This window comes from Sorex fumeus, unplaced genomic scaffold (genome assembly GCF_029834395.1).
Source record: "Sorex fumeus unplaced genomic scaffold, SorFum_2.1 ptg000086l, whole genome shotgun sequence".
Lineage (NCBI taxonomy): Eukaryota > Metazoa > Chordata > Mammalia > Eulipotyphla > Soricidae > Sorex > Sorex fumeus.
In genome coordinates this window covers 12,083,760-12,372,117 of record NW_026606143.1, presented here as the reverse complement: position 1 = coordinate 12,372,117, position 288,358 = coordinate 12,083,760, and the positions used below count along the sequence as shown (strand labels likewise).

General features: G+C 40.7%; 3 protein-coding genes, 1 non-coding gene and 1 pseudogene across 4 annotated transcripts; all 5 read left to right on the top strand.

The window, feature by feature from the left end:
* Nucleotides 1–92,856: 92,856 nt before the first annotated feature.
* Nucleotides 92,857–92,960, top strand: LOC130039461 (small nucleolar RNA U13). The gene has a single exon (XR_008794885.1). It is a non-coding gene; the product is annotated as a small nucleolar RNA U13 (small nucleolar RNA).
* A 12,796-nt stretch (nt 92,961–105,756) lies between these two features.
* Nucleotides 105,757–240,746, top strand: PRRG1 (proline rich and Gla domain 1). The gene is made up of 4 exons (XM_056131320.1): nt 105,757–105,819; nt 176,013–176,063; nt 203,855–204,015; nt 236,921–240,746. The coding sequence occupies exons 2-4, from the start codon at nt 176,054–176,056 to the stop codon at nt 237,404–237,406; spliced, it is 657 nt and encodes a 218-aa protein (XP_055987295.1). The 5' UTR covers nt 105,757–105,819; nt 176,013–176,053; the 3' UTR covers nt 237,407–240,746.
* Nucleotides 240,747–269,956: 29,210 nt separating this feature from the next.
* LOC130039248 (ferritin heavy chain-like) lies at nt 269,957–270,511 on the top strand. The gene has a single exon (XM_056131096.1). It carries the CDS (start codon nt 269,957–269,959, stop codon nt 270,509–270,511), a length of 555 nt encoding a protein of 184 aa, XP_055987071.1.
* Nucleotides 270,512–273,543: 3,032 nt separating this feature from the next.
* Nucleotides 273,544–274,098, top strand: LOC130039247 (ferritin heavy chain-like). Its single transcript, XM_056131095.1, has one exon. The coding sequence runs from the start codon at nt 273,544–273,546 to the stop codon at nt 274,096–274,098; it is 555 nt and encodes a 184-aa protein (XP_055987070.1).
* A 2,773-nt stretch (nt 274,099–276,871) lies between these two features.
* LOC130039246 (ferritin heavy chain-like) lies at nt 276,872–277,315 on the top strand (annotated as a pseudogene).
* Nucleotides 277,316–288,358: the final 11,043 nt, after the last annotated feature.

The window sequence follows — 288,358 nt, the reverse complement described above, 5'->3', positions numbered from 1 at the left end:
TGGTTCAGCTCTTTTGGAAAACTGTATGGTCGATTCTCCAAAAATTAGAAATTGATCTCCCATTTGACCCAGTAATACCACTCCTGGGAATATATCCCAGAGAGGCAAAAAAGTGTAGTCGTAGTGACTCTGTACTTGTTTGTTCATTGCAGCACTGTTTACAATAGACAGAATCTGGAAAAAACCTGAGTGTCCGAGAACAGATGACTGGTTAAAGAAACTTTGGTACATCTACACAATGGAGTACTATGTAGCTGTTAGAAAAGATGAAGTCATGAAATTTACATACAAGCGGTTCTACATGGAAAGTATCATGCTAAGCGAAATGAATTAGAAAGAGAGGGACAGACATAGAAAGATTGCATTCTTCTGGGGAACATAAAATAACAGAATAGGAGGCTAACACCCAAGAATAGCCGAGATAAGTACCAGGAGGTTCACTCCATGGCTTGGAGGCCAACCACACATGCTAGGGGAAAAGGCAGCTCAGATAGAGAAGGGAACACCAAATAAAGGATGTTGAAAGGATCCTCCCAGGATGGGAGAAGCATGCTGAAAGTAGACTATTAGACCGAACATGATTGCCACTCAATGCCTCTTTTGCAAACCACAGCACCCTAAAGGAGAGAGAAAACTGAAGGGAATGCCCTTCCACAGAGGCAGGGGGGATGGGGGGGATAGGGGGTGGGAGGGAAACTGGGATCCATGGTGGTGGAAGATGGGCACTGGTGGAGGAATGGGTAGTCGATCATTGTATAATTGAAACCCAAGCACAAAAATTTGTAAGTCTACAACTGTACCTCATGTTGTTTCACTAATAAAAATTTTAAAAAAAACTCATTGCGTCTGTGGGTCAGATAGTTTATAGTGATTGTGTCCCCACATTTCTTTCCTTCTGCTTGTTTAACATCAGGTAGCCTGAGGAGATTCTTCTCATGGGATGAACTGGTGCAAAAAAATATATGTAGGCCATAAGGTCAATCTAAAGCCAAGTGATGAAGAAATAGGTTTCTGAATTTTCAGGATAAGTCATTATGGCAAAGTCAAACATAGTGAAAATGTGGGAAAAAACGGTAACTAATCATGCATTTGAATAGAGACAGTAGAAAATCTTGCAAACCATGATAGAATTAAAAGTAGATTTAATCATAAGGTTATTAAGGTTATCATGGCTAATTTGTCCTCACTACGAAAAGAAATAATAATTATGTGGTGATAAATGTATTAACTATTGACAAGGGGTTAATCATCTAGCAATGTGTAGATATATGAAATCAATAGATTGCCTACCTTACAGTTATCCAATGTTATATGTAATTATATTTCAACTTTTTAAAAAAGAAGGAAGAGCTAAAACATATCTAGATATCCATATCAGCCATCAAGTAACCAGTCTCAACAACTCCTAACTGATTCAAATACCATTTATAATAGTTGTTATGTTTTGCATAATCTCTTTCCCTTCTATGCACAATAGTGTAACGAGGATAAAAATTTATAGCAAATTATCCCATGTACACAAAGGAAAGAAAACTTTAGGGACATAATAGTCTATGATTCACGTCAATGCAGAAATTCTGTAGCATGGCATGCTTATTTCCCATGTGCCATAATCATACCTAAGTATTTTTTGAGGACATATTTTCAAATCTACATTTTTGTCTCCTCATCCTGGGATTTTCTCTTCCAACATCAACGCTCATGAGATTATCACGTTCTTAATCTGATTTTTGTTGCAAGACTTGTTTGCTTGCTTTTTATAAAGGGAGGGTATCTTCATCTTATTTCCTGACATCTTGAATCTAGAGTTAGAAAGCTTGCCTGCTCTTTCAAGATCCCACATTTATGAATATCTCTAATCCTTTTCCTTTTTGTTTATAAACCGGATTATGGTTCACTTGAATGAACCTTGAATTTTTGGTAATGCCTTGTCAAATACCTCATATTTGTCAACCACTCCCATCATTAGATTTTCTACGAGATATAAGGCTATTTATTATATCTTCATATCTAACCCATATTAAATACTCTGTTTCTTAGATCCTTCCTTGTACCAAATATTGAAATGGGAATTTTTCAAGAAAAGAGAAATTCCTCTAGACATTTTAAACAAGGACTTAAAATAAGCGATTAAAATCTTGTTCAGTGAAGTGCCAGGGAAAAAAGAAAGGTCAAGGAATCAATTCACTGCACGCTTTTCCAGGTTCTCAGTAGGGGAGATAGATATTAAACTGAAATTTCACATATTTACCTAAAATTATTATACAGGTTATGTAAGGAGAAGTTCTAGTGCATGCTGACAATATATAGCTGGGGAACCTAATTTATTTATTAATTATTTATTTTTGGGTCACACCCAGTGGTGAACAGGGGTTACTCCTAGCTCATGCACTCAGGAATCACTCCCGTCGGTGCTCGGGGGACCATATGGGATGCTGGGAATCAAACCCAGGTTCGCTGCATGCAAGACAAACGCCCTACCAGCTGTACTATCGCTCCAGACCCTAGGCACCCTAATATTACCTGGAGATTCAGAATAGATTCCTTAAACAATTCCCTTGTTTAGATTTATGTAGCGACTAGCAAGTGCACACAGTGGCTTACAAAAACTGAGCTGATTCGATGCTGGATAGCAAAAAATTATACAAAACAAAATAGTCCAAAGAGTCAATGAAAAGAAAACCTCATTTCGTCCAAAAACTGCATTTTTTAATTAAGGTACCGTGATTTACAAAGTTATTTTCTAGCTGAGTTTCAGTCATGCAGTGTTCTACAACCAATCCCACCACCAATGTCCCCAGGTTCCCTCCACCCCCACCCACCCGCCCCTCAGCCTGCTTCCTTGCCAGGCACGTCTTTTTTTGTTTTAAAAATGCATATTTATTAATAGTATTTCAGATGACATTTGTACAAACTCTAATAAAAAAAGCATTTTAAATCTAACTTGTTAAACGAGAGGAAATCTTCATAATTAAAGCAGATTTCTAAATATTTGTTTTTTTATTTTTTTATTTTTTTGTAAGTTAAAAAATAAAATGTTTTTTTAAATTTATTTATTTATTTATTTATTTATTTTTTAATAGTGAGGCACCATGAGGTACAGTTGTAGACTTACACATTTTTGTGCTTGGGTTTCGATTATAAAATGATCAAACACCCATCCCTCCACCAGTGCGCATTTCCCACCACCTCAGATTCCAGCATCCCCTCTCCCCCCCCCCAGCCCCTATCCCACCCTGCCTCTGTGGCAGGGCATTTCCCTCTCTCTCCTTTTGAGTGCCATGGTCAGCAAAAGAGGCATTGAGTGGCAATCATGCTTGGTCGACAGTCTACCCTCAGCATGCTCTCCCATCGTGGGTGGATCCTCCCAACACCCTTTATTTGGTGTTCCCTTCTCTTTCTGAGCTCCCTTTTCCCCTAACATGTGTGGTTGTCCTCCGGGTCATTGAGTAAAATTCCTGGTACTAATCTCTGCCATACTTGGGTGTTAGTTTCCTATTTTGTTACTTTATGTTCCCCAGATGAATGCAATCTTTCTATGTCTATCCCTTTCTTTCTGAGTCATTTCGCTTAACATGATACTTTCCATGTAGTACCACTTGTATGTAAACTTCATGACTTCGTCTTTCCTAACAGCTACATAGTACTCCATTGTGTAAATGTGCCAGAGTTTCTTCAACCAGTCATCTGTTCTCGGGCACTCAGGTTTTTTCCAGATTCTGGCTATTGTAAAGAGTGCTGCAATAAACAGACAATTACAGATGTCACTTCGTTTTTAAGTTTGATTTTTGCAATTTGGATCTCCTGCTTTCGGTGATACTGGCACTGGCGCGGCCTGATCCCTGCCAAGAAATGGCCATAGCGCGGCGCCAAAGTCTAGTAGTGGCGGCAGCGCTAGCGGCGTGCTGTATGTCATTCGGCGGCCAGAAGAGGGCGCTGGATACCCGCAGGGCGTTCAGGGAACCATCCCAGAGCTCTTACAGCCACTGGTATAAATGTCGCAGGAGGATGTCTATTAGCCCAGAGGCGACTGCAGGGGTCCCAAAGCTGAGAATCCACGCCAAGTTTATCCCTGCATCAGAAGACAGAGGGCAGCGGTAACCACCCACCTGCGGTGAGGATTAAGTGGGCTCAAGAGAGTGAGCTAATTAGAGAGCCAGTACTGCAAGATCAACAACATTCTTTGGGGGAGTCACCCTGCAGCCCCAGCCTTTAGAGCTCCGGGGATGTTCCAGAGCAATGAAGGACAGGAACTTGACACTCTCCGTATCTTCACCATACTTTCCACTTGGTCCCAGCATGACAATTATAATAATCATACCGGGGCCAGAGAAATGGTGCAGGGATTAAGGTGCTTGCCTTGCATGTGGCTGAACCCGTTTAGAATGCCCTCCAACTGGAGCGCGATCCCAGAGCACAGCCCCCGAGTACTACTGCGTGTGCCCCCTAAATTAATAAGTAAATAATAATAGCAGTGTATAGTGATATTATGTCAATAAATGCATGTCTATGTCAGTTAATTCTTGAAGGAGCAATTAATTGATATGACAAAAATGTAGTCTGTATTTCGTGCTAATGAGAATGAGATACTCATAGGCTTTGCTTAGTTTTATCTGTTTTTAAATATATTCATTTACTTTTAATTAAGACACCACGACTTACAAAGCTGTTCATATTAGAATTGTTTCAGGCATACAATCTTGCAATACTAATCCCACCACCAGTGTCCCCAGATTTTTGCTTTGCTAATATGTTGACATGCTTCTATCAATTCTTGTAAGTAATTGTGTAATATCATTTATAAATGCATCATGTAAATATCTTGTAAGTCTTAGTAAGTGGGAAGGAAATAAAGAAGAAGGGAGGGAATTAGAAGAGATGTGTATGTATTTATCACAGTTTTGGGTTTATTTTCATGTTCCTTCTTGTGATTATAAGTAGATCAATACAAAATTCAGGTTAAGATTTGGTACCTAGGAGTTGTCCTATGTAAGCCTCACTAACTTTTTTTAAAATTTTATTGAATCACCGTGAGATAGTTATAAGCTTTCATGTTTGGGTTAAAATCACACAATGATCAAACACCCATCCCTCCACCAGTGCACATTCCCCACCACCAATATCCCCGGTATACTCCCCTTTCCCACTCTCCCTCTGCATCCATGGCAGTCAATATTCCCCATACTATCTCTCTACTTTTGGACATTATGGTTTACAATACAGACCCTGAGAGATTGTCATGTTTGGTCCTTTATTTACTTTCTGCACACATCTCCCACCCCGACTGATTCCTCCAGCCATCTTTTTCTTAATGATCCCTTCTCTATTCCAGCTGCCTTCTCCCCTTTGCTCATGAGGCAGGCTTCCAGCTATGGAGCAATCTATCTGTCCTGTGTAATACTATCCTTAGGTGTCAGTCTCAAGTTATGTTGTTTTATACTCCACAAATGTGTGCAGTCCTTCTATGTCTGTCCCTTTCTTTCGGACTCATTTCACTTAGCATGATACTCTCCATGTCTATTCATTTATACGCAAAGTTCATGACTTCATCTCTCCTGACAGCTGCATAGTATTCTATTGTGTAGATGTACCAAGTTTCTGTAACCAGTCATCTGTTCTAGGGCACTTGGGTTGTTTCCAGATTTTGGCTATTGTGAACAATGCTGCAATGAATGTATAGGTACAGATGTCATTTCTACTGTGCTTTTTTGCATCCTTGGGATATATTCCCAGAACTGATATTGCGGGGTCATATGGAAGCTCATTTTCTAGTTTTTGAAGGACTGTCCATATTGTTTTCCAGAAAGGCTAGACTAGTGGGCATCCCCACCAACAGTGAAAGAGTGTCCCTTTTTCCCCACATCCACACCAGCACTGGTTGTTTTTGTTTTTTTGAATGTGTGCCAGTCTCTGTGGTGTGAGATAATATCTCATTGTTGTTTTGATTTGCATCTCCCTGATAAGCCTCACTAACTTAAACTTAGGTGCTTTTAACATGCTAACATTTTGGGTTTTTTGTTTTTTGTTTTTACTTTTTGGGTCACACCCTTGGAGCGATAGCACAGCAATAGAGCGTTTGCCTTGCACGCAGCCAACATGGCCGACCCGAGTTCGATTCCTCCGCCCCTCTCGGAGAGCCTGTTAAGCTACCGAGAGTATCTCACCCACAGGGCAGAGACTGGCAAGCTACCCGTGATGTATTCGATATGCCAAACACAGTAACAACAGTCTCCAATGGAGATGTTACTGGGCCAGCTCAAGAAAATCGATGAACAACGGGAGGACAGTGACAGTGACCTGGCAGTGCACAGGGGTTACTCTTGGCTCTGCACTCAGGAATTACTCCTGGCAGTGCTCAGGGAACCATATGGGATGCTGGGAATCAAACCCGGGTCGGCAAGGCAAACACCCTACCCGCTATGCTATCGCTCCAGCCCCTAACATGCTAACAATTTGAAGATCCAAATAGCTATTCTCAGACACAAAATGATTCTTGTCCTCCCATTTTAAGCATAATGATTTTGAAAATAATATGCAATCTAAAGCAATTTAAGGAACTTTTTGGAACTTTTCTTGTGTGAAATGGTTATTTGGCTTTATGGACTAAAATAACTTAAGTCAGAAGGACCTCTTTCATAAATAACCAGAAATTATGAGTAGGGCAACTTTTTCTTTCAGTTTTCATTGACTTACAATATTATGCAATTTCAGAGCTTTGACTTCATACATTTTTTTCTTGTTTGGGGGCCACACCCAGTGGTGCTCAGGTTTATGCCTGCCTGTGCACTCAGGTATCACTCCTGGTGGGACTCAGTGGACCATATGAGGTACCAAGTATTGGACCCGGGTCAGCAGTGTGCAAGGCAATCACCCTACTTGCTTTACGATTGCTCAAACTCCCTTGGCTTCATTTACACACTTTCACATTTCATTTACACATGTATATAATTGTCACCCCTTATGGAAAGTTCCAGTGTCAAAAATACACCACAATTCATTCTGCCCCCCCCCCTTCTCTTCCTGGTAACCATAGTGGTGGTGATTGCAGAAGGAACAAAGACAGAAGAAGCTGGCATATTATTTGATATCGGGATAGTACAAGTCATTAGACTTTTTTTTTACTTTTGTATTATCTTTATTATATCATTGGTCCCTTGGATAAGGAAACTCTTACATGTGATCACTTTGAACTCAGTGTGTTTTCTTCAGACCCATCAGAACCATCAGACAAGTCTTTAAAGTATTAGTTGTACACCTTTGTTATACTTCAGTGCTTTCATCTCCTGTGTAGTCTAAGACTCTTAATCTGGACAGTATGCCTGAGTCAGTGCTCTCAGGGAGTATGCACCTCAAAATGAAAAAGCAGACTGCCATTCATCATTATTTTCTACTGCCACTGCCACATTTCTGGTCTTTCTTTTTTTTTTTCTTCTCGATGAATGAACCCAGGGCCTCATCATATAAGCAAGGCAGATTTGCTGCTGCCGAGCTATATCCCTTGTCCCTACCTTCAAGTTCTCAATACCTCTGACCTATGGCCAGAGCTTCTTAGCCAGTTTACTTTGCTCTAGTCTCTTTCCCACCCTTCCAGGAAACCACCCCTATGTAGTCAGTCTGGTTGTACATTTTTCCAGAACCAGGAGCCATCATCACATTTTCCCTTTATTAGATTTCTGCATCTAGAAGGGAAAAAAATCTAGGCTTTCAGCTTGTCATTCAAAATCTTCCATAGAGAGGCTGGAGCAATAGCATAGCTACCCAGGGCATTTGCCTTGCACGAGGCCAACAGGGTTTAATTCCCAACGTATGGTCCCCCCAAGCACCGCCAGGAGTAATTCCTGAGTGCAGAGCCAGAAGTAACTCCTGTGCATGGCCGGGTGTGACCCAAAAAGAAAAAAATCTTCCAAAGACTTCTCTTAATGTGCCTTTAAACTTTGTATTTCTTTGCTTCCAACCACTGTGTTCCAACTACTGCTGTTATAGCTACTGTTTCTGAATACATCCTGCTCTCATCAAGTTTCTGGGTCATGAGCTGTCTCTTATCAGCCTAAATGGTAACCTCTGTCTCTCCACTGCTATATCTGACAATGGACTCCTACCCAATCCACATGACCTTGCTCAAAATAATTTGTCCCAGAGAGCCCTGCTAATCCCTGCTGTTAGAAGTAAATCTATCTTTTATCTGTATTCCCCAAACACTTTGTACCTTTTTCAGAGAACTTAACGGTTGGAGATGCTTTATTACACTCTGGAGAAACCAGTGTTTTCTTCAACATGTGTCTCTCTTTATCTCCTCTCACACTTCTCTAAGTAAATATCTGAAAATAAAAATAATTTGCTTCATGTAATAACAAACAGTTGCAGAGTTTATTACCCATTATTACCACTGCCTCCCTCTCACTAGATTAGTGCTTTTGGCCCAGAGAGTACCTTGATCATCATTATGTACTTTATTGTACCTAGAGCAGTGTGCATGTTTGATGGATGTTCCAGAAATATTTGTGGAAAATCTCAGATAGGATTATAACAAGAATATCACAGAAGTTAAGATCCAGGAGGGAGGTACTATTGATTCTTTTTGTTGCTTTAATGAAAATTTCAGCTATGGTCTTATTTGTAAGGCCCTTTGGCAATGAAGATCATAGTAGATTTGAAACATTTTCACTTACTTTATTGATTTACTTATGCTAAGCCTGTAGTAGAGGAGTCAAAGTCAAGATCGTAACTGTCAACAGAGTTTGATATGACCTGAGAGGAAAATACTTCTATGATGGACTGCACTCATTTGTGAAATATAAAGTAATAGAATGTGAGACTAACAACCAAGGATAGTAGAGATAAGGACCCGGAGGATTGCTCTACAAGCCAGCCTCACATGTTATGGGAAAAGGCAGCTTAGATAGAGAATGGACCCCAAGTAAAGGATGCTTGGAGGGTCTGCTCGGGATGGGAGATGCATGCTGAAAGTAGACTATAGACCAAACATGATGGCCACTTACTACCTGTATTGCAAACTACAACACCCTAAAGGAGAGAGAGAGAGTAAAAGGGAATGTGCCTGCCACGGGGTGGGGGGAATGGGATGGTGGTGGGGGGAGGGATACTGGAAACATTGGTGGTGGAGAATGGGCACTGGTGGAGGAATGGGTACTCAACATTGTATGACTGAAATGTAAATATGAAGTTTTGTAAATCTGTAACTGTACCTCAGGATGATTCATTTAAAAAATTTTAAAAAATGATAAGGAAAAAGAAATAAAAATAAGAAATGCTAACATAGGGAATATTTTTTAAAAAAGAAAAGTACTTCTATGGTATATGATTGTTGAAATATATTAAAATATGCTACCATTATGTAGTATATTTTAAAGCACTTTAGTCAAGTTCTTAGAAAACAAACCTAACTCCAAGACTCAAATAAAACTGTGATTGTAAACAGGAAGGAAATAGGAAGTAGGTTGTGGAAGAAATGGGTCTTGGTTGGTGGTTTGACACTAAATCTTTGGAGCTGGGAATAGTGAGTTCTATGAACATGTAGAAGTATAAACTATAATCCTGAATTTCTGTGACATTGTTAGTCATAGATCAGTCCAATTTTAAAAAGAACTGTCTCATTTATATTTAAAAATCTTAAACTATGGCATACACTGCAGAGAGCGTTGGTCAAGATTACTCATCACTATAATCTATATATCATTTCATCATGTTCAGAGCACTTTAGTATATTTAAGTTCATTTAGTCTTTCTAAAATATCTTCAGGAAGAATTTGACTCCTCTCTATAACTGAGGAAATCTCAAGCTTTGAAAGCTTAAAATGTCTTTCTTTAACTTTAAATCGAGATTCTTTGGTTTACAATGCTATTAATTATGCTTTCTTATGCTCATAATTTCAATACTACACCCATCACTAGTGTACCTTCTCCTCCCACCTTCAAGCCCCTCTCCTCACCCCACAATTCAATTGTGAGCTTAATGTGCTTTATCTCAGTTGGTGTCAGGGGATGACTCAGAGGGCTAGAGTACATGCCTTGCATTCACAATACCCTAAGCTTGATCCCCAGAAGTGCTTGACCTCCCCTTGGCACCACAGATATGACTCTAGTGACCCTTGAATGCTCTTAGGCTCAAACACTAAGCCATGTAATTGGTCAGGTGATACCAAGCATGACCCCCAGGCCCCAGACCCTTGCTGTAGAGCTCCGCATTCAAATATAAAAAAGGTAAAGGCAAAGGCCCTCCCGTTGATCGTCGATTTGCTCGAGCGGGTCCAGTAACGTCTCCATTGGAGACTTCATTGTTACTGTGTCTGGCATATCAAATACTCTCGGTAGCTTGCCGGGCTCTCCGAGAGGGGCGGAGGAATCGAACTCGGGTCGGCCATGCTGGCCGCTTGTAAGGCGAACGCCCTACCCGCTGTGCTATCGGATTATTATATTATATTCAAATATAATATAATAAATTATAAAATGGCATTTCTCAGATCTAAAAGTCAGCAAGTAATGGTGAGCAGCAGCAGAGAATATTTGGAAAATGACACATGCTTCTGTTATTTCTGCAAAAAAGCAAGAAATGGGAGAAAATGAGACTATGCAGGTGGGTAAGGTCAAGTTGAGAAAGCTGTGATGGTAACTGAGGAGTTGGCAACTCCTCACCTGTAGAGAACCCTGCAGGAGCACCCTCAGGCTGTGGTATGCAGTGGAACATTGAGTACAATATGAGAAGGAAACCAAATTGGATGGCAGCGTGGAAACTCAGCAAAGAGATGGGCAATGAAAAGCAGGGAAACTAGTTCTGTTCGTTGGCTCACGGGATGGGGGCGGTGTTGGATTTGGAGGTTTCATGAAGATTGAGGTTCTGATGATACTCTCTGAAAGTATCTGACAGAAAGAAATGGAACTTAGAGGCTTGCAGGAGGATATGAGTGAAAGACATTAGATCCACGAGTCACGCACTCAAAAGTGTAGTTCTGAACCAGTGAGAATCAATTAATACACTTAAGACAGTGTGTAACAGAACACTGGACTTGGAGCTGTCAATATTCAAGTTTGTTCATTTTTTAATGGATAATACATGCACATCACACAAAATCCAAAAGGTTCATAAATCAGAGGGAAAAAAAGTAAGTTCCCAAACCTTGCTCTGTGGCTGCAGTATGCCCAAGTTTCTAGCCTCCAGAGCTACCACTTTTCATTGGTTTTGTTTGTATCCTGTTATTTACTGCAAAATCAATTTTATTTGTGGTGTTTGCAATTATTTCACATAATGCTGTGTAGTATTCACTCCATTTGCAGTTGTAGTGGCCTGCTCCAATTAACATGTCTAACATTCAGTGTAAAATAGATCTTTGAAGCTTGCAGGAGAGATGAAGGCTAGAGAACTTAGATTTCTAAGTCTCCAGTTCACAGATCACAGTGAAAAAGTAAGAGTGTATTTCACTACCCAGGTAGTATTTATTCCCTTCTATGAATGCCCAGCAGAAGTGACCAACAGAAATAAAAAACAGGGAGAAGGGATATGTGACCTCAAGAGAAGTGAGGAAGGTGGGAGGCAACATTCCTTTCAAGAAAGTAAATTATTGATGGAGAAATATTTGTTTCAGTTTTTTTTCTTCCAAGCAGATAATGGGAGGAAATGAAACATGATTAAAAAAGGAAACTATAGAAATTTGGAAGATTGGAAGGGCCACCTCAAAGGAAACATTCATGACTGATTCTGGGAAATCAAACAATTGCTTTTTATTTCGAATAGGGTTGGGGAGAAAATAAAGTATTATTATGAAAAGAAATGCATGGGGGTTCAAGACGAACAGAGAGCCCAGATACATAGCTTCTCTATTGAATAATTTGCTTAAGACTTTCAGGGAAGTTTCTGGAAGCCTTGAAACTGGAAGCACCTTAGTGCCACACAATGAAACTGTGCCTTTCTCCTAAAAACATTCCAGCATCATTTTCTGCATCTTAAATGACCTTCACATGGTGCATGAAGGGGTAAGCTTCAGCTCTGAGGGGCTTCACTGCTGCATGCTAGCCTCTAACAGTCAGGAAGGAACTTCAGAGAACCCCATTCTGCCTGGCTCCACTGTGACTTGAGTGAGGAGAAGGGAGCTAAGGGAGCTACTAATGCCTTGGTTGCTAATCAGATTTATTAATGTTAGCGCTAAAGCAAAATTTCCTGTGCTGGTGGGTTCTTGAAAATTGTATGAAAGATTTGCATACAAAACTCGAAATATTGAAAGCTAGTTTATTGTACAGAAAAGGTAGGTGGTTCCAGGTCACTCCCCAGACCTCCAGTTCTCTCCTTTATGCGTGAACGATGGCCAGTTCCTAGCCCTGCACTGCTCTCTATGCCCTGCGCTGTCTTGTGGCCGCAGCTGCCCACAAGGGCAAGATCCCTATGTTCCATACTGTCGCTGGGCCTCCCAGCTGCACCCCAGCAGTTCCTGTCGTTCAGTCCAGATTTTCTTCCTCTCTGGCCACGGCCACGTGTGTGCATGGTTGAGACAGTACCTGGGCATCCCAGCCCTGCCTGTATCTAACTATTCTGGGCATCTGAGCCCCGTCCCTGCACGTCCCCTTGTCTGGTCCTGAGTGGTCCCCTGTACTGGGTCCCATGCCTGAGTATGTCCCCTATCTCATCTGGTAGGAGGGGAGAGGGAGGGGTGGGGAGGAAGGGAAGGAGGGAAGGAAGGGGGTTGGGGGCTTCCTTTTATCTGTAGTCAAATCCCACCCCCAGCCATTGCTTTCTGTGTTCTGAATGGCTACCTGTCCGTGGGCAGAGATTTAACGTGACCTGGCACGTGTCAGCTCCTACTATATCAGTATCATTTTATATCATTAAAAGTTTGTAGGTCACATAAGAAAAAGATAAGATCATTCAATTTGTCACTACATGGAGCGACCTGAAGAGTATCATGCTGAGTGAAGTTAGTCAGAGGGAGGGACTTAATGTTCTCTCTTATCAGTGGGATATAAAGAAACATAATGGTGGAATAAAGAAGACTCAGAGACAATGGAAACAAAGAACATGATAATTGGTACTCAGCAGGATTCATGCCAGTATAGGGGGCTGGGGATAGGGCAGGGAGGAGGCAGCATCTATGGTGGAGAGAAGCGTTCAACCTGGAGGAGGAGGTGGCACTGAATGGTGGTAAAGGTTATGTATGAATCCCAATCATCAACAGTACTGTAAACCACAGTGCAAAAATGTTTACACAATGGAGTACTGTGTAGCTGTTAGAAAAGATGAAGTCATGAAATTTACATACACGTGGTACTACATGGAAAGTATCATGTTAAGCGAAATGAGTCAGAAAGAGAGGGATAGACATAGAAAGATTGCATTCATCTGAGGAACATAAAGTAACAAAACAGGAGACTAACACCCAAGAGTGGCTGAGATTAGTACCAGGAGGTTTGCTTCATGGCTTGGAGGCCAGCCACACATGCTAGGGGAAAAGGAAGCTCAGATAGAGAAGGGAGCACCAAATAAAGGGTGTTAGGAGGATCCTCCCAGGATGGGAGAAGCATGCTGAAAGTAGACTATAGACCAAACACGATTGCCACGCAATGCCTCTTTTGCAAACCACAACACCCAAAAGGAGAGAAAGAACAAAAGGGAATGCTCTGCCACAGAAGCAGGGAGGATGGGGGGATTGAGGGTGGGAGGGATACTGGGACCCATGGTGGTGAAAAATGGGTACTGGTGGAGGGAGGGGTATTTGATCATTGTATAATTGAAATCCAAGTACAAAAAAATTTGTAAGTCTACAACTGTACCTCATGGTGTTTCACTATAAAAAATTTTTTTTAAAAAAAGGGTTTACAAAAAAGCACCTCTGTAGAAACAGACTGGTGGGAAGGAAGCAAATGGGGAGTTAACATTGTTTCGGGGAAGTAAATGCTGGTGAAAAGATGGATGTTGAAAACAGTGTATGCCTGAAACCCTATCGTCAATAACTTTGTAATTTTACAGTGACTAAATTTTAAAAATGTTTGTAGGTCAGGGTCAGAGCTATAGTACAGTGGGTAGGGCCTTGTACACAGCTGACCCAGCTTCCATCCCAGGCATCTCATACAATCCCCCAGTCCTGCCAGGATGATCCCTGAGTGCAGAGCCAGGAGTGAGCCCTGTGCACTGCCAGGTGTGGCCCAATAACAAAATAAAAAACGTTTGTAGGTCAGTATTTTCATAGATAAGAGTTCCTGTCCAGGGTCAGAGTGGTAGTAAAGGGATAAGGCTCTGACCTTGCATCCTGTCAATCCTGGTTTGAATATCTGGCACCACATATTGTCCTCTGAGTACCACCATGTACACCTCTGGGCCAGTAATAGACCCTGAGCACCACTAAATATGGGCCCCCAAATCCCCAACTCCCTGAAAGGAATTTTCTTTGTGTCCTAAAAATGTGCTATTTTAATCATTATACATACTCTAAGATAAATATTTTTCCAAAATTCTTTTATATTTTTGAATCTTTATGTGAGATTTTCCCAATATTTAGGCCCATCTAAATTGTTAGGAAAGCATATACGTATATATACAAAAGAATATCTTGTCTAGGAAGATGGTGCAAAGGGTTGAAACACTTGATTGCATTCAGGAGCCCTGGGGTTCATTTCCCAGCTCTCTATGGTCCCCAAACACCACCAGGTTCCATACTATGATAAGAGTAGTTCTTCATACCACCGAGTGTGGTCCCCTAAGTAATGAAATAATCAAGTAAATAAATGGTAGAAACATTGGTGGAAATAAGTTGACACTGGTGATGGGATCAGGCTGGAACACTGCGCATCTAAATCTCAACTATGAATAACTTTGTAAATCATGTTGCTTTAATAAAATAATTTTTATGTAGGAGTACTGCTATTTATTCAGCCACTGATTAGGCTGATTGAATTTTGCATGAACTCCACCTTACTTTTTTTACCCATTTTTTATAATTTTATTTATTGAATCACCGTGAGAGCAGTTACAAAGGTTTCAGGTTTAAGTCTCGGTCATACAATGAAACACCCATACCTTCACCAGTGCCCATTCTCCAACCCCCCAAAACCCCCAGTATACCCCCATCCCACACCCTCCCCCTACCTGTGGGGCAGATGTTTTCCAAATCACTCTCTCTATACTCTGATCACATTCAACATTTCGACACCACACCCACCATTATTATTTGGGATTTTACCCCAACACTCAGATCTGCCGAAAGGGCAACAGTAGACAATTTATTTTCTATTGCTGGTCATGAATAATATATGATGTCGCGTGGTTGCAGTAGTGGCTGTGCAATTTTGAAATTCCGAAATTTTAACAATTAAATCTGGAGAGATTTCCTGCCAAAACCTGCTAGGTTCCGAGATCTGTTTCTGAGTCTCTGGGATCATGGCCATTAAGCAGCTTGATTAGGAGCCAGAGAGGCCATTTGTGGGCGGCAACTTGGGGTCTCGTTAGGGTGGGGAGGAAAGGACCAGCTCCATCCCCACCCCGTGAGGCCCCGCGTGTCTCATCACTGTGGGCCCAAACCTGACTGTCCAATGGTCTCTGGTGGATGGCAGCCACAGAGCCGCCAAGGGGGAGCAGGCCAAGGCACAAAACCTATTCCCATCTGGGGTGGCCCAGTGACAGTAACCTATTGCATGGCCCACACGCATTTCTGCCAAAAGCAGTTGGGTTTTGAGATTTGTTTCTGAGACTCTGGGATCATAGCCATTAAGTAGCTTGCTCAGGAGCCAGAGAGGCCGTTTGTGGATGGCGACTCAGGGTCTCGTTGGGATGGGGAGGAAAGGGCTGGCTCCACCCCCATCCCCGTGAGGCCCTACGTGTCTCGGCACTGCGGGTCCAAACCTCAATGTCCAATGGCCTCTGGAAGATGGTGGCCACTAGGCCGCCAAGGGGGAGCAGGCAGAGGGACAGCACCCTTTCCCCCCTGGGGTGGTCTAGCGACAGTAACCTACTGTGTGGTCCAGATGCTTTTCTGCCAAAAGCCGTTGGGTTTCGAGATTTGTTTCTGAGACTCTGGGATCATGGCAGTTAAGCAGTTCAATCAGGAACCAGAGAGGCCATGCCTCCAATTATAAAGCTGAGCCGGAGGTGATTTGTGAGTGTGTTTCCCACATACCTAACTTTTGGCTGTTTATTTTCTTGGTAAACTTGGCCCCAAGGTTTTGGGGTCTAGCCAAAGGCACAGCAGCAATTTGGGGTATCTAGAAGTCTGAAGGCACCATGAGGCTGCTGATGCACTCGCCTCACAGTTACAGATTGACCTGCTGGCGGCACCATACCACCGATAATAAAATAAGATTTAAGATGGAAGATCTTTTAAGACTTCTAATGATAATCTTATATTTAAAAACATACTTCATTCAAATGAATGTTGACATATGGATGTTAAAAACTAAAAGTTAATGAAAAAGAACTGCCCAAAAATTATCATAAACATTTAGTTTCAAATCCACTATTTTCATTCATATACTATTGTGCGAGTCCACAAAGTGCCCCAACAAAAATGAGTAACGGGCTGGAGCGATAGCACAGCGGTAAGGCATTTACCTTGCACACAGCCAACATGGCTGACCCTAATTCGATTCCTCCGCCCCTCTCGGAGTGCCCGGCAAGCTACCAAGAGTATCTTGCCCGCACGGCAGAGCCTGGCAAGCTACCCGTGAGGTACTCGATATGCCAAACACAGTAACAACAAGTCTAATGATGGAGACGTTACTGGGCCCGCTCGAGCAAATCGATGAACAACGGGAGGACCGTGACCGTGACTGGAAAATAACAGTAAAAATATGAAAGTGGTAAAGAAACAAAATCTGCTACCCACAAATGACTCATTGTACAAAATGTACAAAATGTATAGCATAGTTAAATGCTATGTGCCACCTACTTTTTCATATTTATCAAAGAACAAGTAAAACTTCTTCATTGATTCTATTACTATTAGAATAACGAATTTTAATACCTTGATGGGTGTTTTTTAACTTTTTATATCAAAAGCCAAAGTATTTTATTTCTATGAGCATTAAAAGTCTTCCCTTTGGGACTGGAGAGCTAATACATGGGTAAGGTGCTTGCCTAGCATGCAGCCAACCTAACATTCCATTTTTTAAGTGATCCCTGACTGCAAAACCCCTGAACACCACCGGTTGTGGCCCAAATATAAACAAAAAGAATATAACAACCAAGATATGCAAGCACAGGGAGAGGAAGTGTGACCCCTGGAAAGGGCACAAGCACATGTGTGGCGACTGCAACAATCCCCAGAAAATATTGTGACCAGAACTTTTCTGCCTCAACCAAAAGTATGATCTCCAGGGCTGAAGAGATAACTCAGTGGGCTAACAACCTGCTTTGCATACAGCTGGGATTAATCCTTTGCAACAGACTGTTTCCTGTGCATTGCCAGGAGTAACGCCTGGACACAAGGTATGACCCCCAAATAAGAGTATGATCCCCAGCAAACACATGAGCAAGCAAAGCAAATAAAGGAGTACAAATTTCAATGAGTACTGTGGCCAAGTGTGAAACCACTGCAACCTAATGTGTGAGCACCACATTATCCAGGCTTGTATGCAACCGAACCACGTCAACAAAGCGAAGAATGGGGAAATTTTTTAAATTTCACATGAAAAGGTCACTTTTATATAAAAAGGAATATTCAGTTTAATGTATCGTATTGCTAAGTTCAGTATATGAAGAGAGGGATCCCCATTTCTGTGTTTTTCTTTTAACAAATTATGGCAAAGGAGCCTGCTTGGTTATGAAACAAATTCTTCCCCCACTCCCTTATTTAGATAAGTCACACTATGAATGTTTCTCCCTCTAAAACTTGCAATACTGGTTTTGTGAAGGAATACTCCTGTTAGGAAACAATTTTCATCTCTGTCCAAAAATTTAAACCACAGATTTATTATAAAAAAAACATGACTTTGTGTGTGATTTTGGTAGGGAGATGGAAAGATTTGGGAATTGGATTTTGCCACATGCAAGGGAAGCTTCTTAACCTCTGTACTATCTTTCCAAAGCGGTTGAAACAATTCTTTTAAAACATCTTGTTGAGTTTTAGTTGAGATGAACATAAGTTTTTCTGTCAATGTTAGAAAATTTTACAATAATTTTATATAAAAAAAAACTAGGGGCTGGAGAGTTAGTACAGTGGGTAAGGCATTCGCCTTGCACGCGGCTGACCCAGGTTCGATTCCCAGCATCCCATATGGTCCCCTGATCACCGTCAGGAGTAGCTCCTGAGTGCAGAGCCAAGAGTAACCCCTGTGCATCGCCAGGTGTGACCCAAAAAGCAAAAAAAAAAAAATAAAAAATATGTAGACAAGCGGGGCTGGAGCGATAATACTGTGGGTAGGGCATTTGCCTTGCATGTGGCCGACCCGGGTTCAATTTCCAGCATCCCATATGGTCCCCTGAGCACCACCAGGTGTTATTCCTGAGTGCAAAGCCAGGAGTAACCCCTGAGTATCGCCAGGTGTGACCCAAAAAAGCCAAAAAAAAAGATGTAGACAAGTTTACTTGAGAGCTGCTGATAGAAAATACCTTTCTCTGTTTAATCATAATTCTGTGACCATGCCCAGTTTCCCAGATGACAAGGGGCAAAAGAGGTGAGGCAGTGATTCCAAGGGAGGATAAGAAAGGGGATACTGGAGCCAGAGAGATAATAGAATGGCATAAGATGTTTACCTTATATGTGTCCAAACCAGATTCAATCTCCATCAACCCTGACTATTCCCAGAAGTGGTCCCTCAGCACAAAGCCAGTAATAAACCCCAAACACCACACGGTGTGGCCCCAACACTCTGGACAAAAGATGATTTCCAATTTGACTGTGACTCAGTCTGTCCAGAAACATTTTTAGCTCATTCAGTAGAAACGAAGAAGTTTGTTCCCAGCTTGAGATATGACACAGTGCAAGTCCCAACACACATTAACAGTTTTCAGATAAACCCTGGATCTCCTGGAGCCTAGAACTATGACTTGGTCCACTGAAATTTCTGACACTGTGATTTAAAGATTTATGTAGCAATAGTTTTGACTGTAGGGCGCATCAGATTTTCACTTTTCATAACAACACCACAAAAGTGAGAGAATGCTGAGAGTTTACAGTACCTTTTCTCAAACTTCAGGGCTTGAACAGTATGGGAGAAGTCTGGGACCCAAATTTTATAGCAATAGGGAAGACTAGAACAGCACCTTGAGGTGGAGGGAGACCTAAATCCTGAGTTGGATCTTTAATGACTATGTGGTAGTCCTGAAAATCCCTCCAAATGCTCAGACCTGTGTTCAGCTTTCTATCTGACACATGCAGACTCATGCATCCTCTTCTCTGCAGAGACTGAAAAAAATTTAGGTACAAATGCATAACGATCAAAGCTTATGTCATTTGTAGGAACAAAATGTCACACAAGAGAAAATAAAGTTTCACAGGGGAAAATGATAAATTACCATAAGCAAGACTAGTCTAGACCAATGGCTCAAAGAACTGGAGTTCACGTATTGCAGACTGGAACTTCAAGTTGAATCGCTGGCACCTCTTGCTCCCCAGAATACCTCTAGTAGTGACCCCCGAGCACAAAGATGGGCATAGTCCTCCCACACACACTAAAAAAATAGCACAGATAAATCTCACTTCTCAACAAAATATAAATGAAAGTCCCCCAAATGCTAATTCCCGGGGAAGACCAAGGAAAAGACTGAGTAAACAATATCTTCTACTAAGAGTGTGTCAAGTCATAGGGAGGAACTGTAGCACTGTAGCACTTTTCTCTCATTGTTCATCGATTTGCTCGAGCGGGCACCAGTAACATCTCCATTGTGAGACTTATTGTTACGCCATGGGGAGCTTGCCAGGCTCTGCCGTGCAGGTGGGATACTCTCGGTAGCTTGCTGGGCTCTCCAAGAGGGACGGAGGAATCAAACCTGGGTCGGCCGCATGCAAGGCGAACACCTTACATGCTGTGCTATCACTCCAACCCTTGGGAGGAACAAACTAAGATAATTAACCAGTGCTAAGGAACTACTTTCTTAACAGTCACTGTAAGGTGCTAACATGCCATTTCTGGCCTCCACTTTTCCAAAAAGACTCGTGACAGTCAAGAAAGGAAGCCATTAGCTTCTTGAAGTGAGAAGCCAACATTGAACAATTAATCCAAAAATCACGAGAAAAGTGATTTTGCTTTAAAAGTTGTTTTCATCTGGGCTGGAGTAATAGTAACTTGAGTAGGATGTTTGCCTTGCAAATGTCCAACTTGGGTTTGATCTCCCACATCCTCGTATAGTCTTCGGAGTCCTACTAGGAGTGATCCCTGAGATCAGAGCCAAGAGTAAGCTCTGAGCACCACATGGCATCACCCAAAAATAACAGCAAAAATTATCTTACCAATCTTAAATTTCAAGAGCAAAAGGAAATTTCTTCTGACCTAGATCTCAGTAGATATCTGCAGAAAATAAAGAGAGATCAGAGGGCCAAAGACATAGAACAGTACGTAGGGCACTTGCCTTGCTCATGGCTGACCAGATTCAGTCCCTGACATTTCATATGGTTCCTCGAGCCCACCAGGAGTGATATCTAAGCAAATGAGCTAGGAGTAAGTCCTGAACACAGCACAGCTAGGTGTGGCTCTAAAAACATAGAGAGGGAAAAAGAGGGAGGGAAGGAGATATATATATATATATACATATATATATGTATATATATGGGATGGAAGGAATGAGAATAATTTGATATGATGTTAAAAAATTACCTAGCTCTTATTGCCTTCAGTTATCTTAAGAATTAAGCAACTTCAGACTTTTGATAATTTTCCTTTCTGGCTCATCCAATTGTCAGAGCACTGAAAAGAGTCAAAGCGTCACCCTGTGTGTGGGGTGGGGGCGGAGCAATAATACAGAGGGTGGAGCATTTGCCCTTCATGAGGCCCATGCAGTTTCAATCCCCCATATCCCATATGGTCCTCCGAGCACCACCAGGAGTAATTCCTCAGTGCAGAGTCAGGAGTAATCCCTGAGCATCGCTGGATGTGACCCAAAAAGGAAAAAAATAAATCACCCCGTGTCCATCTGGGTTTTTCAGGCATATAGTTTAACACCTCTCTATATGAATAGGATTCACTGCAGCCACCGCCGTAAAAGCTTCTCTACCCTTTCCTCCCACCACACCACCTTTCCCCACCACTTTCCCCCTCCAATAGCCACCAGTTTTTAACCAAAGCTAAGGGTTTTGTTGGGTTTTTGCCAACTGGTTTGCTTGATCTATTTTGAGTGTATATTTTTAAAGTTGTTTCTGAAGCCTCATTTCAGAAAATCAGTGTTACAGCACTTAATACAAATTCATTGAGTATCTAGATCACTTCACTAAAATATTAATCATATATGAGCAAATTCCAGCTTGTAATTACCTTTTACTTCTTTATTTCACTTGGCATAATCACCTCAAGGTTCAACCATTTTGTCCCCAGTGATGCAATTTCATCATTTTTTATGGATGTCATCTTTAAATAGCTTAGGCAACACAGAGAACTTTAGAAAGAAAGGAAACACCAATCAGGAAGGGTAAAAAAAAGACACAGTAAGCCAGTTTAAATTCTTTCTTCTCAGAAGGCCTTAAGGGGGATGTGCAATATCCTGGTGTGAATAGTTCATACCAAGGATCCTTACTCTGTTTCTGTGCTTAATAGAATTCTGATTCTATTCCATCAGTCAAGCTCATGTGGAATCAATGTGTTGAGAGAACACTTTATGTAACTTAGGGGGTGGTTGGGCCACAACTAACTGTACTCAGTGCTTACTCCTTGTTCTGTGTTTAGAGGTCATTCCTGGCGGTGCTCTGACTATATGAAATGCCTGGGATCAAACCCAGATTCAACACAAGTAAAGCAAATGCTTTTACCTTTTTACTATCTCTTGGTTCAAGAAAACACATTTAAAATAATTTCCTGTTTTCCAGATAAATAAACTGTGGCCCAGAATTGTTGTAAAAGTGATTTGAGTGCAGAACACAGCATGCCTCTCTTAATACTGTTTGCAGCCCATTCCACCTTTTCTGAGAGAAAAAGATTCTTTGTGGGGTGGGGTGGGGTGGGATTTGGGCCATTTCTGATAGTGCTCTAGGGCTACTCCTTACTCTGTGCTCAGAGGTTAACTCTGGCAGTGCTGAAGATAAAACCAGGTCGGCTGCATGCAAGGAAAACACCTTAACTGCTGTACTATCTCCCAGGCCCCATGAGAGGAAAAGAATCTTAATCACTATTTTCTAAATGCCCTTATACATTGCACCAGCTAATGTCTGTAGAAAGTATCAGTACAGTATGCGTTTGGAAATGCACATCAGTGCAAGTGACCCCCTTGAGAGTTAGCAATGACAAAAATTAGTCAATTAAATAAAAGGAGATAGATTGATAGTCCAGTCATTTGGAAAACCATTTAATTTCATTTATTGCCAGCTTCCAGTTAAGAAGCATATACCAAAACAGGAGTACCACTAACTGTTTTTTTTCCAAGTGCTTAAATATTGCCAGTGATTAGCAATGTTCTTTTTGCATATTGGTACAAAAATACAGTGAAATGGCTTGCTGGAATATTAATGACATTTTGTTATAAGGGGTTAAAATAAATATATTTTAGTCTTATGTAATTTGTCTCAATTTCTAAATACGCCCCTCTTGGAGAGCCCGGCAAACTACCAAGAGTATCTCGCCTGCATGGCAAAGCCTGGCAAGTTACCCGTGACATATTCATATTCAATATGCCAAACACAGTAAAAACAAGTCTCAAAAATGGAGACATTACTGGGCCCGCTCGAGCAAATCGATGAACAATGGGAGGACAGTGTTTGTTTGTTTCCAAATATGACTAATGGAAATAGTACATTGATTTATTCATGGCTTACATTGAAATTTTACAAATTTTTGTTCTTGGGTTTCAATTATACAATGATCAAATACCCATCCCTCCACCAGTGCCCATTTCCCACAACCACAGATACCAGTATCCCTCCCACCCCCATCCCCCATCCCACCTACAAATGTACCTCATGATGTCTCACTAATAAAAATTTAAAAAAAGAAAAAAAGGGGAAAAAATAAAGTACGTCTCAAAAACCAGTAAAAAAAAAGAAAGAAAGAAATTTTAGGAGAAAATTAATTCCAACAAAATAAATACTTATTTTGCTGATGTGCCATCTTATTCTAGGAGAGAAAGGGATAGAAAATAGTGTTCATGGGGCCAGAGCAATAGTACAGTGGACAGGGCATTTGCTTTGCATGTAGCACCACCAGGAGTCATTTCTGAGTGCAAAGCCAGGAATAATCCCTGAGCATCACTGGGTATGACTCAAGAAAGCAAAAAAGTAAAAGAAAAAAGAAAAGAAAATAGTGTTCTTGTTTTTAACATGAGCAACTTTAAGAGTAAGTTCCTATAGTTAGAACCACAATAGTTATGGAAGGCTATAGAAGGGACAGTAATGGTTTGGCCCCACCACCCATGCCCTTGAACATTTCCATCCCGTGCTGAGTCAAGGTTTGCCCACATGATTTGATTAATTGTACATTATTAAATATGACATAAGGAGAAACTTAAGAGATGTATTGGTGTGATTTTCCTGCTCTTTTTTTTCTTTGGGGCGTCAATGTCGCTCTCAATGGAACGACCATCTCCGAATGCAACAGCTATGTGTACCTAGGTCGAGAGGTCAACATGACAAATGACCTGGCACCCGAGCTGCGCAGGAGGAAGAGAGCGGCTTGGAACGCCTTCAAGAACGTCGAAGAAATAGCTAAGAGGACGAAGAACCTCCGGCTCCGGGCACATCTCTTTGATTCCACTGTTCTTCCTGCATTAACATATGCCTCAGAGACCTGGGCCCTACGCAAACAAGATGAGAACGCCATTCAGGTCTCCCAAAGAAGAATAGAAAGAGCTATGCTTGGAATATCACGTTTCACTCAAATGAGAGAACGAATCCGGAGTTCTGACATCCGTCGACGATCAAGGATCAGGGACGCTGTCTCATTTGCCAAGGTGTCGAAAATCAGATGGGCTGGTCACGTAATGAGATTTAAAGACGACCGTTGGACTAGAGCTGTTACTGATTGGATTCCACGGGATGTCAAGAGACCGCGTGGCCGCCCACCTACCAGATGGTCAGACTTCTTTGTCAAGGTCATGAACGATCGGTTTGAGGCCCTCCATGTTCCCGGAGCGAAGAGATGCCATTGGGCTACACTAGCACGCGACAGGGACAAATGGAGACGTTACTGGCGCCCGCTCGAGCAAATCGACGACTAACGGGAAGTTAAGTGATAAGTGATTAAGTGATTTTTTTCTTTACCTGTTCTTGGAAACCCTATAATCACCACCATTTAACGAACCCAGGATAGTCTTATTGATGAAGAGCACATGGAAAAGTCATTCTCTGGCTCACTTGACATAGAGCCCACAACCAGGCATGTGAATGAGCCCATAGAGCATTAACCTGAGAACGTAAAGCTTAGACTAAGATCTGAAAAATAATAAAAGTTGGCCAACAAGTGGTCTTTCTGTCAACCTATGTCCAGTATCAAGCCAGGAATTGCCTTTCAAACTGTTGTCAGTCAAATAACTGAGAGCCTGCTCAGGGGATAATACTTTATAATTACTTACTAAAAATATCTCAGTAGAGGGTCACAGAGTTATTATAGAGGGTAAGGCACTTAACTTGCATGCTGCCAACTCTGGTTTAATCCCTGACATTGATACTACATATGGACCTCTAACACTGCCAAGGGTCATTACTGAACATAGAGCCAGGAGTATCCCCCGAGTATTGTTGATGTGGCTCAAAGCCCTTCTAAAATAATTTCTTGATAGATAACATTTGATCAAGTGATCACGTGGTACCAAGTGATGTTTGCAAGACTCCTGCAATAAACTATTCTGGACTAGAATATACAGTAAAATAAAATTAAACTCATGAATAAACTAATAGACCAAAATTGACTTTTATTTATTTTTGTTTAATTTGGGGGCCACACCTTGCAATGCTCAGGGATCACGTGGCAGGTCTCAGGGCCCACATGTGCTTCCAGGAATCAAACCAGAATTGACCACATGCAAGGTAAGTACCCTACATGCTATTGTATCTCTCCAACCCCCCCCCCAATTAACCAATTAACTTTTAATTGTGATATTACAATTGGGCTGGAGCGATAGATCAGCGGGTAGGGCATTTGCCTTGCACGCTGCCAACAAGGCTGACCCGACTTCGATTCCTCTGCCCCTCTTGGAGAGCCCGGAAAGGTACTGAGAGTATCTCGCCCATGCGTCAAACCTGGCAAGCTACCCATGACGTATTCGATATGCCAAACACAAGTCTCACAATGTTACTGGGCCCGCTCAAGCAAATCGATGAACAATGGGAGGGCAGTGACAGTGACAGAGATTACAATTGTTATTGTATTTGATTTAGGGTCACACCGGGTGGTAATCCAGGCTCATTCCTTTCTCTGTGCTCAGAGATCACTGCTGGTGGTGCGCAGAAGACCCTATATAGTGCCTTGGATGGAATCAGGATTGTCTGCTTACAAGGCAAATGCCTTAACCACTGTACTATCTCTCTAGCCACAACTGTGTGTATGTGTATGTATATGTTTTGGACCACATTCAGCTGTGCTCAGGGGTAACCCCTAGATCTATGCTCAAGAATCACTTTGAGCAGGCACCACGGACCATATGGAATGCCAGGGATCAAACCTTGCATTGGCTACATCCAAGGCAAGAGCTTTATCCAAAGTGCTATCTCTTTGACCCCAAATATATTATTTTTATTTTTAAAAATAACAAGATCATGCTACTAAGAATTAAAATTTAATCATACATTATCTGAACTATTCTTTTTATCACAAATAGTCAGCATTCCAATGTCTTTTTTAATTTTATTAAACAGTCATTATTTGCAAAGTTACTGTTGTGTTTTAGGCATAAAACAAGTCAATACCAATTCCTCCAGTAATGTCAACTTCCTTTCACCGATGTTCCAAGATTCCCTCTCCATCTCACTTTCATTCCACCCCCACCTGTCAACTTGACAGGCACATTACAAAGTTTCAGTGGTTGCTGCTTAGATCTTATGTTTTCAGTTTTGTTGAATCTGCATTTTGGATATATGGCTACACTGCTCACTCTTATCACTGGTATAACAAAGACTCTGATACATATTAACCCATTCCTTCTTTAAAAACATTTTTTTTATTTTAATGAATCACTGTGAGATACAGTTAAACACTTACAAACTTGCATGATTACATTTCAGTCACACAATGTTAGAGTACCCATCCCTCCACTCATGCCCATTCTTCATCACCAATGTTTCCAGTATTCCCTACCCCTTCCTCCTCTGCCTCTGTGGCAGGCACATTCCCTCTTACTCTCTCTCTCTCTCTCTCCTTCTCTGTGTTATGATTTGCAATACAGGTACTAAGCAGCCATCATGTTTGGTCCATAGTCTACTTTTCAGCATGCATCTACCATCTTAAACGAACCCTCCAACCATCATTTATTTAGTGGTCCCTTCTCTATCCCAGCTGTCTTAAGGAAGAAAATTTTCTATGATTATCCCTAGATTATTATTTCTAGATTCCTTCTAGTTCTGTATTCTGGCTAGTCAAATAATCAAACAAACAATAAGCAGATTAGTAGGAGAAAAAAAACACACATTCAACTTCATATAAGGAACCCACTAGACTTGCGTTGTTGAAAGAAAGACAAAAATAGGAGTTAGTGTCATGAGCTAAGGAATAGGATCAGTGACCAGGGCTACACAGAGTAAAATGGGACACTCACATGAGAGAGTCTGACTCAAATGAACTAAGAATTGATGCTCTGTGTAATTAGATGTTTACCCCACATTTAGTTAAATTTGTTGTTTATCCGATTGCTTGCGGTATTGGGGATTAAATCCATGGCTTCTGGGGTTGGAGCCATAGTATAGCAGGTAGGGAGTTTGCCTTGCATGTGGCTGACCCGTGTTCAATTCCCAGCACTGCCAGGAGTGATTCCTGAGTGCAGAGCCAGGAGTAATCCCTGTGCATCGCCGGGTGGGCCCAAAAAGCAATAAATATATAAATAAATAAATACATTGCTTCATGAATGCAAAACATACTATCACCAAGCTGCATCCCCAACTCCCAAGTTTCTTTTGACTCTTAAAATCATGGGAAAGTGAAAGAGCCCTATATTTGGCAAAATCATAAAGCCTTTCTTTTGTAAGGGAGGAAAAGTTTCTTTTTACCCTTCTAGATCTTTGGCAAATCTAATAATTAAATTGATGTATGAACAACAAAAATGAGAATATAAATTTAATTACATACATATGGGGGCCTCAAAGATGTGAGTCCCAAGAAGATGCTGACCATTTGAAGTTTAGATATATCACTCTGAGCTAAGGAATAGGATTGGGGCCTGAAACTAAAAAAGGGGAAGATGGCAATTCACAGGAGGTTTAGAAGAGCAGATGTTTGGTAATTAGATGCCTTCCCTACCAGATAGATCATTCAAATAAAAATTTAACCCTGATAATAATTCTTTTCTGAGTCAAATCCTTTATCAAAATTATTTTAAATATTTAAGTAACATAAAAATCTGCCTTTGAATTTTCTAAGTCTTCATTGCCTTTAATCAAGAAATATTCACATGCCAGTGTGGCTTATTTTGGGGAGATTTGTTCTAAACTTCTCACTATATCTTAAGAGAACTAGTTACTACTACAGATATAAAAATTCTAAGCCATAGTACATAGTTTTCTTAGCTTTACTTAGCTTCCATACTTGTAAACTGGGAAAGGAAATAGAAATATGAAATCATTTTAACATTAACTCAGTAAATTTTCACTTAGCCTGAAATATACACGCAATACAAAACCAAGAAGAAAAATAGCTTCATAACACTCTACTTAGTCATTACATGCACACCTAATCCTTTCAACTCTTACTTCATAAAATTACTACTTCACAGTTTTTCACCCATTTTCAAGTCCACTCCATTTTGCATCCATTTTAGGTAATAAATTTATAACTACAATCTTTTCAGAAGGGATTGTGATTAATTATGTTAGCCTGTATAATAGATTTCCACATCTGTATTGTTTTCCGCTACATTTGATTTGCTTAGACTATAAAGTTTCTGAAGGATATGTTTTACATTTACTTTTTTGTCTTTAGAACTTAATACAGATATAATTATTTTGTGGGGACTTAATAATATGATTAGAGAGTCATTAGAGTTAGTCTTTAATCCTAGTGATGTGTTCGCATCCCTTCTTTGGTGGAGTTGGCTGCAATCAACATGTGCTTAGTAGCTATTCCTGGATCTGTACTTAGGAGTGACCCCTGCCAGTGCTTCAGAAACCCTATGTGGTACTGAAGGTCAAGTGGGATTCACCATAAAAGGCAAACATCTTACCTCTTACACTATCTGCCTAGCCCCCACATCCCTTTTTTCCCCTTGACTTCCTCTTAATTTTCTATAAGTAAGTTTACCTAATTTTCTATATGTTTTGGAAAATATTATATCTAAAAAATGATCAGTCGTATATAAAAGCAGGTTTGAATAAGGATTTGTAGTTTCTTTGCTTCATTGCATCTCCATTTTTGTCTGTTTATTGACTATAGTTCCATGACTAGCAGATACTTCTATAGAGATTCTGGCATTAATACTTTCTGTGTGTCATTTCTCACACTCTTTCTGTGACTCCCTCCACCCCATCTATTACTATGTACCAGGACCAGAACTGATTTACTGGGAAGATCTTATTTGGACTAAATATTTTAATTCTAAGGAATTATTGCTTTCTATGACTTTCATAAATCATTTCAGGATTTTTCTTGCTCACATTCAAAACAGTGTCCAAAAGGGTCCAAGAAATAGTACAGGGGTTAAGATGGTAAATTTGCATGGGCCAGCTCTGGTTCCATTCTAGGCAGTGCTAATAGCCCCACAAGCTCCACCAGGAGTGATCTCCTATCACAGAGCCAGGAGTTAGCCCTGAGCACCACTGGGTGTGGCCACCAAACAAAACAAAAAATTGTGTCCAAATAGCCACGGGAAAGGATTATCAACAAGGTAGGCAAGTCTTACAGAAATGAATACACTTCAGTTTTTTCATTTTCATTTTTATGTATTACATAAATTATTTATTTTTTAAATTCCTTTTACAATTCCTCTTTTTCTCTATTATTTCGAGGTGTATTAATTTCCAAATGTTTGCAGATTTTCCTGCTAACTTTCTATTAATGATTTTTAATTTAATTCCATTGTGAGCAGAAATTTCCATTCTTTTGAATTTGTCCATGTATTTTTATAACCCCAGGGTTGATCTGTCTTAGTGAATATTCCTTGTGTACTTGAAAAGAATGTCTAATCTGTTGTTGTGGACAGAATGTTATATAGAATTTTGTCTCACAGTTTCTGTTGGTCGATGGTGGTATTCAGTTCTTTTATATCCTTGCTAATAATTTGTCTAATAATTCTATCAATTACTGAAAGAGACATATTGAAATCCTCAACTGAAACTGTGGATTTACCAAGATGTGTTTTACGTTTGTTCATTTTTGTGAATTTTGTCACTTTTTTGGTGTAGGATTGTTATATATTCTTGGTAGACTAATACTTTTGTCATGTAATTTAAGTAGCAGAATTGAAGTTAATTATGCTGATATTTTTGTCCTCTGTAACATACTTCATCTGATATTAATATAGTCATTTTTGTGTTCTCTTTGTGAGTGTGTTTATATAATAAAATAAGTTGGACCTTTTATTTATAACATGTATATCACATTTGAAATAAATTTCTTGTGCATTACGTGTATTTGGATTTGGAGAGGTTGGGACTTTATTTTAGGATTTGGGGGCCACGCCTGGAGGTACTCAGGGGCCACGTCTGATTCTTCTTACTATAAAAATTTTTGTTTGTTTTTACAGTCCAGTGAGCGAACTCAGCACCTCATAGGTACAAGGCATGAGCTCTGCTACTGAGCCACATCCCCAACCTGGGAAGTTTTGGGGGATTTTATGTTTTGCTTTGGGTTCTGGCGCAACAAAACACATAAGAAATAAGTTTATTTAAGCAAAGTATACTCCAGAGAGAATATGAGTGGATTAACCATGTGAATTTTAGTCAACCCAACCTGTTAAGTTTTTTTCTTTATTTTGATCAAATTTCCTGATCATAATCTCTTCCTCTACTTTTGCCATCAAACTTTATTTGGGTATATTTTTGGATGTAACAATAAAGATCAACCCTTTGAATACCTTTGAATCTCCTATATAGAAAGTAGGTAAAATTTGATGGTTTGAATTAGCTTAATGCTACTTTTTTTTCTTTGGGGACATACCAACCAGTGTTCAGGAATCATTCCTGGTAGGGCATGAAAGACCGTTTGTGATGCCAGAGATCAAACCCAGGCCATCTGCAGGCAATGCAAGCACCTTACCTGCTGTATTTTATCTCCAGCTCTATTTTTCTTCCCTTTATTTTTGCTGTTGTGTAGATTACGTAGTTCACATACTCCTGGTTGCAATTCTCCCACACTTAGTTGGGGTGCTGACCTATGCGCTTCCTAGAGGTCTCACACTTTTGTCATGGTGTTCATGCACACTTGGTCCTAATATGCCAGAGAGATTGCATACTTTGCTTTGGTGCCAGGCATCCTAAGTGGCACTCCACATATGTTGGGTTCTGAGGATTAAATTTATAGTCTCACACTTACAAGGCAAATGCTTTGCTATTGAACCTAACCCTTCAGTGTCATTATTAGTTCCCCCAAGTGAGTGAAGACTTGAACTTACAAGAGGTGGACTATTATAATCATTCTTGAGCTCTTACCCCTACTTAATTTCTAGAATTAGGCAATGCAGATCTGCAGGTAGAAGGTATGCTGTGCATCCAGTATCACCACCAATTTCATACTGTTTGTATAAACAGTAGATGTGTTGTAAACAACTGGATCAATCAGGTAGTTTCAGAAATCCTCTGCAAATCCAAGCTCCCAGACAGCATGGGCCAAGTTCTCAAATAGCCCTTTGAAAGGACGTCAGTTCTAGGCCTGCTATGTTGTCTCTTTTCTACAAAGGACAGTTGGCTGAGACCTCAGATAATACAATCAGAAGTGTTACTGAACCCTATGGGATAGAAAGATGAGGTGAAACCAACAAGGTGAAGCCTATTAAGGGAAAACAAGAGCCTTGCACTAAAGTCCGAATGATGGATTACTAGTACTAGATGGAAGAAACCCAGCTTGACAGCAATTAATGTGAAAAATGCCCATGGGGGGTTTGTTGCTCAATATCAATTAACAGTGTTAACTGAGCCATTGGAAAAGACTAATGGAAACTTATTCTAAATTAATGAGGGTGTCGTGTCCAGATCAATGGACTTAGAATCCCATGGTATTCTGAAACAGTTAAACATCATTTGGAAAATCTGTGCATTCTAAGATTCTTATTTGAATATGGTTATGAATAAATAAACGAATGGCAGTAGGCAACAAAGGTCACTAGGGTGATTGATCTGTGAACAGTTTTAACAGTTTTGAAATAAGATTTTTTAATTTTGAAAAGATTCAGGATTATTCTCTTGATGTAATTGGTAGATATGAGACCAATTGTGGCAGCTTCAGTGAGTTAGATAAAGAGGCTGTATAAAAAGGAATTATAAAAGCCTCATATTGAATTGGGCTGGAGCGATAGCACAGCGGGTAGGGCATTCGCCTTACAAGCAGCCAACATGGCCGACCCGAGTTCGATTCCTCCGCCCCTCTCGGAGAGCCCGGCAAGCTACCGGGAGTATTCGATATGCCAGACACAGTAACAACAAAGTCTCCAATGGAGACGTTACTGGGCCCGCTCGAGCATATTGAATTAACCAACTTGAACAGGAATGTGTTTTTCAAAAATGGAAGTATTGGCACAACCAGATAAACCTGTATCCCTAAACTGTCATTGGACCTAAAATTCTAAAGAGTCTTCTTTCTACTCTAAAAATATTGATCCTCTGATTTTATAAATTTAGATACTTTCCATTGTGCATGTGGATTAGATACTGCTGAATAGAAATCCAAAGAATAAGTAAAGTGTTATTTTCCCAGTGTCAGTTTTTTAATTGAGCTCTATCCCCACCAAAACTATATGCATTTTTACTGTCTTTGCATTTATAATAGTCCTTAATTCTGCTGACTAATTCTGATTCAAATGTGCTTCCTTAGAACAACCATATCCTAGAGCTTAAATGGATAGTACAGGGCTTAAGGCACTTACCTTACACATGGCTGATCCTGGTTTGATCCTTATGAGCACACATAAGGTCCCTTGAGTCTCACCAGAACTGATACCTGAGCATCACTGGATGTAGCACAACCCCAGTCCTTACTTCACAAAAATAAATGACTGCATCCTTAGTTATATCCATTTCCCTGCCTCCTCTGCAGCTACGCCCTTCTGGTACATTTGGGTTAAGTAAAGCCCACAACCATGCTTATAATAGGTATCTCATTCCATTCATGTTGAAAACCTCCCGTAGGCCCTTCATTCAGATAGATCTATAGTGTATCTTAAACTTTAGTGTGCTACAAATCTTGATTTATAGTTGGTTATAAGTGTCTTTGAAGAAACTTTTTGGTTGGACCACACCCAGTGGTACTAGGGGCTTACTCCTGGCTCCTCACTCAGAGATCATTCCTCGTGGGCTTGGGGATTAAACCCAGGTCAGCCACATGCAAGGCAAGCATGCTACCTGTGGTACTATCGCTCTGGCCATTAACCAATGTTGCTGTTGCTGAGAATCTGTGTTTCTAATAAGATTCCAGGTGATGCTGACACTGTTGGCCGTAGATAGCAAGGTCTTAAATGGCTATTTTATGACTTATTAGCATCCTTCAGACTTTTTCTTATGCCCCCTTCCCCACCTTCCCTACTCCCAGCTAGTGACCTGCTTCCAAGTGTTGTAGGAATCAGAAGAGAACTTCATAGACTCTACTTCATTTACCCACCTGCTAGTATCTGGTTCCATAGATTCCACCTTTCTATCTTTCCAAGGTATAAAAACATATGTTGCTCAAAAGTGAATTTTTGAATCTAAGAATGTTGCTCAGTAGTAAAGTATATGCTTTGCTTGTACAAATTCCTGGGTTTAGTTCCCAGCACACAAAAATAGTGAAGTTTTGATGTTGACCCCTCAGTTTCATCTACCATTTCCCCATGCACTATCTCTGATGGCAAAGCCATTTCTCTACTTGCTCAGGTATAAAAACTTTGAAGTAATTTTTATTATTCTTTCTTTCACACACTGTATCTGATCCTATTTGCTCTGTTTTCAAAATTTACCCTGTCTGAACGCCTTTCAACTCTACTGTTTCTACACATTTTGTGTGATCTTGATAACCATAATTACCTGGTAAATGGTCTCTCTGTTTCTATCTTTGTCCTTTTGTAGTCTATTTAAAATAAAATAGAGAAAATAATCTTGTTAAACATACTGAATTCTATTGAATCTAAGAGGCCATTAATTATAAAATGCAGCCTTAATTTATGCATAAATAATTTTGATGTGCAGTAAACTATGACACATTGCATCGTTAATAATTTTATGCATAATATCACTTAGTTTTCATCCACATATGTCTTCTTCGAATATATTTTCACAACTACAGGATATTTGATACTACTTAATGATTTGATATTCATTGTTTAATGTTATGCACTTCTTTGTTGTTGTTTTTGTTATTTGTTTTATGACGTTATACCTGATTATGCTTAGGGGATATTTCTTACTCTATTCTCAGGGAACTCTATGTGGTTCCAGGATTAGAACCAGTGTCAGCTGCATGTGAAACAAGTGCCTTACCTCCTGTACCATCTCCTTGACCAATTAGCATTTCTTTTGGATGTGTATCATGAAAAAAAGAAAAACCAAGTCTATCTATTTATTGGTACATTGCCATTGAAAAACACTTACTTGGTCATTGCCTCATAAGAAATGTTGTCCTTTCAGTCACCCACCAATACATATTTATTTTGCTAGTACTGAATTTTTTATCCTGCTGCTGTGTTTTCCTATCTTTCTGCTGCACATCAGCTTACTGTTTCAATACCAAGTCATTGTAAAATCTTTTGTAATGCATTTGTTTTATTTATTCATTTATTTGTTTATTTTACAAATTTGTTCATAATTGGGTTCAGTCATATGATGTTCCAACACCTGTCCCTTCACCAGTGTACATTTCCCACCACCAACGTTCCTTGTTTCTCTTCCGCCCGCCCCCACTACCCCCCACCTCTATGGCAGGCACTTTTTAAAGAACAGTTAAAATCAACATGGCAATGCATATAACTTAACTGAATGATAACTATGCCAGTTAAGACTGACAACTATGTTTGAACTTCCACTGGTAAACAACTATTATAAGATAGTTTCAATTAAGTTGATCCTAATACCTCTAATTAAGACATGATTTTAAAATGCAGAGGAAATGTGTTTTAGATTGGATAAAATTCAGTATATCAGATCGTGTCATTTCTCTGCTAAAAACCACTAAAGACATTCTATGGTATTTGCTAGAATCTTTCTATAACACACCATGGTGCAATGTGAGCCCCATGACCTAAAGCATCTGTATCTTTGTCACAGAGGGATTTTGCCATCAGAGTAAACAAGTGAGTACTTGGAATTTGGCCATTGGGTTATTGAGTTTGAAATATATTTAGTCTGGATTTCTGAGATATATTTACATGGTCCAAAGCCTTACTTACCAGTAAGCTACCTTTAGCTTCCCACTGTAAGGAATGGCTTCCAGTAACTATCATTATGCTCATTCACCTGGAATTGGGACAGAAGGATGCAAAATCAAACAGTGTTTTGTGATATAAACATTTTCTATGACTGCCAGCACTTAGAACTATGTAAGCAGTGAGGAAGAAACAATAATTGAAATACATGATTCCAGAAACAAGACTATGAGACTGTGGGATCCTCTTCTAATCATCAGACATGTAAACTTGTACGCAGAGTTATCTGATCATATCTATACTTATCTCACAGAAGAACTCTCCTGTGAAGAGCATACATGAATATGTAATCCCTTGATCACTTGATTTCCCGTTAATCGTCGATTTGCTCGAGCGGATGCCAGTAATGTCTCCATTTGTCCCTGTCGCGTGCTAGTGTAGCCCAATGGCATCTGTTCGTTCTAGGAACACAAAGAGTCTCAAACCAATAGTTCATGGTCTTGATGAAGAAGTCTGACCATATGGTAAGTGGGCGGTCACACGGTCTTTTGACATCCCGTGGAATCCAGTCAGTAATGGCTCTAGTCCAGAGGTCATCTCTAAATCTCATTATGTGACCAGCCCATCTGATTTTTGATGCCTTAGCAAAAGAGACAGCGTCCCTGATTCCTGATCGTCTACGGAGGTCAGAACTCCAGATTCTTTCTCTCATTTGAGTGAAACGTGATATTCCAAACATAGCTCTTTCAATTCCTTTTTGGGAGATCCGAATAGCATTCTCATCCTGTTTGCATAGGGCCCAGGTCTCTGAGGCGTATGTTAATGCAGGAAGAACAGTGGAATCAAAGACATGTGCCCGGAGCCGGAGGTTCTTCGTCCTCTTAGCTATTTCTTAGACACTCTGGAAGGCATTCCAAGCCTCTCTTTTCCTCCTGCGCAGCTTGGGTGCCAGGTCATTTGTCATGTTGACTTCTCGACCTAGGTACACATAACTGTTACATTCAGAGATGGTAATTCTGTTGAGAGCAAATGGAGTGTCAGGAACGAGGCTGTTTCTCATAAACATTGTCTTCGTAAGATTCAGCTGTAGTCCGACCTTTACACACTCACGGTCAAAGTCGGCCAGCATTTGTGCCGCTTGGCTAATGTTTGGTGTTATTAAAACAATGTCATCAGCATAGCAGAGGTGGTGTAGTTGCCGACCATCTATCTTCACTCCCATTCCAATCATCGCATGATGTTCTCGAGGGTGGCACTGAAGAGTTTTGGTGAAATGGTATCACCCTGCCGAACCACTCTCTTGACATCAATGATCACTTCTCTGTAGAATGGTGAGATCCTGGTAGTGAATCCGTAATACAGCTCACAGAGGATCCTGATGTATTGAGTTTGAATGCCCTGATTGGCTAGGGCTTCAATGACCGCTTCCATCTCAACAGAATCAAAGGCCTTCTTTAAATCAATGAATGTTAGACAGAGCGGCATCTTGAACTCCCGAAAAACGTCGATGAGCTTGGTTATTATGTGGATATGGTCTATGGTGCTGAATCCTTTTTGGAACACGGCTTGCTCACATGCTTTTCCTTCATCTAGTGTTCTGCTAATCCCATTCAGGATGACTCGAGTGAACAACTTGTAGATGACAGACAATAGGCAGATTGGGCGATAGTTGCCAATGTTGTGGATGTCTCCCTTTTTGTACAGTAGTAGTACAGTCCTGCTGGTTTTCCATTGGGATGGAACCTTGCATTCAGACAGGTAGCATGTGAAGAGCCGAGCCAGCGTATTGATGAGTACAGACGGCAGGTTCTTCAGGTGTTCAGGTCTGACCTTGTCTGGGCCAGGTGCTGTTCGTTTCTTTACTGACGAAATGGCATGTCGGATTTCAGAAGGGAGAACATTGGGAATGACATATCCATTCTATGGAATTTGGTATGTCGGCAGGTAGACATGGCTATCGAAGAGATTTGAGTAGAAGTCCTGGATAATCTTCTCCATTGCCGTTCTGAAAGATGTGATAGATCCATAGGATGTCGGAGGGCAGTCATCTTGGTCTTGTAGTTGGTGAGGGACAGGCGGGCATTACGAATACTTTTCCCGGATTCTGCTGCATCTACCAGCACTTCTGCTCATCTCTCTTTGAGGTCTTCCTTGATCTCATCTCTGCACTCTTTTGTGAGCTCGGATGTTCGCTTGCGGTTGCCTGAGGCATGCGCCAAACCACGTTGGCGAAAAGCTCAAGAGTTTTCGAAGACAGGCATTTTTTTGTGGCTATCTCTCTCTTGGCGTTCCTCGCACAATCATGGAGGTGCTGAACCAGTTGATCGTATTCCTCGTCAATGTTGTCAACAATGGCATCTTCCCATGTTGCCACAATAGTGCCAAAGAGCTCCCAGTTGGTGGTAGTTCTGGGAGTTCTCTTCTTAACCTTTGCAGCCCTTTCTCCCTGCTCTGTGAAGTAGAATTTTGCATGAAGGAGACAGTTGTCCGATCCTGTTTGGAATTTTGGGACAACAGTGACATCTGTCAGGCAAAACCGTCAATTAAATATGATGTGGTCTATTTCATTGTGGAATCTCCACCAGGAGACTCCCATGTCCAATGTTTAGATTCGGCCTTCTGGAACTGTGAGTTACCATGATGGTCTTGGTTGACATAATGAACTCAGACAGTCTCTCACCCTGTTCGTTCCATTCTAGGCCATGGGTCCCAATGTGAAGTTCTTCGGCTGATCTTCTTGGTCCAATCTTGGCATTAAAATCACTCACACTGATCTTGTAGAAGGTGTGGTCTTCTTTATAGAACTTCTCCAGCTTTATGTAGAACTTCTCAATTTCTCTTTCATCATAATTGGATGTTGGTGCATAGACGACAAAGATAGAAACTGCAGGCAGTGAGCCACATCTATTCAAATGTAAACGTCTGATTCGGGTTGTTAGGCATTCGAATGAATCAATGCTCATGGCCAAGTTTGTGTTGACAAGGACATCGATGCCTCCAACACCTCTTTTATCGCATGTTCCAAGGAACATGCCTTCTCCAGTGTCAAAAATGGCGTGATGAGATTGGTGCCTTCTTGTCTCGGTCAAACCAATGATGTCATACTTGATCTTTCGCGCTTGTACCATCAGGTACTCTGGATGCATCTGATGCTAGCGTACATGCATTGAAAGTACAGACGATCATTTTTGTCTTCCTTCATTGTAGCAACCTAGTTCGGCCTTGAGATTTTATTGGCCTCTCCTTTCTCATCCTTCTCAATGCTGCCATATTGGTGACGCCTTCAGCATCAGGGGAATGAGACCCATTGTAGTTACTGATTTTGGCATATTGAATACACAATGGATAGCTTGCAAGGCTCTGCCGTGTGGGCACAATACTCTCAGTAGCTTGCCAGGCTCTCCGAGAGGGATAGAGGCTTTTGGGGCGGCCTCTAATCGCCCTTGTAGGTGTTACCATGGTTCAAACCGTATTTGAACCCTATCAAATATGGTATGACAATTCTGTAAGATGGGTATTTAGTGTCTTATAATGTGTTGCGCGGCCGCTTTGCAGCCGCACAGGTCCAGAAAGCATCCTGGAACATGGAGACAACTGGGTAGTGGAGATAGTGGAGGATATATATAGTATATCCAATTAAGCACTGTAGCAATCTTCATGATTATTGATGCTTATGTCTCTATATATGGCCCTTAAAATTCAAAGGTAAATTTTAACAAAATTCACACTGTTATTTTCTCTACTTTTGTTTTTGGGTCACACCTAACAGAGCTCAGAAAACACGCCAGGCTGAACTCAGGGAACCATAGTGGTGCCAGGGAGCGAACCTGGGTCAGGAATGTGCAAGGGAAGCACTCTACCTGCTATACTATCACTCAGTGACCTTTTGAAAGTCCTTCATAATTAATTCCCCATAATGGTCTGCCTGCTGCCCTGCTCTTAAATATCTCTATACACTGCTAAATTTAATATTCCACTTAATTTTTCTTCTTTCTATAGCATTTTTGCACTCGAAGGTAGATTGGTAGTGCTTGATCAATCAATAGGTGATAGTTATAATTGATAAACTATCAATTTATGATTAGAATTTATTACCTACCCCTTCTCTAGAATGAACTCAATAAATATTTAAATGAATAAAAATCTCCTGCCTCCGTGCCTGGCGGTCCTCACTGGGGCCCCTTGGAGGAGCGTGGGTTGAGTTTCCCTCCCCACTTCGAGCCGAGCCCCGGCAGCTGAAGACCTCTGGTTCCAGCCACAGCCATGCTTAAGAACACTCTCCACACATTCGGACGAGCCTCACACATGAAGGAACCAGCAGAGGAACCCAGGTGTGTGGGACCTGGGGCATATATCTCCAAGCCTGCTTGGATTGGGACTGGGGCCTCCTCCAACCAGATCCCCCATCTTCCACTATGTAGGCGTTATACCCACCAACTGCCCCTGGCGAGCTGTGTAATCCAATCAATGGCCAAGACCCAGAGACTATAAAACCCTGTTCCCGGAAGATAATAAGAAATCTTATTATCTAGTTCTTACTCTGGAGAACCTGGCAAGCTACCAAAAGTATCCTGCCTGCACAGCAGAGTCTGGCAAACTCCCCGTGGCGTATTCAATATGCCAAAAACCAGTAACAATGACGGGTCTCATTCTTCTGACTCTCAAAGAGCCGTGAATGTGGCACTTTCTAAAATCTCAGGGCTAGGACAAAGGAGACGTTACTGGTGCCTGCTTGAGGAAATCGACGAACAACAGGATTACAGTGATACAGTGATACAGTGAATAAAATTCTCCTTATATTAAATCTTTGAGTCACTTAAATCTATGAATCATGTACTTATCTCTTATGCACAGTTTTCTAAAACAAAAATGAAAATAACTTCTAAAGAGTTTAAATGTTCCCTTCAATATATCTTGTAGAAATTTAGTATCAACATGGTATTCTGCACCCAGGAATATGAAAGCATAGAGAAAATGTGAAAAATATTTCAATGAAAACCCCAGGGGAAATATTGAAGAGTTTAATTATAGTCAGTAGTTAAATAGTCTTTCCTGTTATGTATATATTTGGTGTAAAGGAACTTGTCCACACTAACAATACTCGGGGTTTATTCCCCACTCTATGCTCAGGGGTCACACCTGGTAATATTCAGGGATCATGTGCAAGGCAGTCATTTTCTCTTGCTCCCCCGGATTTTACTTTTGTTTCTTTTTCTTTCTTTTCTTTTCTTTTTTTGGTTGTTATGAGGGCCATAATTAGTGGTGTGTGGGAGCTGTGCAGTACCAGGTATCAAGCACAAGGTCTCACACATGTAAGTCAAGTGCCTTATTACTTAAGACATATTCCTGTCACTACAGAAATAAATGAAACAAAAATTTTGTGTGTGTGTTTTTGGGACACACTCAGCGGTGTTCAGCGATCATTCCTAGAGGGGCTTAGGGGATTAAACACAGGTCAGCCACATATAAGGCAAGTGTCTTGCTGCTGTACTATCTCCAGTCCCATCATTTATATAATTGAATGACTGCATGACAAAAGACAAGCTACCTTGGAAATAAAGCTTCTCATTTGTATAGTTCTAAGTCCAAGAAACCAGAATATTTTATAGCAGTCATAACTTATAACAATGATGAAAACAAGTATAAAGAAAATGTTGAGTGCTTTGAGCAGTTGGACACAAGCCCAAACAATCTGAAATAGTTGTTTAACTTCTTTCCCTTCTGATTTAGTTTTGTGTTTTGTTTTTGAGTGAGAAAAGAGGACCATTTTCTGTCTGTACTAGTACTCAATTTACTATATGTGCTATATCTATATGATATAGTAGCATCAAGGGCTCTTTATTTCTATCACAGTGCAGGAGGAAATAGCATCACAATCCTTGCAGATATTAATTTGTCTTGTGTCTCAGAATTCTCACCAGGAAAAATCTCTCCTTCTGTAAACAAAATGAGTTATAGACAATATCTCTGTATTTTGTGTTTTCACCTGCTGCAGATTACTTCAAGCAAGTTATGTGTCTGTGCAACAAAAACTAGATGAGAGTTCAGGCTTCTCCTTTTTTGGTAAAAATAAAAGAAATGTTTAGCATAATGTTTTCTGCTTGGCTGAGCAGGTATACTGACACTTATTTTACACGGCTGTTCTGTTGACTTTTTAATTTCAACAGCACATATTTCCCATGAGGATCAGTTGTGGTATAAAATAGCAGTGTTGGGCTGGAGAAATAGTATAGGGGTTAAGGGGCTTGCCTTGCATGTAGCTGACCCCATTTTGATACCCAGTAACACAAATAATCCCATGAACACTGTCAGGAGTGACCCCTAAACACAGCATCAGAAGTAAAGCCCTGAGCACAGTTGAGTATGGCCTAATCCATCCTACTCATCCCCTGAGTAGAGTTTTGGAGACATAAGCCATTTTTACTATTTATTTATATAACATATTTTACTTTTGATGTATGTCTCATCTTGACCCTTGCTATTGGTGAACTATTTGCTATCTGGTCACAGCCTGGCAGGTTGACAGGAGACTTTCAATGGGCTCAAGACTTGTGGAGCATGATAGCATATGGAGCAAATGGAGGGCCCACATGTGCCAGGGCCTATGAGGATGGTACTATGAGATTTATTTAGATCAAAGTTTTCCAGACTGGATAAGAACACCCCCAGAAGTTTGGGATGTTGAGAAGTTTGTTGCTATGTTTATCAAGTGAAAAAGATATTAGTCTTTTTATCTTTTACCTTGAACCCCATTTCTACCTCATTTACTCTCAGTACAGCAGACATAGAGATCCTGTTGAAATTAGAATTAGATCATGTAATTCCACTTCACTGTTTCATACCCACTTTTTGGTTCTCATTTCTAGTTATTGCAAAGTGCTCATTGACCCCAGGGATTCCATATTGCCCCTTCAATGCTCCCCAGTTGCACTTAAGGCTACTGCCATCCCTCCTAGATCTGCCGTCCCTCCTATAACTTTCCAGTGGTGACAGTGGTGGTGGTGATGATGTATCATCCAATTTGGACAAAACAGATCCAACAGTATTGTTGGATCCTCTGAACTCTCCAATCCCTTCTGTTTTTAATTTCTGTCTCCTGTTTTGACAGCACTTGTCTTCTGGTTCCTAGAACACTCCTAAGAACATTCCCTCCTCCAATCCTTTACCTTTGCTCTCCTCTCCCTAAAACTCTTTTTTCCCCAGCCTTATTCATGGTAATCAAGCAGAGATTCTCAAGAAGTACTGGAGCCTTGTTAGCAGTCCTAAAGTAGCCCAAGGAGCAGGCCAATCTCCTGCCCTACCAAAGCCCCAGAAGCTACACTCACACCCCAACAGCTGAACCCCTGCCTCCAGCCAAACTTCCCAGTTAAATATTCTGGATGTTCTGCCACATAACACCTCCAAACTCTACAATACTACTATCCCAGTAATGAGCACAGCAGATTCGGTGGGAATGTACTGTAGAAGCCAACTAACCACCTAACTAACCAACCAACCAACCAATTAACCTACTAACAAAGCTTACCTAGCAGCAACTGCTTAGTAAAACCTCAGACAAGGATTTAATGTCCCCTTGGTGAGATACAACAATTTTCACAAATTTTCTCTTCCTGGAGTATTTCTTGATCATTCCACTAACCATTTTGCGGTAGGACTGGAGCACTGTCCTCCTGTTGTTCATCAATTTACTAGAGCAGACACCAATAACATCTCCATTGTGAGATTTGTTGTTACTGTTTTGGCATATCGAATATGACACGGGGAGCTTGCCAGGCTCTGCCGTGCAGGCGGGATACTCTCGGTAGCCTGCCGGGCTCTCCGAGAGGTATAATAAGCAACATTTTAAAATATTTAAAAATTTATTGTGTGCCTGCTATGGGGACAGGCTTGAGGGGTAGTTGGGAAAATGGAAACAAATGGTGGAGGAAAGTAATAGGGGTGGTAAGATTGATGTTGGAATATTGAATGCCTGTAACAAATCATCATAACAATTTTGTAAACCACAGTGTTTAAATAAAGTAGAGGATGTATAAATAGCCCAATGGCATGAAGAAGACCCCCAATGAGACGCAAAAACTGAGTTTTAATAATTTTAATTGGGACAGGCCCTGCCCAAAGAAGTGTGGACCCAGCCAGGAAAACTTCAAGAGGAACAAAAGGCTGTGAGAAAACATGAGGGGACCACCAAAATGTCAAAGTTCTCCCTGTGACAACACCCTGATTAACTTTTACTTGTGTATACAGAGAACTCCAAGCCATGGCAGTTTAGGGAATATTCACTATAACCACTTCCTCAAAACCCTCTGAAGAAACCCATCTTCCCTTGAACACATTTCTCTTACTACTCCCTCCTCTATCAAAGAAATACACCTTCTCTTGAACACATTATTCTCTCTCATTCTTTATATTCCTTAACTAATACTATTTTTGCTTCATTATTCCTCTCTTCTTAATATACTTTTATTTAATGTGGGGTAGTGTTGGACCACACCCTGCTTTGCTCAGAGGTTGTTCTTGAACCTTAGCACAGGGTTCATTCCTAGTGATGTTTTGGAGACTATGCAGTGCCAGGGATTAAACCAGGGTCAGCTGCATACATGGCAAACTCCTTAAATGCTGAATTATCTCTCTTGTCCCTCTTCTTGAAATCTTTCTCTGCAAGATTAGACAATGAACCTGGAAATCCTGGGCAGAGGTCAGGACTGACTCCTTTTCCTGCAAAAAACAATCCTTCGCTCTAGCCTGAGTCTGGCTCCTCTGGAATTCCAGTGATGGGAATCAAGTCCTGCACTGTGTAAATTACACGGACTTCAGGTGAAGGTCGATGGCTGCCTTGTGGAGGTGACGGACACTAGCATCTACACAGTGCATGTACTCGTGGCCGACATTATAGGTCTTAAATCCCCAGGCATGTCCTCAGAGAGACCAGATGTGTCAAGCAAGAAGCTGTCACATTCTCTCTTGATGCTGCTTACCTCTTTGGCTTCCCATTTCAGTACACTGATGTTAGGACCCCCCACACTCCCTTCATGTTCTTCATTTAAAAGAGATTTGTGTGTGCTCAAAAGTCACCTCCTCACTAAATGAGGCTTACAATGACTACCACTTTTTACATTACTATATGCATTACTGAGGTTGTTTCCCAAAAGGTATTATTATCTTAGAGCCCCCAAATGATGTGGCTGTGAAAAGTGGGGAGTAAGAGAAGTAATGGGCTGGTTCTTAGTGACTTCTTTTACCCTTGTTGCCAGTTTCCCCTTTGTCTATCTTTCTGCTTCAATCTTAAATTTATTTATCATTGGTTTTCAATATATCTATACTTTTCGGTTTGGGGTCACACCCAGTGGTGCTCAGGGTTTACTCATGGATATGCACTCAGGGGTCACTCCTGGCAGGCTTGGGGGACCATATAGGGTGCTGGGAATCAAAGCTATGTAAGCCACGTGCAAGGCAAATGTTTTACCCTCTGTACTATCACACCAGTCCTGATTTACAATATTATGAACTCTCCGGGGAGTAGCTTCATACCCTCGATTGCAGTCCCCTTTAATCTCGAAAGCCAATCATAGAGGGTTAAGGGCCTCTCACATGTTTAATATCTCTGACGTTCTCTACATAGTCTCTCTTCCACTTTCCCTTTCTGCTGTATTGCTCTGACCTTTCTGTAGTTTGCCAGACTCATTGATCTATATTGTCCTACATCGATAATCAAGAATATTGTCTCTTTTTTGTTTTGGGGTTTGGAGGGTATACCTGACAGTACTAAGGAACTACTCCTGATAACTCAGGATTTATCCCAGAGCTGCACAGGCAACCATGCAGTGCCAGGGCTTAAACCTAGGACTCTGCTTGCAAAGCATATGCTCAGTTCATTGAGCTATCTTGGGTCTTGTTCTCTGTATTTTACTGTTAATTTATTTTTAATAAATATTAAAATTTTATTTAAAATTTAATTAAGGTAAAGGTAAAGGTAAAGGCCCTCCCGTTGATCGTCGATTTGCTCGAGCGGGCCCAGTAACGTCTCCATTGGAGACTTTGTTGTTACTGTGTCTGGCATATCGAATACTCTCGGTAGCTTGCCGGGCTAAATTTTAAATAAATTTTACTGTTAATTTATTTTTTAATGATTTATTTTTATTTATTAACAGTATTAATATCATTGTTTCATATATGCAGTGTTGCTGTACCATACCCACCTCTCCCTATTTTAAAGTGAACTTGGGCCTCGAGCCAAGTTTGCTTTTAAAGCAAAGTCTTATTTTAAAGCAAGTTTTATTTTAAAGCAAACTTGCCTTGCATGCAGCCAACCCAGGTTTGATTTCCAGTATCCCACATGGTCCCCTGAGCACCGCTAGGAGTAACTCCTGAGTGCAGAGCCAGGAGGAACCCCTGTGCATCGCCAGGTATGACTCAAAAAACAAAAATAAATAAATAAATAAATAAAGTAAACTCATTAATAATTAGTTACTTATAAAGTGGTCATTGTAATAAGCTTTCAAAACTTAAGTGACAGGGTGGGGGAATAAAAGTATAGTAGAGTGGGTAAGGCATTTGCCTTGCATGCATCTGAACCGAATTCAATCCCCTGCATCCCATTTGGGCCCCGGAGCCCCACCAAGAATGATCCCTGAGTACAGATCAGGAGTAAACCTTGAGCATCACCAGATGTAGCCCCCTTCAAAAAAAAAGAAAACTTAATAAGATGATTAATAACATCTACAAAGTTACTTCACAGTAGTACCTAGATTCATGTTGGATAAAAACATGTAAAAAATCTTGGGAGATTATTGGCATTAAAATTTTGTTACAATACCCCTGTTTTGGGCAATGGGTACAGAGTTGCTTTTCAGAATGTTAATTACCAGGTACTTGGGGTTTTGGGTTCCTTGTGAATATGAGGGCCTCTCTGTCTTTCAGGTATCAAAGTTGTGCCTGTAAGGATAGGAAGCTTGGTGGGCAGAATTTTGACCTATATAAGAAGTAAACAGGGGCCAGGAGTTGAACGCTTGCCACAAGTGTGTGGGATAGTTAGGATAGAGAAGGAATGACATATAAGGTATGACAATAATAGTTGGAAATGTTCATTCTGGACAAGAAATGAATGCTGAAAGTAGGTAAAGGGATATATATGATGACCTTTCAGTATCTGTATTGCAAATCATAATGTGCAAAAAGAGGGAGGGAGGAAGGGAGGGAAGGAAGAAGGGAATGAGGGAGGGAGGGAGGGAGGGAGGGAGGGAGGGAGGGAGGGAGGGAGAGAGAAGTGCCTGCCAATAAAGGCAGGTGGGGGTGGGGCAGGAAGGAAACTGGGGACATTGGTGGTGGGAAATATACACTGGTGAATGATGGATGTGTGTTGGAACATTGTAAGACTGACACCCAATTGTAAAGGACTTTGTAACCATGTATCTCAGTGTGATCCAATAAAAAATAATTTAAGAAAAGAAATAAAGCATGGTGTTTCACTAATAAAAAATTTTTAAAAATCAAAAAAAGAGAAGAGAAACCAAAACAAAAAAGAAAAGAGGAAAGCAAAATAACTGGTTTTTTTTAAGAGAAGTAAACCGATCTGCTAAGAAGTAAGGTATAAGGGCTAGAGAGATAGTACAGGGGTTAAGGTGTTTGTCTTGCATCCATCCAAACTCAATCCCCAGCACTACGTGACACTTTCAGTACATAATACTCATGAATTCAATAAGTTAGAAATAGTGCCCAAGCACTGCCAGAATCACCTTGAGCACGGTAAGCATGGTCCTCCCATTGTTCATCGATTTGCTCGAGTGGGCCCAGTAGCGTCTCCATCATGAGACATGTTGTTACTGTGTTTGGCATATCAAATACGTCACGGGTAGCTTGCCAGGCTCTCCCAGAGGGGCAGAGGAATCGAACTCGGGTCGGCCATGTTGGCTGCTTGTAAGGCAAACTCCCTACCACTGTGCTATTGCTCCAGACCTAGCATCACCTTAAAACCAAAACAAACAAACAAACAAAAAACAGTAAAGTATGAGAGTCTCCATCATCCAGATGACATTTAACCCTTCACTCATGCCTGCTAGCATTGTGTTTAGTAAATAGCAAGATCATCTATCCAAAAATAAAGCTCAGGGCTAGAGTGATAGTACAGCAAGGAGGGTGTTTGCCTTGCATGACACCAACCCAGGCGTAATCCCTGACACCCCATTTGATCCCCCAAGCCCATCAGGAGTGCAGAGCCAGGAGTAAGCTCTGAGCACTGCTGGGCCCTATAACCAAAAAAAGAAAATAAAAAGAAAAAAATCCATGTTCTTTTCTTCCCATGGCTGGACAAACAGATATTCAGACTGTTCAGAAAACTCCAGCACAAGAGCATAATTATCAAATTGGTGCACCTAGGAAAAGGAAGTTGAAGGATTCCATAAGACTGAGATCCACCAGCTATGTATCAAGAATCTGAAGTTGCTAGAGTTACTGCTCCCTAGAGCAAAAGTAAGTCAAAGGAAGAGGTTCTCCCAATGTGATTCCCCAGACCATTCACATTAACATCAGTGGTAAAAGATCAGGCCCCACCCCATACCTATGGAATCAAAAAGCCTGAAGACAGGCCCAGCCTGTGGTTCAGCATACTCTGATGTGATTCTGATGCAGGCTAATGGAATTCCAAACATGCTTTCCAAGTGATTCCAAAGTGATTTTCCTTTGTGAGGAAAACTGTTCTGAAGATAATGGAGAGAAAGGAAACTCGGGGTTGCTAGAAAGCAGAGCATGCCATTCTTTTAGGCCACCAGATTATACAATAAACTGAGACACTCTCCGAAGGAGTTAAGTGACAGTAATAAAAATAAACGTGCAGTGGTGAAGGGATGGGGGTTGGAACATTATATGACTGAAACCCAATCATGAACAATTTTGTAACTGTGTAGCTCAAAACAATTTTTTCCACTAACCTTTTATGTTCCTGACTGAGACTCTTTTTGATTGTTTGGGAGCCACACCCAGTGGTGCTTAGTACTGACTCCTGGCTCTGTGCTCAGGAATTACTCCTGGCAGTGCTCAGAGAATCCTATGGGATGACAGGAACAGAATCTTGGTTGGCCAAATGCAAGGCAAGTGCTCCACCCACTCTACCATCATTCTGGCCCTTTTGTAATAAGAAATTAACATGAGAAAAACTGAAATTTCATAACCTCTGTGCCTTCTGTGTACATAGGAAAGATGCAGGAAAACTAAATTCCATAGGGATGAAACTGACCCCAAAGAAATGTAGACTTGGATTCAGTATTAAAAACCAGCAGCTCTTTCTAGACAGGAACAGTTTGTCTTTATCTTGTCCTTCTAAAAACCTCAAGATAACAGGATGAACTCTCAGAAACCTTTGGCTTCGATTTGCAGATAAGATGGAGTATGTGTCAGGAAACTCGCCCCTGAATGAATTGATCACTCTCGTGACCACTGATCTGTAACCCACCCTTCCACAGAAATGTATATCCCTGTTCTTTTTTTTTCTGTAAAAACTGCTTCTTGTGTCCACCCAGACAAGATGGTTACTTTTAGAACAGCTCACCATTTTCCAGCCTACCAGTCTATGACCAATAATGCTCATTCTTGATCTGTCACCGTGTTTCTGATTTGACTGTCCCTCAAGTAGTAGTAGAACCAGACCTTGAAGGTTACAGGGACTGGACTAAGGATACAATTCAGTGCTAAAACACAGGCCTTGCAGGTGTGAGGCCCTAGGTTTGAACCCCAACACTCCATGTCCCCAAATCGTAGCACTTTTGGGTATGGACTCGCTCCAGAATTCCAGCAGCAATAACAACTATCCCTCACCCCACCACAGCTAAAATAGCCAACACAAGGTAACCCTCATGCCAGTGAAGCATATTTTGGAATAACAAATTATACTCCCCTTCTAAGTGTTAAAGTTGACTTACATGAATTGGGGAGTGAGAGAGGAGGTAGCCTTGAGAAAAGAATGCTACTGCCTTCCTGCTGAAACGATCACCCAGGGAAATGCCTAGGAGGGTTAGAGTTGCCAAAGTACACCTTGAGCATTTGCATGGGGTGGATGCTAATATCCTACCAGGCCCACAAGGCAGCTGCTGAGTTTCACCCAAAGTCCACTTGATCTAAATGGCACAGGAACTTGTCCTACTACCTGAATTCTTGGGTAACTGTGGAATCAGGCTGGAGAGAGACATTGCTTTTTGCAGGAAAAGGAAAGTCAGTCCCAACTTCTGCCCAGGTTTTCCAGGATTATTGCCTTCCTCCTCAGATAAGAAATTCAAAGGGAGACAAATAGTACAGTATTATGGTTTTATTTAGAGAAACATGAGGGGAGAGATTCAAAAAGAGAGCAATGTGGGTCCAAAAAGATAGTTCAGCAAGTAGCTTGCACACAGCTGACCTGGGTTTGATACCCAGCATCGCATACACCTCCCTGAGCCGCACCAGAAGTAATTCCTGAGTGAAAATCCAGAAGTTACCCCTGAGCATTGCTGGGTGTTCACCCATCAAAAGCAAACAAAAAGAGAGAGAGAGCAATGTGGTTAAGGGAGAACACAGGTGGGGGCTGGAGCGATAGCACAGTGGGTAGGGCGTTTGCCTTGCACACTGCCAACCCAGGTTCAAGTCCCACCATCCCATGTGATCCCCGAGCACCTCCAGGAGTAATTCCTGAGTGCATGAGCCAGGAGTAACCCCTGTACATCCCCAGGTGTGAACCCAAAAAAGCAAAAAAAGAGAGAGAGTGAGTGAGAACACGAGTTTCTCTGGAGGGGAAAATCTGAGAATGCACATCTCAGGTTGAGATGCAGGTGAATCTCCAAAATAGAGGATGCTCTCTGCTTGCGTTTACTAAATGGGTTTAGAGTAGCACTTTCCCCAAACTGCCTGCCCAGGGCTTTCTGTGTTGTCTGGGGATTCATCAAGAAGAAAGATCCATGGACTCTTAATGATTTCCACATGGTCTTCTTAAGTTCTTTATTTTCTCTCAAAGTTTCTTTTCTGAGTGGTCAGCCATTGTCCGGCTGGTGCCTCTTTTTCTCCATCTGGAAAGGGTTCAACATTTACATTTCAAAGAGATCCAGCTTTCCTGCTCTGGGCAGATTTGGGGCTAGAGTCTAGGTAGTTTCTTGGTTTTATTTCCCCAAAAATTCACTGCAGTGGCAGGGGAGGGGATGTGTATTACGTTGTGAGAGAGGTTTTCAAAAAAGTTCTGAACACAAAATTATTTCTTTTACAAGATAGTAAGCAAGAGAGTTCCCTAACACCAAATATGAACTTTTCCCCTGCAGCACCTGCAGCAGACTCTGGGGACATTTTCTTTTTTCTTTTTTTCTGAGCACTGCTGGTAGGGCATTTGCCTTGCAGGTGGCTGACCCGGTTGGCCCAGGTTCGATTCCTCTGCCCATCTCGGAGAACCTGGCAAGCTACTGAGAGTATCTCGCCCGCACAGCAAAGCCTGACAAACTACCCATGACGTATTCTATATGCCAAACACAGTAACAACAAGTCTCACAATGGAGACATTACTAGGCCCACTCAAGCAAATCGATGAACAATGGGAGGACAGTGCTACAGTGCTATCTCATTTATTCTTTTTATATTCAATTTTTATTAGTAAAACACCATGAGGTACAGTTGTAGACTTACAAACTTTCGTGCTTGGGTTTCAGTTATACAATCATCTAGTACCCATCCCTCCACCAGTGCCCATTCTCCACCACCAATGATACCAGTAGCCCTCCCACCACCACTCCCATCCCTCCCCACCCCGCCCCACCTCTGTGGCAAGGCATTCCCTTTTGCTCTCTCTTTCCTTTAGGGTGTTGTGGTTTGCAATAGAGGTATTGAGTGGTCATCGTGTTCAATCAATAGTCTACTTTCAGCACACATCTCGCATCCCGAGCGAGTCCTCCAAACACCCTTTACCTGGTGTTCCCTTCTCTATCTGAGCTGCCTTTCCCCCCAGCACCTGCTGCCAGCTTCCAAGCCATGGAGCAGACCTCCTGGTTCTTATCTCAACTATTCTTGGGTGTTCATCTCCTATTACGTTACTTTATATTCCCCCAGATGAGTGCAGATCTGGGGACATTTTCAAGCTACAATGATATAGGTTTATACTTAGTGCTTTGGAGTAGTAATATTTAAATTTTGAAAAATAGGGCCTGGAGAGATGACAGTATAGGACTTAAGGCACTTGCCCTGTTTCTATCCCAGGACTATATATGGTCCCTGAGTACTACCAGGAGTACTCCCCTGAGCACAAAGCCAGGAGTAAACCTGAGCACAAAGCCAGGAGTAAACCTGAGCACGGCCAGGTGTGACTTCAAAACAAACTAAAATATTGCAAACTAACCCCCAAGAATGTCATGTCAATTTCCCTATTCCTTTTCTCTTGGTAAAAGCCAGTAGAAAAGAATGTTGACTCTGAGCCTGGGGAAATAGCATCATGGCTTAGAATATCTGCCTTGCAAGCAAATGGTCATGAGTTCAAAATGCCTGTATCCCACCTGCGTTGAATGCAAGTTGGGCACCTCACCTGTTTGGGTCTGACAGCTCAGTAACACCATAGTCAGGTGTATGTATGCATCACAAGGGTTTACAGCTTTGGCAAGTACTATATCTAAAAATATGTACAATCATCTCAGCCAGGAAGCATGGCCCTCAAGTAAAAGCATCAACAGCAATGAAGGGATAGCAGGGGAGAACGAAATGAATAAAAGAAAGAATTTCAACTTCAGTGTTCCACCCAAATTTCCAACTTGAGTCAAGTATATTCCTAAATGACTTTGTTGAAGTTGTTCAGATCTGTCAGAGTTTCCCTTACAATCCAGGGCATGAAGACAGTGTTCCCAATTTGCCTGCAAAATGGCTAGTGCTGTGTAAAAAGTGAGGGTCTATATAGTTACACTGAGCCTCACTATACAGAGTGAGCTGCTCCGTTGACTGAACTTGGACGCAAGACTGGCAAACTGCCTGGTCCATTAGAGAGTGAATGAATTTATTGTGAGTGAATAATGGAGGCAAAGGGAATAGTAAAGGTCAAGGACATGGTTGAACTCATACATCGGCCTAGTCGCTTAAAAAAGAGTAACGAACTGTATTTAAGAGAATGAAAATTTTGTCTGCTTGCTCCTTTCTTGCTAAACAACTGGCTCTGTTTTCATTGGGACCAAATGCTTTTGTTTTTATTGTGTGTTATTTGGGTTGATCTGGAAGCTCTAAAACCAAAAGAAATGGCTTTGCTTGATGATTCTACATTCAATTAAAATACAAACCTCCTATAGTCTTTATAGTGTGTGTAATTAAATATTATAATTATTATGCATACATATAGTTATATACATATTATATAATATATAATACTTGGGCTGGAGCGATAGCACAGCGGGTAGGGTGTTTGCCTTACAAGCGGCCAACATGGCCTACCCGAGTTCGATTCCTCTGTCCCACTCAGAGAGCCCAGCAAGCTACCGAGAGTATCTCGCCCACACGGCAAAGCCTGGCAAGCTCCCCGTGATGTATTCCATATGCCAAACACAGTAACAATTGTCACAATGGAGATGTTACTGGGCCCACTGGAGCAAATCTGTGAACAACGGGAGGACAGTGACACTGATATAATACTTATATATTGTATATTACATATACATGTATAATTATATATACATATAATATACATTATAATATAATATACAGTACAAAGACTATAAAGACTGTAAGGGATTTGTATTTTAAAGGGATTTGTCTTCACCAAAGTGTCAACTCCCAAAACATTCCTGAGGATGTTTGCACCCCATCTCTGTCATTTCCAGTGTCTGTAAGCTTGTGAAGTCACTTAGCATCTCAGTGTCTCAGTGCCTTATCTGTAATGTATAAATATAGTAGTTCATATCTCATAAGGTTATTTTAAGGATTAAATGAGTACATAAATGTCAAGCACTTAAAACTGTACCCTGAATATGATAGGCATACAACAAATCAAGATTTTCATTGCTATGTGGTAGGTGTTTTTCTTTAACTGTACCTGTTACCTCTCATACTTCCCATCGCTTACCACTTGCTAAATGAGCACAGCTAGAGGAGAAGACAGATGCTATTGATTCTTGGTGAAACATTGAGATACCCCAAATGCCACCCCCAATGTGCATGCACAGTACCTCCTAGCTTCTTTCACAGACCGTGGTTTCATTAGTGAAATGGAAAGTGAAAAAATAAGGAATAGTTATTTTAATGATCAGGACATGTGTTGTCAACATCACTGAAATTTTACTATTCATTATTGTGACATTATATCCTAGCCTATTTTCATTCACATTTTATAAACAATTTTTATAAACGGAATCATTTTAGTTCATTTTATTTAATTGTTTTTATTCTTAATTTTATTGTTACTGACTTCTAAAATGATAGTTTTATGAAAATGAACAACCATGTAAGTGAAGAGTTAGGGTAAGAATTACAAGGCAGGAAAAAATCAAAAGGATCCTAAAGGAGAACTAGCTTAAAATGATATGGAAGTTCTGTGTGATATGAATAAATAGGAGAATGGAATAAGATGTGATATGAAAGGAATCAGGTTTTGATAGTCTTTACACATGATTAAGACTAGAAGGGATTTATATATTTATTTATTTTTTAAAAATTTTTAAATTTTTATTAGTGAGACACCATGAGGTACAGTTGTAGACTTACAAATTTTTGTGCTTGGGTTTCAATTATACAATGATCAAATACCCATCGTCCACCAGTGCCCATTTCCCACCACCATGGATCCTAGTATCCCTCCCACCCCCCATCGCCCCCTCATCCCACCTTGCCTCTGTAGCAGGGCATTAAGGAATTTATATTTTAATTTAAAGTACCACTTTTATAGTGAAACAGATTTGCATTGCATTAGTTCTCTTTTTTAATTTTTTAATTATTATTATAGTTTAGGTAATATTGTTTAGTTGATTTATAATTTATAAACTATGATTATAGTTTAGGTAAAATGGTTACAATAGTGTTAATGTTTATGTTTTAGCAACTCTAAATGATACAAAAGATAAATAATAACAAGAACAAAAGCTACAACTATTTTAAATCATTGGAGTATATAGAAATGCAGGCAGATTTGGGGGAAAGTGTCACGACTAAGTAGAGAAAGACGAAAATGGTGGATCTTCCACTTACAGGATCACTTCAGCTCCTCAAATGACTAAAACTACAATAGAAAACTTGACATCTTTCAGTTTGTTGAAAGTAAGAGCAGGCAACTAGATCCACTGAATATTTTAAGATTTACTTCAGTAACTGAAAAAACATGAAGTGGAGCCAGAGAGTTAGTACAGTGGGGAAGGCATTTGCCTTGCACATGGCTGTCATGGGTTTATTCCCCAGCATCTCATATGGTCCACCAAGCCCACCATGAGTGATCCCACAGTGTAGAGCCATGAGTAAGCACAGCTGGGTATGAATTCATCCATTATGCCACTTGCTCCTGGCTGTAGAATTTCTGTGAATTCTAATGGACTTGTGAAGGTGGGTTCCTTCACGTGTGATTATTTGGTTTTCACTTGTTGCTTTTAAAATTCCCCCTTTATTTTTTCATAATTTAATTTAAAAGTCTCTTGAAATGTATTTGTTTCAGTTGATTTTGGGCATTTTCCATTCCTAGATCTGAGTATCTTGTTTCTTTTTTAACTTGGAAAATTTTCTGCTATTTCAAATAAGAATCTTACCCTTTCCTCTTTCTTCTTATGGAACTCCTATAATACAGAAATCCTCTTGTAAATTTTTGTTTTTCTATATGTTACGGGCTGGAGTGATAGCACAGTAGGTAAGGTATTTGCCTTGCATGCGGCAGACCCAGGTTCAATTCCTCCATCCCTCTCAGAGAGCCCAGCAAGCTACCGAGAGTACCCCACCTGCATGGCAGAGCCTGGCAGCTCTCCATGGCATATTCAATATGCCAAAAACAGTAACAAGTCTCACAATGGAGATGTTACTGGTGCCCGCTCAAGCAAATCGGTGAGCAATGGAAGGACAGTGCTACAGTGCTACAGTGTTTGTTATACACTTGGCAGTGCTCATAGGCTACTCCTAGTGGTTCCCAGTAAACCTTCATGAAGTGTTGGAGATCAAATCTGGGCCTTCTACATGCAAAGCACATTTTCTATCCTGTTGACCTGTCTGTCTGGTTCCAAAAATTCTTGAAGCTGTCCCACAAGGATCTTGTGTCATCTTATTTTTAAATTCAATTCTTTTTTCTCTTCTTTTTGCATATTTTCCACAGAATTATAATTAAGCTCACTGATTCTATTTTTTGTTGTTGTTTGTTTTAAGTTTAATTGAATCACTGTAAGATATATCATTACTAAGTTATTTATGATTGGGTTTCAGTCATGCAGTGTTCCAACACCCATCCCTCCACCCATCCCTAGTGTACATTTCCTACCACCAATGTTTCCAGTTTTTCTCCCCTTGCCACCCCCCAGCCTGCTTCTAAGGCAGGCACTTCTCTCTCTCCTCTCCCCCAACTCCCTTTTTGAGCATTGTGGTTTGCAATACAGATACTGAAAGGTTTACTAATTCTACTTTTGGCTTCTTACATTCTGCTCCTGACCCTCTCTATTGAATTATTTAGCTGTTGTGCTAATTGTTAGTTCTATTATTTGTTTGAACCTTTTCAGACTTTCTTTAATAATTTCTCTGTCTTTGATATTTCCTTCCATTGATCTCATTTCAGTGAGCATTATTAAAGCTGTTGTTTTAAAGTCTTCTTAAGGTAGCTTGCACAGGTCTGTTGTATGAGAAGTTCTGTCCAGGCTCTTGGCTTGATCCATCAATGCCTCTATCTCTGTGTAATGTCTGGTACCACATAAGAGCCTGCACAGGAACTGGGGAATTCATAGTTACAGCTGCCTGACCCCAGTGACTTCACTGAGTTCAAGTAGGTCTGGCAGTGACTAAGGTTTCAAGATTGTGAGTGCCTGGGCCTATCGCACAGCGGGTAGGGTAGGGCGTTTGCCTTGCATGTGGCCGACCCAGATTCGATTCTCAGCATTCCATCTGGTCCCCCGAGCACTTCCAGGAGTAATTCCTGAGTGCATGAGCCAGGAGTAACCCCTGTGCAACACTGGGCGCGACCCAAAAAGAAAAAAAAAGATTGTGAGAACCTAGGGGACATCTTTGTGCTATGTTTGAGTCAGCCTAAGTGCTCTCTGTCACCTTGACCAGAGTATTGTCTGAGGAACTAGGTAAGGGTCATTTTAGGCCACATTTCCAGCTGGTGACAGCAGGGAGTTTTTTGGCTGAGGCTGGCAAGGGTGCACAGCAATTATCCCTTTGCCAAGTGACTATGCTTTAGGTGATTCACATGGTACTTTCTGTCTATAGGGATAGCTTGTTTTAGCAGTCATATATGGGACTGGAGGATGCTGGGTTTGTTTGTTAACTAGGAAGAGGCAATCTTGATAACTCTCTCTTAGATTATTGCTAAGAATTGGTGGAGCTCTCCATAAGAATTTGATCTCAAGGTCTGTTACTATGTTCTGTACTTTCTTCTTCTCTCCTTCTCCCTCTTTCTTCTCCCTCTCTGTCTCTCTCTTTCTCCCTGTCTCTCTCTTTCTCTCTCTCTGTTTCTCTCTTGTCTTTTGTATTTTGGGCCACATCTGACTTGTTCAGGGCTTATTTCTGGCTCTGCACTCAGGGATCACTCCGGGAGGTTCTCAGGGATCATATGTAGTGCAGAGGATTGAATCCTGGTTGGCTCAAACCTTGGTTGACTGTATCCAACAGAAGCACGTTTTCTGCTATACTATCTCTCAGGCTTCTCAGGTCTGTTGCTATGGAGAGTAAGATCTGGTATAATACTCATCAACAGGGTTGTGAGAGTTCCCCAAAATGGCACCTGCTGGTAACTGACAATTCTTTATATCTTATTCTTTCTTGCCTCCCATTCTAGTGTTTTAAGGATAGAATCATAGTTTGGGATACCAAGTATTCAGCATAACCTCTTTTCTCTCCTTAAAACTATCTACCTGATTGTAGTTTGTTGTTCAGGAAGTGGAATTTCTTTCATTTGAAGGGAAGGTATTGGGCCACACCCACAGTACTCAGGGGCTATTCCTGGCTCTGTGCTCAGGAATGTACTCAGGGTACCATATTTGGTGAGGGGATTCCAATCATGGTTACAGCTGCATGAAGACAAATGCTCTGCCTCCCATACTTTCTCTCTGGCCCAGAGTTTCTTTCTTGGCAAGACATTTCTGTATCTCCAATTAGCCTGAATGATTTCCTTTTATCCCTTGCCATAGGGATACCAGCATTTTTGGTAATGTTTTATGTAGATTAATCCAGGTTTTGGCATAGATTTGCAGTAATCACAGGAGGAAGGGAACACTAGTTCTTCCTATTTGGCCATTTTGAAGTTTTTTTTTTAAATTCAATTGCAAACATTTTACTTAAGCAGTCCATGGTTGATCTAATTTAATTTATATGCTCTATAAAACCAAATTCTTGCATCATATATGGTTAAACTAAAGCTTATATTTTTAAAATAGCTTGTTATCACCAATAATAATATTTGCAACCAATTTTAATTCTAATGAAAGAAATAAGCATTCTGGGAAATTATTATTTTTCTTCTAGTTTTAGCTTCAGCTTGACTTGACATTAATGAGTGTAATTTTATATACTAAATAAAAGTTTTCTCGTCGACATTCTAATGGGAAGATTAAGTCTTTGAAGCTGAGTCAGAGAGATCATATAGGAACTGAAGTGCTTGCCTTGTTCATGGTGACCCCAGTCGGATCCCTGGCATTTCATATGGCTCCCTGAACCCCGCCAGGAGTGGTCTCTGAGTACAGAGTCAGGCATAAGCACTAAGGACCACTGGATATGGCCCCAAAACTAAACTAAGTGTCTTTGAAAGCATATCATAAAAATTAAAAGCATTGGGGCTGGAGCGATAGCTCGGTGGGTAGGGCGTTTGCCTTGCACGCAGCCAACATGGTCAACACAGGTTCGATTCCCAGCATCCCATATGGTCCCGCGAGCACTGCCAGGAGCAACTTCTGAGTGCATGAGCCAGGAGTAACCCCTGAGCATAGCCGGGTGTGACCCAAAAAGAAAAAAAAAATTAAAAGCATTACAAACTAATGCTTCAAATTAATTCAAAGTATTTAATAGTATAAAGTCACAAATCAAGTTTATATAAATCAACTGAAACCTAACTATAAATTATGCTGTCACTGTCACTGTCCTCCTTCATCGATTTTGCTCAAGAGGGCCCAGTAACGTCTCCATTGTGACACTTGTTACTGTGTTTGGCATATTGAATACCTCACGGGTTGCTTGCTAGGCTTTGCCGCGCAGGCAGGATACTCTCTATAGCTTCTTAGGCTCTCTGAGAGGGGCAGAGGAATCGAACCTGGGTCGGCTGGGTCAGCCACGTGCAAGGCAAATGCCCTACCCGCTGTACTATCGTTCCAGCCCATAAATTATACAAATTTAAATTTTTAATCTTTAATTAAAATGATTAAATGTTATCTTATTGCTTAAATATTATCTTGTTGAATGTTTGGAAGCTATACTTTTTAAAAACCATCATCACAAATGGAATTACATCATCTTCAAACATTTTACTTTTCTAACACAAACTACATAAAAAGATCAGCCTCATTCCCACTTTAGGACAATAGAGAGATGATTAAAATTTTTTCCCTCAATTGACTGGTTATCCTCAGTACATAGATAAATAATTCCAAAAGTAAAAAATTATTTTATTTTGGATAAAATTCAAAGATTTGGATAAAAGCCACATCACAACCTAGGATATGTAATTCCTTTTACTTTACTGGGATCATTTCTTCTCTCTTCTCACTCTCTCATACTCCCTAAATAAAACTATTTTATTTCCAAAAACCTTCCTAAAATATGTTTTCTGTGATATATTCTGTTCCTGGTGTTCAATGTGTGTATACATACACGTATAACTTCATAAAAGTGTTTTGACAGTGACACTTTCTTAGGTTGTTAGGATCTAAATGAATCTGCTTTTCACACTGTGTCTCTTCAAAATTCTGAGTTTGCATTTGGTAACAGATTTTGGTGAGTCAGAAGAGGCTATACACCCCAGGTGGCTTAGCATTCCCAGTTCCCCATGGTTGGAGCAGTTAGCCCTGGCTGTGAACTTGGGCTTAATGGATCATGTTACTGGGAATAGTGACAGCTGTCAGGTGTGTGACTGCTTGTGGTTAGCCGAATCTATGGGGGAAGTTCTGGGGACTCCCAGCAGCTGCTGAGACCTATTTGTCTTGAGGGGACTCTCCCTTTGCTTTTCCTTAAGGCACCAGCTGCCCTAAGTGCTATGTTGGTAGAGAAAAATGAAATATTGGTTTGAAAGTAACTAAAAGACTCCACAACTAGTAAGTTCTCCCTTTGCAAATCATGAAGTCCTCTATTCTCACTGTTTGGGATTTTTGCCATTTGGGACCCCATTGGATGATTTGTTTTGCACAACTATTAGGCTAATTAACAAGGTTTAGGGAGCTCTATCCGTCTCCTATTTGGGAGAATTTGCATTTGAAGGTGCATTGTTTGTGCTTTGAATTCTGTTTTTTTTTTTTTCTGTGTTTTGGCTTTATTTTGTTCAATATGGGCTGTATTTTAGATTAGTTTTGTTCTTTTGTTTTCTTTTACAAGAGAATTGAATCTCAGTGCCATCTAACAACCCCCCTCCCACACACACACACACACACTGTAGTTTCCTAGCAGACTGAACCACCTTGAGTTAAAACCAGCATGAGAGAAACAGAAAATGTTTTTCTATTGTAATAACTGCTTAGCCTATATATGTGCTTGAATTTGGAGAAAAATGGCCTCTTAACAGGTCTCAATATTACTATACAAACAAACACTGTCCTCCTATTGCTCATCAATTTGCTCGAGCGGGCCCAGTAACATCTCTATTTTGAGACTTGTTACTGTGTTTGGCATATTGAATATGTCATAGGTAGCTTGCCAGGCTTTGCTATGCGGGCGAGATACTCTCAGTTAGCTTGCCGGGCTCTCTGAGAGGGGCGGAGGAATAGAACTTGCTGGCTGCTCTCTGAGAGGGGTGGAGGAATCGAACTTGCTGGCTGCGCGGAAGGCAAACACAAGGCAAACGCCCTAATGCTGTGCTATCACTCCAGTCACAAGATTACTATACATGCCATTTTACAATATTTTACAATCAGAATTTCTTTGTTAAAGAGCTGGTTTAATGGCATAAAATCATAAGTCATGTGTAAAAAACTAAACACACAGAAGGTTGTGTGTTCGCAGGCTCTCTGGAAGGCTCTATCTCACCGCCAGTGTTCAGTGCCCTAGAGCCGCTGTGTGTGGCCCGGATCAGGATGGCTGTTGGCCAAGGGCAGACGAAGGAAGAGACAAGGGCCAGGACGGTTGATCTTAGTAGCAGTTTATTACAAGGAATTCTATCCCATAGAAGAAATTTATGTTATGGAGGGCCTAGGTTCTCTCAAGCACATGTTCCCCTTGCTAATCTCTCCGTGGTCCATCTTGCATCCCTGCTCTGTCTCTCTCCAGCTCCCTTGTCTCTCCAACTCCCTTGCAGTCTGGCCTGACACTCACTCCACCCAGGCAGGTAGCCAAATCAACACAAGAAAGCCCTTCCTGAGGGCCCACCTAAAAGGTATTCAAAGCCCTTCCCAGCTGCCCAAGGGCAAAATACCTCCTAAGGTGTTTTTCTCTTTTCCTCAGTGCAATAAACCACCAATAAACTATCAACTATCAACTATTCCTGAGGCCATGCAGGAAGGACAGAACAGTGTTATGCTACATCTCTCCCTTTTTCTTTTTACAAAAAATTTGAAACAGAGGAAAAATTATTAGCTAGTTTTGTATGGACACAGTAAGAGATAACATTGAGACTTGTAAGGCAGCTCTCCTGGGAACATCTTGCCACAGACTCAGACTACAGCACTCTGGCCAGATTAATCATTTCTAACCCTAGCAGGGACCAAATCTAGTTATTACTTTTTGGATCATGACAGCATTTGTCCATGACCAAGCTCTTAACTTATAGTTAAGCATTATGGCACTTTGGCCAGGCCCATCTCGATGCCAGGGTAGCACATAGCTTACGGCTTGCCCTGCTTCCATCCAGTCCCTCATCGGGACCCTGCTTTTAGGGGCACTAGGAAATGAGGGCAACTGAGGCTTCAGTTGAGAAAGCAGATGCCCAGGAATGAAATATCACTGAGAGTCACATTACAAAAGCATGTCTTCTTGTGTCCATACAAAAAGGACATTGCTCTGAATAAACTATGCAAAGGACTTAGGGAGAAGAGAAAAACAATATTTACAAGTCAACAGAGCACAAAGAAAGAAGTTACAAATAAACACAGAGGAATGGGAGCATTGTGATGAGAGCAACCCAATAAACCTAAACTGCCTGAGGCTATGCAGAAAGAACAGAACAGTGTTATCCTACAGTCATGGTTTTTATCCTATTTAATAGCAAGGACTTCTCTCAAAAGGGAGTCCGGCTTAATGGTACAAAGGGCAGGGAAAGGTATGATCCTTCTCCCCAACAGCAAAACCAGAGAAGAAAAAGTTGAGGAAGACAGAAATCCTATGAATAGTTTGAATGACTTTTTACTCCTCCACCTGCTACAACCGTAGCAGTGACATCTCCATCTCTGCAGCTGCCAGCACTGCTTCTACTAGACTTCTTGGTCTCCCTGATGGTTAAAGTAAATGTGAACTTGGGTAAGCGTGATAGCACAGTGGGTAGGGCGCTTGCTTTCCACACAGTCTACCTAAGTTTGATCTCTGGCATTTCGTATGGTCCCTTAAGTACTGCCAGGAGAGATTTCTGAGTACAGAGTCAGGAGAAACCCCTGAACATTGATGGATATGATGCCTAAACAAAACAAACCATCAATACCAGGGGAGCTTGGAAATCTTTCTAGTCTTGGCTTATTTCTATTTTGTCTGTTTATTTGCATTAATACATCACGGGGAGCTTTCCAGGCTCTGCCGTGCGGGCAAGATACACTCGGTAGCTTGCTGGGCTCTCCGAGAGGGGCGGAAGAATAGAACTCGGGTCGGCCATGTTGGCTGCGTGCAAGGCAAATGGAGTGATAGCACAGCGGTAGGGCGTTTGCCTTGCACGCAGCCAACATGGCCGACCCGAGTTCGATTCCTCCGCCCCTCTCGGAGAGCCCGGCAAGCTACGGAGAGTATCTCGCCCACACGGCAGAACCTGGCAAGCTCCCCGTGACGTATTCGATATGCCAAACACAGTAACAACAAAGTCTCCAATGGAGACGTTACTGGGCCCGCTCAAGCAAATCGATGATCAATGGGAGGGCCTTTACCTTACCTTATTTGCATTAATGTGGGAAGGTCTAAAGGTTCAACCTGATATCATGAAGATGGTGGGAGTTTATTTGTAGGTCTTCAAATTTTATAGATACTGATGTCCCACTGTTGTGCATTGCTCTCAGATTTGAAGTTAGAAAATTAGAGGTTTTTTTTTTTTTCAGTTCAAGAGGTACAACCCAGTGCCTCATTCATGCAAGGCATGTACTCTACTATTAAGTCACATCCCTGGCCTACAAAATTATGGGTTTTGAAGGCCATGAAATATCATAGTATTGGTTATGGTACATGTTAGGCCTATACTTTGACCCAAGTTTGATTTCTGGCACCACATGTGCCCACCATCAGATGCAGCCTTGGAGGCCCCTAGCGTGGATGGCATAGCCTAGGTATATCCAGTACCGCAGGGTCCAAGCAGGATCACGTCCTTGGGCCTTTTAATTGAACCACCAGCCTGGTTTGCCTAGAATTGCTGTAGGGGTCCCTTGGCCTTCTGAACACTGCCTGGGAGCCCCATTATTTTAAAAATGAGGGCTTTTGAGTATTACAAGTTACAAATGTTCTGTGAATTCTCTTATTTCGGTAGAGTTTACATTTTGTTTCTGTCTTCTGTTGTCTCTGATCAGGGCTACCTTCTGAGAAGTCCCATTGCAGCCTTGGACAAAGTTGGTATGTTACCATCAATCCAGAAGGTTCTTGGGAAAAGAGGGACTTTCCATAAAAACCTTTAGTGACTATGCTTCTATGTCTCATTCATGTTCTATGTTACGTGCTGTGATCTGGGGGTTCGCGGTAAATCTAAAGATTCAGAGAAGCTTCTGCATAGGCCTGAAGGGGCTTGTAATAGCAAACTTTTGATGTTACACAAAGCACAATCCAAGATCTTTTAAGAGTTAGACTATGCTGGAGCGATAGCACAGCGGTAGGGCGTTCGCCTTACAAGCGGCCAACATGGCCGACCCGAGTTCGATTCCTCCGCCCCTCTCGGAGAGCCCGGCAAGCTACCGAGAGTATCTCGCCCTCACGGCAGAGCCTGGCAAGCTCCCCGTGATGTATTCGATATGCCAGACACAGTAACAACCAAGTCTCCAATGGAGACATTACTGGGCCCGCTCGAGCAAATCGACGATCAACGGGAGGGCCTTTACCTTTACCTTTACCTTTACAGGTGAAGGTATGATTTCAGAAGCATTAAGAAGAAACCACTTAAAGCAGAAGAAGAGAACTCTTTTGAAATTGAATCAGTGAAAATTCTCATGTCTTAAAAATGTTGGAAGTCTATACTTCTTTAAAACTAGTAAACATCTGAAATTTTAATGAACTAAGAAATCTCTCTTCTTTGGTTTTCTGTTTTGGGCCACACTCAGTGGTGCTCAGGGGTTACTCTTCCTGGTTCTGCATGCAGGAATTACTCCTGGAGGTGCATGGGGACCATATGGGATACCTGGGATCAAACCTAGATAGGCCGCTTGCAAGTACTTTCGCTCTGGCTCTGAGATGTCTTTCTATCTCTGTCTCTCTCTCCCTCTCTCTTGGAGAGCATACGAAAGATCTTTATCAGCAACATGCTGGTAATTTGGAAGATGCTGGACTTATGTCCTCAAAGCAACCATCTATCTGCATAATCACAAGAAGGGGTGTTTGCAGCAAAAGAGAACAGGGGAAAAGGGTGGGCTACAAACTAGTGAGTGTCATGTGAATAATAAAATCCCTACTGTGGACTGTTCCCCTGAGACTGTTCCTAATTTCTTTGGGTCAGTTTCAATCCCCACTGCTTTTTCTTTTGTTTCTATGCAACTTTGGGTCTGTAGTCAAAAGTCTGCTTTCTCCTGAAATAAGCCTTTATCCCTTTTGGTGGGGGATTCCAACATAGAGAAAAGCTGTTCTCTACAAAATATTTTTCTTTTATGTATTTCTTGTAATCCCCATTGTCAGTTATCCTAAAAATGGAGTGCTAACTCAGATCTAGCCATTTATTGCACAATATGAGGGGTCATCAAAGGGGAAGGGAAATAGAGTAAAATAAGATATCTCTATTAAAGTTTGTATCTTCCCTTGATGTTTTTGTTTTTGCCTCTTGATGGCATAATTAAAATTGGTATGACTTATGGCATTTTACCTAATCCAGCACTTTTTTTTTTGCTGGTGCTGGGTTAGGTAAGACACCTAGCACAGCAGGTAGGGTGTTTGTCTTGCATGCGGCCGACCCAGGGTTCGATTCTTCCGTCCCTCTCGGAGAGACTGACAAGCTACCGAGAGTATCCCGCCTGTACGGCAGAGCCTGAAAACTCCCTGTGGCGTATTCTATATGCCAAAAACAGTAACAACAAAGTCTCACAATGGAGACATTACTGGTGCCTAATCGAGCAAATTGATGAGCAACGGAGGACAGTGCTACAGTGCTACCTAACCCAGATACCTTCTAAAACGTTATACCTCTTTTTGGGTCTGAATGTATATTTGTAAGTTTTCTCCACTTGTGTTTTGCCTCTGAGTAGAATTATTAGAATATTCAGACCAAAATGCATATGATCTGAGATACTTTGTCAATGAAAACTGGCTTAAAATGTATCGATCTAGTTTGAAACTTTGGTGACTCTAAAGTCATGAATTAGATACTATATTTTTATCCTACCTATGTATATTAATCAAAATAAACTTGTTTTATTGAAAGAGAACATATACCTGACTTGGTTTCACAACATTTTATGACTGATATGGAGATAAAATAAAATTTTTTGTGCCAAAACTCCCCAGGAATGTTTATAGGGAGTTTTCAGGTCAGATGACCCTGCTTGGGAAGGTAAAATATTATATCAAGGACCAGGGAGATGCTCAAAGGGTCAGCACACATGCTTTTTCCTCACTTCAATTCCTGACATCTCCATGGCCCCTGACACATGGTCCCCAAACACCATGGGACCTACTCCCAAGCACCACTGAGCCAGGAGCACTACCAGGCATGAAAAGCAAAATGATCAATTCAAATGACAGAAATTCCTAGCCATAATTGACCTCTGAGAGTCTTGGTAACTTTACATTTTAGAACTGCATAATGGAATAAAGTCAAGGAAGGATTATTTTAGGCAAAATACCCTCTTGATTATGATCTAGATTAATTGGATTAAGAGTTCACCCCCGGGGAAAGCTGAAACTACAATATTGAGTCTGTTTTTTTAGGGGTTGGGGTGGGGGACAGGGGAGGAATGTCATGCACAGTGGTGCTCGGGTCTTACCCCTAGAAATTGCTGGTGTTTAAGAATTTTTTAATTTTGCAGTGCTATACATCAAACCCAAGTCTCATGCATGCTCAGGCATGTGCTTTACCATTGAGTCACATCCCTACCCCTCAAGAATTCCCTATTTGCAATGCCAGCCACTGTGCTGGAAGAGTTTAGATACTATGCCTGAAAATGCTATTCTAAGAAAAATTGGACTTTGGCTGACATCTAGGCACTTGGGTTTTGTTAGAGTTACTACCATCCCCAAACATTAAACATGACTGTACCTAAACTGTTTGTGAAAATAATGTGTTTTATGCTAAACTCCTTTCCTTCTGACTGTCTAACATATACATATGCACAAATATATGAGCATAAATTTGTGTATATAAATATACTAAAATATTTTTTGAACTCACATACAGTGATGCTCAGGGCTTACTCCTGGTTCTGTGCTCAGGGATCACTCCTGACTGGGCTCTGGGGACCATATGGGGTGCTGGGAACTAAACCCAGGTCAGCTGTCTGCAAAGCAAATACCCTATACCTGTTATCCCATTTTTATGTATTATTGACAGAGGCTGTCTTCATGACTAGCCCACAGAAAAAATCCTGAATGCTGATAATCTAATAGGATTCTCTGAGTACAAGCATTACATATACTTTGCACTTTTGCTACTAGGGAAATTGTGTGTTCCGAGAAACCTTCCTAGGAGGAAAAAATTTAAGAAAATTCAAACATGTGTTCTGCTTCTGTCTTTCCCCACCACCCCCAAGATCTGGCTGTGAATCCCTACTATAACACTATAATAAATCTTAGCATGTGGACAACTCTGTGATGAATTCTATGTGTCCTTCCAATAAATCTCCTCTTTTAACATGGTTTTAGAGATCAGTGGCACAGCCACTTTCTACAGGCATCTTACCTCCACAGGCTAATTTAAAAAGCAGTACTGAGTTATGTGTTTATGTGAGCAAGTTGGAGCAAGACTTGTCATTCGCTCTGTTCTGACAAGATGAATAAAAATTGAAATGTATTCCCAATCTGTGATTTTCTTATGTCTGTTTGTAACCCACATTATACACAGTAAGAAACTCTGAGATGGAGCCAGGAAGGCAGTGATTACACACAGCAGAAACAATAGCGTACTTTTAAAGAAAAATAAGCAGAAATGTCATTGTTGCTTTGTCCTTGGGGCACAATTATTCTTTGTTCTCAGAATTGTGAGGGAAAAAACTAAGAAACCATATGAAGATATTCTTTGGACTTCAAAAAACATCAACAGAAGGGAAAAAGTGGGCAGATATCAAAAGAGGTGATGTTTTTAATGAGTGTCATCTTTTAAAATGATAATAGCATTACTATAATATTTATATGTGTTATATCGACTCTTTTAGGTGGTAGAGGGCTGTAATATAGTTTTAAACTAATGAAAAAAATGATCACATGGTATGTATTGAAATTGAATTGAAAACAGGAACAAAGTAGAGATCACATCGAAGAAAGATACTTGAACATAAAATTGAATTGAATAGCCAGTTAGTTCCATAATCAATATGCCATGAGAGTTACTGTAACACTATAAAATGTTGGAAAACTATGACAGTGTACATTTTCTAAGCAACACTATGTACTTTTCCCTTTAAAGCAATTGTGATTTGTTTTAGAATGTATAAGATGCAATATTATGACAGTGTTGAACATATCTTAAGCATGAAGTGTTTCAGAAGGAGAGAAATGATTCAAAAAAATAGATTTAATCAGTTGATAGTATGGCTCAAAACTCTTTTTCCTCTAAGAATCCTGTGATATTTATGCATCCTTCTATTCCCTATCAGTCTTTCCCTTTGTCACCCACTCACTATATTATAATTAATCTTGTTTTTTTTTTCTTTCAGACTAAATGACTTCTTAATGGAAGCAAAGTTAAAAAACTGGCCTGAAGGGGAAATGGGTTTTGAGATAAAGTTGCAAGAGGATAGGATTAAAAGAATTAAGGTAGTGAGAGTGATGAATAGTTTGAAGACTGTAGATTTTTATCACTAGTATGAAGTTACTCTAATTGCAATGTGTAGGCCTTTTGAAGTAATCTGTCATTAAAATAGAAGTGATTGTATCTATCAAAGAATTTTAATATTGTCATCAAAAGGATTCTTTTAGTACTCTCATTCCAGTTAGAAAACATAAATCATTTGTAGTGAAGACTTTTTTTTTGCTACATTCCTTTTAATAAAAGTGAGTCGATTTGGCTTCACAGAGTTTTTTCTCAGTTTTTAAGTCCTTTAAGGAAGATAAGTGAATTCATCACTCATATTTGTCTCCCCAAACTTTCAGGCTCTTCCATTCTTATTCTACAATAGGAATTTAGAGAAAAGGGCAGGACAAGGAACCGATGGGGCCACTTTTCAACCTTCATTGCTTTTTTTCTGCAGTGCTGGAGAATCATACTTTTGTTGCTATTTTAGAAAATAATGTTTTATATAAAATTCACAATTGATAGACTGCAGATTCATTGATTTCAGTACTAGATTTTCCACTAAATTCTTATAAGCAGTTCCTATTTCCTTCTTGAGATCCCTTACTTTTATATTGATTGTGGGATCATTATTTTTTCCTTGAGCATAATTAAAATAGCTTTTATTTGGAACTCCAGAGGTAGTTCAAAGAGCCAGAACTCATGCCTGTCATCTGGAGGACCCTAGTTTGATTCCTGGCAAAGAATACTCTTGCAAAAATGCCAAGTGTAGTCCTCCTGGTGGCCCCTAAGCATCAGTGGGCCAACCTTAGTGACCACAAGTTCTGCTGACCCTAAGTAACATTTCATAGCTGAGGCTGAATGTTGCACCATCTAGCAACACAAGCTAGGACTACATCATTGTTGAGTTGGCTTTGTGCCACATCCCCTCCAAAATACTGCTTTCAAGCCCTCCCCCAAATTGTTTCCTTACATGCTTTTGAATTTAGGGTAGGTGGGCTATACACTTAGCTGTGCTCAGGACCTATTCCTGATTCTGTGCTTAGGAGTGACCCCTCATGGTGTTGGGGAAATGGGAACGTATGTGGTGCCAGGGATTAAAATGGGGTCAGTTTTGTCAAGGCAGGCGCCCCACCACAATTTAATCCTAGCACCACATATGGTTCCCTGAGCACTATCAGTAGTGACTCCTGAGCACCAAGCCATGAATGAGCATTGAGTGCCACAGGGTATGGCCCAAAAGTGAAAAAAAAAAGGTAAAGAAAAAAAGAATAACTTTTGTACTTTTGTATAGACTACATTAAGTTTGGGCTGGAGTGATAGCACAGCAGGTAGGGCGTTTGCCTTGCATGCAGCCAACCCAGGATTGATTCCTTTGCCCTCTTGGAGAGCCCAGCAAGCTACCGAGAGTATCCCACCCACACAGCAAAGCCTGGCAAGCTACCCGAGATGTATTCGATATGCCAAAAACAGTAACAACAAGTCTCACAATGGAGACAATACTGGTGCCCGCTGGAGCAAATCGATGAACAATGGGAGGACAATGCTACAGTGCTACATTAAGTTTGCCACTTAAAAGTCCAATTCTGTTCTTCACCATATAGTTGACCACTCTTTTACTCAGCTTACTCAAAAGTTCCCTCCCTTTCCTTCACTCCTTCCCAGAGCCACTAATTTGCTTTATAGCCTGATAGCTTACTTTTGTTTTATTTAGGTCATCTGTTCAATTTCTCTATGTGCATATTATGTGAAATCAGAGTGTGTTTTTCCATCTGAGTTATAGTTTTACTAAACTCAATATTTTCTAAGTCCTGTTACTACAGATAACAGAATTTTCTTTTTTTATATCTAAGTAGTAGTCTGTTGAGAATATATACATCTTCTTTATCCCACTATCTCTCAGAAGGGACTTAGTTTGTGACTAATGGCACTAATTTTTTCCTAGAAACTTTTTGCAATTCATTTATGATTCACTTAAATCATAACACGGAGAACAAGAGAAATGAAACTGAGAAAAATAGATTAGTCATGATACAAACATTTAGTAATGTAATTTAGTTACATACATACAATAATTTTTGATATAATAAAAATGAGTGGCTTGTTATACATTTAAATTTTTATTTAATCACAGTGAGAATCACAGTGTCAAGGTTGTTCATGGTTGGGTTTCAGTTATATAATGTTCCAACACCCATCACTTCATCAGTGTACATTTCCACCACCAATGCTTATTATATATTTAAACAATAAAATTCAGCTCTTCTTTCTTGTGAATAATGCTACCATTAAATATGGGGTGTGTATATTTCTTTTTTCTTTTTTGATTTTTGGGCCACACCTGGTGGTGTTCAGGGCTTTCTTCTAGCTGTGCACTCAATGATCAATTCTGGCAGTGCTCAGGGGACACTGTGGAGTGATGGAGATGAAACTCAAGTTAGCCATGTGCAATACAAGAGCCAGGGTGTGTATATTTGTTTGTTTATTTGTTTCTCTCTTTCTTTCCTCCTTAAAAAAAGTTTCCCTACTTTTTAATGTTCCTGTCAAGTTGATAGACAGGGGATGGGGCAGGGGTTGGGGTGGGGATGGAGTATGGTAACACTGTGGAGGGAAGTTAACACTGATGGTGGGATTGATGTTGAAATATTATAAGCATAAAACTCAACTCTCAATAACTTTGTAAATGACAGTTCTTTAATTTTGAATAGTTTCTTTAATATTCTCACTTAATAATTTAGACAACTTGATCATTTTAGGATTGATCTTTGTTCATTTTCTTCTCTCCTAAAAAGTGGCCCTCATTCTCCTATTTTTTGTGTCATTTTGTATTTTATCCTAGATATTTTGAACATGATGTTGTGGAGACAGTAGACATTGGTATTTTGTTTATTTTTAGATCAGGTAAAACATTTGGTTGGTTTGAAACTGCCTGGTTGGAATTTCCTGAGCTGGCAACATCTCAAATTTCAGTTCTTTTAGATTTAGCTGTGTTCACTTGAGCCTACTCCAGCATGTGTGAGCCATAGAACTGAGAAGTTATATTATCCCCCTTCCAATATTACCGGCATACTTTGCAGTGGCTGAGGTTGCTGTGGACTCTGTACTCTAGTTCTTCAGCCCAGAAATACTGCTGATTATTAGAATTTTAGGCACTCCATGTAGAGGTAGCTTTGTTCTATCCTGAAGCAAAAACATGGAAACCTGGCACTAAGCCCTGTTCCTTCTCCAAAGTTTCAAATTTCTTCTAAGATCTACCTTTTTCTGTTTTTTCTCCTCTACCTCTTGGTTGCTGCTTTGTATTACATTTTCCAGAATTAGTTATAAATACTTTGTTCATTGCAGTACTATTCTTTTATTGTTATTATCATTTTCATTCTCTCTGTTCCTTCCCCTTCCTTTCATTGTTATTTTTATTGTTATAATGACCTGGTGTGGTACATACATACCTGACATTGGTGACCGCATATTTGCTCTTTAGTGCTTGTGCGGGTTACATATCCGAGTGTAGTGCTCCACTGACGTCTGTACTCCTTTTTTTCTCTTTTGCTTTTTGGAGCATACCCGCCGCTGCACAGGGGTTACTCCTGGCTCTGCACTCAGGAATTACTCCTGGTGGTGCTCCAGGAACCATATATGATGCTGGAAATCGAACCCGGATGGGCCGTGTGCAACGCCCTACCCGCTGTGCTATCGCTCCAGCAACTGTACTCCTTTCAGTGTGAGACATGTACATGTGCTCTCCAGGGCTTAAGGTTAGGCACACCAGTTATGGTGGTAGTGCTCGCTGTGGGTTGTTGAGTGCTCACCAGATGTCTCACTTTCTGCCCCTGTTACACTTCATTTGGGGGGAATAGGCTGCTTCTCAAGCTTGCTCGGGGGACCTTTCTCAGTGAAACTCAGCCAGCTGGCTGAACAGTTATAGGTGAGTGTCTGGGGATGTGGTGTTATTCAGGTCCTGTGGAGCCAGGGATCACCAGGGCTACTCCAGCTTTGCTTGGGAGTATCCCCCAGCACTGCCTGGGTTGTCTCCAAAACCCACCCCCACAAAGCAAAAGAGAACTAAAAACTTACAGAAAATCCTCCCTCCCACTTACTTCCCATTCCTTTTCTCAGTGGTGCTCCTTTATAAATTATTTAACAATCCTGTATAAGTTTCTGAGCTTTCCAGTAATTCCTTATTGAATTTTGAACTCAATAACAGTGCCAGGCTGTATGTGTATTTTCCTTTGTTATCAATCCTAAATGGAGGGCAGCACTTACTTAAAAAAAAAGATGCTTACCTTACATATAAAATATGTAAACAGAATAAATAACTCCTGGGAAGCACCACAACTATAAAGAGAAGTGTGAAGACTGGAATGATAGGACAGGAATTACTATGTAAAATAAATATAAACATAATATAAACCTCTTTTAATGCATACATTTAACTTCAGTTTAGCCAGAAATTGCTTGTGGGGTCAGGGATTGCAGACAGGAGTTTCCAGGCTCAATCAACAGAACTTCCAGGTTTGTGCTTGCTGCATGTAGCACACAGGGAATTTGAACTCATGACCATATACTTGCAACACAGGTACTCAAAGTCACTATGCTATTCCTCCAAAACCTTTCCAAAATCTTTCACTGTTTTCTGTGGTAGGTTTGAAAATAATAGAGTTAGTATAAGCTGTATGAATGCTTCCTCAGACCCTGCATTTTCATTTAATTTTATTTAATTTTCTTTGGTTATTTTGGGTTTGGGGACCACACACAGCAATGCTCAGGGTTATTCCTGGCTCTGTGTTCAGGGATCATACCTGGAGGTGCTCAGGGCACCATATGTAGTTCCAGGAGCTGAACCTACGTGGGTCGCATGTAAGGCCAGTGCTTTACTCACTATACTATTTCTCCACTCCACTCCCCTAGAAAATATCATTTTTGCCCTCCAATAGTATAAATCTGCTCTATATTATAACAACAGTATACAGTGTATAGTGTTGTATGTTGAGATGTCATGCTTGTAGCTTTTATAAATCAGAAGATAATCAGAAGCCTATAAAGAAGGTGGAAGCACTGGGTACCTGCCGCTGAGGGTTGGCCAGCTGAGGGTACCTTCATATTTTGTGGGGTTTTTTTAGTGTAGCAAAATCGATATTATTGGAAAAATTTTAGGGAAATGCGAGGAGAAATAGAGGACACAGTCTTCTACAGAGGGGGAAAAAACTTATCTTCATATTGATTGCAGTTTTTTTGTCAGGTAGGTAGGTGAACCTGACCTTTCCTTTTTATTTTTTTTTTGTGGGAGAGGGGGCACATCTAGTAATGCTCAGGGCTTACTCCTGACTCTGGGTTCAGGGATCACTCCTAGTGGGCTCAGGGTACCATGCAAGCTGTCAGAGATCAAACCTGGATAGACTGCATGCAAGACAAATGCCCCACATGCTGTACTATCTCATTGATCCTCTTTCCTCTTAAAACAATTTTTATGAGGGCCAAACACCCTTACCACACCCAGAAGTTTTCAGGGGCTCATGTGGTACCTGGAATAAATTTCATTGTCAAGCACTGCTGGGAGAAACCCCTGAGAAATGCTGGATATAGCAGAACAAAAACAGAAATCAAAACTTAGTGCCCGGAGTTAAATAAGGCATGGTCATACCATTTGAACCACATCCCTAATTGCTTTAATGTTTCTTTCTTGGGTCCATCTTCTATAACATTAGAGAGGCCTACCTGTGGTTCAATGTGATCCATTCAGGAAACCCCAAACCTGAAAGTTTCTTTCTCCTTTGATTGCCAATTCTCCTCTTTAAAAGTGTTCACTCAACTGGACTTTGTACTTACTCTGCATAGGTTGCTTTATTATTATAGTTGAGTTTTCATTTTTGTAACTGAAGATATCTTAGCTCCTAACTTTTTAAACTGTGGGTCATTGCCCTGTATGGAATCAAGTAAATGAATGTGGGCATTGGGTAAAATAATCTCTCTCATATGCAGGATATAAAGAATCATTGTAACATGTAACATTGTAACATGTAATCATGTAACAAATGTTCAAAGGCAACAGAAACTGAGAACCTGCCTTCAGTAGGAAGCCACCACAGGACGCTGGGTGGGGGACCGACACTGGGACAATGGTGGAGGGAAGCAAACACTTAAGTGAAGGGTGTGGTGTTGGAATATTTCAGGTCTGAAAACTTACTAAAAAGAGTTTGTAAATATAGTGACTAAAATAAAATCAAAAATGAATCTCAAAACCAAAAATATTTTTTATGATTTATTATTGGTAAATGTTTGGTGTTAACTTCTGAAAATCACAGAGTATGACCCAAAAGCCAAAAAATAATTTCTCAGCCAAAAGGAGCCTTTGGTTAATAAGCTTTTTTTGTTTTTGTTTTACCCCACCCATTGCACATTAACTGGAAACAACCAGTGTTGGTGGGTGTGTGGCAAAAATGGAGTTCTCTTTGACTAGTGGTGGTAATATCATCTGGTCCAGCTCTATGAAATATATGGTGAGTTCTCAACAAAGAATGGAGCTTCCATCTAACCCATTTATATGCACTAATAAGCATCCACCCCCCAAAATGAACCAACAATATGAAAAGATGTATGCAACCTATGTTTATTGCAGCACTTAGTACAAAAGCCAGGATATGGAAATAACTTAAAAATACAACAGTTGAATATATTAAGAAGCTGTAGAATATATAGAAAAAAATGGCATACTATGCAGCCACAAGAAAAAATAAAGTCATGCAGTTTGTGGCAACTTGTATAGAATTGTAGGGTATAATGCTGATCAAAATAATACAGAAACGGAACAAATACCCGGTGATCTTATTCATCTGTGGTATACAGAAAAACAAATTAAGGGTATCATAATACCATTTGATAATAAACCGTGGGCATGAGATTCCACTGCTGAGAGTGGCAGGTTTGGGGAAGAAGGGGAGAAGGATGAAGGAAGAATGATGAGATAACTGGGAAGAGTAGGGCATAGGTGAAGAGGCTAGGGCATGCTGTTGTGGTAAAGTGGGTTTATGGTATGCATCCAAACCAAAGCTGTTATTCAACAAGTAGTGGGAGGGATGGGCTGGCAGTGGGTGGGGGCAACGAAGATCAGAACAGGTGATTTAGAGACAGGGATAGAGTGTCACAGACTATTCAGTGGCACTGGTGCTCAGTAACTGTGTATGTCAGTACTACAAACTTAAACAATATTGTAACTTTAGTATCTAAACTATAATAATAATTGATGGAATATGGAAATAGCTTTGTAAGAAAGCATGGGGCCAGAGAGATGGTACAGCAGTTAGGGCGTTTGTCCTGCATGTGGTTGAACTGGGTTTGATTCTCAACATGCTATGTAGTTCCCCAGTCACTCCAGGAGTAATTCCTGAATGAAGAGCCAGGAGTAAGCTCTGAGTACTGCCGAGTGTCGTCGAGAAAGAGAGAAAGGGAGAAAGGGAAGGAAAGGGAACCGACCTGCCATAGTTGGCTTTATCTGGTAGAGTTATATCTGTGTTTTTTTTCTTTGTGTGTTCAGGGATCACTCCTGGTGGTACTCTGGGGACTATATGGGGTGCTAGGGATTGAATATGGGTCAGCTGTAGGTTTCTTTGTATTATTAAAACTCATTTTAACCTATTTCTTAAGTTTTATGGAGTAAATATTTAACATAGGTAGTTTTTTTCAGCTCCTTTACGTACATATAGAGGGAGAGAATTATAAGAGAAAATTGAAAACTATGGGATTAAACGGAGATTCCTATGCACAATTTAATATTTCTTTTGCAAAAAAATCAAAATTTATTTTTACAGAAGCCAACAAAAATATCTATTGTGATATTTTTGTTGTTTGGGGTCATACCACAATAGATAATTTTGGCAAAAATTTATTATTTTATTTTTTACTATAAATCTCATTTAATGAATTATATGCACCATACCCCAAAAAAGTCAAAAAGAGAAGAAAAAAATCGCTTATCATCCATCACTTACTCATTGTTTTTAATTTGGAGAATTTTGCACAGATACCTTAATGATGTCTATAAATGAGTAGAGAGTATATTCCCTACAAAATTATAAGCAATTGGTTAGTTGAGGAGGCAGTTTGTGGAAAATGAGGGAATGGATTTGAAGTGACTAAAGCAATTAAGTAAATTAAAAGGAGTAATGCTGTTATAAAGGTATATTTTTAATCTTTTAAAAAGGAAATAATAAACCATAAGCAAAATCTCTTAAACTGAAAAAACCTTAATCCTAGTTTCTTGATAGCAAAAGCTAGAGATAAATAGATCATAAGCCCCCAATATAGAAAAACTGATGTCATCCCCAAAGACTAATAACGTTAAGAGCCCTGTGGGATTTCAGAGTAGCCAAAGTGCTTCAGAGTGTTCTTCCTGATGGCAATAAACCACATGAGGTGAAACTAATTAATTTAATATAATGGCTCAAGTTGGAAGAGAGCAATCCAGCAATTTCCTCACTGCAATCAAGAAAAATAAATTACTCTATACTTATTTTGCTTGTATGTTTCATATGTAAGGCTAGCATCTTTTCTTCAAATAAGTACTACCCTTCCATTTAGGATTGATAACAGGAAAAATAGCACATACAATCTGATAGTTTGCTGATTATTGAATTCAAAATTCAATAAGAAATTGCTGTAAATCTCAGGAACTTATACAGAATCATTGCATAATTTACAATGAAGCATCACATCAGGAAGATAACTGAGAAGAGGGTAAGAGCAAAGAGGGAAGGCAGGTGGGAGGAAGATTGTTTTCTTAATTGTTTGGTTAGGGTTTTGTTTGTTTGTTCGGGAGTAGTCACATCCAGCAGTGCTCAGGGCTTTCTCCTGGCTCTGTGTTCAGGGATCACTCCTGGTGGTGCTCAGGGACTGCGTGGTGCAGGGGCTCTAACTGTGTTAACCACATACAAGGCAAGTCACTTTCCTTAAGTTTGAAATAGTAGCACTGTAGCACTGTCTTCCCGTTGTTCATTGATTTGCTCAAGCTGGCACCAGTAATGTCTCACAACAAATTGTGAGACTTGTTACTGTTTTTTGGCATATCGAATATGCCACGAGTAGCTTGCCAGGCTTTGCCATGAGGACAGGATACTCTCAGTAGCTTGCCAGGCTCTCCGAGAGGGGCAGAGGAATTGAACCCGTGTTGGCCACGTGTAAGGCAAATGCACTACCCACTGTGCTATCAGTCCAGTTTGAAATAGTATTATTTGTTTAAAAGCTGTGTACTCTATTGCTAAAATTCAATCTGAAAATTTCCTTTACCAAAGTTCTTCAGTTGCTTTAGAAAGTTAAATTACTGTTTAATTTCTCAGAGTTTAGTCATTCCAAACACTCCTTTTTAAAACCTGATTAGTTTTTTCAGTTTACTTTTGGGAATAGGTGTTTTTTGAATTCTTTAATCTCTGTGTTCAGTATGGCAGACTGAATAATGACCTCCAAAGATCACCTTGTCCTAATCCTTGGAGCCTTCGAATATATTAACATAATAAAAGAATCTTTACAGATGTGGTTAAGGATCTGGAGCTGGGGAGATTTAATTGGGCTTTAAATGTAACCATAAGGGTTCTTACAAGAGGAAGGAAGTGAAAGATTTGGCAACAGAAGAGGAAATGTGACTTCCATTTGGCAAAGAGCTCCAGAGGTAGAAATGATTGGAGCAATGTAGATGACCTCCAGAAGTTGGAATAGGCAGGGAAATGAATTTCTCCCTTGAAGCTTCCAGAAAAAACACAATCCCTAAACCTTAAACTTCAATATGTTTAAGGAGGTGAAGGGAATTTGGACCATATCTGGCTGTGCTCAGTACTTACTCTGTACTCCTATCACTCTCGGTAGTGCCTCTGTGGTACCACAGACTTAAGTTGGGGTCAGTCACATGCAACGCAATTGCCTAACCCCCTGTACTATCTCTTCAACCTTTAGATATTTTTAGATATTTCTAAATGTCAGAAAATTTTGACCTCCAGAACTTTAAGAATAAATATGTTGTTTTAAATCACTATATCTGTGATTACTTATTATAGAAACAATAAAATTTAATATGGCAAGCTAGTTTCAATATATCTGGAAATTTTAAAAAAGGCAATATGTATAAGATGGCTATATTCATATTAATGTACATGTAATAGCTACATATAAAAATTTATTGCTACATTCAAATATTAAAGGCTTTTAGTATATATGAGGGGCTGGAGCGATAGCACAGCGGGTAGGGCGTTTGTCTTGCATGGGGCCAATTGGGCCGACCCGAGTTTGATTCCTCCGCCTCTCTCAGAGAGCCCCGCAAGCTACCGAGAGTATCTCGCTCGCACGGCAAAACCTGGCAAGCTACCTGTGACATATTTGATATGCCGAACACAGTAACAAGTCTCACAATGTTACTGGGCCCACTCGAGCAAATTGATGAACAATGGGAGGACAGTGACAGTGACAGTATATATGAGATGAACAATTCAATATTAATTTTTAATAAAAACACATTCCTCTGGATCAGATGAAGAACATATTATGACATGCTATACCACTATATCACTTGTAATCGTGGTAAAGCACAGATGAAATTTAAGTTAAGGATGAAGTTCTGTCTTGTTTTGGTGAGCAGAGGTTTGGGTCACACTGCAACAGTGCTCAGGAGCATCCTGACTCATTTGCAAGGGTTACTCCTGAAAATACCAAGAACCAAACTAGGGTCAGCAGCATTCAAGGCAAATGTTTTAATCCCTAAACCATCTCTCCCGCCATGGAAGAAATTCTCTTAACTTACATCAACTATAGCACAGGTACAATCATTAGTAATTTCTATGTCAATTGTAAACATTCTAACTGATGTCTACAGCACATTGAATACTTGGGCAAAAATCTTCTTGCTTAACATCAGTTATGTTTGCTTTAAGAATATTTGTGTTTGTACAATGGAATACTATGTAGCTGTCAGAAAGGATGAAGTCATGAAATTTACATACAAGTGGTACTACATGGAAAGTATCATGCTAAGTGAAATGAGTCAGAGAGGGACAGACATAGAAAGATTGCATTCATCTGGGGAACATAAAGTAACAAAATAGGAAACTAACACCCAAGAATAGCCGAGATAAATACCAGGAGGTTTACTCCATGGCTTGGAGGCCAGCTTCACACTCTAGGGGTAAAGGCAGCCCAGATGTAGAAGGGAGCACCAAATGGGGAGTATTGGAAGGATCCCCCCAGAATGGGAGAAGCATGCTGAGACTAGACTCTAGACCGAACATGTTGCCACTCGATGCCTCTTTTGCAAGCCATAGCACCCAAAAGGAGAGAGAGAACAAAAGGGAGTTCTACGCCACAGAGGCAGGGAGGGATGGGGGGGATAAGGGGGGTGGGAGGGGTACTGGGATCAGTGGTGGTGGAAAATGAGCACTGGTGGAGGGATGGGTATTCGATCACTGTACAACGGAAATCCAAGCACAAAAATTTGTAAGTCTACAACTGTACCTCATGGTGTTTCACTAATAAAAAAAAATTTTAGAAAAAAGAATATTTGTGTTTGTTCTCATTTTATTTCAATTGTACACCCTTAAATTAATCGCAGATATTATAATTCCATGTGATTTGATTTTTGAAAGTATTGGGAATTTAGCCCAGGGCCTCCCACATCAAGGCAAAAGCCTTATAGCTGAGCCAGCTTTCTGTTTGGTTCTGTGGGGAGAGTGCCACACCTGCTTGGACAGGAAGTACTATTGACTCTGTGCTTAAGGATTAATCCTAATGGTGCTTGAGGATTGTATATGGTTCTGGGGATCAAATCTGGGTCTGCAGCATACAATGAAAGTGCCTTACCTCCTGTACTATCTTTCTGGACCCAATATGTTGTTTTAATTCAGTAGTTTGACAAAGTAGTTTATAAATCGATAAAATATAAATTGGAAAATAAACCTTTTGTTTTTATGAAAATTCTTTGGAAAGATTTAATTAAAATAAATAACTAAAAAAATTACTGCTTCAGTATGTGAAGACTCAGGGATATCTCAGTGGCAAGAACACCTGCCTTGAAAGCCTGAGACTGGTGAGGCCATAAGTTTACTCCTTGGCAAGGGATCCACATGCCTGAGTGTAATCCTAGTAACTCTGCTATTTGATACCCCCAGTGCCACAATGAAGCATACCATGATCCCCAGATACTGCAACAGAAACTATAACACAGGGAAGGAATAAAGACATTTTTAGGTGAATAGAAGAAACAACTTAAAATTTTGAAAAAAAAAATCATAAAATCTGGTTGGCTGAGAGATGGTTCAAAGGACTAGAATGTATGCCTTGCATGTAAGAGGTTCCAAATTCAATCCTTGGTACCACATGGCTCCTCAAGCACTCAGTTGTAGTCCTGGATGCCCCATGTCACCACAGGGTATGACTATAGTGACCCTAGCACCACTGATGCTGAGGGGCAACAGAGGCCTGAATGTTCAGTACTCAGGTATAATGACACTCAAGAACAGCAACGTGTTGCTGCTAAGGAACACCGGGACCACACCGGGCAATTTTCAGATGCCAACTAGGTTATACCTGGTGGTACTTGGGAACAGTGAAATGCAGTGGATTGAATTTAGGTCATTCATATGCAAAGCATATGTTATAGCCATTCGAACTATCTCCTCCTCCCAATAACCTCTGTTTAAGTTTTTATCTCTACCATTTACTGACTGTAATCTTAGTCAGGTTCCTTAACCTCATATTTTAAATGAGGATAATAGCAATTGATACGTCAAAGAGATATTAGGAGGATTATAAATGTTCAACACGAACAGCAAAGAGCCAAAGGCAACAGAACTGGAGAATTGTTCTACAGAACTGAGTTTACCTGGGTTGGGGAATGGGGTGTATAGGAGGAATCCTTTGGACATTGGTGGAGAGAAGCGTGATGGGAGAAGTGTGGGGATCAGATATGAAAGAAAAAAAGTATTATAAATTAGGTACCTCAATAAAAAGGGAAAATGTTTTCTCATGCTAGGTACTCAACCTATTAATTGTATTACTACCAGTCTATGTGTAGAATAATGACATGGACCATTAATTGGTGGAACTATTCTCAAAGAAGATTTCTGAACTTTAGGTAACGATATTGATAATAGTTTCCTTTGCAGTATAGAAGCTTCTTCATTTGATGCAGTTATATTTGTTTATCTTTTGTTCCATTTTCTGGTCAATGACATTAAATAATTGACTATGCCTCTAGATTCAGTGTCATAAGGAGTTATGCCTATGGTTTCCTCAATATAGTTTATGGATTCAGGTCTGATATAAAGCTCTTTAATTCATTTTGAATTGACTTTTGAGCATGGTCTAAGGGGTGTCAGTTTATGTTTTTACATGTGACTGGCCACTTTTACCTGAACCATTTTTGACAAGGTTTCCTGACTCCATTTCATGTTCTTTACTTTTATGTCAAAGACTAGCTGTCAATATATGTGATGATCTGTGTTCTCGATTCTGTTTTATTGACTTGAGTATTTTTGTTCTAGTATCACACTCTTTTGATTACTGATTTTATAAAAAAATGTCAATCCAATCCAAAATATGGGGAGAGGGACTGGATCAATAGAACATCAAGTAAAGCATTTACCTTGCATGCAGCTGACCCGTGTTCAATCCCTGGCATCCCATATGATCCCAAAGGCACCACCAGGAGTAATTCCTGAGTACAGAACCAGGAGTAACCCCTGAACATACCAGGAGTAACCTTGCCTTGTATGGCCACAAAACAAAAACAAAACCAAAACACCAAAATAAATGGAGAGGAGATGAACAGAAACTATTTCAAAGAAGATATACAGATGGCCAATAGTTATATAAAAAAAACTATACTGTATCCATTATCATCAAGGAAATGAAAATTAAAGTGATATATTACCTGACACTAGTGAGACTGGCACACACAAAAGAGAACAAAAATAATCATGGGCATGGTTGTGGGGAAAAGGAACTCTCGTCCACTGCTGATGGGAATGCTGACTGGTTCAACCATTTTTTTAATTTATTGAGCTTCTATGATTTAAAATACAATTTAATGGTGGTTTCCCATTCATATATTTACAACACCACACTATGGTTACACTTACATCATGCAGTGTACCTGGTTCAATCTTTTTGGAAAACAATATGTATGTACATTACTCCAAAAACTAAGACTTGAGCTTTCATATGACCATATGAGCTTCCATTTCTGGGTATCGACCCCAATCACTCAAAAATTCTACTTTGAATTTTCATACTAGTGGAACAGAATGGAGAATACTGAGTTGATAAATCCCAGATTTATGGACAATTAATCTACAACAAAGGGGATAACTATATGAAGTGGAACAAAGAAAACCTCTTCAATAGATGGTACTGGGAAATTGAATAGGTAAAGGTAAAGGTAAAGGCCCTCCCGTTGATCGTCGATTTGCTCGAGCGGGCCCAGTAACGTCTCCATTGGAGACTTTGTTGTTACTGTGTCTGGCATATCGAATACTCTCGGTAGCTTGCCGGGCTCTCCGAGAGGGGCGGAGGAATCGAACTCGGGTCGGCCATGTTGGCCGCGTGTAAGGCGAACGCCCTACCCGCTGTGCTATCGCTCAATAGCCTCATGTAAAAAAATGAAATTAGAATTGCATCTCACACCATACACAAAAGTAAGCTAAAAGTATTTTTTCACCTCAAAATTAGACCAGAATCCAGAAAATGCACAGGAGAAAAGATCAGCAGAACTCTTCAGGAAATTAACTGCAGAGGTGTCTTCAATGAGATGACCACAAAGGTAAAGAAAACAAAATAAAAATAATCAAACGTGGGGGGGGGGGGGGGCTGGAGCAATAGCACAATGGGTAGGGTATTTGCATTGCAGGCAGCGCAGAGCCAGAAGTAACCACTGTGCATCTCTGGGTGTGACCCAAAAAGCAAAAAGTAAACAAACAAACAAACAAACAAAAACAACCAAATGGGACTACATCAAATTTAGAAACTTCTACAGCATTCAGCCGAAGAGAAGGACAACATGGAGGGCGGGATCCACAGATCCCGAAGGGAAAAAAAAAAACAGGTTCCAAAAAGAGCCAAGATCATCGGGAAGTCCCAGATGGGGTAGGTACCGCATCCCGCCTCCCCCAGATGGAACCCCGGTGACCAGAAGCCTCTACAAGCACAGATCGAGTATGCGGGAACTAGGACTTTTCCTCAAAACCGCGCGGCCGCTTATGCGGCCGCGCAACATCTCTCTATATACAAAGTGATCCATGGGAAGTAAATGACCCAACGTTTCTCTCTGAAAATCATAGTTAAGTTTGGAGCACGGCCACAGCCCCAGAAACACAAGGACTTAATGCATAACCCAGCAGCTTGGAGCAGAAAAGTGAACGGACTATGCGTTAATCCAGGCCATCATGTCTGTCCGGAGGGGAAAGGGTGTTGCCCCATTTGCCCTCTCCCCTCTGTAAAGAAAGATGGCGGCCGCATGGGAGCCTTGTGGACAGCAGGTATGAGCCGGGGGAGTGGGGGCGACTAAAACCTCATGGGAAGGGGGGCGTTCCGGTCCGTCCTTCACGCCCTACCGAGGTCACCAGTTGCCCCCCGCGAGCGACTCTCCAGCACGGCCACAGCCCCAGAAGCACAAGGACTTAATGCAGAACCCAGCAGGTTGGAGCAGAAAAGTGAAAGGACTATGCGTTAATCCAGGCCATCATGTCTGCCCGGAGGGGAAAGGGTGTTGGTCCCTTCCGCCCTCCCCCCTCTGGAAAGAAAGATGGCGGCCACATGGGAGCCTTGTGGACAGCAGGTATGAGCCGGGGGTGTGGGGGCGACTAAAACCTCATGGGAAGGGGGGCATTCCGGTCCGTCCTTCACGCCCTACCGAGGTCACCAGTTGCCCCCCGCGAGCGGCTCTCCAGCACGGCCACGGCCCCAGAAGCACAAGGACTTAATGCAGAACCCGGCAGCTTGGAGCTGAAAAGTGAACGGACTATGCATTAATCCAGGCCATCAGGTCTGTCCGGAGGGGAACTGGTGTTGCCCCAGTCGCCTTCTCCTCTCTGGAAAGAAAGATGGCGGCCGCATGGGAGCCTTGTGGACAGCAGGTATGAGCCGGGGGAGTGGGGGCGACTAAAACCTCATGGGAAGGGGGGCGTTTCGGTCCGCCCTTCATGCCCTACCGAGGCCACCAGTTGCCCCCCACTAGCGGCTCTCCAGCACAGCCACGACTCCAGAGCACAGAAACCAATTTCTTAACTATCTGACTTTCAGTAGAAATACTTCCAGGGTCAATAAGTAAAATAGCAGAAATCCAAAACCAACATTTAATTATTGAACCCAGCTGTAGAAATCAAATCACTTCACAATGCTTTTTTAACATGTCTGATTTGGGGGGGGGGGGTAAACTCTAAATAATAGTGGTGAATCTTTTATTGAAACAATGAATCTAATCAAAGCAGATAGAGTGTTAACTAGAATTCATCTGCCCCACAGGGACTGGGAGGGGTGGGGGGTGGGGTTTTATTGGGGTTCTTCATGGTAAAAAAGAAGTATTGGTAAAGGGAAATGTGTTTGATATTTGCATGACTGAGACCTAAACCTGAAAGCTTTATAACCTTTCCCACGGTGATTCAATAAATAAATAAATAAATAAATAAATAAAAATTTAGAAACTTCTCCACAGCAAAAGAAATTCAAGCTAAAATAAAAGATACCCTATTAAGTGGGAGGAAATATTTGCTCACAAAACATCAAATAAGATCAATAAAGCATTCACAAAACTCAACAACAAAAAATACAACTTCTCTGTCCCAAAACTAGGAGAAAAGATAAAATAAGCACATTCCCAAAGAAGACATACAGATGGCCAATAGGCATATGAAAAAATGCACATCATCACTCATAATTAGTTAAATGCAAATCAAAACAACACTGAGCTATCTCATGGAAGTGAGAGTGGCATATATCAGAAATTCTGGAAAAAGCCAGTGTTGGTAGGGTTGTGGTGAGAAAGAAACCCTCATCCATTGTTGCTGAAAATTACACATCTTTAAGCCCCTGTGGAAGCAATATAACTATCTCTCAAAAGGGTAAAAAGGAATAGAACTCCCATATGATCAAGCGATATTGCCTCTTGCCATGTATCTCCAAAACACAAAAGCATGTATTTTAAAGGATATATGAACACCTCTGTTCATCACTGCACTTAGTATAATAGCCAATTTATGGAAACAATCTAAAGGCTAACTATAAATGAATGGATCAAGACGTTGTGATATAGATAGATAGATAGTTATAGATACACACAATGGAATATTGTACAGCTCTGAGAAAGGACAAAGTTTTGTTCATGCAATTTTCTACAACATGGATGGAACTAGAGAGTATCATGCTGAGTGAAGTCAGTCAGAAGGAAAGGGATAGAAAAGGGATGATCACTCTCATATGTGGGACTTATTGATACAGATAAAGGTAGAAAAAAAGGGCAAAAGCAACACAATGGGAGAGCTGCTTCACAAAACTGAGTTTTGGGGGAAGGGTTGAAAGAGGAATCTTTGGAGTCATTGGGGAGGGAGGAGGATATACTGGTGATGGATGAAACTATCATTTATATATTGTAAGTCACAATAACTCAATCAACAACAATTTTTAAAAAAAACTCAGTCCCAAGAAGACATTTGCACTCCTATGTTCATTGCAGCACTATTCACAATAGCCAAAATCTGGAAACAACCAAGTGACCAGGAACAGATGACTGGATAAAGGAACTGTGATATTTATATACAATAGATTACTACTCAACTATAAAAAAGGATGAAATTTGGTCCAGAGAGACAGTAGAGCAGGTAGGGTACTTCCCTTGAAGGAGGGCAATCCAAATTAGATCTCCAACACCCCGTATGTTCCACCCAAGCTCTACCAGGAGAGATTCAAGATAGTAATCCCTCAGCATCACTGTGTGCCCCCAAAACAACAACAGCAGAACTGGAGGATATTTAAAATGAGCAAGATCATGTACAGAATAATCTCTCTCATTTTGGGGACATAAAGAAGCATACAGGAATAACATGTATGCAGAGGCGTTTGAAACTAAGAGCTGATCTTCAAAACTGAGCTTACCATGGCAGGAGTTGAGTGGGAGAATTTCAGGTGTCCCTCAGAAAATGGTGGTGAGAATCAGATACTCTGGTGGAGAATGTGGGGTTGGAACATTCTATTCATAAAATCCCATCATTATTGGTGACAAAAATTAATTTTTAAAAAAGTTTTTATTGAATAAATGAACATTTAGTTTTATGTTAACATTAAAATTCTAATCACTTTTATTAGGGAGTCTCCCATAGATTTTTTTGTAAATTAGCATAATTATGCACATATAAAACCCAAATTGTATGGAAATATAAAGATCTCATTACATCCAAATATCACTCCACTTGATCTTTACCTGATTAAAAAATATCTTGTGTCTAAAAATTCAAACAGTATGCCTGCTGCCTGTGTTATCCTTGTACTAATTGTACTAAACTGCTCATTGTATATATATAGTAATCACTTAATCACTTAACTTCCCGTTAGTCGTCAATTTGCTCGAGCGGGTGCCAGTAACGTCTCCATTTGTCCCTGTCACGTGCTAGTGTAGCCCAATGGCATCTGTTCGCTCTGGGAACATGAAGAGCCTCAAACCGATCGTTCATGATCTTGAGGAAGAAGTCTGACCATCTGATAGGTGGGCGGCCACGTGGTCTTTTGACATCCCGTGGAACCCAGTCAGCAACAGCTCTAGTCCAGCGGTCGTCTTTAAATCTCATTACGTGACCAGCCCATCTGATTTTCGACACCTTGGCAAATGAGACAGCATCCTTGATTCTTGATCGTCGACGGATGTCGGAACTCCGGATTCTTTCTCTCATTGGAGTGAAACGTGATATTCCAAGCATAGCTCTTTCTATTCTTCTTTGGGAGACCTGAATAGCGTTCTCATCCTGTTTGTGTAGGGCCCAGGTCTCTGAGGCATATGTTAATGCAGGAAGAACAGTGGAATCAAAGAGATGTGACCAGAGCCGGAGGTTCTTCGTCCTCTTAGCTATTTCTTTGATGTTCCTGAAGGTGTTCCAAGCCGCTCTCTTCCTCCTGCGCAGCTCGGGTGCCAGGTCATTTGTCATGTTGACTTCTCGACCTAGGTAAACATAGCTGTTGCATTCGGAGATGGTCGTTCTGTTGAGAGCAAATGGGGCATCAGGAACGAAGCTGTTTCTCATAAACATTGTCTTTGTAAGATTCAGCTGTAGTCCTACCTTTCCACACTCACGGTCAAAGTCGGCCAGCATTTGTGCCGCTTGGCTGATGTTTGGTGTTATTAAAACAATGTCATCAGCAAAGCGGATGTGGTGTAGTTGCCGACCATCTATCTTCACTCCCATTCCTTCCCATTCCAGTCGTCGCATGATGTTCTCGAGGGTGGCACTGAAGAGTTTCGGTGAAATGGTATCACCCTGCCGAACCCCTCTCTTGACATCAACGATCACTTCTTTGTAGAATGGTGAGATCCTGGTAGTGAATCCACAATACAGCTCACGGAGGATCTTGATGTATTGGGCTTGAATGCCCTGATTGGCTAGGGCTTCAATGACCGCTTCTGTCTCAACAGAATCAAAGGCCTTCTTTAAATCAATGAACGTTAGACAGAGCGGCATCTTGAACTCCCGAGAAACCTCAATGAGCTTGGTTATCGTGTAGATATGGTCGATGGTGCTGAATCCCTTGCGGAACCCGGCTTGCTCGCGTGGTTGTCCTTCATCTAGTGTTCTGCCAATCCTATTTAGGATGACTCGAGTGAACAACTTATAGATGACAGACAATAGGCAGATCGGGCGATAGTTGCCAATGTCATGGATGTCTCCGTTCTTGAACAGTAGTACGGTCCTGCTGGTTTTCCATTGGGACGGAACCTTGCATTCAGACAGGTAGCGAGTGAAGAGCCGAGCCAGTGTATTGATGAGTACTGACGGCAGGTTCTTCAGGTGTTCAGGTCTGACCTTGTCTGGGCCGGGTGCTGTTTGCTTCTTTACCAACGAAATGGCGTGTCGGATTTCAGAAGGGAGAACGTTGGGAACGACATATCCATCCTGTGGAATTTGGTATGTCGGCAAGTGGACATGGCTATTGAAGAGATTTGAGTAGAAGTCATGGATAATCTTCTCCATTGCCGTTCTGGAGGATGTGATGGATCCATCAGGATGTCGGAGGGCAGTCATCTTGGTCTTGTAGTTGGCGAAGGACAGGCGGGCGTTACGAATACTTTTCCCTGCTTCTGCCACATCTACCAGCACTTCTGCTCGTCTCTGTTTGAGGTCTTCCTTGATCGCATCTCTGCACTGCTTTGCGAGCTCGGACGTTAGCTTGCGGTTGCCTGAGGCATGCACCAAACCACGCTGGCGAATTAGCTCAAGAGTTTTCGAAGACAGGCGTTTTTTTGTGGCTATCTCTCTCTTGGCGTTCCTCGCACATTCATGGAGGTGCTGAACCAGTCGATCGTATTCCTCGTCAATGTTGTCAACAATGGCATCTTCCCATGTTGCCGCAATAGTGCCAAAGAGCTCCCAGTTGGTGGTCGTTCTGGGAGTTCTCTTTTTGAACTTTGCAGCCCTTTCTCCCCGCTCTTTGAAGTAGAATTTTGCACGAAGGAGACGGTGGTCTGATCCTGTTCGGAATTTTGGGACAACAGCGACATCGGTCAGGCAAAACCATCGATTGAATATGATGTGGTCTATTTCGTTGTGGAATCGTCCACCGGGAGACTCCCATGTCCAACGTTTAGATTCTGCCTTCTGGAACTGTGAGTTACCATGGATGGTCTTGGTCGACATGATGAACTCAGACAGTCTCTCACCCTGTTCGTTCCATTCTAGGCCATGGGTCCCAATGTGAAGTTCTTCAGCTGATCTTCTCCGTCCTATCTTGGCATTAAAATCACCCACACTGATCTTGTAGAAGGTGTGGTCTTCTTTATAGAACTTCTCCAGCTCCATGTAGAACTTCTCGATTTCTCTTTCATCATAATGAGATGTTGGTGCGTAGACAACGAAGATAGAAACTGCAGGCAGTGATCCACATCTATTCAAATGTAAACGTCTGATTTGGGTTGTTAGGCATTTGAATGAATCAATGCTCTTGGCCAATTTTGTGTTGACAAGGACACCGAAGCCTCCGACACCTCTTTTATCGCATGTTCCTGGCAAACTACTGAGAGTATTCCGCCTGCACGGAAGAGCCTGGTAAGCTATCTGTTGTGTATTCGATATGCCAAAACCAGTAACTACAACTGGTCTCATTCACCTGACCCTGAAGGCTTCACCGACATGGCAGCACTGAGAAGGATGAGAAAGGAGAGGCCTATAAAATCTCAAGGCCGAACTAGTCTGCCACAACGAAGGAAGAAAAAATGATCATCTGTACTTTCTATATAGTAAGGGACAAGTAATTCCATAAACTACTAATTATATATAGTAAGGACCAAGGTCCTTTCAAGCTGCCTTCTGTAGCTGGTGTAGAAGAATTCCCTGTACATCAGTTTTCAAACACTTCAGTATTGTTTCATTTCTGTTGTCATCCTCCACACAGAATCATGTGAAGAATCAGAGCTATCCTGCGATCTGATCTATATATCCAGACGCATCAATTCATCAGAAATAAGGACAATAAATATCTCATAACAAAATAAACAGAATTTCTTTTGTTGTCCAGGATCATAAAAATGTTTTTTCTTGTTGTTTGGCTTTTGAACCAGGCTTTTGAAACACATGTTGCTGTGCTCAGGACTTAATCCTGGCTATGCACTTGGGGATCACTGCTGGCAGGTTCATGGGACCCTATGAGGTGCCAGGGATTAAACCCAGGTCTTCTGTGTGCAGTGCAAGCACTCTACCCACTGTAATATCTTTCTCACCCCAGAATCATAAAATACTAACTACATCTGGCTAGACCATCAAGCACCAAGAAGTCAAGAGTAAGGAATTTCAAGTTGCTTCAGATAGAATTATCTCACTGTTTTTAGTAGTCAGAAACCGGACTTGTCTCAAGTGTTCTAGATTGGAAACTTGTAATTAGTTGAGGGGGAAATCATTCCTCAGGGACCAGAGAGATAGTACATGGTTAAATCACTTTCTATGCATGTGGCAATCCTAAGTTTGATTCCAGCACTTATATAGTCCCCCAAGCACTGCTGGAAGTGACTTCCAAACACAGAGCAGGCAGTATACTCTCAGGTCGACCTACCCCTGGCATATTTTTTTTTGGGTCACACCCGGCGATGCTCAGGGGTTACTCCTGGCTCATGCACTCAGGAATTTTTCCTGGCGGTGCTCGGGGGACCATGTGGGATGCTGGGAATCGAACCTGGGTCGGCCATGTTGGCTGCGTGCAAGGCAAACACCCTATCCGCTGTGCTATCGCTCCAGCCTCCCCTGGCATTTTTTTTTAAATGACATTTCCTAGTTTTGAATTGGTTTGGAGAAAATACCCTAAAGTCCATAGCTTTGATTAGAAGGAAAGATTAAGATGGTTGAAGCAAATAACACCAAATGCTATTTGGTAAGTGTAGGCTTCTTCCCAGGAACTAAAGGGGAATTGATTCCTTTTTTCACTTGCAATAACAGGTTTAGGAATATCAATTTATATTGTGATGAAGCTAAAGATATACTAGAGCTGATGACAAAGTGGCTAACAAACATTCTGACTCAATAGAGAGAAAATAGAAAGTTACAAAATGTTACCTGTTTTTATTTCTGAAAGTTGGATGTGTGGCTAAAAGAATCAGGATTGAATCAAACATTTTAGATTTTAAAAAGTAACATTTAGCATTAAAAGAGATATGTATGCACTGGAGTGAAGAGCATAAAGTAAGGTGTCAGAGGGCTTGGACTTTTTTCTTTTTGAGGGGAACATGGGGGGTTAGGCCATACCTTGTGGTGCTCATGGCTCACTCCTGACTCTATGCTGATGTGGGCACATGCATGCTTGGGGGACCATTATATGGTAACAGGCATCAAACTGGGATTGGCCATGTTCAAGGCACATACCTTAACCTTTTTACTATCTCTCTGGTTTTTTTCTTGGATTCTTGCTATTCTACCACATATTAAAGTGAAGAAATGTATATAATAAGTTAAATTTATGTAAAAATTAAAATAACCTCTTAAAGATGAATGGACTGTGATCAGATACATATTGGGTTCTAATGCAGACCCTGACATACACACACCTATGATACAGTGATATTCTTTTCTTAGCCTTGGATTATTCTATCCAGAGCAAAGCTCTGTCTTGCATACAAGTGCTCAATAAGTATCAGTTGTGATTTACTTATTCACTTCTTAGAAAGGGGAAGGTAGGGCTGGAGTGATAGTACAGGGGTTGGGCATTTGCCCTGCATGTGGTTAACCTGGGTTGACCCCCTGCACCCTATGTGTATCCCTGAGCCCACCAAGAGTAATTCCTGAGTGTAGAGCCAGGAATAACTCCTAGCATTGCTATATGTATCCCAAAATTAAAAAGTGTATGTGTGTGTGTGTGTGGGGGGGGGTGGCGGCTAGACTGGCAGGAAGAAAAGAATGTGAAAATCAGTGACGTTACTCCATAGTCACCAATTAGTCACTGTACGGTGTTGGATATTAACCCTAAGTGTTTTAAGCCTCCTCAGTGATTTCCCCTTTTCCTCCCCCCAGAGCATGTACCCTCATTTTGAACTCACAAAAGGAAAGTTTTTTATGATACCAAGGACCAAACCTAGGGTCATACACATGCCAGGTAAGAATTGTATCACTGAAATAATCCTCTCTTTTGTATTATCATTCACAATGTTTCAGTCTCTAAAGAAATGTTGTTGACTTAAGGCAAAGTTTCCTGTGACCACACTGTAGACAATCAAATTTCTTATTACAGGTTTTGCTCATTTTTATGAAAATCTAGGGTGTGAATAGTTTTTATATAGTACCCATTTTGTTTAACCATGAATTAAACAATTGGTCTGGCATAAAAGAATATGCAAAAAAACAGAATTTAGATTCATGTTAACTGTTTTAGTTTTGACTCCAATATTAACAATATTGTGTGAAGATATTTTTTTTCACTTTTCCCACCAATTGATAACAGTTTAGCCTTGAAAAAGAGGACCCAGATTTAATGAGGTTAGGGTTTAGCAAGTGTGTCTGTATGTGTCCTCTAGGAATCCAAGTAAGAGACAATCAGGATTACAAGAGGGCTGGGAAATGGCAGAGAAGTATCTTTTGTGAATGATAAATAGGAATTAAGGATTGTGACAAAACCTTGAACCTGTTGTGCTTTGATTGTTTGACTCTTTTGAGAGGAACATGGGAAGGAAGCACAGCACAGAAACCTCATATATATAGTTTGATGAAGTGTCCGCCACCCCGAGAGGGAACTCCACAGTCAAGGCTATTCCCTAAGGAGTTCTGCATTGAGTGCAGCACATAAGGTCCCACCACGCACACTCACTTGGTAAGACATACTCAAGAAGCAGGAATTAAACTTCCTCTTAACAGGTGCATTCTGCAGGTGATATAATTGGAAGCCGTCAACTCACTACTCCTTGTAGTTGGATAGTATATGTATTTCCTTAAGGATTATCAGAGCCATGTACTTGAATTGCTGCCAAAGAGACCTGCTACAATATATATAGTATACATAGCTTCAACATGTTTTATTATAGTCAGGGCTTTTCCTGTTCTTTTCTTCTCATTAATAGGAGTCACACCTGTTACTGACCAATATGGCCATGCACAGCATTAATGAGTGGCCAGGTGGTGCCAGCGGCCCAACTCAGAGCCTTGTACATGCTAGTCTCTATCACTTGACTTATCGCCTCAGGACCTTTTCCTATTTTATGTCTTACATAATATAACCACTAAATTTGAAAACTTTTTACATTTTCCAAAATTTTTCTATTTTTTTCTAAATATCACTGTCACTGTCCTCCCGTTGTTCATCGATTTGCTTGAGCAGGCCCAGTAATGTCTCCATTGTGACACTTGTTACTGTGTTTTGGCATATGGAATACATCACAGGGAGCTTGCCAGGCTTTGCCGTGCGGGTGAGATACTCTTGGTAGCTTTCCAGGCTCTCCGAGAGGGGCGGAGGAATCGAACCTGGGTCGGCCGGGTGGGTCTCGTGCAAGGCAAACACCCAACCTGCTGCGCTATCGCTCCAACCCTTCTAAATAACTAACTACAAATATAGTAGAGAATTTCACTATGCATATATTTCAAAGATGATTTGTTTAAGAGGCAATTATAGTCATTCCTGCATTTCCAAATGTAACTGTGAAGTTGGCATTTAAAATCTTAGGATTTTATGTTATCTTACCATGAAATTCCACTCATTTTTGCAATTGAATTAAAATTCATAATTTTAAAGTCATAATCTTTATATTGTCAGAATAATGTTTATTTATATTTCTACTTACAAATGCAAATTGCTTTCTCACTAATCTCTGTGGATACCAGCACATTTTAGATGCAAAAAATAGCATTCTGGGATCTTTTTCTGTTTCATAAGCACTATGATTGGGTGTTCACATGTTTGTGTGACATGTGCTTCTCATAACTCTTGTCACAATGTTAGCACATTACCCATATGACATGAAAGGAAAAAATTGCGTTCTGTACTAGTTTTCAGGTTCCTTGAGATTAAGCATTGTACTTGCATTGCCAAGTGTATTATTGAAGGGGTTCTATACTTCCCAATTGTAGTTAACATACAATAATACAGTTTTCTTGAATGTGATGAAGAATTTTTAAAAACCTAGCTTCTTAAACTGTGAGTTGCAATCTCATCGGGGTTTTATAATCCCATCAGGTAACTGTTGGGGGTTATGAAAAATCAGTTGTGCAATGTAAGTTTTTTCTGGTAGGCTCCCAGTGTTCATGTCTCCGGAGAAAAGGAATGGTAAGTAGAAAAAAATTCTAGGATGTCATAAGTTATACCCTTCAACACGGATGGACCGGGAGGGTGTTAAGCTAAGTGAAATAAATCAAGTGGAGAAAGACTATATATGCTTTCACTCATTTGTGGAAAGATAAAGATATAAAACAAATGAACAAGCTAAACAAAAAAAGGGTGGAGCGATAGCCCAGTGGGTAGGGCGTTTGCCTTGCAGGTGGCCGACCCGGTTTCAATTCTTCCATCCCTCTCAGAAAGCCTGGCAAGCTACCAAGAGTATCCCGCCTTCATGGAAAGTCTGGCAAGCTCCCTGTGGCGTATTTGATATGCCAAAAACAGTAACAACAAGTCTCACAATGGAGACATTACTGGTGCCGGCTCAAGCAAATCGATGAACAATGAGAGGACAGTGCTATAAACAAAAAAAAACCCTTTTAGACTAAGGGTAAGGGTAAGGGTAAGGGTAAACTGTTGGTTAATTACCACAAGGGAGGGTAGAAAGGGTTTAGGTAAATCAGGCAAAAGGTGTCTGCCCGATGTGGTGGAGGATGAAAACTAGATTTTTGGTGGTGATACCAATATAATGTATAGATGTCGAATTACCATGCTGTACAATGAAATCTATATAATGCTATGAACTAAGCTTTCCTCAATAAGATAAGAATATATACCTCTCATACTAGTGAGCAATAGAAAACATTCACTGAAAATGAAATATGTTATTTACATAACCTTATTTTTTTCTGCATTCAGGATGATGGACTATGCTTTTGGATTACTGTGATGTAATGAAAGTTGTCATCAGAATAAGATGAACATTAGAAGTGTAAAGCCATCATAATATATTAACCATGACAGTAAGCCAGAGAATAGCCTTTCATATATACTTTTACAGAGATATATGGATAGACAGAATGAATCTCTGAATATATGCTGAAATTTCAAATTTACTCTAAGACATTTTAAAGAATATGAATATTGATTCCCTGGAATATCTAATGGTGTAAATAAGTTACTCTGCATATAAATGCCTACCTCAATTATTATGTAGCAAACACATTTTGTAGCCAGAAGAAATTCCCTTTATAATGCAGGAACTGTATCTTTGCATTAATTCAAATAATTTTAATACTTTGTAGGTGTTATTTATAAGATATTTATACTTCAAAAATACATGAAAATTATTAGTTTAATACTTGTTTGTATTTATTTCTTCAATCAATAGCTCTGAGTTATTTTAGCTGGGCATATTTTTTTTTGTTTTTTGGGCCATACCCAGCTATGCTCTGGCACTACTCCTGCCTCTGCACTCAGGAATTACTCCTGGCAATGCTCAGGGTACCATATGGGATGCCAGGGATCCAACCCAAGTCGGTCACAAGGCAAATGCCCTACCCACTGTACTATCTCTATAGCCCCATGTTTTTATCTTTTAAGGTAAATATTCTATATACTACAATGCAACTGTGTTGAGTATAGTATTCAATGAGTTTCCACAAATTTAAAAATCCAGGTAATTGAAGTTCAGAATATTACCATTATTCATAAATCTATCTCATATCCCCATTTACTTCCTAATCAAAATCTTAACACCCTACAGATCAATCACTTTAACTGTTTTTCCCATTATAGGTGAGTTTTGCCTTATCTAGAAATTCATTAGGTGGAACAGGGATTAAGGAATTTACCTTGCATTCTATCACCAGTACCATATCATCCCCAGATCATAGAGCTAGGAGTAACCAACAAGAGCTACTGGGTGTGGCCCAAAGTTTCCTCCCACCAAGAAAGACATTCCTTTAGTAGAAGCATAGTTGTTTTTTCATGGAATACTTCCTTCACCAAGTATAACTTTTACAGATTCATCCACATTGTTACTTGTTTCAGCAGTGCATTAATGTTCATACAGAGTAGCTGTAAATAATTTACTTGCTATGAAGTAGCAAAAGAATGACCTGTGTCACTGGTGTCTTTTCAACTGGATATTTAAAAATGGATCCATCATAAAGAGAGAATACAATATTCCTAGCAGCACTAAAGTATAAGGCAAATCATAATTTTGGTTTTGGTATATATTATGAGTATTGGGATAATTTTGCAATGATGTGCTAATGGTAAGATAATTTAAAAGTTTGTACTTAAGAATTTTTAATTTTGTCTGTTTTGGGGGTGGGGAAGTTTTGAGGACACACTCAGTGGTGATCAGGACTTACTCCTGCCTCTGTACTCAGGAATTATCCCTGGTAGAACCCAGGGGGCCATATGGGATGTTGAGGATCAAACCCAGGTCAGCTGTATGCCTTACTCACTGTGCTTTCTCTCTGGTCCCTGTCTTTTGTCTTAAAGTGAGTGAGAATCACACTCAGCAGAACTTAATTTGTTTTGGGGACTACTCCTGGTATATTTCTTGGGACTCATTCCCAAGAGTACTTAGGGGACCATGTAGTGCGGGGGGATTAAATAATATGTGCACTAGCCCTTTGAGCCATCTCCCTCATCTCAGAGTCATAAAGAATTTCTAAGAAGTCCAGTAGCTACCACAGAGACTGGCACACATCCAAAATAACAAGAGCAACCAGTGCTGGTACGGATATGGGGAGAAAGGGACTCTTCTTCATTGTTAGTGGAATGCTGACTGGCCCAGCCTTTTTAGAAAACAATATGGACATTTCTCAAAACCTAGAAATTGAGCTTCCATTTGACTCAACAATACCACTTCTGGAAATATACCTTGGGGGCCCAAAAACACACAGCAGAAACACCTTCTGCACTCATATGTTCATTGCAGCACTATTCAACATAGTCACTGTCACTGTCACTGTTCTCCTGTTGTTCATCGATTTGCTCGAGGGGGTCCAGTAACGTCTCCATTGGAGACTTTGTTGTTACTGTGTTTGGCATATCGAATACATCACGGGTAGCTTGCCAGGCTCTGCTGTGCAGGCAAGATACTCTCGGTAGCTTGCTGGGCTCTCCGAGAGGGGCTGAGGAATCGAACTCAGGTCGGCCATGTTGGCTGCATGCAAGGCAAATGCCCTACCGCTGTCAGAATCTGAAAACAACCTGAGTGCTTGAGAATAGATGAATGGATAAAGAAACTGTGACACATCTACACAATGGAATTGGGGCTGGAGCAATAGCATAGCGGGTAGAGCATTTGCCTTGCACGTGGCCGACCCGGGTTCGATTCCCAGCATCCCATATGGTCCCCTGAGCACTGCCAGGAGTAATTACTGGGTGCATGAGCCAGGAGTAACCCCTGAGCATTGCCAGGTGTGACCACCCCCCAAAAAAGAATACACAATGGAATACTGCACAGCTGATAGGAAAAATGAAATCATGAAATTTGTTCCTAAATGGATGGACATGAAAAGTATCACGCTGAGTGAAATAAGTCAGAAGGGGAGGGACAGATATATAATGACTATATATTTGCATATATTTAAAAATATATAGTAGAAGACTAATATCCAAGGTCAGGGGGAAAAGGGGGCTAGGAGGACTGGTCAATGATTGGCATCAACCACAAGTGTGTGTGGGGTGAAGGGTAGGTAAGATAGAGAAGGGACCAATATCACAATAATAGCTGGAAGTGATCATAATGGACAAGAACTGAGTGTCAAAAGTAGGTAAAGAGATAAACCTGATAACCTTTCAGTATCAGTATTGCAAAACCACAATGCCCAAAAGGAGAGAGAGAAATAGAAAGAGAGAGAGAGAAAGAGAGAGAAGAAAAGTGCCTGCCATAGAGGCAGGCTGTTGGGGAGTGATGGGAGGGAAACTGGGAACACTAGTACTAGAAAATGTATACTGGTGGAGGGATGGGTTTTGGAAAACTGTATGACTGAAACCTAATCATGAACAGCTTTATAAGGGTCGATATCACAGTTATCCAATAAAAAATCTTAAAAATAAACAAAAATTTAAAAAGAAATCCAGTAGCTTGATCATGATTGTATTCATAAAGATAATAGGCAGAATTGAGAAGGTGGAATTGCATTTGAGAGAAACTAAAGACAGGGAAGCTAGTTTTAAAACCCTGTAGTAGGTTAAATGATTGTGATAAATCTAAAGTGAGACAGGAAGATATGTTTGAGACGTGTAAGAGCTCAAATGAACAGACAACTGAAGATAGAAAATAGGGAGTAAATGGTGTCCTCACTAGTATGTATGTGAGATAAATGTGATAACCACTATATCGCAGAAACTGCCACAAAATATGTGTGAGAGAATGCATGGTGGTTTTGTTAACAAGAACAGAAATTACAGCAGAAATAGAAGAGATTGAAAGAAAAATGTGTTTATTTCCTTATAAATCAAGGAGGAATGGTTCAGTCATTGGTTTTAACTATATAACTAAAGATTAGAAGAAGAGTGAAGACTATAGATTTTATTTGTGAGACATTAATATTTTACTTGGCTTTAGTCAAGCAGAGAGTTAGATATATACAAACTGCATCTCAGAGTGATCAGATTATTGAATGTGAATTAGGTTAAAGTAGCTTGTGAGGCTTCTTCTAGGTCTCTGACTAATTAAGAGGATGCAGGAATAAAAAATATGGTATTACCAAGAGTAAGGGTAAGGCACACAGATCTGGAATACAAAATCTGAAAGTTTGGTTCTTAAACTTGCCATTTTTAAAAAAATAAGCATATAAATAAAAGTAATTAGGGTAGGGAGGAGATAACTCAAGTGGTTGAGCACATGCATGACATATGTAAGGCCCTGACTTTGATCCTTAGTACCAGGTTGTCCTTTGAGCACCTCCAGATTTAGCGCTGGTGACCCCTGAACACCTCTGAGCGTGGTCTTAGTGGCCTCCTGAATACCACCAAGGTGGGCCTGGTGGCTCCCAGCACTGTCAGCTCCAGGCCGCAATGAATGGATGAAACAGGTCATCACTGAGAGAGGCCCCTGTACAAAGAAGCAAGTAGGGTAAATTTATGCTCATGACATGTACTAATTGGGGTTATTCCAGCAAAACCCACTTGGGATATCTTCAGTGAAAGAAGTCTTTCTTAACAGTGCTTGAAGGCATGGGTCTATTCCCTGTGATAATTGGGCCAGCAATGCATATTCTGTAGGCTCATTTTTCTAGCCAGTGATGTGGTATTGCTCTGGCACAGTGGAGCGATGGGGACCACTAGGACCATACTCTGCTATACTCTGGGAAGCATGTAGTGCAGGGGATAGAACCAGCTGTTATGTCACAGATGCGCTCTAGCCATTTGAGCTCTCTAGCCATGAATCTTTTTTTTGCAAATGCCACTTAACCAGGAGACAGACAGTATTGAGACTCTACATCTTCTATATCTGCCACTTTTCTCTCTGTGAGTCTTCCCTTCCTGTTTACCTGTCAGATTTATTTCTTCTGTTTCCCTTGTGCCATTACCAAATCTACCTTCATATTCTAAATCCTTTTGGAGTTCTCAAACCCAGCATCAATAAGACAGTTTGTCTCAACCTACTTCAGTTTGTGTGTGTGTGTGTGTGTGTGTGTGTGTGTGTGTGTGTGTGTAGGGGTCAGTGGACTCCTGCCAATTAAATCTTATTTTCTGGGAGTGGGATGCAGATATATTTTTTCAAGTGTCTTAGGTTGGAAACCCAAGAATTAGACTCTGTTGTTTTCATAGAAATAAAGCCAGGAACTAGAGACATAGTAGAGTGGGTAGCGTGCTTGACTTGCATGCAGCTGACTGGGTTTGATCTCTGGCGTCCCAGATGGTCCTCCAACTATTGTCTGGAGTGATACCTGGGTGCAGAACCAGGAAAAAGCCCTGAGTAATACCCATTATCATTCACCACCAAATAGTCTGGTAGGGATGATAACAGTCTTACTGAAATGTAATGTGCTAATGCCCAAAACCAAAAATTATATGATGTTGGAGAGGAATTCTGAGTTCTTCTTGGGTTGGTGAAACAATCAGATTCGCCTCAGAAAGATTATGGTCATGGTCACGGTCCTCCCCTTGTTCATCGATTTGCTCGAGCGGGCCCAGTAATGTCTCCATCATGAGATTTGTTGTTACTGTGTTTGGCATATCGAATACATCACGGGTAGCTTGCCAGGCTCTGCCGTGCAGGCGAGATACTCTCGGTAGCTTGCCGGGCTCTCCAAGAGGGGTGGAGGAATCAAACTCGGGTTGGCCATGTTGGCTGCATGCAAGGCAAATGCCCTACCTCTGTGCTATCGCTCCAGCCCCAGAAAGATTAGTAGGAGGAAAATTATAATTATATACATGTGAGTAATTTACAAAGAGATGATAATTCCAATTTCAGTGAGGTAAATCAAGGTCTATACCCTGAAGTAAGGAATGGGATAGAGGAAAGGAATTCACCTGATAAAAAGGGGGTGACTTATGTGATAGTAACCCAGTTCTTCATAATTAGATATACAATTGTCCTGTCAAATAGATAGGTTTCTCTTATCTAAAAAGGTAGGTCCTTTTTTCAGTTAAAAAATCCTAATTATGGATAATGCCACTAATTTTCATTCTTCTAGATAATTAAGGGAGCGGTAAAAGTTTCACATGAACCTGCAAAACCTTGATTGACTAGCTTGAAACATTCCAAAGTGGCATGTCTTGCGAAAGGCTGTTCACCTTAGGGAGGCCTATCCTTCAATGGCAAAGAGGAATTTAAGTCACAAGTGGGAATAAAGTTGCCAATCAGCTGGCCTGAAGAAGATATTTTTGTTTTGCATTTACCATTTTATTGAAGTGCTGAGATTTACAATACTGTTAATTATACTTTTCATATATTTATATATCTTTCCAACACTTCACCCGCCACCAGATTGCCTTCTTCTCTACACAAGTGTCCCAACCACCACCTCCCCCCACTACCATGTAAGCTCAGTTCTGGGGACAAAATCTCCAGCTCTGATAACTTTGGCCACTTGTTTCCTTACTATGTCTCCGTATATCCCACATATGAGAGAGAATTAAAAAAATTATTGTGGAGGTTGCGGTTTTTACACACATATAGATGATTAAAACAGTAGCACTGTAGCACTGTCCTCCCGTTGTTCATTGACTTGCTCAAGCGGGCACCAGTAACATCTCCATTGTGAGATTTGTTAGTGCTTTTGGCATATCGAATATGCCACAGGGAGCTTGCCAGGCTCTGCTGTGTGGGTGGGATACTCTCGGTAGTTTGCCAGGCTCTCTGAGAGGGACGGAGCAATCGAACCCAGGTTGGCTGCATGCAAAGCAAATGCCCTACCTGCTGTGCTATTAAAACTAGCCTCCTAAAATTCCACAAATTTTGGACGGCAAATGCCCTACCCACTCTACTATCGCTCCAGCCCCAATTTCACAAAACTCTGACATTTTTTCTTTTTTGCTTTTTGGGTCACACCTGGTGATGCACAGGGTTTACTCCTGGTTCTGCACTTAGGAATTACTTCTTGTGCTGCTCAGGAGACCATGTGGGATGCTGGGAATTGAACCTGGGTCGGCCGCGTGCAAGGCAAATGCCCTACGGGCTGTGCTATAGCTCCAGCCCCCCCCAAAAAAAACTTTAATCAATAAGTTGAAAACATTTGCTCAATAATTACACATTTCTATGTTATAGGTATATAAATTTAAAAGGCTAGTAATATAAATAGTATATGTTGATACATTTAAAAATCAACATGAAATAGATAAATCCTACAAACACACAAGTTAGTAAAAATGAGGAGAGGAAAATTAAGAAAATTTTACAGGAAAATCTGAATAGGCCTGTAAAAGTTTAAAAGTATGTTTTATTCTAAAAAGGAACATGGGTTTTATGTTAGAAAATATTGTATTATAGATAATGCTTAAGTATCTGCATTAATAAGTAAAAGATTGTAATAAAAATCTCTATAGATGTGAAAAGAAATCACATGAATGGACATAGAGCATTTAGTATAAATGAAACATTAATTTCTTATTGGAAAAGTATAAAATTCCTTAGCAGGTTAGGAATAAACATACATTTCTTAACCTTGTAAAGGGCAATCATAAAAGTTTTAAGTGAATGCCATACTCAATGGCAGAATGCTGAGAAGTTTGTCTTGTCTTTTGAAGTTAACTCCTTTAATACGTCTTGCAAAACTGGTTTCTGGGTTATGAATTCCCTAAATTGTTGCTTGTTCATGAAAGTCTGTATACTTCCTTCAAATCAGAATGAAAATCTCAATGAATAGTGTATTCTTGGTGAGGTGTAATTTCATTTAGTTTGTTGTTTTACTATATTCCACAATTATTTTCTGGCTCATTGAGTCTCTTTTGATAGATCTTGGGTAAATCATATGGGCTGTCGTTTGTATACAAATTTATTTTTGATACTGATATTTTCAATATCCTGTCTCTGTCTTTGGTTTTTGTAATTTGGATTATTGTGTGCCTTGGAGCTTTTGTATTTGGGTCTACTTTTGCTGGGACAATTCTGGCCTTCTGGATCTCGGTACCTTTACTCCTCAACTCTGGGAAATTCTTAGCATTCATTTAACTTTTGATTCTTCATTGAATTTGCTTTCCTGGTCTTCAGGAACTCCTATGAATCTTATATAGTTCCTCTTGACTTCATGCCATAGTTCCTAGTGTGCTCTTCATTTATTTTCAGACGTTTCCATCTTCTGTTATTTTCTAGAGGTTTCTTGCATCTCATTTTGGAGCTCCTTATCTTTAACTCAGCTTCTGTTATTCTGCTACTCAGACCCTGTATTGAGATTTTTTTTTTTTGCTTTTTGGGTTACACCTGGCGATGCACAGGGGTTACTCCTGGCTTTGCATGCAGGAATTACTCTTGGCTGTTCTCGGGGGACCATATGGGATGCAGAGAATCAAACCCGGGTTGGCCGCATGCAAGGCAAATGCCCTATCCACTGTACTATCGCTCCAGCCCCCTATATTGAGATTTTTATTTGACCAAACATTTTTCATTTCTTAAACTTCTGAATGTTGTATTCTCATTTCCGCTCCCAAATCTTCTTGTGCTTTGCTGACTACCTGTGCCAACATTTCTTTGAGCTCATTAAACATCCTCAACATAGTGTCATTAAAATCATTCTCTGAGAGTTTACAGAGCTGGCTGGTAACTGGTAGAGCCTTCCATGTTATTATTTTCACTCATTGGGCTCGATGGGAGCCTACGTGTCTTCCCCATGTGTTTTCTGTGCTTCTGTTCTACTGAGAATGAATTTTTGTAGTTAGGCCCCTGTAACTGTTGTACAGCCACATTATCAGACCATGCTGTTCAGGAGATGTGGAGGTGGCTGGCTGAGAAAATGGCAGAGGGAGTCAGGCATGGAGTGTGCCTAGACTCAGCTAAGAGGGAGGGAAATCCACTTATGATGGAAAAAGGCTCCAACATAGATTTCAGCTGACAAGTTAACCTCACTTTGTTGGGGAAGTGGGGTTTATAATAACAAGGAGAGGTTCAGGAGATATGGAGGTTGCCAGCTGAGAAAATGGCCCAGGATCATTACAGGGGCCTTTACATGTAGTAGAAATGGGTGGAAGTGTCAGAATAATGTCACTGTAGATTTTAAAGATGTATGGAGTCTCTTGAATGTGGAAAGTCCAGAAAAAGTATTCTCATCTAAACTTTTATAAAAGAAACTATGCAGACACCATGATTTTTGCTTAACTCTTCTAGACTTGTGAATTCCAGAGCTATGATACATTTGTGCTGTTTTAAGACACTAAATTTGTGAAATATTTTACAGAAACCAGTGAATATTTTTCAGAAGACTGGTTAATACTTCAATAAGAGAGAAGGAAGAGGGATCAAAGTTTTGAAAAATGCTTGTTAAGTGTAGTTATTTCATAGTTCCACTCCCCTTGCCTTTTTGAGGTCTGCTTTAGACATCTCTTCTGAAAACCAGAATTTCTCCCCTCCTACCCTTTGTTTTTATTTGGAAATTCCTTCTTAGTTTTCCCTACAACTATGTGGTTCTTCGGGGGTGGGGTGGGGTGGGGAGGTACCAATTTTTATATCACACATGTCTCCTTTCTCTCCAATAATGGTTATGTTATTCAGTCTTATTCAGTCATGTTCTTCCTATGGTATTTAGAGAATTAGAACTTAGAGAAGAGCAGTACCATGTGTCTTGTAACAGCTTGGAAGGTGTGAATCCACTATTAACCACATGCCATCATTAGAGTCTATAGAACATGATTCCAGAAGTTCTGAGCCAGTCCTGGAATTTGAGGCATTTTAGTTGCTGTAGCACTTACTCTGAAAGCTAGTCTAACCCTTTCAAAACTTATTGGGTTACACAATAACTTTATCCTTTTGCTTAAGCTATCTCATTTTAGTTTTTGTCGCCCCAGTGGAAATATTCAAACTAGTAGATAAAATATAAAAAACCCTGGGCTAGAGCATTAGTACAGCAGGTAGGGCATTTGTCTTACATGCAGCTGAGCTGAGTTCTATCCTTGGCATTACAGAAGATTCCCCCAAAACCTGCCAGGAGTGATACCTGAGTACAGAGTGAGGAGTAAGCCCTGAGCACCACTGGGTGTGGACCCTAAACCAAATAATAAATAATGAGAAAGAAAAACCCAGTAGTTAAATATAAGTTCAAAACATATATAAAGTTCACCAGAGCAATAACACTCAGGTACCTCATTAGCCTTGCATACAACTGACCCTGGTTTGATCCCCAGCACCCTATATTGTCCCACCAAGAGTGAACCCTGAGTGCAGAACCTGGAGTAAGCCCTGAGCAATGCTGAGTGTGGCCCCGAAACAAAAACAAAAAAACAGAAACATATATACAGATCTTTTAAAGATGTACCTTCATTAATCAAGTAGGTGTGTTTGGGGGTTAGGGAGAGGGAGGTTGGACCATACTTTGCAGTGCTCAGGAACTACTCCTGGTTCTATGCTAGGGGGTCACTCCAAGCTCTAGGCCAGGGTACGACTTTTATTTTCATTCTTCTGTATGTTATATATTTTTGCCAGTGATATTTATATAAGACACATTCTTGCTTCCAGGCACTTCATATTTACACTCTTTAGGGTCTTACAAGTGCCGATGTACACCCCTTTTGCGGTATGTCCTTACCACAAACCCCCATGATCTTTTGTATTATGTGACAAATGTGAAATTGAAAAATGAATTCAAGAACATCTGATTTATAAAATTCACAAATGGAAGAACTTAAAGATTTCAATGGGAAGAGTTTTAGAACATTCTGATCTCTAAAGGCAAAGGGGACTACTCGCTTCCCCACACCACTCAGCGCCCCTGTTGCTGTCAAAATAACTGCCAGTAGAGACTACCAGTGTGGCCCCATGGTAGTTCTTTGATTCTGAACAAGCCAAACGCCTCCCAATTTCTTCATAAGTAAAAAAGAAGAAATGAAAAGTTGCTTGGGATAAATCACTTCAAACTCACAGATTAATTCACTTTGGATTCACTCAGGTGTATTTTACTTTAATAGCTGATGTGAAGGCACGTGAGATACCACAGCTGACCAGATTCTAAACAGAAAAACCTAGAAGTAAAAACTAAGCATGCATGCAGCATGGAATAGCAATCGAGTTGGGCTTCTTAAAATGCAAAAATATCAGAAAACCTGAAGCCATTAGTGCAAAATCCAGGTCACACAGGCCAAATATTGTTTCTCAGAGGAGCTTTGTCCTTTGGGGGGAGGCGAGGGTGGAGGACACATCCAGCAATGCTGTGGGATTACTACTCCTGCTCTATGCTTCTGTTGCTCCTCTGAGAGCTCGGGGGTCCTTGTGGTATTTGGGGTCCAAGGCAGGCTGTCTGAATGCCAAGCATGCCCTCCAGCTCTACTGAGCTATCCCCAGACCTCCAGGAGCATTTAGACGGTGGGTCAGATTTGACAACTCTTTTTCTTACCAAAAAAATATCTGGTAGGTTTGTTCAAGTCTTTTTAAAGAAAATAGTAGACTGCTTTAAGAAAAATAGATCGCTGTCACCCCAGGTTCAGAAACAGCAGAGAGTTTGTTTTCAATGAAGAGCAGTGGGACGGGGTTGGGTAAGTCACTAACTATGACCAGGCTTCGCAAACAGCAGAGCCATGTTAATTAGGCTGCCCAGTGTGAGTCATCTCCATCTCCCTCACCTCTGGAGGGCCCAGGGCTGAGCGATGGGAGAAATGCTGGAGCAGAGGGGACGGGGTTGGGAGAGGGGTGAAGGGTGAATAACGTGGGATAGGCAGGCTAGAAGTGTGCAAGGTTGGCGTAGATCGTGTGGCTTCAGGGATTGGGATGAGGGCCCCCTAAACCCTGCTAGGCTTTCTCGAGCACGACTAGGGGTGTATATCGAGGTTTCCACGACTTCTTCACTTCTTCGAGGGTGTTAAGAGCAGCAGTTGGGCGTCTAGAGAGCTAAGTCTTCCGGACCACTGTGCCTAAGGCCCGGCCCCTCAGTCTCCCACTCCGCCTGGCCCCACCCCTTCCCTCTAAACCCCGCCCTGGCCGGCCCCCGCCGCTTCCCACAGTCTCTCCCTGCCGCTCCCGGCTCCCGGCAGAGGCTCGGCTGGGCTGCCGTCGGGAGCGCGCAGGCGCGGCTTAAGGCTCTCGGAGTGCGGAGTAACGGCTCGGCGGGCGGTGAGTGACTTGGCCGCACGGGACAGTGAGCTGGTGAACGTGGTTCGGGCCGAACACCCCGGGAGGGATCGGGGTGTGTCAGACTAACTGTCGGGCAGCCTTTCGGTTCCCGTGCGGAGAAACGGACCAGAGGTGCGGTTAGCGGGTTCCGTGGCACTGCCCGAGGGCTTCTGGCCCCGGTCGCGTGGGGAGCGGACTGCGCGGTGGCGGGAGTGGAGGAGGTGCGATGGCAGCCGAGAAATTGAAGGAAAGAGCTCCCGAGGCTGGAAGTCGGCACTCAGGCTTGGCAGGACCGGGAAGCTCGCCAACGGTGCTGGAGGGTGTCCCAGCTTCAAGTTCAGTCGCCCCCACGAGGTGCCCCCGAGCGGCCCATCCCTCCCTCCTCCCGCCCCGGAGCTGCCATCTCTGGGCAGAGTTGGCCGGGAAGGGACCTCCTCGTGAGGGCTGAGGATTTCGGGGCGGTGGGCTTGCGGCTCCCGGCTGGTGCCTCGGGGAGCTTTGCGTTCTTGTGACTTTCCTCCTCCCGCCCCCGGGAATGTATCTGTCTTCTGGTCCATTGTGCTCATGGACGTTTTAACAAAGGCAATGACTGTTTTGTGGGCAGTGGCTGGTGATAGTGGGGGCGGGTCAGTGTGTGTGTGGGGGGGGGGCGGGGGGGGTGGCCGTGGCGTGGGGGAGGGGAGCCGGGATGGCCCGCTTGGGGGGAGTGGGAGGAAGGGAACAACCTTCCTGCCTCAGCTTTTTCCTTCTTCCTGGTCCGCTGATTTTGATCAGTGGTAAGAACAGCCTCCAGAGGGATATGACTGGAAATTAGTATGTGTGTTCAGACTCTGGCTTCAGCTCTCGGTTTTGTAATTGTGCTATTGATGGATTTTTTTCTAAGTGTCCCTTCAGGAGAAAAGCGAAACTAATGGAATTTCAGAGGAACTAATTGGACGCACGGGTGAAGAGGCAAAGTGTCCAAACTTAGAGAGCTAAATTAACGCCGTGTGATTGACATAGGGCAAATGAAGGCCGACTTTGAAGGATGGGCGATGTGCAAAGCCATGTAAATGAAAAGTTGATTAGGGTCCTGTTGATTGTTTCCATCCAGAGTGGATTATTGGTTGCGGGTGTGGAGATTAGGCTCACTTTGAAGAATGATAGTGGTAGTATAAAGCAGTGGGACAAATGGATGAATGGGTTGAATCAAGCTCCATAAGCTTTCATTTTCAAACGGCGAATCTTTATCAAAAGCAATATTTGTGTTCCCAAGCATAGACGTTGATATTTTTACTCACTTGTTTAACTTAATACAAAAAAACAACTTCCTCCTCATACACCCCTTTTCCCTTGATTGTGAATTCTGTTTTACAAACATTTACTTTTAGATCTGAAGTGGGTTGAAAGGCACAATTTCCCTGCCACCCTCTCCCCCCGTAATTGAATTTCTTGTGTTGTTATTTTACTTCTTTTTCCTATTATTTTAACTTAAATGCCACTAACATTACCAAATTTGGGGAGGGAGGAGGTGTCTGAGATGCCTTTTTCCTTTTCCAGTGCCTAATAAACTGCTATTCATCCTTCCAGACTTGACGATATTCATGCTTGAAAAAGTTTTCAAACTCCTGTAGAATGAATCACCCCATTTTCTGTTAAGCTGATATCATTGGCATTATTTCTGTTTTACTGCTAGGACCTCAGCCTTCTCTGCTACCCCTTTACCTAGGACTGCAGATTATGTAGTAAGTGCCCACTTAATGAACTTAGCAAGATGTTAATAAATAATGTTCGAGAATTCATATTGCATAAAGTTCATATGATAATAGAAGAAATTAAAAATGTTGGGCAACATTATTTGGAAGATGAATGAGAAACAAGTATGGAAATATGGCCCCATGTAGTCTGTAGTTTATTCTTCAAAAGTGGTGCAAATAGCTACCTCTTTGTAGATAGAGGCAAACAGAGGTCGGGAAAGCCCAAATTTGAAAAGGGTCAATTTCTGATACTGAAACTAGTGAAAAGTCAACAAGAAACAAAAGATGATTCATTTGTAAAAAGGCATAAATAAGAAGCTGCTGGAATTTGATAATTTTCAAGTAATCAAGCTGGTCAGATTATATCCTGAGAAGGCTCATGTAGCTCAAGAAACTCACCTAGGCACATTCTTCACCCTGGAGATTTGCCCACATCTGGACCTGACATGTGTATTCTTGGCTTTTTCTCCACTGGAGAAGCCCATGTTCTCTGGAACTCCTCTGTCTCTTTCTCTCATATTTCTTTAAATAATTTTATTTCTCTTTAAAAAGAAGAAAAGGCAAGAAACTGACCTAATCAGCTCTGTTATACTCCTAAATCTTAATCTTAAGGTTTTGAACATTTGCTGATGTCTATTCAAGTAATGGTGCCCTCAATAGGCTCCACCTGACTGACTATTTCTGCCAGCCCATCTGCATCTCTCTTATCTCCTCCAGCATCACTGGCCTTCTAATCACGTGTGACTCATAGAGTCATTCCTCTTACTCCTTACCAATCTCAAGCTCGTTATCCCCACATCTGGCTTTCATGTTTTGAATGCATTTAACCTTTGGAGAGCACATAAGGAGCAATGATCAATTTAAAATGTACAGAATTGATTCTTCAGAGGAAAAAGAATCAGGATTGGATAAATCCAGGTGTCTGTGTTGGCGAAGCTATTAGTAACTTGTCTTCCCTCTCATAAGTAGAGATCATTTATCTCCTCTCTATCTTAAATTTAGTGGCTGGAAAGATAATGCAGAGGGTAAGGTGCTTGCTTGCCTTGCATGTGACTGACTCCGGTTTGATCCTTGTACTACATACGGTCCCTTGAGCACAGCCAGGGGTCACTCTTGTGCACAGAGCCAGAAACAGGCCCTGAGTATCTCTGGGTGTGGCCAATAAAAAAAAACAACACTTCAAGTTAGTGCCTGGTATTTATGAATAAAACATGGATCTCAGGGTGAATAGATTATATAAAGTTTATAAAGCAAATTTTAAAAGAAGTTCTATATCCTTTGACTTGTTGAAAAGTTTCCAAACCACTGTCCATTATATATAGCTTCCTTCTCAAAACTATCATCGCCTAGATGTTTCCCCAATGATACTTTTTTCTCATTCTTTGACAAGTCAGCCTCAGTTCTTTCCACTGAGTTGTCTTCTTATGGTTCTGTCCATGACTTTTCTTTGTGGTGTGGTTATTCTAAACAGTGCTTGGGGGCCTCTGGGGTTCTTCTCCCAGCCATGCCCCCTGCTTGCCAGGTTTTGAATCCAAAGTCTTACATGTAAGTCGGGTGCTGACCACTTGAGCCACATCCCTGCCCCCTCCCTAAGATTTCTGTATGCTTTTCTAGAGACAGTATTATGGTCAAGGACAAGGGATTTGGATACAAGATTTTCAAGGCTTTTTGTACGAAACCTGTAATAATGAGAATACCTGATAACAGAAACGAGGCATATTTAAAGGCTTAAAATATCTAGCACATACTAATTGACCTAAACATGATAGCTACTCTTTTTAAAATTTATTTTATTTTGGTTTTTTTTTTGGGAGGGGGTCACACCCGACAATGCTCAGAGGCGACTCCTGGCTCTGCACTCAGGAATTAACCCCTGGCTGTGCTTGGGGGGACCATATGGAATGCCATGGATTGAGCCAGGGTCAACCGCGTGGAAGGCAGATATGATCCTTGCTGGACTATCTCTCTGGCCCTGATAGTTACTCTTTTTTAATAGTTGCCTTCTCTTGTGAGAAACAATTTCAGCAGTAGTTAACTTTTATTTTTTTGATTTGGGTTTTGGGGTCACGCCCAACAGACAGAACTATTCCTGACTCTGTGCTTAAGAGTGACCCCTGGTGGTGCTTGGGGGCCATATGTGGTCCAGCTATTCTGGTTACTTCTAAAGGTTACTTATGGCTAGAAATTGAGCCCAGGTTGACTGCATGCAAAGCAAGTGCCTTAGAAACATAATGCTCCAGCCCAGTAGCAATTAATTTTAAAATGGGTATGCATTGTCATCTCCAGACTCCTGGAACTTGTCTGAGCTCCTATTCTATACTTATAAACTCCTACCATCTATTTCCAACAGGTGGCTTAGCCCAGCAGTGCTCAAACATCATCATGCAGAATAATCACAAGAACGTGCAGACGTCCGGGTCCCACCCCTAAAGTTTTCGGCATCTAGGGGGACGACCTGAGAATTTTTATTTCAGACAAGTTTCCAAATGATTCATGCTGCAGGCCTTCTGGGTCACACTGGCACAAATTTAGATGTCATTCACACAGCTTGGCAAGGAGGAAGGAATAAGAGACAAGAAGACTGAAACGTCCTAGGTATTGGATTAGGGAGATGAATTAAAGAGCTGGAACACATATTTTGTAGTATGGAGCCCTGAATTTGATTTCTGGTACCACATGGTCCCGTGAACACTGCTACATGAACACCCCTTCACCTCCCCTCCAAAGTTCTAGACATTAAGAGAGGAACATGCATAGTAAAGCTGTTAGTGTCATATGTAGTCTGGAAAGGATCAGACTAAAAGATTACTGATGGCTTTGGTGGCTAGGAGTCTTTTTATTTTGGGTGTGTGTCAGAGTGATTTTATACTCCTCAGTAGTGGTTCCTAATCTGGATTGCACATTAGAGTCTTCTTGGGGAGTCATTTTTGCAAATTTACTTATGGCTAGTGTTCCTTTTCCTGTCAAACCTTTCCCGTCAAGCCTATCAAATCAGAACTTCATGGACCTGAGAGATAGTACAGTGAGTAAAGCTTGCCTTGCATATACCCAACCTGTTTTCTATTCCCAGAACCACATATAATATCCTGAGCCCTGCCAAGAGTGATTCCTGAGCACAAATCCAGGTAGTGCCTAAATAACCTCCCGTCCCCATCAAACAAAACAGCAAACTTTCAGAGAAGAGGGCAGGGGTTGTGGATCAGAGGTAAAGTACATACATGTCTTGCATGCAGGAAATTTATATTTTATTCCCCCAAGCTAAAAAAAATCATTTCAGAGCCTGGAACTTCTGCATGAAAAAATTTTCCAGGACATTTTGCTGGTGCACCCTGATTATGAACCAAATTTTGAGGTTTTTAAAAACGAGGGTGATCAGGAAATGGAAAGAAACTTGTTTGTTAATTGTTAGTAAAAGGAGAACAGAAGAAAAGACTGGAGTTTGAGAATGCTAAAGGGACCAAGAAAATAACAATGCATTGAGGTGTGAAGAGTCAGCTGGAGTGGGAAAATGAATGAAGGCATATGCTAAGGGGATATAATTGATGGAATTGAGTGCTGGTGTCAGTGAATAGGAGAAAATGGAGTCATGGACACTTAAGAAGAGAGGAGATAGCATGAGTAAAGGAAAGTAAATCTAAATATAGTTGGGAGGAAGTTGAAGGAGCATTCTTTTTGGGGGGACTTGGGACCAGACTCAGTAGTGCTCAGGAGCCAAACTATCTGATTCTGGGATCAGGGTTGTTCTCAGAAGCCATTAGAGAGCATCATGTGTGCCAGGATCAACTGTTGAGCTCTCTCCCATCCAAAGGCACATTCTTTAAGGGAGGTTTGTTTGCACATTATCACTCCTCAGTGGAACTTCAAATAGTCTACGAACGCTATGGATTTTTAAAGTTTAATAAAGCTGGTTAATAAATGAGTAGTTTCAGCTTCTCTGGTTACCTCTAAAGGTTACATAATTGGCTTTTCAAAACTTTTCTCGTTTAGAAGAATTTTAAAAAATTAAGCCTAGACAAACTGATCTGTAATGGTATTGTCCTGGCTCTTGTCATGAGATTGACATTATGTTCTTATGTGAATAGTCCACAAAATAGCCGCATCTGTCAAATTACCAGGCATGTTCTAAGCAGTGAAGTTGTTGCAGTGAATGAAAGTTGCACTTTAGTGAAAAGAAACATTTTTCCTCAAGAAGTATACATGCTTTTTGAGGGAAACAGGTAAATAAAAATATAAGATAATCTATCTAAAGTCATGTAGTGTTACATTCTTTGCAAAATTCCAAAGAAGAGAAAGCAAATAGTGGCACATCTGTAGGTATTTGCCTATAGGCGAATAGGGTGTGTTGAAGTGATCAGGGAAGAATTTGCTGTTTGCAGAGTAAAAAAAAAAGAAAAGAATCATTTATTTGGAAGAAGCGCTTTTCAGGAATAGAAAACAGTAAGTGCAAAGGCCTTGAGGTATGATATTTTTGAGACTTATTGCTAGGAATTATAGAAGCCATTTGTGACTGGATTTGTATGAATGAGGGGGATGCCTGATAAAAACAGGATCAAGTGAGTAAGAAGGTGTGTTGGAGAATGGAATGGTCACATAGGCCTGGGCAGTTCTTTATGGGAGGACACTGTAGCAGGAGAAAAATTGAGAAGAGGACAAAGCATTCAGTACTAGAGATGGGAGGTTCAGATAGCTGCTTGATATTTTGGTGGAATTTAGGGGAAAGGAGAAGTTCAGATGAACAGAAAGACCTGGGAATGGATCGAATAAGGGAAGAGGTTATTCCTTCACTTGTTCCTCTCCTCTCCCATGGGGGATGCTGGGGATTGAACGTAGGGCCTCACATGCAAGACATGAGTTCTATACCCCTAGCTCTATTTCTTTACGTAAAAAATATGTGAACTATTTTTGGAGTGTTTTAGGCTCACAGTAAAATTGAGTAAAGTAAAGTAAAGGCCCTCCCGTTAATCATCGATTTGCTCGAGCGGGCCCAGTAATGTCTCCATTGGAGACTTTGTTGTTACTGTATCTGGCATATCGAATACGTCACGGGGAGCTTGCCAGGCTCTGCCGTGCAGGCGAGATACTCTCGGTAGCTTGCCAGGCTCTCCGAGAGGGGCGGAGGAATCGAACTTGGGTCGGCCATGTTGGCTGCGTGCAAGGCAAACGCCCTAGCGCTGTGCTATCGCTCCAGCCCAGTATAATTGAGAAGGAAGAAAAATTTCCATATACTCTCCTGTCTCCGTGTGTGTGTATGTATGTATGTATGTATATATAAGATCTCTTCTGGTACAAATATCGCACAGTATGGTGTCCCATTTTTACAAGCCATGAACCTATACTGACACTTAGTCACCTACAGCCCGTAGCTTACTTTAGGGGGTCACTCTTAGTTTTGTATGTTCTCTGTGTTTGGGTGTCTGTTTAGTGATATGTATCTACCATTATAGCTTCATAAAGAATAATTTCACTGCCCTAAAAATACTCTGCTTTTCCACTTTTGCGGTCCTTTGAAAATCCCAATCTCTTTGTTTTTGGACCCCACTGGTGGTGCCCAGGGTCTGTTCCCAGCAGGGGTGTGTATTGTGGTGGGGAGGGGAGAAGGTCTGTTTCAGTGGAATCTTAGGGATTTTCCCTTTCAGTGGAGTGGAGCCTTTAGGGATCTATCTGTGGCTTCTGTTTGCAAAGCATGTGCTCCATCCCTCTAAGCAGCCTCACTGGCCCAACCTTAAACTACAACAGCCAAACTTAAAAATGTGCCTGTCAAGGAGGCAGGACGGGGGGTTGGAGGGAAACTGAAATCATTGGTGGAGGGAAATTAACACTGGTGACGGAGTTGGTGCTGGGAAATTGTAGACCTGAAACTTAACTATGAATAATTTTGTGATTCTCTGTGCTTCAATAAAAAAATTGCATTTATCATTTGGGATAGAGTAGAGCCATATCTGGTAGTACTCAGGAACTGTTTCTGGTTCTGTGCTCAGGGATCCTTCCTGGAAGTGCTTGGGGGACCATATGTGCTGCTAGGAATCATACTTGGGTCGACTGTAAGCTAAGCGCCTTAACCCTCTGTACTATCTCTCCAGCACCATATATTTGTAATGTTTCCATAGCTTGGCTATTTCCAGACTGTCATGTTATTGAAGTATACTGTATGTGGATTTTGCATATTGGCTCTTTTTTACTTAGCAACATGCATTTACTTTTCCTCCATGTGTTTTTGTGGCTTGAAAACTTACTTATTCACACTGAATATGTTTTACTAAATACATGACATTTTACTTTTGGGGGTGCTCAGGGACTTGGGCTGGTCTCTCCTAGTGCTACTAGGTCTGGCAGTATGGGCATGATGGTGCTGGGGACAGAGGGCAATCTTTGGTGGTGTTTGGGGTTGGGCCAGTCATGTGGTGTGGGGATTGAACTTGGGTCTCTGAAATGCCGGGTATGCTCTCTAACCTTTAAAATTCTATCCCTGGCTCACTGCAGTTTATTTGTTCATAAATAAATTGAAGGACATCTTGGCTGCTTCCAAGTTTCTAGCAATTGTGAATAGAACTGCTATAAACATCTCTGAGTAGGTCTTTGTGTGTTGAACATGAGGTTTCAACTCCTTTGAGTCTATATGCAAGATATTTGGGTATCAGAATTGCTGGATTGTAAGGCAAAGAGTTAAACTGCCAGACTGTCAAAATTCCTGTGCCACTTTGCATTCCATCCTGGAATGAAAGAAGATTCTTGTTGCTCCGCATATTCAGCATGTGGTTTTGTCTTCCTTTTGGATTGTGGCCATTAAGTTTTGTAGTGGTAGTTCTTTAAAAAAATTGGAATGCACTAATAACATGATAGTTAACATTTATTCATATGCTTACTTGCCATCTGTATATCTGCTCTGGTGAGATGTCTGTTCAACTCTGTTACCCATTTCTTAGATTTTTTTTCTTGTTGTTACATTTTATGGGTTCTTTATATATTTTGGATAATGCTCCTCTATTTGAATTTTGCAAATATTATGTCTTTGGTTTATTCTCTCTCCCTCTCTTTTCTCTCCCTTCACTCTCCCTTTTTCTCTCTCTCCCCCACACCCCACTTCCCTTCAGTGCCAGCCAGCCATGCTTGACAGGCTTGTAAGTAAGTAAAGGCCCTCCCGTTGATCATCGATTTGCTCGAGCGGGCCCAGTAACATCTCCATTGGAGACTTTGTTGTTACTGTGTCTGGCATATCGAATACTCTTGGTAGCTTGCCAGGCTCTCCGAGAGGGGCGGAGGAATTGAACTCGGGTCGGCCATGTTGGCTGCGTGCAAGGCAGACGCCCTACCCGCTGTGCTATCGCTCCAGCCCAGTTTTGTAGGTGACGGAAATATTGCCGAGGTAGTGGCCAATTGTCTAGGGCACGGTCAGTCTCTGTGTGGCTGAAGGTCTTGCCATTGTAGACTCCCACTATGCTATCAACCATCTCAGGGAAGATCATGTCCTGCAGTTTACTCCATGGGTGACAGTTCCTTATTGGCCTTGGGCTTTACAGCTTCAGCTGTGAGTGTTACTGCTACCAGGTCCTTCAAGGTTGGTGTCAGCTGCTTGTAGGACTTACCTAGCAGCTGGTGGAGGTCCAGCGGTAGTAAGTGAAGGCGTGAGGCTTCTGCTTCATGTCCACTATCTCTTCAGAAAGGATGACCTTCCTTCCCTTCACCTGCAGTTATTGTTTTTCTTGTTCTTTTGACATTGAGCAGATGCTTTGAAATTTTAATGAGATCCAACTTGTCGATAATTTCTTCCAGATAATTTCTTCCATAGATCGCACCTCTAGTGTTACCTAAAAGTCATTGTTATGGGACTGGAGATCTTTCTTTGCATGCTGGAGACCCAGGTTCCATTTCCTGCCAGGAGTAATCTCCGAGAACCAAGTGGGAGTAGTCTCTGAGGCACTGCTGGATGTGATGTAAGAAGCAAAAGAAAAAAATAGATGTTGTTGTAATTAAAGTTGTTAGGTTTTCTCCTATGCTACCTTCCATGGGTTTTATTGTTTTATGTTTTTCATTTAGTGTGTGTTCCATTTTGAGTTCAGTTTTGTGAAGGACATAAGGTCTGTGTACATTCATTTTTTTTTCAAGTGGATGTCAAGTTCCAGCAACTTTTGGTGAAAGGACCCTCTTTGCTTTCATGTCACCTTTGTGCCTTTGAATTCTCAATTGATTATATTTATGGAGGGTTTTTTTTCTGACTGTCACATTACTTTATATTTGTATTCTTTCACCAAATACTACACTGTCTTGATTACCTTTCTAATAAGTCTGTAATTAGCATAGTGTCAGTGTTGCAGCTTTGTTCTTTTCCTTCAATTGATTACTCTGGACTTTTTGCCTTTCCATAAATACCTTGTAGGAATCCAATAGAAATTTAATTAAATCTTAAAATCAGCTTAGGAAGAAATGATAAAAGGCCCTCCCGTTGATCGTCGATTTGCTCGAGCGGGCCCAGTAACGTCTCCATTGGAGACTTTGTTGTTACTGTGTCTGGCATATCGAATACTCTCGGTAGCTTGCCGGGCTCTCCGAGAGGGGCGGAGGAATCGAACTCAGGTCGGCCATGTTGGCCGCTTGTAAGGCGAACGCCCTACCCGCTGTGCTATCGCTCCAGCCCTTGACAATACTGAGTCCTTTCCCCCACCTTCCCTGCTTCCCTTTGTTGGTTCTGCAATCATTAGAGGATAAACATCCTTGGTTGCAGTGCTCATATTCTTTGTTGTGTACCAGCTAGGGATCACATACTTTGTTGTGGTGTTCACTGGATGTAGCAAACTTTAGCTGAGATGTTTGCACACATTTTTGGTCGTAGATATTTAGGATCCATATTCCTGCACATGATAAATGTTCACATATATTTTGAGGTACTTGGTAGGGATCCCTTACGTTTCGTTGTTGTGCTTGCACAAACCTGCCTGGTTGCCAGAGATCACAGGCCATTGTGGTGACATCAGATCCAGACAACAGACTTTCTAGGACACACTCTGCATATGTGGGTAGCATCAGGGATTGAATTTGGGATCTCAGGCTTGTAAATCAGGGGCTTTTGCCATGGAGTCATCCCCTGGATCCTGTTCCTGTTATTATTTTCCTCACCTTTTCTGCCTTTTGTGGCTTTAATTGGGAATTCCATTTTCTTTTTCTTTTTTAGTATATCAGTTCTGAAATTAGTAAACATTTGGGAGCCATCTGGGACACTACTCTTGGTCCTTTGCCCAGGGAGTCATTCCTGGTAGTTCTTCTGGGGAGCATATGCAGAGTAGGGGATCGTACTGGGGTCAACTGCATGCAAGGCAAGTGTGTCAACCCCTGTTCTATCACTCAGACACTGGTAATATTACTTTTTGATCCTTATAACCATTTTTTGGTTATGCTATCTGTTCTTCTGTGGTGTGTGCTTTTCTCCTCGTCCCTTTGCCCCTCCCCCCATTAATAGTTTATGAATCCTAGCATTTTAAAATTCCTGGTCTAATAATTCTGACATGCCTGCCATATTTGTGGCATAAATGTAGTCTGGTTCTGATACTGTGTGGTCTCTGCAAATCTGTGTTTTGTGCCTTTTAATATATACATTGTAATTTGTGTTGGTGAACATTCTTTTCTGGAGTAAATGAGCTGCAGAAAATCCATCTTTAATGATGTAGCAAGGGAATAGCCTATGACTTGGTCTCAGTGTTTGGGAAGCCTGTGTCCCTGGGCTGGGAGCTTCACTCATGGGTTTCAGCCCAGTAGGTCACACATGATGTCTCCAAGAGGCAGGAGTCATACATTTCAACTTTCCTGGTCCAGGTTGGGCTATGATGAAACCCTAACTTAGGTTCTCTTTGATTCTGTTTGTTTTTTGGGCACACCTGGTGGTTCTCAGGGTTTACTCCTGGCTCTGCACTCAGAGATTACTCCTGGTGGGACTGAGGGACCCTGTGGGGTGCCGGGGAATCAAACCCAGGCTGGCCACGTGCAAGGCAAGTGTCATCCCCACTGTACTTTCTCTCTAGCCCTTAGTTAAGATTCTTTGTATTTGCTTATCTATTTCCAGTTGGGGATTAGGGGCATGTGATCGTGACCTTACTTCTGATATGTTTTAGAGTGTATATCTCTGTTTGCTCAGCATTTTATTAATTGTTAGGACAGGATTGCCGCTACTTTGCTTCTTAAAATGCCAGACCAGAAACTGGAAGTCCCTTTTGCTTTTCCAGATTTTTACCACCTAATTGTCTGTGAATATGAATTATTTTTACCTGTTTTGAGCTTGGTATATAATTGGAATAATGCATACATACATGTGTGCTTTGCGCATCATTATATTTATGGAATAAATTTTTGGTATTTCTCAAATGTTGGTGTGCACATGCATTTCTCAGGGATCTTGTTAAAATGCAGATTCTGGGGCTGTGGCTGTGAAGTCACAGGTGGAACACTTACTTGCCTTGCATGTATGAGGCCCTGAATTTGATCCTGGCACTGCATGTTCCCGGAGCACTGCTGAGAGCCGTCTTGAAGCATGGCCAGGTGTGGCCCCCCTCTCCCCGCAAAAAATATACAAAATGCATATTCTGATTTGGAATGTCTGGGGTGGGCGCTGAAACTCATTATTTCTAACAGTCTCCTATGTGAGGCTGATTCTGCTTTTCCACAGACAATAGTTGTCAATTAGACATAGTTGTCAAGTAGTTGTAGTAGTTGTCAATAGTTGTCAAGTAGACAATTAATTGGAGTACTAAGGTTTTAGTTTACTTCATTTTCAGCTGCTTAATATGTTTTGAATATCTCAGGTAAAGGTTTTCTGTGTAGGTTTTCTCCTGGAAGAGAACAAATATGTGGATCTGTCCTTTGTTAATTGTTACTTTATCGAATTTGGGAGCTAGGAGGAAGCAAGTTATTTCATACTGAAAAGGGCTATTGTCTTCAAGATAGTAAATCAAAGATAATATTTGAAAAAACCAGCTATGTAGTCCTATAAAAGTTCTCACATTGCATTTTCAGTTGTTAAGGTCTCATCAACTTTGTTCCTTAGGTTTTGTTCTGGGGCCACACCTGGCACTTCTCAGCTTACTCCTAGAGGTTCTAAGGGGGACCATGTGAGATGCTGGGGATTGAACCTGGGTAGGCTTCATGCGAGGTAAATGCCCTAACTGTTGTATTATCGCTCTGATCTTCAACTTTATTCTTTACAGGTATTTTTAGGTGAAGCAAAATGTATTTTTCAAAAATTTTTATTAGTGAAACACCATGAGGTACAGTTGTAGACTTACAAATTTTTGTGCTTGGGTTTCAATGATACAATGATAGAGTATCCATCCCTCCACCAGTGCCCATTCTCTACCACCACTGATCCCAGTATCCCTCCCACCCCTCATTTCCCCCATCTCACCCTGCCTCTGTGGCAGGGCATTCCCTTTTCTTCTCTCTCTCCTTTAGGGTGCTTTGGTTTGCAAAAGAGGCATTGAGTGGCAATCATGTTCAGTCTATAGTCTACTTTCAGCATGCATCTCCCATCCTGGGAGGATCCTCCCAACACCCTTTATTTGGTGCTCCCTTCTCTATCTGAGCTGCCTTTTCCCGTAGCGTGTGTGGCTGGTCTCCTACCCATGAAGTAAACCTCCTGGTACTTATCTTGGCTATTCTTGGGTGTTAGTCACCTATTTTGTTACTTTATGTTCCCCAGATGTATGCAGTCTTCCTATGTCTGTCCTTCTCTTTCTGACTCATTGGGAATGCCGAATGGTTCAGCCCTTTTGGAAAACAGTATGGACGATTCTCAAAAAAGTATAAATTGAGTTTCCATTTGACCCAGCAATACCACTCCTAGGAATATATCCCAGAGAGGCAAAAAAGTATAGTCAAAGTGACTTCTGCACTTGTTTGTTCATTGCAGCACTGTTTACAATAGCTAGAATCTGGAAAAAACCTGAGTGCCCAAGAACAGATGACTGGTTAAAGAAACTTTGGTACATCTACACAATGGCATACTATGTAGCTGTTAGAAAAGATGAAGTCATGAAATTTACATACAAGTGGTACTACATGGAAAGTATCATGCTAAGTAAAATGTCTTTTGTTTTTGGAGTCAGAGTTATAATACTGTGGGGAGTGAGCCTGCCTTACAGGTATCTGACCAGGATTCAATCCTTGACACTCCGTATGGTCCCCTGAACCTGTCAGGAGTGATCTGTGAATGCAGAGTCAGGAGTAAGCATCTCTAGTGTGACCCAACTTCCCCCTAGAAAATGCTCAGGGGACTAAATGTGGCCTCCGGGATATGAGCCAGGGTTGGCCACTTGCAAAGCAAGTGACTTACCAACTGTATTATCTCTCCCTAGTAATGCAAAATGTAAAAGGGCAAGTTGATGTACATGTGAGTACCCCCTTGGATGTGTACAACTGACCCCATGTAAAGCATTCTTTTGATAAGAAATAATAAGGCTCAGTATTCCCCCCCACATACACACTATTTACAGGGTTTGGAAGATAAACTCCTTTTTGTTGTTGTTTTTGGGACCACACCTGGCAGTGCTCAGGGTTTACTCCTGGCTCTGCACTCAGGAATTACTCCAGATGGTGGTTGAGGGACAATATGGGATGCTAGGGATGGAACCCAGGTCGAACACATGCAAGGCCAGCACCCTAACCACAGCTTGAGCCGAAGAGATAAACCCTTTAGATGGCAATATCTTTTCTATAATAGCAAAATGATTTGGTTATTCTGAAAACCTTGTGGACTATAGAAGTAATATTGTCACTGCAGGCTGTCTTTTAGTGTGAATTGTAAGGAAATGGTTTGATACACGTACAGCTTAAATTCAACACCTTTATTGTATAAGGGTGTGTGTACCAGTTTTGGGCTGGAGCGACAGCACAGCGGGTAGGGGTGTTTGCCTTGCACACGGCCTACCCGGGTTTGATTTTTCCGCCCCTCTCGGAGAGCCTGGCAAGCTACCAAAGTATCCCACCCGCACAGGAAAGCCTGGCAAGCTACCTGTGACCTATTCGATATGCCAAAAACAGTAACAACAAGTCTCACAATGGAGACGTTACTGGTGCCTGCTTGAGCAAATCAATGAACAACGGGAGGACAGTGCTACAGTGTACCAGTTTTACCTTTTGTAGAGTAAAAACAAATGCTTCTCGAGAATGCTATTGAGCATAATAAAGTGACAAAATGCCACAGACAGAGATAAATGGCTCTTAAAAATGTTCAATGGTTGCTTTGCTTTCTTTATTATTGGTAAAGGTAAAGGTAAAGGCCCTCCCGTTGATCGTCGATTTGCTCGAGCGGGCCCAGTAACGTCTCCATTGGAGACTTTGTTGTTACTGTGTCTGGCATATCGAATACATCACGGGGAGCTTGCCAGGCTCTGCCGTGCGGGCGAGATACTCTTGGTAACTTGCCGGGCTCTCCGAGAGGGGCGGAGGAATCGAACTCGGGTCGGCCATGTTGGCCGCTTGTAAGGCGAACGCCCTACCCGCTGTGCTATCGCTTATTATTGGGTAGTAATAAATAATATATTTATTTTCAAGCTTATTCAAATACCACAATGATGATGAATTTTGATAGCACTCCTTATCTTCATGAAAGGGTTGACAGTTTAGTGAGCCAGGATTTTAACTGGTTGAACTTCTTAGGTATACATTTTTTAGTGCTTCAGAATTTAGGTACTAGAATTTCTTTAGAAAAATATATTTTATTTTACATTCCTGACTTGGAATAAGTTCCTCGTGTTTTATTTCTTTGCTTTTAAAACTGTGTCTTAGAAGATATGTTATTTTTGGAGTCCTAGGTAACCAAACTTTTCCCTTTTCGAGTGACAAATCCATATTATTTAAAGGACTCTATGTTCTGTGTATCTACATCAATCTGTCTCTAGTGTGTGTGTTCTTTGTCGCTTGTTTTCTAATGTCATGCATTCCATTTTTGTGGGAAAAAAATCCATATGACAAACTTGCCATAGTAATCCTCTCTGACATGTTTGCTTCAGGGAGAAAGCTGGCATAGTTAGAAACATATGCCTTAGTTTTAAAATTTGCTGTCACTGCAAAAAAAAAGTTAATGGAATAAATTCCTCATTTCTTTCTGTTAGTATTACTTATGGGACCAGTAAAATGATTTTGGGAAGTATATATTTCCTATATAATTTTTTATCATGATTCATTCAGTATCTCGCTCACATTTCTGTAGGGTTTACCAGAAAGTACTATTACATATATATGAAAAAAATGTCTTTCTAGGGCTGAAGAGATACTACAGTGTGTTAGGCACTTGCCTTGTACTCTGCTGACCAGGGTTCAATCCCCAGCATCCCATATGGTCCCCCCGAACTCCACTAGGAGTGACTCCTGAGTACATTGCCAGAAGTATCTCCTGAGCATTCCTGGGTGTGGCCCCAAAACAAAACAAAAGAAGAAAAATGTCTTTCTTTAGGTTCATAAATCATATGAAACAGAAATGGTTTTGTTGCTTCAATATAAAAAATAAATGTGTTCTTTACATTAAATGTGTTTTTTTACATTTAAAATTTAATATTTTTTTGCTTTTTGGGTCCCACCTGGTGATGCACAGGGGTTACTCCTGGCTCTGAACTCAGGAATTACTCCTGGCAGTGCTCAGGAGACCATATGGGATGCTGGGAATCGAACCTGGGTGGGCCGTGTGCAAGACAAACACCCTACCTGCTGTACTATTGCTCTAGCCCCCTAAAATTTCTTTCTTTAAAGTGCAAATTGGACATTAATATTATTAATCTTTTCATTATATTCTTCCAATTTATAAAATTGACCCTGGCAAAGTCTATTTTTTATATTTAAAATTTAAGCTTTTAATAATTCTGGAAATACCCAAACATTATGCCCAAATCACATAATAATTACATTATTACAAGTACGCCCAATGTCTCTGTTTCAGTAATAGAAATTACCTCAGTGTTCATACAGGGATAAATAGTTCTATTTACAATTTATTGAACTAAAAATTAGATTGCTTTGATTGTTAGAGAATAAATATCTAAAGAAATACCTTAGGTTGCTGAATGTTTAAACATATGCCCACAGTACTGAACTGCTTAAATTAGTATAAACTTAAGACTGTTTACGTTATTTGAAGCTGACAATATAGAAGCATCTGTCAGGGTTCCAACAATATATATTTTTCAAGACCAAGATTTGGTAATAAATTAAATTTATAGTGTGGCTTCTAGAAATGTCCATTCAGGATCATTCACATTATCAGAAATGTTTTTTTAGTGAGACCCTCATGGAATATTTATGTGCATTAAGGTTTGTGGCAGGCTGGAGCGATAGCACAGTGGGTACAGCATCTGCCTTGCAGGCGGCCGACCCGGGTTCGATTCCTCCACTCCTCTCAGAGAGCCTGTCAAGCTACCGAGAGTATCTTGCCCACATGGTAAAGCCTGGCAAGCTACCCGTGACGTATTCAGTATGCCAAAAACAGTAACAAGTCACACAATTTGTTGTGAGACGTTACTGGTGCCTGCTCGAGCAAATCGATGAACAATGGGAGGACAGTGACGGTAAGGTTTGTGGCACACAGGTCTGATGAAATGGAATAATGTTTATTTGTTTGGAGGGGGTCAGGGTTATGTAATAGGATTTCCAACACAGGGCTTATTTATTTTAAGATTTTCAACTGTAAATTTAATTTATGACCCTGGCAAAGTCTTGATCAGCCCATTTCCACTGTTCTTGTCCTAGTTCAGGAATATTTACTTCTTTCCCAAAACTTTTTATGGTCTCCCCAGTTATTTCTTATCAGTCCTTAACACAAATATGCCAATGTACAGATATAGAAAGCTTTCAACTTGCAGGCACCAGAGGACCCTGCCAGTCGCTATCAACTGAAACTATCCACTGTCTCAAAGGTTGTGTGGGCCTCTCCTTTCTGAATTGTGATTCTGTTTTTTTTTTCTGTTTGAGTTTCTCATTTGCCTTTCAGGGTTTTTTTAACCATTGACCTAGGGTTAGTTCTCTGCCAGAATCTCAGCCTCATTTTCAGGGGTCAGAACTTTTTAGTGTCTTTATCTCTTGGTATCTCCCTGGACTCCAGCAGCAGGAATCACAATGCTGAATAATACACCTGGACATCTTTGTGCTTGTAGAGTGGATGGTGGACTCTAGTCAGCTCTAATAGAGAAAGAAGATACCAGTGTCCCCAGAAATCCAGGAATGTCCCTGGGCAAATATGTAGGATGAAATGTTTATTTATTTGTTTTTATCCAGAACCCAGACTCACTCTTGGCAGCCCTGTCCTGTACAAGATTATTATGAGGTTGCCTGAATCAGTTTTTTCTTTTTCTCAAGTAGTTCTTTGCCACATGAGTTTCTTTAATAATAATAATAATAATAATAATAATAATAATAATAATAGCAGCACTGTAGCACTGTCCTACCATTCATTGATTTGCTCGAGCGAGCTCCAGTAACGTCTCCATTGTGAGACTTGTTGTTACTGTTTTTGGCATATTGAATACGCCATGGGGAGCTTGCCAGGCTCTGCTGTGCGGGCGGGATACTCTCAGTAGCTTGCCAGGTTTTACAGGAGGGACAGAGGAATCAAACCTGGGTTGGCTGTGTGCAAGGCAAACACCCTACCCGCTGTGCTATCACTCAGTCCCCACTGTGCTATTGCTCCGCCTAATAATAATAATAATAATAATAATAATAATAAACAGCTGCAGCAGCGACGATCCCTTATGTTGGACCATATATTTTATTTGGGCCACATCTGGTGGTGCTCAGGATCCAACATCAGCTTGGTACTTGGGCTTCACTCCCTGTAGTGCTTGGGATCGAACTCAAGCATATGGCATACAGAGCTTGTTCTTCAACAACATTGAGCTATCTCTCCAGCATGTACATTATTTGTTGTTGTTCTGTTGGTTTGGTTTGGTTTTGGGGTCATACCTGGCAGTGCCAGAAGCTGTGTGCAAAGCATGTGCTCTCAGTCTGTTAAATTATCTCCCTGATCTGGAGATTATTCATAGCTCTGTCCTCCAGGTTTGCTCCCACATGCACTCACTCAGCCTTGAGCTATTGTTTCAGCCCTAGGACATGACATTTCTTTCTACTTCATAGTGAAAATGGATCAGAGAGACCACGTCCCCGAGGTTGCCTTGGGGTATGTGGTAGAGTGAGAATCCTTATCCAGGTATCTCTGACAGTAAATCTTGGAGGTTTTTTCCTTTGTTTTGCAAGAGTTTCCATTGCTTTTGGAATGCCTCTTCCCACAGTTTCACACAGTGACTGCCCGGTAAACATCTGTCCAGGAAGAGAAAATGTATATTAAAAGCACTGTGTGTGCATTTCAAGCATCAAACATGGCTTAGCAAGCACTGGGTTCTTCATGTTCAATGAATGAGAGGATACTATGTAAATTAGAAGAGTTACTGCTATCATTGTGGCAGGCATTGGCAGATGGTCAGAAATAGTTGTTGAATTGATGAGATTATCCATTATTGTTGGATTAGATTATCCGCTGTACTCTTCTGTTAAAACAGATGATAATGAATATACTAAGTGTATATGAGTCATAGATAGAGAGCCTAGTCTCCTGGTGAAGAAAAGATGAATTTTAATAGATACCTTTCCCTTAGGATCCCTCAAAGAGTAATTGATGTCAAATGATGACTTCTGATTCCACAAGATGGCTTCATTTACCCATTTCATTTTAGTGCAATATGTTAGTACTTCTCCCTCTGCCTACTACCCCACATACATATCTGCTGCTTTTCCTGTGCACTCCATAATGGTTTTCCCCTTGCCTTCATTATTGTTGTGGTTCCTTTTGTTACTGTGATGAACAGGAGTCCCGTACACTTGTTTGTGGTGCTTGCACACTTTCGTTGCAGTGCTCACTGGGAATAACACACTTTATTTATGCTTGTTTGTGCACACTTTGATAACAGTACTCAATGGGGAATCACAATTTAATTGCAGTGCCCTCACACCTTGGTTCTTGTATACCAGGAATCACACTTAGATGTGATTGAACTCTAGGTCTTCTTTCTTTAAGGCAGGAGCTCTGCCATAGAACCATCTCCAGCTGCCTGCGTCCCATTGTTGTTATAGGGGAAGGAATGCTACTGAGCAAGAAGCTGCTGGAGCTGCGTAAAAGTACAGACATTAAAGCATGTACCAGGCAAGTGCCCAACTCCCCAGTATAACATGTTCCCTAAACATCCCAGGTACAGCCCTGGAGGACCCCTCCAGATGTGATTGTGGAGTTCCCTCAGCACCTTCAAGGTGATCTAGGAAACCCTTAGGTCCTCGCATTGAACTGCTGACTCACTTGGCTACTCGGACCCCTGGGCCTTCCGAGCACCTTTTGGAAGCCCTACCTGCAAAAAATGAAGCAGCCTGAATATATGCATGAATGACACCACATGCCTAGCGACTCTTTTAGATAAGTTGAAGTCCTGGTTGTAAAGAGTTAAGGTCTTTCCAGAGTTAAGGTCTACCAAAGAAGTTTTTGCTTTCAATGATTTTTCTCTGCCAATTTATTTGCTCTTTTCAGTGGACACGAGCAGGGATGGCAGAAGTTTGAACCTTCTTTATCATTTTCTCAAGCATAATACATGACAGTGTACTCTTTACCTCATTGATAGCAAGTCTAATTTCTGATTTTATGTAAAATACATGTCTTGGGTTTAAAATCTTTTTTTGTTTTTCTATTATTTAATTAGCTGCAAAAATTATAAGACAGTAAATTACTTGGAGAGTATGCTGTAATATAGGATTATCCTAGAGTGTTTATCCCTATCCCTTAGTTAATAAAGATAGCTTTATTATCTTGAATTTTCATTGACATTTCATAACTACAGAAATCTCAACCTTTGTGTAGGCTGCCACATTTGTGCATTTCTTTCCTACTGGATAATAAACTGCAAGTTGTTTTGGGAGTAATTAATTTTTCTATTACTTTCATTGCTCAAAGGCCCTTTCCTGTGATATGGTGCAGATAACTTTTACCTATTTCCTGTATCTGTCAATGGTTTCACCTTCTTATGCTATAGTTATTGGACTTATACTAATGGTGCTAAGTTTTTTACTATTGCTTTGCTATAGTGGCATGTAATTTGAATCCTTTTTCCCCTTTATCACACATGGGATCAGAGCTATTTGTCTAAATAGCATATTGTCTTCAAATAACCTTACCAAAAGTTAGTTATCTCTATAATATTGGCAAAATAATCTTAAATTTTCCCTTTCTACATTTAGTCATATTAAATATAATCTTGTATTTTTAAATCCTGTAAAATATTTTATTCTTGGACGGCTACATGCAAAAAAGTGGGCTCAGATCTCTGCCTAACACCATGCACAAAAGTAAGATCAAAATGGATTTATGACCTCAACATCAGACCAGAATCCATAATGTTTATTGAAGACAAAGTCGGCAAAACTCTCCATGATATTAAAGCTAATGGTATCTTCAAAGATGTCACGCCACTGGCCGAGCAAGTGAAAACAGAGATAGACAAATGGGACTATCTTAAACTAAGAAGCTTCTGCACCTCAAAAGAAACAGTGACCAAAATACAAAGACAGCCTACAGAATGGGAAAGGATATTCACCAAGTACACATCCGACAAGGGGTTGATATCAAGGATATACAAGGTACTGGTTAAACTCCACAAGAAGAAATCACCCAACCCCATCAAAAAATGGGGTGAGGAAATGAACAGAAACTTTCGCAAAGAAGAAATTCGAATGGCAAAAAGGCACATGAGAAAATGCCCTACATCACTAATCATCAGAGAGATGCAGATCAAAACCACAATGAGATATCATTTCACACCACAGAGACTGGCCCACATCCACAAGAACAAAAGCAACCAATGCTGGCGCGGATGTGGCGAGAAAGGGACCCTCCTTCACTGCTGGTGGGAATGCAGGCTGGTCCAACCCTTTTGGAAAACAGTATGGATGACTCTCAAAAAATTAGAATTTGATCTGCCATTTGACCCAGCTATAGCACTCCTGGGAATATATCCCAGAGAGGCAAAAAGGTATAGTCGAAGTGACATCTGCAATTGTTTGTTCATTGCAGCACTCTTTACAATAGCCAGAATCTGGAAAAAACCTGAGTGCCCAAGAACAGATAGATGACTGGTTAAAGAAACTTTGGTACATTTACACAATGGAGTACTATGTAGCTGTTAGAAAAGATGAAGTTATGAAATTTACATACAAGTGGTACTACATGGAAAGTATCATGTTAAGCAAAATGAGTCAGAAAGAGCGGGATAGACACAGAAAGATTGCATTCATCTGGGGAACATAAAGCAACAAAAAGGGAGACTAACACCCAGGAATGGCTGAGATTAGTACCAGGAATTTTGCTCCATGAATGGAAGGCCAGCCACACGTTCTAGGTGAAAAGGAAGCTCAGATAGAGAAGAGAGCACCAAATGAAGGGTGTTGTGAGGTCCCTCCCAGGGTGGGAGAAGCATGCTAAAAGTAGTCTATAGACCAAACATGATTGCCACTCAATGCCTCTCTTGCAAAACACAGTACCCAAAAGAAGAGAGAGAGAACAAGGGGGAATACCCTGCCACAGAGGCAGGATGGGACGGGGGGTGATGGGGGGTGGGGGGGGGGATGCTGGGACCCGTGGCGATGGATGACGGGCACTGGTGGAGGGATGGGCACTTGATCATTGTATAACTGAAACCCAAGCACAAAATTTGTAAGCCCATAACTGTACCTCATGGTGTTTCACTAATAAAAAAAGAAAAGTAAAATCAATATCAAAACATTAAAAAATATTTTATTCTTTTTATTCCCCAAAGGCTTGAGGTATCCCATTTTGAAGCAATGATTGATGCTATGAATTCTGTCAGGATGACTATAAGCAAATACACTTTTGGTTTCCATTTTGGCATAGGTTGGTCTTACTCTGTTATCAGCCATTGACTATTTGTTCACGTCTGTATTTATTTATTTATTTATTTTGTTGGGGGTTGTTGGTTACACCTGATTGTGCTTAGGGCTTTCTCCTGACCCAGCACTCAGGCATCACTCCTGGTGGTACTCGGGGGAGAATATGGAATGCCAGGGATTTGAATCTGGGTTAGCCACATGCAAGGCAAGCACCTTACCCACTGTACTGTCTCTCCAGCCCTGCACGCAGCCAACATGGCCTACCCGAGTTTGATTCCTCCACCCCTCTCGGAGAGCCCGGCAAGCTACCGAGAGTATCTCGCCCACACGGCAGAGCCTGGCAAGATCCCCGTGACGTATTCGATATGCCAAACACAGTGTCCGTGTTTAAATAGAGAAAATTCACATGAATTTTGTTTTAGAATCTTCAGCCTGTTGTCTCAGATACTATTATCTCTGACTTGGATTTATTAACAGCTTAAGGTTCTAGGACTCTTTGGGGTAGATGACTCTGATTATGGTGTGCTGGTTATTTTGGAGACAGATGCTTTATTCCATCTTTACTCCATTTGACCATAGAATATCAGTAGCACCAAGAGCAAATGGTTCGGGAAGTCATATAGCGGCCATAATGTACACTATGCCTACTTTCCACAAATTGTGCCCTTGCTGCAATGGTACCTGTATTTGAAGTGATTAATTTGCTAAGCCAGTTAGCAGTAAATAGCAGAGGATTCTATTCAACACTTGCCACTTAATTCCCCTGGACCATCGCTCTTTTTTCTTATATGATAAAATGAATAAGCTTCTGTAATATTGGCTTTGAATATCATTTCTAGTGCTTGCTTGACAGAGTCACCCGAGTTAAGCACTGTAGTAGGAAAGTGCCTCTGTGCTGTACTCTGGCAGCCTTGCATACCTTCCTTCAGGCCACAGGGTTTAAGGTGGCACTGTGGGGTGTCTGTGTAAGTCTGTAAAACTGCTTGGGTTTCTTTTAGATGTAGGTCCTCAACAGCAGCATGACATGTCACTTGGGCCTTCTGTCACCTACCTATTGATGTTTAATTTTTGTTTTGTTTGTTTCTTTAATCACACCTGGCATTGCTCAGGGCTTACTCCTGGCTCTGTGCTTAGGGAATACTCAGTACCTCACCTGCTATAATCTCTCGCTGTTATTTTTCCTCTTTTTTTGCTTGTTGTTTTGTTGAAGACTACACCTGTCAGTGCTTGGAGGCTACTCCTTGCTCTGCACTCAGGGATCACTCCTGGTGGGGCTCAAGGGAGCATCAGGCTGCCAAGGATCAAACCTAGGTCTGGTGCATACAAGGCAAGTGCCTTACCTGCTATACTGTCTCTCTGGCCCTAATCTTGTTTTATATTTTGGGATTAGGGACTCAGAGAACTGATACAATGCCAGTTCAGCTTTTGCTGTCTATGTGTGCAATATATGATCTGAATCCATTTGAGCTCATCTCCTTATCAGCTGAATGTTAATAGATTGACTTCACTGACTTGCACATTAGAATGCTGCATTTATATACAGATAAATTTGGGGAGATGACTCCCCTCTCTCATCCTACAAGTACCCCTAAAATATGGTAGGAAACAAAGCATAATCACAGTATTGGGACTTGCTCAGAATAGTATGATTTGTTATTTATTTATTTTTGTTCTCACTTTGCTGCTTAGAACCTCAATTGAATTTGAAAAAATTGATATTCTGTGGTTTACAATGCTGTTAATATTGGTTTCTCATACACATAATTGCATCACCACATCCATCACCAGTGTACCCCCTTCCTCTCCCAAGGATCCCAAGACTCCTCCCCTTCAAGCCCCCTGCAACTCAATTGTGTGGCTCAGTTCTCCCATTGTGTTGCCTTTGGACCTTTGTTGCTACCTTGCTGTTTTAAGTCTCACAAATGAGACAGATCATTCTGTATCTGTCCCTTTCTTTCTGATTGACTTCACCCAGCTTGATGAGCTCTAGTTCCATTCCTGTTGCTGCGAATGGCATTAATTTGTTTTTCCTTAACTCTTAATGGTATTACATTGTGTATATACACCACAGCTTCTTGATCCAGAATGGGGTACTTTAAATGATGCATTTCTGATCAGGTGTTGATTGTTCTTGCTCCTAGATGCTGTGGTATCTTTAGTCTATAGTGTTTTGGGTTTTGGTTTTGTTGAAGATGAGGTTTGGGCCACACCTGGCAATGTTCAAGCTAGTCCTAGCTCTGGTCAGAAGTGATTCTTAGTGGTGCTTGGGGGGCCATATTCGGTATTAGCAATTGAAGCAGGGCTGACCACAAGGCCTTACCTCCTGTTCTGTCTCTCAGGCCTCTGGTATTGTGTATTCCAAGGAATCCAGATATTTTGGGCCAGCATGATAGTATGGTGTGTAGGGTATTTGCCTTGTACACGACCAAGCTGAGTTTGATCCCTGGTGATGAGCCCTCCAGGAGTGATCCTTGAGTGCAGGGATAGGAGTAAGCCCTAAGCATTGTTGGATGTGACCAAAAATAGAGAAACCCAGATGTTTTTTCCATATAGGTATGCATGAAAACACTCCTAATCTGACACTGGAGCTGGAAGAAATAGAAGACACTGTGAAGGGCAATTTCTATTTATCTTTTTGCAATATTTATTGATTTTGCACTAGGATCTTTTAAAATTACGTTTAAGGCTATACATTTCCCTCTAAGCACTACTTTAACTGCATTTCCTATATTTCAATACTGTATTTTCTAAATATTTTTCTGTTTGGCTCAAAGTGCTGAGTAATTTCTTTCATAGGTTATTTTTCAATCCAATGATTATTTTAGTTGTATTATTTACTTTCTCAATTTGTAGGATTTTCTTGGTTTTTATCACAGTATTTGTGACAAATGTTAATATGACTTGTCTGGTAGCTCAGTTTCATATCTCTAACGAACTCTGGAACCATGACTGACTCTTGGTGAAACACCCCCCTCCCCCGCCTGGAATGTGGCCCTCTGAATGTTTCCATGTTAATGGTTGATTTTGTTTTGTACACTAGGAGCAATAGACCATGCTGTACCTGTTTGTCAGAATGGCTTTGTACAAAACATCCAGATTGATGATGTGTACTTGGCTTTTTGTTGTTGTTGGGGACCTGTGCCTGAGGTACCGTGACTGGTTGTGTTAGACATTATGCTTACCTAAACAGCCCTCCACCATGCTCCACAAGCTGGGAGCACTGAGACTAATAATATTCTGATGTTCTGCAGATAGTATTTTTTTCCTGTTCATTTATTTTTTGGTTTTGGGGTCACACCTGGTGATGTTCAGTGGTTACTCCTGGCTCTGCATTCAGGAATTACTACTGATGGTGCTCAGGGGCCATATAGGATGCCAGAAATCAAACCTAATTCACCATGTTTAAGACAAGGACCCTAGCCACTGTACTATCTCTCCATTCCAGGGCAGAAATCTTTTGCACATATAAGAAGCCTAAGCCTGGCCTCAGTAGAATCTACCCAATGCATATCTTTACTCAATGCATATCTTTTTCAGTCTTCTTTTACTCTGTACCCTGAATATAATCTACTGTTGTTCTGGTGAATCACCAAGTCTGAGGTGATCCTAAAATTGTCCTGTGTTTGAATTATTTTGTGGCCATAGAAATAATCCATATGCTTTCATTTTTGAAAAAATACTGATATTTAAAAAATTTAAAATATATAAAAATAGTGTTCTTTAACTTATAATAGGTCTCTCCTGATAAGTGTACTATACAAACTTGAAAAATCTGTGTATTCTGTTATTAAAAGGTGTATTGTTCTATAGATAATCAGGTCAATATGACTTACAGTGTTTAGATATATGTCTTTTTCTGTTTGTTTTTTTTTTTTTTGGACCACATCAGATGGTGCTCAGGGCTTACTCCTGGCTTTGCACTCTTTCTGGCAGGCTCAGGGGAGGAACCTGTGGGGTACTGCGAATTGAACCTAGGTTGGCTGTGTGTAAGGCAAACACCCTACCCATTGTACTATTGCTCTGGTCCCAAGATCTTCTATATCTTTACGGCTCATTTCCTCTAGTTCAGTCCATTGCTGAAACAGTAGTGTTAAAATCTCTGTGATTGGGAAATGGTCTCTTTCTCCCTTTAGATATGCCAATCCTTGTTTCATATCAGTTGAAATTCTATTATGGCATGTATACATATTTGAGATGATGGCTTCCTATTGAATTAGCACTTTCGTCATTATGAAGAGTCTTATCTCTGATAATACATTTGGTTTTGAAATTCATCCTTTGATGTTAATGACCATTCTAGTCTTTTGCCTACCTGTTGCAATATATACAGGAGAGATCTCTTGCTCTGTTCTCTTTTAATTTGTGTATTCATGCACGAACTCCCTAACTTCTGAACAGTAATACTTGCTTGGTGTGTTGTTATTTATGTTTTCTGGGAAATATCTGCTGCTTTTTAAAAGAGATTGGAGCCATACCTGGTGTTGCTTGGGGATGCTCCTGGTAGTTCTCAGGGAATCATTCTACGAGCTGTGGATTGAACTTGGCTTCCTGCACGCAAAGTCTGCACTCAGCCTGTTGAACTACCTGTCTGGCCCAATTAGTTGCCGCTCAACTTGAGCATTTGAGAGTCCCCAAACTTATTTGGCCTACTGTCCCCCTTTCAGAAAGAAAATTATCCAGTGCCCCTTCCCACCTTCCAGGAAAAGTACTTTAAGTCAACAGACGGAAAGTGCCCCCTGTAGCGCCTGAGGCAACTACTGCCTGCTTTCTTTCTTGATTGAGCCAACCAGGTGATACACATTTGGTTGCAGGGCTCACTTATAGTTGTGTTGCTCACAGTGGGGTGAGCTCTTACCAAATCAACGCCCGCCACCAAGTCCAGTTTTCTTTAAGGTAATTGCTGATGTGATTGAACCTAGAAATAGTAGTTCTCATTTTCTCCATATGTCTCTGTTTTTCTTTCCTGTCTTCTTTTCTGCCTTGTTTTAACAGTATTTTGAATCTGCTTTTAGTATTCAGTTTTATTATTTCTTTTTAGTTGACATTTTAGCTATCCTTTTTTGAAACTATTTTTATAGTGCCTGTCCTAGGGATTAAAGTATGCAAAGTTATCTTTTCAGTCTGCTTATTTAGCTAAAAGTTTGCCAATTGATAGTTCATTTATTTGGTATGTCTAAGAAAATATGGGAACTGTATAAACTTTATTGTCTTACATCTTTTGTTTTGCTTTTTGGGTCACCCCCAATGATGCACAGGGGTTACTCCTGGCTCTGCACTCAGGAATTACTTCTGGAGGTACTCGGGGGACCATATGGTATGCTGGGAATCAAACGTGGGTCTGCCACATTCAAGGCAAACACCCGACCCGCTGTACTATCACTCCAGCCCCTATTGTCCTACATCTTATCCTTTCTGTTAAGATTGTTAGATGTACATACACACCACAATACAGTGTAATCATTTTAATTTTAATTTTTGCTTTTAAATTTTACCTTTATTTAAATGCTGTGGTTAACAAAGTTGTTCATGGTGCATTTGTAACAGGCATTCAATATTCCAATACCAGTTCCACACCAGAGTGACCTTCCCTCCACCATTGTCCCCATTTATCCAACCAGCCCCAAATCTGTCCTCTTACAAGGCACAAAATAGTTTGTTTCATACTGCTTGTTACAACTGAATGGTGAATGAAATTATTAAAATACTCCAGTAAAAGAAATGGTAAAGGTAAAGGTAAAGGCCCTCCCGTTGATCGTCGATTTGCTCGAGCGGGCCCAGTAACGTCTCCATTGGAGACTTTGTTGTTACTGTGTTTGGCATATCGAATACTCTCGGTAGCTTGCCAGGCTCTCCGAGAGGGGCGGAGGAATCGAACTCGGATCGGCCATGTTGGCCGCTTGTAAGGCGAATGCCCTACCGCTGTGCTGAAAATTTGTGAAAATTGTTACATCTCACCATGGAGTCATTAAATCCTCATCTGAGGGTTTACAAAGCTGTTGTTGCTAGTCAAGCCTTATTTGTTCATATTTTTGTTAGTTGAGCTTAGTTGGCTTCTATGTTACATCCCCAACCAATCTGGTGTGTTCCTACTGGGGTGTCAGTATTGTAGACAGTCTGTAAAGCTGGGCCAATGGATGATCTTACATAGCAGTGATTATGTGATCTCATCATTTTAATTTTAAATAGTTATCTGACTAATGAAGAAATTTGGAGAGGAAAAAAATAAATAAAATGAAATAAATGCAAAAACATCGTCTTTTGTGCTTTTGTGGCCCATCTTACTCTCTGTTCATTTTTAGGCATCCCAATTCTATCTAGTATTATTTTGTTCTATCCAAATATCCTCTAGTATTTCAGATAGTGCAAATATGAATTATTTATAGTGAAAGTATGCTATAAATGTATGCTATAAATGTATGGCTTCTTATTTTATTTGAAAATATCTATTCTGTTCTTACTCCCCTATTTTTGCTGGATGTAGGTGTATGGGTTAACATTTACTCTCTTCCCTCCAAGGCTTTAAAGTGTTGTCCCATATTTCTTACATGACTTTTTTCTTTATGTGATATTAACCATTAATCAGATCATTGTTTTCTTAGCTGTGATATATCATTTTTCTCTTCATTTCAGGATTTGCTGTTTAATTTTGGCTTACAGTAGTTCGTTACTCATCCTGACATCTTTGTGTTTACTCTCTGCCTTGTATTAAGATTAATTTAAAATTTTTGTATTTGAACTTACCTCATTAATTTTTTTAACTATTATTTTTTCAAATATTTTTCTTTTTCTATTCTAACTACACTTATTTAAAATGTTTACTCTTTGGGCCATAGAGATAATACAACCAGTAAGGCACTTGCCTTGCATGCAGCTGACCTGGGATCTGTCCCGGACACCACATCTGGTCCCCTGAGCTCAGAGCCAGGACTAAGGGCTGAACACAATTGGGTGTGGCTGGCTGTTTGGGTATTTTGAATCAATTCAGATATTTCACTTCCTCAAGATTGATTAGACCAACATTTTCTTTTCTATTTTATTTTTGGAGATATGTCATTTTATTTTATTTTTTTAATTGAATCACTAAGAGATACAGTTACAAAGCTTTCATGTTTGAGTTTCAGTCATATATTGATTGAATACCCATCCCTCCACCAGTGCACATTTTCCATCACCAGTGTCCCCAGTATCCCTCCCCATCCAAGCCCTCCCCTGTCTCTATGGCAAACAATTTCCCCCATACTCTCTCTCTCTACATTTTAGACCAGCATTTTTCAACCAGGAGCCATGTGCCCCTTGCAGATGCCCGGTATATTCCAGAGGGTCCTCAGGTGAAAATTGTGTAAATGGGGGGCCACAGCATGAGACTAGGGGTGTCAGCTGTTAGGATGGGAGGGCCACAGGAAGGAAACACGTTTGGAAGCTGGCGGCCATGGTCTGAAAAATGTTTGAGAAACACTGAGTTGGACTGTTTATTCTAAGGGAAAGCCTTATGAAAAAGATATATTCTAGGCCTTTTATGCAGTGGCTACATTTTCCTACCTTTCTTTGCTGGAAGACTGGGGAAGTTTTTCTTCAATTTTCATGAGCCCCTGGTAGGGTGCCTGAAGGTAAAACCCTGAAAAATATGAGTGCCCTTTAATTTTGACCTTCCTTCAGTTTTATTTTATTTTATTTTATTTGGGGGGGGAGCGAAAGGTCACACATGCAAAGCATGCACTATGCCCTTTGACCTATATCTCTCCAGGGTTTGGGCCACACCAAGCAGTGCTCAGGTTCATTCATGGCTCTGAGCTTGGGGTCTCAGGTGGGAACCTCCATGTGTGCACTTTAACCTCCGAGTTTTTAGCTCTCAAATTTGTATATCCTCAGCCTCTGCCAGTGGATCAGTTTTCTTACCCTGATTCTGGTTCGGAAGTTTTTTCCTCTTGGGCTTGCACTCTGATAAGATGAATTTTTCATTACGTCAGTGTACAGTTTGTGGCAGACATTAATTTGCTCTGTGATCTCAGTCCACCGATGAATTAGGAAAATTTCTTGCTTTTCAGTTTGTTCCTCCCTTTTTCTATTGTGAGAGTGGGAATGGCAGTGTCCAATTTGTCTGTATGTCACGCCAGAAACTGAATGAAATGAAATGAAAAATATGAATGAAAAATATATCTCCTTGGAGCCTAGAAGATAGTTAACACCTTAAAGCACTTACTCAGCAAGCTTGAAGCTAGATGTTCAATCCCTTAGAGGAGAGGAGTTGAAGGGGGGGAAGGGAAAGGGGAGATGGAGAGGGAGAGGAAAGGTAGGGGAAGGGGGAGAGGGAGAGGGATCCTAGTCTGTTCCAACATCTGGTTCATTTTGGAGTTGAGTTAGAATGGCTTGCTTTCCTCTGATAATGTGTTGTACTTTCTTGATTCTTTGTAGGATACTTTTGTTTTGTTTTGGTGCCACACCTGGCAATGCTTAGGGGTTACTCCTGGTACTGGGCTCGGAAATTACCCCTGGCAGTGCTGGGGGGACCATATGGGATGCCAGGGATCAAAGCAATCTTGGAGGGATCATATGGGATGCCAGGATCAAGGCAAGTGCCCTATCTGCTGTACTACTGCTCTGGCCTCTGTAGGATACTTTTGAATGTTGTGACTATTAAATTGAGATTCTGGACTATGTTATTTTTGTCTGATATTTTCTTTTTTAAAATCTAGTCAGGTGAAATTACAAAATTATTCATGATTGGGTTTCAGGCATACAATGTTTCAATACCCATTTATTCACCATTGTCCACTGCCCTCTCCCAATGCCATCCAACTCCACTTTCTTCCCTCCACCAATGCCTTCCCACCTCCCTTTGCCTCCCTCTCACCGTTCCGCTTCTAGAAGCATTTTTAGTTACAGTACTGTTGCTGATAGGGTTTCATATGTAACACTTTACCAACTCTCAGCACCATGTCCTATAGCACAGCGGTAGTGCGTTCGCCTTACAAGCGGCCAACATGGCCGACACGAGTTCGATTCCTCCACCCCTCTCGGAGAGCCCGGCAAGCTACCGAGAGTATTCGATATGCCAAACACAGTAACAACAAAGTCTCCAGTGGAGATGTTACTGGGCCCGCTCGAGCAAATCGACGATCAACGGGAGGGCCTTTACCTTTACCTTTTACTGCTCCCTTCCCTAGCTCCCTTAAGTGGCATGTTCACTACTTACTACCAGTTATTATATATTTTGTTTCCCTTGTCTTTCAGCATTTGTTAATCCACCAGTATGTTTCTTTATATTCCACATAAGAGAAACCATTCAGTGTTGGTCTCTCTTCCTCAGACTAACTTCTCTCAGCCTGACATTCTCCAGGTCCCTCCATGTAGCAGAAAATTCCATGATGTTATTGTTTCTTATGGCCAGGTAATATTCCATTGTATATATGTTCCATAGTTTCTTTATCCAGTCATCTATTATTGGGCACTTGGGTTGTTTCTAAATTTTTGGCTATTGTAGATACTGTTGCAATCAACATCGGAGTGCAAATGTCTTTTCTCCATTTTTGGGGGGGCAGGGGGACGGCTTGAGGTATATTCCAAGAAATGGAGTTGATGGCTCAAATGGAAGCTCAATTCCTAGATTTTTTAGGAATGTCCACATTGTTTTCCAAAAAGACTGGTCTGTCAGTATTCCCACCAGCAGTGAATGAGTGTCCCTTTCTCCACATATCCAAGCCAACAATAGCTGTTCTTGTTCTTTTTGATGTGTGCTGGTCTCTGTGATATGAGATGATACCTCATTATTGTTTTGATTTGTATCTCCCTGATGATTCCGTGAATAGATGTTCTTGCAGTGCATTTTTTCATGTGCCCTTTGGCCATTTGTATTTCTTCTTTGGTGAAGTTTCTGTTCATCTCTTCTCCCCATTTCTTGATGGGGTTGGATGTGTTTCCTTGTCATGTTCAATCTGGTATTATTTGCTTTTTATTAGCAGGTAATTTTCTTGGCCAGTTGACTTATTTTCTTGTGCAGTAGTACTTGGTAAGAGTCTCCATGTTTGGGGGTATGGTGCTGCCAGCAGGTCAGTTTGTACCTGTGAGGCGAGCAGCCTGATGGCACCGTCAGGCTTTCAGATACCCCAAAATTGCTGCTGTGCCTTTGGCCAGACCCCAAAAACCTGGGGCAAAGAAAAAAAGAAAACGGCCAAAAGTTAGGTATGTGGGAGACACACCCACAAACCACCTCCGGCTCAGCTATATAATTGGAGGCATGGCCTCTCTGGTTTCTGATCAAACTGCTTAACGGACATGATCCCAGAGACTCAGAAACGAATCTTGGAACCCAAAGACTTTTGGCAGAAATGCATCCTGTTCCTGCAGTAGGTTACTGGTGCTAGGCCACTCCAGGTGGGAATAGGTTTTCGTGCCTTGGTCTCTTCCCCTTGGCGGCCCGGTGACCACCATCCTCCAGAGGCCACTGGACAGTCAGGTTTGGGCCTGCAGTGACGAGATACGCAGAGCCTCACCAGATCGGGGTGGAACCAGCCCTTTCCTCCCCATACCAGCAAGACCCTGATTCGCCGCCTACAAATAGCCTCTCTGGCTCCTGATCAAGCTAATTAATGGACATGATCCCAGAGACTCAGAAACAAATCTTGAAACCCAGCGGCTTTTGGCAGAAATGCATCTGGACCGCATACAAGGTGGCCGCCACCTCAGAGCTTCTTGGAAACCAGGTGTGAGCCGGCGGTGACAGGGCAACTGCAGTCTCATGGGAAGGGGGGGCAGTACCGGCTCATCCTTCATGCCCTACTGAGGTCACGAGTTGCCCCCCAGGAGCGCCTCTTCAGTATAGCCATGGCTCCAGAGGCAAAAGGACTTAATCCAGAGCCCGGCAGCTTGTGGCAGAAAAGTGAATGGACCATGCGTTAAACTACGGTGCCATGCCTCCCTGGGAGGGAAGGGGCGTTGCTCCCTTCCACCTTTTTCACCCCCGGCAGCAAGGTGGCCACTGCCTCAGAGCTTATTGGAAAGCCAGGTATGAGCCAGCGGTGACGGGGCAACTGCAGTCTCATGGGAAGGGGGGCAGTACTGGCTCATCCTTCACACCCTACCTAGGTCACGAGTTGCCCCCCACGAGTGGCTCTCCTGCACGGCCATGGCTCCAGAGGCAAAAGGACTTAATCCAGAGCCCGACAGCTTGTGGCAGAGAAGTGAATAGACCATTCGTTAAACTACAGCTCCATGCCTCCCCGGGAGGGAAAGGGTGTTGCTCCCTTTCGCCTCCCCCCCCTCCCCTGCAGCAAGGTGGCTGCCGCCTCAGAGCTTATTGGAAAGCCAGGTATGAGCCAGCGGTGACGGGGCAACGGCAGTCTCATGAGAAGGGGGGTGGTACTGGCTGGCCCTTCACGCCCTACCGAGGTCATGAGTTGCGCCCCCACAAGCGGCTCTCCGGCATGGCCATGGATCCAGAGGCAAAAGGACTTAATCCAGAGCCTGACAGCTTGTGGCAGAAAAGTGAATGGACCATGTGTTAAGCCACGTTGCCATGCCTCCCTCGGAGGGAAAGGCTGTTGCTCCCATCTGCCTTTCCCTCCCACCCCCAGCAGCAAGGTGGCCGCAGCCTCATCACTTATAAGAAAGCCAGGTATGAGCTGGTGTTGATGGGGCAACTGCAGTCTAATGGGAAGGGGGGTGGTACCGGCTCGTCCTTCGCACCTTATTGAGGTCACGAGTTGCCCTCCACAAGCGGCTTTCCGGCACAGCCATAACACCAGACGCACAGAAACCAATCTTGTAATTATCTGGCTCTTTGCAGAAATCCAAAATCACGAGGCCGCTATTGCAGCCATGCGAGATTATATGATTCTCATAACCAGGTATAGAAAATGAAGTATTTCACAATGCCTTTTCAGCAATTCTGATTGTTGAGGGGTAAATTCTAAACAATAATGGTGCATCTTTTGTCGAAATAATGAATGTAATCAATGTAGAGAATAGTTAAGTGGAAATCATCTACCTCACAGGCATTGGGAGGAGTGGGGGGGGAATATTAGGGTTCTTGGTGGTGAAAAATGAGTACTGGTGAAGGGAGAATTGTTTGATCATTGTGTGACCGAGACTTAAACCTGAAAGCTTAGTAACTTTTCCCACAGTGATTCAATAAATAAATATAAGAAGAAAAAATAATAGATAAATAAAATTATGAAAAAAAGTAAGATGGAGTTCATGCCCAATTTAATCAGCTAATCAGTGGCTGAATAAATAGCAGTACTCCTACATAAAAAAAGAGTCTCTGTGTTTGCCTGGCCCTCTGAGAGGCTACTCTGTGCAGGCACAGTTCAGGGTGTAGGCAGGTATGTGGGTAATCAGCACGTCGGGGATTGACTCTGGCTCTTTCTCTTTCATGCTATGATTTCTTGGAATTCTTCTCTCTGGCTTAGTGAGGTCTTCATTTACATTGATTGCTTTGCACCTAGTCCCAGACTAAAATTAAAACATACACTCAATCTCTGTCTCCAGGTATGAGTGTGCCCTCTCCACCACTTCTTTCTGCTTGATTCACCAGCACTCTCTGGGACAGCTGTACTTTCAGTCTAGAGTTGTTTGTCTAGCTTTGTATTTGTTCCATACAAGCACGGTTCAAAGTCTAGGTAGAGCTCTGTGGTTGTGTGGATGTGGGGTGGAGAGTTAGAGAAAATTCCCTGGTTCTCTTCCTTCTAGGATACCCATTTCTTTTTTTTTTTTTCCCTTTATTGTATTTTATTCTTTTTAAAGTTGTAGATTTACAATTTTTTGTGCTTTGGTTTCAATTATACAATGATCAGATACCCATCCCTCCACCAGTGCCCATTTTCCACCACCATGGATAATATCCCTCCCACCCCCATCCCCCCATCCCCCCTGTCTCTGTGGCAGGGCAATCCCCTGTGTTCTCTCTCTCCTTTTGAGATACCCATTTCTTTCAGCATTTTTCCCAGTTGGTTCTCTAGGCCATAGTAGAGACCCATTCACCCTCCCACCCCCAGGTGTGTCTTCCTCCTTCCACTAACTGCTGTTTACCACAAATGCTGCACTTAGCTCCAGGCTGAAAGAAAGCCTTGTCATGAGAGCTTATTTCTATGACTTCCCCTCCCCCCTCCCTGGCAATTGTGAGTTCTCCTTAGTAGTCTGTGTATTTTCAGTATCACTTTTCAGTATTTCTGTAAGTTCATTTCTCTATCATATTCAGGTTTTGCATTCTTATTTGGGGAGGGAGAGAATCCAACAGCTTCTACATTTCGTCTTATCCACAGATATTTGAGGAATATATTGAAAAGTTTCAGGAATATTTCCTTAAGGGCCAAAAAAGAAAAAAATCTGAGTAATCTTTTAGTAACCATAACTCTATGTTCCTTCTGTGAAAGTTGTTTGTAAGGTAGATCCTGGGCAGGTCCTAGCCTTTGTTCTCCATACAAAGGGCTTAGGGACAGGAGATACTATATAAAGATAAGCAGAATCCTTTGGGGCCTGAGCAACCTGAATGATCTCACCTCACTAAGTCCTGTTGGAAATAGAATGACTTCACAAAAGCCTGGAGATCTTTTAAAACCAGTTTACAGATGTTCCAAACCAAATGCAGGATACCACTCTGCTTATAGTTTTATTGTCTGCCATAATAAATGATCATTAATCAATTGCCTAAATCTAAAAATTTTTGTTAGCTCAGAAATAAGTCAATTAAAGAAAATAATTGTACATTTTTCTTGTAGTTATATTGGTACACAGCTACTATAGTTCAAGCAGCTTAATAAAATTTTATATGATGTGCTATGTTCTATCATTCTATGTAAATGAATTGTTTGGGGGAAAATTCTTATAATGGGCATTTCTTCTGCCATCACTCCTTTGTTAAAAAACTACAGCTAGATGATTAAAGTTCATTATACAGTTTCTGTTTAATATGGCAGCCAAAGTAAATGAGAATTTTGAACCCCTAAAGAATGCATATTAGGAGTTTTTTTTAAAAAGTAGAATAATTTGTCTTGTAGAATGTCAGAATCAAAGTGTTCTGGAGAATAGATCTATAGATATATAAAGTATAAAATTCATCCAACTACAGCTCAACACATTTGGCTTTGTACTCTTGTTAATTCATATATAAGGGATTGATATCACTATGATACATCGTAGGCTGTGCTATAGGTGTTACTCATTGGTTAGTGAATCAAAGCAGCCATGTTGGTTCTATCACAGATGTTTAAAATGTGGCATTGTCTTGTCAGTGTGATTGTTATAAAAGATGTAGTATGGCACTGTTTCCTGAGATTAATCCAAGCCAAACATATCAAATACACCATGGGGAGCTTGCCAGGCTCTGCTGTTCGGGCAGGATACTCTCAGTAGCTTGCCAGGCTCTTGGAGAGGGGCGGAGGAATCGAACCTGGGTCGGCCATGTGCGAGGCAAATGCCCTACCCACTATGCTATTGCTCCAGCCAGTTTCTACTCACGTCAAAATGCATTGCCCTCAAGCTGCTCTAGGGCCATAATTGCTTGAGTGAACACTGAAAATGTGAAAACAGTTCTGAACCAGAATAACAGTGTAAGGCCAGAGAATGTTTTTATGGATATTTATGCATATTGCCAGCAGGATTCAATTCCCCCCCCCCCATGATTCTCTGAAAGAGGACTTTTTAGTTTAGAAAATTTCTGTTTGAATATTCTGAGCACTCGGTTGCATTTTTGTTGATTCTGTTGATGACCACATGCATTGCTACCCTTGTTCTTAATGAGGGAGATGGGCGCTTCAGTTGAATGAGAGGTGAGGAGTTGTATTTTCCTGGTTGAGACATTGTTTTGCAGAGTCTCTGCTAGGAAGGACAAGGAGAAAGGTCTGTTTTAGAATTTTGTATTAGAATCTTAAATGTTATATGAAGATTGGTGAAATGCTTGGCCTGAGACAGTTTTCTCAAGTGAGTAATTAAATTGATATGTGGAGGAGCCTCCCCTAAGATCCTTTGGTAGTAAAAAGCCCAGCTTGACTTTTCAGAGGCAGTTTCCGAGGAGGTGACTAGACTGTGAGGTAATTTTCTTAAGTACTTGGATCCTGACTGTCTCCAGAGGCTTAGAAGCTATGTGTTACACAATGGCATTGATTTGATAACCTGGGATTTTTGCCAGGTTCCTAATTGCACTGAGATTTTTAATGATCACAAATGACAGTATGATTTCTTTCTTTAGGAGAGAGGTGATTCCTAGATGATAAGGAACAGAAATAGATTTTAATATAAACATTAGTGTTTTCTTTATTTTGTTCTTATTTTTATGGGCCATACCCAGCAAGTACTCAGGGCTTACTCCTGGCTCTGTACTCAAGGATCACTCCTGGCCGGTTCAGGGGATCATGTGGGATGTCAGGAATGGAATGGAATCTGGGTTGGCTGCATGCAAAGCAAACATCCTACCCCCTGTACTGTTTCTCCAGCTCCTTGAAGATTAGAGTTTTCTTGAAGGACAAACAAAGTATATCTAAGATACAGTTCTACAATCACTGTATTCTGATTGTTTGTTTTGAGACAGCCTAGAAAATGGACACTAGATTGTAAGTAATGCAAAGGCAGGTTTTATGCAGTTTTTGCAGTCATTGTATCTCAGTGCCATGCTTACATGGGCTATGGTTTATCTTGCAATAATGGGGATTATAATGTAATGTCCAAAGTTTCTTTTTTTAGTACTTGAATAGAGAGTAGTGTTGAGAAATGAAAAAGTTGGATATGCTTTCCCTTTTCGGTGGACGATTGTAGACTTGGATTGGATTTTTAAAAACTTGCCATTTATTGTTTTGCTTTTCTCTTTATTTTAGGCGCCATAATTTATAATACAGTTTATGATAGGGTTTTCTGCATATAATGTTCCAACTCCACATTCTACCAGTGTGTTCATTTCTCTCCACCACTGTGTCAGTACCCACCCACTACAAAATCCACCCAAACCCACACACAGATACTGCCACCCCTGCCATGGTAAGCTCAGTTCTGTAGAGAAGTTCTCAGATTCTGTTGGCCTCTTAAAATCTGTTATCTCCTGGGCTGGAATGATAGTACAGCAGGTAGGGCATTTGCCTTGCATGTGGCCGACTGGGGTTTGATTCCCACCATCCCATATGGTCCCTGGAGCACCGCCAGGAGTAATTCCTGAGTGCAGAGCCAGGATTGTTCCTGTGCATCACCAGGTGTGACCCCCCAAAAAAGGGAAAAAAAGAATCTGTTATCTCCTTAATATGTTTCTTTATATCTCACATATGATTTTCCCCTACTGATTCTGACAAAGACATGTTTATTTCTAAAGACTTTCTGCTCGGAGACTGGCCTTGTATGTGAAGTCTTCGTAGCTGTTCTGGGTGTGATTAACACAACCACTTTCCCCTAAATATATTGTTTATGTGTAACATCTGTGGCATTTTATTGCTAGTGTGATGTATATATACCTCTTTTCTACAAATGGAGAACTCAATTACTATTTTTCTATTTTTGTGTATTAGTGGGAGTGAGTTTGATTGCAATTAGCATGAATGCTCTTAGAGACTTAGTTAAGGGTACAGTTCTATCATAAAATATGTTTGGAGCTAGCACTTTAGGATGGGTGTTTGTTTTGGTCTGGGGGTCAAACCCAACGCGCTTATGGGATACAGCCAACTTGGTGCTTTCTGGTCTACCTGGCAGTGATCTAGGGGTTCGTGAGGCATCTGGGCTTGAACCTGCGTCTTTTTCTTACAGCTTATGTGCCTTACATTACAGCCCTGCACTGTCTCCCTAGTTCTTGACTGGTTGAGGGTTTTTAAAGACAGCTATTTGTTTTTTTCCAGTTCAACAAGTTTGGCATGTGGTGCTTATTCTCTCATGCTTATACAGTGGATTTGCTCCACTCCTCACACGTGTATTCCTTACAGGAAGAAAAAGGATAAATTTGCAGAAATGTTTGTTGGAAATATTTCCTCTTTGTGGTGGTGGTGGGGTGCACACCCAAACTGTGTCCAGGATTGACTCCCGATTCTGTGTTCAGGGATCAATGCCAATATGTGGCATTGAGTCAGTGCCAGGCATTACATCCCAGTCAGCCACTTGCAAGGAAAGTGTCTTATCTGATGTACTGTCCAGCCCAAGCATGTTCTCTTGACATAATTCTTAGTGTGTGTGTGTGTGTGTGTGTGTAGGGGGGGGTTTCACTCCTTCTACAGCCTCAAGATGCTGTGCTGCTAGGTCATTGAAGTATCAAGGAAATATCCTGACCACCCCAGCATTGCTTGGGGGCCTTCAGGGAAGCACCTTGTGATGTTTAGGGGGGGACCTTGGGAGGACCGTGTGGTGCTAAGGATCAAACTGGGATTGACTGCATGCAAGGAATATGCTTTAACTACTGTCTGCCTAGCCTCAATGTGTTCTTTTGAATCTAAAGAAGACTTTTTTCTTCAGTTTGGCTATAACTGGATCATGTGGCCACCCTTAGTTGCAAAGGAGCCTGAGAACATTTCCAGCCTATGTTCTAGTAAGACAGAGGACCAAAGCATTATGGATGGTATTTGTGTACGTAGTCTACAATTTCTTATTTATGATTGGGTTCTCCCTCAAAAATGTCCTGGCACATGACCAATCAATTATGTCACACATTGAACATATTTTAGCAATAGCCTTACCTTCTTAAATCTCAAGGACAGGATCTGTTTCTCTGCTTTATTTTCCAATTCTTTGTATCTATTTTAAAAGTGAGGTCTGGTTTATGGTTTCAAATTAAACTTACTTAGGCTATTTTCAAGATGAAGGATATGGTCAGAAATGGAAATATGCAGTAGTACAAGAGAATGTGGTTCTAGGAATTTGACCCCAGCAATATGGAAACCATTTAGCTCTATAAAGAATGGAATCCATAAATAATATCTCTACTTCCTAGGAACCTATGGTTTCTAGTTTTGCTTTAGTTTTTAATTTCTCCCTCCTCTTGTGAATTGCTGTTGGTAGAGAAAAGGGCTGCAGAGTTTGCTAGGTCTCCCTGTTTATAGTGTGAATTTGAGTTTATTTAATTTCTGTATCAACAAAGAATCTCTGGGTGTCCTATAATTTGAGCAGGTTAAAGTGAAGCTGAGGGCAGCAAGGAAACCTTTAGTACCCTTTAGTCCTTGTTGCTCACTGCTTCTCCCATTTGAGGGTCCTTCTAGGGCTCTCCTTTCTGAGTTTCATGAGTTTGCATGCAAATCTTATTGCCTTCTCTGGATGTCTCTTTCTGTGTCTGCATAAAGAACATTTGTTGTCAGCCATGTATTCCATGGTCCTTCCTTACCACAGTAACAGGAAAGCACCACGGTCATAGCTATTAGATAAACCCCTTTCTTCAGAGACCAAGATTTCCTCTGCAGGTACTCCATTTCATTGTTCCAGAGAAAGAAGGAGGTTTTATGAACGTCTCTGTTTTGCATTGCTTCTAGGAAATTTGCATCCAGTTGAGGTAGAGAAATTTACTTATTCTCAGGCCACAGATATAAAGAGGGAGAGATCAAATAAGAGCCACATGCAAGGATCCTACTGAGGGAAATTTTGAGAGAAAATGTTCTTCATGCATGCTTTTATAATTAAAAACAGTGCATATGCCCATAAAGAGCAAAGGATAAAACTTTGAGGAAAATTGAGAGATTCATAAAAGAAGACATATAGCTAGCTGTTACTTACATAATATATTCAGCTTGACTTGTGATTAAGGATCTGTAAATAAAAGTAAGTAGATATTATTTTTAATTTATTGAATTAAAACTTAAAAAATGAATTGCCCATTCTTTACTGGTCAGTGTGGGGCATGCATAGGCTTTGAGTTTTATATAATTGTGAAAGATTTCCAAACAGTAGTGAGGCCCAAAAAACTTCCATGTCCACCATTTTATTTCAGGTAGTTTTTAAAAATTCTAACCCTAAGAAAGAAACCTGGGTTTCCTTCCCTTCTCCTTACTAAATCTCCCTAATGCCAGCCTGAAGCAGTTTCTCTGTGTAAGAAAATAAGTCGTGAAAATTAAATTGCTTTATGTTTTCTGGAGGGCAGGTCATCAGTTTGTATCATCACCCTAGCAATTTAATGTCAAAATATAAGATAAGTGCATAAAATACAGGTAAGTACATCTCTTCGTATTTATAATAAAGGAATGGAATTATCTTAAATGAGCACCAATGGAGGACTGCTTAAAATGATAACTATTCATATAAGAGATTATGAAGTAGCAATAAAAATTTATGTTTGTGTCTGAGTTATTTGCTTTCATGTATACATTATTTTGGTGGCTTGAGATGTTTCTCATATCCTGGGAGAATCTAGTCAATCTAGTGTTAAAGCATGTAATTTGTTTTTGTGCTATCAACCGTTAGAGTGGAAAACGGAAAGAGGAAAAATGAACAATTAAAAGATCTGTTGAATTGAGTGACTAAGGGCAGCTGGTTTGTTTAGGCATTTCAGTTCCGGGGACATTCCTGAGCATTTATGAGTAGGTACTGGATGCTCTGTGCAGAAAGGACAAATGATGCCCTTATGTCCTAAGCTGCTTCTACGTAGAGAAAATCTACACATACAGAAAATTGGTGTGCAAAAGGACAGGAGAATTGCTCTTCAGAAATGAGAACCATTGATTTGAATTTTATAGAAATTCAGATGACAGAGAGTGTGTTCTACTTGCCTGGTAGATATCTTTCTAAGGAGGTGGGAAATTATGCTGTCATAGGTAATGCCTTTTATGATTCTAATAAGGGGTATCATATTTAAATGAAGGGATGTGGTGTGAACAAAGGCTTGTTAGTGGGAAAGTCTGTGGCATTTGTGGAAAGCTAGTGTGACTTGATTTGCGGGATTCTTGGAGTGGTAAGTAAATAAACCGGGCTGGAGCTCAGCCTAGATTGTCAGTCTTGTTTTAGGATCTGAGATTCAGATTTACCTGGTTACATTTGTTGTTTTTCGTGCAAGTTATGATAGTGACTGTTTTAATATGAGAATATCCATTGTAGGGCATATGAAATTAAGCTGAATGTGGAAAAGATTCTGTTCTTGGTTCGGTACTATAATGGGGTCAGCGTTTAGAATGAGAATCAGACCTGGGATGTGCTTACAGGTTCTTTTCACTAATTAGTCATTCAATAACCAAACAGCCTTGTTTTCCTTACCTATATAATAAATACGTTTTCCTCCTTTAATGGACTAATGGGGTTCTTAGTGGAAAATGGAAAGGAAATGACAAATATATTTCTTGGTGTAGTGCTAGCAGGGGAAAGGAAAGAAAAAAACTTCAGGCAGAACCCCTCTGTAGCCTAGGTTCCCTCACCTCTATTGAAAACTGTGTAACTAGGAGAAATAATTTATATAGAGAAAGTTGAACCCACCTTTAAAAAAAGTACAGTAGTGGCTCTAGTCCAGAAAAATCCTCCCTTCCCAGCATCAAAATCGTTAGTACATTTTCCCCAGATAGTTGGACTCTAGGATAAGGTTTTGGTGTTACTTTTCAGCCAATACCATATCATAACAAACATTTTCATTTGGCTACACTGATTTAGTAAACCCACTTGGCAAGCTCTCCACAATGTCCTTCTGGGGACTAGTGACTCATAGGGACCCAAGGCCACCCCCAAATGAATTATAGTCCCTTGCCCTTAATTATTTAGAATGGAAATAATATTCTGAATTCTCTTGGCCAGGGGGATTGCTTATCAGCATTTCTTTCAAGGCTGCTGTACTGGTTTGGAGAAGAGCCAGCAGAGTGAGTCAGTTCTTTTAGGTTTTGTTCATAGAGTGGTCATCAGCCAGGTGCAATGAGTTTCTTTAGGCATGGCTATTCCCCATTTAGTGTGGTGTATTTTCAATTGTATATAGGCAATTTTAGGAAGCCATTTAAGTAGGTAATTTTGAAGCATGAACATACAGGGCACGCTACTTCTGCCATCTTGCCCTTGGCCTACTTAAAACAAAGATCTCTAAGAAATTGCTTTCTTGTATTCACTTGTTGACATTGCTCATTATGTTTCTTATTTTGAGGACACTAGGGATCATTTTCCTCTCTAATCCAAAAACGATTAGTAGTGAGGCACTGGGTGATTGGTTTACTATTATCTTAGGGCTATTATGGCTTATGTAATTAATTGTGTTTTTCTCTTGGCATGGCTACTAGGATATTTATCTCTTCCTTCAAAAGATAAAGAACCTTTTAGCAAATTTTCTGCATACAAACCTGAGATTGCTTTCTATTCACGTTAAGGAATCCTGAAGTTCTATAAGTTCTTCTTACATTTCACAGTTTTGCCAAATGCTTTTTATTTTTAATTTTATCTTTTATTATTTTGCATGCCATAACTTTAATTCTTTGCATAACTAGGTAAAGGATGAGTAAACAGAAATAGATATTGAAATATTAAGTTAATTTGAAGATTTGTTTTGCTTTGTTTGTTTACCATGATTTGTTGATCTCCAATGCCAAATTAGGTGATATCCAGAAGTACATAACAGTTAAACTTTTATTTTTGTGGTGCAAGGAGGGGAATAGAGCCCACCATCTCACACATGCAAGGCTTGCCCCCAACATCCCTGCCCAGCTGCTGAATTTTTAGATATAACAACTTGAGGGGTAGGGGTAAAGCAACCTCTACTTAATGATTTGCATCCAATGACTTCTGCAATATATTAAGGCACAGTGACTCCTGCCAAATATTATTCAAGGCATGCACAAGTTATATCTCAGTCTTTTCCTTCCAGAGTTTTCTCAGACAGTTCCGTTTCATAGGAGAGAAAACAGTTCCCCAAATGTATTACACTGGATTAAAAATCAGAAAGAGGTCAGTACTCCTACATAAAAACAATAAAATAAAAAAAATAAATTCCTTTGGCTTTAAAAAAAATAAAAGAATCAGAAAGAGGTACCAGGTTGACGTCAATTCTCCCATACCGACCTTTATGATCCAATGCTCTCATCAACTCTGAAAATTCTATTTCAGCTACATTTTTATGTGTATTTTCTATTCCTAGGTATCAAGAAGCAGGCTGATCAAATTGATTTGCACTGATGTGAAAGGCAGATACCTCCTCTCTGATTTTCTCAGTAATATAAACTTGTTTGCCTAAAAATAAGATCACTTTGTCTCAAGATGCTTGTCTCTAGTTCCTCACATTTGTCTCTCCGAAGAAAATTCTAAGATGTGACAATAATAATTTATACTTAAAATATATACTGCTACATTATTTATTATAGCAAAAATCAAATCAATTCTTAATGGCAGTATAATTTTTTAAAAAATTATGGCTGTAACAGTTTATTTCTGAGTGAAAGTATTCAGGGAGTGGTTAAGTTATGGTACATAAATATGCTTTCATTAAGAATTATATTTATGAAATATCTAATTTCATAGGAAGATTATTATAATGCATGAATGAAAAAAGTTGGACACAGAAAAGAATATCATATAAGTTCAGCTAGGTTAAATACAGTCTTTTAATTTAGTAATCTTTGGAAGTTCTGTATGGCTCAAATATAGTGAATTGTGTGAGGGCATTGCATCAGGTAAGGTATACATGATTCTTGCCAGCATAAAACAAAATAGGGCATCATTATAAAATCAAATCTCCTTTTGGGGATTGGAAAATTCTAGTCAAATGTGATTAGGTTCATTTTCTATGTTGTGGACTCTCCAGGACCTTGGTTTCATTACTCTTCTGTTTTTTATCTGAGAATTCATAGCTCTCAATTTCAATTAGGTTGAGCAGTTAGGTTAAGCAAGAGCAAAAGATAATTCAAATCCAACAGTCCCCATCATCTTTAAATTTTCTTTACCTAGGTGGTTATTGTTGCCAATGGTAACTGTGGAATATCTTCTCCTATAAATCCATCATACCATTTTGTCTGGGCTCCATCTGCAGAAGACAGTATTTTTCAATTGAATTGAAATTCAATTGAAAATTGAAATTCAGTTGAATCATTGCTGCATAAGCTTTTTAATTTTACCTTACCAACAAACTAATATTCATGTTTTCATAGAATATAATTCTTACTATGTAAAACCAAGACTATAAAACCAAGCTCCGGGAAGAGAACAAGGCAGAGTCTCCTGCCCCTGCGCCTGGCTATCCTCACCGGGGCCCCTTGGAGGAGGGCGGGTTGAGTTTCCCTCTCCACCCCGAGTAGAGCCCCGACAGCTGAAGACCTCCGGGACCCAGCCAAAGCCATGCTGAGACCACTCTCCACATGCTTGGACGAGGAACCGGCAGAGGAACCCAGGTGTGCGGGACCCAGGGCTGAGATCTCCAAGCCTGCTCAGTTTGGGACTGGGCCTCCTCCACCCAGCTTCCCCACCTTCCAGTAGCGACCTCTTATTCTCTAGTTCTCACTCTCAGAGAACCCAGTAGGCTACTGAGAATATCATACCTGCCTATATGCCTGACTAGGAACACCTGTAAAGGTGATTGATTAGAGGCTTCCCCAAAAGCCTCCATCTGTCTCGGAGAGCCCGACAAGCTACCGAGAGTATCCCACCTGCACGGCAGAGCCTGACAAGCTACCCGTGGCGTACTTGATATGTCAAATACAGTAACAATGAATGGTCCTCATTCCCCTGACACTGAAGGAGCCCCCAATATGTCATCGGGCTATACTTACACTTGACAGGGACGAATGGAGACATTACTGGGCCTGCTCAAGTGAATTGAACAACGGGGTGATAGTGATAGTGATAATTCCTACTATGCATGATGTTGTCAGCTTTTTTCTTTCAGGAACGTGAAAGATATTTCTTTTTTTAAAAAAATAAATGAATAAACAAACAATCTTATTTTAGAATGTGCCTGGAAAATGTATCTCCTTTAGAGTTGAATTGTTTTAAGCACCCAGTTTGTTTATTTATTTATTTGGCTTTGAGGGTCACACCTCGTGATGCTCAGGTGTAACTCCTGGTTCTGCACTCAGAATTACTTCTGCTGGTGCTCCAGGGACCATATGGGATTCTGAGGATCGAACCCAGGTGGGCCACGTGTGAGGCAAATGCCCTACCCGCTGCAGTATTGCTCTGGCCCCTTGAGAGTTGAAGATAATGTTTTAATTTCCTAACTGGGAGCCATTTAAGTTTGGAGGGAGGAGTGAGATAGGGTTTCCCAAAAAGTGGTGGGGGACAATAAGTAATAGCCTCTGCAACAAATTCTTAGTCTATGCAATTTTTTGATGATCTGCCTACTCACAAAAGACAATAGGAATATTAAAAATGGGAGAACCTGTTTGTTTCTGGTGGAGTTGTTAATATTGTGCTTTTTGAAGTTCAGTGTATCTAACCTCATAAAAAGCCACATTGTTTATTCTTCTACTCAATCACTCACATATTGTGTCCATTATGCATTGATCTCATCCAGAAATTTTAACTTTCTTTAACTGATTGTTCTGCTATCTGAAGAGTCTTATTAAAATTTAATCAGTAAACTAAAAATAAGCTAATGCCATAGTGCATTCTGGTAACTCATAAAAGAACAAACGAGCAGAGCCTAATGTATGCTTGTGAGGTTAAAGAAAGGTGAATAAATATTTAGTGACTGTCCAAGTATTATATGTAAATACATATATATATACATATACACACATATATACATACATACACACATGTATATATGGGATCATTTTTCGCTCTTAAGAAGTGTGTGTTATTGGGAGCATACTTATATATGTGATATATTTTTTCCATTTGTAGATTGTTTACTGTTTTTCCTACTAGCACAGACTACTCTGAGTTATATAGCACTATGTATTATGGTTAATGCTCATTCTATGCCCCTTCTTTCCTTCACAAAAAATATTTTCTAGACAGTGACTATGACTAGTCTGAGTCTTAAGTTATACCCTGTGTGTGACATTTTCCATCCAACAACTATAGCAAATCCTTCCCACATATATCCTTTTCATAACAGCCTCTCCTTTTTGGTCTGACTCCTTTGAGGGTCCCTTCATCTTGCTGTTTCTCTTGCTTCTCTCTTAAAACGTATCTAGGTTTAGAAGAGGCAACCTAACCGTATTTATGCTATTAAATTTTTATCTCTTTTGCATCTGCTGCCTCAACTGACTAGTTTTCATAAAGTCACAAAAAACCCATTAGGATTGAAAATTGACATGGTGTTTTGCTGGTCTTAACAGTAATATTTGCATAAGTGAACAAAATATTTGAAACCAATTCCTTTTTTTGTTTTTGTTTTGGGGCCACATCAAGAGGTGCTCAGGGCTTACTCCTGGCTCTGCACTCAGAAATTACTTCTGTTGGTGCTCAGAGGAGGGATGCCAGGGATTGAACCCAGGTTGGCCGCATGCAAGGCAAATGCCCTATTTTTTGTGCTCTCTCTCCAGCCTCCTGAAAATGGTTCTTTATAAAAATGTCCAAATGGCCAATTACTGTACACAAAAGGTATTCAGTTCCTTTGTTTATTAGGAAAATGAGTCACTGCAACACTGTTGACACTCACTGGATAAAAATTCTACAGAGTCTGCAGGAATGCGGAGCAACTGGAACTCTGATAGTGTCTGTTAGCACAAACAATTTGGAAAACTTTGTTACAGTAGATCTAAATATATGCATGCTTGTTAACCCCATAATTCCACTTTTTTGGGTATGTGCACAAAACAAATAATGTATTCAATTGAAAAGTATAGAGAGGAATCTTCACAATACTATTTGTGATGAACCCACCAGATGCCCATCAGTAGTAAAATGAATAAATCAATGGAGACATGGCTAACAGTAAGAATGAGTGAATTGTAACTACGTGCAACAATATGAATGAAACTTACACATAGGATATTGAGCAAAAGATACTTGTTCTAAAAGATAATGCACTAGAATTCCTCTGTAGAAGGTCAGACTAAGGCCTCACGTGGGTAGAGGCAAAGGCACCTTCCTTAAAAGTATAAAATGACAGGTTCACTCCTATGTGTCACCCACATGCATTGAATGTGGTCCCAGTTTCTCTGCTGTTTGGGACCCCAGGTATCTGACAGATGTGTATGAGCATCACAGTGGAAGTGTGTGACTCCTACTCATTGCAACAACAAGGATGTGGGTAGGGAGAGGTAAAGGAAGGAAGGGAAGGGTAAGGAAGAGGAAGTGAATGGAAAGGGAAGAGAAGAGAAGAAATCAGGTTTTGGGTACCTTTGTTGGGAGGTAGTAATTGGCAGGGGGGCTGAGGTATGGTATGTGGGAGTGAACTTCTGTGGTGCTGGAAATGTTTAGTTCTTTTTAATTTTGGTTTTGGGGACACTCCCAGCATTTCTCAGAGCTTACTCCTGGCTCTGTGCTCAGGGATCAGTCCTGGCATGGCTTGGGGGATCATATGGAGTGCCAGGAATCAAATCCAGGTCAGACTCTGCAAAGCAAACACCCTACCCATTGTATTATATTACTCTGGCCCCTGGAAATGTTGTTCTGTATCCTGACATGGTTACATGGATTGGCCCACTTTTACCAAAATTCAGCAATGTGTACATGTATGTTTATTTTTCCATACATGTGCTATATTTTAATATTTCCCACATAAAGAGTAGTAAGTAATGTAACATCTACTAATACAGATTACCTTAGAACTCTAGTAGCTTAAAATAGTGAATGGTTAGGCTTTTGTGGGGTCACTCAGTGATAATAGAGCTCTTAACTTGCATGAAGACCTTGGTTTGATTTCTGACCTACATGGTCTCCTGGGCACTGCTGGAAGTGAACTCCTCCAAAAAAACAAGATGTGGCTCCAAAACAATAACCAAGAAAATATTATCTCACACTGTTCCTGAGGATAAGCACTCCAGGAATATCTAAGTTGGGTGGTTTGGCCTCAAACTCTTTTTGTTTGTTTTTTTGGACCACACCCAGCAGTGCTCAAGGCTACTGGTTGATTCAGCAGTGCTCAAGAACCATATCATGCTGGAAATTGAACCAGGTGTTCTGGTATGCAAAGCAGTTGTTCCAACTCTTTTAAGCCATCATCCTAGAACTTTGCTCATACTTTTAATGAGGGTGTTTATCAAGATGTCATCTGGGTCTTGCAATATGTTTAGGGTTGATTGGGGCTAAAGAATCTGCTAACCTACCTGTTGAGAGTCCTCAGTGAAAGCTCCCTACATTATCTGTAGCACTGTCCTGTAGCACTGTCCTCCCATTGTTCATTGATTTACTCGAGTGGGCCCAGTAATGTCTCCATTGTGAGACTTTTTGTTACTGTGTTTGGCATATTGAATACGTCATGGGTAACTTTCCAGGCTTTGCCATGCAGGCGAGATACTCTCAGTAGCTTACTGGGCTCTCCAAGAGGGGCAGAGGAATCGAACTTGGGTTGGCCAGCTGGGCTTCATGCAAGGTGAACACCCTACCTGCTCTGCTATTGTTCCAGCCTCCTTACATTATCACAGGTAACAAATATTTCTCAGCTTGAGTGGGGGATAAGGCACTTTCCTTGCATGTGACTGATACCGGTTTTACCCCTGGCTACACAGTACCACCAAGAGTGACCCTTCCCCCCGCAAGTTCAGAGATAGGAATAGCCCCTAAGCACTGCAGGTGTGGTCTCTAAATCAACAATAATAATTCAAAATAATGTTCCCTCCCATTAGAGGATACTTACATTTACATATATGTAATTTTATCTCTACAGTATGTCTCATGTGTTTATCTGTATTTTCCCAGTTACATCATACTCTCTTCTAATTTTTTTCTTAATATATTGTGTGCAACATCTTTATAAGCATTAGGCTTAAATATAAGTGTATCATTTGAATATATATATAAATAAAACATATAGCTTTGTTGAGGTATAATCTAGATAATGTTGGGCGTTCTTATATTTAAAGTGTATAATTGGATACATTTTTATGAATGACACCCTTCAAATTGTCATCACAATCAAGATAATTAGTAACCTGACACCCCCAAGGTTTCTTCCTGCCTAATATTAATACTAATACTAATTTCTTCTTTCATCCTTTTTTTCATTTTTCATTTTTTCATTTCATCATCCTGTTATTCGTCGATTGCCTCGAGCAGGCCCCAGTAATGTCTCTTTCATCCTAACCCTGAGATTATATTCAAGGCTCTTTAGGAGAATGAGACCCATCATTGTTACTGGTATTTGGCATATTTGGTACGCCACGGGGAGTTTGCCAGACTCTGCCCTGTGTGCAGGCTACATTCGATAGCCTGCAAGTTTGTCCAAAGTAGGAATGAGATAATAAGATGTCATAAAAAGATGTCCTGATAAGATGTCGCGCAGCCGCGAATGCGGCCGTGCGGTTCCAGGAGCTGGATTTTATAGTCTCTGAGTCTTGGCCGTTGATGGGATTACACGGCGCCAGGGGGCCAGGTGGTGGGTGTGACCCCCGCCTACTGGAATTTGGAGGATCAGGGTGGAGGATGCTCGACTCCAATCCGAGTAGGATGATGTCTCATCCTTTTTAGTAGCTAAAATACTTTTCTTACATACATACTGGAGTAAACAGAACTAACTTCTTGAGAAGGAACCTACTCAGAAGGCAGAGGAGGCCTGGACAGATAAATCTTGCATGCTTCTGATCCAGATTTTATCCCTGGCACACGTACTGTCCCCTGATCCCTGCCAGGAGTGATCCCTGAGTGCAGAGCCAGGGGTAAGCCCTGAGGATGGCTGGGTGCTACCCCCAAACTAAACAAAATAAAGACAAAATCCAACCAAAAATCAAAATGATACATGAACCTGGGTGTCTTTGCCATCCTAAGGGTGTTCCCTCTGATCTTCAACCACTAGGGCTTGTACACAGACTATAAATATATAAAGAGGGAGTGATATTTGGGAAGGTATTGTGAAACTGGAATCTTGCTTCCACTCTCCTAGTGACTCTATACCACAAGGAATCCAGACTTAGTATACTATGTTCCTAGATAGCTCAACATACTTTTTCTGTAAATTTTTAGAACTCCTTTTAGAGAAAATACCACCCCTACCCTTACATGTCCAATGAAGAACATACAAATCAGAATAGCTGGCTTCTAGTTTCAGTTCTGGCACTTTACAAACCACATGACCTTGGACGAGTTGCCAGCTATACTGCATCCAATTACTTATCTGTACCGCTGGTACTTAGGATATTACTATTCTTACAAAATGGCAAATATTAAAGGAATTAATATAATGATCAATAACATTGCCATGTTACTACCTACTGTTATTATCAATGGGGTGTTAAGCTAAAAGTCTAAGTTTTCAGTTACTCTTAATATTAGACCTATGATTAGAACCCTGCCTTCAAATGTCCTGCCAGCACTCATGTTCCTTTCATTCCTACTTCTTTGTCACCTCCATCTGACCTTTTTGCTAAAGGTAAGGAGAGGTATGCTAAGCTCTTTCAGTATGTAGATAATCTGTTTTTCAGAGCCTATGTTCCAAGGGGTGTGCATAGATAGCTGCCTATATGGGGTGAACAGGATGTAGGAACTAGACAAAACATCAGAAAATGACAGGTCTCCTAGCAGGGAGATCCTCAGCGTAGAGACAGCAGTTACCACCCAAGGGAAATACTCACCATTTACTAGCATGGAAGATTTTCTGCATATACTTGTGCTTATGGTTTCTGATGCTAAATCCATTCCCTGGAAATCCCTGGGCATTGAAGCAATGCCCCTCACTTAAAAATGGCATACTGTTCTGAATTTATTTGTTCTCTTTGAGTCTGGACCTTCTACTCTAGGCTCCACTGACTTTTGTCTATCCTTTACCCCAAGGGATCCGATCTAGACTGAGAAAGGTAAAGGTAAAAGGTAAAGGCCCTCCCGTTGATCATCGATTTGCTCGAGCGGGCCCAGTAACGTCTCCACTGGAGACTTTGTTGTTACTGTGTCTGGCATATCGAATATGTCACGGGGAGCTTGCCAGGCTCTGCAGTGCGGGCGAGACACTCTCGGTAGCTTGCCGGGCTCTCCGAGAGGGGCAGAGGAATCGAACTCGGGTCGGCCATGTTGGCTGCGTGCAAGGCAAACGCCTTGCCGCTGTGCTATCGCTCCAGCCCAGACTGAGAAAGAGGAAGGATATAATTTGGGGTGGGGGCACACCTGAAAATGCTCAGGGCTTACTCAGGGGGCAATACACAGTACTGGGGATTAAACCCAGGTCATCCACATGCAAGGCAAGTGCCGTCCCTACTGTACTATTACTCTGGCCTCCTTGCTGTTACTATCCTTTTCTATCCCCCCCCCCCTTATTTGTCCCAAGTACATGGGAAGCTAACTTATAAGTGTGGTGAAGCAAATACTTAGTTTGAGATCTGTAATATTTTAGGTATTGGCATGATTGCCAAGTGTAGATTTCTATGAGACAAATTGTGGAAGTTAGGAAAGTTCAAGGCTGGATATATAAATTTGTGTTTTATTTGCATGGAAATGATCACTGACATATTACTGTGGATGAAATGAAACCTTTTGTCTGTCACGGAATGTAACTGACTTTATAAAGTGATTCTTAGGTAGTTTGTGTCGACTTCTTTTTTACTTATAAAAAGAACTTAACAGTTTTAGCATGTTTTATTTAGTTCCACCATCATATTGAATATTTTATTATGTACTTGAAGTATAAGTTTCACTGTCATATAAAATTAATATCTCTAGCTTAAAAGTTATTACAGAATTTTCTTTCACTGATGGTGGATCTTTATATTTCAGTAATATTTATGCTGAGCTTGCTTGTATTTTTTTACAAGGGGCCAGAGAGATAGCACAGCTGATCAGGTGCTTGTTTGCCTTGCACCTGGGCCAACCCAGGTTCGATCCCCAGCAGCATATTTTACTCTCTGGCCATTTAGAAAAAGTTCATTGACCCCTGGCATTTAGCAATGTCATTGATCAACTACAAAAGACAAGTGCCTAAGAGCTCGTCTTACACAATCATATAAATAATACCATTCCCCTTTCCTACCTTAATATCCAAGGAATTCAGCAATATCTGGTAACACTTGTGGTGATCCTCACTTAGTATACACATCACAGGGAAGAACACATTCTATAAATATTTATATAGTTATGCATGTTTATTAAATATTTGATATTTGATAATGATACATAATTATATATTTACATATCTACATTTTGTTACTTATGTTTGTCATTGAAGTTATTGGATTTAACAGTAATTATATAAAGATTAGTTAAAAATTAAGAAAGTTCTTTGCAGTTAGGTTTGTTTCGTGAATGCAGGAGTCTTTTATAGTGGTTACCCATTAGATTCAGAGTAAAACCGAAACTTTTTCCCCCAGTAAAGCATTGCATGATTCAACCATCTGTGTCTATCTTCAGTTCTTTCTTTTTGTTGCTGTGCTGAAGAATTCTGAACTTATTTAAATTCCTCTAAAAGGTTAAGTTATTTCATTTTAAGTATGACTTTAAAAATATTATGACTCTTACAGACTTAGGCTTCATTAAGGAAGGATCACATGTGTCTTTTTTTTTGGCTTTTTGGGTCACACCCGGTGATGCACAGGGGTTACTCCTGGCTCTGCACTCAGGAATTATCCCTGGCGGTGCTCAGGAGACCATATGGGATGCTGGTAATTGAACCCAGGTTGACTGCGTGCAAGGCAAATGCCCTACCTGCTAGGATCGCATGTGTCTTATACAGTCTCAAATTCTTAGAAAAATTACTGCACTATATAGTAAATAGTATCAGAATGACTGCATTTAGTCAATATTATTGAAAGAAAATTGAATTTTGTGTCAGACTGCAGATTAGAATCCTGGAATGTGATGTGTTTGGATTCTTGATTTGAATACTAGTTACAGGTGTGTTTTGTGAAGGTATTGAGCTGTGCAATTATAATGTGAAAACTTTTGATGTAAATATGTTGATAAAAGTAACAGTTCTGTGATATCCCTTACTAGTTATTTGAATGTTAATTTCTCTAAAATTTGATTTCATCCTCTATCAGTAGTTTTATATCTGTCTCATAAGGGTTTTTTGCAAGCACCGATAAGATGACATGTGCAGATGCCTTATTATTGATTCATATTCAACATATGCCAGTTGGGGCTTTATGATTTATGATAATAAAATCAAAGATCAAATAAAATCTTTGTAATTAGGTCTTTAAGAACGATGTGGAAGTGGAAAAGATTTAAAAAGGAAACTCTAAGAAACATAGTTATAAACCCATCTCTTATAGAAGACTCTGAAATGCTGCCTCCCTGAGCTTTTAAAAGGTATCATGATTAGTGTGAGCACCATTTCATCTTTATAGAGTATAGAGGCCCCTTAGGCCTTCTCAAACCTTTAAAATTGGAAGGTCCTTGGGGCTTGTGAAGAATTGGGCACTGGGAACAGCAAATCGTTTAGTGGGATGACCAGAAATTTAAGTTAGTGTTTGAGCACAGGGCAGGGCAAGGAAATGATGGATCTACCTAGCATGAGAGAGAATGTGGCTGAAAAATAAAATAAAGCCAACATTGAAGTGCTTCTCTGCAAATTAAAATGTAGCCTGCAGTGTTTCAAAGAGCGGGCTATAATTGAATCATGGAGGATTACTGGAAGAACTTCTGCCAGTATTAGGAGTTTCCAGGCTGTGATTCTTGTTTGAAGACTTGTGAACAAGGGGCAGATAGGGGACATCTTAGAAATCACAGAGGAAGCTATTAAAGAACTCATGATGCTGGTACAAGTATCTGAAGTTAGAACCTTAAAGCTAAAATTTAACCTTAGCAGTTCAAAAGTTCACCTCAACTTATTCATTATACATATAAACTTCCCCTTTTTCCTTCCTTCCTTCCTTCCTTCCTTCCTTCCTTCCTTCCTTCCTTCCTTCCTTCCTTCCTTCCTTCCTTCCTTCCTCTTCCTTCTTCTTTAGTTCCCTTCCTTCCCTCCCTCCCTTCTTTCCCTCCTGCTTCCTTCCTTCTCCTTCCTTCCTTCCTTCCTTCCTTCCTTCCTTCCTTCCTTCCTTCCTTCCTTCCTCTCTCTCTCTCTCTCTCTCTCTCTTTCTTTCTTTCTTTCTTTCTTTCTTTCTTTCTTTCTTTCTTTCTTTCTTTCATCTTTCATTTCTGAGTCACATCTGAAAGTTCTCAGAGGTCATTCCTTTTTTTATCTCATGGTGATGAGATACAGTTATAAACTTACAAACTTTCATGATTACATTTCAGTCATACAATGATTGAACACCTATCCCTCCACCAGTGCCCATTCTCCTCCACCAATGTCCCCAGTATCCCTCCCGCCACACCACCCCTTCCCACCCCCTGTCTTTGTGACAGGCATATTCCTCAGAGCTCATTCTTGGTGTTTCTCGGGACCATGTGGTACTGGCTATCAAACCTAGGCCTCTAGATTGTAAAGCTATCTCTCTGGCCCCACTTTCCTCTTTCTTAACTATTGAGTCAGTTCTGGTGGCATCTGGGAGGGAAATAAGAACATGATGGAACCTAGATGTTTTAGGGGGAAAAACTGTTACTGTCCTCATAGACCCTGCTTACTGTGCATTTATTGATGACAGGAAGTAGTCTCACTGTTCTTTTTGGGGGGTGGGGAGTGGGGAGAGTGGGTTTGGAGCCACGCCTAGCAATGCTCAAGGTTTACCTCTGGATCTTTACTCAGTGCTCAGAGGACCGGATTTGGTACCTGGGATTGAACGGAGGTCAGATGCATGCAAGTCGAGTGCCCTACCCAGTGTGCTACCTATACAATGGCCTAGCTGTTTTTTTTCATTTAATTTTCCCTCAAAAGCCTATGAAAATTAGGGCTTCTATTAGTAACCTTGTAACTGAAGAAGCAGAGGTTAAGGAAGAGTTAAGTAACTTGCCCCAAGGTCAGATAGCAAGTAATTGTTAGAGAAGGCATCATATCTTTTCATATGCAGTGGCAAAACATATATTCTGGTGAGTTGGTAGAACTCTGTTTAGTATGTGTGATATGAGGCTCAGATATCAAGGAGTGCTGCTTCCCACCTGAGTGGAGAAGTTTTTCTTAGCATTCAAGCTAGTCACAATCTTGTTTTTATTGGGGGAAAAGTCTATTACAATATAAGTATACAATTCAGCTGTCAGTAGAAGAGGGTAGGGCTAGAGACCACTTGGAGAGGCTCTGGAGACTGGCATATGGGCAGGCTTGGATCTAGAAATTTTCTTGCACCATCCTTTTTCAAGAAGAGGTCAGCACATTTCTCTAAACTAAAGTTTCCAGTGTTTGACAAAACCTGTTCAAGTCTTTAAGATCATTGGTGAAGGAAGAATCCAGAAGGTATCTCAAATTGGCCCAATCTGATGCTTAGTTTTATACTGTATTTTATAGGTAGAATATCAGGATCACCTTTTAATTTATACAGGACCTGTTAGTATCACCAGGTTTTTAATCTGATCTTGTCTTTCACATGTCCTATTTCAGTATCTGTAGAGAAGTGGTTGTGTTTTGGTACTTAGACTTGCTGTCTCGATGCATACTCTTCTCAAGTCAGTCAGAATCATTTCAATTTTAATACATACAGCAATCTGCCATTACTTAAGAAACCATGAAACTGAAATGTACTCCGTGCCAGCATGCCTCCCATGTACAAAATCTACACAAAGAATAAATTCTGAAGACTGTAGACTGATTACTCTGACTTAGTATGCTGTAAAAGAATATCATCAGTAACATTCACTGGAGAGCAAATTTCAGAAAGAGAATTTATCTTCCTTGTTCATCACTGTTTCTTGAAAGCCAAGTTTCTTAAATTTGACATTGTTGACATTTTAGACTGGATAAATCTTTGTTGCAGGAGAAATGTTGTGTACATTATAGGATGTTTAACTGTGTCTCTGCCCTCAACCCACTAGATGCTACTAGCATTTCGGTTATGATAAATAAAAATATCTGCAGATAGTGGCCAAATGTCTGCCAGGGAGGGGTGGGGGAGATTGACCCTAGTTGAGAACACTGCCCTAAAGAATAGAACAGTGCTTGGCAAGCAAAAAATTCATCAGATATTTTTAATTGATTAAAGTCAGGAATATATAGTGCTCCTCCAAGTGTATTGCTTATGATATGCTAAATAAACAGAGGGAACAATTAAACGGTTCAGAAACTTCAGTTGTTATTCTCACTTGCTTTCTCTTTCTCTCCTTCCTTCCTTCCTTCCTTCCTTCCTTCCTTCCTTCCTTCCTTCCTTCCTTCCTTCCTTCCTTTCCCCCCCTCTCTTTTCTTTCCTTTTTTTATTCTTTTGGGCCACATCCGGTGATGCTCAGGGTTTACTCCTGCCTCTGCACTCAGGAATTACTTCTGACAGTGCTTGGGGGACCATATGGGATGCTAGCAATTGAAGCAGGGTCCGCCATATGCAAGGCAAACTCCCTACCCACTGTACTATTGCTCTGGCCCCTCTTGTGTATTCTTTAAATTTTTTTGTTGACTTAGTTGACAATATGATGGAACTTCAAGGGTTGTGCTTTAAATCTTTGTATATGTAATTGTCCCCATTCCCATGACCAAAGTTCTGGCACTATTTTACTACCAAAAAGATTCTTCTTCTCACCCCTTTTCCCTCTAACCATAGTTTTCACTGAGTGTCTAGTTTGTTGCTTTTGCCTGTTCATTTGTTTTATTAACTCATGTATTCCACGTATGAATAAAACTATCGTTCACTTACCTTATTTATTTCACGTAGCACAGTCACCTCAAGGTCCCATCCAGTTTGTCACAAAGGGCACAATTTCATCGCTTTAGTTGGTCTTTGAGCACATATACCATACAAATTGTCTATTATTTATTCCATTGAGTATATCACAATTATCTCAATCTCCATTGAATTTTCTTTTATCTCGCCCACATGGCAAAGCCTGGCAAGCTCCCCATGATGTATTCTATATACCAAAAAAAAAAAATAACAACAAGTCTCACAATTTGTTGTGAGGCATTACTGGTGCCCGCTCAAGCAAATCGATGAACAATGGGAGGACAGACAGACAGAATGAATCATCGTGAGGTACAGTTACAGACTTACAAACTTTGTGCTTATGTTTTAGTCATACAATGATTGAGTACCTTTCCCTCCAACAGTGCCCATTCTCCACCACCAGTGTTCCCAGTATCCCTCCCACCATCCCTACCCAATCCTCCCAATTCTCTCCTCTGTGGCAGGTGCATTAATTTTGCTCTCTCTCCTATAGTGTGTTGTGGTTTGCAATACAGGTGTAAGTGGCCATCATGTTTGTTCTATATTCTACTTTTAGCGTGCATCTCCTATCCCAAGTGGATCCTCCAAGCACCCTTTACTTGGTGGTCCATTTTCTATCTGAGCTGCCTTTTCCCCCAGCATGTGAAGCCAGCTTCCAAGCAATCCTCAGAGTCCTTATCTATTATCCTTGCGTGTAAGTCTCCATACGGTTACTTTATATTCCACAAATGAGTGCAATCTTCCTATGTCTCTCCCTCTCTTTCTGACTCATTTCACTTAGCATGATACTCTAGATGTTGATCCACTTATATGCAAATTTCATGACTTCATCTTTTCTAACAGCTGCATAGTATTCCATTGTGTATATGTATACCAAGTTTCTTTAACCAGTCATCTGTTCTCGGTCACTCAGGTTTTTTTCAGATCCTGGCTATTGTAAACATTGTTGCAATGAACATACAAGTGCAGATGTCATTTCTACTATACTTTTTTACATCTCTGGGATATATTTCCAGAAGTGGTATTGCTGGGTCGAATGGGAGCTCAGTTTCTAATTTTTTGAGAAATTTTCCATACTTTTTTTCCAAAAGGGCTGAACCAGTCGGCATTCCCACCAGCAGCGAAGGAGAGTCCCTTTCTTCCGACATCCACACCAACACCGGTTGCTTTTGTTCTTTTGGATGTGGGCCAGTCTCTGTGGTGTGAAATGATATCTCATTGTTGTTTTGATCTGCATCTCCATGATGATTAGTGATGAAGAGCATTTTTTCATGTGTCTTTTGGCGATTCGGATTTTTTCTTCGAGAAAGTTTCTGTTCATTTCATTGCCCCATTTTCTGATGGGATTGGGTGTTTTCTTCTTGTAGAGTTCAACCAGTACCTTGTATATCCTTGATATCAACTCCATATCAGATGGGTATTGGGTGAATTTCCTTTCCAATTCTGTAGATTGTCTTTCTATTCTGTTCAGTGTTTCTTTTGAGGTACAGAAGCTTCTTAGTTTAAGATAGTCCCATTTGTTTATCTCTGTTTCCACTTGCTTGGTCAGTGGCATGTTATCTTTGAAAATACTTTTAGCTTCAATGTCATGGTAGTTCTTGGGAAAAAGAAGATGGGACGCATCACCTTCCCCCACTTCAGACTCTACTACAAAGTGGTAATAATTAAAACTGCATGGTACTGGAACAAAGGCAGAGCCGCAGATCAATGGAACAGTGTTGAATATCCTTACACATACCCTCAAATATATGACCCTCTAATCTTTGATAAGGGAGCAAGAAATGTGAAATGGAGCAAGGAAAGCCTCTTTAACAAATGGTGCTGGCAATACTGGACAGCTACATGCAAAAAAATGGGCTCAGACCTTTACCTAACACCATGCACAAATGTCAGATCAAAATGGATTAAAGACCTCAACATCAGAACAGAATCCATAAGGTACGTTGAAGATAAGTTCGACAAAACTTTCCATGATACTAAAATTAATTTTTATTGCAGTATCATAGTTTGTCACAATAGTATTGAAATCTCAGCAGATAAGGAAAACCATCTGCTATTTCTCTTATGTTCTGACTCACTTTGCTCAGTATGATACCTTCAGTTCCAACCCAGTTGAAGCAAACAACAAAATTTTTACTTTTCTAATAGTTGGATAGTATTTCATTGTGTATATATACCACAATTACTTTATTCACTCATCTATTATTAGGTACTTGGGTTGTTTCCAAGTCTTGGCTATTGTAAATACTGATGTGATGAACATGGATATATGTATATGTTATTTTGGATTAATGTTTTTGTGTTGGGGTAAATGCCTTGGAGTGGGATTGCAGGGTGATAGATAAGTTCTATTGACAATGTTTTGAGAAGTCTCCAAACCATTTTCCAAAAAAGAGTGAACGATGCAAGAGCCCCTGTCAACAGTGAATGAGTTTGTTTCTGCCCACATCTCCCCAACAGTATTGTTTCAAGTGTTTTTCATACAGACCTTTTCATAGGTCTGTATGAACACTAGGGTGAGATGTTTATCTTATTGTCATTTTTATTTGCATTTCTCTGATAATCAGTGATGTGTGAGGTGATATATTTCATTGTTGCTTTTATTTGCATTCCTCTGATATTAATTGATAATGAAACTTTTTTCATGTGCCCATTGGCCATCTATTTTCTCTAAGGAAAGTATCTATTCATCTCCTCTCCTCATTTTTTGATGAAGGTGTTTTATTTTTAATTGCTTTTGAACTTTGAAAGTGTGCCTTGGAGATTAGTCCTCTGATGTATGGTGTGGCAATATTTTCAGTAAATTAGTATGGTATCTTTGTAGTTTAGGCTTTATTTCTTTAGCAGTGCAGAAGCTTTTAGTTTTATAAAGTCCCATTTGCTGATTTCTGCTTTTGTTTTTCTTGTCAATGAAGTTGTATAGTTTAAGACTCCTCTGAGGTCCAGGTCTTGGAGAGTCCTGCCTGTGCTTTCTTCAGTTTATTCTATGGAAACAGCTTGAATATCAAGGTCTTGAATCTATTTTAAATTGACCTCACTGTATAATGTAACATAGCTTCTTTATCAGTCATAAGTTGGTGGATAAGAATGCTGTTTCTAGGTTTTAGCTATTGCAAATAATTCTGCTATGAGCATTGGGAAACAAATATCCTTTTAATTTCATATTTTCATATCCTTTGGATAAATGCTAGGGATTATATTGCTTATTATATTGAATCTCCACATATATTTGAGTTTGGGGGCCAAACCTGGTGGAACTCAGTGGGTCATGCAGTGCTGGGGATCAGACTCAGGGTTCCTGCATGCAAAACGTGTGCTCCAGTTTGCTGAGCTAACTCCACAGCCCTTCCATTGTTATTTTTTGGAAGTGTGGAGGGGTTGGGTTACACAGAGTGGTGCTTAGAACTTAGCCCTGGCTCTGCTCAGGGATCACACCTGGTGGGACTCTGGGAACCACATGGGATGACTGGATCAAACCCAGATCATCCACATGCAAGGCAAGAACCCTACCCACTGTACTATGGTTTGGCCCCATCCATTTTCAACTTTTAAGTAATTAACATACCAACTATATATTAATTTACATTTCCACCATGAGTGTACCAGAGTTCCTTTTTCCCTGTACCCTCAAAAAATGTTTCCATTTTTTTCTTACTATAGACCATTCTTGCCTGTGTAGGTGGAGGTGCCATTGTGATTTTGATTTGCACTTTTCTAATCGCGATGCTAAACGTTATTTTCTTGTGTATGTGGACCATCTGTTTTTGGAAAAGTGTCTCTTCATAGTTTTGGCCCATTTTCATTATGTTTTTGCTTTGTTGAATTGTATAAGTTCTTTACATTATTTGGATTTAGCCCCTTGTCAGAAATGTGTGATGTGCAAATGTCTTCCCAGTTGCTAGGTTTAAGTCACCAAATACATCTCTGATGTTGACATCCTAGAGTGTATAATCTGTTTTCTATGTACTTTTGTTTCACATCTATTATTAAAGTCTTTAATCCATTTTTATTTATTTTTGTTTGTGGTGTTAAATTGTGATCAAGTTTTATTTTTCGTGGCAGGTGCAGTGTGGTTTAACCAGCACCATTTGTTGAGAAGGCTTATTATTTTTCTCCATTATATATATTGACTTGATCATAAATTTGATGTCTGTATAAGGTGGGGTTAATTATTGTCTCTATTTTATGCCATTAACCTATATACCTGCGTTTGTCTCAGTGTTACACTGTTTTAATTACTGTTGCTTTGTGATATGGTTTAAGTCAGAAGGAATCATCATTCCGTTTTCCTTCTTTGCTCTTCGAATTGCTTTGGCTATTCAGGGTATTTTGTGATTTCAAACACATTTAGGTGAGGTGGTTGATGGTTTTTCATTTCTTACACAGCCTCCAATTCCTGTTCTCTCCACCATGGTGATCTCTGAATAGGCGTCCTCTGAAAATTCTGGCCCATGTCTTTCCGTTGTGATTGCCCTGACAGGACTGAGATAATTTTTTAAAGAAAAGCTTAGTTAAATATTAAAGCTAAAACAAGAAATGAAATACAAGAAATCCTTCCAGATTTACCTGACATCTCTAGTAGCTTATCTTGATTGATAAGTAGGGTCTCTGGTGTCCCTAGTCAAGCCACTGTCCCAGTAAAATCTTCTTTCCCTACTCCTGCCAGAGCCAACGATATCTTCTTAAATTCCAGTTCTACCATATGACTCCCCATTAACTCTTTTGTAGCTTCGTGTTTGTAAGAGATTGCACAGAGAATTTGAATTTTCTTATATTTCTTTCCAGGAGTGAGAAATGTTTTCTAATTTTGTTTATGAAATGTTTATTTTATATAGCTGACTTACGGAATGTTACAGCTAAAATTGAGATGAGACTCAGGAAAGTCCACACGTTTGTGTCACAGTTCTAGTTTATTTTGCATTCCTTCCTGGAATAGCTTCATCTGAAGGGTCAGGGGCCACTATATTTCAATCTCTGCTTCCTGTGGTATTGGGTTTCTGATGAGGTTTGTCTGGGCTGGTTCAAGGAGAAATCTCAGCGGGTGGGTCTATGGCCCTCCAACTCAATTTAACCTGCAGAGTTGACCCTAATCCATGATTTATATTGGTGTTCTATGTGATGACATTTTAAAAGTTGGGCCTGCTGATTTAAATGAAAGATGGGGTGCTGAGAAAGCATTAGGTGTTATCTATAGTCCTTTTGGCTCCAAAATTATCTGAGAATTCAGCCCCGCTTGATTTCCTTTTTGATTCACTTTGTTTCTTTTGTTCCATGCAATCACTACCTTGTTAGCAAATAATGAAATTTCACAGCTGCAAGAAGTTTGAACAGTTATCTTTCCAGTTTCCTAAATTGAACTTCAAGAAATAGGACTCCAGAGAAATATTGTTTGCTTACAAAAGAATTGTTTGTCAAGTAAAGGAGAGACTATAATTTTGCCACGTTGTTCTTCAGCATTTTTAAATCTCTGAAAAGTCTTGTAGACTTATTTAGTTTTGACAACATTTCCTATGTGTTTATTTAGAACCATGGTTTTTGATAAAATACCTTTTAGCACCCTGTGAGAGGACATTCTGGAAAATAATCATCTATTTCTGCCTCAAATTTTGTAAGGAACATGGTGGTACAGAATATATTCCAGATAGTTATTTCAGTTCCTCCATATGTGTACCCCAAAGTGGAGTTAGTGGATCACAAAGTAGTTAAATTTTATAATAGGGACAGTATCAGTTTATGTTCTCACCAACAGGAAACAAAGGTAGCCCTTTCTCTTTTCTATCATGTTCTTTTTTTAAATAATAAATTACTTACAAGGTCTGAGGTTATTTATTTTGTGGTTTTGGTTTGCCTTTTCTGGATAATTAATGATGTTAAACACCTCTCCATGTACCTGGTGACCACTGTATTTCTTCTTTTGAAAAAAAAGTTCATTGTCTTCCTTCTACTGTATAAACTCCCCACAGTGCCAGAGATTGAACCCTTAGCCTCACACACGCCAGGCAAGTGCTCTACCACAAGATTGCTCTACAATCCCTAGCACACGCTGGCCATTTTTGTTTCATCTTTGCTATTGAATTGAGTATTTTCATTTTGCTTATTATTTGTTTATTTATTGTCACATTGGCTGTGCTCAGAGCTTACTCCTGGCTCTGTTCTCATAGGTCACTCTGGCAGTGTTCGGAGACCATATGTGGTGTCACAGATTGAACCTGGGTTTGCCACATGCAAAGCAAGTGCTGTGCTCCCTGTACTATTTCTCCAGCCCTTGATCATTCTTTTGTTGTGCAGGAGCTTTTGGGGTAGATATAGCCAACATATTTACTTTTTAAAAAATTTTTATTTATTTATTTATTTTATTAGTGAAACACCATGAGGTACAGTTGTAGACTTACAAATTTTTGTGCTTGGGTTTCAGTTATACAATGATCGAATACCCATCCCTCCACCAGTGCCCATTCTCCACCACCACCAGTCCCAGTATCCCTCCCACCCCCCTTCCCACATCCCACCCTACCATTGTGGCAGGGCATTCCCTTTTGTTATCTCTCTCCTTTTGAGTGCTGTGGTTTGCAAAAGAGACATTGAGTGGCAATCTTGTTCGGACTATAGTCTACTCTCATCACGCATTTCCCATCCTGAGAGGAACCTCCAAACACCCTTTATTTGGTGCTCCCTTCTCTATCTGAGCTGCCTTTTCCCCTAGCGTGTGCGGCTGTCCTCAAAGCCATGGAGTAATCCTCCTGGTACATATCTCGGCTATTCTTGGGTGTTAGTCTCCTATTTTGTTACTTTATGTTCCCCAGATGAATGCAATCTTTCTATGTCTATCCCTCTCTTTCTGACTCATTTCACTCACCATATATTTACTTTTGCTTTTATCTTTGATGGTTGTGTTTTATGTGTCATAGCCAAAAAAAAAAAATCCATTCCTAAGAGTAGGAATAAAAGACTTTTTCGTTTCATTTTAGAAGTTTTATGGTTTCAGGTTCCAAATTTCAGTCTTTAATTCTGAGTTAACATTTTTTATCAGTGGTGTAAGATACAATTTCAATATTTTGGATATATCTTCTTTCCCCAGCACCATTTATTTAAGAAACTCTTGTTTTTTTCCAATGAGCATTCTTGGCAACTTTATCAAATATCAGTTGACCCTACATGATAGGTTTATTTCTTGCTCCCAGACTATGTTCTTTTGGTCTGTTTGCCTATTTTGGGGGGGGGGAGGTGGGTGGGGGATCCCAAGTGGTGCTCAAGAAGCCTGGCGCCCCACAGGCAGTCAACCTGCTTACAGTTCTCTAGCTGGCTAGAGAATTAATTAGATGCTGTTTAGGCTCTGCAGTGCCCAAGATACCTGGGTCACCCCAGTGGTGCTCAGGGGACCTCCAAGGCTGCAACTAGTGATGCTCAGAGATCATGTGGTGCTAGGAATTAAAATTGGATTGGGTGTGTGCTAATCATGCATTTTCATTGCTATATTATCTCTTGACACCCTATTTGTTTATATGCAAGTACCATACCTTTGTTTTATGGTTTGAAATTAGAAAGTTTGATGCATTCAACTTTGTTCTTTAAGACTATATTGGGTATAAGTGTATACTTATATATATTTACAACTAGATAAATAGATTAATTGATCCCTTTATAATTATCTTTTATGACCATTTTCAGTTTAAAATCTATAGTCATGCCACTCATACCTTAATGAAGGGTATGTTCTGATAAATGTATCACTAGGCACTTTATTATGTGTGCATTATGGAGTTTACTTACAGAAATCTAAATTATATAGTTTACTACATACCTAGGTTATATACTGTAGCCTATTAGGAGCAGCACCCCATCCTTCCATTCGGTGTCTTTAAAACAGGAATATTTTCTAGATAGCATACTCTTATCTTTTGTAGGGGACATACCTGGGTGTGCTTAGGGGCTATTCCTATCTCTGTGCTTAGGAGTATTCCACTGGTAGTACTCAGAAGTTATTCCTGGATCTGTGATCAGAAGTGATGCATGGCAGTGTTCAGAGGTTATTCCTGGCTCTGTGCTCAGGAGTGACCCATGGCAGTGCTCAGAGGACCATATATGTTGCCAGAGATTCAAACTGAAGTTTGAAGGATGCATGGCAAACACATTAATCCCCATTAATACCTATATTATCTCTCAGCACCCCCTGTGACTTTTCTTTATCAATGCTGTGCCTTTTTTATGTTTCAAGTACTACAGTTCCTCAAATACATTTTATATTGTGGATGAGGAAAAAATTAGTTCCCACCCAAGAAAAGTACTGTTGAGTTTTCATTTTCCTCCTGTTAACTGTTTGGGCTTTCTCTAGGTGTTCCAGTTTCCTTTCACATCCTTAATATGTGCACATCAAGTTTATTAGTCTGTATCAATTGTCCTATTAGTGGGTGGGGGAGAGAGAGAAAGAAAATGCTTGAATGTATACGTCATGGTTTGTTTCCCAGTCTGCGCGCTAAGCTGTCAGACTCCAACCACCCACTGAACTGGAATAAGCAGGTTGGAAAATGAATGATTGCAAATTATTGTCTAATATGAGAAGTATTTGGGTATTTTGAAGTTGGGTAATATTTTTGTGGTGACTAATTGTCATAGGAACTTCCTACACCAATTAGTCCTCAGTAAAATTGGTTTCCCTGCACCTTGTATTGCTTAAAAATCAGTTTTCAAGAACCAATTGATGACACTGGAGACAATATAATTATTGGCATATAAGAACTTAAAATGCTATTGCAGTTTTATTCTGCTGAATTCTTCAATCTCTGTGTTCTTCAGTTCTGAGATTTCTGGGGTTTATCTTGTTTCATTATTTTTAATTAAAAACAATTTTTGTTTGGTTTTGGGTCACACCTAGCTATGTTCAGAGCTTATTTATGTGTGGTGGGATCACTCCTGATGGGACTCAGGGACCATATGTCCTGCCATGGATTGAACCTGACTTGGCCACATGCAAGGCTAGGCTAGCACTCTACCCACTTGCTGTCTCTTCAGCCCTATTTGTATAATTTTTTGTTTGGGAGCCTCACCTGGTTGTACTCAGGGCTTACTCCTGGCTCTGTGCTTAGGGATCACTCCTATGGGACTAAAGGCACTACATGGGATGTGTGGGATTGAACCCGAGCCAGCCATTTGCAAGGCTAGCGCCCTTGCTACTCACTGTACTCTTTAGCCCCTATTCATATGATTTATATTTCTTTGTTGAACTTTTCAGGCTACTGACCACTCTTTGGCAAGGGCCCTAGGTGGGCCTCCTTGTCAAGTGGAGCCACAATCCATGCTTTTGACTGGGTGGGGTTACTGGCTGGCTTCCCGCCTAGATATGACTCTAGCCTGTTTAGGGTTGGGGTTAGGGTTGGGGTTCGGGTTCCATGACTTGGTGGGGTTAGAGGCGAGCTCTGCTTCTCTTTAGATGTACTCCCATTTTGCCTTGGGATACTGTCTGGGCTCCTAGTTATGTGGCTCTCTATGCTCTGCTCAACAGTTGGATTTTGCCTGGAATTTCTTTCTCTTCCTGGGTGGGATGGTGGAATAGATTTCACTGCCAGCATGGCCCATTGACTGCTTATCCAGATCAGGCAGATCTGCCAAATAAGCTCCCTACCCAGATCGGGTCATTGGCTTGGCCTTGCAGATGGCTAAAGCTACTGACTGGAATCTCTGCTGTGGTGTGGCCTGGGCTGCGTGCCAACAAGAGAGCAAGGGTTGCTCTACGCCCTGCTCTGTTTCTATCTCTGTGATTTCCTTCCCTTGTCAAGTCCCAAGGGTTCCTTCACTGATTCTGTGAGGCAAGAGTGAGATGCTTCCTAGGAAATGCCTCATATACTAGAGTTGCCCAGTATTTACTCTGGACTTTTAATGTACATGATAAAAGTTTTAGGTAGGTCCAGGAGAGCACAGTGTTGCACTGTGTGGCAAAAATGAGCAGCATTGTGGTCAGAGTATATCTGTCCTCTTAATCCTTCCTTTTAAATTTTTTTCAAATTAAGAAAATATTTTTGAGAGAGTTTCCTGGCAGAACTCTGGGAACCCCTCAACCAGGGACCCTGACTGATGGTTCAGTGTGAGGAGCCAAGGATGCAGTGCTAGCAATTATCACTGGGAATTACTCAGGTACCCTGAAGATAAAGGTAAAGGTAAAGGCCCTCCCGTTGATCGTCGATTTGCTCGAGCGGGCCCAGTAACGTCTCCATTGGAGACTTTGTTGTTACTGTGTCTGGCATATCGAATACTCTCGGTAGCTTGCCGGGCTCTCCGAGAGGGGCGGAGGAATCGAATTCGGGTCGGCCATGTTGGCCGCTTGTAAGGCTGACGCCCTACCCGCTGTGCTATCGCTCCACCCTGAAGATACTCTTGTGAATATGTGATACCAGGGATTTAACCTGGTACCTTAATTCAAGTATAATCTCTCTGGCTCACTTTTTTATTAAAAAATTATTATAGTCCAAGGCAGTATGATTACACTGGTTTTGACATTTATGGTCTTGGTGTACAGTAACCATCACCAAAGAGCCCAAGACCCTGTGACCCATGCACCTATGCCACATCCAGCTCACCTTTTCTCCCACAACCTCCCAAGAAAATTTGGAGTTTTTAGTCTGCATTTCAGTACCAAGAATTTGTTGTCAATTCATATTATCTGTTCTCTCATTGTGTTTCCTCTCATACCACAAATGAGTGAGATCATCCAGTACTTGTCTTTCTCCTTCTGTATGTAATTTCAGAGTACTAACCACTACATGATAGAACTAAGAGACCAATTCTTTTTTGCTTTGTTTTGGAGCCACATCCCGTGGTTCTTAGGGCTTACTCCTGGCTGTGTGCTCAGGGATCACTTCTGGCAAGGCTCAGGGGACTGTATGGGATGCTGGGGATCAAACTCAGGTCAGCTACGTGTAAGGTAAACACCCTATACGCTGAACTCTCTGCCCCCCCCCCACACACACACTAATTTTTTTTAACTGCTTAAAAAACATGGGTAGTAGACCTCATGGTTTTGGAAGCCTCTGGTGGAGACTTTTTTTGCCTCAGGGGTAATTTGATTAGGGAAATGTTGTACGATGCCTTTCAGGAAAATGTTATACTCCAGGGGATATCAGAATTGTCACAGAATGGTATTGGAGATACCAGGGTAGGCAAACCTAGCTTGGTTATTAAAATGAAGTATTTTGGCATTTTTGTCTACCAGTTTTTCAGTTATCTCTCCCTGTAAAAGATGGTGATCTCAAAAGGAGAGAGAGAACAAAAGGGAATGCCCTGCCACAGAGGCAGGGTGGAATGGGGGGATAGAGGTGGGAGGGATACTAGGATCATTGATGGTGGAGAATGGGCACTGGTGGAGGGATGGGTACTCGATGATTGTATAACTGAAACCCAAGCACAAAAATTTGTAAGTCTGCAACTGTACCTCGGGGCTGGAGAGATAGCACAGCGGGTAGGGCGTTTGCCTTGCACACGGCCGACCTGGGTTTGATTCCCAGCATCCCATATGGTCCCCTGAGCACCGCCAGGAGTAACTCCTGAGTGCAGAGCCAGAAGTAACCCCTGTGCATTGCCAGGTGTCACCCAAAAAGCAAAAAAAAAAAAAAATACAACTGTACCTCATGGTGTTTCACTAATAAAAATTAAAAAAAAAATTTAAAAAAAGATGGTGATCTGAGGATTTTTATTAGGCATGGGCAGAAACTAATGCCAAGTAAACAAGGACATAACAATTGATAAGGAACCCAAATTTCCATAATACTATATCTCTGTCCTACACATTTAGACTTTTTGTGATGGAGAAAATACTTATGTAAGGGGAAAAGATTGGGCTGCACTGAAAGGAAGTGCTCATGTTGACTGAATCAGATTTAGTGTGACTTTTTTTTAGAGACTCAACCTCTGTGAATCTGACTGTGTATCGGTATTGTGTTTTGTACAGGTGATCATCATCCAGTGACCTGTCAGAGACCACAAGAAAACATGGGGAGGAGTAAGTTTCCTTTTACTTTTAAACAATTTAGACTTAATCCCAATTAATCTGCTGCACCCAAGAAATTAGATATTCAATTCAGGTGTGTGTGTGTGTGTGTTTACACATGTGTGTGTTTCTTTGTATGTGTGTGTGTGTTTCTGAACACCTAAATTCTATTTATGATCAGTGTTAGGAAGTTTTCTTTCTAAAGTAGTGAAGTACAGAAGAGACCAATATAATCCTTCGATAACATTGGTCTTTCTAAAATTTTACCCCATGGGGCTGGAGAGATAGTACAGTGGCTAGGACAATTGACTTGCACACAGTCGACTTGGGTTTGTTCACCATCATCCCATATGGCGGTCCCTTGAGCATCGCCAGGAGTGACTCCTGAATGTAGGCCCCTCAGCATCACTGGCTGAGGGATCCCTTTCCAATATCCCTGCCACTTTTTCTTCTGAGTATCTCTCAGTGCAGGGAGAGAAAGGGTTAATCTCAATACTGTGGGAACCTATCCTAATCTAAGCTACTTTCTAACTCATATCAAAGGTACCCATGTGCTTCCACTGTTTTTTTAAAATTTTATTGAATCACCCTGAGATAGTTACAAGCTTTCATGTTTGGGTTACAATCACACAATGATCAAACACCCATCTCTCCACCAGTGCACATTCCCCACCACCAATATCCCTGGTAAACCCCCCCTCTCTCACCCTCCCCCTGCCTCCACAGCAGACATGATTCCCCATAATGTCTCTCTACTTTGGGGCATTATGGTTTGCAACACATACACTGAGAGGTTATCATGTTTGGTCCTTTATCCACTTTCTGCACACATCTCCTATCCCGACCGATTTCTCCAGCCATCTTTTTCTTAGCGATTCCTTCTCTATTCCAGCTGCCTTCTCCCCTTTGCTCATGAGGCAGGCTTCCAGATATGGAGCAATCTATCTGTTCCGTGTATCTACTGTCCTTAGGTGTCAGCCTCATGTTATGTTGTTTTATACTACACAAATGAGTGCAGTCCTTCTCTGTCTGCCCCTCTCTTTCTGACTCATTTCACTTAGCATGATACTCTCCATGTCTATCCATTTATAAGCCTTGTTGTTAATAGCACAAATAAAAATGATTCTACCAACCAATGAGAGTAGTGAAAAATTTCATCTGTGAGGTTTATTTGTGAATGCTTTAACTTTCCCCTAAAATGCTTAAAGCCAGGTGTTAAGAACCCTTAGTTGATGTTCTTTTGGTTTTCCAGTCTTATGAAACCGTTTATGGGCAGTGGACAATAGACAAACTTAAGGTCATTTCATTGTTAATATTAACCAGCTACAGCACTTAATTTGTAAAAAATCCTAATTGGCATAGATCATGAAGTCAGATGCTATAAAGGACCCCAGAGGAAGACTTGGTGTTGTGTAATGTAGCAAGAAGAGTACTGGAAATAGAATGAGACCCTGAATTCATATTCTGCCTCTATTACCTAGATCAGATCCTAGACCTGTCTGAAACTTCTCTGAGGGAAGGAGAAATACACTCTGCACTTCTAGGAATCCGTGGTTTGCATAATATATTACTACATATGTAAATCTGTTGAGAGCTCAAAGTATAATACAAGAGAGCAGTGATATATTGAGTATATGTGGCTCTATTGATTCTGTTTAACATTTAATAGGAGATGGGGGGTAGTAGGGCTCTGGGAACATGACTCAAAGGACTAGCATACATGCTCTGTATGCTGAGTGCTAAGTTTGATCCTTGGCACCATATGTTCACTGAGTGGTTGCCCTCCCCCAAGTTTAGGAGATTATTTGATCACATGTTCCTAAAGACAGCAGGGCAAGACTCATGTTTTCCTTTCTTCCCCCACTTTCATATGAGCCCTGAAAGGTAGCTCAATGTGGATTTGTCATGGAAAATTTGTTTCTAAACCTTGTTTTACCTGTTTTCTCCAGAGCTTCTTTTAGAGATAATTGGCCTTAGAGATTCTGGTTCTTACCCAGATGTCACAAAATAAACCAATCTCTGATCACTTGGAATTTATTTTAAAAATGAAACACAATTTTGTTGTTTGGGGCCACACTCAGGGGTGCAGTGGAGATTAATCCTGCCTCTGCACTTAGGGATCATTCCTGAAGTGGGTTAGGGAACCATATGAGGTGATGGGGACCAAACCCAGGTTAGTTGTGTGCAAGGCTGTTACCCTACCTGCTACACTTTCTCCAACCCCTGTATTTTTTATTTTGGGGCCATACCTGGCTATGCTCAGGGCTTACTCCTGGCTCTGCACTCAGCAATAATTCCTGGAGCAGTCAGGGAACCATATTAGATGCCAGGGATTGAACCTCAGTCAGTTGTGTGCAAGGCAAGAGCCCTTATCTCTGTACTATTTCACCAGCCACCTAGTCACTGCATTTTTAATTATAATTAAAGCTGTAGGACTAGTTCATATCATGTCCTAACCCCAAGTCAGCTGTCAACAAATGGAAGTTCATCATGGTTATGTTCTAAACTAATTTCAAGAGTTCAGTGGATTTGGATACTCTTCCTGATTTTCTGGCTATATGGAGAAGAAAGCTGCAGTGAGACAGGGCAACACATGTCTTGTTTCTTTTCCTTTGCAGAATTATCAACATATCACCAGTAAGTAGCTCGTTAGGTACTTACATTTTAAGAGATGCTCAGAGAACCAGAGCAGTACTACAGTTGGTAGGGTGCTTACATTGTACTTGGCTGACCCAGGCTTGATCTCGGCATCCCATAAAGTCCCTCAAGCTTGCCAGTTGTGATCCCTGAATGCAGAGCCCAGGAGTAAGCCCTAAGCACTGCTAGGTGTGGCCCAAAACCAAAAACCAAAAAAAGGTGCTTCAGCAAATATACTTTACATGCTGTTAGAGACAGGGCATGATCATGTAATCTGCACAGATGGGAATGTCTCTAATCTGAAGATAAAGGATTTTTTCAAAAGAAGGTACTTTTATAAAAATACAGATACTTGTAATAGCACTTTTTGTGTTGACCACTGTAAAAGCATTAGTAGTACCCTGAATTTTGAAAGATTTTGTCCTCATTTACTCGAGCGATAGCACAGCGGTAGGGCGTTCACCTTGCACGCAGCCAACATGGCCGACCCGAGTTCGATTCCTCCGCCCCTCTCGGAGAGCCCGGCAAGCTACCGAGAGTATTAGATATGCCAGACACAGTAACAACAAAGTCTCCGATGGAGACGTTACTGGGCCCGCTCGAGCAAATCGACGATCAACGGGAGGGCCTTTACCTTTACCTTACCTTACTCGAGGAGCTTTATTCACTTTGCCTGGTTACACTTGTAAATTGCTGACATGGTTAGTGGGAACAAAAAGATGCTACTGTGAGCTCATGTTTTTCTACTCTGGCAATGTACAATGAAGTTTTTACTGGGCTTGGCAAAGATTCTCAGAAATACAGCTCAATGTCTCATACAAAGGACCAGCAGAGGAAATCACAAAGACATATTAACCTCATTAATTTAGGAGCCAGGAAATCATGAAATCTGACAAATCACGAAATCTGGAAAATCATGCAGTTTAGGTTAAAAATAAAATTTAAATTGAGGTAATTTTTGTAAATTTGATTTTGAAGAAATTATAAATATATGGGAGAAGAACCTTTACGTGACATGAAATAATTTCTAAAACTGATTTTTTGGGCTTTGGATCACACCCACCAGTGCTCAGATCTTACTCCTTGCTCTGCGCTCAGGGATCAGCCCTGGTGTGGCTCAGGGGACATTAAGGGATTCTGTGGATAGAATCTGGCTCAATCATATGCAAAGTAAGCATCCTACTTTCTGTACTATGGCTCCAGCCCACTAAAAACTTTTAAAACAATGTAGGGAAAGGTTGAGAACACCTCTGTATATTTACTTTCTAGAAGTTCATCATCAGTGTCTGTTGCAAGTGGTGTTGAGATACCATTTTGTGATAAATGAGTTTCAAGCTTGGGTTTAGTATGTACTTTTCTTAGGACTACATAGCTATTTTGATAAGTTAGATAGTTTTGATAATTTAGATAGTTTTGATAAGTTAGATAGTCCTATGATATAAATAGGGACTGTGATATAAATCCTATGATCCTATGATATAAATAGGGACTGTATGATATAAATAGGGACTGTTACTTTCAGTTTTATATACAATATAAACTGCGTGTTGAGAAATATTTTAAAGTTCACAGCATGTAAATGGAGAAGCAGAGATCTTTAACCTAAGTCTTCTTTGTCATATCTATTTTAATTTTTTTTAGTTTTGTTTTGGGGCTACACCCGGCAGTAGATCAGAGGCCCTTGCTTTCAGGAATCATTCCTGGTTGTGATTGGGGGTCCATATGAGATGGTGGGGATTGTATCCAGGTCAGCCGTTTGCAAGGCAAACACCCTACTATCATTCTGGCCCCTCTATTTTTATTTTGGAAGAGGGGTTCAGCACACCTGACTGTACTCAGGGGCTACATCTCACTGTGCTCAGGGTCATTCCCAGTGGTGCTGGGGAAACTATGTGGTGCTGGAGATTGAACCTGGGCTTCCTGCATGCAAAGCATGAGCTCCACCCGTTGAGCAATTTCCCGCCCCAGTTTTTATTTTCTTCCAATAAACCATATTTGGAATACCATAGCCCCCAGTAGTGTATAAAGTATGTCAAAAGCCTAGGAGTAATTTTTTTTTTTGTGAAAGGCAAGGCAGAAAGTGTTATTCAAAGACCAATGATGATCTTCGTGTATTTATCTAAGCATGGGGGCTACACTGACAGGTAAAGGGAAATTGCCACTTATGTCAATGACTAGAACACAGCACATGTAGATCCAACAGTGGAGTGCCTCCCATGTCAAAGTCTTCTGAATGGCAGTGATCCCTGACTGCAGTAATTCAATAGGCCATGATGCTGTTAGCAGCCACCAAAGTAGATAACTAGATCACTCAGCTCAAGTATTAGCTGCAGGCGTGTGGTATGCCAAAAGTAATTGGTCCAAGACACCACTTGCCCAGCCTTTGTGAAAGTCACTGTTTTTGATTGAAAGAGGTTTTTTCCTTTGTGGTTTTCTTGGCACAGAGTTTAATGCAGCTCAGGACCCTTTAACAGTATGAGCAAACAAGAGAAGATGCTGTTACCAAAAAGAATGGGTGTGTATAAATGTAATTTAGAAGATTTTAGTAGAGAATACTTTTCACATGGCAGAAAGTATGAGAATTATACAAATTGTATATCTAGGTGCATAAAATAGTTTCTGGAAGAGATCACAAAATCAATATCCATTATACTAGAATATCTTTACTCATCTTTAGGTAAAAGTGAAAAATTCATTCTGCTTTTGCATCATGCCTCCTCCTGAGCAACTGGTACATTCATGACAAAATGACAAGTCTCAGTACTTTACAAAGCAATTTTAAAGTTTCTTATTTCTTATTTATTTTCTTATTTCTTATTTTCTATTTCTGTTTTCTTCTAAATACTACATTTTTACAATGAGTAGAGTTTATTTTACTTTTCTGTTTTGGGGGCTCACACTGGGTAGTGTTCAGGGCTTACTCCTGGCTTTATACTCAGGAATCACTCTTGCCGGTGCTCGAGGGTTCATATGTAGTGGTAGGGGAATCAAACCAGGGGTGGTCATGTGCAAGGAAAGTACCTTTACCCTGAAATATCTCGCGAGCCCAAAAGTTTTAAAGTAATTGGTTTCGAATTAGTCTTCTTTTCCATATCAGAATTCACTGTATATTCTGAGGGCTGTGGCAGCAGTTTTGATATTACTAGCCTACTATGCAGTTATTGATGATCAGTTTCACTGTCTTTATTTTTTATTTATTTATTTATTTATTTATTTGCTTTTTGGGTCACACCCGGCAATGCACAGGGGTTACTCCTGGCTCTGCGCTCAGGAATTACCCCTGGCGGTGCTCAGGGGACCATATGGGATGCTGGGAATTGAACCCAGGTCGGTTGCATGCAAGGCAAATGCCCCACCCGCTGTGCTATTGCTCCAGCCCCTCACTGTCTTTACATTAAGAAGTCAGAATATTAAGGATAAATATTAGATGATCTCACTATCTGTAGTTTATAGAATAACAGGGCATGGGCTTAAAGGAAGATATCTAGAATACCCTTAACCCTAGAATACAGAAAACAAGACAGGTATGCAAAGAAATCTAGTGGGAAAGTAAGAAGAGGAAAGGAGGAAATAGGGACAGGAGTCAGGGGCCTCAGGCACATTGCGAGTGTAGAGGTGAGATATATGTATCGCATCTAAACCACTGAGCCAACAGCACTGAAAGCAGGAGACCCAAAATACAACAGCCAAATTTAAAAAATTAAAAATTTAAAAATCTGCCTGTCATCAGGCAGGTGGTGAGGTCGGGGGAGGAACCTGGGGATATTGGTGGAGGGAATGTAACAGTGTGGTGGGATACTGGAACACTGTATGCCTCAAACTCTCCTACTTTGTAAATTATGGTGCCTTGATAAAAATGAATAAATAAAAATAAGAATCGGGACCAGAGTAATAGTACAGCAGGTGGGGCACTTACCTTAAATGTAGCCAACTTGAGTTCTGTCCCTATCATCATATATGGTCCCTGATCCCCACAAGGAATGATCTCTTAAGTATAGAGCCAGAAGTAAACACTGTTGACCACTAGATGCACACCCCTGCCCGATAAACACCCCCCAAAACCAAGAATGAAGCTTCTGAGGAAATTCATTATGCTGTCTTAATAAGAGCAAACCATAAGGTTTTCCAAATGGGAATGATATTTAGCCACAGATTGTCAAAGGAATTAATTTTACTTTGTTATATGGAAACTATATATATATATATATTATCTGAGTGATAGCAGACAGTTTCTATGTGTAGAAAATAGTTAAAAAGAAAATTTAGCTTTTAAAGAGTCTCCCCAGTGATGCTAGTCTACCAGGTTATACCCAGTGGTGCTTGGAAGGCCACTCAGTGCTGGGGATTGAACCAAGGGCCCTATGCATGCTGGCTTATGTTTCAGCCCTTTGAGCTGTTGGTCCTATTTAGCATTTTTTTCTTCTCTTCCAATATGTAGTCTTTGGAAATGACTTTTATCAAGAATATTGTAGGTCTATAAAATTTTAATCTGATGAATCAGTTTCTGTTTTCACTCTCCAAACTTAATGGTACCATGCTATTGATAGTCGAGTATAAAACCATCCCTAGGATCATTGGTGAAAGAATGGGGTCACCAGGCGGTGCAGTTGGAGGTGCAACTATTGTAAATGTGTTTGTAAAAATTAAACCAAAACATGGAAATAACAGTTAGAAATGATCACTTTGGATAACAACTGAATATTGAAAGTACGTAAAGGGATATACATGATGGCCTGTCAGTACTTGTATTGAAAACATATTGCAGAGGGGGAGGGAGGGAGGGAAGGAGAGGTTGGGGGTTGGTGGCGGGAGGGAAACTGGGGACACTGGTAGTGGAAAATGTACACTAAGGGATGGGTGATATAACATGATATATTAAAACCTAATCATGAACAATGTAACTGTGTATCTCATTGTAATTCAATATTTAAAAAGAAGTTCTGGTAACCAGTAAAGCTCTTTTAAAATTTATTATTAATTTTTTACTTTTTAATTAAAGAACTGTGATTTCAAAGTTATTGATATTTGAGTTTTAGGTGCATAATATTTCAACACCAATCCCACCACCAGTGTCAATTTCCCTCCACCAGTGCTCCCATTTTCCATCCCCAACCAAATCCTGCCCCATTCCTGCCTGTCAACTTGATAGGTACATTATAAAGTTTCAGTGGTTGCAGCTTAAATCTCATGTTTCAATGTTGTTGAGTCTATGTTTTGGATATATGGCTCTACCCCTCACCCATATCACCAATAGAACTGAAGCCCTGATGCCCGTTCACCCATGGTCTTGCCTTGCAAGCAGCTGACCAGGACTTGATCCCTGCACACTCCATAATAAAAGTCCCCTAAGCCCTGACAGGATGGATTACTGAGCAGAGTCAGGAGTAAGCCCTGAGCATAGCTGGGTGTGCCCCTTCCCAAGAACAGATATTGTATATATACACTATGCAGCCATAAAAAAAGATATTGGTCTCATACCATGTTTTTTTATATCCCACAAATGAGTGCATTCATTCTATGTCTGTTCCTCTCCTAATTCATTTCATTCAGCATGATACTCTTCATGTCCATCCATCTAAAAGCAAATTTCATGACAATTTTTCCTGGTGACTATGTAGTATTCAATTGTTTAAATGTTCCTGTTTCTTTATCCAGCTTTCTGTTCTCGGGAACTCGTGTTGTTTTGATTGGAAGAATGCCGCAAGTTGGGAGGGAAGAGGGCAGTTAGAATAGAGAAAGGGCCACTATGAGAGTGATAGTAGGTAATGATCACTCTGGACAAGAATTGAGAGTTGAAAGTAGGTAATGGGGTGTTCATGATAATCTTTTAGCACCTGTCCTGCATACCATAATGCCCACAGGTAGAGAGAGAGAGAGAGAGAGAGAGAGAGAGAGAGAGAGAGAGAGAGAGAGACACATAGGTTCCCGCTGTAGATGCAGGTGGGATGGGGTTGTTGTGGGAGGGAAAGTGGGTATATTGGTGGTGGTGAAGGGACAGGTGATGGAATATTGTATGACTGAAGCAAAATCATGAACAACTCTATGTAAAAGAAAAAAATTAAAATAAAATTTAAATTAATTAAAAAAAACTTGTCAAAAAATAAACTAAAACATAGTCATGGTATAGGGAAACAACAGTAGTGCTGTCTTTGTTTGCTAAATTAAAATATAATATCTTTGGATTCATAGATATATCTAGCTCCTTTAGTCCAAGAAACTCATATAGCTCCACTCTTAAGACTTAGTGTAAGAAAGGGTGGTTCATATCTACCACTGTAGATATCTCCATCCTATAATTCACTGCTGAACTGCTGCTCAATTAGGTCAGTCCGAAACATTAATTCTTGACTTTCCAGTTCTGAGGAATGAATATTCACTCTTAAAGCCTTGTAAAGTGACTTTCCTATATTGGAATTTCTAATTTTATTTAACAGCTCTCTGGTTTATAGTTCGATTTGCTGGAGTGATAGCACAGCGGTAGGGCGTTTGCCTTGCACGCAGCCAACATGGCCGACCCGAGTTCGATTCCTCCGCCCCTCTCGGAGAGCCCAGCAAGCTACCGAGAGTATCTCGCCTGCATGGCAGGGCCTGGCAAGCTCCCCGTGACGTATTCAATATGCCAGACACAGTAACAACAAAGTCTCCAATGGAGACGTTACTGGACCCGCTCAAGCAAATCGATGATCAACGGGAGGGCCTTTACTTTTACTGGTTTATAGTTCAACTGAAGGCACACATTTAAAGACAATTATTTCATTTACTGGCCTATATTAAATCTGAGTTATTCTTCATTGTAATGTCATATCCATGCCTTTGTAGTTTTGATGCATTGTTATCATAAACTTCATAATTTTATAAAAGTGATATGTATATATGTGATATATAGATATATGTATATGTATATATATAAGTGATATGTATATATATATATATGTGTATATATATCTGCTTAGGGAAGAAAACAGTCATTATTTTTGCTCTCAAGGCTTCCACTAGAAAATCAAATGATCTATTTAAGGATCAGGTACTTTACTTTGTAGTGTCAGGGATTGAACCCAGGGCCTCACTTATGCAACACAGTGCTCTATAGCTGAGCTGCATCCCCAGCCTACTTTATTATTGTTGTTTTAACTCATTCTAATGCTTGGTGCTTTTTATTTTTTATGCCACACCCTGTGGTACTTGGGGTTTACTCCTGACTCTACACTCAGGGATCCCTCCTTGTGGGCTGGGGTGACCATATGGGGTGCTGGATATTGAATCTGGATATTGAATCTGGGTCAGTTGCAAACGAGGCAAGTGCCCTGCCCACTGTACTATCTCTGTGGTCTCAAATTTTGATGGGATCCTCTATGCTTTCACTTAGTAAGATGAAGATAGTCCTTAGTGTGTAAGCTTAGAATTGCTTTCTAAATCTGAGCAACTTTAAATGTTTTTTGAGTTGAGGTCACGGTCACGGTCCTCCCGTTGTTCATCGATTTGCTCGAGCGGGCCCAGTAACGTCTCCATTGGAGACTTTGTTGTTACTGTGTTTGGCATATCAGTACCTCACGGGTAGCTTGCCAGGCTCTGCCCTGCGGGCTCTCCGAGAGGGGCAGAGGAATTGAACTCGGGTTGGCCATGTTGGCTGCGTGCAAGGCAAACGCCCTACCCGCTGTGCTATCGCTCCAGCCCTTGAGTTGAGGTAGAATTCATATAACATAGAATTGAGCAATTTTAGTGTTTTGCAGCTATTCAGTCACAAAACATTTTCATCACTTCCAAAGAAGATCATGTCCTCACTGTACAGTCTCTAGTCCTCTTTTCTCTCCAGACCCTGATGATTTATACTATGAGGTCTATCTCTATAAATTTACATATTCATGTAAGTAGAATATAAAATGTCACTCTTTGGGAGACAGTACCTGGAGAAGCTCAGGGATTACTCCTGGCTCTGAACTTAGAAATTACTCCTAGCAGTACCTTGGGGACCATAAGGCATGCTGGGGATCAAACCCAGTTCAGCCACATGCAAGACAAATTCTGTACTTATTACTCTGGTCTCTAAAAATAAGTCACCTTTTGTGTCTGTGTTTTCAATTAAAATAATGCATGCTTATCAATAACATATGAGTATTAATAACTCATTCCATTTGATGTCTGAGTAATCTCTCATATGAATTTACCACTCATTATTTATTCACTTATGAGTTGGTGGGCATCTGGGTTGTTTCCACCCTTTGGGTATTGTGAATGGGGCTGTGCTACTAGAAACTGATGTAAGAGTTATTGTTTTGGATATATATTTTTAGTTTATTATATTGGTATGTGTAACTATTGACATTTTGGATTGTATAATTACTTGAATTAATGGGCAACCTGTGCATTGTAAGATGTTTAGAATTCACTTTGGATATTAGATTCCAGTGGTACCTAACCCTTCAAGTTGTGATAATTGAAAATGCATCCACACACTGAAAAATACTTTTTAAGGTGCAGAATTGCCCAATACTGTGAACCACTGACTTAGACTTAAAAAAGGAAATCTTTAAAACTGTAATTCACATATAAAGATGTTTTCCTTAGAAGTATTTGAGTGTAAACAGCACTGTATGTCTCTAAATGCCAAGACATAAACCTGATCCAAAATCCAAGCAGCCATGCCCTTAGAAAGTCAAGTAATCTCTGAATTTCAATTTTCTTATAAGATGAAATGCTTGAGATGGGTCATTGGTTTCCAGTGTGTTCACTGAAGCCCCAAGTTTTGTAAAAGGGCCTGGAGGAACCCACATCAGAGACGGGAGCAATGCAAAAGTGCTTTACAGACCAAACAGGAAAAAATTGAAGTCTGCAATCATTTTTCAGAGCAAATTCACAAATAACATTGGTTCCACCATTTCTGAGATCCAGGTGCAAATTTGTCAGCACTTCCCTTTCTTAAATCCATTATGCTCTGTTTTTTGGGCCTGAGAGAAAGATACCTGAGAGTGATCTTTGAATGTTCTCTGAATAGCCATCTCAGGTCTGTGCTTTTTGTTTGTTTGTCTTGGGCCACACCTGAAAGTTGTCAGGGCTTACGCCTGCCTCTACACTCAAGGATCACTCCTGGAGGGCTTGGGGGAACATACCGGGTACTGGTGATCAAACCCAGATGCCTCATGCAAGGTAAATGCCTTGCCCCCTATAATATTACTCCAACCCAGGGCGATGCAATTAAGAAAATTGAAATGTAACACTTATTCTGTTAGGAAAATCAATTAATTAATCTCTTCTGAACTCTGTATTCCAGTAACCTAGCACATAGATCATACCCTCTATGTTGACAACTTGTAAAGCAGCAGTCACCAGAACATAGTTTAATGTTTAAAATCATATTTCTTCTATGGTGAGCTATATTTACCTATCTTTTCCTACATTAGGTGTTGGTTACGAGTTACAGTCATGTCCTAATGGAAGAGATATATAGTTAATTTAACTAGGTTTCATAAACTAAAAAATATTGGGAATATCCTGGTATGGTGCTGGGATTTACTTTCATGAACATGCACTTAGCCCATTGAGCTCTTTCTATGGCCCCAGTGAAAAAGGTATTGTTGCAACAACTGTAAACACTAAACTGTATTTTGGGGCCTGGAGAGTGTACAACATGTAAGGTAAGGTGTTGCCTTGCACACAGTAGACTTGGGTTTAATCCCCCCCCACACACACTATATATATATATATATATACATATATACATATATATATAAAATTTCTGAGCACAGAGCCATGGGTAAACCTAGAGCACAGCAAGATATGACCCCAAAACAAAAGCCAAACCAAACAAAAAAATAATGGTATTCTTGCTGATATAATTGAGTCACTAGTGATAGAAGAAATATTTATTTTTGGGGTTCTCCCCTTTTTGATTTTGGAGTTTTATGTTGTTTTGTTTGGAGGGCCATACCCTACTATGCTCAGGACTCACTCCTGCTGGTGCTTCAGGAATCATATTTAGTTCTCAGGAGTCAGCAGTGTGTAAGGCAAGCACCTTAGCCCCTATACTATCTCTCAAGCTGGGTTTCTCTTCTTTTTTTAAAAAAAAATTATTGAATCCCCATGAGATACACAATAACAAGGTTGTTCAAGATTGTTCAAGGTTGGGTTTTAGTTATATAATGTTCCAACACCCATACCTTTATCAGTTACATTTCCCACCACCAGTGTCCCCAGGCTCCCCCCTCCTCCTCCCTCCTTTATTCTCTCTCTGTTTCTCTCTTCCTCCCTCTTTCTCTCCTTCCTGTCTTTGGGGCATTATTGTTTGCAATACCTATCCTGAAAGGTTATCATGTTTACCTATTTTCAACATTCAGTTTTGTTCAGAGTGATCATTTCTAACTATTACTGTCATAATGATCCCGTCTCTATCCTAACTGTCCTTTGCCCCTGCCCACGCACACACTTATGGAAAGCTTCCAACCATTGACCAGTCCTCCTGCCCCCTCTTTTACCTGGCCTTGGATATTAGTTTCATACTATTTTTTTAATATCCCACTGGGTTTCTCCTCTCTTGATGATTCTACATGCTTTAGTATTTAGGTGCAAAGTAGATCACTTACTAATTCTGTATTTGTTTGCTTCCTGTGAGTAAGGCATAGTCCCTATCCATAAATATGTGCCAGCTTTATCAGTTGTTGCTATAACTTGATGACTGTGTTCTATCATTTCATGAAAAGCTCTTTTTTTCACTTTATCAAAATATGAGACCTTTATTTATTTATTTATTTATTTATTAAAGAGTCACGATTTACAGAGCTACTGATAGTTGAGTTTTAGGCATACAAAATTCAATACCAATCTCTCCCCCAGTGTCAACTTCCCTCCACCAGTGTTCCCATATTCCCTTCCATCCCAACTCTCACTCCACAATTTGACAAGCACATTACGAGGTCTCAGTGGTTGCCACTTAGATCTCATGCTTTCAGTTCTGTTGAATCTATGTTTTGGATATATAACTCACTCATATCACTGGGATAACTGAAGCCCTGATGCCTGGTAACCCATTATTTTTCATTCTATGAAGAGTTCTTTTTGATAAGGAATCACAAATTGTAAAACTCCTTCAAAGAAAATTTGGCCTTTTATCTTCCTTTGTGGGAGACTCTATTAAACCATTTTTTCCTTACAAAGCATAAAATTATCAGATAAGACATCAGAACATGTAGTATAAAACTTGGCTTTTAAGAAAATCATATCGAGTTGGTAAGAATCACTCTGGGCGCACCATGTTTGTTTGGTTTTGAAAGAATATTTACTTTATAGATGCCACATTATCTCTTTTATCTCCTCTCATAGAATTCTATTTCTGGCATTTTATGTATACTTATTCCTGGAAACCTGCCTCTGTCATCTGACAATTCATTGCTTGCCTCTGGTAGCAAATACATACATATATATATATATATATATATATATATATATATATATATATAAAGTTATCTTTTTTTGCTAAGCAGGTTCAGGGCATGAAAAATATTAATAACAATTATATTTTTCTCTCAAATCCTTAGATTTCCTACTCTCACAAGCTTGGTACTCTAACCTTAATTATAAAAATATCTGAGTTCTTGGTGCTGGAGCAGTAGGTAAGGCACTTGCCTTGCACACAGCTAACCCCGGTTTGATCACCAGCATCCATATGGCCCTCAAACCTATCAGGAGTAATTTCTGAGTGCAGAGAAAGGAGTAAGACCTGAGAATTACAAGGTGTGACCAAAAATCAGATCTTGAATGGTTATCAGCTCCCTGATAACATGTGGAGACATTATAATACATGCCATTTATGAATTTCTGTCAGCCTGATTGGGCATATTAGCACCATTATACCACATATTTTTAATCATAAACCAAAATGCTATGAAAACTCAATCTTTAATTTCCATAAATAGGCTTCAGTGGTAAAATTAAATTGGCAAATATTCTACTTTTTAACCTTCCCAGAGTAGGAGGATGATCCAAATAGCAACTTTTTAGCTTGTGTAATTTTGTTTTTTAGTAAGTGAAATGTCACTTTAGAATGTGAGACTATTTTCCTAGGGAAAGTTATTTCTATCAGTCCATGGGGGAAGAATCCAGCCTATTTTCACACCTATTTTTCATACTTATTTTCAACACCTATTTCAGTAGAATAAAACTTTGAAGACGCTCAATGTAAGCATGAACAGCTGAGTAAATACTAGTATCAGAACATCTTAGAAGAAAGCAAGGAATGATGAATGTGACGCTTCAGCAGACTTTTTGTATGTTTTTAATAAATCCGAGCACAAAATTGGGTGGGGAAAATGCCTTTGTTGATTTTTTTCCTCTTTTTTTTAAAAGTTATTTTGTTGATGTTGGTTTGGAGGAATAGTGGATGCTTAGCTGGAAAATAGTGTGTTCACATTTCCAAAGAATTTGGATATGACCTACTCTTTCCATTTAACAAAAATCTTTTCCAATATTTGAACTATTCAAAGTTGCAGCTGAAAGGGCTTAAGAAATCATGCACAACACCTTAACATCACAAATTCAGCAGCAGCCTGTTTAAAATGCCAGGAGCTGGGACAGGAATCTTGTGTATCCTGGGTACAAATTCACAGCCTTTTCATCATACCACCCTTTTCACCTATCTTGCAGTTTGACTTCCCTCGAGAGCAGTAAGAATGGTGAATGAAGGTTTGCTTTCTTATAGACTTCACCAAGAGAGTCTTCAAATGGCAGTGGATGGCTCACACACGTGGATAGCTCAGCATGTGCTGAGTAAAGCTTTGAAGAATTTGCAGCTAAAAAAAGATAATTAGATATTTTTTCCCAAAGAAAACGATAGCTTCCAGGTTAGCATGTGGACTCACAGATTAGAGTGTGGCATACCACCCATTATACAACATTATCTAGGAATAGTCCCGTTTGAATAAATTGGTTTTGTGTACAACTGATTCTCACATTTTTTTTTGGGGGGGGGGAGTGCAGATTTTGTGTACAGTGGCAGTGTTGAGCAGGGGAACTCTGAGACAGTAGTGGGAGGAAGCAGACACTCTCGTGGATGGCATAGGGTTAGAACACAATATGCATGAAACCCTGTCATTAACAGGATGATTGTAAATCAGTGACTAAAATAATAAATGAACATTATAATTTACTACCTTCCTAAATAGTATCCTGAATGTTATATTGTCCTCCAGTGCTGATTCAGAATCACTCAAAGCTATAGGTCTCATCATCAGTGAGACCTATAGCTTTGGGAGCTATTGGTGTGTGTGTGTGGGGGGGGGGGGGGGGTTGTACAGCATACTTTAAATAACTGCTGAAGGATCTCATGGTTCTTTTCCCCTGCCTTCAGATTAATCAGCTTTTACTTCTTGCTAACCCTTCTACTTTTCAGCTTTAATGTGCTGTAAATCTTTCAAGTTTCATAACCAGACTCATGGAGATAGGTTGAATAGATTCTTATTAATCTGAGAGTTGGTAGTCCCTTGTCAGTAAAGCATAAGTTGTAATGCCTGACCTTGATCATTGCTTATTTCTAAGTTCATAAAACTGAATTCATTTCAGTAACTCTTAATGTGAATGATAATATTATTATTCTTAATATCCACACATTTCCTGAGAATATTTGATACCTCATTAAACACATCACTGAAAATAGGCTGCCTGTTCCATTGAATCAACTGCAAATCATCCATCTATACATTTTCAACAAATACTGAAAACAAGCCCAATGCAGAGATAGTTTGTATTTTAAACAGCATTTCATGAAGTTTAATCCATTTCATCCCAAACTTCAACACAGGCACCAAACTCAAAAGTATCCTTGGAGTTAAGCATACAGACACAGTGCAGGTTAACCCTAGCCTTCCTTTTTTAGTCCTCATCTTCTAAATATATATTTAATATCAGCCCTGTAATTCTCTTGTTTTTTCTTTGATGGAATAGATGCAGCCATGTCAGTGACAGCAAATCATTGTAATATTGAACATCCATTCTTTGCCTAGCCATGAGCAGAGTGCTTTGTAATTATCTCATTTATAACTAGGAGATTGGTGCGCTGTTAGTCCAATTTTATAGCTGAAGAAGCGAAGCTTAAGGTTGTTTCTCCCTGACATAGCTGTTTGCTCTAACAACTCTTTCTCTTACTTTCTAAATGTGTAATATGATGTATACCACTTAACAAGCTTGAGATACCAATGAGATCACAGTTGTTACTCAAATTAAACAACCACAGCCCCTGGGAATAGAAGAACATCTTTCTTTCCTGACCAAATCCTTTCCCATGGGAAATTCTGGAGCTCTGGGTTTTAGAAGAGTAGGCCCTGACTCTTATATCGGAGAAAAGGAAATAGAATGCTAGGTTCACTTGATATTCTTTCTTGCTACTGTTTCTAGAATATAGTCTTATATGAAAAACAGGGCTTCTGTACCAGGCTTTCTGAGACCCAGAATAATTCCAAGGACACTAGAGGAATCACAGTCAGAGGATGTCCTAGCTGGATTTATAGGTAATTTTCTTCTGTGAAGGGACAAGAAGGTACTTTTCTACTCAGCATTTCATTTACCTTTGTTCACGCCTTAATATAGTAAGCCTAACTTAACAATGTTCTAGCTATTTAGTGACCCTGTTTCACTTTTCATATTCCTGGCCTCTTTCCCAGGCAAGTTCATAAAACCAGAGTGGCTAACTGAGGAAAAGCAAAGCTAGGATAACCTAAAATTGAGTGATGCGACTAAATGGTTCAGGGGATTGTGCTGTCTTATTTGGTCTATAAAAAGAATTTGGTCTAAAAAGAATCACTCAGTTTCTTGCTAAGTGTACCTTCTTTAAGGCAAAAAAAAAAAAACGACCCCAAGCAAAAGCACTCACCCCCATCAACAATTGCACCCATTTGGATCATTCTAGTGACAGGGAATGGTATAACCTATTTGTAAAGAGCAATATTTGTATTTCCATTTAAGTCACACAGTTACTTCCTAATGGGAGGTATGTGTGTGCCTCTTGAGCATTCCACAGCCTCTCATTCCTTGGAGTCAGATTGAATATTGCTACTTGTGCTTTCTGTTACATGTTAATTTTTCACACAACACTTGCGTGTTTTAGGGGGGTAGTGTTTTGTTTTTATTGTTGTTTTGGGGACCACACTTGGTGGTTCCCAGAGCTTACTTCTGGCTCTATGCTCAGGGTTCTCTGCATGCAGTGCTTGGAGGATCATATGGGATCAAACTCAGGTCAGTTGCATGCAAGGCAAGTGCCCTAAACCTTATACTATTTCTGATGGATTTCATCTACCTTATGCTAAGCTAATAGTTTGTGTTATTTTCTGCAGATATTATAAATGTAAATTGTTCTGGAAATTCTTTATGAATTTTAATTGAAGCATCATGATTTACAGTAGTATTAATAATGTAACTGTACCACACCCACCATCATAATGCTAGTATTCCTTCATCTTATATCTTCTTATATCTTTTATCCCCTCCACAACCCCACCTGGCAAGTTTTGCAGGCAGAGTCTCGGGGTGTATTTTCATTGGCCATTTTCTAGTCCCTTTGTTTCTTTGCGCACCATGTATGAGTCAGATCACTGAGAATTTGTCCTACTCTTGACTCAATTTGTGCTCTCTAGTTCTTCCACATTGTAAAGGAAAAAATCCATCTTCTCTTATACCTGAGTAGTATTCCTTTGTGTTTGTAAGCCAGAATTTTTTTATCCACTTATCTGTTGTTGTTGGGTCCATGGGTTGTTTTCAGATCTTGCAATCTAGATCAAGTTTTCTGCACTCTAGGGGTTGGCGCCAATGAGTGGAATCACTGTATCATATGGAAGTTCTGTTTTTATTTTACAGTATAGTTTTATTATCATAAATAGTTATGGACTAAACTAAAACCATAAATAGTAAATAGTCTGTTGAAGTTTATAGTATTGATGCTCAAAGTTACTGCAAATCCCAGACACTAAAGTGCCCCTGACCCTCCACCACTGTCTCTTTGTCACTTCTGGTTTGACTTCCAATCCCCTCACTGTTGATTGACATTTATTGTTTTGTTCCGTACTTTTACCTCCCTGAAGCACCACTTTTGTGCTCTAGACCCTCCATCTATGCTCCAGTGTCACTTCAGGTTAACCTCATTTGTACCCCCAACTTTCCGGTCACAACCTGACACTCTCAGGTCTGTAATCTAGTGCCCAGGATATATTACTGATATTGTTTATAACCTTTATTTGCTTCTATAGAGAAGCCACATAAGAGCTGCACAATGAAGACAATTGCTCTATTGCTGAGCTACATCCCCAGTCCCTGGAAGTTCTATGTAAAAATTAAAAACCAAATCTTTCTATTTTTGTTTTTATTTTTGTTTTAAGACCACACCCAGCAGTGTTTAGGGCTTACTTCTGGCTCTGTGCTTTGATCACTCTGGGGTGCCCTCTGGGGTTCATGTGTGGTGCCAGGGACCAAACCCGGGTTGGCCATGTGTGAGGCAAATGCCCTATCTGCTGTATTATCCCTCCAGTCCTTTTAAGTTTTGAGATTTCTCCATACCATTTCCAGAGAAGCTGAACCAGATGACATTCTTAACAACTGAGCCCAATGTTTCATTGCAACCCTACAAGCACTGGTTGTTCCCACAATTTTTGATATAGGATATTCTCCCTGGTGTGAGGTGATAGCTCACTGTCCATCATACCCAGTTATTCTGGTGCCTCATTTAGAGCCTTTTTTAATTTTAATTTTTGGTCTAGTTGTTCTGCCCAATGATTAGATTGGGGTATTACAGTTTACATTATTATTATACTGTCATCAATGTACCTTCTCAGATCTATTATGCTTTGTAAACTTTGTTGCTTCTTCAATTTGATGCACATGTGTATCTAGATCTAGATATATGGATCGAAATTAAGTCCTTTTGGTCTATTGATCCTTTAACAAGTGTCTAATGTCCCTCCCTATGTGTTTTATTTACTTTGAATGATATTTGGTCTAAAACTAATATCCATACTTTTTGAAATATGCCCAATTGCTTTCCAACCATTCACTCTTAGCCTGTGTTTATTATGTGAGTTTTAAGTGTGTCTCCTGTAAGCACCAGAAGATTGGGGTTCGTTTTCTTATTCAACCTGCTATTCTGTACATTATTTTATGGGAGAGTCTAGTCCATTGGCATTTAAAAGAAATGATTTATTTTGTTGTTATGTAAGGAGTCTGGCTGCTTGTGTTGTTTGAAGTTTCCTTCTTATATGTGGCCTTTCAGTATCCTTACCAGAGCTAGATTAGAATAATTGTCCTCAGCTGCTATTTGAGAATATTTCAGAGTAAAAGGCGGGATACCACTGTCTTGCTAGGTAGAGGACTCTTGGCTAGAGGCTCTTTTCATTCAATATTTTGTATATACTCTTCCATTCTTTTTTTGCTTATAGAATGTCATTAGCGAAATCTGTAAATCTAATACTTTTCCCCATGATGCACAAGGTTTAACTTCTCTTTTTGCTCTTAGGAGCTTGTCTCTGGTCCTCAACATTTTGCTTACAAAATTTCTTGGTGTTATCTTGTTTAGGTTTACTCTGGCAAACTTTGGGGCTCTTGGATCAGTACCCCCATAATCACTCTTCAGATTGGGGAAATTCTTATCAATTATTTCTTTCATTACTCTTTCTTCTCTCTTTTTCTGGAATTCCTATGATTCTGAACTTGCTTATGTTGATATTGTCAATAATATCCCTTTATTTTTTCCTTATTCTCTTATCGGTGTCTTCTTTCTTGCTGGAGTTGTTTACTGTATCTTAGCATGTACTTATTCACTTTTCAGTTTCATCCATTCTAAGCCTGAAGCTTACTCATTACATTCTTAAGTTTCTTTAGTCATGTTTAAGTTATTTCTTTCATTTTTTTCCACCAGGTTTTCTTCAGGTTTCTTGATTCTCTGCTTGAATATCATTTTCAAATCATTGAGCATTGATATGATAGTTTTCCTAAAGATTTCTTCAGGCAGATTACAATGATACTATCTACAATGATCTCTCTACTTTTGTTAACCTCTATTGTTAATTCTGTATTCTTATATTTTCCCTTTGTCACAAGTGTTCACAGGTGACTGGGGTTTGGGTGGGCTGGTGGTATCTATGTTCAAACAGTACTCTTGGTCTAGCACCTCCCCTACTTTTGGGAGTAGGGAGATATCTGGCGGAATCTGGGACCTTTGTGACCATGGCAGGGTGTCTACATCTCAAAGTTTTTGTTTTTTTGCTTTTTGGGTCACACCCAGCGATGCTCAGGGGTTACTCCTGGCTTTGCACTCAGGAATTACTCCTGGCGGTGCTCGGGGGACCATATGGGATGCTGGGAATTGAACCCGGGCTGGCTGTGTGCAAGGCAAATGCCCTACCCACTGTGCTATTGCTCCAGCCCCACATATCAGATTTTTTATGGTGAACTTGTGGTGATAGGCTGAGTATATAGCAAACCCCTGAGAATTTCCGACAGGATTTTGAAGTATGTACAATGGGTGAAGTTTTGTGACTGATGGTTTGGGGGTTGAGGTCACAAGGGCACAGGTGAGCTAAAGTCCACCTGGCACACAGCTAAAAAGGGATCCATGGTTAAGTTCCCCAGATCCTTCAACTTCTGTGGGCACCTCTGTTTTTTGATAGGATTGATTTTTGGAGGGTTCAGTTTTTTGAGTGCTTTATATATCTTAGATATTAGCCCTTTGTTAGATATATTGTGTATAAATACTTCCTCCCATTAGTTAGGATATCTATTTTATTTTGCAGTGCTGAAATTGGTTTGATGTCGTCTCATTTCTTTTGCAGTGCTGAAACATAATTTTATATACTAGAATTTTCCCCATATTTTCTTCTATATTTTATGGATTGTTCCAGTTGGGGCTGGAGCGATAGCACAGTGGCAGGGCATTTGCTTTGTACATGGCTGGCTGGCTGGCTGACCCGTGTTCGATTCCTCCATCCCGGAAAGCTACCAAGAGTATCTCGCCCACACAGCAAAGACTGGAAAGCTCCCTGGGATGTATTCGATGTGCCAAACACAGTAACAAGTCTCACAATGGAGACATTACTGGGCCCGCTCAAGAAAATCGATGAACAACAGGAGGATAGTGCTACAGTACTAATTTTATGGATTATCAGTCTTAGACTTTAAACAATTTTAGTAAAGGCATTTCCTAACTGAATCTAAAGAAAGTTTGCTCTTCTTTATTTCCCTTAATGAAAAAGGAATTTTAAAAATAACATGCATTCAACATGGCTGACCCAAGTTCGATTCCTCCACCCCTCTCAGAGAGCCCGCAAGCTACTGAGAGTATCTTGCCCGCATGGCAAAGCCTGGCAAGCTACCCATGAGGTATTTGATATGGCAAACACAGTAACAACAAGTCTCAAAAAATGGAGATGTTACTGGGCCCGCTCGAGCAAATCGATGAACAATGGGAGGACAGTTCTGGAAAAATGAAACTTATGTATTGGGGCTGGAGCAATAGCATAGCGGATAGGGCGTTTGCCTTGCACGTGGCCCACCCGGGTTCGATTCCCAGCATCCTGTATGGTCCCCTGAGCACCGCCAGAGGTGATTCCTGAGTGCAGAGCCAGGAGTAACCCCTGTGCATCGCCAGATGTGACCCAAAAAGCAAAAAAAAGAAAAAAAACACTTAAGTGTTGTGTTCTCAAATACATTATATTCTGTATATAAATATCCTATCTTGTGATCTTTGATTCCTGAAAGTTGGGGGTTAACTTATGAAGTGCCTTAGCTACAAACAGCACTACTTTAATTTTATAAGTCCAAGCACAAACTCTGACATTATAAAAATTGCCCACTGCTAAAAAAAAGAGATAGTACGACTTTAAAAGCTGCCCCCTTTGTCTTTAGTTATCACATTGGAAAAAAAAACCTACTTCCAGTATTATCCAATAGACTTTCAACTTACTTTAATGAGACATGGCATATATAATGCCATAATCTCCAGCTTCCTAATATATGACTATCCATTTAAATCTATTACTGGTTGGTTTCTTATTCCAGGGTAGCATATTATTCAAGGTATCATCTAATTGATCAGATTTGGCAAGTGAGATCAAGTCTCCTTGCCAATGTATTCTATCTAAAGTCCTCAGTATATTATGTTGTCTTTCAGGTCAAGAAGTATCCAGAAGGTGTTTATGGAATGCTCTTGGTAATTTGATTAGTCTTGGATTAGAAGACTTGTCTGTTGTGTTACTTGACCTCCTGAATTAGCTTGCTTTCAGGTTACAGGAGGTAACCTTGCTTTTCTTCAATCCCCTTTGTATCTAGAGAGCATATAATAAAATTATTTTCTCTTAAAATTTCATTTTTTCTCTTAAAGGTTTAAAGCACAGTATTATGGGGCCATAACGATAGTATAGTGTGTAAGGTACTTGCCTTGAAGGTGCGTGACCCGGGTTTGATCCCCTGCACTGCAAAACTGCAAATGGTCCCCTGAGCCCCGCCAGGAGTAAGCCCTAGAATGCCACTGGGTGTGACCCAAAACCAAAAAAAAAAAAGATTAAAAATTAAGAACAGTATTATTGTTTGCCAAAAACTAATGATTATTTTGTATTCTGTTAACATATCTATTGTGTTTCACAAAAAAGCAGGCAGTCCTGATTAGTTTTCAAGTTGCGAGACACACAAAGATATGCACACAATGTAAGACACTTTTTTTTATGAGACAATGGTGATGTAGAAACTTGTCCATTTTGTATGACCAACAAATAAAGGAATCGAACATGTTTATCCAGGACAGGAGAAGTCTCAAAGGAAATCAGATATTGTCTTCATGTATTGGTTGACCTGTTTTATGGGGAAGTGAATGTCACTTCAGAGGACATACATTTATAAGATTGATGTCAAGGAAAATGTTCAGTGAGCTGTCCTTGAAAAGCACTCGGTAGTCAAATGTGACTAAAACATGTTACTTTTCTTGAGATTTAAAATATATACCAGGGGCCGGAGCAATAGCATAGTGGAGAGGGCATTTGCCATGCATGCAGCCAAACTGGGTTTGATCCCCGGCATCCCATATGCTCCCCTAAGCACCGCCAGGAGTCAATCCTGAGTACAGAGCCAGGAGTAACCCCTGAGCATTAGTGGGTGTGACCCCAAAAGCCAAAATAAATAAATAAATAAAATTAAATGTATACCAAATACATACTACCTGAAAAATGTAGTTTTAAGATTTCTTAATCCCAGCTTGCCATAAAAATATTCCTTAAAACTGGTTTTTCTAAGGGCTATCTTCTGAAAATGGGTGGTGACCCTATGTGGAGTCATAGAAATGAATGTTGCAAAAAGTTTATGGTTGCAGAAAAATTTGGCAGTAGTAAAAGATATTCTGAACACACAACAACCCAAGATTAATTATTTCAAAATTAGCTACATAATGAATCAAGGAGTTTCTGGCAGTGTTCACACATGTTGCATTTCTCAGACAAAAGGGGGTCACAAATGGAAGATGGAAAATCTAGGTACTGACACTACTAGGTAATGATTCACAGAGTGTGATTGTGGGACCAGTATTACCTGGGAAACTATTACAAAAGTAACTTCTTGGCCTTACCCCAAACCCCAAAAGTAACTTCTTGGCCTTACCCCAAACCCCTTTGGGAGCTGGGCCCAGAAATCTTTGTGATAAGTTGTCTATGAGTGTGTGCTGTGGCTGAACTGTGAGAAGCATTGCCAAAATATTATAGTATTATTCTATAACTCAGTTTCCTTCATAGTGCCTTTGTTTTTATTATTAAAGATTTCTTCTAATGATACTCGGTGACTCTGATGTATTTTATAGACGGTTACTCTAATGAGATTATAGCACTGTAGCACTGTCCTTCTATCCTTCCGTTGTTCATTGATTTGCTGGAGCGGGCACCAGTAACGTCTCCATTGTGAGACTTGTTGTTACTGTGTTTGGCATATCAAATATGCCACAGGGAGCTTGCCAGGCTCTGCTATGAGGGCGGGATATTCTCGGTAGCTTGCCGGGCTCTTTGAGAGGGATGGAGGTCGGCTGCGTTTAAGGCAAACACTCTACCCACTGTGCTATTGTTCCAGCCCCAATGAGATTGTAAAGAAAATAAACACTTATGAAAGTCTTTAATTATTTTTCAAAATAATATAGGGTCTATCTAGCTTATATCAATTTGGATATTTTAAATACTCCTAAGTAATCTGTAGCTTATTTAGATATATAATATATAATGTTTCTAAATACATATTTGTATAATGAAATATGCCTTAAATACATTACTATTGCCATTTTTGATGGAGCTTTACATTTACTTTAAGATGTTCTTTGAAAGGGTTGACTTTTTCTTAATTGTCTTGAAGTATCTATAATGTATCTTGAACTGTGTCAGCTTATTATGAGATTAAGGAAATTTCTGTTTCTTTGCATAAGCAGAAATGAAATTCTGGTGCCACTGTATTATCTCATCAAAGAAGCATTACATTTTTAGGAAAATGTAATTGAAGTATAGTTTTTTACTTAAGTAAAATGTTTAATTAAGAGGAATAGGAGAGAGAAAAGAAAGAGGAGAGGAGAAAGAGAATATGAGAATGTGAATGGATTGTTTGTCCTGATAACGTTAATGGTGTACTTTACTATTAAAGATGAAATGATCTTTAATAGTAAATCACAGTGCCACAATAAAAGATGAAAATGTCTTAAAAACTTCAATTGGGGGGGTGTGAAGCGATAGCACAGCAGGTAGGGTGTTTGCCTTGCACGCGGCCGACCCGGGTTCAATTTCCAACATCCCATGTGGTCCCCCTGAGCACTACCAGGAGTAATTTCTGAGTTCAGAGCCAGGAGTAGTAACCCCTGTGCATCGCCAGGTGTGAGCCAAAAAGCCAAACAAACAAACAAAAAACTTCAATTGGGATTGGAGTCTTAAATTGGTTTTATTTTTTTTTGGGGGGGGGGAGGGCACACTTGATGGTGCTTCAGACTTATTCCTGACAGACCTTGGGCTACCAGATGTGGTACAGAGATGGAACCTAGGTCAGGCTCCTGCAAGGTTCCTTAACCCTGTACTATCTCTCTAGCCTTGGAATCATAAGTTAGAATCATTAGTATTTCTCTGCCTCCTTCTCTGCCTTTAGGCTGTGGATCTTTATGTGGTCTGGGATGACTGAATTTCACCCAGCAGCTCACATATTTTCTGTGCCTGTGGATAGAACAGAGCCTACTTGATTGAGAATCAAAAGACTAAGATCAGGGGGCCCAGAGACATAGTACAGTGGGTAAGGCATTTGCTTTGCATGCCACCCACCCCTTTTGATCTAAGCACCACTTACAGTTCCCAGAACATCACCAGTAGTGCAGAGTCAGCCCCTGAGTACCTCCAGTTGCCCTTAAACAACAACACAACGTATTCTACAACTAAAATAAATTTTTTAGTTATGTGTGTCCACGTTTTGGATCTCTTATGAAATTAAAAAGCTGACCTTAGACTTTGATTCTATTTGAATTTCTGCCCTAATAAAAGAAGTTTTTCAGGAGAGAGATGCACCATGCACCTTTCCTAAGGCAGGACCTGCAGTATAAGTTCAGGTTGGAGTTGGAGGTGTAAAACAGCATAATCACTCACAATATCATGCTTTCACAGAAAGAAAAGGAAGTGAGTTTTGTCTATAAAGAGATAGAAATTCAAGAGTAAAAAGTACCAAGGCAGTTCCTCAAAATGAGCCTCTTCTTTCTCTTCCAAGAGGAAGCTCCAAGTGGAAATAGAATTTAATCCTGTATTTTCTCCCATTGGGTGATATGTTTATCTCCTTGCATAATAATGGACATTATGATTAGGAAGACATTGTCTCACACAAGCATCATGTGATTCTCTCAATTAAACCTGTAAGGTAGTGTACTTAGTAACATATAAAGAAATAAAGATCAAAAAGAGTAAATTGCTCTTGGTACAGAGCTAAGAGTTTAAACAAAAATCTATTTCCCAACAAGCTGAATGCTAATAATCATGAGAGAGAAGAAGAGAGGCTCAATCAAGGGAGAATATGAGCTTCTCCAAAGGGGAGAGAGATGAGAAATAGGCAAATGTATAATGTAACCTTTTCCTTATTTTATTTGGTTTGGGTATTTGGGGCTACACCGGGTGTTATTGGGTAATTATACCCTTGGCTCCATCCTCGGAGGTCATTCCTAGTAGCCTCTGTTGCAGTGTATAGGGATCAAACCTCAGGGCCTCAGGGCCTCCCACATGCAAAGTACATGGGAGACCCAGGTTTGATAGCTCACAGCCCTTTGAACTCTCTTGCTCAACTTTATTCATTTTTGTGGGTATTATAAATGTACATTTTAAATGTTGATAAGTACCTCTGTAAGTCAAGCTGAAAAATTTTGGATTTTTTGAAGGGACTTTGATATATTAAAATGTTCACTGTATCACTGTAATCCCATTGTTCCTTGATTTACTTGAGCGGGCACCAGTAACGCTCGTCTCTGTATGTCCCAGCCCTGATATTTTACCAGCCTCTCTGAACTCGTCTTTCCCAATGATTGGAGGCTCTTTCAGGGTCAGGGGAATGAGATCTGTTATAGTTACTGCTTTTGGCACATATGTTACAGTATATTTTAACATAAGTGCATGTAAAATAAATATATTTTTAGTATTCCTTGCAATAAAATATGGCCAAATTTATCTCCATTTCTTAAAAGAGTTTTGCCATCTCCTTTTCATACAAGTACATGTTCTTTGGTTTGATATTATTATGTCAATTGATATTTTATTTTTACTCAGGGGTCAAGACTAATAGTTTAGAAAGAGGAATTTTGATTGCTGATATCCAACAGCAAAAGGGCATGGTATCGACATGAGTTTAAGTAGTGTTATCATTATTACTATATTTAAACACCCATGGTAGACAGAGGTTTGTTAATGACCAAATATAACATTGTTAATGATGTCACTGTCCCACTCCCAGGACAACTGTTCCTGAAAGGACCTGTTCACATGATAAGGAAGAGAACAGATGTGATGGTTTGGAGCTAAATGATATTTCATTGTTGACTCACAGAAAGAAATTTATTTTTTGACTGTGTATTCTAAAGAGAATCTAGTTGTTTTTAATTTTGCATACTAACTTTCCTCATGTTTTTTAAAAATATAGTGTCATGTTTAACTGTTTTCTCTCTTTAGTTTTCCTCACAGGTGAAAAGGCTAATTCAATATTAAAACGCTACCCAAGAGCAAATGGATTTTTTGAAGAAATAAGACAAGGCAACATTGAACGTGAATGCAAAGAAGAAGTCTGCACATTTGAAGAAGCCAGAGAAGCTTTTGAAAATACTGAGAAAACTGTAAGTATATTGGCAATTTTAAATGATTTTTCAAAAATTGTTCTGCCTTCTTGATGTCTCTATGAAAATTATATTCCCAAATTGTTACCAGTGAAAAATTAACCAGAGAAGAACTCTAATGTGGCATGTGCCTCCTAATACTTACTGGGTTGGAGAATTCTGTTCACTTCCCTATGGATCAAGACTGTCTTTGAGGTTCCATTTCCACAGGACTCTGCTGAACTGAACTGTGTCTTTTTAGGGAGGGGGAAGCCTCTGATTCATGAGAGACTTTGTTCTGGAAATTCATAGATCACATCACCTTATTCTACTTAATAACAGAAAATTATGAGGAAGAAGCTCATGGATGCTGACATTATTTTAATATGTTTCGTTTCTTATCCAAAAGAAAGATATACCCAACTCCCCTCCCTGCTGTGTAAGACTACTCCTGTTCACTCGATTTCAGACGGCAGACTAACCAAAAGACATTAGGATGGAAAAGTACAAAGCAGTTCTACAGAAATTCCATTCTAGAGATAGCTATTATATGAATTTCCTACCTGCCATGAACATAACATTACATGCTGAACACTTGATGTTAGATTTACTAAAGGAGTATGAGAAGTGGCTATAGTTTTGTTTGGCTGGCCCTTAGCATGCGGCTCAGAGGTATAACACTTGTATTCGAGGTATGAAGCTGGAGTTTTATTCAAAATATCACCTCACATACCAGGTGCATCCTAATGGCACAATTTCCAGTACACTGCTGCCAAATATGTGCAAGCACCACAACCCAATGAATGATCCCTGGCGAATAACACAACCAAGTGTTTGAGCATCATAACTAAGTCCGTGAGCTTCACAATTAAGTGCTTAACTTCTGAACTAACAACCAGAATGGCAACAACAAAGGGATGGGAAAGGTATCACATAAATAATAATGATAGGCAAGAGAAAGTACTCAAATGAGTGGAGTGTATGCATGCTGGAGTTCTGGGTTTGATCTCCAGTACCACATGGTTCCCTTGGGCCAGGAGTAACTCCCCAGGTACCACTGGGTATGGCATAGAAGCAGAAAATTATTGTAATAATAATAATAATAATAACAATAATAATAATAATGAAGGGTTGTCTTGTTATAGAGAACAAGAGAACAACCTTGGAGTGAGAGAAAGGAGTGTAAGCAAAGTTGATCAGAGAGCCATCAGTGTTAGATTCAGCATACACAGCAAAAGCAAAATTATTTTATAATTTATAAGCTGTAAGTATTTTCATTATCATTATTATTTTATTTCAAGGCCACACCCACCAGTACTCAGGATTTACTCCTGGTTCTGTGCTCAAGGATCACTCCTAGCAGGCCTCAGGGACATATGCAGTTTGGGGGATCGAACCTGGATCACATGTGTGGATAGCAAGCCATCAACACACTGTACTATATTTCTGGCCCATCATTATTATTTTTCTGGTCTTTCTTAACTTTTTAAATAAATCATGCAGCAAAAACAGTGAATAGAATACATCATCTACAGTTCCATCATGCAGTCGGTCACAAAGCACTGTTGACTTTTTGATTTTAAAATTGTTATTATTTTTTAGACAACATGATTTACATATAAAGCTTTTGATTATAGAGTTTCAGGTACTCAAAGTTCCAACTCCAAATACACTAGTAGTATCAACGTCCTTCCACCAGTGACTCAAGGTTCCCTACCTCATTTCCTCAGCAAACTTGATCTTTTTTTAAAAAAATTCCTTATGATAATTTGGGTCACATGTTTACAATAGTGTTTACTCTTATGGATTAGATGTAGTTAACCTCACCTCTACACCAGCAATGTTCAGTCTCTTAATCAATGTCCTTAGGTCATTGCTGGTCTGACTCCTCATTTCCTCTCTTGACACACACACACACAGCACACACGCCCCTACCTTGACATTCTTATTTATACAATTCAGGGCCAAGAGTTTGCCATCATTTGATGCCTTTCAGTCTCTTGTCACTCTACACATTACTGATCAGTGAGAGGGTTCAGTACTCGTCCTTCTCTTAACTTAACATGATATCTTCAAGCACTAACCAGGTGGCAGTGAACTGCATGGCTTCGATTTTTTTTCTGTTTCATTTTCATCTATTTATTTTTAATTGAATCACCATGAGATATACAGTTACAAAGTTGTTTGATATTGGGTTTCAGTGATACAATATTCCAACACTTGTCCCTTCACCAGTGTTCATTTCCCACCACCTGTATACCCAGTTTCCCCTTCCATCACCCGCTTCCCCACCTGCCTTTACAGCAGAAACTTTTCTCTTTCAAGCTTGCTGTTTTTCTCTTTTCTTTGGGGCATTATAGTTTGCAGGATAGGTGCTAAAAGATTATCATGCACACCCCATTACCTGCTTTCATCACTTACTTAGTTCTTGTCCTTGTCCAGAGTGATCATTACCTACTATCACTGTCATAGTCACCCCTTCTCTCTGCCTTCCCTTGCTCCCAAATTGTGGCATGCTTGCAACCAAAACAACCCGAGTCCTCGAGAACAGAAAACTGGATAAAGAAACAGGTACATGGATAAAGAAACAGGTACATCTAAACAATGGAATACTACACAGCCACCAGGAAAAAAATGTCATGAAATTGGCTTTTAAATGGATGGATGAAGAGTATTATGCTGAGTGAAATGAATCAGAAGGATAGGGACAGACATAGAATGATTGCATTTATTTGTGGGATATAAAAATATAGTATGAGACCAATATCTTTTCTTAGGGTTGCATTATATAAATAATTATATATATATATGTATATAAAACTTCTTTTCTTGGGAAGGTGCACACCCAGCTGTGGTCAGGGCTTACTCCTGACTCTGCTTAGTAATCTGTCCTGTTAAGGCTTAGGAGACTTATGGGGTGTGCAAGGGATCAAGTTCTGGTCAGCTGCTTGCAAGGCAAGACCATGGGTGAACGGGCATCAGGGTTTCAGTTCTACTGGTAATATGGGTGAGAGGTATAGCCATATATCCAAAACATAGACTCAACAACACTGAAAACATGAGATCTAAGCTGCTACCACTAAAACTTTATAATGTACCTATCAAGTTGACAGGCAGGAATGGGGCAGGATTTGGTTGGGGATGGAAAATGGGAGCACTGGTGGAGGGAAATTGACACTGGTGGTGGGATTGGTGTTGAAATATTATGCACCTAAAAGTCATCTATCAATAACTTTGTAAATCACAGTTCTTTAATTAAAAAGTAAAAAATTAATAATAAATTTAAAAAGAGCTTTACTGGTTACCACAACATCTTTTTAAAAATTGAATTACAGTGAGATACACAGTTACATTGCTCATGATTGGGTTTTAGTATATCATGTTATAACACCCATCCCTTTATCAGTGTACATTTCCCACCATCGGTGTCCCCGGTTTCCCTCCCCGCCCCCCACCCCCCACCTGCATCTGTTGCAGGTGTTTCTCTATCTCTCCCCTTCCCTCTCCCCTTCATACTTTTAGGCATTATGGTTTGCAACACAGATACTGAAATGTTATCCTGTATGTCCCTTTACCTACTACATCACTCAGTTCTCATCCATAGTGATCATTTCTAACTATTGCTGTCAATCCTGTCCTTTCTCTATCCTAACTGCCTTTTGCCTCACATACACACTTTGGCAAGCTTTCAACCATTGACCAATCCTCCTGGCTCCCGTTTTTACTGACCTTGGATATTAGTCACCTACCATTTTTTATATCCCACGAATGAGTGCAGTTATTATATATCTGTCTCCTTCTGACTCATTTCACTCAGCATGATACTCTCCATGTCCATCTATTTATAAGCAAATTTCCTTACTTCATTTATCCTAAAAGCTGCATAGATTCCATTACCACAACTTCTTTATCCATTTGTTTACTGTTGGACATTTGGGTTGTTTCAATATCCTAGTGAGTTTACTAAGCATTGCAATAAATATGGATGTGTGCTGAGTTAATTTTTCTTGTGTTTGGGGGGTATTTAGATACCAAGAAGTAGAATTACTAAGTCACATGGGAGCTCTTAAGGGTTTTTTGATACACCTTCACACTCTTTTCCATAGTGTCTGAATTAGACAACATTACCACAATCAGTGAATGAGAGTTCCTTTTTACCACATCCCCACTAACACTGGTTGTTGCCTGTTTATGATATATACCATTCTTACAGTCTGAAATGATACCTCATTAATATTTTGATTTGAATTTACCTAATTAGTGACAATGAACACACTTTAATATCACCGTTGGTTATCTATATGTCCTCTTAATGGAAATGTCTATCTCCTCTCCCTATTTTTGTGAAGGGTTTGTTGGTTTCTTTGTGGTTGAGCTTTTGGTAAGTGCTTCATATGTCTTAGATACTAGTCCTTTATCTGATATATTGGATTTTTAAAATTTTTTTTTAGCTTTATTTTCTTTTATGTTTTTTTTTAAATTCTCTTTTAAGCGTTTTTCTTTCAGTATGCTTAGTTCTGGTTGTCTGGTTTTCTTGATTAAAGTTTTATTGATTCATTATTGTTTCACAATCCTAAATAAATTTCAGAAGTACCACTTCTAACACCTATGTGTATTTTGCAGTTGTGGATAAGACTGTTATAAATAACTGTGCATATGTATTTTTGCTGTGTCTTCAGGGTGAAGTCAGTGTGGTCAAAGGTCAATGCCTAAGTTGTTTTGCTAGATTTTGTCAGAGAATCCTCTGTAAAGGTTGTAGTATAACATTTTGCATTCCCATAAGAAATACCAGTGCCTGTTTCCTCACATTTCACCAACAGAGTGTATTTTGAATGTTATATTTTTCTTGGTTGGGTGAGATATGATAGTTCTCTTTAGATTAGTTTTAAAGATATTTATTAGTAATATTTATTTTTATTTTGGTTATATATGTTTAAAAATTTGCTGCCAGCTGTGGCTTATATTTTGATTTTGCTTGTGTTTTTTCCCCAGGTTAAATAAATTGGGGGTGGGATAAAGAAATAGAACAGTAAGATACTTGTCTTGTTTGTGGGTGACCCAGGCTCCATCCTCAGCACCCCATATGGTCTACTAAGCTCCTTTGGGAATGATCGCGAGCTCAGAGCCTGGAATAAGACCTGACCACTGTTGGGTGTGGCCCCAGCCCCCCCCCCCCAAGGCCCGATTATTTATTTACTGCCGTAAATTTAATACATTTTTTCACTCTACAGATGTAGATTCACTCTGCATTCCTTCATAATATGAAAATGGTTGAAAATTATTAGGAAACCAGCACCTCTGATATTCCACTGTTCTTTGGGAAACAACTTATATGAATAATCACCTAAAAATTAAGGTTCTTAGAACAGAGAGATAGTACTGGTGCTAAGGCACTTCCCTTGCATATCACTTGATCACTTGACATCCCATTACTCATTGATTTGCTCGAGCGGGCACCAGTAATGTCTCCATTTGTCCCTGGCATGTGCTAGTGTAGCTCAATGGCATCTGCCCATTCTAGGAACACAAAGAGCCTCAAGCCGATCGTTCAGGGTCTTGATGAAGAAGTCTGACCATCTAGTAGGTGGGTGGCCACACAGTCTTTTGACATCCTGTAGAATCCAATCGGTAATGGCTCTAGTCCAGCAGTCGTCTCCAAATCTCATTATGTGTCCAGCCCATCTGATTTTCTACGCCTTGGCAAAAAAGACAGTGTCCCTGATTCTTGACTGTTGACGGAGGTCAGAAGTCCAGATTCTTTCTCTCATTTCAGTGAAGCGTGATACTCCAAGCATAGCTCTTTTGATTCCTCTTTGGGAGATCCGAATAGCGTTCTCATCCTGTTTTCATAGGGCCTGGGTCTCTGAGGTGTATGTTAATGCAGGAATAACAGTGGAATCCATGAGATGTGCCCGGAGCCGGAGGTTCTTCATCCTTTTAGCTATTTCTTCGGTGCTCTTGAATGCGTTCCAAGCTGCTCTCTTCCTCCTGTGCAATTCAGGTGGCCAGGTCATTTGTCATGTTGACTTCTCAACCTAGGTACACATAACTGTTGCATTCGGATATGGTCGTTCTGTTGAGAGTGAATGGAATGTCAGGAACAAAACTATTTCTCATAAACATTGTCTTTGTGAGATTCACCTGTAGTCCGACCTTTCCACACTCACGATCGGAGTTGGCCACCATTTGTGCTGCTTGGCAAATGTTTGGTGTTATTAGAATGATGCCATCAGCAAAGCGGAGGTGGTGTAGTTGCCGACTGTCTATCTTCACTCTCATTCCTTCCCATTCTAGTCATCGCATGACATTCTTGAGGGTGGCACTGAAGAGTTTCGGTGAAATGGTACTGCCCTGCCAAACCCCTCTCTTGACAATAATTATAACTTCCCTGTAGAATGGTGAGATCCTGGTAGTGAAGTCATAATACAGCTCACGGAGGATCTTGATGTATTGAATTTGAATGCCTTGATTGGCTAGGGCTTTGATGACTGCTTCCATCTCAACAGAATCAAAGGCCTTCTTTAAATCAATGAACATTAGACAGACTGGCATCTTGAACTCCTGAGAAACCTCAATGAGTTTGGTTATCATGTAGATATGGTTGATCATGCTGAATCCTTTTGGAACCCAGCTTGCTCGCATGGTTGTCCTTCATCTGGTGTTCTGCCAATCCTATTCAGGATAACTCGAGTGAACAGCTTGTAAATGACAAACAATAGGCAGATCGGGCGATAGTTGCCAATGTCGTGGATGTCTCCCTTCTTGTACAGTAGTACAGTCCTGCTGGTTTTCCATTGGGATGGAACCTTGCATTCAGACAGGTAGCGTGTGAAGAGCCAAGCCAGTGTATTGATGAGTACTGACAGCAGATTCTTCAGGTGTTCGGGTATGACTTTGTCTGGGCCTGGTGCTCTTCGCATCTTTACCAACGAGATGGTGTGTTGGATTTCAGAAGGGATAACGTTGAGAACAACATATTCATCCTGCGGAATTTGGTATGTGGACAGGTGGACTTGGCTATCAAAGAGATCCAAGTAGAAGTCATGAATAAACTTCTCCATTGCCCTTCTGAAAATGTGATAGATCGATCAGGACGTCGGAGGGCAGTCATCTTGGTCTTGTAGTTGGCGAAGGACAGGTGGGAGTTGTGAATGCTTTTCCCGGCTTCTGCCACATCTGCCAGCACTGCTGCTCATCTCTCTTTGGGGTCTTCCTTTATCGCATCTCTGCACTGTTTTGCAAGCTTGGACATTAGCTTGCGGTTGCCTGAGGCTTGCGCCAAGCCACATTGGTGAATAAGCTCAATAGTTTTCAAAGACAGGTGTCTTTTTGTGGCTATCTTTCTCAGTGTTCTTCGCAGAATCATGGAGGTGCTGAATCAGTGATTGTATTCCTCGTCAATGTTGTCAATGAGGGCATCTTCCCATGTTGCCACAGTAGTGCCAAAGAGCTCCCAGTTGGTGGTCATTCTGGGAGTTCTATTCTTAAACTTTGAAGCCCTTTCTCCCTGCTCGGTGAAGTAGAATTTTGCATGAAGGAGATGGTGGTCCAATCCCATTTGGAATTTTGAGACAACCATGACATTGGTCAGGCAAAACCGTCGATTGAATATGATGTGGTCAATTTCAGAAAAATTGGAGGGTATATTTTTAGAATAAGTTAAAGACTATTGATTTTTAAAAACTGAACCGTAAATTTATTTTTGAGTTTCTTATTTGGCTTTGGTTGGGGGGGGCACACCCTTGTACTCAGGGCTTACTTACTCCTATCTCTATACTCAGGGATCACTCCTGGCAGTGCTCATGGCCCCATATGTAGTGCTAAGGATTGAACCCAGGTCAGCAATTTGCAAAGCAAGAGTCTTTACCACTGTAGTATCTCTCTGGCCCGTACTTTAAAGATTTTAAAAATCTTTTCATGACTATAGTATTACTGAAAATTGAAGAGGAAATGTGGTTCCATGTACGCTTTACCCAGTTTCCCCCAGTGGTTACATCTTACACTAATTGTAGTACTGTTCAAAATGGGAAATTGACATCAGCACAATCTGTGTATAAAAGGCTATGTCATTTTATCACTTATTTAGATTCGTATAACCACCACTACCAATTACGATGCAGAATTCTTTCATTACCAAAAATTCTCCCTTAATCTTCTTTCCCTGGAACTATCATAAAATCCTAGGTATTTCCCACTTCTATTACTCTGGCACTGGAAGAATGTTATATAAATGAAACTATAAAGTATCTTTTGATAATGACTTTTTATACTTAGTATAATGATCTTGAGATTCATCCAAGTTGTTGTGTATATTAATAGTTCGTTTTCTAATTGTTGAGTAGTATTCCATGGTGTGGAAATATACCACCATAGGTTATACCATTCACTTTGTTGAGGGATGCATGTGTTGTTTTCATTTGTGGGGCTTTCAAATAAAACTACTTTCGCTATTGCTGCAGATTTTTGCATAGGTACAAGTATTAGTTAAATCTTAAGAGTACAATTCTTAGATTGTATGGTATATATATGTAGTTCTTTAGGTCAGAACACTGACATATTGATTTGCCATTGTACACATTACCATTTCATGTTACCATAAAAAGAGTCTGAGTTACCTAGTTTCTTTCTCTACATACTTGCTAGCACTTGGTGTTGCTATTTAAATTTTAGTCACGATGACAGCTATGTAGTGATATTGCTTTGCTACTTTAATTTATATTGCTAATGATGTCAAACACCTTTTATGTACTTATTCTATACTTACATATTCTCTTATGTGAAATCTCTCCTATCTTTTGCGTATTTTCTAATTGAATTATTTTCTCACTGAATTGTAAGTTCTCTTTGTTCTAGATACAAATCCGTTGTCAGATAATGACAGGTGTTTCATTGACTATTGCCTTTCATATTAATTGTATATCTTTCTGACTTATTTATCTTTTTGGGGGAGAGCATACCTGGCTATGCCTGGGAGTCACTTCTAGTGGTGCTTGGTGGCCAGGGACCATTTGGGGCCAGGGACTGAACCCCTGTTTCCAGCATGTAAAGCATGCAACTCAGTCTGTTCAGCTTTCTTCACCCTCGATCTCTTTTATTGTTTGAGTTAGTTCCTCATTAGCTCTCAAGGTAAACAGTATTTTTAATTTTTTTCAAGATTTTCTTTGTTTTCTAATCAGTGTTTTTAATTCTCCCTCTCTGTCCCTTGCACATCTGGGTGCTTCCTATAGCCTTCCCTGGCCACAGAAACAGACAGATTGCTGCAGTTCTAGAGCTAAAACTTATATTCCCAGAGGGCTACCCTGAACTGTATCCCTGTATCATTACCTACTTTATCAAAATTTCCTATTTAATTTGAATATGAATTTTAAACTAAACCTAGATAAATTTGTGCCTCTGCCCCAGAAATCTGCTTTTACCACAGCCTTTTTAATTGTCATTTAAGTGCCAATTCTATTCATCTGTTTGCTGAGGCCCAAGCCTTATAGTCTTCCCTGATTTATCTTTTTTATATACCCACCCCAAATGACAACGATGTTGTTCTAACATAAAAATGTATTGAGAATCTAGAAACCGCTATGCTTTCCTGTCTTTTACCCACTTTCATCCAAGCTATCTTCTGTTTATATGATTTCTTGATCCTCCCCCATAATTGATTCGGAATCTCAATGCTAGATTCTTTTTCTCTGTAATGAAAAAGAGACCTCCCTTCGTCTCCCTCAGCAAATATTGGGGTTCAGAATCACCCACAAAGCAGCACATAATCAGTTCTTATCCCTAAGTATGCCACCCCTCTTTAGCTATTACTTCATTACCAGATATCCTGTGGCACTCTGCCCCTCATTCACTGTGCTGTGGTTTCTTGTGATTCTCTATGACATCTAACAGGTGCTCATAAACATGCTTCTCGGTGTTAGAACTTCCACTTTCCTCTTCTAAATAGACATGTCTGAAATTATGCACTACTCAACTTCTCTCTCACTGAGGAAGTATCCTACTTTAAATTGAAAACTTAAATTGAAAAACCCTGAATTGTTTTTAATTCCCACCTCTTATTACATTCTGACATCTACTTATTGTGTTTTTTTTCTAAATTGCAGTTCTGCACTTCCTTTAGAACTGCTAACTCTTATGGAAGCAACGTTTCTTGCCTGCTTTGTTTGTAGCTATGGCTCACAGTTTCAGAGTTGGCACATAATAGCAATTGAATAAATATTTTATGAAGGAATGAACAAATGGATTGGCACAATACAAAGTACATTTAATTCATAGGAAATATGTGACTTAAAACTTGCTCACACATTAGTTATAGAGGTAGGCTTAATTTAAAATGATTTTTAAATAGTGTTATTTTCATCTCCTTTATGATTTAAAGTGTGTTGTCTAAGTTTGCTTATACTATTAACACCAACCATTTGAAGTCAAGAGCTTTTGGTCTAATAACAGCAAAGAAATGGCATTCTGTTCCTGGATAAATTTCAGAACAATTATTTCAGAATAGTGGTTTTTATTAAGAAGCATCTTTTTGGTGTTAAGAATCTTATACGTTAAGAATAAACAGCAGTTTCCTCTTTGGAGTTTATAATTGGATAATCCTAGCAGTCAAGAAAATGGTAGATTTGGGATTTGCTGTCACCTCTTAGATTAAATATTAACTGTCTTACTGTTTACTAAAATTTCTCATTCAGAACAGATATGTTTATACATATTATCATCACCAGTTAATCTATAATGGGTGAATTTAGAACTCTGTTATCAGTAGAACTCTTTACAAATTGCTTTTTCCCAATTTGTAACTTAAATATAACATATAATGGGAGAACATGGACTGTACTTTATGATGGTCCTCGTTTTTCACCATTACAGAAATTTGGTCACATTATTCAGATATATGCTGAGTGCCTACTGTGTAACAGACACAGGACATACAACACTGAGTAAACTAATCCTCCCTCAGGACTTGTAGAACTCTAATAGAAATAATAGACCAATTTACCAGGGCTCACTTAAGGAGTAGATACATCTGATTTGAGAATCAGATGTACCTCATTTGGTGTCTCAGCTCTGCCACCTGCTGTCTGTACAACCATTTTTCTTTTTCTAGCTCTCAATTTCTGTGTCTTTTAGAAGAAATTCTATGCTAGGGCTGGAGCGATAGAACAGTGGTAGGGCCTTTGCCTTGCACGCGGCCGGCCCGGCTGACCTGGGTTTGATTCCTCTGCCCCTCTCGGAGAGCCCAGCAAGCTACCGAGAGTATCTCACCTGCATGGCAAGCTACCCATGACATATTTGATATGCCAAACACAGTAACAACAAGTCTCACAATGGAGATGTTACTGGGTCTGCTAGAGCAAATCGATGAACAACGGGAGGACAGTGTGTTAGGTTTGGGGCTGGTAATTAGGTAAATTCATGGCAGAGAGAAAGCCTTTTGTAGGTTTTCAGTGCTGATTATAACCACTGTATTAGTAATTACTTTTTGGTCTCTTTTTTTCCTGTTGATGGATCCATGAGGGTTCTTTACAGTTTGGATCTTGAAAAGAACATGAAAAAAAAAATAGTAATAATTCTTTAAAACAACTATTTTTAAACTGTTCTTTACAAATTATATCTAGCTTATTTACACTTTATATTACCAAATGGTTGTTTTAAAACTTCAGGGTTGGTAAGAATCAGTGTGGCTGTTCAGTCAGTGCTGCATAGTCACAACTCAGCACCCAAATCAGGTTTTTGCCTGGGCAGTGAAAACAAAAGATACACCAGATACTTTTATTAAATACAAGATACTTTTGCTGTGCCAAAAAAAAGAATGGGAAGATGTCAAAGGGAAACAGAAACTTTCAACTTGGCAGGAGCTCTCAGTGGTCAAAGCAGGAACACTTTGAGCCAGCAAATAATGTATTTTTTATTATAATCAAAAGCACATATAATCACACAAATCTGTACCAAGTGGGGAACATCTGGCCTGGAGGCTATATAAGACCCACAAAATTCTGTAGTCTGGTCCTAGTGCGTGACAGGACAGACACATATGCTTCTTGAAATTCCATGGCTCAAACATGATAACCTCTCAGTATCTGTATTGCAGACCATAATGCCCCAAAGTAGAGAGAGAGTATGGGGGAAATTGTCTGCCAAGGAGGTGTGGGGGGAGGGCTGGAAAGTAGGGGTATACTGGGGACATTGGTGGTGGATAATGTGCACTGGTGGAGGGATGGGTGTTTGATCATTGTATGATTGAAACTCGAAGATGAAAGCTTGTAACTATATCTTACAGTGATTCAATAATAAAAAAATAATAAAAGAAGAAAATCCCTGATCCTGCTACCTGTATTGTATGGCCTTCTAATAATGTCATAAATATTTACATGGCACCTGTCAGAAAATAGGTTCCCCACTGCTGGTCTGTAACGATATAAATAATGAATATATTGGTGGTAATAGACAACTCAGGTACACAGGAATTCCCAATTACATATAAAAATGTGGACTGGAGCAATAGTGAGTAGGGCGCTTATCTTGCATATGGCTGACCCAGGTTCCATTCCTAGCACACCTGTACAGGACACACAGTTTAATTATCTTGCTTCCTAAATGATCTGCTTTTAAAAAATAGAGGATAGAAACCGGGGAATAACTTGGTATTAAAGAAGCCTGGCCAGTATTACCTTGTCAAGGTAATGGATTTAGCATCATCAATGATGAGCCATGCACATCATGTGGTGGGAAGGGACTTCACTTCTGTGATGTTTTCCCCTCAAACCTCATAAAGTCATAGAATCATAAGGAAATTGCCAAAGATTTCGGGATTGAGAAGACAATCTACAAAATTCCCAAACCTGCCCATGTATAAAAAAGGAAAAAAAAATATTTGAGAATAGTCACAGGCCAAAAGTCTAAAAAGACAAGATGAATAAATGGAGAGTGACTTCTGAAACTAAAGGCCATTTGTGGGAGAACTGGTAAAATTCAGTTCCATTGTTAATAGTAAAAGGACAATATTGGCTTCTTAATTATAACAAATGGTCTAATTAATGTAAGATGCTAACATTAGAGGAAACTAAGTGAGAGGTATACCTGTACCACCTGTGTAGCTTTTCTGTGGACTGAAAATTACTTCCACATAAAAAGCTTATTAAATAGAAAAAAATTACTTTTTGTTACTGTTGTTGAAGAAATGACATTCAAAAGCTTTGTGGTTTATTTGTTCTGGGAATCATGCCCAGCAGTATTTGGAGGACCATGTGGTGACAAGGATCAAATGTGGGCCTCCTGTTTGCAAAGCATGTGCCCAGCCCTTTGAATCGTTTCTTCTTCCACATAACATCCTTTTTATGATAAAATAGTGATACTAAAATCCCTAGTTGAAAATTTCCCACTTTGTCTAAGTTTGCCCTGAATTTTTATTTATTTAGTTTTTAATTTTATATGTGAATCTTTTCTTTTTTAATTTTCATTAGTGAGACACCATGAGGTACAGTTGTAGACTTACAAATTTTTGTGCTTGGGTTTCAATTATACAATGATCAAATGCCTATACCTCCACCAGTGCCCATTTCCAACCCTGCCACAGAGGCAGGGTGGGATGGGGAGGTTGGGGGGTGGGAGGGATACTGGGATCTGTGGTGCTGATTTTAATATTTGAAAAGCAAAAACAGCAAAAGGGAATGGAATGATTTTAATGGAAAGCTAATATAAATCCTAGGTTTATAAACTAGGAATCTGTTTTAGTTGTTTTCACTTTAATTTTAGCACCATCTTTGTAATCTCTCAAAGAGATCCTGTTCTTACTGCATTTGAATCTCTGTATTACGAATTTCATGAAACATCTAATTCTGTATCATCTCTTCTTAAGACATAGATTTATAATGAAACCTCATACGTTTATGTACCTTAATAGATACCTTTGTAAATGATCTCACCATTGAGCTGGCAGCATAGCTTAGCAGTAGATGTGTGGGACCCTGAGTTTGATCCCCAACACAAAGAAATGAGAAGGAAGGGGAAAGAAGAGGATAAGAAAAGAAAAATAATCTCACCATCAAACTAAGCAAGCTCAACATTGTCTTCAAGACCTCCTGCCTGGCTAAGTGGTAGTTTGCTTTCGAGTTACCAGATTAGGAATGAGAGGGCCTGCTTTCTAATTTCAATTAGAAATTGTGTGCAGCATTGGTGTTTTGAGCACTCACAGTACTGGTTTGAAGATAAAAAAGAAAATCACCTGTTATTCTAAATGAGTAAAAACAAAAGTACAGCTAAGTGTAGATACTAATCATCAAGTTCTGTATTTCAGCTGTATCTGGACTTGAATAATTATACCATGGAGTGCCTCAGCAAAGGTCTTAGTAAGAAACAGCATAAGAATCTGAGAGGTAAACTGTTTCACTGTAAAGCCCTAGCATAATCATCACCAAGAAATCAGGACTTTGTGTTCAATATGGGAACAGAAGGGAAAAATGGGGAAGACAAATGAATTAGAAGACCAGAATCCTATTATGAGCTACAGGAATCAGTATCTTACTAGGGAAAATGGAGGATCAACAACTTGACTTGGTTTGCTACTTACTTATTTGTGAAATGAAAAGCTTGTCCTGTTAAATTTTCATCAATCCTCCCAGTTATAAAAATAAGTGGAGTCTATTCTATGGGTTTCTCTTCAAGTTTGGGATGAGATGGAAAATAAGTCATTGGCCCATGCATGATGAATGGTGATTGGTATCAAATGTTAGCACTGAGAATGGGGTAATATTTTAACATACAAATGATACTATTAAGTTATAACATTAGTGTAAATGCACCACTTTAAACTGGTGTGAAAAGTAGCACCAGTCGACAGATAAAAAGGTTGAGTTAAGTGGACCAGTACTGGTCTGCTCTAGCATTGTTCTCAATCTTTTGCAACCTGTTTCCTTCTTGTGCCCTGTCCCCATCCTACCTCTAATCTCTTGCTGTGCCCCCTCTATTTATGTATTTTTCACCCAGTGGCACTCAGGAGCTATTTCAAGCTCTGCTCAGTGCCAGGGATCAAACTGAGGTCAGTTAAGTGCACAGGTTTTGTATTTTAAAAAATAAACTTTAAAAAATGTATAGTTTACAATAGTATTAATATTTATATTTCATATGCATGACCTGTTATTGCACCCCATACCCACCACCAAAGTGCCAATATCCCTCATCCCTCCCTCCTCACCACCTCTCAAAATAAGTCAGTAATGGCATTATTATTCCCCTTTGTGATCTGTAGTAATGCTTTCTGTCATTCTTGATATTGATCATTTATATCCTCTCTTTTTCCTCATTAGTCTGTTTAGAATTAGATAGTTTTGTTGCCTGGCCAGGGTATAAGGCTCCCAGTTCCCAGGTCGTCAGAGGTCCCAGGGATCACTCCCGGCAGTACTTGGACAATTGGATAAGATGATTCCGTGCACAGACCTGGGAATGTTCTGTAGCTCAGATTCTAGTGGTGCTGGGGATTGAACTTGGAGCCTCATGCAAGGCATGCACACTAACCCTTTGAGCTATCTCCCTAGACGTGAATCATCTTTTCTAATCTCAAAGAAACTCTTTGGCTTAACTTATTTTCCTCTATGTTTTTCTGTTTTTCAGAAGTCTTTTTAATAACATCCAGACTCTTCTTGATTATGGTGCATATCACTCTTAAAGGTAGTAGATTGGATTTCTACCTTAGTCTAACTAGATAGATTAAACTTAAGAAAAAGTTCTAAGATTTTTTTAACCCAGTATAATTTAGATCCTCTAAAACTTGCAAACTTAAATATGGCCAAGAATATGATTTATCTTGGTAAATAATGCCAAGATAACAACTTCCCCTACCACTACTTATACTGGAAAGTAAGCATTTTGAGCCCCTTTAAACTCCCCAAACTACATGCCAGAGTGTGAACGCATTTGAGGCAAGTCAGAAGGGGAAACAAAAATGCATACATGCATAAAAAAACACTCAATTTCCATTGTTGGTTGTGCCACATTGGAGCTAGGAAGATGGTTTGAAAGGGCTGGAGTGCATGTTATGCCTTCAGGAGACTCAAGAGACCAGGGTTTGATCTCTGGTGTGCCATCAGGTCCCACAAGGATGTCGGGGAGCATCCTCACCCAAAGAAATGCCATGTTTATGTTTTTAATACAGAGAGGGAGGCCAATTCTTCCTGCAAGTTCCATGCTGACCCTCTTCCCATTGGTTAATTGAGTGAATGCTTTTCATTGAATTACTGTCACTCTGTAAGTCAGTTTCACATTATCTGAGTACTTGATTAGCACAGAGGTTCTATGGTACCTACAAAAAAACAAAAAACGAATTGCCATATATTTGAGCAAAGTAAAAGAAATATCATGATGAACAATCTGAATTTCTTCTGAAGGTGAAAGATCTATGCGATCTGAAGAGAAACCAGATAGAGGCAGGCTGGGGGCAGGAGGGTGAAGGGTAAGAGAAGTGATGAAAGAGAAACTGGGACCAATGGTGCTGGGAAATGTACACTGGTGGAGGGATGAGTGTTGGAACATTGTATGTTTGAAACCTAATCATGAACAGCTTTGTAAGAGTCTGTCTCAGTGATTCAATAAAAATTAAAAAGAAAAAAAGAAACATTAGTTAAATCATTGATAACAACTTCCCAGAGTTGAGGATAGACAATGAGATTCAAGAGGCTGAAGTCCCAGTGAAAATAGACCCAGACAGGAAAACTGCAAGACACATTATACTCAAAATGACCAAATATAAAGATAGAAACAGAATGTTGAAAGCAGCAAGATCAAAAAAGGAACATACATACAAATGAAAGCCATAATGTGTATAGAGGATCTATCAAATTAGAATCTACAAGCCAGAATAATATGGAAGGATATAGTTCAAAAACTCAATGAATTGAACACTTCATCAAGAATACTCTTATATAGCTAGATTATTATTCAGATTGAAGGAACTACACAGAGCTTCATTGATATGGAACAGGTTAGGGAATCCATAGCCTTGAAACCAGTTTTGCAAGATGCTTTAAAAAGGCTTCTTTAAAGGACAAGAGAAACTTCCCATCATGTGACATTAAATATGGTACTCACTAATATTGTAAAGGTAAAGGTAAAGGCCCTCCCGTTGATCGTCGATTTGCTCGAGCGGGCCCAGTAATGTCTCCATTGGAGACTTTGTTGTTACTGTGTCTGGCATATCGAATACTCTCGGTAGCTTGCCGGGCTCTCCGAGAGGGGCGGAGGAATCGAACTCGGGTCGGCCATGTTGGCCGCTTGTAAGGCGAACGCCCTACCCGCTGTGCTATCGCTCCAGCCCAACTGGATCAAAAAGGTAGAAAATAAAAGGTAAAGGCTATGGTCAAATTTGTGATGGTAAATATAAAGCAGGAATAAGTCCTCCTGAATTAATGACTTTGGGTGTCCTGAAGATTAATGGGGAAAGGGGAGAACTGAAATGGATATACAAGTTAGGGGATAATAATATGGTCCAAATGGTAATTTTGACTATGGTGTTGACTGTGAAAATAAACACATTCCAGATGAATTTGCACAAGTCAGTAAGGTTTAATAATAGTTAAAAGGTAATGAGTGAGAAAGGAGGGAAATCATCTCACTTTTGGAGTTTGGACTTGAACACTTGGGTTGATGCTTGCTAATCTGGAGATATCTGCAGGGGGACACGGGGGTGGGGAAGATTTGTCATGTAAAACATGAGACATTTAGTGGAACTTCTATGAAGATAGAAAAATGAATCCAAACTCAGTTGGGAATGTTAATGTTGAAAAGAGACATGGACCTATAGATGGTATCGAGGTAACGGGACTAGGTAAACTCCTTAGTAAGTCACAGCCAGCCAGGGCAACTAATATTTAGTGCACCGTTTCTCAACCAGGGTCTGGACCCCCAGGGTGTTTGCTATTGGACGACTGAGTTTCAATCATGCAAGATAAAAAATGTTCTAGAGGGATAGTAATGTAGTTTATTGGGTAGATCACTTTTCTTATAAGTGTGAGGCGCTTAGTTTTGATTCCCAGCACTGCCAAAAAAGTGTTGAAAGCATTCTGCAAATAACCACTAGGTTTAATCCTTTGAGGCAAGGAGATTACTAGGCCAAATGCATGTTTAGCATGTCATCTTAACATTTTAACATATAATTTTCTTTTGTCTTATATTTTCTAAAATGGCTTAGAATGTCATTTTGAGAAATTGAAGTGTGTTTGGGTTTTGTGGAAGGGTTGTTTGTTTGTTTGGGGGCTACAGCCTGCCATGCTCTGAAGTTACTCCTAAGTCTGCACTCAGGAATCACTCCTGGCAGTGCTCTGGGAAACATATGGGATGCTGAGGATTGAACCCAGGTCATCAGTGTGCAAGGCAAGCACCCTACCCACCATACTACTGCTCCAGCACTGAGAAGTTTAGTTTTAAAATGATTTAATTTTGGTTCCTGTGTCACCCTGGGCAGGGCTCAGGAGTTACTCCTACCTCTCCTTAAGGGGTTGTTCCTGGTGGTACATGGAGGACCATATAGTGCTGAGGAGTGTCTTGCTGCATGCAATGTATGTGTTCCAGTGCATTGAGCTATCTATATCTCTTCCCTTCAAAATACCTAAAATAGATAATTTTGGCTACCATCTTTTGTTAGTTTCTAACTGCATGGACTCTGTGTAAGAAAATGTAACTGCCATGTTTTACTTTTTTACTTGTTATTTAGCAAGTCCTATTGATTGCCTGCATTGTTTCATTCATCAATGAGAATTTACAGCAAAGACCTTGTTCTCAAGGAACTGAAAACCTAAAAATTCTTAAATAAAAGGTCAGGTTTTTTGTTTTTTTTTTACAGCACAGCGGGTAGCGCGTCTGCCTTGCACGTAGCCAACATGGCCGACCCGAGTTCGATTCCTCCACCCCTCTCGGAGAGCCCGGCAAGCTACTGAGAGTATTCAATATGCCAGAAACAGTAACAACAAAGTCTCCAATGGAGACGTTACTGGGCCCGCTCGAGCAAATCAACGATCAACGGGAGGGCCTTTACTTTACTTACTTTACTTTTATTGAATCACTGTGAGGTAGACCCTTAAAAAGTTGTTCATGATCAAATTTCAGTCACACAGTATTCCAACACCCATCCCATCCCTCCACCAGTGCACATTTCCCACCACCAGTGTCCCCAGGTTCCCTCCCATCACCCCACCCACACACCACCTGCCTCTATGGGGTTTCCTCTCTCTCTCTCTCTCTCTCTCTCTCTCTCTCTCTCTCTCTCTCTCTCTCTCTCATGTTTTTTAAGCTTTTCATTTGAATCACCTCAAGCAATACTTACAAAGCTTTCATGTTTGAGTTTCAATCATATGATGATCGAACACCCATCCCTTGGGTGGACCAATAGATGGTATCTCTACTTATGGGCATTGTGGTTTGCAATATTGCAATATAGATAATGAGAGGCCATCATGTTTGGTCCTTTATCTACTTTCAGCACACGTCTCCCACTCTGAGCGATCCCTCCTCCAACCACTATTGACTTAGTGATCCCTTCTCTATCTTAGCTGCCCTCTCACCCAGCTCAGAAGGCAGGCTTCCAACCATTGAGCAATCTTCCTGACCTTGTCTCTATTGTCCTTGGGTGTTCGTCTCCTATTATATTTTATATTCCAAAAATGAGTGCAGTCATTCTATGTCTGTTCCTCTCTTTCTGACTCACTTGACTTAGCATGATACTCTCCATGACTATCCATTTATAAGCAAATTTTATGACTTCATCTTTCCTGACAGCTGCATAGTATTCCCATTGCATAGATGTACCAGAGTTTCTTTAGCCAGCTGTCTGTTCTTGGGAACTTGGGTTGTTTCCAGATTCTGGCTATTGTGAACAGTGCTTCAATGAACATACAGGAGCAGATGTCATTCCTACTTTGCTTTTTTGCACCCTCAGTTTATATTCCCAGAAGTGGTATTGTGGGGTCATATGTAAGCTCGATTTCTAATTTTTAAAGGAATGCCCATATTATTTTCCAAAAAGGCTGGACCAGTCAGCATTCCCACCAACAATGAAAGAGAGTCCTTTTCTCCCCACATCTGTACCAGCACTGGTTGTTCTTGTTCTTTTTGATGTATTCCAGTCTCTGTGGTGTGAGATGATATCTCATTGTTGTTTTGATTTGCATCTCCCTGATGATTAGTGATGTAGAGCATTTTTCATGTGACTTTTGGCAATTTGTATTTCTTCTTTGAGGAAGTTTCTGTTCATTCCTTCTCCCCAGTTTTTGGTGGGGTTGGAAGTTTTTTCTTGTACAGTTCTACTAGTATCTTATATATCCTGGATATTAGGCCCTTATCAAATGGGTATTGGGTAAATAGTTTTCCCATTCCTGGGCTCTCTCTGTATTTTGGTCACTATTTCTTTTGAGATGAAGAAGCTTTTTAGTTTAATGTAGTCCTATTTGTTTATATTTGTTTCCACTTGCTTGGTGTTTCATCCTTAAAGATGCTTTTAGCTTCAGTGTCATGGAGGGTTCTGCCTATATTTTCCTCCATGTACCTTATGGATTCAGGTCTGATATTGAGGTCTTTAATCCACTTTTATCTGACTTTTTTGCCTGGCGTTAGACAGAGGTCAGTGTTCATTTTTTTGCAGGTAGCCGTCCAGTTTTCCAAGCACCACTTGTTGAAGAGGCTTTCCTTGTTCCACTTCACATTTCTTGCTCCTTAAAGGTCAGTTTTAATTGATATGAAACCCATAGAGAAACATTCAGGTTATATGATAACACATGCCTCAGTGTGTGTGTGTGTGTGTGTGTGTGTGTGTGTGTGTGTGTAAGATAGAGAAAGAGAGAGCAAGAGAAATTGTGCTAGTGAGCAAGCTGCTTTTCTCTTTTTACTTTCTTCTACTTCCTTTTAGGGTTGATGACATGGCTCAAGTGGGAGAACCCATGTCTCGTATATCCCAAATCCTGGTTTTAATTTCCAGCACCATGTTCTCCCCTACCTACCAGTCACCCCAGGTATGGTTCTAGACTCCCAATTGCTGCCAAAAATGTCATCCTTAAACATTCAAAACTCAGTCCACTCTATTTGATCATTGATGCCTATATTACTCAGATAAACACTAATATTATCCATGCTTGCAAAAATACTCAGAATATTTTTATACCAAATGTGAGTAACAAAGATAGAGGTTAAAAATTAAAGATGTTTACCATATTCAAGGTTATGTACCTGAGTTTTCTTCAAAACTAGAAGGCTGAACATATAGTAAAATATTAGACATAAGACATATGATGTTTACCTTGATATTTTATGAGTACAATTAAGCACCTTATTTTTATTTTTTACAAGAATTTCATTATTTGGATGGGTGCGGTATTGGATCACACCCTGTGGTGCTTGGGGACTACTCTGGGCTATGTCCTCATTACCAGGACCATGCAGTGCTGGAACTATGTGGTGTTCAGGTCAGCCACGTGCATAGCAAGAGCTTAACCTCTGTACTCTCTCTCTCTCCAGCCCCTACACTTGAGCACTTTAAAAACTAGAGTTATGAGTATTTATTCTTTAACCTATTGGTTATTGAGTAGCATGCTGCTTAATCTTCACACATTTTCTCATTTTATTCTCATTGATTATGGTTTCGTACCATTGTGGCATTGTGGTCAGAAAAGGTGCTTGATAAGATTTCATTATTCAGTTAATACTTGTTTTGTGGCTTAACCTACGCTACATCAGAGGTCTGTCACACCAGCATAGAGTGTTCCATATCTACCTGTCACATCTATTAATGTATTGTTCAAGGCTGGTGTTTCCTTATTAATGTTCCATGCAGATGGTCTATTTGTTGGTGAAAGAAATAGATATTAAGGTCCTCTACTGTTATATTGCTGTCTCTTTCTCAATGTAGTTCTGTTAATGCATGCCTTATATATATACATATATATATATTGATTTTTATTAAAAACACCGTAACTTAGAAAATTGCTCATTATACAGTTATTTCAGGCATTTAGTGTTCAAATACCACTAGTGTGACCTTCCCTCCACTAATGTCCCCAATTTCCTTTCCAGTCCCAATTTGCCCTCTTTTGGCATATAAAAAATTTACTTTATATTTCTTATTCCAACAAAACTTTAAGAACTGGCAAATAGAATGATCAAAAATAAATCAGGGGGCTGGAGAAATAGCACAGCAGGTAGGGCGTTTGCCTTACAAGTGGCCAACATGGCCAACCCAAGTTCGATTCCTCCGCCCCTCTCGGAGAGCCCAGCAAGCTACCGAGAGTATCTCGCCCACACGGCAGAGCCTGGAAAGCTACCCGTGACGTATTGGATATGCCAAACACAGTAACAAGTCTCATGATGGAGACGTTACTGGGCCCTCTCGGGCAAATAGAATGATCAAAAATAAATCAGGGGGCTGGAGCAATAGCACAGCGGGTAGGGTGTTTGCCTTGCACGCAGCCGACCTAGGTTCGATTTCCAGCATCCCATATGGTCCCCCAAGCACCGCCAGGAGTAATTCCTGAGTGCATGAACCAGAAGTAACTCCTGTGCATTGCCGGGTGTGACCCAAAAAGAAAAGAAAATCAGTAAGCGCCAATTAGTGAATACTGTATGATTTTGTTCCATGTAAATAAGAAAATTAAAACCATTTAATATAATAAAAATGTCTATTCTTGTTTACACATGTATGTTTTTAACTATGGAATCTAAAGTATATTACATTAAATTTTATACTTGGATCTCATTATGGTAATAATCATGAATCACCTGTCATTAATAACACTTTCAAAGAACTTCTGTGTTAATATATTTTGGCATTTACATGGCATAGGTAAGGCCTACATATGTAAATTTTCCCCTTACACTTTATATAAACAATGTGATTTATGAAGTTGTTCATGATTATTTGTTACAGGCATTCAATATTCCATCAATCCCACCACCATTACACCTTCCCTCTACCACTCTCTCCAGCCTTCCCAAACACTCCTTAAGCCTGACCCCATAGCAGGTGCTCAATTTATTTTATATTGCTTGATATAAATAACTGGCTAACAGAATAATAAAAAGTTTTCTTAGAAGAAAGTTAGTGAAAATTGTTGTATCTCAACATGGAATCATTAAGTTCTTGTGTGAAATATTACTAAGATGTTACAGGTTAAGACTTCTATGTTACATCCTATCCAATCTGGTGTGCCACTACTGATTTATCAATGTTGTAGAGTTTGAGATGTTGCTCCAGGAAGTCCAGAATTTTTAATGGTGTGATACGGCTGTAGTTAAATTTTTACTGGGTGGCTTGTTTGGTGTTTGTGTGACTGCTGGGGCTTCTAGGAGTACAGTAAGATGGGGGCAGGTAGTCCATCCCGACTCCATGAAGGCCTGCATATTTCAGTCACAAAACTCACATATCAAAATTTTTCAGCAGATTATTTTCTGGGTGAGGCTTGGCCCAAGGTAGTGGAATCTGACCAGGGGTATGGCGGCAGTTGTGGAGTGTGGGAGCTTTCGCACAGCTTCCAGGGCTCTGTTTGGGTGGGCTCTGGTGGGGTTGCCTTAAATATTTAGGTTCCCCTCTGTTGAAAGCATAAATATTTACAAGGATTATATTTTACCATCTTTTCAGTATTGTATATCTTGACATTGAAGTCCATTTCTTATAAGCATATAAATACATTCAACTGGGGCTGGAGTGATAGCACAGTGGGTAGGGCATTTGCCTTGCATGCGGCCGACCCAGGTTCGATTCCCAGCATCAGCATCCCCTGAGCACCACCAAGAGTAATTCCTGAGTGCACAAGCCAGGAGTGACCCCTGTGCAACACGGGGTGTGACCCAAAAATAAAAAAAAATATTCAACCATTATCTTTTGATTAGAAATAGACATTTACATTTAAATTAATTATTGCTAGGCTTATAAATTTGTCATTTTGTTCATTGTTTCTACTTGTTTCTCAGTCTTTGTCTTTCTTCTCTTAAATTTTGAGTGTCTATTACAGGATTTTACTTTGTGTTTACCGTGAGGCTTATATAAAACTACTTATACTTGGAGGATAGATGAGAAGCTGACATCTGGTTCGAATGTGGCATTAGAATACTTCAGGCATGAAACCACTAAAAATCATGATGCCTCAAAAATGGGATGGCAGAACTACTTGTCAAATATAAGAAGTTTAAATGCACTCAGAGCTTTAACAGTTTTACTTGCCTCCCTCCTGTTTTGTTCATGATGTCACAATTTACATATTTTCTTCCCATAAATTATTGCAGTTATTTTTACTTTTACCTTACAATCTTTTACACTAGCTATAAAGCTATTACCCTATCACCCATACAACATTATTCTGAATTACCTATGTATATTTTTTCTAAATAATGTATTCCTGGTTTGAAGAGTTTTTCTTTCAGTATATTGAATATTGTAGCACTCCGTTCTGGCCAACAGTTTCTTGTAAAAAATCTTTTAGTTGTATTGCACTGCCCTTTCAATAACACATTTTCCCTTGATTACTTTCATGATTCCCTACTAACCACATAAGTATAGAGTACAATTTACATACCAAAAATTAGAGATATCTTTTGTTCTGATAAGATCTACCTTTTGTGGCCTCTTAATTTTCTGGTTCTAATTGGATGAATTTTACTGACCTGTGTTTATGGGTCTTCTCAATCTTGGCTACTATTGAAAGTGAATTACAGTTTTCAGCTTTCTAACTTTTTGGAGGTCATGGGTGGGCTACACCCAACTGTTCTTGAGGGATTTTGTGCCAGTGATGGAACCAGGGTCAGCTATGTGCACAGTTAGTGTACTACCACTTTGGTCTCAGAGCTATGACTTCTATTTGGTAATTTTTAACTTTTTCTCTTTGTTGAAGCTATTACTCTCAATGAGTATCTTTTTATCACTCTTTTGAACTTTTCATTATTTTAGGTCTTTTTGAGCATGTATCTGGTTCTTTCAGTTGGAATATCTTCCTATGTTTATTCATTGCCTTTGACTCTCCATGTTGGTTTCTTTTAAAAACTTTTTTTTGAGATTCTGTGGTTTACAATACTGGTTACTCATGCACATAATTTAATACCACACCCATTACCCATGATGCATTAGATAAAGTAGCCACCTCTACTAGTCTTGAAGGAGTGACTTTTCTTGGAGAATAAGCTTTCACTAGCTCTTGTTTGTCCCAAATATTTTTTATTATCTCAGCACCAGCCTGTTTCATTTTTAGTGTCTATCAGGAGTTTGCTATTCCAAGATGTTTGTGTCCCCAAAAGAATCTCAGTGCCTTGATTCAGACTAATTAAAAAACAGACTTACAAGCATTTTTTAAGTGTGCAAATTTAAGATTGTGGTCCCACAGGAGTCTATAAATGCCAGTGACTATCAGAAGCATTCAATCTAGAGGTGTCCCCTAGGTATCCGCTACAAAAACTGGAATGCAAGATAAGGGTACAAGCTCCTTTCTGGGAAAGACTCGTAATGCGGATCAAGGCAAATAGTGAGCTCCAGCCTCTGCCACTGCTGAGAACCTCAGTAAAGTCCTAAATGTGCCTCACCAGAAACCCGTGCCCCTTTCTCAGAAAAGTTGGGCGGGTGTTTATTCTCCTAGGGCCCAGGCAGACCACAGAAATTGCAGCAACCGACAGATGTACAAGCTCCCTTTTGGGATATTCTGGCTTTTGTAGTGTGGCAGTGAGAGAGACAAAAGATAGAGTATGCTCTGCCTCTCAAATTATAACTAGAAAGGTAAACTAATAGATCTTGCCCACCGAAAAACTGACTGCTTTGGTCTGTTGCTTCTTCTCTTAAGGATAAGTCTACAAATGTACCTCTTGGTTTGTCACTAATAAAAATAAAAATAAATAAATAAATAAGGATAGTAGTAGTTGGTTCAGATTTCTCTGTCCACAAGTTACAATCCTGTAAGTAGCATCCCAGAGCCTAGCAATCTGGAAGTGTACTCTGGACAGCAACTGCTAATCCAGGGTGCTAGGCAAGAGTACTAACTCCTTCCCAGGAGCAAGGCAGAAGGATCATCAGAGAAATAGTGTTTCCAGTAGACCCCTAAGTGTGTGTTAGAATAGTATGCATGCTTCTCTGTTCACTATAGACTTATGGGCCTTATTGATGTGAGTCCTGTTGGCTTCCAAAGCTAGATATTTGGGGGGAGGAGGAGTCATCAGTCAGGTAAGGTGGCCAATGTGGAGCTCAAATTCTTCATCCTTAGGAAGAAGCTGGGGGTGGGGGTTGCATTTCTTTCCGATTTTGCATTGTCATACCAGGGTTGAGATCTTATGACAAAACTGTGTATCAGCTTCTCCTACCTGCTTCAGTGAGTTCATGGAGGGTGGTGAGCTCAGTGTCTTCATATATGTTGCCACTTGGAATATCTTAAAACAAAGAATGATTTTTTTTTTTTGCTTTTTGGGTCATACCCGGCGATGCGCAGGGGTTACTCCTGGCTCATGCACTCAGGAATTGCTCCTGGCGGTGCTCAGGGGACCATATGGGGTGCTGGGAATCGAACCTGTGTCGGCCATGTTGGCTGCGTGCAAGGCAAACGCCCTACCCGCTGTGCTATCGCTCCACCCCCCAAAGAATGATTTTTAATGATCAATTTAAATACCAATAAGTCAGGTTATTTAAGGACTTGAAATCCTTTCTCTTTGCCTCTCACACCAATCCCCCAACCCTAACGTCCCCAGATAAAGTTGTATGCCATGTTGCAAGATCAGTCAACAAAATTCATCTTCAAAAACAACGAAACTGTACCCCTCTCATCCTCCAACACTATAATTATATACTGGCACTAAAGAAAATTGAATTGATTCCATATGCCACATACTTTTTTGGGGGGTCACAACCTGGTGTTTCTTCAGATACCAAGTGGGGTTCTGGGAATCAAACCCAGGTCAGCTGCACCTACACCTTCCTCACTTACTCTCTCAGGCTTTAGTACCTTTTTTAAAAAAATTGAATCACCATTTTAATAGCAACTTGTCTAACCTCAAGTGGTGGTTTTCAAGATAATTTCATTTTTTGTAGTTCTTCACAAATATTTTATTTTTTTTTCTTTTTGGGTCACACCCAGTTATGCTCAGGGGTTACTCCTGGCTCTGCACTCAGGAATTACTCCTGGCGGTGCTTGGGGGACCATATGGGATGCTGGGGATCCAGCCCAGGTTGGCCACATGCTAGGCAAACGCCCTACCCACTATGCTATCGCTCCAGCCCCACAAATACTCTATTTTAAGGGCTGAGAGACAGTACAATGTACAGGACGCTTCCCTGGCACCCCAGATGGTCCCCCTGAGCACTCTGGTATGGCCTCCAAACAAATATTCTAATTTTCTCAGAAGTTAGATCTATATGTTCTTGTCCTGTTGATGAAATTGCCACTGAGATGTTAAATACTTTTTGTGTAACTATCTTTTTTTCCCATAGAATACCCCATCTTGATAAAGAATCTTTGAACTGCCTTTTGGTAAATGTTCAAGATGTTTAGAAGGCAACTTTTAGTATTAGAATTGTGTCTTGTTATCTCTTATCTCCTCTTTCCTTTCTATCATACTTGTTCAAGGAAAGGGATACACCATTTGAGTGCTGGATATAAATGTTGCCAGGCTCTCCTCACTGAAAAAATTACCCACCTCCAAAATTTCAAATGTAGGTTCTGAACTGATTAAGCAGATTATAAAACATATGTAGCTGTTCTGTTTTCAATTGTGACTATCGCTGTATCACTGTCATCCTGTTGTTCATCGATTGCCTCGAGCAGGCACCAGTAATGTCTCCTTCATCCTAGCCCTGAGATTTTAAAAAGTGCCACATTTGAGGCTCTTTCAGGGTCAGGAGAATGAGACCCATCATTGTTACTGGTTTTTGGCATATTGAATATGCCACACGGAGTTTGCCGACTCTGCCATGTGGGCAGGATACTTTTGGTAACCTGTCAGGTTCTCCAGAGTAAGAACTAGATAATAAGATGTCTTATTATCTTCCGGGAACAGGGTTTTATAGTCTCTGGGTCTTGGCCATTGATGGGATTACACAGCGCCCTGGGGGCAGTTGGTGGGTGTAACGCCTACATACTGGAAGATCAGAGATCTGGGTAGAGGAGTCCCCAGTTGCAATCCGAGCAGGCTTGGAGGTCTACGCCCCAGGTCTCGCACACCTGGGTTCCTCTGCCAGTTCCTTCATGTGTGAGGCTCATCCGAACGTGTGGAGAGTGGTCTTAAACATGGCTGTGATTGGAATCGGAGATCTTCAGCTGCCGGGGCTGTGCTCGGGGTGGGGAGGGATACTCAACCCACCCTCCTCCAAGGGGCCTCAGTGAGGACAGCCAGGTACGGAGGCAGGAGACTCTGTGCTGTTCTCTTCCGGGAGCACGGTTTTATAGTCTCTGGGTCTTGGCCATTGATGAGATTACACAGCGCCCCGGGGGCAGTTGGTGGGTGTAATGCCTACATACTGGAAGATGGAGGATCTGGGTGGAGCAGGCCCCAATCCTAATCTGAGCAGGCTTGGAGATCTACGCTCTGAGTCCTGCACACCTGGGTTCCTCTGCCGGTTCCTTCATGTGTGAGCCTCGTCTGAACGTGTGGAGAGTGACCTTAAGCATGGCTATGGCTGGAACCGGAGGTCTTCAGCTGTCATGAAGCTGTGACTAGGGTCATTCAAACCTTGAGTTAGTTGAATTCTACTAAGAAATGGTAGTGAGAGGGGCTGGAGAGATAGTACAGTGGGTAGGGTGCTAGCCTTGCATGAGGCCTACCCAATTCAGTCCCTGAAAAGCCAGGAGCAACCCTTGAGCACTGCCAGGTGTGGACCCCCCCCAAAAAAGGTGGTAGTAAGGAAACTGAGAACAGAAAAAACACATTAAAAAACAGCAAATAGTACTCCATTGTGTAAATGTACCAAAGTTTCTTTTTAACCAGTCATCTGTTCTCAGGCACTCAGGTTTTTTCCAGATTCTGGTTAAAAAAACTTTGGTACATTTACACAATGGAGTACTATGTAGCTGTTAGAAAAGATAAAGTCATGAAATTTACATACAAGTAGTGCTACATGGAAAGGATCATGTTAAGCGAAATGAGTCAGAAAGAGCGGGATAGACACAGAAAGATTGCATTCATCTGGGGAACATAAAGCAACATAATGGGAGACTAACACCCAGGAGTGGCCGAGACTAGTGCCAGGAATTTTGCTCCATGACATGGAGGCCAGCCACACATCCTAGGGGAAAAAGAAGCTCAGATAGAGAAGGGAGCACCAAATAAAGGGTGTTGGGAGGATTCTCCCAGGATGGGAGAAGCATACTGAAAGTAGACTATATACCAAACATTATTGCCACTCAATGCCTCTCTTGTAAACCACAGAACCCAAAAGGAGAGAGAGAGAGAACAAAAGGGAATGCCCTGCCACAGAGGCAGGGTGGCATGGGGGGTGGGAGGGATGCTGGGACCTGTGGTGGTGGAGGATGGGCGCTGGTGGCGGGATGGGTACTTGATCATTGTATAACTGAAACCCAAGCACAAAAATTTGTAAGTCTATAACTGTACTTCGTAGTGTTTCACTAAAAAAAAACAGCAAATATTATTTGATATAATATTGCACGTGCTAAATTTGTTCAAAAATTTATCTATGATGAGGAAACTTCTGGGCTGGAGCGATAGCACAGCGGTAGGGCGTTTGCCTTGCACGCAGCCAGCCCAGCCAAGCGGGTTCGATTCCTCCACCCCTCTTGGAGAGCCTGGCAAGATACTGAGAGTATCTTGCCCTCATGGCAAAGCCTGGCAAGCTACTCGTGTTGTATTAAATATTCCAAACACAGTAACAAGTCTCGCGATGGAGACGTTACTGGGCCTGCTTGAGCAAATCGATGAACAACGGGAGGACCATGACCGTGACCGTGAGGAAACTTCTACCTCTTGGGGCTCTTCCCTCTGAAATGGTACATCTCTAGATCTGTATTATTTTTGCATGACCTGTGATGCTTTCAGGACATTTTTCCCTAGTAAATTCTGTTATCAAGTCTGGGAATCATTTAGTCTTTCTGCAATATTTAGTTTCTTTTAGTAAGATTGTTTACATAGCTGACAGTAACATAAACTGGACTCATCCATTTGAATAATTATAGCATTAGTATTCAAGTGAATTTCCACCTGATTCTCAGAAATGACTGAGAAATTTAGTTACCAGAGAAATAAATTTGTCAATATACTTTTACTTAGATCACTGTTATCTTAATTTTTACATTTAATTTATAAGATGAACTAGCCCAATTTAACATGATGGGAAGATTGACTTTTCTAGGAAAGTAGTCAAATGCACATAAAATTGAAATTTCTTATATATTAAGGCAGATTACCTTTCTGTCTGTTCTGATATCGTACCTCTTGTGTTCACATCACATCTTCTACATTTACATGTCAAACCAACCAAGATTTTTGTTAATCTATTGTTTATATCATGTAGTTTGGTGTCACAGTACTTTATGTATATCATTCTTACCACACTCATTAGCAAAGTTCCAGTAGTGTGTGTTTTCAAGAGGTCCGGCAGTGCTCTATCTCTCTTGACGCCCACGTTCTGTAGTCTCAAGCTGTTTCCCCCACCCTGAGGAGGTCGATGGTGATGGGCAGGCGAAGGAAGGAAACGAGGGCCACGCTGGTCGGTATCAATTGTAGTTTATTCCAATCTTAACTCTCACCTCTGACTCTGCCCTCTTGAGCCCCAAGCCCCTTCCGAGCTTACAGTTTTAGATTATATAGCAGTCATGTAGGGTGGTGACAAAAAGGTGGGTTGAACATTAACAAATCAGCAAAGAGAGGTAAGACCACTCCTCCATGAGATTAACTCAAGGATAAAATCTCATCTAAAGAGATTATTCCAGATTACTAGGAGATCTGCTCAAGGGTGGGATCCCAACAAGGGTGTGTTCTTTCCTCAGCTAGTAATCTACTTAAATAGTTGTGGCAAATCTACTTCTAATATTTATAGAAATGTCATTCTGTATGAGCACAGTAAGACATGAACTTACAGTTTGGTTCTTCCTGAGGACATCTCACTATATATTCATACACACACACACACACACACACACACACACACACACATATATATATATATATATATATATATATATATATATATATAATGTAGCCTGTCCACATGGCAGAGTCTGGCAAACTCCCTGTGGTGTACCCAATATGCCAAATACCAGTAACAATGATGGGGTCTCATTCTCCTAACCCTTAAAGAGCCTTGAATATGGCACTTTCTAAAATCTCAGGGCTAGGACGAAGGAGATGTTACTGGTGCCTTCTCGGGGCAATTGACGAACAACAGGATGATCGTGATATATATGTATATCACAGTCCTCAGGCCAGGTTAGTTTTCCTAGCCCCAGCAGGGTCCTAGTCTCATCGTCATTACTTACTTTTGGATCATGACAGCATTTGTCCATGAGCATGCCCTCAACTTATAGTTGAGTATTGTGGCACTTTGGCCTGGCCCATTTTGATGCCAGGGTAGCTAACAGTACCTCATTCAGTCCCTCATTGGGACCCTGCTTTTGGGGTGCTAGGAACTAAGGGCAACTGAGTCAAGAAAGCAGATGCCCAGGAGTAAATATTATTCAGAGTCAATCAACTCCCAAGTTACAAAGCATAATATTAACTGTCTTCCTGTGTCCATACAGAAAGGACATTGCTTTAAGGTAAACTATGCAAAGGACATACCTTACAATACAAGTTCAGTGTCCTTAGAAGGATCTGATCTTACAAGCTAAAAGAATCTGATTAGGGAGAAAAGGTGATTAACTGTCTGGGGAGGAGAGTACAGAGAAGAGTTTACACATAAACGAAGGAATGGGAGTGACTTGGGAGCACTGTGATGGGTGTAACCCAATAAACCTAAGCTTCCTATGGCAAGGGAGAAAGGACAAGCCAGTGTTATCCTACACACTAGCATCTCACATATGAGTGAACCCATCCAGTAATTGTCTTTTACTTAGTTCATTAAGTATAATCACATTAAGATCCTTTCCATTGCACTGTAGTATTCTATTCTACACACACATATGTGTGTATACATGTCTATGACAACTGCTTTATTCATCCATTTGTCAGTGGGCATTTAAGTATTTTCCCCTTTTTTGGATATTGTGAATTATGTTGCTCTTAAGATAGAAGTTAAAATATCTATAAATAAATGCCTACAAGTGGTATGCTGTATTTCATGGACTGTCTATGCCATTCTCAGTGGTGTGTGGTAATATTTCATTGTGGTTTTGAATTTTGAATTTTTAATAAGTGACAGTGAGTATTTTTTCATGTGTCTGTGAGCTATGTTTATGTATTTTTGCAGATTTTTTCCAAGACTTTTTGCCAATATTTTATTCAGTTGCTCTGCCTTTTTGTGATAGTTTTCTGTGTAAAAGCTTTTAAATTTAATTTACCACATTTGTTTAATCTTATTTTTGTCTCCATTGGAGTAATGTTTTTGGAATTATCATAGTCACTTCCTTAAATGAAAGTGGAAATGATAATTGTATCTCCATAATTGGGTGTGCATTGATGGAACTGGTATAGGTCCAGTAAAAATCTGGTTTTGCAATTCCATTGTTTCCTAGCTTGTTTTGAAACCTTAAAAGTAAGAGTTGATATGTAGATGCAAAATTTAATTATATAAGCTAATCATTTTCCTATTGTCTTTTGACATATCCAATGAAAGATTAGTTGGTATAATTGGAAAAGTCCTCATTTTTTATTTCATTTCCCCCCTCTACGTTCTAACTGAAAATATAAAAGACAGTCTTTCAATCTCTTGTGTCTGGACTGACCTTTCATTCATTCTAAAAGAATCAGGCATTATTATATGAAGTTTATGTGATATTTCCAATGTTTTGTACTGATTTTCAGTTCATTTTCTTTTGTTTTTCAGAAAGAGTTTTGGAATACCTACACAAAAGCTCAACAAGGAGACAATAACAGAGGAAGTGACTGGTTTCAGTTTTATCTTACCTTTCCTTTAATCTTTGGTCTCTTTATTATCCTCCTTGTCCTTTTCCTAATCTGGAGATGCTTCCTAAGAAACAAAATTCGCAGACAGACAGTGACTGAAGGCCACATTCCTTTCCCTCAACACCTTAATATCATCACTCCTTCTCCCCCACCAGATGAAGTGTTTGATAGCAGCGGCTTATCCCCAGGCTTTCTGGAATATGTTGTTGGGCGTTCAGATTCCGTCTCCACTCGTCTGTCCAATTGTGACCCTCCACCGACCTATGAGGAAGCCACTGGGCAGGTGAACCTGCAGAGGAGTGATACCGAGCCTCATTCAGATCCACCACCAGAGTATGACGACATCATCAACTCCAACTCTGCCAGTGCCATTGCCATGGTGCCTGTGGTCACCACCATCAAATGAAGCTCACAACTTTTTACTATAATAATTTTTAAAATACTAATGAAAGAAATTTCTAGCACTTTACCACTACATAAATGTGCATTCATCTATTTTACATCTATTTTATTGAACTCTTAAAGCATACCACTCTTTTATAGTTTGATTTGATTTTCATTGTTTCCTGGTATAAAATTATGATTCCTGCTAATTTTGGCTCCTGGAAATAGGTTTAGGTGGGAAAACATAATAACGGATGATTCTGTGTGATGTGGTGAGTTGAAATCTGTGCATATATACATGTGGCCAGTATATTTGTAACTGTCTCACTCCTATCTAAATAATTTGTAAAGAAAACATTACTCACCAAAATTCGGGATGAAAGACACGAGCAGTTTGTGAAATAGCAACACACTATTGAATTCTAAACATAAGCTGAACCTATCATGTTTTCTAATTCATAGTGGCTTTTATTAACCTTTTCATTCAGCTATCGTGAAAAAACTGCACAGTCCACCTTGATGTTTAGGTACATTTCAGAGATACCTGGTGGGAAACACAATAGTTAATAACTTATGGCACATCAAGAACATCATTGCTCTTTACTGGCTTTTGAATAATACTGTACGAGGGATTTTTGATGCCATGTTTCTCTTACACACAAAAAAAAATATTTAAACTGTGTTTGCTTAGAATCTCTGAATGCCTTCGGCTCTTTATATTACCATCTTGGCAGGAGGACTTCCTGCCAAACATAATACTGATTACTCTTTTGCTCATTTGTGACAGTAATTATTTCTTTTCTCTTTTATTGCCTTTTACTCTACTCCTCACTCCCTCTCCTACCACCCAGATCTTTATTTAAGCACCTAAGAGTTCAGTTAAGATAAAATTTTTGAAATTTTTTTCATTAGTGTTTTTAGAGAAACTGAAGTGTTTGCCTTCGGATGATTAAGAGGCAATTTTCCTTTAAATGAAGAACTGTGATTTTTTTTATATATTGCTCTCCAATCAGTGGAGAAAGATTACGAAGTCTGTGTTGTGCCAGGTGCACAATAATAAACCTGGTTAGAGCTTCATGTAGATCTCATTTTTGTTGCTATTTGATTTTGTATTTTTATTGAATCATTCTTTACTTTTCTCTTGAAGGAGAGGGAATAGGTGATGAATGAACTGCCAACATAGACTGGCTCCAGAAGAAAATCGTTGCATCCTATGAAGTTCCATGGTGTATGCACTGATAGAAAATTCATTACAGGGAATTAATGAATTTTCAGGGAAAACATCAGCACCTTTTTGGTGTTGGATAAAATGGTTGAGAAGTTAGAAGAAAAACAGAATTCCATGTGCCATACCCTGCATTCTCCATCTCCCCCAACACTTCCCTCCATCCTGCTCTGGAAACCAAAGGAAGAGGAATGTTGGTGGGGAGCACTCAGAACTAGGAGTCTGATTTCATTCTGCAACACATTTGCCATGGTACCATAGGGAAGGAAGACTAACTCTCAAATTCCTTCTGCCTTTTTCCAGGGGCTTTAAGTGGATTTAATAAGATGGCAAGTGTGGCAGTACTCTAAGATGTGAAGAGCTATCCAGGTGTCAGGTGATACCATTGTTCTTATTGTGCATAAGGGAAATTTTTCTTTTTCCCTAAAATTCAAAGATTTTTCATGTAGTGAGAATAGCAGAGTCTGCTTCACACCTGTGCTCTCCAACCACCAGTCCAAGGATCCAGTGCTGGCTCACAGATACAAAAGGTTGAAGAGCACTGGTCTCCACTGCTGTGCCAATTTAAAGATGGCAGATGGCTCAGCAAAACAGGATTAAGAAAAGTATGATGTGTGTTTAGTAGTTGTTATAGCTTTCATAGACTAAGTATAACCTTTTTCTAAAAAAAAATTGGCTATAAGGACATCTTTGACTTCCTGTCAAAGCTGAAAGTATGGGAACGTTGGATCCCGAAACATGTGTTTTGCTTTCCTTCTAAATGAAAAAATAGGGTTCCTTTTGTGTGGATTTTTTGTGATTAATTATCAGGCCTCAGATAAGACCAGCAGTTTTCAAAGTGTGGCCCGTGGAGTCCCTGAGAGTCCTCACAGAACCTTCAAAGGGATCTGGGAGATTAAAAACTATTTTCATAATAATACAAAGACATTATCTTTTTCAAGCTCTGTCTCTCAAAAGGTAGCTGAAAATTTAAAGGGATGCCAAACACAACAAACCTTGTGTTTCAGAAAATGATTTCTTTATATTTTTGTGTTAGTATGTAGTGAACTTTGAAAAATTTTTAAATACTTGAAATTCCTAGTTTTATTCTCTACTCGGGCAAATACTGATAGCTAAAAAATCCATTTTAAATGCCATCCAAGAGTAAAGGGGTCTGGAGACCAAATTTTGCCAATTTCTGAATAAATAAGTAGGATATTCTTGCAACTTTCACATCTGAAACACCTCGTATTGGATTCAGTACGCCTCTTAGGAGATACCAGAATTGCAGTTTAAGAATGAATGCAGAAACTTGAAGCAAAAGCCACAAGCCAAAACCATAAACTGACCAGTGATTTCAGTTTTTTAGACTGTTGTACTGTTGGTCAATTCCTTGTGATAACTGGCATTAGCCATAGGTCTCATGGAGGTATTTGTTTAATGATAGGATTAACTAAATGCAACTTTCTTCAAGAAAGTCTCTTTGGTTTGTTTATTTTGGGTTTTACATGTTCAAGACAACTCTTTTGGTACTCCATCTAATTTTATAAGCTGATTTTCTTAACATTTGTTATAATTAAAGGGGCTTATCTGGAATAATATATATTTTTATGCTTTTGCCTTTCTTACCTGATTGATATTACATTCACCTTTGATCATTTTTAATAAAGGTTTATTTTTGCAGGATGTATTTAGTACCTTTCTTATGCAGGAACTAAATCAAGCCTCTCAGTTTGCATTTAAATGAAAGAAAGGGCTCAGTGGTTTCCTTGTGGAATGGTTTCCAAGTCTCCACGCACAGTGGTTATATATGGATTCCTAGAACTGGCACTTTCTGGCTCCTTGCTTTGAATATCACAATGAATTTTATCTATTTTAAAGTAAATTAGATGATTTTTCTTCCTGTTGCCCAGTACAAATACAAATGCTGTGTTTGATTCCTTGTTAATGATGACTTTAAGATTGTTCTGATATAATAACTGCGGCAGTAGCTTTAACTTGGTTCTATGTAAATACCATGGATTTTAAATTTTCACATTTTTAAACACTTGGTTTACATTAAATTATGGTATTTAACTATTTTTATGTTTATACTTGGTAAGGTTTTTCTTATGTTTCTGTGTTTTTGGTATGCTAAATAAAGCTATTTTTAAACCCATTTCTTCTGTCATGTATTAATAATCTTTTGGTTAGATGATAGACATCCTGCATATGGTCATATTATATTAATAACAAAGTAAAATTCAAACATGTCTTTGTTTATGGTCCATACCCACCAGTGCTCAGGGATCACTCATAGTGGGACTCGGAGACCATAATCAAACCTGGGTGGGCCACATGCAAGGCAAGTGCCTTACTCATTGTACTACAACCCTACATTTGTCTTTGTATTTTTATTACACAAGAATTCTTATCTCACCTGTCGTTTTCATTAACTTTGCATGGTTATTTTTGTTCTCAGTAATTTTATTTACTTTATCCACTTATTTGTCTTTATAAATCTATAGAGTCACTATTATCTGGTCCCACAGATTTAGCTAACCTTAGCAAAGATGATAGGCACAAAATGCCCACCTTGTGTGAGAAACACCAAGGGGACTATGAAGTAATGGTGCCAATAGATAACATTCATCCTGGGGGGACTTTTCAGTCAGATTAACACTGGGAAATAATGTAGTGTTGTATGACCCCAATTCAACTCAAGCTCACACATATTCTTTTGGCTAAAAGTCCCATGGTATTTTAGTAGTTGTCATCTATATCAGGCTATGTTATCATTTTTGTTTTCAGTAATGGAAATCCTTTCAAACATTTTTCTTTCAATGAAACCCTATTATATAAAACTGTTACTGTTTTTGGCATATTGAATATATTGATGGGACGAGTAAGGAGAGGCTGCTAAAATCTCAGGGCTGGGATAAATGGAGACGTTACAGGCGCCTGCTCAAGCAAATCGATGAACAATGGGATGAAAGTGGTACAGTGATTATATAAAAAAGATTGTAAGGAGCCAGAGCAGTGTGGCTCCTTGTCAAGTACCCTTTACTTCAGGTCAGACCAAGTCACTGCTACAAGCACTAGAATTTGATGAAGATAACTAGGAAACTTATGTAATAGAACATTGCATATTAATATTCAATTTCACAGTTCCCTCAACTTTACACAATCAACCCAAGCCACAGAATCTTCACCGCCAATGTACTGCTTAGGGTTTACAATTTTTTTTGTCAATTTTTCCTACCTCATACTGCACGAGCCACAAAACATATACCCTTTTTGAAGAAAGGACCATGCATGGAATATTAATAGCTCTGATTTCTATATTCTATCATTGCTGTGCCTCCTGCTACATTTCCAACAGTCTGTTCTTTTGCATTTGTGGGAAACAATGGTTTTAATAAATTTATATATCATATTGTAAAATAAGCAGAGGGTGATGTTAGTGAAAATATGGATGAATATTATAAAAGCTTATTATTCCACAACAGCAGCAAATAAACTAGCAAAATGTGTCAGTTTCAACTTCATAAGAAATTGAAATGAAGGGTATTTTTTTGTCTTTCACTTTGAAACTAAGTTTTATAGCAACCAGGAAAGCAAAGAAAAACTTTACTTACCCCAGCCTTATCCCTTGTTTCCTTCTCAGTAGTATCTTGGAGGCAACAATTAATATTTCAGGTTTAGATTCCTAATACCATAGGATGCAGAACTGGCCTTACGCTCAAAGATCTAAATTGGTTTCATAATATGCCAGTTCAGAAGGCTTGCTTGTATTTTGCCTCACACGGAATTCTGCCCAGTTGGACTCAATGAAAGTAAAGGTTCAAAACTACTTAACGGTAAATTTATTAGCTACTACAACCTGGCAAAAGATAAAAGTTGGGGTTAACAATAAACAAGAAAACTTGTGAAGAAGGGATAAGGAGCAAAGAAAAGTGAAGTTTGAGAATTATGGCATGGTTTTAGGAATCTGCAGGGCCAAGCACATATCCAGAGTAGGATGCAAGTTCTATAAACATTTGGGAAGGATCTAAGCCCTCTGTCTGACGTTCAGATCCTATATAAGCATAAGTAGATCATGAAACTTACATTAGAGTTACATTCTGTTCAGCTCAAAGTTGAAAGCTCACTCCACAACACATCTACAAACAATAGGGGCATTTTTCATAGGCTCCAGATGTTTAAAGAACTGTTAAATCATTAGCTAAACATAACAGTTACAAACAAAAACTGAGAAGAGAACACAAAACCCAAAGTTTGTCATGTCATAACTAATTCAGTAGTACTGCCTTAGAGAATTAAGTCAGTAGTCATCCAGTTGTACTGAGTAGCATAACCCTTTGACCTCACAGCTCAGATAGTGGGCCACAGGAAAGAATTTATATCCAATCACCCCAAAATGTTACCTAAAGACATAACCAAAAACTCAAGATAGTTGGTGAAGAAGTGTCTGGTCAAGTAGACCCAGACATTATGGGTCCACTTAACCCCGAAGGCATAAGACCACTTGTACAAAGGCATAGATGATAACTAACATAAGATCAAAGAGTGTGAGAATAAGAAATATGACACAAAGACAGTCTACAGAATGGGAAAGGATATTCTCCAAATACACATCCGACAAGGGGTTGATATCAAGGATATACAAAGTACTGGTTGAACTCCACAAGAAGAAAACATCCAACTCCACCAAAAAGTGGGTCAACGAAATGAACAGAGACTTTCTCAAAGAAGAAATCCGAATGGCTAAAAGGCACATGAGAAAATGCTCTGCATCATTAATCATCAGGGAGATGCAGATCAAAACAACAATGAGATATCATTTCACACCACAGAGACTGGCCCACATTCAAAAGAACAAAAGCAACCTGTGTTGGCGCGGATGTGGCGGGAAAGGGACCCTCCTTCACTCCTGGTGGGAATGCCGACTGGTTCAACCCTTTTGGAAAACTGTATGGACGACTCTCAAAAAATTAGAAATTGAGCTCCCATTTGACCCAGCAATACCACTCCTGGGAATATACCCCGGAGAGGCCAAAAAGTATAGTCGAAGTGACATCTGCACTTGTTTGTTCATTGCAGCACTGTTTACAATAGCTAGAATATGGAAAAAAGCTGGGTGCCCGAGAACAGATGACTGGTTAAAGAAACTTTGGTACATCTACACAATGGAGTACTATGTAGCAGTTAGAAAAAATGAAGTCATGAAATTTACATACAAGTGGTACTACATGGAAAATATTATGCTAAGCGAAATGAGTCAGAGAGGGACAGACATAGAAAGATGGCATTCATCTGGGTAACATAAAGTAACAAAATAAGAGACTAACACCCGAGAACAGCTGTGATAAATACCAGGTTGTTCACTCCGTGGCTTAGAGGCCAGCCGCACACTCCAGGGGTAGAGTCAGCTCAGATAGAAAAGGGAGCACCAAATAAAGGCTGCTGGGAAGATCTGCCCAAGATGGGAGATGCCTGCTGAAAGTAATCTATGGACCGAACATGACTGCCACCCAATGTCTCTTCTGCAGACCACAGCACCCAAAAGGAGAGATAGAACAAAAGGGAGTGCCCTGACACAGAGGTAGGGTGGGATGGGGGATGGGGCGGTGGGAGGGATACTGGGATTGGTGGGGGTGGAGAATGGGCACTGGTGGTGGGATGGGTACTCGATTATTGCATAACTGAAACCCAAGCACAACAACTTGTAAGTCTACAACTGTACCTCATGGTGTTTCACTAATTAAAAAAAATATGATACCGCCAAAGGAAACTAATACACCTCCAAGAACTGCCCCAGAAAAATGCAGATAGTCAGAAAACTGTTCAAATTTGAAAGAATAAGGTCCTGGGAATACCTCCTCCTCATAGACACAATAAACCTACTTTGTAGGAGCTACTGCCTTCCCAAAAAGAACACTGTGTTAGAAGATCAGATTAGATCAGATAAGCATCTCCATAAGGAAAAGGGATCAGAGATCATCAGAAAGGGAAGGCATTTTGGTCTTACTGGGAATGCTACTGGGGCACTGTGATCCAATGGCAAAAAGGACATCAGTGACATTGCTATGCCCTGGCATGGCAACATATCCTGGTGTTACCATATCTCAAAGATAGGTTGCCCCAACAGCAGGAACAGCACGAGTGGGCAGTGCCTGGAAACTGTCTTTCCTTTGGAGAATCAGAAGATCCTAGAGCGCACAGGGAGCAGATGGATGAAGTTTGGGTATACCTGAGAGATTTCTTTTTGTATTTTTGTTTTGGGACCACACCTTGATTATCAGAGGTTAATCCTAGCCTTGCACTCAGTAATATACTCCTGGCTATGCTCAGAGACCCATATGGGATGCTGGGCAAGTTGTATTATTGCTACCCATTGTATTATTGCTCCAGCATCAGACTGAAGGATTTCAGTTCACAGAATTCCAGTAAAGAGCATGGCCCCCCAAAAGTAGCAACACTGCTGCTGTGCAACTTTCTTTGATCTCTTTTTTTCTCTGTGTGGCAGAGGGACAGAAAATGCCATACTGGTTGCAATCAATTGATGATCAGGGTAGGAGTAGAACCTCCTTTGCTGACTGCAGGGAGCCCAAGATGCAACTAAAGTTATGTTCATCAAAGTACATTCATCAAGCCTACAGCCTGAGCCCAGTGTACCCAAGGATGCTCTGCTTGTGCAAATTCCTCTGGGGAAAACAGCTGCAGAACCTAATGAGATCAGAATAACCTGCAGCTGAGGGGTCAGTTTCTATGGGGAAAGCACTGCACGAGTCTTGCCTTGAGCTGACAGTAGCTATAGTTCCCAGAGAGGCGAGAGCCTTCAACACTCTTTAGCACAAACCTCTGCTTTCCATCACCCTGCTCTTGCCCACTATTACTGGGTTCTTGGGCTGACTTCTCCTGCTAGCTCTTCAGCTCCATCCATGCTGACCAGTGCTAAAGCTTTATAGTGACAGAAAGCTCAATATCCAGGTCCAGTACCCTTGGCCTGTATCCTGCAACCTTTAACTCTAACACAAGGCCAATGCATAAAGACTTGGAAAGAAAGCTGTTTGGCTTAGGGGCTAGAGAAATAGCACAGTGGGTAGGGCGTTTGCCTTGCACGTGACCGACTCGGGTTTGATTCCCAGCATCCCATATGGTCCCTCAACCACCACCAGGAGTAACTCCTGAGTGCATGAGCCAGAAATAACCCCGGAGCATTGGCGGGTGTGACGCAAAAAGAAAAAAAAAGCTGTTTAGCTTAATGCATAGAAGTTAAAACAGTCTGCCAAACAAATTCAGGAAATGGACCTATCTAAGCTCCAAAAAGAAACATAAGCTTAAAGTAAAAGACTGGAAGACATTACTATAAGCAAATGGTAATATAGAAAATCCAGAGGCAGCCAAAATTAGATAAAAAAGAATACTAGGATTAAAAAAGTAACAAGAGACAGGAAAGAACATTATTTAATATTTAAGGTGTCATTTCATCAAGACATTCACCAGACCTCATTAATAGATACACATAAAATGAAGGAGCATAAAAATATGTTAATTTTAAAAGATCTAAAGAGAGATATGAGAAATATATAATGTTAGGAGACATCAGCATCCCCTTTATATCAAATGGATAAATAACAGAAAGAAAACTAATACACAACCATCAACTTCATGTGATGAATTAGACCAAATAGTCTTATAGATTTATGGATTATTCCATCCAAGAAAAGCAGAATATACATTCTTTTCAAATGTGTGTGAAAAATTATCAAGCATAAACAAAACAGATACAATAATTTATAAAGACGGAAATAATTTTCTCTAATCACAATGGTATACAAAGAGATATCAAACAAAAACACCACTACTGAATAACTCATATCAACAGGAAATCAACAGATATGTAAATATTATTTGGAGACAAATGAAAATAAAACATGCATATCAGAACCTATGCAATGCAGCTAGGCAATACCAAGAGGGTAATTTATAATATTATAGAACTTTATCAAGAAGCAAGAAAAATATTAAATTAACAATATCACCTTACACATAAGTAAATTAGGAAACAACAAATGAAATAAAGTCAATAGAAGAAAGGAAAAATTATAGTGAAAATTCACAATATGTAAATGCATAAAAGGTCAATGAAATAAAAATAAACATTTACTTGCAATGATAAATTTGACCTTTAGATAGGTTTAATGAGAAAAATAGAAAACTTTTAATCATAGAATAAAATATATAAGTAACGATATCACAGAAATATAAAAGGATCATAATGGATATCTATATGCAAATAAATTTGACAATGTGAAAAAAAATCATACAATCATCCAAAACTGAATCAGGAAAACAACAAAAACAAACCCTGTCCTCCCATTGTTCATCGATTTTGCTCGAGCGGGCCTAGTAACATCTCCATTTTGAGACTTATTGTTACTGTATTTGGCATACTGAATACCTCACGGGTAATTTGCCAGGCTTTGCCATGTAGGCGAGATACTCTCGGTAGCTTGCCGGGCTCTCCGAGATGGGTGGAGGAATCGAACCTGGCTCGGCTGGGCTGGCTGCACGCAAGGCAAATGCCCTACCGCTGTGCTATTGCTAATGATATAAACAAGTAGGGTCATATATGGCTGGAGCGATAGCACAGCGGGTAGGGCATTTGCCTTGCACGTGGCCGACCCAGGTTCGATTCTTTCGTCCCTCTCGAGAGCCAGCAAGAAGAAAATGCCTTATTTTCTTCTTCACTCTAACTTAGTAACTCAACCACTTTATATTTTTAGACTGATAGCACAGTGGTAGGGTGTTTGCCTTGCACGTGGCCGATCCAGCCAAGCCAGGTTCGATTCCTCCACCCCTCTTGTAGAGCACGGCAAGCTACCGAAAGTATCTCGCCTGCATGGCTGAGCCGGGTAAGCTCCCCGTGGTGTATCCAATATGCCAAACACAGTAACAACAAGTCTCACAATGGAGAAGTTACTGGGCTCCCTCGAGCAAATTGATGAACAACGGGAGGACAGTGCTATAGGAAAACAACAGGAGTCCTGAAAACAAACCAATAACAAGCATGGAAATTTAAACAAAAATCAAAAGCCTTCCCAAATACAAAATCCCAGAACTAAGTGGATTCAATTGTCAGTTCTCCCAAACATCCAAAGAATATTTAGTACATATCTTTCTTAAATCCAACTAAAATTACTGAAAGGGGGTTATTTCTAAATGAAAGAGATTATTTCATTTTATGATTCCTAAAATACCTAATATGAAAAGCAGATAAAGACATAAAAGTATCACTATGGTTCAGGGTCTTGGTAGATAGGTTAAGTGGTAGAGCTCATACCTTGCATGTGTATGAAGCATTGAGTTCAGTCCATGGCACGTCACTGCCACTGAACACTGCTTGATGTGGCCCCTATTAAAAAAATGAGAACTTCCTTCATCATACATATAAACAAAACTATGGCTAAACTTATCTGTTAAAAATTTATGCAACGATCATCATCCAAATATTAGCAAACCAAAGTCAAAAATTTACAGGTTTGTACATCACTGCCAAGTGGGATACATTCTGGAGATGAAAGAGAATTTAACATATGAAGGAGAATAACTACATTAATAAAAGGAGTAAAATATGAATATTTCAACATATGCCAAGAAAGCATTTAACAAGATTCAACATCTATTTATGATAAATATCAGAATACAATGGAAATGGAATACAAATCAACAGAATAAAACTTATAAATGACAAACCCAAACCAACATCATACTCAATGGTGAAAAACTAAAAGCTTTTCTACTAAGAACAAGAATGTTCATTCTCACCTCTACTGATATAATAGTGGAAATTCTAGCAGATTAATTAGCCAAAAATAAGAAGGAATAAAACAGGATCCAAATGTGTAAAGAAGTTAAACTGTCATTATTTTTTGCTGATACATGTTAATGTACATAATGTACATATAAAACACTAGAAACACCACTAAAATATTGAAAATAATAAACTAAAATAGTAAGTTGCTGGTTACACTATAAAATAAATATACAAAAATCTTTTGCATTTCTATGTTCAAATAATGAACTAGAAGGGGAAATAAAGAAAAAATCTAAACTACTAACTCAAAAACACAAAGATTCAAAACAAAATAAAGACCTGAGTCCATAAAATACAAAGAGGAAAGCCGTAATATGTGCTTAACATCAGCCATATCCACGGATCTTGAAATTTGACTAAACTAAAAATGTCTTTACAGAAAAAGAAACCACCACAAAAGTTATATGAAATCCTATTGAGTGGGGAATTCACAACCCAAACATGTGACAGGGAATTAATATATTATGTACAAATAAAACTCATAAAACTTAACAAAAATACATAAACTAATTTAAAAATGGATAGAGTATCTGAATATACAGTTCTCCAAAGAAGATATGGCTAATAGGTACGGGGGAAATATTCACAATTTTTTATTATAAGGAAAATGCAAATAAAAAACACAAGAATATATCATCTTAGACCTGTGTGAATGCTTATATCAAAGATACAAGAAAATACAAAAAATGGTGCGAATATGAATAAAAAGGAACCCTTACACAATGCTGGTGGGAACATAAATTGCTGTAGATTATTTGGAAAACAATACGGAGGTTCATCCAACAACTAAAAATAGGACTCCTTTTGATCCAGTGGAATAACTTCTAGATATATATCTATTATAAAAACACTAATTTGAAAAAAATATAGGTAACCCGATGTTTATTGTAGCTCTATTTATAGCTGTCAACATAAAGAAAATTCCAAGTCCCATTGAAAAAATAATTGAGTAAAGACACAGTACATATGCACAATGGAATCCTACCCCGCAATATAAAAAGAATGAGGTCCTGCTGTTTGTGACTACAGGTATAGAACATGAGGGGGTTATCCTAGGTTTTTGAAAAGTAAGAAGGGAAAAGACAGAAATTGCATAGTTCTATTCATAGCGTGGAATATAAATGCAGAAAAATGAATTAAAACAAAACCCATCAGATAACAGAAAAAATAAAACAAAACCCACTGTATAAAAGAACTGAGAATAACAGTGGAAAACTGGGGGTGGGTTGGGGAGGAACAGCAATGGTAGTATTAAAGATCTTTTGGTGATTTATTATCCATTTGATGTTGTACACCAATATGGTAGTGGTATCATACTTTTGAAGATATGTGAAACTATACTTATAAAACAATTGAGCAGCCAAAGAGCCAAAGCCCTTCTGCATTCCATCTCTGCTAGAAGTTCCTGAAGAGACCAGGCTGAAAAGCATTCATAAAAAAAGACACTTACACATGTAATCAAACTAAGATTAGAATTGCTTTATTTAACATGGTTTTTCTCTCAAAAGCATAACATTTTCACATGCTAAAAAATGTTAGGCCTCATGTTAATTTATCAAGTTTTAACTTATGAGTTAAAACTTATGAACAAGTAGGATCATATATGGCTGGAGTGATAGCACAGTGGTAAGGTGTTTGCTTTGCGCACAGTCGGCCTGGCCGAACCAGGTTCAATTCCTCTGCCCCTCTCAGAGAGCCCGCCAAGCTACCGAGAGTATTTCGCCCTCACGGCAAAGCCTGGCAAGCTACCTGTGACGTACTCGATATGCCAAACACAGTAAGAACAAGTCTCACAATGGAGACGTTACTGGGCCCGCTCGAGCAAATCGATGAATAACGGGAGGACCATGACCGAACTTATGAGTTACACCTAGTCTTTTATCAGAATCTGAAAATTAGCCCCAGTGGCAGAGTACCTGCCTTATAGGCTTGAGGTCAAGGAAATTTGAACCCCAGCACTGATACACGTAGTCTAGTACAGTATTTCTCAGATGGGGGCCATATGACTTCCCATGGGTCCCAAGCATATTCCAAAAGCAACACAGGTGAAAACTGCATAAATGGGGCACAATGCCATGATTCTAGGGTGCTGCCAACTGGTAGGACAGGGGCCTACAGGAAAAAAATAAGGTCAGAAAGGGGCCATCATGGAAAAGTTGAGAAATACTGATCTAGTGCAATCCTACCCACACTGCTCGTATGATTCCTAGTGCCACACCAAGTAGTATAATCTCCAGCCCACTACATCCAAGAGTTCAGCCTTTTACAAGAACCATAAATGATTGTGTGACCCCATAAAGTACCAATGATAAAGAGAAGAGGAAAAATATTAAAATTTGTATTTTCTCAGAAGTAAGTAAGGCTTCAGGGCCACAGTCATAGTATAGCAGGTAGGGCATTTGCTTTGCATGTGGCCGACACAGGTTCAATTCCCAGCATCCCATATGGTCCCCCGAGCACTGCCAGGAGTGACTCCTGAGTGAAGAACCAGAAGTAAATTCTGAGCATTTCTGGGTGTGGCCTAAAAACAAAAAACAAACCAAAAAAGAATTTCTGCATAGGCCTTAGAAATCTGTTAATCTGATAAATATATAACTGTTTCATGCCTCTAAAATCTGTAATTGACAGATAGATTTCAGTGCTATTTCATTATAATCTTAGACTTTAAGTTTATAACCCCTTTCATTCCTCTTAAGAGACTTCCTAAAATCAGATTTTAATTATTTTTACTTAAGTAGTACAACGCGTTCTTTCAGAGAACCCCTTGAATCCATCTCATCAGATTTACTCCTCTTCATTATAATAAATGCTGATTATACTAACCTTCATTTATATGAAACTTCACTTGATCACTTGACATCCCGTTACTCATCGATTTGCTCGAGCAGGCGCCAGTAACATCTCCATTTGTCCCTGTCATGTGATAATGTAGCCCAATGGTGTCTGCTCGTTCTAGGAACACGAACAGCCTCAAATCGATCATTCAGGGTCTTGACAAAGCAGTCTGACTATCTTGTAAGTGGGTGGCCACACGGTCTTTTGATGTCCTGTGGAATCCAGTCAGTAACGGCTCTAGTACAGAGGTTGTCTCCAAATCTCATTACGTGTCCAGCCCATCTGATTTTTGACGCCTTGGCAAATGAGACAGCATCCCTGATTCTTGACCGTTGATGGAGGTCGGAACTCCGGATTCTTTCTCTCATTTGAGTGAAGCATGATACTTCAAGCATAGCTCTTTTGATTCCTCTTTGGGGGACACGAATAGTGTTCTCATCCTGTTTTCATAGGGCCCAGGACTCTGAGGTGTATGTTAATGCAGGAAGTACAATGGAATCGAAGAGATGTGCCCAGAGCCAGAGGTTCTTCATCCTATTAGCTATTTCCTCGACACACTTGAAGATGTTCCAAGCCGCTCTCTTCCTCCTGCACAACTCAGGTGCCAGGTCATTTGTCATGTTGACTTCGCGACCTAGGTACACATAACTGTTGCATTCTGAGATGTAAGTTCTGTTGAGAGCGAATTGAATGTTGAGAACAAGACTCTTTCTCATAAACATTGTCTTTGTGAGATTCAGCTGTAGTCCGACCTTTCTACACTCACAGTCGAAGTCGACCAGAATTTGTGCTGCTTGGCTAATGTTTGGTGTTATTAGAACAATGTCATCAGCAAAGCAGAGGTGGTGCAGTTGCTGACATCTATCTTCACTCCCATTCCTTCCCATTCCAGTCGTCGCATGATGTTCTTGAGGGTGGCACTGAAGAGGTTTGGTGAAATGGTATCACCCTGCCGAACCCCTCTCTTGACATCAATGATTACTTCTTTGTAGAATGGTGAGATCCTGGTAGTGAATCCGTAATACAGCTTACGGCGGATCCTGATGTATTGAGTTTGAACGCCCAGATTGGCTAGGGCTTCAATGACTGCTTCCGTCTCAACAGAATCAAAGGCCTTCTTTAAATCAATGAACGTTAGACAGAGCAGCATCTTGAACTCCCGAGAAACCTCAATGAGCTTGGTTATTGTGTGGATATGGTCGATGGTGCTGAATCCTTTGTGGAACCCGGCTTGCTCGCATGGTTGTCCTTCATCTAGTGTTCTGCCAATCCTATTCAGGATGGCTCAAGTGAACAACATGTAGATGACAGACAATAGGCAGATTGGGCAATAGTTGCCAATGTTGTGGATGTCTCTCTTCTTGTACGGTAGTACAGTCCTGCTGGTTTTCGATTGGGACGGAAACTTGCATTCAGACAGGTAGCATGTGAAGAGCCGAGCTAGCGTATTGATGAGTACTGATGGCAGGTTGTTCAGGTGTTCAGGTCTGACCTTGTCTGGGCCGGGTGCTGTTCGGTTCTTTACCGACAAAATGGCGTGTTGTATTTCGGAAGGGAGAACATTGGGAACGACATATCCATCCTGCGGAATTTGGTATGTCGGCAGGTGGACATAGCTATCGAAGAGATCTGAGTAGAAGTCATGGATAATCTTCTCTATTGCTCTTCTGGAAGATGTGATAGATTCATCAGGATGTTGGAGGGCAGTCATCTTGTTCTAGTATTGGCGAAGGACAGGTGTGCGTTACGAATACTTTTCCCGGGTTCTGCCGCATCTTCCAGCACTTCTGCTCTTCTCTCTTTGAGGTCTTCTTTGATCGCATCTCTGCACTGCTTTGTGAGCTCGGACGTTTGCTTGCGGTTGCCTGAGGCATGCGCCTAACCACGTTGACGAATAAGCGCAAGAGTTTTCGAAGACAGGCATTTTTTTGTGGCTATCTCTCTCTTGGAATTCCTCGCACAATCATGGAGGTGCTCAACCAGTCGATCATATTCCTCGTCAATGTTGTCAACAATGGCATCTTCCCATGTTGCAGCAATAGTGTCAAAGAGCTCCCAGTTGGTGGTTTTTCTGGAAGTTCTCTTCTTAAACTTTGAAGCCCTTTCTCCCCGCTCTGTGAAGTAGAATTTTGCACGAAGGAGACAGTTGTCTGATCCCGTTTGGAATTTTGGGACAACAGTGACATCGGTCAGGCAAAACCGTCGATTGAATATGATGTGGTCTATTTCATTGTGGAACAGTCCACCGGGAGACTCCCATGTCCAACGTTTAGATTCAGCCTTCTGGAACTGTGAGTTTCCATGGATGGTCTTAGTCAACATGATGAACTCAGACAGACTCTCACCCTGTTTTTTCCATTCTAGGTCATGGGTCCCAATGTGCAGTTCTTCAGCTGATCTTCTTGGTCCTATCTTGGCATTAAAATCACTGACAATGAACTTGTAGAAGGTGTGGTCTTCTTTATAGAACTTCTTCAGCTCCATGTAGAACGTCTCAATTTCTCCTTGATCATAATTGGATGTTGGTGTGTAGACAACAAAGATAGAAACTGCCAGCAGTGAGCCACATCTATTCAAATGTTAACGTCTGATTCAGGTTGTTAGGCATTCGAATGAATCAATGCTCATGGCCAAGTTCGTGTTGACAAGGACACCAACACCTCCGACACCTCTTTTATCGCATGTTCTGAGGAACAATTCTTCTCCAGTGTCAAAAATGGCGTGTACCTGGGTTCTTCATGTGAAAGGTTCGTCCGAGCTTGTGGAGAGTGGCCTTGAACATGGCTGTGGCTGGGTTCTGGAGGTCTTTGGCTGCTGGGGCACTGCTTGGGGCTGGGAGGGAAACTCAAATTGCCCCCCTCTGAGGGGCCCAAGTGAAGACAACTAGGCAGGGGGGCAGGAGACTAATAAACTAATAAGCTAGTAACTGTTAATTTACTGGAATAACTCTCCAAATGAACATTTTTAATTTTAATCCCATCCTTCTCACTTGGAATTGAGATTTAAAATTTGCCTTCTCAAACCACACTAGGGCTGGAGCGATAGCACAGCAGGTAGGGCGTCTGCTTTGCACGCAGCCAACATGGCCGACCCGAGTTCGATTCCTCCGCCCCTCTCGGAGAGCCCGGCAAGCTACCGAGAGTATTCGATATGCCAGACACAGTAACAACAAAGTCTCCAATGGAGACGTTACTGGGCCCGCTCGAGCAAATCGATGATCAACGGGAGGGCCTTTACTTTACTTTACTTAAACCACACAAGCTAACCTGAAGAACCTGATATAAACTTTAGAGAAAGCTCATATCTAGACAATATTCATGACTGTTACAATGTGGGTCATTCAGAAAGATTACCAGTTCTATCAGAAACATTCAAATTGCAAATGGGGAAACGGCTGTCTGCTCTCACTCTATCAGAAAAAGCTTCAATACTAATGTGGTTGCCCTGAGAACTCTAGACTTTGTGGTTGGCTCCAATCAGTAACCTTTGTTCTTCTTTATTCCCACAGAAATGCCTCTTATTAACTACCTGCTAGCTGGCACCAGAAAGCCTACATTTTAGCAGTCATTGAATGTAATTTTATAAAAGGAAATATCCTATCCTGTCAAAAACAGCCCATAAACTGGTTAATAAAAATTAAAATTAGACATTGACACCTACTTTAATGCCACTGTGGGATGAAGCCAGGAGACTCTGTTTACTAAAACAGAAGTCTCCAATATAGATGCTTACCCAAGACTCTGGACCAGGCCTATAATTAATTGGTATAATGTTGAAACTCAAATAACTCTATTCACCACAACTTTCATGATACTAATCTCACTCTACAAAATTGGGATAGTTGTATATTAAGGCATTTATATATCTGATCCCCCAATTGTAATCCTTTATTAGGACTAAAAGCATAAGCTTTGGCATCTCTTTATCTAGTATTTCATGAGTTCTCCATATTTCTGATAGCAGGAATACCTATCAACATGAATTACAATTACTGCAATCTCCAAATGCAACAGTTATGTGTACCTAGGTCAAGAAGTCAACATGACGAATGACCTGGCACCTGAGTTGCGTAGGAGGAAGAGAGTGGCTTGGAACGCCTTCAAGAGCGTTGAGGAAATAGCTAAGAGGACAAAGAACCTCTGGCTCTGGGCACATCTCTTCAATTCCACTGTTCTTCCTGCATTAACATACACCTCAGAGACCTCGGTCCTACGAAAACAGGATGAGAATGCTATTTGGGTCTCCCAAAGAGGAATCAAAAGAGCTATGCTTGGAGTATCATGCTTCACTCAAATGAGAGAAAGAATCTGGAGTTCCAACCTCCATCGATGGTCAAGAATCAGGGATGCTGTCTCATTTGCCAAGGCATCAAAAATCAGATGGGCTGGACACGTAATGAGATTTGGAGACAACCTCTGTACTAGAGCCATTACCGACTGGATTCCACAGGACATCAAAAGACCGCGTGGCCACCCACCTACAAGATAGTCAGACTTCTTCGTCAAGACCCTGAACGATCGGTTTGAGGCTCTTTGTGTTCCTAGAATCAACAGATGCCATTGGGCTACACTAGCATGTGACAGGGACAAATGGAGATGTTACTGGTGCCTCTTCGAGCAAATTGATGATCAACGGGAAGTCAAGTGATCAAGTGATGGATTACAATAAGTATACTGTTACATAATATTATAAAACAATATTATTTTCTTGTTATTTATAATCCCAATTCTTATTTAGAAAAACAGTGGTTTGGTTGTCTCAAAGTCTTGCTGATGTAAAAAATTTAACCAATTACTGGATATGACCTAAATCCTTAATATAGTTATAATTAATATATGATCCTGCACTGTACTGCACTGCACTGTCCTCCCATTGTTCATCAATTTGCTTGAGTGGGCTCAATAACTTTTCCATTGTGAGACTTGTTGTTACTGTGTTTGGCATATCGAATACGTCACAGGTAGCTTGCCAGGCTTTGCTGTGCGGGTGAGATACTCTCGGTAGCTTGCCGGGCTCTATGAGAGGGGCGGAGAAATCGAACTCAAGTTGGCCAGGTTGGCCGCATGCAAGGCAAATGCCCTACCCGCTGTGCTATCGCTCCAGCCCAGGAGTACTAGAAACATACTTTAAAAACTCAGCAAAAACACTCATTGGCAGGGGTCAGAAAGACTGCACAGTAAGTAGGGTGCTTGCCTCACATGCAGCCAACCTAGAATCCCATATGGTCCACCAAGCATTAACAGGAGTGATTCCTGAGTACAGAGCCAGAAATAATTCCTAAGTGTCAGCAGGTGTGAACCACCCAATAAAAACCCGACTCGTTGGCTACAAAAATTAAGAAAGACTGGTTTTCCACATAATTTTTTAGTTAGTTGCCAGAATATTGTTTCATCACGAATCACAAATCACGACCATCCTGTTGTTCGTCGATTGCCTTGAGCAGGCCCCAGTAACATCTCCTTTGTCCTAGCCCTGAGATTTTTTTAAAAGTGCCAGATTTAAAGCTCTTCCAGGTTTAGGAGAATGAGACCCATCATTGTTACTGGTATTTGGCATATTGGGTACACCACAGGGAGTTTGCCAGACTCTGCTGTATGGGCAGGTTACATTCGGTAGCCTGCCATTTTGTCCAAAGTAAGAATGAGATAATAAGGTGTCGCACGGCTGCATTTGCGGCCACGCACTTCTGGGATCTGGGTTTGTTTCATCATTTAGAAAATTTCTTCAGATTGGAGTCCTAGTTATTTGCTTCTGACATCTATTGGTTTAACATGTGATCCTTTGTACTGTAACTCTGTTTGCCAGGTTTTCATAAAGACTCAAGTATTTACTAAAACAGAGATCTCCCTGCTCTCCCTTTCCCCTCCGCTCACTTTCTGTCCCTTACGTCCCCCTTTCCTCCCTTTTGGGAGACACCACAAAAATATTCTCCACAGGTCTAAGCTAGACCTGAAGGATATTGGAGCAGAGGGATGGTGCCAATTATACAAACAACTGCATTGATTATTTATCATGAAAAGAACTTCTGTGATATGAAAAGAACAAATGTGGAACAAGATTTAAGTCAGATTCCTCTAATTTCTAAATTGCATATTGAGATTTGTAGTTGAGTACTAAAGAGCCTTAGTTATTTTCTGACTGGGGCAAAACAAGAGATCATGTGTGGATCATGAAAATAGCCTCCACACTAGAGTGTTCTGTCTGATGATTTTTTTGTCTACCAGAGACAGACAAATGGACTCGTCAATCAATACAAAAGTTTCATTCCAACTCATCTAACCTCAAACCATCTCTGAGGATGATCCCTTAAAATTCTTCTATGTCCTGACTGTCTTGATACACACCCTGGGAATGTCCTTGATTGTGGACCCAAATTATGAATTCAATTCTCAAAGAATCTCTTTTTCTGTTCATTTTACAGCCTATTTTCTTCGTTGATACCATCAAGGCTGCATATAAGGGACTAAATTCATTTACAGCCTAACCAGTGTTTTTCATTCACCAGTTTGCAAGTGTAAAAAGGTTTAAAATGGAGATGGAGATATAGTACAGGGGTTAAGGCACTTGCTGTTGGCTGACCCCCATTAGATTTCTGGCACTGCACATGGTTCCCTAAGCACTTCCAGGAGTAATCCATAAGCAGATAGCCCTAAGCAGTATGCCCTAAGCACAGCTGCAGAAGTTCCACAATCAAAATGACAGAAAACTATTGATCTAAATATTCACTACCTACCACAGTTTCATTGATTTCTAAAAGCTGTATGATTGTCCATATATAAAACTCATCTGATTACAGTGACTGTACTGCCATGACTGTGATCCCATGATTTATTCATTGCCTTCACAAGTTGCTTCCAGGAATGCATAAATATCATGCATAAAATTTTCTTTACCTGGGATATAAAAGCCCAGGATTTTTAAATGCTTTGAAAGAGCTCTCAGGGTAGCAACCTGTTCCTTTCCTAAATGTGCCTTTGATGAAAAACAGGGAAGTGAAGGTCTCACCAGGTAAGTGAGTGTTACATCTTATTTATTTTCTTTCTGAGCCAAATCAAGCAGCCAGTTCAATTAGAATATGATTTCAGCCCCACAAGAGGAGCAAAACTGTCAGTTAAAAACAAACATTAAGATACAAAATGAAGTAGCAAGTCGTGGCATTTATGTGTGAGGCTATAAGTAGATTTTATATACACCTGGCAAAATAAACACTGCAATCTTTCTCTAGGAATCACCCCTTCTGTCTGGCGTACATTTCTATAGGTGCTCCAAAATTTCTTCTGAAGAACTAAAAAAAGATAAAGTAGAAACTGATATGAAAAAAATCAGAAATATCATATAAATGTTTGCATTCAGTTATATAATTAAGAAACCCATAAATAGATACTTTGGTTCAAACATATTTCTTCATATAATATCTACAACAAGAAATTGCAGTCAATTCTAGTGTATATGATAAACACACTAATAAGATTAGTCAGAACCATGAATATTTTACAAGATTTAGAGTTAACATTTCCTACTATGACATTTTATGGGGATAAGATAAAGGGTATTTCTTTTCGCTTATTATAACAGAAAGGCTTATTAAAATGATTGCTCAAAGATCACTTTACATGCATAATTACAAGGTTCTCAATATCAATGCCCATCATCAATTATTATCATGTGCAGTGTAAAGCTGTTGAGGTTCTTGTTTTCGAAGAATTCTGTTTGCTGTCTTTTTCTATCAGGCATTCCACCGCAACTCCCAATATATCCTCCAAATTCGCTCTAATTCTGTATACCTACCAAAGAAAGATTGTATTCATGAAAAAATAGGTTATATAAATTTCAAATTCAGACAATAGCACTAAAGGATATGGCATCTAATGGTTCAAGCCTTTAATGTTTGTGGAAGAAAATATTTTAAAATGCTAAAATGGAGTAGCCAGAGAGGTAGCATAAGAGTTAAAGTGCTTTTCTTGCATAGTGATGGTCCTTGTTCAAATTCTTGGAACTGAGTGGCTCTTTGCAGAAATGCCTCTGGACTTTGCATTAGGCTACCTTCTCAGGGCCATTCCAGATGGAGCAGGTGCTGTCCCTCTGCCTGTTCCCGGAAATCCTGGAAACCACTATCTTCCAGAACCCATTGGAAAACCCTGGTACAGGCCAACAGTGACGGTACATGCCAGGCCTCATGGGATATGGAAGGAGCTGGCCCTTCTCCTCCCCTGCCCCAATGGGACCTTGAGATGACACCCAGGAATGGACCCGGCTACTTATTGAGCTCCTTAATGGCCATGATCCCAGAGATATGAATGAATCTTGGTAAAAATCTCTCCAGACCCTAATTATTAAAATTCTAGAATTCCAAGACCATACAGCTACTCTCATGGCCGCACGACATCATATGATACTCATAACCAGCAATACAAAACAAATTGTCTAACGTTGCCCTTTTGGCAGGTCTGAGTGGGGAAAATTCCAAATAATAATAGTTGGACTGGTGTCAAAAAATTGAATGTAATCAAAGTAGAGAGAGAGAGTAATGTGGAAATTATCTGCCACACAGACAGGGGTAGAGGTGGGATGGGGGTATACTGGTTTTTTTATGTAGGAGTACTGCTATTTATTCAGCCACTGATTAGCTGATTGAATTGTGCATGAACTCCACCTTACTTTTTTTTCCACTTTTTATAATAGCACAGCAGTAGGGCATTTGCCTTGCATGCAGCCAACATGGCCGACCCGAGTTCAATTCCTTTGCCCCTCTCGGAGAGCCCGGCAAGCTACCGAGAGTATCTCGCCCGCATGGTAGAGCCTGGCAAGCCACCCGTGATGTATTCGATATGCCAAACACAGTAACAACAAAGTCTCCAATGGAGACGTTACTGGGCCCGCTCGAGCAAATCGATGAACAATGGGAGGGCCTTTACCTTTACCTTTACCTTATTTATTGAACCACCATGAGAGCAGTTACAAAGCTTTCCGGTCTAAGTCTCAGTCATACAATGAAACACCCATACCTTCACCAGTGCCCATTCTCCACCACCAAAAACCCCAGTATACCCCCATCCCACACCCTCCCCCTACCTGTGGGGCAGATGATTTCCACATTACTCTCTCTCTCCTTTGAACACATTCAATATTTTGACACCAGACCCACCATTATTATTTGAGATTTTACTCCAACACTAGGATCTGCTGAAAAGGCAACAGTAGACAGTACAACAGTACAATAGTAGACAATTTGTGTTCTATTGCTGGTTATGAATAACATATGATGTCATGTGGCTGCAGTAGGGCCATGTGATTTTGAAATTCTGTAATTTTAACACTTAAATCTGGAGGGATTTCTGCCAAAAGCCACTGGGTTTCGAGATTGCTCCTGAGTCTCTGGGATCATGGCTGTTGACCAGCTTGATCAGGAGACAGAGAGGCCGTTCGTGGGCGATGACTTGGGGTCTCATTGGGGTGGGGAGGACAGGCCTGGCTCCACCCCCGTCCCATGAGGCCCAACAAGTTTCGTCACTGCAGGCCCAAGCCTGACTGTCCAATGGCCTCTGGAGGATGATGGCCACTGAGCTGCCAGGGTGAAGCAGGCAGAGGGACAGCACCCTTTTCCCCTTGGTGTGGCCCAGCGACAGTAACCTAATGTGTAGTCCAGACGCATTTCTGCCAAAAATTGGTGGGTTTCGAGATTTGTTTCTGAGTCTCTGGGATCAAGGCCATTAAGCAGCTTGATAAGGAGCCAGAGAGGCCATTCGTGGGTGATGACTTGGGGTCTCGTTGGGGTGGGGAGGACAGGACTGGCTCCACCCCCATTGCATGAAGCCCTGCGTGTCTCATCACTGGGGGCCCAAATCTGACTGTTGAGTGGCCTCTGAAGGATGGCGGCCACTGGGCTTCCAGGGGGAACAGGCCAAGGCACAAAATCTATTCCCACCTGGGTTGGCCCAGCACCGGAGACCTAATGCAGGGACGAGACGCATTTCTGCCAAAAGCTGTTGGGTTTCAAGATTTTTTTCTGAGTCTCTGGGACCATGGCCGTTAAGCAGTTCAATCAGGAACCAGAGAGGCCATGCCTCCAAGTATATAGCTGAGCCAGAGGTGGTTTGTGGGTGTGTTTCCCACATACCTAACTTTTGGCCGTTTACTTTCTTGGTAAACTTTGCCCCAAGTTTTTGGGGTCTGGCCAAAGGCACAGAAGCAATTTTGGGGTATCTGGAAGTCTGAAGGTGCCATCAGGCTGCTGATGCACTCGCCTCACAGGTATAGATAGACCTGCTGGCAGAACCATACTCCCTATATTGGGGTTTTTGGTGGTGGAAAATGTGCACTGATGAAGGGATGGGTGTTTGATCATTGTATGACTGAAATTCAAATATGAATGCTTTGTAACTGTTCTCACAGTGATTCAATAAATAAATTTTTAAAAATCAAAATTAAATAAACCGTAATGAATTATTAATAAATACAAGACATAAGGCAGGAAAAAAGAAACAAAAGAGTCAAGGGGAGAAGAGATAGATGAGAAGCAACAGCGGCAGAAGCAACAGCAACAGGAACAATCAAGAAGACCCAGGTACATTGGTGATGTTAAGGAATGATAGATCTAAATACCCAAACCACAGAGTAAATAACACTGAAATTAGGAGACCCGAACTTTAATAACCAAATTTAGAATATGGCAGGCTGGGGTTGGGGTGGGGAGTGGTGGTAGGAGAGGGAATATGGAAACCCGGGTGGAGGGAAGTTGATGTTGGTGGCTGGACTGGTGATGCAATATTGTATATTAATAACCTAACTATGAATAACTTTATAATTCATGGTGCTTTAATAAAATAAAATTTGAAAAAATCTGACCTCTCTTAATTACTCTTGGGAATTATATGAGATAACATTAAATATTTCTAAAGAGGTCCTTGGCATATAAATACACAAGTAGGAGTACTGTTTACATTTAAATTTTGTATCATAATCAAGCGAACGTCCGAGCTCACAAAACAGTGCAGAGAAGCGATCAAGGAAGACCTCAAAGACGGAAGAGCAGCAGAGCTGGTAGATGCAGCAGAAGTCTGGAAAAGCATTGGTAATGCCCGCCTGTCCTTCACCAACTACAAGACCAAGATGACTGCCCTCCCACGTCCTGATGGATCTATCACATCTTTCAGAAGGGAAATGAAGAAGATTATTCATGACTTCTATTCAAGATCTTTTTAATAGCCAAGTCCACTTGCCTACATACCAAATTCCACAGGATGGATATGTCGTTCCGAACGTTCTCCCTTCCGAAATCCAACACGCCATCTCATCGGTAAAGAAACAAAGAGCACCCGGCCCAGACAAGGTCAGACCTGAACACCTGAAGAACCTACCGTCAGTACTCATCATTACACTGGCTCGGCTCTTCACATGCTACCTATCTGAATGCAAGGTTCCATCCCAATGGAAAACCAGAAGGACTGTACTACTATACAAGAAGGGATACATCCACGACATTGGTAACTATCGTCCAATCTGCCTATTGTCTGTCATCTACAAGCTGTTCACTCGAGTCATCCTGAATAGGATTGGCAGAACACTAGATGAAGGACAACCATGTGAGTAAGCCGGGTTCCAAAAAGGATTCAGCACCATTGACCATATCCACAAGATAACCAAGCTCATTGAGGTTTCTCGGGAGTTCAAGATGCTGCTCTGTCTAACGTTCATTTATTTCAAGAATGCCTTTGATTCTGTTGAGACGGAAGCGGTCATCAAAGCCCTAGCCATTCAGGGCGTTAAAACTCAATACATCAGGATCCTCTGTGAACTGTATTACAGATTCACTACCAGGATCTCACCATTCTACAAAGAAGTGACCATTGATGTCAAGAGAGGGATTTAGCAGGGAGATACTATTTCACTGAAACTCTTCAGTGCCACTCTCGAGAACGTCATGCGACAACTGGAATGGGAAGGAATGGGAGTGAAGATAGATGGTCAGCAACTACACCACTTCTGCTTTGCTGATGACATCGTTCTAATAATACCAAACATCAGCCAAGCCACACAAATGCTGACCGACTTTGACTGTGAGTGTGAAAAGGTCGGACTACAGCTGAATCTCACAAAGACAATGTTTATGAGAAATGGTCTTGTTCCTGATGTTTCACTCACTCTCAACGGAACGACCATCTCCGAATGCAACAATTATGTGTACCTAAGTCTAGAAGTCAACATGATGAATGACCTGGCACCTGAGTTGTGCAGGAGGAAGAGAGCGGCTTGGAACGCCTTCAAGAGTGTCAAAAAAATAACTAAGAGGACGAAGTACCTCCAGCTCTGAGCACATCTCTTTGATTCCACTGTTCTTCCTGCATTATTATATGCCTCAGAGACCTGGATCCTACGAAAACAGGATGAGAATGCTATTCGGGTCTCTCAAAGAGGAATCGAAAGAGCTATGCTTGGAGTATCATGCCTTACTCAAACGAGAGAAAGAACCCGGAGTTCCGACCCCCGTCAACGCTGAATCTAGTCAAAGTAGATAGAGTGTTAACTAGAATTCATCTGCCTCACAGGCATTGGGAGGGTTGGGTGGGGGTGGGGGTTTATTGGGGTTCTTCGTGGTGAAAAATAAGTATTGGTAAAGGGAAATGTGTTTGATATTTGCATGACCGAGACCTAAACCTGAAAGCTTTGTAAATTTTCCCACAGTTATTCAATAAATAAATAAATTTAAAAAAAAGAATCAGGGAAGCTGTCTCATTTGCCAAGGCATCAAAAATCAGATGGGCTGGACACATAATGAGATTTAGAGACGACTACTGGACTGGAGCCATTACTGATTGGATTCCACGGGACATCAAAAGATCTCGTGGACGCCCACCTAAAAGATGGTCAAACTTCTTCTTCAAGACCCTGAATGATCGGTTTGAGGCTCTTCAAGTTCCTAGAATGAGCAGATGCCATTGGGCTATGCTAGCATGCAACAGGGATGAATGGAGATGTTACTGGCACCCGCTCGAACAAATGGATGAGTAATGGGATATCAAGTGATCAAGTGAGTATAATTAAGCCTCTGCTTGGAATTGAATGACAAAGTGCTCTCATATCTTGGTACAAAAACCACTCTCAGAGCAAATAGTTCTGGTTAGGTTTGCAATGCTTTTCTCCCTATCATATGTTTTTGCAGGCACTTCAGACCATTTAAATATCTGACAGAGATACTGTTCCATTTGACTCCCAAATGCTACCCAGGCCTAACCTTATTTTAATAATGTAAAAAGCATAAATGAAAGAGCTCCCAATACAGCACTCGAACCTGGGTTGTCCACGTGCAAGGCAAAAGCCCTACCCACTGTGCTATTGCTCCAGCCCCTAGGTCAAATGTTTGGGCCAGAGAGATAGCATAGCAGGTAGGGCATTTGTCTTGCACATGGCTGACCCAGGTTCTATTTCTTTGCCACTCTCGGAGAGCCCGGCAAGCTACCGAGAGTATTCCACCTGCATAGCAGAGCCTGGCAAGGGACGACAGGGACGAATGGAGTTGTTACTGGCCCCTGCTCGAGCAAATTAATGATCAATGGAATAACAAGTGACAAAAAGCATGAACATTTTACCTAGCACTCTAGCACTGTAGCACTGTCCTCCCAATTGTTCATTGATTTGCTAGAGCAGGCACCAGTAATGTCTCCATTGTGAGACTTGTTATTACTGTTTTTGGCATATCAAATACACCACAGGGAGCTTGCCAGGCTCTGCCATGCAGGCGGGATACTCTTGGTAGCTTGCCGGTCTCTTCAAGAGGGGCAGAGGAATAGAACCCAGGTTGGCCGCATGCAAGGCAAATGCCCTACCCGCTATGCTATCTCTCTGGCCCAAACATTTGACCTCAGGGCTGGAGCAATAGCACAGTGGGTAGGCCATTTGTCTTGCACGCGGCCAACCCAGGTTCGATTCCCAGCATCCCATATGGTCCCCTGAGCATTTCCAGGGGTGATTCCTGAGTTCAGAGCCAGGAGTAACCTCTGTGCATAGCCAGGTGTGACCCAAAATGCAAAAATAAAACCAAAAAACAAACAAAAAATTTGACCTAAAAAAACTAAAATAACCTTAATTTTATTTTTCTACATAAATAGTGCCACACTAAGATATATCTGGACTTATCCCTGCAGGTTCACTCCATCCAGCAATTCAATCTCACTTCCAAGCTCTCTTTCCATGCAGACTCCCCTATTCTAAAGCCCACCCTATACCGTTCTATTCACTGCATAGATATATAACTGAAATTTTGATTACAAAATATTTTTATACCATTTTTATGTTCAGGCAACCATATTCACCAGGATCCACTCGCATTTTATATTGTTTCTAAGGAGAAGGTCATTTCACATCACAATTTCAAAAGTTGCAAAGACTTTCTCCTCCAATCCCCAAATTCCAGAGCTGCTTGGGAAACAGACATGAGTGAAAAGGTCTCCTGGAAGCAGGCTTTAAATCTTAGGAGGAGAGAAATTTTTTAGTACACAAAACAAAGAGATTTGTTAAGAAGAAATAACATTATTATGAAAATAGTAAAACTCCTCAGGAGGGAAAGATCTGAATAGTTTTGAAAGGCAAAGGTACAACAGGAATGTCCCGCAGAGATATCAGGAAAACTGACCCCGCCCTCTGAGTCTATGGGAAAGGCAGTTCACATTCAGCCCTATTGTCACTGGCATACAGTGTTAAACTGTCAGAGGTACTCTTCTTGAGTCCCCATATTACTCAGAGTGGAAACATGATCTATAAGATCCTAGATAGACTGGACTTGCTGGGAAGGAAGTGTTTCTCCAGGAACTCACAGAGGTGGCCATCAGGCAGGTCAGTGGCCAGCTGGTGCACAACAAACACGTCCTCCTTAAAAATCACCTGCATCATCAGGGCATACTTCATGGTCAGTCACCAGGCCACTTTCTCAGTAGTCTCTGTGGGGCTTCTAGATTTCATGGCAGCACAGCTGAGCACCAAACAAGTTATGCAGCTGCATAAGCTTCTCTGCCTGGCTAGCCACCCCATGGGTCAGCTGTCAGAAGTAACAGAGAGAAGCACATCAGAGCTGCTTCTTCATTGCCCAAGTAGGAGCTCATGGACAGGCAAATGTAGGATTGTAGAACTCCAGGGTGATGATCATGTTGATGCAACCCCAAATTAAGTGCCAGGGTTCTGGGACACTGAGGATGGAAGCAGAAGAGCTGACACAGTGGTTGGCCTGAACGTGGTAGGAAAGCAATACAACCAAGATGCTGAAAGCCAGTAAAGAATACCCGCATCTGAGCCAACTAAGATGGCTCCACCTGCCCTCTGTGAAAGCACTGTGAGGAGTGAGGAGAGGGTCACCACTTCTATTATAACATGGGGAATTAGAATGGTGACTAGAATGTCAGGGGTCGGTGACAAAGAAGATTGAGGCCTGAAGTCAGAGGATGACATTATCAGAAGATGGCACAGCCTTCTCAGGATTCTGGGTTTCCTTGGAGCCTGCATGAGCAGAGAAACTCTGCTAAACAGTAGCTTGTCTACTTCAATATGTGTAATCCCAGGTTTTCCTTTAAATTCTGAGAATAAAAGTTTATATTTTTTGGTATATTTCTCTTCAGTTTCACAAAGGGCAGGGAGGGGATGGGATCTAAAATGCCCACCCAACAGTTGATAGGACTGTTAGTAAAATGGACATCAAAACTTTGTTATCATCTGGCAATACTCAAGTCAATCAAGATCAATGTCTTTAATTTTAAATACTAAAAAAAATTAAATATTCCTGTGGAATGAAAGAGACAAAAATTTTAATACTGAAAAAAATTGCAAGTTCTAAGAGGAAAAAAGAGTACAGGAGTTAGAAAGTATGCTTTTAATGTAGTTATCCTCTGAACGTCCCCTGTGCGAACACCAAGCACAGAGGACACAAAACAAATAGTACCACTGTGTATAATACAACCACACCACCAAAAGCAAGTCTGCCGGAAATGAATTAAGAGAAGAAAATTAACCAAAAAGTCTAAAATTGTATATAAGAAGTTTAGAGAAAATATTATATACAAATGTGAAATGACACGTAATTGATCAAGACAGAGTTCCTCGGCTTCACAGTGGCTTAGAAGGAATCCACAATGCTCAACAATCACCATCATCCTATGAAAATGTCAGGGCTTCCGAGTGGGTCACAGTGGGCGGCTTATGCAAATGACCCTGACACTAACTCCTGACACAACATAAAAATCCCATGCAACACTCCGGGCCCCCATAAAAGAGGCTGCCCACCCACTTCCTGATCCTCAAAAATCCTTCAAAGAAAGACAGGGGCACATCAAACCTGCCCCTCAAGACCTCAGTGACCCTGTCACCTGTTCTTCCCAACAGTGCCTATGCCTCTGCCATGCCGAATCTGCAACTGTCTGAGGTTCTTCAAAACTATGCTCGGCAGTGCAAGGCTGCCATCAATGGACAGATCAACATGGAGTTCTACACATTCTACGTGTTCCAGGTGATGGGCTACTTCTTCAGGCAGGAAGACATGATGCTGATGCACTTCTCCCGCTTCTTTCTGCATCTGTTGCTTGAGGCTAGGGATTGGGCAGAGAAGCTGATGGACCTACAGAACCTGCGTGGGGCCCGCCTCCGCCTGCACCCTATCCAGCAGCCAGCCTGGCTGGCCTGGAGGCTACTGAGCACGCCTTGATGCTGGAGAAAAACATCAATCAGGGGCTTCTCAATCTGCACCAGCTGGCCAGCAACCTGAATAATGGCCACCTCTGTGCGTTCCTAGAAAGCCATTTCCTGCTCCAGAAAGTCCAGGCCATCAAGTAACTGGCTAATCATCTCACCACACTGTGCAAGATGGGGTCACCAGAAGTCGCCATGTCTGAGTACCTTTTTGAATATTTGATTCTGCATGAAGGCGACACAAAAGACTAAGCCTGGACTGCCTTCTCAGCTACTCAAGGTGCGGTGGTTATTTCACAGGGTCACCCTGCTGGATATGCCGGATAGCTTTCAACTGCCCTAAGTTTGAGATGAGTTTTTTTTATTAATTATTTTTTTAAATAGTGAGACATCATGAGGTACAGTTGCAGACTTACACATTTTTGTGCTTGGGTTTCAATTATACAATGATCAAACACCCATCCCTCCACCAGTGCGCATTTCCCACCACCACGGATCCCAGTATCCCTCCTACCCCCCAGCCCCCATCCCACCCTGCCTCTGTGGCAGGGCATATCCCTCTCTCTCCTTTTGAGTGCTGTGGTCAGCAAAAGAGGCATTGAGTGGCAATCATGTTTGGTCGATAGTCTACTTTCAGCATGCGTCTCCCATCCTGGGCGGATCCTCCCGACACCCCTTATTTGGTGTTCCCTTCTCTTTCTGAGCTCCCTTTTCCCCTAACATGTGTGATTGTCCTCCAGGTCATTGAGTAAAATTCCTGGTACTAATCTCTGCCATTCTTGGGTGTTAGTTTCCTATTTTGTTACTTTATGTTCCCCAGTTGAATGCAATCTTTCTATGTCTATCCCTTTCTTTCTGAGTCATTTCACTTAACATGATACTTTCCGTGTAGTACCACTTCTATGTAAAACCCTACTAGGTGGGGTGGTAACACTGGGGGCTGGGAGGAAGGCAGGTGTGAGGGGGGTTTAGTCCGAGATGTTACAGACCACCAGCGTGTGGGGGTACGGACTCACCCTCCATTATAATTGTCAAGTGAAATATAGGATATGGAAGGGAAATTTAAAGAAACTGTACATGTTTATTCTCCAGAGGTAGGGTTTTATGACTTCCTCTTTAGTTTGAGATGAGTTTTGCCCATGAAATTTACTGTTTGTTCCAATAAAGTTATGGGGTTTGAGAGAAAGTATCATTATTTTATGTACTAAAATACGTAAGTTACTTCCCTTTACGTTTTAAATGGGTGTCCAAGAGTTCCCAACCATGTCAGAAGTCCTGACCTCTCTCAGAGAAGAAGTGGTCATTCCTAGTCCATGGGACTCAGCAAAATGCAAGGAAATGTTTCCCTTAGAAACAATATGGAGGTGGCGGGGAACCAAGTGACTGTGGTGACTGATGTGAAAAGCACAGCCCTACTGGCTCTGGGAAAGTAGGAAAGCGGAAAGCAGAGGGTGGGGTGGTAACACTGCGGGCTGGGAGGAAGGCAGGTGTGAGGGGGGTTTAGTCCGAGATGTTACAGACCACCAGCGTGTGGGGGTACGGACTCACCCTCCATTATAATTGTCAAGTGAAATATAGGATATGGAAGGGAAATTTAAAGAAACTGTACATGTTTATTCACCAGAGGTAAAGCCCAAACATGGTGAAAGTAAGCAAAAACTGGAGTACCTCATGGTGTTTCACTAATAAAAATTTAAAAAAAAACTGGAGTCAGGCGCTCAGCACAAAACTGCTTTGCTTGCCAGGGACTCTTTAGCAAGCCTCTCAAGTGCGGAAATGGCTCCGCCATTTTCTGGAGCTGTGGTGACTTCCGCATCGGATCCCCGCAGATCTGACCCTTGACCCTGTCCCCAGACATGCGCACACAGTCACGCCCCACCCCGTATATAAGAAGCTCGCACGCACTGAAGGCTCCTGGCGAACCCTTCTCCGTGCGAGGCACAGCCAGCCGTCCGTTCAGGGCCTCAGCTTCGCTGCTTTCCAGGAGTCCCCGGGCCACCGCCATGTCAGCTTTCCTGCCAGTGCCACTGTCCTCTGTGCACCAGAACCTCGCTGCTGACTGCGACGATGCCATCAACACGCAAATCCACCTGGAGCTCAGCACCTCGTACGTGTACCTGTCCATGAGCTACTACTTCGACAGGGGGGATGTGGGCCTGGGGCGCTTTTCCCGCTATTTCCGGGAGCTGTTTGGAGAGGTGTTCGAGCAGGCTGAGAAGCTGATGCAGCTGCAGAACCAGCAGGGCGCTCAGCTCTTCTTCCACGACATCCAGAAGCCCCACAAAGATGCCTGGGAGGGCTGCCTGAACGCTATGGACTTTGCCTTAATTCTGCACAAGATCATCAATGACGGCCTGTGCGATCTGTACCAGCTGGCCACCAATATGCGGGATAGCTACCTGTGCTACTACCTGGAGAACCAAGTCCTTCCTCAGCAAGACCAGTGTCTCAAGGAGCTGCAGGAACATGTCTCCACCCTGCATAACATGGCTGTTCCGGAGGAGTACCTCTTTGACCACAAGACTGGTCTTGATGGTGATGGAGACAAAAAGGACTGAGTCTACACTGCCTTCCCCATATAGTTGTGGTTCAGGGGACTTCCCCTGGTCACTTTACTTTGCCTGCCTGTTGCAGTATGGTTTTTGTCACTGTTTGGTTTAGTTATTTTCAAAGACTTTTTTTGTTGCAAGCGTTAATGTAATTTTTGTTTTAATAATTCCCCTGGATGTTAGATTCATCCACTCTCCTCTTAACATTTTTGAGGTGGTATCTGGAGAATACTGAATTCCACCCAGTCCCCTCCTGGATTAAGATTTTGAGGACAGGAGAAAAGTCTATGGAAACTGAAAGTGTAAGGTAAGTATCACCTTAGAAAAACTGTGGTCATGGAGGGTGCAGGTGGAGCTATGATAAAACAGGGAGAGTACTTGCATTGCATGCAGCTCGTGTTAAATAGGTCTAACAAGCCCTCCAGTCGTGATATGATATCAAGAAATTAGTAATAATAATCAGTCACAGTCCTCCCGTTGTTCATCGATTTTCTCTAGCGGGCCCATTAATGTCTCCATTGTGAGACTTGTTGCTGTGTTTGGCATATCGAATACATCACGGTAGCTTGCCAGGCTTTGCCGTGCAGGCGAGATACTCTCAGTAGCTTGCCCGGCTCTCTGAGAGGGGCGGAGGAATCGAACTCGGGTCGGCCATGTTGACTGTGTGCAAGGCAAACGCCCTACCCGCTGTACTATCACTCCAGCCCAGGAATAATAATAATAATAATAATAATAATAATAGTAAGGTAAGAATCACCTTAGAAGAACTGTGGTCATGGACGGTGGGGGTGAAGCTATAAAAAAACAGGTAGAGTAATTGCATTCATCTCACGTTAAATAGGTCTAACAAGCCCTCCATGGGTGATATGATATTAAGAAATCAGGAATAATCAGCCAGAACATTGTCAGCAGTAATCCCAACCTGAAATACACACACATACATCACAAAGAATCACAAACCCACACAAAGGTAGCAGGTGGGTTTCATTCTGGGTAAAAGGAAGCGTACTAAGTTAGGAGCTGATTAAATGAAAAAGGTCTGATCTGAAGGGGCAGAGAATGATTTTGATCCAGTGATGATAGCAGCCTCAAAAAGATTAGGCATTAAAGGCCTCCTGCAACACAACACACATGTGATTTATAGTTTGTGTGTAGTACAAAAATGTAAATATACATAAAATACTAATTTATACCTCAGAAGATAATTAAGAAAAGTACATGAAATCTGGGAAGTACACATGCCCTTCTCCACACAGAATAGCTACATTTCATGAAGGCTCAGAAGAAACCCACAATGCTCACGACTTAACATCCTCATCTGAAAAAGCAGGGACTTCCAGGTGGGTCCCGGTGGGCTCCCCACAGGATTGATCCCCACCCTGATCCGTGACATACACACGCACATCACCTGAGCACAGGCCCCCTACTGAATGTCCTATAAACAAGGCAGCCCACCCACATCCGGATCCTCACAAAAACTTCATAGTTCAGACAAGGGCAGATCAAAGCTGCCTTTAGCATCTTAGCCACACCTGTCACCTGTTCCTCCCAACAGTGCCTGTACCTCTGCCACTGCAACCATGCAGCTGTCTGAAATTCTCCAGAACAATGCTCTGCCGTGCAAGGTTAGCGACTGCTGACAAATCAATGGGGTGTCCTACTGTTCCAGTCGATGGGCTACTTCTTCAGGCAGGACAGCTTGGTGCTGATACATGGCATCTCCTGCTACTTTCTGCGTCTGTCTCTAGAGGCTAGGGATCAAGCAGAGAAACTGATGCACATGCTGAACCTGTGTGTGGCCTGCCTCTGTCTTGGCCCTATCCAGAAGACACCCTGGGAAGACTGGGATTCAAGGAGCATGGCTTTTTCCTGGAGAAGAACATCAATCAGGGGCCTGCTCTATATGCACCGGCCGGACAGTAACCTGCAGGACGGCCATTCATGCTCTCCTGGAGAGCGATTTTCTGCTCCAGAAAGACCAGAATATCGAGGAGCTAGCTGGCCATCTCACCACCACGGCAAGATGGCATCAGCAGACACATCAATGTCCAATGACTCTTTGAACATTTCATTCTGAGTTAAGGCAAGAGAAAGGACTCAGGGTGCGGTGGATATTTCTGGGGACAATCTGCTAGATATGTCATATTTTTGCCTGCCCTAAGTTTAACTTCAGTTATACTCATGATCTTTTGTGTTGTTTTCCAATAAAGTTACGTAGTTTGAGAGAAAGTATCATTATTTAATGTACTAACCGTTTTCACCCTTTAAGCTTAAAATGGGTGTCCAGGAGTCCCCGCCCCTGCCTGCAAGTCCTGGGAGCTCTTGCAGAATTTCTAGTCCATGGGACTCTGCAAAGCACGAGGAAATGTTTCCTTTAGTAACAATATAGAGGTGGTGGGGAGGGTGGGATCCCTGTGACTGCATTGACTGACTTGAAAAGCAAACCCCTACTGGCCCTGGGAAAGAAAGAAGTGTACAGCAGAGGGTGGATGGAAATCTAGTGGGGCTGAGCTAGAGGCAGGTTTGAGGGTGGTTTCTGTCCGGGATGTAACAGAGCACCAGCTTGTGGGGGAGCTCCCCCAAACTCCATTATATTTCTCAAGTGAAATATAGGAAACGGAGGGAAATTTACAGAAACTGTTTTTTTTTTCTCCAGAGGTAAAGCCCAAACAAGGTGAAAGTAAGCAAAAACTGGAGTACCTCATGGTGTTTTACTAATAAACAATTTAAAAAAAAAACTGGAGTCAGGCGCTCAGTCACAAAACTGCTTTGCTTGCCAGGGACTCTTTAGCAAGCCTCTTCAGTGCGGAGCTGACTCCGCCATTTTCTGGGGCTGTGGTGACTTCCGCATCGGATTCCCGCAGATCTGACCTCTGACCCTGTCCCCGGACATGCGCACACGGTCGGTCACGCCCCACCCCGTATATAAGAAGCTCGCACGCACTGAGGCTCCTGGCGAAACCTTCACCGTGCAAGGCACAGCCAGCCGTCCGTTCAGGGCCTCAGCTTCGCTGCTTTCCAGGAGTCCCCGGGCGACCGCCATGTCAGCTTCTCTGCCAGTGCCACGGTCCTCTGTGCACCAGAACCTCGCTGCTGACTGCGAGGATGCCATCAACACGCAAATCCACCTGGAGCTCAGCACCTCGTACGTGTACCTGTCCATGAGCTACTACTTCGACAGGGGGGATGTGGGCCTGGGGCGCTTTTCCCGCTATTTCCGGGAGCTGTTTGGAGAGGTGTTCGAGCAGGCTGAGAAGCTGATGCAGCTGCAGAACCAGCGGGGCGCTCAGCTCTTCTTCCACGACATCCAGAAGCCTCACAAAGATGCCTGGGAGGGCTGCCTGAACGCCATGGACTTTGCCTTGATTCTGCACAAGATCATCAATGACGGCCTGTGCGATCTGTACCAGCTGGCCACCAATATGCAGGATGGCTACCTGTGCTCCTACCTGGAGACCCAAATCCTGCCTCAGCAAAACCAGTGTCTCAAGGAGCTGCAGGAGCATGTCTCCACCCTGCATAACATGGCTGTTCCGGAAGAGTACCTCTTTGACCACAAGACTGGTCTTGATGGTGAAGGCGACAAAAAGGACTGAGTCTACACTGCCTTCCCCATATAGTTGTGGTTCAGGGGACTTCCCCTGGTCAGTTTACTTTGCTTGCTTGTTGCAGTATGGTTTTTGTCACTGTTTGGTTTAGTTATTTTCAAAGACTTTTTTTGTTGCAAGCGTTAATGTAATTTTTGTTTTAATGATTCCCCTGGATGTTAGATTCATCCACCTCCCCTTAACATTTTTGAGGTGGTATCTGGAGAATACTGAATTCCACCCAGTCCCCTCCTGGATTAAGATTTTGAGGACAGGAGAAAAGTCTATGGAAACTGAAAGTGTAAGGTAAGTATCACCTTAGAAAAACTGTGGTCATGGAGGGTGCGGGTGGAGCTATGATAAAACAGGTAGAGTACTCGCATTGCATGCAGCTCGGGTTAAATATGTCAAACAAGCCCTCCAGGGGTGATATGATATCAAAACTTTAGGAATAAATTAATAATATATAATGATAATAATAGTAGTAAGGTAAGAATCACCGTAGAAGAATTGTGGTCATGGACAGTTGGGGTGGAGCTATAATAAAACAGTTAGTGTACTTGCATGAAGCTCATGCTCAATAGGTATAAAAAGCCCTCCAAGAGTGGTATGATATTAGAAATCAGGAATAATAAGCCAGAACAGTGTGCTGTTATCACAACTGAAATAAACACACATACATTACAAAGACTCACACAAACCCACACACAGGTAGAGGGTGGGTTTCATTCTGGGTAAGGGAAAGGTACAAGTTAGGAGCTGAATCAACGAAAATTTTCTTATCTGAATGGGCAGAGGACGATTTTGATCCAGTGCTGATAGCAGCCTCAAAAATATTAGGCATTAAAAGCCTCCCGCAACACAACACACATGTGATTTATAGTTTGTGTGTAGTACAAAAATTTAAATATATGTATAATTGTAATTTATACCTAGAAGCTAATTAATATCAGTACATGAAATCTGGGAAGTACACATGCCCTTCTCCACACAGAACAGCTCCACTTCATGAAGGCTCGGAAGAAACCCACAATGCTCACAACTTAAATCTGAAAATAAAGGGGCTTCCACTTGGGTCCCAGTGGGCTCCCCACAGAATGAATCCCCACCCTCACCCATCACATACACATGCATATAACCTGAGCCCAACCCTCCCCACCTACATGCCCTATAAACAAGACAGCCGACCCACATCCGGATCCTCACAAAAACTTCATAGGGCAGACACAGGGGCAGATCAAAGCTGCCTTTAGCATCTTAGCCACACCTGTCACCTGTTCCTCCCAACAGTGCCTGTACCTCTGCCACTGCAACCATGCAGCTGTCTGAAATTCTCCAGAACAATGCTCTGCCGTGCAAGGTTAGCGACTGCTGACAAATCAATGGGGTGTCCTACTGTTCCAGTCGATGGGCTACTTCTTCAGGCAGGACAGCTTGGTGCTGATACATGGCATCTCCTGCTACTTTCTGCGTCTGTCTCTAGAGGCTAGGGATCAAGCAGAGAAACTGATGCACATGCTGAACCTGTGTGTGGCCTGCCTCTGTCTTGGCCCTATCCAGAAGACACCCTGGGAAGACTGGGATTCAAGGAGCATGGCTTTTTCCTGGAGAAGAACATCAATCAGGGGCCTGCTCTATATGCACCGGCCGGACAGTAACCTGCAGGACGGCCATTCATGCTCTCCTGGAGAGCGATTTTCTGCTCCAGAAAGACCAGAATATCGAGGAGCTAGCCGGCCATCTCACCACCACGGCAAGATGGCATCAGCAGACACATCAATATCCAATGACTCTTTGAACATTTCATTCTGAGTTAAGGCAAGAGAAAGGACTCAGGGTGCGGTGGATATTTCTGGGGACAATCTGCTAGATATGTCATATTTTTGCCTGCCCTAAGTTTAACTTCAGTTATACTCATGATCTTTTGTGTTGTTTTCCAATAAAGTTACGTAGTTTGAGAGAAAGTATCATTATTTAATGTACTAACCGTTTTCACCCTTTAAGCTTAAAATGGGTGTCCAGGAGTCCCCGCCCCCGCCTGCAAGTCCTGGGAGCTCTTGCAGAATTTCTAGTCAATGGGACTCTGCAAAGCACAAGGAAATGTTTCCTTTAGTAACAAAATGGAGGGGGTGGGGAGGGTGGGATCCCTGTGACTGTTGACTGACTTGAAAAGCATACACCTACTGGCCTTGGAAAAGCTGGGATGGGGACAGAAGAGGTGGGGTGGTAATCCAATGGACCTGGACCAGAAAAGGTAGTTTTGAGGCGGGTTCATTCCAAGTTGCTACAGAGCACCAGGATGTGGGTGCGTGGTCCATGCCTCCATTATATTTCTCAGGTGAAATATAGCAAACAGAAGGGAAATTTACAGAAACTGTTCATGTTTTTTTCCTCCAGAGGTAAAGCCCAAACATGGTAAAAGTAAGTAAAAACTGGAGTACCTCATTGGTGTTTTACTAATAAACATTTTAAAAAAAAAACTGGAGTCAGGCGCTCAGCAAAAAACTGCTTTGCTTTCCAGGGACTCTTTAGCAAACCTCTTCAGTGCGGAGCTGACTCCGCCATTTTCTGGGGCTGTGGCGACTTCCGCATCAGATCCTTACAGATCTGACCCCTGACCCTGTCCCCTGACATGCGCACACGGTCGGTCACGCCCCACCCCGCATATAAGAAGCTCGCACGCACTGAGGCTCCTGGCGAACCCTTCACCGTGCAAGGCACAGCCAGCCGTCCGTTCAGGGCCTCAGCTTCGCTGTTTTCCAGGAGTCCCCGGGCCACCGCCATGTCAGCTTTTCTGCCAGTGCCACGGTCCTCTGTGCACCAGAACCTCGCTGCTGACTGCGACGATGCCATCAACACGTAAATCCACCTGGAGCTCAGCACCTCGTACGTGTACCTGTCCATGAGCTACTACTTCGACAGGGGGGATGTGGGCCTGGGGCGCTTCTCCCGCTACTTCCGGGAGCTGTTCGGAGAGGTGTTCGAGCGGGCCGAGAAGCTGATGCAGCTGCAGAACCGGCGGGGCGCTCAGCTCTACTTCCATGACATCCAGAAGCCCCACAAAGATGCCTGGGAGGGCTGCCTGAACGCCATGGACTTTGCCTTGATTCTGCACAAGATTTTCAATGATAGCCTGCTTGATCTGCGCCAGCTGGCTATCGACCTGCATGATGGCCACCGTGTTCCTAGATGGAGAATCACGTCCTGCCCCTGCAAGTCCAATTGATCTCAGAGCTCATTGATCTTATCTCCTTCTGCATACATTTGGGGCCCCGTACAGATACGTGTTTGAAAATATAACCCTGCATGATTAGTACAAAAAGAACAGCATCTGTGTTCCTTCACCATTGATTTGTGTTGCAGAGTATGTCCCTAGACACTCTGCTTGACATGCTTATTGCAGTTTTCCCTGTGCTGATAATCTGATCATATTTTCATTTGTTTTAGTGCTTCTCTAATAAATTTATTTGATTTCTAAATGAGTTATTGCTTTTTCCACAATCCTCACCTTTTCTTCCAAATGATCAATTCGCTGTTAAGGATCCCCTCCACCTTCAACCACCCTTTCCCAATCATCATATTGTTAACAGATTTTGGAGGTAAATGCTTTTGGGGCTCAGTGTATCAGACATGTTGCTTTCCCCTAAAACACAACGTGAATTTGTGCATTTTAAAATTTATAAAAATCATAATTATGATTTTCTCTATTGAAGCAATAATGGAAACTGGATTGTGTGGGAATTAATAAGGCCAGGTCAGACGTTTTAGCTTTGAGGTTCCTTATGGCTCTAACAGACTATACCACAGAGGTTATTTATGGCATTAGTGAACCCCACCACGGAACTTTAAGTACCACATAAAAATCCCTGGGTGTGGTATAAAATACACATTTGGGGCAGGAGCGATAATACAGTTGGTAAGGCACTTGCCTTGCATGAAATCAACATGGGCTTAGCCTGGTATCCCTCTATGGCCCTACCACCACAACCACTGGGTCCACCAGGATTGATTCCTGAGTGCAGAGCCTGGTTTTAAGTCTTGAACACCAAGGGGTGTTTCCCTGCCCCCAAATCAAAACCTAACCAACCAAACAAAAATACAGGCTGGGGGGTGGAAGGGAACCTAGAGACAATGGTTAATGGAATGTGCCACTCTTGAGAATAGTGTTAGAACACTATTCCCCTGAAATTCAGCTATGAATAACAAAAAAATATTAGTGCCTTGATACTTACTATTCTAAAATTCAGGAAAAGAAAAGTGGACAAGAATATATGTACACAGGAAAATAAAATAAGAGGGTTCTTAAACTTTATTTGAAACTTTGTGTTAAATTATGCAAATACTAATGATTAAGTCATGGTATCAAAATAAATAGGAGTCTTGTAAGTCAGATTGCATAGTACCTCTTTGTCAGTTATTTAAATAACATCAGTGACATATATTCCTGCAAATACATATGATAGGAAGAATTCTTAAGCATCAGAAACTTAACCATCACTAATGGTACGGAAGTTTGTTTTTGTACCAAGGTACAAGAGTGTTTTGTCAGTCTAAGCAGAAATTATATTATGATATAGAAAATTAAATGTAAACACTATTTATATTTTATATTTCAAGGACCTCTTTAAATATGTTAAATATGTTATATAAGAACATGTAAGACAATTTTGTTTTTTTCATTCATACAGATAAAGAAATGAAGGCATTAAAAAGTACCTAAGACTCAAGTCAGTGTCACAGTATGCTTGCTTTCTGTGATTATAAGTATTTCCTTCCTCCTCCCAAAATTAAAAACTTGTAGAGGCTGGAGGGATAGCACAGCAGGTAGGGTGCTTGCTCTGCATGCGAGCGACCTGGATTTAATCTCAGGATCTCTGAATATTCCTCCTAGCATTTCAGTAGTGATCCTTGAGTACAGAGCCAGGAGTAAGCCCCGCGCACCTCCAGGAACGGACCCCAATCCAAAAATTAATTAATTAAAGATTTGAACTACAACACTGTGGCCTTTGAGAATATTGTCTAGGATTAGAAAAAAATCTAACCTACTTTTTACACAATTTTTATCCTGGAGCAATACAGAACTATAACATTCAGTCCATATCTCCGTATTAAATTGGAATAGATAGAGAATTGGTGAGGAATGTCTCATAGAAAGGGACAGCAGGGGACAGGTCTGGAAAGATAATACAGTAGATAAGGCTGTAAGCCTTGTAAGCCCATATGCAGCTAAGCCGGATTTGATTCCTGGCATCCAATATGGGCTCTGAACACTGCCAGGCATGGTATCTGAGTACAGAGCTTGGAGTAAGCCCTGAACACCACCAGGTGTGACCCCAAAACTAAATGGGAAAACAAAGAGAATCACCAGAAAACATGGAACTCACCTGTTAAATACTGAAATACAATTGTCTTAAATAGCATTTCTATGATGCTGTTGATGGTTATGGAAATCAATGTTTAGAACCTTAGAGCTAGACATGTAAAATGTTATTTGAATAGTAATTTTAGAGAGCCTATATTGCTATGATAAGTGAAAATAAAAACATTCATTCTTCTCCCCCATAAAACATCACAGTGGAATATGTTAAATAACTCTGAATTTTGAAAAATATTCATGGGTTCTGACTAACCTTATTAGTGTTCTTATCATAAACACCAGGATTTACCTGTGACTTCATGTGGTGGAAAATATAGGAAGCAAGATGTCTGAACTCGAGAAGAGGAGGATGGTGGTGTGGTGGCATAGCAGCAGGCACCAGGAGGGGTGAAGCGGTGGCAGCTCTTGGAACTCTAAACTGCAGGGCACTGCTACACAGAAATTCTCCATAATTTCGCTGGAATGAACGTAATGAATGAACAGTTAGATTTTTTTAAATGAGTCAGAAAGAGACAGACATAGAATGACTGCACTCATTTGTGAAATATTATATAACATAAGACTAACATCCAAGGACAGTAGAGGCAAGGACCAGGAAGATTGCTCCATGGTTGGAAGCCTGTCTCATGAGCTGGGGGAGAAGGCAACTGGAATAGAGAAGTGATCACTAAGTTAATGATGGTTGGAGGGATTGCTCGGGATGGGAGATGTGTGCTGAAAATAAAGGACCAAACATGATGGCTCTCAGTATCTGTATTGCAAGCCATATGCCCCAAAGTAGAGAATAAGAAGGAAATTGTCTTCCATAGAGGCAGGGGTTGGGGTGCGGTGGGGGTGGCAAGAGCGATTCCGGGGACATTTGTGGTGGAAGATGTACACTGGTAGAGGGATGGGTGTTCAATCATTATATGACTAAAAATCAATCATGAGAGCTTTGTAACTATCTCACAATACAAAAAAAATTTTTTTTGATTGTGATTCAATACAAAAAAAAATTTTAAGTGTTGCTCAAGTCCAGTCTGGTGCCACCAGAGTGTGGATTCTGGAACTGCTGCAGCACCCCAAATACACACCATGAGCAGCCAGCTTGGGCAGCTGGGCGACCCCAGTGACTCGCTGAAGGCTGGCCACCATGGTGCAAAGTTGCCACCATGCCTCCGTCAGGCCTCCTTCACCTCAGGATGGAGTTCACTGAATAATATGCCAAAAATCTAGGTATGCAGTACTTTGTGACTGAAATCACCAGGCTCTAAGACCCGATGAGCTAGCCCCCTGCTCCCCACTTACCTGTACTTCCAGAAGCCCCACAGCAATGCACATGAATTGCTTCCAGTGCCAGGTATGCTCATCTACTGGCCCTGATCCAGAGACTCCTAAATAAATCTCGAAAAAGATCAACCAGCTGCAAAAAGTGTTTGGACACCCGTTTATGGCTGAATCTTCCAAGGCATCCTGGAGGCAGGCAGGTTCAGCCTAGTATCCACAAAAACAGAGCCCTGGCAGCTGCTTGCTTACTCCCACACTCAAAAGCAACTTCCATGCCTCTAGACGGACTCCATTGCTTCGGGACCAAGATCACCAATAAATTAACCTGCCAAAAATTTAGGCTATTTCCACAAGAAGTAAGTGAAACTTCTGGACAAAAACTGAGTGCTGAAAGTAGGTAGAGAGACAAATGTAACCTTTCAGTATCTATATTGCAAACCATGATGCCCAAAAGGAAAGAGGGAGAAAGAGCAAGAGAGATAAGAAAAGTGTCTGCCATGGATGCAGGCTGGAGGGGGGTGGGGGGAGAGAGGAGGTAGGATGGAAACTGTAGACATTGGTGGTGGGACATGTACACTGGTACAGAACATTGTATAACTGAAACCCAATTATGAACAAATTTGTAACTGTGCTTCTCACTGTGATTCAATAAAAAGGTAATTTTTAAAACAATGTCTGAACTATCACTGTCCTTCTGTTGTTCATCGATTTGCTCGAGTCGGCCCAGTAACGTCTCCATTGTGACAATTGTTACTGTGTTTGGCATATTGAATGTCACAGGCAGCTTACCAGGCTTTGCCGTGCGGGCAAGATACTCTTGGTAGCTTGCCAGGCTCTTGGAGAGGGGCAGAGGAATAGAACTCGGGTCGGCCATGTTGGCCACTTGCAAGGCAAACGCCTTACCCACTGTGCTATCACTCCAGCCCAATGTCTGAACAATATAAGTATAAACATATAAACATCACCACTACTGAAAAGTTGCCTCAAAAATAAATTTAAAAAGTTAACATAAACATAGAAAAAGAGAGGTATGGAGCTATAGTACAGCAGACAGGGCACTTGCCTTGGATGCAGCCAACCCAGGTTCAATCTCTGGCATCACCTCATGTTCCCTGAGCCCCACCAGGTGTAATTCCTGAGTGTAGAACCAGGAGTAACTCCTGAGCACCGCTGGGTATAGCCCCCAAACAAAAATAATAATAAAAATAAGAAGAAAAAGAAAGAAAATGAACTTGGATATAGTCTGCAAGCCATCAAAATAAAAAGTATCATTCAAAACCTGAGTGCCGGAGAACAGATGACTGGTTAAAGAAACTTTGGTATATCTACACAATGGAGTACTATGTAGCTGTTAGAAAAGATGAAGTCATGAAATTTACATACAAGTGGTACTACATGGAAAGTATCATGTTGAGTGAAATAAGTCAGAAAGAGAGGGACAGACATAGAAAGATTGCATTCATCTGGGGAACATAAAGTAACAAAATAGGAGACTAACACCTAAGAATAGCCAAAATAAGTACCAGGAGGTTCACTCCATGGCTTGGAGGCCAGCCGCACACTATTCACAAAGCCAAGATCTGGAAACATCTTGAGTCTAAGAACAGGTGGATGAATAAAGAAACGGAAGTTTCCAAACTTTGTAATGTGTCTATCAAGAGATATATTGAATATATCAAGGGGAACAACCTCACATCATAGAAAAACATCAGAAGGAGAAAAAAGAAAAGAAATATAATCAGTCACTTTCTCTTTAAATGGCTCAAAAATTAAATTCACTGGTGCGTTTTTTTTCTGAAAAGTTGCTTAGCTGTTTTTCAAAAGCCCACAGGAGGATCAAGAAATATTAAGTTAATTTCATTGTACTTAATCAAAGGGAGTGGGAGGAAACATTAGGTCAAGCTGTGATTGAAGATAATTTAAAATGAATGAGAAAAGAATCTAATTTCTTTAAGCGTTAGTGAGACTATACCTTTCTTTAAATTATATATACTATTTCAGTACCACATAATTTTTATATTAGTTCTTAAAAATAGTTCAAGTATTACAGAAATTTATAATTAAATGTAAAAGCTACATTTATTTCAGCTTAGTTAAATCCCTTGGTGAAAGCCTGATTGAATTAACCAGGTACCAACAATTATCTTGTGGCACTAGTATCACTCAATGGCCTCCATATCCGTTGAAATCATTGTGAATTATCAATACATCAATTATTTCAGTCAGGGTACATGATTGCAAAAACATGAAACTAACTTTGATTAATTTCATCAAAATATATTCTATTGGAAAGGTATACAAGTCCTTGAAATATTGACAGGAAGGCTACAGAGCAAGTAGTGAAAAACTGGCAAGAAGAGAGAGTATGTGGATATCATAAAGTAAAGGTGATGCTGAAGAAATCTTCTGGGAAAGGGGTATATGATATCAACACTGGAAGCACAATGAATTTTTATTTTATTTGTTGTTTTGATGATGCGCAGGCGTTCTCCTGGAACTGCACTCAGGGTTCACTACTGGAGTTACTTTTGGGATGATATAGGGTGCCCAGTATCAAACCCGGGTTGGCTGTGTGAAAAGAAAGTGCCCTACTCACTGTACTACCTCTCCAGTCCCTAGAACAATTTTTTTAATTCTCCTAATTTCTCTCATCACTACCTCCATATATAGTCCTGGGGATATTTAACTGTCTTTATTCTGGGTCAGAGCAATAGTACAAAAGGTAGAGCAGCCAACTGTATTTGTACTTGCAGGCAGCCAATCTGGGTTTGATCCTTGGTATTCCATCGAACCTACCAGGAGTGATCCCTGAGCAAAGAGCCAGGAGTAAACCCAGAGCATAGCCAGGTGTGGACCCAAAACCAAAATAATCATAATCATAACAATCTCTGTTTTTATCTAGATGTTAGCGACCAGAGAAAATTATTTTATTTTTTCAATTTCTGATAATCTGAGTAGAAGTCATGGATAATCTTCTCCATTGCCCTTTTGGAAGATGTGATAGATCCATCAGGATGTTGGAGGGCAGTCATCTCGGTCTTGAAATTGGCAAAGGACAGGCGGGCATTGCAAATGCTTTTCCCGGCTTCTGCCACATCAGCCAGCTCTGCTGATCTTCTCTCTTTGAGGTCTTCCTCTATCGCTTCTCTGCACTGCTTTGCGAGCTTGGACGTTCGATTGTGGTTGCCTGAGGCTTGCACCAAGCCACGTTGGCGAATAAGCTCAAAAGTTTTTGAAGACAGGCATTTTTTGTGGACATCTCTCTCTTGGCGTTTCTTGCACAATCATGGAGGTGCTGAACCAGTTGATTGGATTCCTCGTCAATGTTGTCAACAATGGCATCTTCCCATGTTGCCGCAATAGTGCCAAAGAGCTCCCAGTTGGTGGTCGTTCTGGCAGTTCTCTTCTTAAACTTTGCAAACCTTTCTCCCTGCTCCGTGAAGTAAATTTTGCATGAAGGAGATGGTGGTCCAATCCTGTTTGGAATTTTGGAACAACAGCGACATCGGTCAGGCAAGACTGTGGATTGAATATGATATCATCAATTTCATTGTGGAACTATCCACCGGGAGACTCCCAAGTCCAACATTTAGATTCAGCCTTCTGAAATTGTGAGTTACCATGGTCTTGGTCAACACGATGAACTCAGACAGTCTCTCACCCTGTTTCTTCCATTCTAGGTTATGGGTCCCCATGTAGAGTTCTTCAGCTGATCTTCTCAGTCCTATCTTGGCACTAAAATCACTGGCAATGATCTTGTAGAAGGTGTGGTCTTCTTTATCGAACTTCTCCAGTTCCATGACTCCATGATTATCCATGACTTCTACTTGGATCTCTTTTATAGCCACGTCCACCTGCCCACATACCAAATTCCACAGGATGTATATGTCATTCCCAACATTCTCCCTTCCGAAATCCGACACGCAATTTTGTCAGTAAAGAAGTGAACAGCACCTGGCCCAGACAAGGTCAGACCCGAACACCTGAAGAATCTGCCATCAGTACTCATCAATACACTGGCTCAGCTCTTCACATACTACCTGTCTGAATGCAAGGTTCCATCCTAATGGAAAACTAGCAGGACTGTGCAAGAAGGGAGACATCCATGACATTGGCAACTATCACCCGATCTGCCTGTTGTTTGTCGTCTACAAGCTGTTCCCTTGAGTCATCCTGACTAGGATTGGCAGAACACTAGATGAAGGACAACCATGCAAGCAAGCTGTTTTCTGAAAAGTATTTAGCACAATCAACCATATCCACACAATAACCAAGCTCATTGAGGTTTCTCAGGAGTTCAAGATGCTGCTCTGTCTAATGTTTATGGATTTAAAGAAGGCTTTTGATTCTGTTGAGATGGAAGCAGTCATCGAAGCCCTAGCCAACATGGCATTCAAACTCAATACATCAGGATCCTCCGTGAGCTGTATTATGAATTCACTACCAGGATCTCACCATTCTACAAAGAAGTGATCATCCATGTCAAAAGAGGGGTTCAGCAGGATAATACCATTTCATCAAAACTCTTCAGTGCCACCCTTGAGAATGTCATGTGATGACTGGAATGGGAAGGAATGGGATTGAAGATAGACAGTCGGCAACTATACCATCTCTGCTTTGCTGGTGGCATCGTTCTAATAACATCAAACATTAGCCAAGCAGCACAAATGCTGGCCGACTCCGATCGTGAGTGTGGAAAGGTCGGACTACAGCTGAATCTCACAAAGACAATGTTTATGAGAAAGAGTCTCGTTCTCAATGTTTAATTCGCTCTCAACAGAACTTACATCTCAGAATGCAACAGTTATGTGTCAGTTATGTGTGCCTAGGTTGAGAATTCAACATGACAAATGACCTGGCACCTGAGTTGCGCAGGAGGAAAACAGTGGCTTAGAATGCCTTCAAGAGCATCAAAGAAATAGCTAAGAGGATGAAGAACCTCTGGCTCCAGGCACATCTCTTCAATTCCACTGTTCTTCCTGCATTAACATACACCTCAGAGACCTGGGCCCTACAAAAACAGGATGAGAACGCTATTAGGGTCTCCCAAAGAGGAATTGAAAGAGCTATGCTTTGAGTATCATGCTTCACTTAAATGAAAGAAAGAATCTGGAGTTCTGACATCCATCGATGGTCAAGGATCAGGGACACTGTCTTGTTTGCCAACATGTCGAGAATCAGATGGTCTCAACACTTAATGAGATTTGGAGATGACCGCTGGACTAGAGCCATTACTGACTGGATTCCATGGGACGTCAAAAGATCACATGGCCAACCACCTACGAGATGGTCAGACTTCTTCTTCAAGACCCTGAACAATTGGTTTGAGGCTCTTCGTGTTCCTAAAATGAGTAGACGCCATTGGGCTACACTAGCACGCGACAGGGACGAATGGAGACGTTACTGGTGCCTGCTAGAGCAAATCGATGAGTTAATGGGATGTCCAGTGATCAAGTGATCAAGTGATCATTTTCTGATGCAATGGTATATTTCTTAAACAAAACAAACTTTGAAGTCTGGGTAACTGAAAATTGAGTAATTTTCATGATAACATCTATAAAGGAAAAGTTTCCCTGGACTTTTCGTCACATCCAATCACATATACGTTTTCCAGCTAAGATAAGACAGTATAAGAAAAGAGCTATAAAATCCCCACACTCTTTCTACTGACTAGGTCTAAGGCTTAGTGTGAGAAGGGTTATAGTCAAATTAGAGACAAATTATGTGGCTACAGAGATAGAATCTCATATCGGTTGAATGCTTGTGTGATCCTCCACCCCAAACTTCATATGAAAACTAATTAACAGTATGATGGAATTTTTAGATGAAGCATTTGGGAGGTGATTAGGTCATGAGGGTCATGAGGGAATATCAACTGTCCCTTCTATTATGTGGGAACACAGGTGACTACTTACAAATTAGAAAATGGCCTTCATCAGACACAATCTGCTAATAACTTGTGAACTTCCTTTCCTCTAGAACTGTAAGTAATAATTTAGGTGTTTATAATCAACCCTGTTTACAGGCATCTGGACTAAGAAACTATTATGTGTTTCCATTAATGCCACAGATATACTACATAAGGTGTTTATAGAAACAGCACTGACCATCACAAACATGGTCCTCTCATTCTTCATAGAATTCATAATATACTGCATGTTGCAGAAATTAAATTGAGCTACCCTATGATCAAGCAATTTTGTTTTTGGATATCTCAAACCAGGACAGAAAAATATTCATTCAAAAGTGCATAAACACACCACTATTCATTGCAGCAATCAATAAGATTTGGAATCAACCTAGATGTCCAACAACAGATCAGTGAATCATGAAGATGTCGTATATATACCCAAGGGAATACTACACAGCTATAAGGAATGATGAAAGCATGCAATTTGCTGCAACATGGATGAAAGTAGAAGATAGCGTGTTAAATGAAGTAAGTGAGAAGAAGAGGGACAAAAAGAGGCAATAACTTTTATGTGATGTTTAGAGTAACTGGATGAGGAAATGCAATGGTTTAGATCACCCTTGGCCCCACAGTACAAGGAGGAAGAGAAAAGAAATGGAGTGATGGGGAGGGGAGGAAAGATAGATGAGAAGCAACAGGAGTAGGGATCAAGGGAACACAGGTAAGCTGATGGTGTTAAGGAAAAATAGAGTTAAATATCTAAACCACAGAGTCAACAACACTGAGATTATAAGAGCTCAGATTTAATAATAAAATTTAAAAGGTTCCTCTCAAGATGGCAGGCTAGGGTTGGGATGGGGATTGAGGGAAGGAGTATTAATCTGAGAACACTGGTGGAGGGAAGTTGACACCAGTGGTGGGATCAGTGATACAACATTTTATGTCAAAAACACAACTATGAATAACTTTGTAATTCACAGTGTAATTAATAAAATTTTGAAAAAGGAAAAATAATTGAAATAAAAAAGAAATGTGCACAATCAAATAATATAGAGTGTAACTTGTATATAATAGTAAGTAGCTGGCAATATACTAAAATAGGAGTGGTACTAAACTAATCTTGAAGACAGGATTTCCTAGAAGAGCTAATCTCAAGATCTGATGAATGACCAGAAAAGTGAAGAGTAAGAGTATGTCCCACAGAGAAAATAGCATAGTCAAAAGTTTTGAGGTAAGAGGCAAAAATATCGGTGCAAATATGTCTGCAAATAATTCAACATAGGCAAAATAAAGGCAGGAAGGTAATACTAAGAGATGTAGGAGCTAGATTAACAATGGGGGAATTTGTTATATATGCTAAAATTAATGTTGATTCTTTGAAGGTTGTTTTTGTTTGTTTAGGATATATCCAGCTGTGCTGGGGCTTACTCCTGGCTCTGCACTCAGGGTTCACTCCTGGCAAGGCTTGGGGGACTATATGAGGTGCCGGAGATCAAATCTGGGTTGGACACATGAAAAGCAAATGCCCTACCCACTGTGTAATCGCTCCAGCCCCTATTTGAAGGTTTTAAGAAGATGAATAAACTGATTAGACTTGTGACTCAGAATAACACAATAGCCTCAATAAGAAAAGGGACTGGAAAGGCACTTCAAGAAGGAATAAAAGATGATACTAAATGTGATTACACAAGTGAATAAGTTGACTATTATCATGT

Bases quoted from the DNA above. Each gene is read 5' to 3' on its own strand.
- LOC130039248 (XM_056131096.1), top strand. From the start codon at position 269,957: ATGTCAGCTTTCCTGCCAGTGCCACTGTCCTCTGTGCACCAGAACCTC.
- LOC130039247 (XM_056131095.1), top strand. From the start codon at position 273,544: ATGTCAGCTTCTCTGCCAGTGCCACGGTCCTCTGTGCACCAGAACCTC.
- PRRG1 (XM_056131320.1), top strand. The intron at 204,016-236,920 runs GTAAGTATATTG...TTTGTTTTTCAG, and splicing joins TTGAAAATACTGAGAAAACT to AAAGAGTTTTGGAATACCTA.